At 33.1% G+C, this 276,908-nt stretch overlaps 18 protein-coding genes and 1 pseudogene across 37 annotated transcripts; 9 read left to right on the forward strand and 10 right to left on the reverse strand.

Annotated features, from left to right (window-relative positions):
- The first annotated feature begins 4,103 nt into the window (after positions 1 to 4,103).
- LOC100247182 (KH domain-containing protein At1g09660/At1g09670) lies at positions 4,104 to 13,601 on the forward strand. Of its 2 annotated transcripts, XR_002031281.2 has the most exons (8): positions 4,107 to 4,906; positions 6,138 to 6,223; positions 7,799 to 7,944; positions 8,871 to 9,005; positions 9,101 to 9,217; positions 12,575 to 12,718; positions 12,809 to 13,084; positions 13,326 to 13,601. XR_002031281.2 is itself a non-coding variant. In XM_002263762.4 (7 exons), the coding sequence occupies exons 1-7, from the start codon at positions 4,806 to 4,808 to the stop codon at positions 12,965 to 12,967; spliced, it is 888 nt and encodes a 295-aa protein (XP_002263798.1). In that variant the 5' UTR covers positions 4,104 to 4,805; the 3' UTR covers positions 12,968 to 13,306. The 2 variants fall into 2 exon arrangements, 1 of the variants encoding a protein (XP_002263798.1); XM_002263762.4 differs by lacking the exon at positions 13,326 to 13,601 and having other exon boundaries at positions 4,104 to 4,906; positions 12,809 to 13,306.
- Positions 13,440 to 18,660, reverse strand: LOC100242042 (uncharacterized). 3 transcript variants are annotated; one of them, XR_787083.3, is made up of 3 exons: positions 18,401 to 18,660; positions 16,587 to 16,861; positions 13,440 to 13,680 (listed from the first exon to the last, which is right to left on the reverse strand). XR_787083.3 is itself a non-coding variant. In XM_010659664.3 (2 exons), the coding sequence occupies exons 1-2, from the start codon at positions 18,474 to 18,476 to the stop codon at positions 16,626 to 16,628; spliced, it is 312 nt and encodes a 103-aa protein (XP_010657966.1). In that variant the 5' UTR covers positions 18,477 to 18,636; the 3' UTR covers positions 16,396 to 16,625. The 3 variants fall into 3 exon arrangements, 1 of the variants encoding a protein (XP_010657966.1); XR_787084.3 differs by having other exon boundaries at positions 16,572 to 16,861; positions 18,401 to 18,636; XM_010659664.3 differs by lacking the exon at positions 13,440 to 13,680 and having other exon boundaries at positions 16,396 to 16,861; positions 18,401 to 18,636.
- Positions 18,661 to 21,662: 3,002 nt separating this feature from the next.
- On the reverse strand, positions 21,663 to 28,268 carry LOC100252292 (elongation factor 1-gamma-like; annotated as a pseudogene).
- Positions 28,269 to 40,712: 12,444 nt separating this feature from the next.
- On the reverse strand, positions 40,713 to 45,277 carry LOC100264325 (elongation factor 1-gamma). Of its 2 annotated transcripts, XM_019223564.2 has the most exons (9): positions 45,027 to 45,134; positions 44,653 to 44,740; positions 44,505 to 44,548; positions 44,033 to 44,182; positions 43,888 to 43,948; positions 43,758 to 43,810; positions 43,488 to 43,589; positions 42,131 to 42,647; positions 40,713 to 41,775 (listed from the first exon to the last, which is right to left on the reverse strand). In XM_019223564.2, exons 3-9 carry the CDS (start codon positions 44,511 to 44,513, stop codon positions 41,396 to 41,398), a joined length of 1,272 nt encoding a protein of 423 aa, XP_019079109.1. In that variant the 5' UTR covers positions 44,514 to 44,548; positions 44,653 to 44,740; positions 45,027 to 45,134; the 3' UTR covers positions 40,713 to 41,395. The 2 variants fall into 2 exon arrangements, with proteins under 2 accessions (XP_019079109.1, XP_002264400.1); XM_002264364.5 differs by lacking the exon at positions 44,653 to 44,740 and having other exon boundaries at positions 45,027 to 45,277.
- Positions 45,278 to 51,917: 6,640 nt separating this feature from the next.
- Positions 51,918 to 55,264, forward strand: LOC100259150 (ras-related protein RABA2a). The gene is made up of 2 exons (XM_002264408.5): positions 51,918 to 52,218; positions 54,599 to 55,264. The coding sequence occupies exons 1-2, from the start codon at positions 52,054 to 52,056 to the stop codon at positions 55,079 to 55,081; spliced, it is 648 nt and encodes a 215-aa protein (XP_002264444.1). The 5' UTR covers positions 51,918 to 52,053; the 3' UTR covers positions 55,082 to 55,264.
- Positions 55,265 to 58,501: 3,237 nt separating this feature from the next.
- LOC100254021 (ras-related protein RABD1) lies at positions 58,502 to 62,566 on the reverse strand. The gene is made up of 8 exons (XM_002264587.4): positions 62,429 to 62,566; positions 62,245 to 62,317; positions 62,070 to 62,117; positions 61,928 to 61,975; positions 60,680 to 60,751; positions 59,743 to 59,898; positions 58,891 to 58,994; positions 58,502 to 58,720 (listed from the first exon to the last, which is right to left on the reverse strand). The coding sequence occupies exons 1-8, from the start codon at positions 62,440 to 62,442 to the stop codon at positions 58,627 to 58,629; spliced, it is 609 nt and encodes a 202-aa protein (XP_002264623.1). The 5' UTR covers positions 62,443 to 62,566; the 3' UTR covers positions 58,502 to 58,626.
- An 8,889-nt stretch (positions 62,567 to 71,455) lies between these two features.
- On the forward strand, positions 71,456 to 75,861 carry LOC100248927 (leucine--tRNA ligase, cytoplasmic). The gene is made up of 2 exons (XM_002264630.4): positions 71,456 to 71,595; positions 72,406 to 75,861. Exon 2 carries the CDS (start codon positions 72,443 to 72,445, stop codon positions 75,698 to 75,700), a length of 3,258 nt encoding a protein of 1,085 aa, XP_002264666.1. The 5' UTR covers positions 71,456 to 71,595; positions 72,406 to 72,442; the 3' UTR covers positions 75,701 to 75,861.
- Positions 75,862 to 76,342: 481 nt separating this feature from the next.
- Positions 76,343 to 77,587, reverse strand: LOC100852653 (glucuronoxylan 4-O-methyltransferase 1). The gene has a single exon (XM_010659662.3). The coding sequence runs from the start codon at positions 77,459 to 77,461 to the stop codon at positions 76,589 to 76,591; it is 873 nt and encodes a 290-aa protein (XP_010657964.2). The 5' UTR covers positions 77,462 to 77,587; the 3' UTR covers positions 76,343 to 76,588.
- Positions 77,588 to 78,196: 609 nt separating this feature from the next.
- Positions 78,197 to 84,173, reverse strand: LOC100259144 (probable serine/threonine-protein kinase At1g09600). Its single transcript, XM_002264455.5, has 8 exons — positions 82,875 to 84,173; positions 82,041 to 82,325; positions 81,424 to 81,741; positions 80,562 to 80,789; positions 80,055 to 80,155; positions 79,726 to 79,840; positions 79,117 to 79,623; positions 78,197 to 78,924 (listed from the first exon to the last, which is right to left on the reverse strand). The coding sequence occupies exons 1-8, from the start codon at positions 83,337 to 83,339 to the stop codon at positions 78,718 to 78,720; spliced, it is 2,226 nt and encodes a 741-aa protein (XP_002264491.2). The 5' UTR covers positions 83,340 to 84,173; the 3' UTR covers positions 78,197 to 78,717.
- Positions 84,174 to 87,492: 3,319 nt separating this feature from the next.
- LOC100243774 (uncharacterized) lies at positions 87,493 to 91,517 on the forward strand. 3 transcript variants are annotated; one of them, XM_019223439.2, is made up of 3 exons: positions 87,585 to 87,853; positions 89,242 to 89,543; positions 89,757 to 91,517. In XM_019223439.2, exon 3 carries the CDS (start codon positions 90,160 to 90,162, stop codon positions 91,369 to 91,371), a length of 1,212 nt encoding a protein of 403 aa, XP_019078984.1. In that variant the 5' UTR covers positions 87,585 to 87,853; positions 89,242 to 89,543; positions 89,757 to 90,159; the 3' UTR covers positions 91,372 to 91,517. The 3 variants fall into 3 exon arrangements, with proteins under 3 accessions (XP_002265141.1, XP_019078984.1, XP_059596977.1); XM_002265105.5 differs by lacking the exon at positions 89,242 to 89,543 and having other exon boundaries at positions 87,493 to 87,853; XM_059740994.1 differs by having other exon boundaries at positions 87,699 to 87,853; positions 89,242 to 91,517.
- Positions 91,518 to 93,695: 2,178 nt separating this feature from the next.
- On the forward strand, positions 93,696 to 100,121 carry LOC100266092 (cytochrome c). Of its 2 annotated transcripts, XM_002265230.4 has the most exons (3): positions 93,699 to 93,925; positions 97,073 to 97,206; positions 99,826 to 100,121. In XM_002265230.4, the coding sequence occupies exons 1-3, from the start codon at positions 93,814 to 93,816 to the stop codon at positions 99,916 to 99,918; spliced, it is 339 nt and encodes a 112-aa protein (XP_002265266.1). In that variant the 5' UTR covers positions 93,699 to 93,813; the 3' UTR covers positions 99,919 to 100,121. The 2 variants fall into 2 exon arrangements, with proteins under 2 accessions (XP_059596978.1, XP_002265266.1); XM_059740995.1 differs by lacking the exon at positions 99,826 to 100,121 and having other exon boundaries at positions 93,696 to 93,925; positions 97,073 to 97,614.
- A 4,043-nt stretch (positions 100,122 to 104,164) lies between these two features.
- On the forward strand, positions 104,165 to 121,150 carry LOC100248921 (uncharacterized). Of its 3 annotated transcripts, XM_019223735.2 has the most exons (21): positions 104,189 to 104,290; positions 104,576 to 104,698; positions 106,593 to 106,657; positions 107,431 to 107,541; positions 108,503 to 108,559; positions 108,693 to 108,763; positions 108,952 to 109,051; positions 111,412 to 111,482; positions 111,586 to 111,686; positions 111,787 to 111,890; positions 111,983 to 112,036; positions 112,192 to 112,247; positions 112,421 to 112,459; positions 112,575 to 112,719; positions 117,617 to 117,798; positions 117,896 to 117,963; positions 118,162 to 118,234; positions 118,307 to 118,368; positions 118,452 to 119,379; positions 119,592 to 119,882; positions 120,647 to 121,150. In XM_019223735.2, exons 3-21 carry the CDS (start codon positions 106,598 to 106,600, stop codon positions 120,921 to 120,923), a joined length of 2,850 nt encoding a protein of 949 aa, XP_019079280.1. In that variant the 5' UTR covers positions 104,189 to 104,290; positions 104,576 to 104,698; positions 106,593 to 106,597; the 3' UTR covers positions 120,924 to 121,150. The 3 variants fall into 3 exon arrangements, with proteins under 3 accessions (XP_010657960.1, XP_019079280.1, XP_010657962.1); XM_010659658.3 differs by lacking the exon at positions 104,576 to 104,698 and having other exon boundaries at positions 104,165 to 104,290; XM_010659660.3 differs by lacking the exons at positions 104,189 to 104,290; positions 104,576 to 104,698 and adding an exon at positions 104,295 to 104,453.
- A 1,049-nt stretch (positions 121,151 to 122,199) lies between these two features.
- Positions 122,200 to 123,720, forward strand: LOC100243768 (mitogen-activated protein kinase kinase kinase NPK1). The gene has a single exon (XM_002264588.5). The coding sequence runs from the start codon at positions 122,574 to 122,576 to the stop codon at positions 123,663 to 123,665; it is 1,092 nt and encodes a 363-aa protein (XP_002264624.2). The 5' UTR covers positions 122,200 to 122,573; the 3' UTR covers positions 123,666 to 123,720.
- Positions 123,721 to 123,990: 270 nt separating this feature from the next.
- Positions 123,991 to 130,745, reverse strand: LOC100855331 (uncharacterized). 5 transcript variants are annotated; one of them, XR_009467037.1, is made up of 6 exons: positions 130,511 to 130,735; positions 125,690 to 126,039; positions 125,501 to 125,534; positions 124,962 to 125,028; positions 124,433 to 124,542; positions 123,991 to 124,215 (listed from the first exon to the last, which is right to left on the reverse strand). XR_009467037.1 is itself a non-coding variant. In XM_003633350.4 (5 exons), exons 2-5 carry the CDS (start codon positions 125,616 to 125,618, stop codon positions 124,196 to 124,198), a joined length of 315 nt encoding a protein of 104 aa, XP_003633398.1. In that variant the 5' UTR covers positions 125,619 to 126,039; positions 130,511 to 130,745; the 3' UTR covers positions 123,991 to 124,195. The 5 variants fall into 5 exon arrangements, 1 of the variants encoding a protein (XP_003633398.1); XR_009467038.1 differs by lacking the exon at positions 125,501 to 125,534 and having other exon boundaries at positions 130,511 to 130,742; XR_009467039.1 differs by having other exon boundaries at positions 124,962 to 125,534; positions 125,789 to 126,039; positions 130,511 to 130,721.
- Positions 130,746 to 132,854: 2,109 nt separating this feature from the next.
- Positions 132,855 to 140,519, reverse strand: LOC100852459 (disease resistance protein At4g27190). 4 transcript variants are annotated; one of them, XM_059740967.1, is made up of 4 exons: positions 140,100 to 140,519; positions 138,250 to 138,651; positions 133,705 to 136,572; positions 132,855 to 133,334 (listed from the first exon to the last, which is right to left on the reverse strand). In XM_059740967.1, the coding sequence occupies exons 3-4, from the start codon at positions 135,464 to 135,466 to the stop codon at positions 133,264 to 133,266; spliced, it is 1,833 nt and encodes a 610-aa protein (XP_059596950.1). In that variant the 5' UTR covers positions 135,467 to 136,572; positions 138,250 to 138,651; positions 140,100 to 140,519; the 3' UTR covers positions 132,855 to 133,263. The 4 variants fall into 4 exon arrangements, with proteins under 4 accessions (XP_059596950.1, XP_019079194.1, XP_059596952.1 ...); XM_019223649.2 differs by having other exon boundaries at positions 140,053 to 140,519; XM_059740969.1 differs by lacking the exon at positions 140,100 to 140,519 and having other exon boundaries at positions 133,705 to 134,138; positions 135,151 to 136,572; positions 138,250 to 138,939.
- A 5,241-nt stretch (positions 140,520 to 145,760) lies between these two features.
- LOC104881042 (disease resistance protein RPS2) lies at positions 145,761 to 157,582 on the forward strand. Of its 4 annotated transcripts, none has more exons than XM_059740965.1 (3): positions 145,761 to 145,976; positions 146,087 to 146,198; positions 154,343 to 157,582. In XM_059740965.1, exon 3 carries the CDS (start codon positions 154,347 to 154,349, stop codon positions 157,281 to 157,283), a length of 2,937 nt encoding a protein of 978 aa, XP_059596948.1. In that variant the 5' UTR covers positions 145,761 to 145,976; positions 146,087 to 146,198; positions 154,343 to 154,346; the 3' UTR covers positions 157,284 to 157,582. The 4 variants fall into 4 exon arrangements, with proteins under 4 accessions (XP_059596948.1, XP_059596949.1, XP_059596946.1 ...); XM_059740966.1 differs by having other exon boundaries at positions 154,346 to 157,582; XM_059740963.1 differs by lacking the exons at positions 145,761 to 145,976; positions 146,087 to 146,198 and adding an exon at positions 149,501 to 149,757.
- A 2,637-nt stretch (positions 157,583 to 160,219) lies between these two features.
- Positions 160,220 to 165,215, reverse strand: LOC104881041 (uncharacterized). The gene is made up of 2 exons (XM_010659651.3): positions 165,019 to 165,215; positions 160,220 to 162,271 (listed from the first exon to the last, which is right to left on the reverse strand). The coding sequence occupies exons 1-2, from the start codon at positions 165,162 to 165,164 to the stop codon at positions 161,305 to 161,307; spliced, it is 1,113 nt and encodes a 370-aa protein (XP_010657953.1). The 5' UTR covers positions 165,165 to 165,215; the 3' UTR covers positions 160,220 to 161,304.
- A 27,213-nt stretch (positions 165,216 to 192,428) lies between these two features.
- On the forward strand, positions 192,429 to 208,647 carry LOC104881040 (disease resistance protein RPS5-like). Its single transcript, XM_059740970.1, has 2 exons — positions 192,429 to 192,595; positions 205,386 to 208,647. Exon 2 carries the CDS (start codon positions 205,390 to 205,392, stop codon positions 208,327 to 208,329), a length of 2,940 nt encoding a protein of 979 aa, XP_059596953.1. The 5' UTR covers positions 192,429 to 192,595; positions 205,386 to 205,389; the 3' UTR covers positions 208,330 to 208,647.
- Positions 208,648 to 222,922: 14,275 nt separating this feature from the next.
- Positions 222,923 to 226,734, reverse strand: LOC104881068 (disease resistance protein At4g27190). The gene is made up of 4 exons (XM_059740953.1): positions 226,108 to 226,734; positions 225,368 to 225,986; positions 223,810 to 225,139; positions 222,923 to 223,290 (listed from the first exon to the last, which is right to left on the reverse strand). The coding sequence occupies exons 1-3, from the start codon at positions 226,732 to 226,734 to the stop codon at positions 223,839 to 223,841; spliced, it is 2,547 nt and encodes an 848-aa protein (XP_059596936.1). The 3' UTR covers positions 222,923 to 223,290; positions 223,810 to 223,838.
- Positions 226,735 to 276,908: the final 50,174 nt, after the last annotated feature.

Below are 276,908 nucleotides of genomic sequence, written 5' to 3' on the forward strand. Positions count from 1 at the left end.
ATTATGTTAAATTACAAATCTACGTTTATTGATATTCGGTGTGACGATCCCTTGATTTGTACATTGTAGATGATTAATAGTGAGGGTGTCATAAAGCTAAGCATGTTACCTAATTATTATGGTCAAATATTGTATCATTAATTAGCTAATGGTTTAATTGTGTATAAAACAAAAAAAAAAGGTGTAAGTTCATTGATTGTCATTTATCATGGATTGAAGTAGATGAGTTATTGTAATTTGGAAATTTTGTTAATTTCTTATTGGGTAATGAAAAAAACAATATAAGAAAGACGGAAAAAATAATCCATGTACCCAAAAATGTATGATAAGAATAAAACCACACAAACTTTGTGAAATTATAAAACACACTATTATGAATATAAATAATGGTCTTATTAAATTTTAGCTTTTACTTTAATTTATGAATAAAATGTATTGGACTAATGACTAATGTTTTCATTTTATTGATTGCACCTTAATTTCAACTTTTTTTTTTTTGTATAATATACGCATTTGATGTGTAAAAATGAAGTAAAATGAAACACGAATGGATCAATTTATTAAAAAATTTACATTTGTAAGTTAGTTGAATCATGTCTTTTATCATTTGTACAAAACTAAAAATACGAGTTGTTTCTTTATTTTCGATAAACATGATAACATACTATTCTTATTAAAAATCATTGACATCATTTTTGCATAATTGTGAGTGCAACCTTATTACTTGATAACACGTAACTAAATGATCGTGATAAACTCCAAAGTTATGTTAAAGCCTTGTTCAAAAGCTCGAGTATAAGCAAACAACAAACTTAGTCTTAAACCATGTCCATGTCTAAAGTCTATTCGTCACGGTATAAGTTGAAGTAATACAAAAAAATGCATAATTTGTGCAATTAAAGATCGATGTTTACATGAATAAAACGACCAATAATGTTGTATATTGATATTATATTTGAAGAAGCCGTAACAAAATAAAATAAATGTACGGTAATATTGATGTCTAAGTAGATATTTCACTTTCAAATAAATGGTAGTTCATAATCAAAGTATCGTATTTTCAACGGCATTAATGTTCTTTTATACCTAACTAAATGTTGTTACATGTCATTTCATTGAGGGAACAATAACCAAGAGGAAAAAGGATGATGAATTTCATGCCATTATAATCATGGTATTTATGAAAAATGATCAAAAAATAAAATAAAAATTGATACTTAAAGATCTTACTATACGATAAGTTTTAGAACTTGAGATTAATTCTAATGATAAGTTTTATTATTAGAAAGGTGGGAATAAAGGTGCCTCAAATACTTCTCATTCACATTTCCAATTTGGGGGAGTGGACTTGTGCAATTTATAAGTAGGTCATTATGTTAAAACAAATATGATTTAAAAATAAATTAATTCAAACTTTCACTATTTTATTTAGAAAAATTCAAAATTAGACGTGTTCCAAATAAAAGATAAAAAATAAATTAAAATATAATATTATCCTAATTAGGATTCACTTGTATTTGGAAATTTTTATTTCCTTGTATGTGAGGTCTCTCAAAATATTAGGGAATTATAAAACATTTTATAGCTTTTATTTTCTAAAAATATTTTTTTATTTCTTATATTTTTATTTTTTTTGAAAATGCATTTGATTAAAAAATGAAAATTGTAAAATCTTATATGAGTTTTAATTTTCACTACTATAAATGATGAAAATAAATATAATTTAAAATTTATTTTGAAAAATATGTAAGATTAATGCATTTGTGTACTTAGAATTTACATATCATTTCATGCATCTTTGAAAAATTCGGTTTATGCTTTAAAGTTACATTTCCATCAAAATTTGAGATCTATCAAATGAACCTTAGGCAAAACATTTCAAATTTGACATATAATTTTACCTAAATACTTTGTCTAAGTGCTATAAGCAAAAAAATCATAAAAAATATAGGTTTTCGAGCTAAAAACGGTGAACCGGTTGAAGTACTGGCCAAATCGACTAGGGTACCGGTCGACCTGTTACTCATTCCTGGTCAAGGTTTGGTCGAGAGATGCAAAAAACACACACATTCTATCTCTCTCTCTCTCTCTCTTCTAGTAGCCTTTCTTTCTCGGTCGAGGGATTTGTCTTCCCGGTTGAGGTTTGAGGTCCGATTGAGGGTAACAGTCACCTGTCAAAAATTAAATGCTCCAACGACTAATGAATTGGTCTACCCCCAACTCGACCGATTAAGACTGTTTTTTGGTTTTTTTAGCTCTTGATGTTAGAAACCTATAAATGGAGAGCTCCACTTCATTTATGAGTAAGATAACACTTACATTTATTTGTTTACCTGCTTGTTCCTGTCTTAAAAGCTCTCATTATTTTCTTGGTGTATTAAATCTCAATTTGCATATTATTTAGTGCACCTTTGTGATTTATCATAGCATCGAGTTGTATTTGAGTCATTGTTGAACTAAGTTGAGTGAGAGACTTAAACTTATTATTTAAGTGATAAAGCCTTAAAGTGAGTTGAAACTTGAAGAGATTGTGTAAGAGCCAATTGGAGGTGGAATCAAGTATAAAAGTCATTAGAAACTTGATTGAAACTTCAAGTTAGTGAAACTCTCACTCGATTATGAGTTTGAGGAGAATGGACGTAGGCAATAAAGTGTCGAACCACTATTAAATCTAAGTTTGATTTATCTAACCTTATTGTTTTATATTTGTTTATCTTATGCTTAAATTTGTTGTGTTTAAATATATTTTTTAAAATCCTAAGTCACCCACCCTCCTTGGTGTTTTCTCTTTTAAGAGCAACCTTTATTTTATCAAAAGTATTTATATGTAAATTTTAAAAGAAATAGTTATTTCTACAAGAAAATAATGAGGGTATTGTGAACCCCGCATTTCGGCTCATGCGTTTCCCACTCGATGACGAGCTCGATTTTTATTTAAAATAATGATTTAATCGGTTAAAAAAATGACTTGGAGTCAGATATTTTATTAAAATAAAATAAAAAAATAACGGAGGATTAAATTTCCAAAATTGGGTTTTAAATGATCATTTTTAATCAAATAACCCTCTATATATTCATGTGATATTATTATTATATTACATTTATATATAATTTTGTCAAAAAATTATATATATATATATATATATATATACATATTAAATAACTTAATAAAATATTCCAATATACTTATAATAAACCAAATAGATTATTTTAATATAAAAATATATCCACTTATAATAATTAACGATACATAACATTTTTATATAATACCTTTAAGATAACATATGACTTTAAATATATATGTGATAACATTTTTGACTTTAAATGTTATAAAATCTGACTTTGAAGATTATAGCCGTTCTTATTTCAATTAAATGTGTAGATATTATGCTTTAAAGTTCACTTCCATAAAAAAAAAAAAGAGAATTATATCTTATTTATATTAGTTTTTGTAATAGTTGTAATTTTTTATATCATCTTATATCATCAGCCTTCTTCGAAGGTATTTTTATATGTTTTTATTTATTTATTTTTACAAAAATATCTTTCATTTTTCTTAAAAAAAAACTGAATATACCAATTGGTATTTTCATTTTCTTAAAAAATAAAATAGAAAAATATAATTCAAACTATGTTTTTATCTATTTTTTTCTTTGAAAATTAAAATAAAAAATAGTATAAACAAGTAAAACATTTTTTTTTCGTTTTGTTTACTCACTCATCATTTTTCCTTCACAATATAATAAGAATATTCACCCAAGGAAAATAAAACTTGATAGAAATATCAAATTAATTATAAAAGAATTATTTCTAAAAATATAATTTAATTTCTAAAAATTTATATTAATTGTTTAGATAATTAAATCATGGAAGGAAAATAAAATTTCATAGAAATACAAAATTCCTAGGTGATGTTTGTTTTTGGGCTAAACGGAAAAAGTCAATTTTAGTCAAATAGTAAAATTTCGTAAATGGCTTTCATTTTCAAATTTAAATATTCATAAATCATATATTATATAAATTATATTTATGACTTTTATTTTTTAATTTAAATATTCATCAATAAAGTATATTATATAATAAATGTCACTTTACCTACTACCATTATATCATTCATGTGAACATCCTCAACCCTAGTTTTTGTTGGTTCTAGTCTTATTCATAACCCTAACCCTAACCCTAACCCTAAATGTGAATATGGGCTTATAAAGCTAATTGAAAGAAAAAGAAAATAATTGGGATAATTGACTAGGGTTAGAATCTATAAGACTTGGATGGTATTAAGAGAGCCCCAAAGATTTGGAAGGAGAGAGAGAATTGAATGATATGGTTGGGAGTATAAATACAGCAAAGCAAAAGGATCCTACAGCACTATTTCAGTGGGAGGCTCCTCTCTCTCCTTGTCCCTTTCCCACCCCCAATGCACTACCCACAAGGGTAAAGAGGAAGTTGAATTTTCATTGCTTCCGTCTCATACTCTAACCCCATCTCCCTCTTTTCGTTTCCAATTCCCTCTCACCCTTTTGAAAATACCCATCATCCTTCCGTCTTCTGCCTTGATTCTGCTTGTTATAGTATGGATTTTTAGCGTTTTGAGGAGGGCAGAGGAGGGTTTTTTTAATTTATTTTTATTTTTTGTTTAATAGAGTTGAATCTGAAGTCGGTTTGGTTTGTGGGTTTCTCTCAAACCCTTTTGTTAAGATCAGCGTAAACCAATTCTCTGGTTTGAATTTTCTTGGCGTGGTGATAGTTATTTTGGGTGTGTCGAAGAGGGTGGAGGTGAGTTTTTTTTTGATTGGTCTGTGATGGATGATAGGAGGCCACATGGGAGTTTCTTTCAGTACCCTCCCTCTGGACTCCATGCTTCTCCTCACAGGTCATCTTCCCTCTCATCAGATCGAGAAAGGTGAGTTCAAGTTCTTGTTTGGTTGGTGTGCTAGTGCTTTTATTTTCTTTGTTTGTTGATGGGTTTTGTTTCGTTCCCGATAAAAAGAGTGAGAACTGAAAGGAAAACTTGGGAGTCGGTTGACGTTTGAAGTGGCTGTTGCTGGATTCTTGATTTTCCTTTTCTTTTCTGCTGGAGTTTCTCAGAAACCATACGGTGCATTAATTAGTCTGATGGATTCTTCCAATCTTCAGAATTTGATGTAGGGCTTATGACATGGGTTGGGGGGTTCTTTCTGTGATTCTACTAATTATGGCTTTTGATTTTCTTTCATGTACTATTTTTTTTTTCGTCTTTATTTGTTTTTAATTTGACTACTATAAGGACAGTTCCATCATGCTTCAAATCTGATTTATGTTGGTATAATTTTGATTTGGTTCCATTAAACATTTCAGTGGAAGAATAAGTTCTGATAAACATTCAAATATTTCTTGGAAACCTATTTTCTATATCTAATTTGAAGGGACTGGACATAATTTACAAATCAAGAAATTTCAGAGGAGTAAGTTTGTTTGAACTTCCTAAATGTCCAGATTTGAATCAGCATAAATAACAGGTGATTGTAGCTTTCACATAGGATCACTTTAAGCAAAACTTTTTAGGCATTTGTTTGGGTGTCCCATTCAAAATTGGGTGGTTGCATTGTGCTTCACATAGTATTTGGGGGAAATACATGAAATGGAATGTCTCTATCAAAATGATTGTAATTGCCACAGTTAAAGCCATTTAATTTTGTGGGGATGCTGAATCATGCTGTTAATCGAAGCGGTTTTTCTTTGAAGTTTCATGTGTATCAAGATAAAAGATTCCATTTGGGAGTTCCATTGCAAACGCTCATTTGGGTCGATGCATATTTTGTTTTCTTTTCTTGCGAAGCTTGCTGATTGAGTCGGTTTAAATGGTAGTTATCTTTTTAGTTTGAAATATTGCTGTCCATATTTACTTCATTCATGGATCAAAGAGTGTATACGCTTGGGAGTATTTAAGTATCCAGCCTAAACAAACCAGTTACAAATGCTCAAATGTTAAATTTCAGAAACTAAATTAATAATTAATTTATTCTTTTAAAGATGTTAATCTTATATTAGAACACTTTGGGGCGTTATTTTTACTGTTGTGCAAGCAATTGTTCCAGTCTTGTTTGGGATATGCTAGGTCTTGTTACATGATTTGGCTGGTTTAATGACTGCAGATATCTAGCTGAATTATTGGCGGAGAAGCAAAAGTTGGGTCCATTTATGCAAATTCTACCACAATGCAGTAGGCTTCTGAATCAAGGTTATTGAATCTTCTTCCTATGCTATGCTGCAATTAATGGTTTATTCTATGTGTGTTGACTTTGTTAAACAGACGCTTTAAATGATGTGATCTAGACATGACATGGCTATGGCTTGGGTATTGATATGTGTCTAACTTACTATTGGTTTGATATTTCTCCAACAGATGGGTCCAATAAAGAAGAAGAGCAAGTTTAGTTCATTCTGACTTAGCCCGTGATACGTTCTTTTTTATTACTAGGATATGAGTGAAGTACCCATGTCAAACATTCTATATCAGACATATAACTCAATTTGGACCAGGGTATTAAACAAGAGAATAAGTGGGAATTATGTTATTTAGCCATGTCCCTATGTCCTACAATCTGAGGATATGCATGAATCTCAGGCCGAAAAACACGCCAAGTCTGATTCCAAGTAAGGCAGGACATTGGTTGCCTCATTACTTATATTTCGTGAACAAACAGAAGTTTAGCATCATAAGACATGTGAGGGCCAAATTAAGAGTGGCCTGTTTAGATTCAGGATAGTTTCCCAGACATCCCAAAACCATAAATTAGCTGCTGTCAAGAAGTCCCAGGAATCTGTTTTCTGGAATTCTAGCAACTACTTACCTTTAAGACCTAGTCTTAAACCCTATAGATTGTTTTCCATCTTCAAGAAGCATAACACAATAGCATTTCCTAGAATTTTGCCCACTGACAGGGAGATTGTTGTTTGCATTATTCAGGCGTTCTTGCCTCCTTACTATAAGCTACCATTTCATCTTCACTTTACCAACTTACAGCCGGAGATCACATCAGTGGTGGCATGTGCTAGCCGATTCTGTAATTTGGCTCTTTGGTTTAGTTGTGCCTGGAATGAAATGATTGATGCTTTAATTGCAAAGAGTTTGGCTTCTTTCAGCTAGATGCACTATAAAGACCATGGCCTAGTGCATGCCTATTCTCCTTCTATTACACTCCTTCCAGACATCATAATCTTTTAGATAAATTGTTACATGACCCAGCTAAAAGTTGCTTCTAATTCATAGAAGTCAAACCTGATTTTGCTAATGGATGATTTTCACTGTCACTTATAATTGTTGGTGATTTGAAGATCGGAAGGGATCCACCATCATATATGCATTTTTATTTCATTTTGTGTTTTAGGACATGATAAGAGTGACCTGAAGTTGACTGTGTCCTTCCCTATGGCTGCACCAATGTGTTCCAATGTTGAATTTACCAAAAATTCTCAAATCATGCAGTCGTTATTGCCTTATGCTAAGATATAAGCTGCTGACACAACTGTGCCAAGAATATTAGAATATAATAGGTTGGTACCTAATGCTTCCTTAAAAGAAGAAAATCAGGAGTTGGTATGGTATTGTTCTTCAGGGGCAATGACATGTATCAGAAATACAAAGTGAGGCTCTCTGATACTTAAAACCGTGCTAGTAATATTTGTTGGCAATCTAAATGTTTTGCAAAGCACTTAGACATACGTACACCTAATAAACAACTGCTCTTTACAGTTCTGTGTTATCCTGTACAGGGCACTTAACTGTTTTATGGTTTCTTTCATCTCATTGCAGAAATCAGAAGGTTGTCAGCTATAGCACCCAATCAAGGTTTTGTGGATCTTGAACGAATTGAGCATGATAGTCCATTTAGGTCATTAGGTCAACATCCGAATGGAGGACCAATGGATTTGGAGGGTTGGCCTGCGATGCAAACGGAGGTATGCTACTTGATACTTATATTGAGCTTTGTACTATCTCTTGTTGAAACTGTACATGGAAAATGGATTCTAATTGTTCGTCCATCCTGCAGCAAACTTGATGTTACTGTGGCCAATCTCAGTTTTCCATTATCCCTATTATAACCACCTTAAGTAATACACAACTAATATACAATATTATTTTAAGGGAACACTGCTTATGGATATCCTGTGTAAGTAACTCAAATAACTGTTCTCTTTCTCTGTGTTGAAGAAAAATAGGATAAAGTAGTAATTTGAGAAAATTAAAACCTTGTTAACCAATCCTGCTTCTATTTTGAACCTCTTACTGTGGTGACTGTAAAGCAACACGAGGGTAGAGGAGGGTATGTAAGGTGAGTAACAAACACATGGTGACTGCCAACACCCCTAGTTGACTAGAAAATGTTCTGACTCACATATCTTGTTATGTATAAATATTTTCTAAAGCACACTGTCAACAGGCAACTTATGTTCTACATGATGATTAACTGGGGCCTTTCTTCATAAGTAAATAAAGTTCCTTGATGGTTCTTTGAGATTTGGCTGGGTGATTGTTAAACAGCAGGATTATCTCCCTTTGAATGAGCTGGGAAGTGTTCTAGATAATGATTAAAGAGTATTTCTGACTCATGCCCACATTCTATTTTAGGATATTTTTGTTATGCTGTTTACATGTGTGCCCACAAACAGATGCTCACCAGCATCATTTGAAGTACTATACATATGTATGCGTATATATACGCAAATATGCACTAAATAAAAGCATCTTTGAAGTACGACTAAATCCTTCTTCAAACTTGTCAAAAGAAAAAACAATTTTGTAGTAAGGAAAGTCATATGCAGGAGATTCATCAGAAGTTTTTGCCTGCTTATGATAAATTTTTGTTTATGTTGTCTTGATTTAGGAAAATGGACCTCTACGAAGAATGGCCCCTTTTCAAGCTTCCTCACTAGGTTGGCATCGGGCACCTGGAATACCGACCACTCCTGTTGTAAAGAGAGTCATTAGACTTGATGTTCCTGTGGACAAATATCCAAATGTGGGTAAAACTTGTTGTATGTGTTTATCTGGAGTTGAGTTTCGGATTTTGTTAACTATTTCAAAATAATAGAATCTAACTCAAGGGTTGGGCAGTATAATTTTGTTGGCCGAATTTTGGGACCACGTGGGAACTCCTTGAAAAGAGTTGAAGCCATGACTGAATGCAGAGTGTATATCAGAGGTCAGGGGTCAGTGAAGGATGCTGTTAAGGTATTTTGATAATTCCCAGCATGAACAGTTAATATGAAGTTTTTTTGTGTGGAAAGTTGCACCTTTGCATCCAATTGTTGTGCATATCTTTTAGCTTACCTATCAAAAAAACAAAAAAATAAAATATGTTTAGCTTATTTATTTTTTGATAGGCATCATGTTAGCATATGAAATTGTTGTTTCTGTTCCCTGTTTGCTTGTTGGATTATGGTACATCATAAAGATATATTAAGTAGATTATTATTTCTTTCTAAATCAAATCTCTCCCCTAATCTAATCTTGTAAATGAGGGGATACTATGTTGTAGTTGATTGCACAATTAGTCCTATTGCATGTTTTAACTGATGGTGATGGGTGTCTCCTGTTACATATTTATACATAGACTTACAGAATTCATGTGCACTTAGCCGAGAAAGTTTTAATGATCTAATTAGCACTATAATTATTTTGATATAAGTTATTCCACGATAGAGTTTATTGGTTATGTTGACGGGGATTGAAGATCATTACTATCCTGGTTTGGCTCCAGTATAGCTTTCAATGCATGAGGTGGAGTTTGCTGTTGAATAGAGCAAGTCCTACAAAACTACAATTCAGGATCTTTAACTTATTAAATTCATTAAAGAAAACAACATGGTTGATACTTCCAAAATAAATTGATAGATACTGATGGAATGCTTTCTTCTTTTAGTAAGTAAATGCTGTTTGAAGAGATAAGGCTGGAAGAGGCTAATACCAATGCACATTTTGAATTTCTTCCACAATAATAGTAAAGTAGCGCTTTTGGGAAGTCGGGATGTTTATTTCCTTCATAGAACTATCAAAAAGCCATTTGAGATTACTAGCAGCCATAATGAGAAGTTTGTTCAATATTTACGAAGTTGACATGTAGGGGCCTTTTCTCCTAAGCCTTTCATGCTGGCAGAGTGTATTTTCTTTGCAACTGCCTTCACATGGTATGCCAAGTGTTGGATGATACTGATGATGAATGTATAAGTTAATAGATTACATTGCAACATGAGTAAGGATGTTCATGCATACCGATCCTCATAGGAAAGCTAATTGGATATCTCCTCCTGGTCAAATGAGAAGCTATGGTGATGATGTTCAAAGAGAAGAAACCTCTTTAACTCAGAAGATGGAATAATTTGCAGAGATATACTACCCCTTGCTGGAGTTGTTACAAGAGAAAAAAATGGACTTCTCATCTGAGAGGATGGAGTAATTTGGAGAAAAAATTGTGATCATATAGTTCCTGCTCTCTAATTGAGAAGGTGGAGTAGTTTGGAGAATGGAGATGCTTAGAATTAATATATAGCTTGGAGTATCCAAACCGAAATCTTGTTTACGTCTTAACATATTGTTGACAGGATTTAAAACCCAGACCTTGATTACGCTTTGTCTGTGAGACATAAGAATCTTGGATTCCGCATGGGATTTTTATATTGCACAAACAAGAAATACAAATGTGGGTGTCAATGGTTTTTCTTGTACTCTTATCAAGTTTAATGGTGCTGCATCAAATACAAGGATGAGCATTTCTATATCCTGTCCTGTGCCATTCTGCAACCAAACATACTCCTTATGTTTGGTTTTTCTGGTCCTCTTATCAAGTCTAATGGTGCTGCATCAAATACGAGGATAAGTATTTCTATATCCTGTCCTGTGCCATTCTGCAACCAAACATACTCCTTATGTTTCCTTCTCCTATGATTAGAATAGTTCAGTAAAAAATTATTTCTTAATCCAAACATGCTCCTTTGTAGTGCATTTTTCTCGGATCTCATTGCTTGATTTGGCAACAAGTTCCTTCCTGTGTGAAAAAATTAGATACTCCCAAAATGTTGTGTTTTGATTTAAATTCTTACCGATGACAAGTCTTTTCGACACACTTTTTTTCTTCTCTCTTTATATATATATATTTGTGTGTGAGTGTGTGTGTGGATTTAATATAATCCTAATCATACAATTTTCTTGCTTTTATTTATATGGTATACTATTTTGGACCTTAAAACTAATTCTGACTAGTTTGTTTTTCATCATATCGTCCTGCCTTTTGACATATTCTGCACTCTGAGATTTGCTTTATGTTGGGTTGTTGCTTTGATGAGGGTTCTGGTTTATTTGTCAAAATGATGTTTGGGCAACTGCGGATCAATTCCCCAGTGATTCCTCCTCATCGGAATTCAATTATTTTTGGCTGCTCTTGAACTGAGTTTATCATTGGTAATGAGGTTATTGCCTCTGGCCATGATCTTTCCTCTGGCAAGGGTTGTTCGAAAGTTGATTCGAAACTCAAAACCCTAAACCCTAGAAAATACTGAATCGTAAACCCTAGTCCTTTGCCGGATGAAAGGAGCTCATACTAAACTTAAAATAGAATCAGAGCCTTGGAATAGTTGAATTTTCTAGGAGTTAGAAGTGATCATTTGAGTGAAATTAGCTCCGAAAGCTATGGAAAAATTATTAACTGGTTTCCATTTTGGAGTTTTGAGGTTAAAGCTATAGCTTCTTTTGAGTGGGTAGCTTCCTTTTCTTGGTTATCATGTCCCTATAAATTGAAGGGTATGTCTTTCTCTCTTAGAGATGACCGAATTAGAAATGGAGTTCCCTCTATAATGTTTGTTCCTCTCTTTTCTGTCCAAAATTCTACATTTTTGGAATTTCTTTACTACACAGAATTTCTCCTTGCTGTTGATTCTTTTTGGAAGTTCTTTGTACTGAATCCATCTTCACTAGGTCCTTCCATTAGGGAAGGGAAACTATGTAATTTGATGATAAAAATATATTTTGAGGCTTCTATAATTTTCCTAGTTGAGCTCGTATCCCATATCTTCCCCATCTTCACTGCATTTCTTATGAATTCATGGAAAGTGGGTGGAAAATTTTGAATGCCTGTTTGGGGTGCAGTGGGTGCTGCCTTCGTGGGCGACACTTTTGGGATGGGATGGGTCCCTTCATGGGAAAGAAGAGAAGGGAAGTTTGGAGAGTAAGCCCTTTATGCGTTTTTTGGATGGTTGGGAAGGCAAAGAACAAAATTACGTTTGAAGATGATGTGTTGTCCATCCAAAGACTTAAAAGTTCTTTTGCTTGTTTTTTTTTGTGACGAAATTGTTCATAAAAGATGGTCCTTTTGGTTTCAATGATTAGTTGGGCTGTCAGGGTAGGGTCTTTTTTTGAACCTTCTTTTTGACAGCTGTTTTTGTTCCGGCTGGGTGGGGGTTGATGTATATTTTTTGTTTACTTTGAGTCGCTGTTTTGACACCTCTTTTTAATATATATTTACCTCTCTTTACTTATAAAAAATAAAATAAAGTTGAATGCCTGTTTACTGATATCCATTTTGATTCAATGTAGGAAGAGAAACTGAAAGATAAACCGGGGTACGAGCATCTTAATGAGCCGCTTCATGTCTTGGTAGAGGCTGAATTTTCAGAAGATATAATAAATTCCCGGTTGGAGCAAGCAGTGGCAATATTAGAAAACCTTCTTAAGCCTGTTGTACGACACTAATCCCCTCACAGCCTTCACTCTTACTCGGCTCACCCTCTTAGGGCTTTTTAATAATCTCTTTGTTTCTCTGGCTTTCAGGATGAGTCCTTGGATCAGTACAAGAAGCAACAGCTAAGGGAACTGGCCATGCTCAATGGCACGCTAAGGGAAGAGAGCCCAAGCATGAGCCCCAGCATGAGCCCTAGCATGTCACCCTTCAACACTGCAGGAATGAAACGAGCCAAGACTGGCCGATAAAATGCAGGCAGCAGCTTCTTCAAAATTTCTGGACAATGGTATAGCTGGTTGATTGGTTTCCTGATAGTTTCTTCATGAATTTGCCTTCAAAAAGTCAGGAGACTGAGTCCTCAAACGGTGAGCGTACACCCTTTGAGTTTGATTTGGGGGGTTTTTCTTTTTCTGATGTTTGGCATCTGAGACAGGTTTCTTCTGCATCATTGAAATTCAGTATGCTTTCTCAAACATCTATCATCTCTATTCTTTCATGTATCATTAGACTGCTCTGACGATTATTTGCTCTGACATTGATACTACATTAAACAAAAATCTTAATGTTACTGGTTCGATTCAAATGAAGTGCGCTCCATGGTAACAGGGTGGGCCTTTATCGTATCGATTCCACTCGGATCATAAAGCTGCTTCATGAGGAGAAAACAGATCATCTTATTCATGCAGCCACATCACATAACATCTACTTCAATGGAACATGTGAATCAAAATGAATGTCATTTTTACAAGCATATGTCATACAAAATCGTATTGTTTTCTATCTGTAACATAGACAAAGAATTCATGTTTGTGGGATTTTGTCTTTTTGTTTTTGGTTTTAACATATCATTACAAATACAGCTTGTCCTTGAATCATAGCAAACCTCATGTCAGCACATTTCCACATCCCAAGCCTCGCCACCCGTGGAACTAGTTTTTGAGACAATGAATGACTATGAAGCCTGCAAAAGAAAAGAAACCCAGACTAAGAAAAATAATGCTACTGATTTTCAGTGAAGTTGAACAGATCGGAAAAATTGAGAAAAGAAAATAAAAAATAGATTTAAAGTTAATAAATTATTTTTATATAATTATATTAAACTTATTTAATTTATTTAAATTTTTTTTATAAAAATTAAATAATTTGAAAATGTATAAGTTTTTTTTTTTCAATTGCGTATGGATTTGTTAATATTCAGGATCTTAGAGAACCCGAATCGCAATGCCTCATTACTAGCTTAGAAAGAGTATAGCCGACAATGGCACCAAGGAACAATAGCACCATCCATATGGGATCCACCTCAAAGACTGCAATGGAACTCAATTTCCTGATTCTTTGACCAAATCACTCTCTGGGTATTGCCTTAATTTACATGAATGCTATTTCGCAAATCCTCTCTAAGTAGGACTACAATTTCTGCCAAGTGATGCAGCATAGGTAAGGTCTTTACCCCAGATTCTTTTTATTTGAGAATAAATCTTCTTCTTTGTGCATGGAGCACAATATCCACATCACTTCTGGGCAGTGCTATACAAACCGGCATTGTTTACAAGCTAATATTACAAACACATTCATTACTTAATTTCACTTCAAATTACTAATATCTTATTAATTAAAAAGCTGACATTTTTACAACCTATTTTAATCTTTGTTGCTAAGCATTTTGCATCTCTGTTTTCTAGTTTAAAAAAAAGTCCAAAGGAAGAGTCATTGATATTTTAAAAGTAAAAAGAGCTTATGTAGTTATAAGATTATTTGGTTTGCAAATTGTTACTACAAACTTCTTGGTGAATCTAAGTTGATTAATATTGGTTAGGTTGGTCTATTCTGATTTTTAGGTCCTAACTTACCTAAGAAGTGCCAATTTGGGCTTTAAGTTCTACACACTTACCTTAGTTCACAATTTTAAGCAATCTCTAACTTTTATTCTATTTTGTTTTTTGAAGTAGATTTTACGCCCTTAATGAGACAACTACCACACGATAGGAGATGTGAAAGGCAGTTTTAAATCTTTTGGGTTACAGCTTTTGAGCTCTAGAGTCAAGGAGAACATTTCTAGTACAACAGAGAACCTCATCGGAGCCCTCTTGGAATGGACAAATGTCTCACAAGATTTGGGAATCTTGTCAACAATTGATTTCATAGATATTTGTGTGGGTAGCTGTGGTTTTTTGGCCTTTTCCTGTTTGTTTTTCTTTCTTTTTTTTTGAGTGTACTTCCTGTATACATATGGTGTGCCAACTTTCTTTAGCACTCTTTTAATAGAATTGCTTTGTTTGCTAATCAAAAGTAAAAAATAATAAAATAATAAAAAGAAAAAGAAAGAAAAAACGTTTCTAGTACAATCCCCTTTAAGGATGAGACGCGATATTTTGAGCATTTGTTTGCACAGCTTGAGTATTTGCTCTCAAATACCATAACAACTTTCTCTGTTTTCTATGCTCATTCAAATCATTTCCCAAAACATGACATTAAGGATGCATAAACTAGGTTGATAAAAGTGATTAAGGAAATCTGCTAGCCTCACTTGGTATCCACCAAGGCATCACAAAGCAGTTCATAATTTCATTAAATAAGTGTATTAGCAATCATACTTATACAAAGAAATCAGCAACAATTCAACATATCCACATTGTAAAATGTTCCATGTGAGACCTCAGCAGGCAGGCATTCAAATAAAGGGGTATGAGATACGTCAAGAAACAGCATGAGAGAAAGGAATACAAACATCCAACCCCAGTGTCAAGTAGTTTTGTTCACTTTATTCAAATCCTCGTGCACGATCTAATGTGTATATATATAACATGGCATGTCTGATATGAGTCCTTTACTCATATTGAAAGGTTATCACATGAAAAAAGCAAGTGGAAAGAGTATATCGGAGGACTAATATAAATTAAGAAGTTTTTTCTCTCTTCCTTTGTTAACTCTTGGTTGCATATCTGGTAGCAGGCATGTCAATTGTCAAACACAATCTATATCCTAACCCATTTGTGTCATTTCTGACATGGGTACTGCAACTTCAGTATAACATCAACTAAAGCACATGGGGCCTTAAAGAGCATCTAGATTGCAAAACAAATATACAAACTGATCTCTGAGAGTGATGTCAACTGCAATATAGAATGAAATTATGAGGATTTTTTAAAATTTTATTTTTGTAAACTCTATATTACAGAAAACTTTTTGTTTTTGATATGCAATCAGAGAATATGCTAAGCAGCGCCTAAGAAAAAGGGAGCATCCCATATACACAGGTGGTGTACAAAGGCCACAGAGGACAACTTATAGGAAACTAGGAACACATAAACAAGATGAATTTTTTATAGGAGAGAAAGGGAGATATGTGCAAGTGGGTACTCAAAAAGGGGATACAGAAACCAAGAAAAGATTATTCGTGTCCTAAAACACTAGTTCCACGCTGAAAGAAAATTCTCCCATATCCAACATGTATCCACTTCATGGTCGGAAACAATATATGCTTTCCTTTTTATTTTCTATTTGGTAAGCATATATATATATATATATATATATATAACAATAAAATAGCATTCCTTTTTAATGCCAATAAAAAATGATCGTAAGCTCAATATCCTCAAACATTTTATATTCCTTTTTTCCTTACCGCCATTAAGTAAATAGTGAAATGTGGGATCCTAGTGGAAATCTAGAAATATTTAAAGAACATCCATCTACTGGAAAATTGCAATGATTGTACAAGATGGTACAGAGTCAACAAAAATAGAAAAAAACTGCGCAATGAATAATAAGTTAAAATTCCTAACCAAATTTAAAAAGGAAAAGCAATGAAATCTGTATCAATTGAGAATCAGAAAAGCATACAGTACATACAGTTGGAAGGCGCACCTCAACTATACTCAAATCAATCTTCAACTTAACATGTGTTCAGTCCCGAAGACCAAGTTCAAGCTCAAGCTCATCATCCTCTTCAAACAACTTTAAAAGGCGGGCATACTGCTCTTCTCTTTTCTTCTTCTGATATAACTTGAAAAGGAAAAAGGAAAACAGCCCAACTGCCACAAGAGCAAGGCATATGATGACTACCTTAGTGCCTGTGCTGCTATGGGAAGTGGCATGAGAGTCAACCTTCTTTTTGGAACTTGATGAGTCATCAGAAAGGCCTGAAAAGACAAGAAAAATGACTGAGACCAGCTAAGGATACACTGAAATTCTAATAGGACATGAGCTCCAATAGGCCGGAACATAGAATTATGGTATACACATGTGGTAGAGCTCAACATGTAACAATATATCCAATATTATCCATGAACAAAAACCCTGAGCAAGGGCAATTTAACTCATTGCTTGTATTCATCATCGATAGAGAGGTTAGCAATAATGAATTAAGGTGGAACTGGGCCACCCATTAACTCAAATCCCTGACTAAATGTTGGTCCAGAGCTCAATGTTTTCCAAACATGAAATAACAGATTATGCTTCATAAAATACAAAATATATTTAATGCTGACGATCCAAAAAATTTTGCTTCCAAAGTCTCCAAAAGAAGCTACAAACAATGCAATTATGAAAGGTATTTTCTTTGGCGCTCTTTTAATAGAGTTGCTATGTTTGCCAATAAAAGAAAATCAAAAGGTAATTATTCACCTTCCTGTTAACATTGCACATACTATCGCTTCATGACAATTATTGAATGCTGCTAAAGCTATGTTTCACAATAATATGCTTTGAGATCACCCTAACTTGGAAAAAAACAAAATCATTTGCATGGAGGTGTAAGGAGAAAAAAATGACAAATTTTTTTAAAAAAAATAAGTTTTCCATTATCCAGGAACCTTCAAGAATAGAAACTCTGGGTCAAATGATTCTGTGGAAACTATTTCTTTATTTGAATTGAGCTCTCAGGTTTCAGAAAATAAAAACAAAAAGCAACATAACTTTCAAAGTTCTCTTTTCCTTCTTCTAACAGAAATCAAACCGAGTGACTTGGTAAAATTTCCAATTTTTCAAAATTTTCAACATATGTGACCCAAAATAAAGAAGACCCTCCAGTACCAGTTGGCTTATTTGAATTATTCAAAACCCAAAGAAAGGTCCAAAATTTTCTTCTCTTTCTCCTCTTCTCTCAGCAATTATGAATCTTTAAGACTTCCCAATGTACGCCACTACCATGCCCCGTAGCCGAGATTAAATGTTCAATTATTTAACCTACAAACCGACACCAGGAAAAAATAAAAAATAAAACAAAAACAAAACAAAGGAACGTTTTATTTTCTCTAATTTTCCTCAATTTTCTCAGCAACCAAACCGATGGCACAAGCAATCACAGTGTGTAAAAAATCCGATCCGCAAACCAACTTATCAATCCAAAGAGCTTTCACAAAGAAGGAAAAAAAAAAAAGATACGCGGTATAGAATTACAACCCTAACAAAAAATGAAAGCATAATTTGAGGTTAGAGCACAAATAATAATAATAATAATAATTTCAGAAAATTATTCCCAACAAAAAAAAAAACAACAACAACAACTCTAATTCCAAAATTGGATCTGAATTAGGTCCAAAAGCATACAACCGTAACAAACATCATGAAATTTGTCGGAAAAAAATGGTTTCAGAAACAGAAAAGACAATCAAAATGACCTGTACATAACTGGTGAAATTTGGATTCGGAAGAGAGAGAAATAGATCTGAGAGACAAACCTGAAAAGAATTGCAGAGAAATCGAAGAGAACAACAACAGGATTTGCAGAGATCTCCGGCTCCAAGCTTCCATCATCCCTCTCTACTTTCTCTCTCTAAAGCCCTCTCTCTCTCTTTCTCTTTCTCTTTCTCTCTCTAAAATGCCCTCTGGATCCTAAACGCCGTCGTTTTTGGCCAGGAAAATGGAGGAATAGGCTTTTTGTAGTATTCCTCCCATGTTTTGCTTTATTTCTTGGAAGGTACTAACGTATATGAAAAATGTGATTAAAAATATAAAATTATAATAATTATAAAATAATGAAAAATATAACTAAAATACAAAAAATATTATTGAAATTTAAAAGATGTAATTATTGTACAAAATAGACTTTATGCATTTTTTTATATCCTAAAATTATTTTTAAAAATATAAATTAAAATTTTAAAACTTTTTTTCTATTTTTTTAATATAATTTTTTTTTATTTTGTTCTTGAAAAAGAAAAAAAACATCTGAAAATTGTTTTTTGTTTTTAAGAATATAAAATAGTGTATTTTTAAAGAATATCTTTTACCGTTTTCTATTATTTTTACTTATTTTATATTATTTTAAAAAATAATTATATAAGCATATAAAATAATTAAAAATAAAGTACCGGATAAAAAATAATTTTTGAAATTTATTTAAAAATATTAAAAAAAGGTTAAAAACATTTCGGATTTTTAAAAAGACTTTTATTTTGTAAAATATCATAAAACAATTTTCAAATATTCTCAAAAATTGTTTTTCATAATTGTCTTAAAAAACAGTTACCAAACGAAGTTTTTAAATAACCTAATTTAAGGTTTTTAAAAATTTAATTGTTTTAAAGACTATAAATAAGACCTTAGATATAAAAATTGTTTTTATAATATATTTAAAAATATTAAAAATAGTTTAAAAATATTTTAGATTTCAAACATATTTTTATTTTATAAAACATTAAAAACAATTTTTTTAAAACTATTATCAATTTTTAAAAAAAATTATTTTCAAAAACAGTTATTAAATAAGATATATGTTTAATTTTTCAAAAGTACTAAAAAATGATTTTTTTTTCTAGTATTTTATTTTAATATAGAAAAAAAATAAAAAAAATTTAAAAAACTTCATTAACAAATTTCATATATTCCAAAGGATTACGGATTGTGAGGTAGGGTGGTGTGTGGTGGAAGTGGAACCACCCAAAAAGTTTCAGTCTCTTCCTTGACAAACACTCAATCTTCTTCCACGTTCCACCAAAACTATATTCACTGTACTGCACCAAACGGCATCGTCGCATCGATACCTTCTGAATAGGCTCCATTCAATGTAGCATATTATTTGCTTTTTCAAATTCAAACCGACGCTTTACGACTTTAAGATAAAGGAAGAGAATAAGGGAATCAAGATTGAGATATTTATAAATTATAAAATTTATTAAAAAACAGAACATGTATAATTTTATTCTTATGCCCTTGTTTCTGAAAAAGGGAATGGAAGGGAAAATAAAATATAAAAAAAATCAAAATTAGAATTAAAAATTTCATTTAGATGTTTGCAAATTACAATATTCTCAAAAAAGGGAATTCAATGAAATTTAGAACCGGTTTCTAGTTAAATATTTTTATGGGAATTTAGAAAAATAATTATAATATTGTTTTTGATAATATATTGCATAAGTAAAAAAAACATTTTTAATAATAATAAATTACTAAAAATGACCATTATTAAAAAAAGAAAATATTATAATAAACCCGAAACTTTTATTACACAAATATATATATATATATATAAACATTTATATTGTTAAAAAAAAAATTCAAAAATCATTTTTATAAAAAGAAAGTGAAAGAGGAAAAAGAGAGTAAGAAAGAAATGGAAGTGCTACTCTACAAAACAGTGTTTTTTATTTTATTTTCTAAAGTGTTTTTTAAAATATTATCAAATACCCTTTTTTTTTTTTTTTTTTTTTTACCTTAAAAAAGCTTTTAAATGCTTTTAGAGTATAAACATTTAAAAAAAAAACATTATCTATCAAATTCTTAGAATGTATTTAATAATGATTCTAAAAAGTGTTTTTATCCTTTCTAATACGAAGAATAAAAATTTTCAAATATTAAAAAATTTAAAAAAACTATTCATAATCATGCACTTTTTAGACTCCATATGAAAGTAATTTTCAAAAACACTTTTAGCCTAAAAAAACATTTTTAAAAAAAGTTCAAGAATTAGGTAAAATTTAAAAAGTACATTTAAAAGTTGAAAAATCACTAACAATACTTACGTGAGAAACACCTGATAATCGATTTTTTAAAAAAATGCTTTTAGAGAGAGCATTTCAATGAAACAAAATTGAAAAATCACTTATAGGAATTTAGGGGAGAGAGTTTGAAATGAAATGCTCATTATATTTCTCATTGATCACAAACTATTTTAATGGAGCAACTAGAGCTAAGAGGAAAGCCCATGGCATTTTAAGAAGCCAATACAAACAAGATCTAAGCCTCTTCTAGGCTCCCTTGGACACATCATAATGCAGAGAGACATATCCTTTCAGGCATTTGGTAATTCATCTGAGAACGGAGAAATTAAATTCTAAATGCTAATGCAAGAATAGAAAGAAGAAAAGCACATCAGCATTCAAAGATTGCCAGTCAAAGTGGGCTCTCAGATTCCCTATGGTACCCTGAAAGGATTTATACCCGTCTTCTAAGAACACGGGCATGCACGCACGGACAGAGATTCTGTTGGTACAGACTGAAGAAGGAACACCTATATCTCCACAGTACTTCTCTAGGCTTGTCAATCCTTTTCTCACCCAAAAACCAGAATCATACAATGAGATGAATCTATTGGGCAGATTGGTCTTCCTTCCTGGGTTTTTGGTGATTCATCCGAGAATGCAGATGAAGAACCTAAATGCAAAGAAAGTTCAACCCTAAATGCCCAAAAAAGAATTGGAAATAGAAGACCAATTACCCTTCCTGAAGAGGTTCAAGAACAGAGCAGGCAGCTAGGCGTGCCCACAGTTTTCTTTGGTGGTGAGACCTCTTATATAGTCAGGCAGATCCCTTGAACTTCCTACCATCCGCAATGTCAATGTTCAATACAACTAAAACAGCCAAGAGGGCAGACCCGAAAGAGGAATAATACAGTTGTTTTCAAGCCATTTCAAGGTCTTCACTTTCACAAGACTAACAATTCTCAACTCACCCATGCATCATGCAATGAGAAAAACATCTTGCTTATATACGTCCCGCAAATGATCGAATGACAAACACAAGCACTATGTTGACTTGATGTATGCATTATAGAATTAATTTCGAATATGTTGATTTCTATGTTTTTTGAAGAGCTTGATGTTTGGTTTTTTATTTCTCATTTCTTTTGTTGTCTATGAGAACAATTTGATTTCCTTTTAACTCTATTTTGTCATAGGATGTTATTTTCTTTTTCTCGTGACGACGAGAAAAAAAAAATAACATCATATGACAAAATGCAGTTAAAAGGGAATCAAATTATTCTCATATACAACAAAAGAACGAAATAAAAAATCAAACATCAAGCTCTCAAACAAACAAAGAAATCAATATATTCAAAATCAATTCTATAACACATACATCAAGTTACATAGACATGTATGATTTTTTATTTCTCATCAAGTCAAAATGAATATGTTGATTTCTATGTTTGTTTGAGAGTTTGATTTTTTATTTCTCATACACAACAAAAGAAATGCAAAATAAAAAATCAAACATCAAGCTCACAAACAAGCATAGAAATCAACATATCACTTAAATAACAAATATAAACTAAGGATTCAATCTACCAGAAAAATAAAAAACAAAAACATATCCTTTCAGCTAGGGATGGTTTTCTCACTTGAAGCACTTGGCATCCAGAAGAGCCTCTCCCTCAAAAGGCTCCTGATCTTCTATCATCTGAATCACACGCCCCTTTTGGGCCTCATCCGAGATGTCAACCTTCTTCCACTCATAGTGTTCCATGTCATAGCACTCATCAATTATAAATTGAGGTATCTCTTGCCCGCGGAAAAGCCACAGCCCTTTCACCTTGAATGGGGCCTCTGAGCCGATTACAAGCATCTTCCCAAAAGCATACTTGTGTGCCAGATCCATCCGCTGAAGGAATCCATCAACCTTGATCAGAGTTACGAATGAGACGGTATTCTCGGCATTGTATTTGTAATCACAGAACCAAAGAGAGTATCCCTCGGGATCGTACATGTCCCAGAATCCTGCATAATCATGAACATATTCATTGTGAACTTCAAAGTTTTAAACCTTGAAGAATGAGAAGTAGTAAACAGAGCAACCATAGCAACTTATCAACTAGGCTTGTTGTCACAGCTTAGCTGCCCAGGCCCACAAAATAAGTATAAATAATAACAATTGCTCAGTCAGAGTTCCAATTATTCCTATGTGGGAAGGCCTAATATAGTGGACTGACTATGTCAAGTCAAATTCACCTGTAATGGGCTTGCATCAATAAGGATTATCATTTATAGAAGCATGAGAAAAGAGGCTTGCATCCATAACAGATTTCTTTTTTCATTTTTTTTATAAAAAAAGAAAAGAAAAAGAAAGAGAGAGATACCTTTAATTGCAACCTCACGGAAATTGGTCTTGGTATTTGAGTAGAGTCTCTTCCATTCATCCAGAATCATCTTACTTGGGGGCAGCAGATCAAGAGGATTCTTAGGTTTGGGTTTTGGTGCTTCTTCCTCTTCCCCAACAGGAGCCTCTTTGGGCTTTGCTGGCTCCTTGACTTCTTTCTTTGGTTCATCCTTGTGCTTTGGTTTGGCATGTTCTTTTGGCAGGGCAGGCTTCTTTGCAGACGAAACAGGTGGGACTGATGCAGTTTGCTTTACCTCACCCAAGATCTTGCTGAAATTTGGTTGATTAACCATGGTCCAGAAGTATCTCTCAAGATGAGGGAACTCCGAGGTCTCTTAGTCATGAGCTGACTGAATCCCGTATACAAATTGCATGTCATGACAATGTCAGCCAGGGTGACAGAATGCCCCACCAGGAAAGTGTTTGAAGCAAGATGTGTGTTCAAAGCACCTAATGCTCTCTTCAACGCAGCAATTGCAGCCTCCTCAAACTATACACAGAAAACTATGATCAGGAAGGATTAAACAATCAAGGAGCTAAACTGGAAAGCAAAATGGTAGAATGCATTTTTGATTTAAGAACATTAAAATTTTTGTGAAGAATAATAGATTAAAGAACAATATTACAACTACAAATGAACCGTAAAAATGTCTTTACTTAGGAGTATAGTTTATCATTATGTCATAGTAAATGACACATGAAAAATGAATCATTCCATTAATTTGTGATCACATGGGAAGGCACATGTCCATCCTCTCAAGAGAAGTCCCTGTGCCATCACCAGCATTGTGGGAACAAAAAAAGAAGAAATCCATGTTTGGTTTCTGCATATAAAAAGGAAATAGACAGGGAACACAAGAAACATTGAAATAAATATCTGTCTCCTGAGCAAAGAGACATTGAAGGAAACAAAAGAAGCTACAAACAATGCAATTATGAAAGGTATTTTCTTTGGCACCCCCTTTCTTTGGGGCTCATTTAATAGAGTTGCTCTGTTTGCAATTAAAAGAAAATCAAAAGGTAATTCTTCACCTTCCTGTTAACATTGCACATACTATCACTTCATGGCAATTATTGAATGCTGCTAAAGCTGTGTTTCACAATAATATGCTTTGAGATCACCCTAACTTGGAGAAAAACAAAATCATTTGCATGGAGGTGTAAAGAGAAAAACATGACAATTTTTTTTTTAAAATATAAGTTTTCCATTATCCAGGAACCTTCAAGAATAGAAACTCTGGGTCAAATGATTCTGTGGAAACTATTTCTTTATTTGAATTGAGCTTTCAGGTTTCAGAAAATAAAAACAAAAAGCAACATAACTTTCAAAGTTCTCTTTTCCTTCTTCTTACAGAAATCAAACCGAGTGACTTGGTAAAATTACCAAAATTTCAAAATTTTCAACATATGTGACCCAAAATAAAGAAGACCCTCCAGTACCAGTTGGCTTATTTGAATTATTCAAAACCCAAAGAAAGGTCCAAAATTTTCTTCTCTTTCTCCTCTTCTCTCAGCAATTATGAATCTTTAAGACTTCCCAATGTACGCCACTACCATGCCCCGTAGCCGAGATTAAATGTTCAATTATTTAACCAACAAACCGACACCAGGAAAAATAAAAAATAAAACAAAAACAAAACAAAGGAACGTTTTATTTTCTCTAATTTTCCTCAATTTTCTCAGCAACCAAACCGATGGCACAAGCAATCGCAGTGTGTAAAAAATCCGATCCGCAAACCAACTTATCAATCCAAAGAGCTTTCACAAAGAAGGAAAAAAAAAAAAGATACGCGGTATAGAATTACAACCCTAACAAAAAATGAAAAGCATAATTTGAGGTTAGAGCACAAATAATAATAATAATAATAATTTCAGAAAATTATTCCCAACAAAAAAAAAAAAAAACAACAACAACTCTAATTCCAAAATTGGATCTGAATTAGGTCCAAAAGCATACAACGGTAACAAACATCATGAAATTTGTCCGAAAAAAATGGTTTCAGAAACAGAAAGGACAATCAAAATGACCTGTACATAACTGTTGAAATTTGGATTCGGAAGAGAGAGATAGATCTGAGAGACGAACCTGAAAAGAATTGCAGAGAAATCGAAGAGACCAACAACAGGATTTGCAGAGATCTCCGGCTCGAAGCTTCCATCATCCCTCTCTACTTTCTCTCTCTAAAGCCCTCTCTCTCTTTCTCAGTGTTTTAAAAACCGGACCGGAGCGGCCGGTCCAACCGACGACCGGTCGCAATTCCGCTCCGGTTTACCCTATTAGACCGTTTTAACATTGAACCTGACGCCTAAACCAACTGTCGGACCGGTAAACCGATAACACCAGAGAGTTCCAAACGAACCGAACGGAACAAGTTGGCCCATCATTTTGCATGCGACCCCATTATGTAAAAACTGTAAGCAAATACCCATACTGGTCCATGACTTAATATGACAGAACCCACACCCAGACCTTTTAAGTGGGCTGAGCCTTGAGCCCACAATATGGGCTTACTGTTGCTTTCAACGAGGATACCTTCTATAGGCATCCTTTGCACCCTTATTTCTCTCACAATCCGATGTGGGATTCCAAACTAATATGATATAATCAATGAAAAAAATTAACAAATGGAGGAATACGCTTTTTGTAGTATTCCTCCCATTTTTTGCTTTATTTCCTGGTAGGTACTAAATTATATGAAAAATGTGATTAAAATATTAAATTATAATAATTATAAAATAATGAAAAATATAACTAAAATACAAAAAATATTATTGAAATTTAAAAGATTTAATTATTGTACAAAATAGACTTTATGCATTTTTTGATATCCTAAAATTATTTTTAAAAATATAAATAAATTTTTTAAACTTTTTTTCTATTTTTTTAATGTAATTTTATTTTTTTGTTTTGATCTTAAAAAAAAACATATTTGAGAACCAAAAACCGTTTTTTGTTTTTAAGAATATAAAATAGTGTGTTTTTAAAGAACATCTTTTGGTTGTTTTCTATTATTTTTACTTATTTTTGGTTATTTTAAAAACTAATTATATAAACATGTAAAATAATTAAAAATAAAGTATTGGATACAAGAATGATTTTTGAAACTTATTTAAAAATATTAAAAAGAGGTTAAAAACATTTCGAATTTTTAAACAGACTTTTATTTTATAAAATATCATAGAGCAATTTTCAAATATTCTCATAAATTATTTTTCATAACTATTTTCAAAAAGAGTTACCGGAGTTTTTAAATAACTTAATTTAAGGTTTTTCAAAATTTAATTTTTTTAAAGACTATAGCCTTGTTTGGTAATTGTTTTTTAGAATGGTTTTTCATTCTTCACAAAAAAAAAAAAAAAAAAAAAAAAAGCAAAACATGTTTAATAGCTATAACATTATTTTTATAAAATATCTTTTAATTATTTATAATTTTTTTTAGGATTGTTTAAAAAAATAATTATACAAACATGTATGGTGATTAAAAATAAGACATTAAATATAAAAATTGCTTTTATAATTGTAGACCCCAAATGGGCTCATTTGCATGCAGTTCATTTTGCCAGGTGCTAGGATTGGAGTTAGCCACGTGTCGACTCCTAAGAGGCCATGAGAGAATCATAATAGTGGTTTGTTGAGAGCTATCGGAGGATGACACCTTGTGGACCCCGCATTTTCGGCTTATGCGTTTCCCACTCGAATGGCGAGCTCGATTTTTATTTGAAAATAATTTTTATTTATTAAAAAGAAATGACTTGGAGTCGCCACTTATTTTTGTTTTATTTTTAAAGGGTAAACAAAATAAGAAAGAAAAACCCTAAGTGTGACTCCTTATTTTGGAAAAGGCGGTCTGTGAAAAACAGGATCGGGTTCGGGGGTCAGGTTACTTATCGGGAAGGTACGGTAAAGACCATAGCACCCCTCTAAGTCCCTAAAGTCGGGTCTCTACTAATAAAATGAAGCTGACGTGACAATTGATGTGTAAATCAGAGAATACCTAAAATGATTATGCATGTATGAAAATCAGAACACTCAATGAAGAATGATTAAAGTGAGAGCAGGGCGTACCTTAGCATCAAACGATCAATGTGCTATCACAAAAAGTTGGGTCAGTGTACAATAAAGAGCATAAACATAGCTCACATATCACTAAATCGAGCACAAAAGTCATCACATGTCACAATTCATTCAAATTGATTTTTATTTTAAAGAAAATTCTTTGATGTAGGGCCCCCACCAAAGCCCGCTGATTTTTGCATGAATTAATTCCATAAATTCCATTATTCGGAATTATGGAATTTAAATTCATGTTTATTTTAAAACGTTTTAAAATCATGAAAAATTCGAAAGTAGCTCGTCGAAAAGAAAATGGCGGCCAAATTTTATTGAAAAACGGATTTTTGGAACCTAAAACTCTAAAGATGAGGGATTTGATGATTTGAAGTCGTTTTTTTTTTTAAAAAAAAAATAAAATAAAATAATAATAATAATAATGACATAAGCTAGAAAATCATTTGAAAACGGAGTTAGGAAATTATTTTTGAAAACAAAGGGAAAGAGTTTTGGGGGGTGGCACGTGGCTCAGAAAGGTGGCCATGCAAGCTAAAGTCATGAAAGTGGGTCCGGAATATAAGTGCTAAGGATGGGAATAGATTTATGCACTCCCCCTGCTTTAGATCCAAGTAGACAATACACGGCTGTCGAGGAAATTCAAACTCCACAACCTTGACCGAACGATACTTGTAGGCCCGCTCCACGAAGCAATGGTAGATGAGGGCAGTGTCCTCTGCAGCCAGGCCTCGCTGCCGATGAGGGGCATCGGCCTTGAAAAATGGAGCTTCCAGCACAGCCTTGGATGTAAGGTCTTGATCAAAGTCATTGCAGGTTAGAACCTTCTTAAGCTTTCTGCATGTCACATAGGAGAACTGGATGAAGCAGCCTAGGCGCGTACCAAGGATTTCATGTCGCTCCTCCAATTTTGGGTACTGAGCCCAGGCCCACTTCGACACAAAATCATACACTGCATCCTCTGATGCAACCTGGAGATCATCACTGGACAAAACTGCTTCGATCTTGACAAGGGGTAAGGCCATCGCCTCTTCCTGAAACTTGGTTGTGTCTTTGTAACGACTAGCAAGGTATTGCTTGGTTGCATCTGTCAAAGGCTCAACTGTCTCAACCATTAGGGCACTAAAAGGAAGCTCTAGACAGAGCAATGCAGATTCAGGTATCATGGATAAGTTCCTTAAGAGCCTGCTGCAGCTGCGATTCAGGGACTCTCCACCGTTGATTTCATCATCATGTTTCGCTTCAGAATTCTGGACGCCATGGATGGGATAGAGAGATTTGCGATCTCATCTCACCCAGTATTCGGTGACTGCAATGGTGCTGCAACTAGATAACCCAAAAGTACTGATAGATTTCTGCATCATATTCAGCAACTTCCAAGTGATTGCAAGTGCCATCCATACTCGGTGACTTTTCCAACCTCCATGAATTCACCATGCTCCTCCAATTGGCTTGATCTTGTCATTGCTGCAGGTCTCCTAAAGCTACAACTGTTATTCTCATCGCTACCCGAGACAGAATCTGATGGGGTTGAAGTCCATGAAGGAGATGAATGATTCATGATGGAGTACACGAGACTTAAATGTTCCCTCTTCTCTGTCACTCAAACCAGTTTTTTTTTTTTTTTTTTTATGACAACATCAGAATTTTCGGTTTATGCTGAAGGTGGGGATAATGGTTGTAGTGGTGAAATAGTATGCATGAAGGCTAAAGGGCATAGAAGAATGAATTAATCCGTGAGATTTAAAGAAAAAGCAGCATGCTGGGAGGTTTGAGAAGGCTAATATGAAAGTGGTTATGAGAAAATGGGCAAATGGATAGCCATGCGAGAGTAGGGTAATGGTGGTTTCATCAACACTCATGCCAGCATGGAAAGGCTCTTTCCTTATTTTCAGCAGTACCGTGACCAGTGGGAGCCTGTTGTTGTCTGTGCTTTGCCACCATATTCTCCCTAATTATTACTTAATGACAATATGAACCCGATTTCATACTTCCTTGCCTCACTCAAAACAAAATCCCGGGCTTTGAGCACCTCTTCATCATAAATAGAAAGAGACTTTCGAAAAGCTCTCCACTGGCCACCATTGAAAACCCAAGTCCAGCACACAACCAAGTCCACAGAGGCTGCTTGTTGAAACACTTCATTAACTTTCTCCTTTGTGGATTGATTCACGACAAATACCATCAACCAGTAAGTGTTGAACCCGTTCACATAAAAAGGCTTATCATTAACCACAGATTGGTTCCCTCTCTTCTGCACCATTGTCCATGGCTCACCTCCAAGATCACTCATCTCATAAACCAAGTCTAACTCAAATGAAAATGGAAGTCGGCCCGTGCTGTGCCCGTTACAGCTTCATATTTAAGAGAGTCCAAACACGAAGAGCAGAGAGAAAAGTAGCAAAAATAGAGCAATGGTGGAAAAAATAAGATGAAGCATTAAGAACTATGCTTCGTTTCTTCATTAGTGGGTTTGCAGATGGGTGAATTAAAAGGTCTTTTTCTTTCTTTAAAATGCCACAAAGAAGGTAAAAATGGAGTTAAATCAATTTTCAGCCATAAACAGAAGCAAAAGGGGAGCAGTCAACCATGAAGAACAGAGTATAACCCATCCAAAGATCAACATCAATGCATCTCAACAACAATATATGAAGAGAAAAAGAAAGAACAAGAACACAGTGGAAAACTTACCCCTGAAAAAGAACCTGGAGGCCCTTTTCTTCTGGTTCTTGGTAACCTCCTCTACCCAAAACCGTCTCCTCTGATTTCTCTGTTTTTCTTCCTAGTGTTTTCCTCTCCGCTCTCTCTGTCAAACTCCCCTCTGTAACCAGCCTGGAGACCCTAGTTCTCTCCCCAGCTTGCTCCTCAAGAATGTCTCTCTAAGCTCTCCAAAAACTTACCTCTCTCCAACTCCTCTCCCTGTAACTAGCCTAGAGACCCCCCCCGTTCTCTTCCAAGCTCTCTCCCCTGTCTCTCTAACCCAAAATATCTCCAACGGCCGAGCACTCAAGACACCTCACACAGCTGCCTCTCTCCACTACCCTGCAGCTTAACGGTTTTCAGCTTTTCTGCTTAATATATCTCCATGTGTCAAGCTTCCATTGGCCATCAAAACCACTAACTTGATTCTTTACTAGTCAATCCGGAAGAGACACGTGGCTCCTTGAGAGCCTTCCACTGCAAAGAAAAACTTACAGCAAATGTGACAAAACATGAGCCCCTAAATGGGGGTTTACACACCTGTAAAGGAGGGAGATTCTAGAGAAGCGTTTTCGGTTAGCAGAGAGGGTACTTTTCAGGTGGGTTTTGGGAGATATTTTTATAGAGTATTCTTTGGCTTGAGGGGCAAGCCAGAGGTGGGAGAGGAGGAGCGTATGAGAGGATAGAAAGGGAGATATTTTTGGAGAGGTAATCTTGCTGGTGGAGGAGGGAGTATTCATTGTTGTGAGGCAAGTAGGAGAAGTTAGAGAGAGAATGCTAGAGGAGAAAATGTGAAACATAGAGGAAGTTTTCGAGAGCTTGAGAGGATTTTGGAGAACAAGTTTTGCTAGAGAGGGAGAAGAGCGTATTCAATTTTCTCGGGGAGTGGGATATTCTGTTTTTTTTTTTGCTTGAGATATTTGGTTCCCTCGAGGAGCAAACTTGCCTAGAGGAAAAGACTGAGGAAAAAGATAATTGAGGAGAGGCAGAGGAAGGTTGCATTGTTGACTTCCCGGTAAGGTCACCTTTAAGCTCGGTATGTTTTATTTCTCTCAACGTATTGCTTCATTTTTTGCTGAACAATGAGCATGGTTTCATTGTTTTCTGTGGACATCAAGGGCCACAGGGTTATTTTGGTTGGACATTCGTATTTGCCTAAAATACTCTGTTTTTGTTGCCTTTCATACTTTTGATCTTTTCCCCTGTAATGGCGGGATTCTCCTTTTGGGTTTGGGTTTGATGTTTAATAGTTGTATTGAAGACTTCCCATTTGTCCCACCGGTTTTGAGCTCATTTATCATTCATGAAACTTGGCTTTGCCTGAATATTCCTTGGATCTTATCATTTTTTTTTTCACTCTGTTTTTAAGCTATTTTATCCTTCACACCTATCTGCTCTCATGAAACTAGTTGTGGAAAGTTTTGATCCGCATTTTACTACCTAAGACTAGTAGCACCGGTGGCTTTATGAGAATGATGTTCCCTGAGAAATGGTTCCATGCTGAAGCTTTACTCAATGCCATTATGATCCCAGTCTCATCATTGCTCAGGCCGATCCTGATTGTATTCTATTCATCAAGTTTGATGTTGTTGGGGTTTGCTTAGATAAGTTAGTTGGAGAGGTGTGAACACACAAGTCAATTGCCAAAGATAGATTGACCAAGAATCATGCACAGACTGAAGCACATAAGGCAGTAATCACTCCGCATCAGAATTCTATTATTGGTTAAGTTGAAGTAGATGTTGGCTGAGACATGGACATTCTTTCTACATTTGGTGCTCGCGTTGGTACAGAAGGAGCACAGGCTGAGGATGCAACTGAGATGGTTATCTAGAGTGAATGGGTATTACATGCCAAGCTGGAAAGGATCTGATGGTCGCTACAAGGAGAAAATAAATTGTGTGGGATTGATTTAATAAGAGTAGGAAATAGTTGCCCAAAAATCATGAAGGAAGACAACGTATGGTGGCTGCATTTGTTATGCAATTACACACCCAAGGTCAGGTCTGGACAGATTTGATTTGGTGATTACCCTTCGTCATGATTATTATCCCATGACCCCTCATGCATAAAAACAAATCCCTTGGTCTCTCTGGAAGGTGGATGGCCCTTCATGAACCTCCTGATGAACATGTGATTCTGACTGTCAGGGTTTTTCATCAAGTTGGTTTTACTACGCATAGGAGTGTTGTTTCTGCCTGGCATGACAAATCGGTATCTCTGCCCGGACTCTTATTTGTGGTTTACATTGGAGGACCTATAAGTGTTGTTTAGATGGGTAATTTGGATCTGTCTATGTTAAGCCATGTACAGTTGTAACTAAACAACATTAGTTAGAAACCTGTAACTAACCTCTAACTAGTTGATCAGTTCTAGTATTGTTAGATAATCAATTATAAGGCATAACTAACTTCAAACACATGTATATATGTTGAGTCACGGCTCACAAAAACTAGAGATGAATCTTAGAAAATAAAGAATTCATAAGATTTAAGAATACTCTGTTCTACCCTGTTTTTCAGTTTTCATTTCTTTCAGCTTTTCACTTCTCACATGGTAACAGAGCAGACAACAATGGCAGATCACTCAACCAATGTGACTCCATTACAAGATTCTGGAGAGGTTCCAATTGCTGGAACTGGTCTGATTACGGGACAAACTACATCTCAGATGACGAATCAATCATTTCCATCACTCGATCAATCCTTATGGAGTTCTTTACAATTGTTTACCTGATTATACATCTCTTCGAAGTTTTGGATGCTTGTGTTTTCCTTATCTTCGCCCTTATGCTTCTCACAAGCTAGCAAATAGATCTGTTGTTTGTTGTTTTTTGGGTTATAGTGCTAAACACAAGGGATTCCTCTGTTTGGATGTGGCTTCCTCTCGGATATATGCTTCCCGACATGTTATATTTGATGAAACTCAATTTCCATTTTTAACAAAATCTTTATCCTCTCAACCAGTATCATCATCCAACTCCTCTTCAACACTTCTTGATTATGGTATTCTCTATATTTCCCCACCATCTACAAGGAATCCTCATTATCCTCCACCTTATTTTTCTTCTCTCATTACTGCCCCTACCGATTCTGTTCCATCTCTTCCACCTTCCTCTCCTACTTTACCACAATTCTCTATTCCAGCCTCCACTCTTGATCCTCCTTCACTTCCAAACCGAACCATTGTTACTCGTAGCCAAAATGGTATTTTTAAACCCAAAAAAATATTCAGCCTTGTTATCCAAACTACCGTAGCTGAACCCTCCTCTTTCAAAGAAGCAATGTTGCATCCTGACTGGCAAGCTGCTATGAAAACTGAGTATGATGCTCTTATTACCAATTCCACATGGACATTGGTTCCCAAACCTGTTAACAAACCATTATTGGTTGTAAATGGATATACAAGCTGAAACTCAATGCTGATGGCTCAGTTGATCGTTTTAAAGCCCGCTTAGTTGCAAAGGGTTTTAATCAAACCAACTACTATACGAATTGTTCTTTCTCTTGCTATATCTCATGGTTGGTTAGTGAAACAATTAGATGTTAATAATGCCTTTCTCAATGGTGAGTTAGAAGAAGAGGTTTACATGGTTCAACCTCCAGGCTTTGTTGATCATTCTAAACCCGGTTTTGTCTGTAAACTTCACAAAGCCTTGTATGGTCTAAAGCAAGCTCCTCAGGCATGGTTCACCAAATTGAAGAACTCTTTACTTGCTTGGGTTTCTCTTGTTCTTTATCTGATTCCTCTATGTTTCTTTTTTGGAAAGGGACTGTTGTCATCTATATTGATGACATTATTGTTACTAGTTAGTCCACCAAGTGGTTTCTTCTTTACACTCTTAGTTTGCTCTCAAGGGCCTTGGTATTCTGAATTACTTCTTGGGTGTTGAAGTATGTTGGCAAGGATCTTCTCTTCATCTCTCCTAAACCAAATATATTCAGGACTTGTTAACTCATGTTGGACTTGCAGATTGTAAAGCTATTGCTACACCAATGACTACCTCTCACACTTTATCTGCCTCTGAAGGTTCCCTCTTGGCTGACCCTTCTCAATATTGCAGCATTGTTGGAGCCCTGCAATATTGTACCATTAGAAGGCCTGACATCTCTTTCTCCGTCAATAAACTTTGCCAATTCATGCAATCACCAGCTAATCTTCATTGGTAAGTTGTTAAGCGATTGTTGTGCTATCTTAAGGGCACTACTTCCTTTGGTCTTTCCTTTCATTCTTCTTCTAATCTTCAACTTACTGCTTATGCTGATGCTGATTGGGCTGGTTGCCCTGATGATCATCGAAGTACAAGTGGTCATTGCATCTTTTATGGCTATAATCTAGTCTCTTGGAGCTCCAGTAAGCAGAAAGTTGTGTCTTGTTCCAGCACTGAAGCTGAATATAGGGCCTTAGCAAATGCTGCTTCTAAACTTCAGTGGATTCAACATCTTCTTCAGGAGCTCTCTATCTCATCTTCCTCTTCTCCTATTCTATTCTATGACAATCTTTTAGCCACATTTCTTGCTGCAAATCTTATTTTTCATTCTCGAGTCAAACATGTGGAACTAGATTGTCATTTTGTTCGGGAAAAAGGTGCTCAATAAGACTTTGGTGGTTCAACACATTCTTTTTTGTGACCAAATTGTTGATGCTCTTACCAAAGCCTTACCCGTTCAACAATTTCTCAATCTACGAAGCAAACTCACTGTTCTAGCTAGACCTTTGAGTTTGAGGGGGGATGTTAAGCCATGTACGGTTGTAACTAAACAACATTAGTTAGAAACCTGTAACTAACCTCTAACTAGTTGATCAGTTCTGGTAGTGTTAGATAATCAGTTATAAGGCATAACTAACTTCAAATACATGTATATATGTTGAGTCACGGCTCACAAAAACTAGAGATGGACCTCAGAAAATAGAGAATTCAAAAGATTCAAGAATACTCTGTTCTACCATGTTTTTTAGTTTTCATTCCTTTCAGCTTTTCACTTCACACAGTCTAGATATCATTAGCAATTTGAAATTGGATTATGCAAAACCCATCGTGGCTGAAAACATTGTGGCAAAGGTTATTTGTGATGGTGCAATTGATGTCATATGGGATCATTTCAATGGCTGGATGGTATCAAAAGAGACTGGAGATGTCAACTTCCCAATTGAGCTGCAAATTGCTTTCAACTCACATATTGCTCTTTACATGAACATGCCCAATGAAGCCGTTTGAGCCCTTTGGTACCCACCAAGTTCCTATGACCAATACCCATTTACCCATTTATCTCACTACTGTTTCCATCCTACACCTACAAACTCATTTCATCTCACCACTATTATCACCATCATCCATTACACCCATCTCAATTCTCATATCTCCCATTTTTTTATCCCACCACCCAATATATTCCTCTCTTCATGCCCACTATCCTTTCATACCCATGCATTTTGCTACTTGATCTCTATATCTTCCATACCCATATCTCATACCTCCCACGCAGATACTCATCAAGCCATCCCACTAAACCCACTTCTCTCTCTCAGCCTATTCATACCCATTTCTTACACCCTATAGTTGCCACCCTCATTCATCCATCTTATCTACCCATGAAATCACTATACTCATAAAATCTCATTACCCTTCATCTCTCATTCCATTTAGGCTAACCCATTTTTTTTCATTTCCCGATACCCTCCCATTAATCTCCAACTTCATATTCCATACCATACCCACCATATGATCAATATTCGGACCCATTCTCTTTGTAATCCCGTGTACGTAGTCATCTTCTCTGGTCCCCATACAATCATCCACCTATACCCTACACTCTACCCTACCTGCATGTCACTTTTTTCCTGTTACCCTATCTTCATGGCGTGCATGATATCTTTCAACAAAGGCAGGAATATCGGCTTGATAGGACAAGTTTCTCAAGCTATTCATCGTGGAGACGTACATGCTCTTGAGGGCATTCCAGAACTCTGACAAGCAAAGAAGTAACGTTTGGAAGACAACGTATGTGGTCGACACGCACTAAAGAAGGGCCAGAATAATGAACAAGTTGTTTGAAACTGGGATGAAGATAGGTATGGAAACAACATATTGAAAGAAAGAAAGATCTACACATCAACCGTTTTATAGTTGTGTTCATAACCTCACAGAACCCACTTATGAGCGTCATTGTTATGACCTTCATCAATGAGACGCTTGCCTCTTACTCTGCCTCATCTTGCACTTTTCGGCTACAGTCGGATTTCAGTAAGGCTTGGGAAGTCTTTGTTTGGTCCATCCTCGATCTAAAGACTTGGAACATCTAAGGAATTATACTCCGAGGCACCCTGTTGTGATCCTTCCAATCTGCCCTCAAATACGGACACCCATTGTCAATGATCCTGCCTTTTGGGAACGGTTGAGTCTGGATGCTTTCGGCATCGACACCTTGCTCTTTATATTTTACTATCTACAAAATACTTATGGGCAATATTTTTGCTGCAAAAGAACTAAATCAGCCATCGTGGAAATACCATAGGAAATGCATGTTCTTGTTAATGGGAATGATGATATCTTGAACTTTGAGACCACTATTTAGCCGAATGAAAGGGTCAACTGTGTTTTCTAACAACGCTGATCTAACAGAAGACCATAACTTGCTTCTCGATGTTACTTTTGTTGGTGATGGATGGAAAGGAACTGGCAAGTGGAGAATATTTCCCAAGAACCAATGGGCCATAATTATGTTAATAGACATCACTCCATGTCTTTGGTCCTTCACATGTAAGTTGTTTTGGTGAGTAAAGTCACATGGACTCATTGGAGAAGACTGGTGCTGCAATTAATTCATTCTCATCGAAACGACCAATTGGCAGTGTTGTAGCTATCATTGAGAGGCCTCCTTGTGTTGTTGTTGGTTTTCCTAGTGTTAAGGAGTGGCTTACTAGCCGTGTACTTCACAGAAAGAGCGCTAAAATGAACAAAAAAACTTATTTGTCACTGTCTGATAGTGAGTACATCGAATTGACACCGACTGACCCTAAATTTTCAAATATGGTGGTTCCTGTGAAAGGCTTGCCTAACTGCATCAAGAAACGAATGGAAGATGGAGATGCATCAATGGAAACGGAGCTTGTAGCTGCACAAATCGGTGATTGGGAGGAAGGAAAGTTCTCTTCCCCTAATTCATGTCGTGCATATTTTTGGGCGATGAGGAAATTGAAAGAAGAAGAGATCTTAGGGATTTGTGCTTATTTACTATTGATCCTTCTATTGCCATTGATTTTGATGATGCTCTATTAGTTGAAAAACTATCTGGTGGCAATCTCAAAGTGGGGGTCCATATTGCTGATGCATACGAGAGGCAGCTTCAGAATGATCTATTTGGGACGCAAGATATGATGAGTGGTGAGTCCCAAGGTCCCAAGATTATGAACCCCGTACTGAAATGATGGAGCTTTGGAGTTCTTAACAGAGGCCTCAAGATAATTCTTTTCAATGCCAAGAATGGAATGTGTTTACACTTGCTGATGATGTTACTAAAGAAGCTTTGGTGACAATTGTCATAGAAAATTTCAGAATGGTAAACAGATTCTCTTAGGGCATGAGCATAGAAGATAGAAAGAGACCCCTGTTTCTGCAAGCATTCATTTCCACCCTGGCACATATTCTTGCATCTTTGCATAACCACCTTGGACATGCAGCTTTTGACCATGTGTCATCTCCTTTTATTTTCTCATTCTCTGATTTTGAAAATAATCTTCCTAAAACCCATTTTGTAAGTAATTTCTACAATTCTTGTTTTAAAATATTTTCAAATCTCCAAATTTTTCCATCATTAGCATTTTTTTAGGTTCCAAAAATCCTTTTTCCAATAAAATTTGCCGCCATCTTCTTCCCGGCAAGCCTCATTTTCACATCTTCCATGATTCTTAAAGTGTTTTAAAATAAGCGTGAATTTAATCCCTTAATTCCAAATAATTGAGTTATTAGAATTGATTCATGCAAAATAAAATGAGATTTGATGGGAGCCTAACATATGTGATTTTATGATTGATTGCTATATTTGTTTGAATTATTCCACTTCATGACATGCATACGATTATTCTGTGTTTGTTTACTGACATTTGTTTTCCCTAAAGTAAACTAGTTCATCACTCAGGTACGTTCTTTGTTTCTCATATTCATTCGGGTATTTTGTTGTGTTTTTCATTCAATATCCATTGATTTACTCATCAATCGTCATGCTTACTTCATTTTATTAGTAGAGACTCGTTTTTAGGGACTTAGAGGGATGTTACAGTCTTTACCGTACCTTCCCGATAAGTAACCCGACCCTCGAGCCTCGATTCGGTTTTTCGCGGACCATCTTTTCCAAAATAAGGAGTTACATTTAAGATTTTCTTTCTTATTTTATTTACCCTTTAAAAATAAAACAAAAATAAGTGACGACTCCAAGTCATTTTTCTAAAAAATAAAAATAAATAATTTTTCAAATAAAAATCGAGCTCGCCATCGAGTGGAAGCGCATGAGCCAAAATACGGGGTTCACAATAATATATTTAAAAATATTAAAAATAGTTTAAAAATAGTTTAAAAATATTTTAGGTTTTAAACATACTTTTGTTTTGCAAAACATAAAAAAACAATTTTTAAAAAACTATAATCAATTTAAAAAAAAAAAAATCAAAAGCAGTTATTAAACAATATATAAGTTTAATATTTCAAAAGTACTAAAAAATGATTTTTTTTTCCTTATTTTATTTTAATATAGAAAAAATAAAAAATAATTAATTTTTTTTAAAACTTATATTTATTATTATTTTTATCATTTCCCTCTATTTTCTTTTTCTCACATTTTTCCCCCATTTTCTTAAACCAAATATGTTTTTTTTTAACAAAATTTTAGATAAAAAAAAACTTCATTAACAAATTTCATATATTCCAAAGGATTACGGATGGTGAGGTGGGGGGTTGTGTGTGGTGGAAGTGGAACCGCCCAAAAAGTTTCAGTCTCTTCCTTGACAAACTTTTAACTGTAGTGCACTAAACGGCATCCACACCTTCTGAATATGCTCCATTCAATGTAGCATATTATTTGCTTTTTTCAAATTCAAACCGACGCTTTACGACTTTAAAAAAGAAAGAAAGAGAATAAGGGAATCAAGATTGAAATATTTATAAATTATAAAATTTATTAAAAAACAGAACATGTATAATTTTATTCTTATGCCCTTGTTTCTGAAAAAGGGAATGGAAGGGAAAATAAAATATAAAAAAAATCAAAATTAGAATTAAAAATTTCATTTAGATGTTTGCAAATTACAATATTTTCGAAAAAAGAAATTCAACTCGATTTCTAGTAAAGTATTTTTATTGAAAGTGTTTTCTTTAACGATATTTTTGTAAAAAAACATTTTTATGAGAATTTAGAAAAGTAATTCAAAAAATATTTTTGGTAATATATTACATAAGTAAAAAAAATATTTTTAATAATAATAAATTACTAAAAATGACCATTATTAAAAAAAGAAAATATTATAATAAAACCAAAACTTTTATCACACAAATATATATAAACATTTATATTATTAAAAAAAAACTCACAAATCATTTTTATAAAAAGAAAGTGAAAGAGGAAAAAGAGAGTAAAAAAGAAATGGAAGTGCTTCTCTAAAAAACACTTTTAGGGTTTTTTTAAATTTTCAAAAGTGTTTTTTAAAATATTATCGAATACCTTTTATTTTTTTTACCATAAAAAGGTTTTTAAATGCTTTTAGGACTATAATTATCTAATGGATAGAGTCCATATGAAAGTAATTTTAAAACACACTTTTAGCTTAAGAAAACATTTTAAAAAAAAGTTCAAGAATTGGGTAAAATTTAAGAAGTGCTTTTAAAAGTTGAAAAATCACTTACAATACTTACCCGAGAAACACCTAATAATCGATTTTTTTTTTTAAAAAAATGCTTTTAGAGAGCATTTCAATGAAACAAAATTGAAAAATCACTTATAGTGATTCAAGGAATTTAGGAGAGAAAGTTAGAAATGAAATGCTCATTGATCACAAACTATTTTAATGGAGCAACTAGAGCTAAGAGGAAAGCCCATGGCATTTTAAGAAGCCAATACAAACAAGATCTAAGCCTCTTCTAGGCTCCCTTGGACACATCATAATGCAGAGAGACATATCCTTTCAGGCATTTGGTAGTTCATCTGAGAACGGAGAAATTAAATTCTAAATGCTAATGCAAGAATAGAAAGAAGAAAAGCACATCAGCACTCAAAGATTGCCAGTCAAAGTGGGCTCTCAGATTTCCTATGGTACCCTGAAAGGATTTATACCCGTCTTCTAAGAACACGGGCATGCACGCACGGACACAGATTCTGTTGGTACAGACTGAAGAAGGAATACCTATATCTCGACAGTAGTTCTTCTCTAGGCTTGTCAATGAGAGCATCAGAACAGCTGTAGTTTCCTTTTCTCACCCAAAAACAAGAATCATACAATGAGATGAATCTATTGGGCAGATTGGTCTCCTTCCTGGGTTTTTGGTGATTCATCCGAGAATCCAGATGAAGAACCCAAATGCAAAGAAAGTTCAACGCTAAATGCCCAAAAAAGAATTGGAAATAGAAGACCAATTACCCTTCTTGAAGAGGTTCAAGAACAGGGCAGGCAGCTAGGCGTGCCCAGAGTCTTTGGTGGTGAGACCTCTTATATAGTCAGAGGCAGATCCCTTGAACTTCCTACCATCCACAATGTCAATATTCAATACAACCAAAACAGCCAAGAGGGCAGACCCGAAAGAGGAATAATACAGTTGTTTTCAAGCCATTTCAAGGTCTTCACTTTCACAAGACTAACAATTCTCAACTCACCCCATGCATCATGCAATGAGAAAAACATCTTGCTTATATATGTCCAGCAAATGATCGAATGACAAACACGAGGACTATGTTGACTTGATGTATGCGTTATCGAATTGATTTTGAATATGTTGATTTCTATGTTTTTTGGAGAGCTTGATGTTTGGTTTTTTATTTCTCATTTCTCTGAGAAGAATTTGATTTCCTTTTAATTGCATTTTGTCATAGGATGTTATTTTCTTTTTCTCGTCACGAGAAAAAGAAAAATAACATCCTATGACAATATGCAGTTAAAAGGAAATCAAATTATTCTCATATACAACAAAAAAAAGAAATAAAAAATCAAACATTAAGCTCTCAAACAAACATAGAAATCAACATATTCAAAATCAATTCTATAACGCATACATCAAGTCACATAGACATGTATGATTTTTTATTTCTCATCAAGTCAAAATGAATATGTTGATTTCTATGTTTGTTTGAGAGTTTGATGTTTGATTTTTTATTTCTCATACACAACAAAAGAAATGAGAAATAAAAAATCAAACATCAAGCACACAAACAAGCATAGAAATCAAAATATCACTTCAATAACATTTTTTTTTTTTTTTTGATAGGTAACATATCACTTAAATAACAAATATAAACTAAGGATTCAATCTGTCTAGGAAAGGAAGAGAAAACCAAGCTCTACCAGGAAAATAAAAAACAAAAACATATCCTTTCAGCTAGGGATGGTTTTCTCACTTGAAGCACTTGGCATCCAGAAGAGCCTCTCCCTCAAAAGGCTCCTGATCTTCTATCATCTGATTCACACGCTCCTTTTGGGCCTCATCCGAGATGTCAACCTTCTTCCACTCATAGAGTTCCATGTCATAGCACTCATCAATTATAAATTGAGGTATCTCTTGCCCGCGGAAAAGCCACAGCCCCTTCACCTTGAATGGGGCCTCTGAGCCGATTACAAGCATCTTCCCAAAAGCATACTTGCGTGCCAGATCCATCCGCTGAAGGAATCCACCAACCTTGTTCAGAGTTACGAATGAGACGGTATTCTCGTCATTGTATTTGTAATCACAGAACCAAAGAGAGTATCCCTCGGGATCGTACATGTCCCAGAATCCTGCATAATCATGAACATATTCATTGTGAACTTCAAAGTTTTAAACCTTGAAGAATGAGAAGTAGAAAACAGAGCAACCATAGCAACTTATCAACTAGGCTTGTTGTCACAGCTTAGCTGCCCAGGCCCACAAAATAAGTATAAATAATAACAATTGCTCAGTCAGAGTTCCAATTATTCCTATGTGGGAAGGCCTAATATAGTGGACTGACTATGTCAAGTCAAATTCACCTGTAATGGGCTTGCATCAATAAGGATTATCATTTATAGAAGCATGAGAAAAGAGGCTTGCATCCATAACAGATTTCTTTTGTCATTTTTTTTTATAAAAAAAAAGAAAAAGAAAGAGAGATACCTTTAATTGCAACCTCACGGAAATTGGTCTTGGTATTTGAGTAGAGTCTCTTCCATTCATCCAGAATCATCTTACTTGGGGGCAGCAGATCAAGAGGATTCTTAGGTTTGGGTTTTGGTGCTTCTTCCTCTTCCCCAACAGGAGCCTCTTTGGGCTTTGCTGGCTCCTTCTTGACTTCTTTCTTTGGTTCATCCTTGTGCTTTGGTTTGGCATGTTCTTTTGGCAGGGCAGGCTTCTTTGCAGACGAAACAGGTGGGACTGATGCAGTTTGCTTTACCTCACCCAAGATCTTGCTGAAATTTGGTTGATTAACCATGGTCCAGAAGTATCTCTCAACATGAGGGAACTCCGAGGTAAAGCTCTTAGTCATGAGCTTACTGAATCCCATATACAAATTGCATGTCATGACAATGTCAGCCAGGGTGACAGAATGCCCCACCAGGAAAGTGTTTGAAGCAAGATGTGTGTTCAAAGCACCTAATGCTCTCTTCAATGCAGCAATTGCAGCCTCCTCAAACTATACACAGAAAACTATGATCAGGAAGGATTAAACAATCAAGGAGCTAAACTGGAAAGCAAAATGGTAGAATGCATTCATGATGTAAGAACATTAAAATTTTTGTGAAGAATAATAGATTAAAGAACCATATTACAACTACAAATGAACCCTAAAAATGTCTTTACTTAGGAGTATAGTTTATCCTTATATCATAGTAAATGACACATGAAAAATGAATCATTCCATTAATTTGTGATCACATGGGAAGGCACATGTCCATCCTCTCAAGAGAAGTCACTGTGCCATCAACAGCATTGTGGGAAAAAAAAGAAGAAGAAATCCATGTTTGGTTTCTGCATATAAAAAGGAAATAGACAGGGAACACAAGAAACATTGAAATAAATATCTGTCTCCTGAGCAAAGAGACATTGAAGGAAACAAAATTATTGGAACAGTTGACTGCTTTCTTACTTGGCCATTCTACCCCTAATTTTCATAAATGGGAAAACTCGACAAATGTCAATGCTAGAAAAAGTGCAAGAAATGCAATTCCATGCAAGCAGAAAATTTGGACTTATAGAGCCTCCATTTTTGGGCATTATCCATTTCTTCATTTTTCCCAAGAAGCAAAGAAAGCTTACTGTGAAATGATAAATGTCAAATTCAATGCCATACGGACAGAAGTACTCCTTTTCAATGCTATGACAAAATTCATAGGAAATACTGATTTCCATTCAATGTCCAAAGGCAAACAAGAATATTGATTCCACCCAACCCCCTTTCCTTTCTTGCCTCTAGGCGTGGAGTGAAGCATAGCAGAGAAATGAGAAAAATTATTAAAGATGATAATGGACCAACCGGTGGAAGGTATACAGCACGTCCAATCCTTGGTCTAAACCAATGCCCAATATTAGCATCAATCTCCAATGATGCAAAATCAATCCACTGCTCAATGTGGCCCTGGGAAAAACAAGAGGCAGGAGATAATAAGCCTAATTGTCCACAAGAAAGCAACAACACTTGTTTTTATACATTTATGGGCAGTGATGAACACACCACAGAAACAAATAAGAGTAAATAAACAAAAATTAAATAAGGAAAAAAATCAACCGGAACAGAAAATCTTACATATTCAATTGGAGAAGAGCCATAAAGGGGGTTGTCAGCCTTCAATCGAGTGACTGCAGCAACAAATATAACTGTAAGTTTCACTCTATGCAACAAAGGAACAAAAGGAAAACCATGAATGTTGTCCCACCGTAACGCGCTATGGCATTGCTCTCAAATACAGGACCATCAGGTGTTTCCAACACGGGAACCTACATCAACATAACATCCTTTTAGAATATTAAAAACCTAAACACAAGTACCACAGATGATTTCCTTTGATTAAAAAACTGTACCTTCCCGATAGGGTTCATCTTAAGGAACTCGGGAGTCTTGTTGGAGACGCCCATCTCAAAGTTCTGAACCAGTTCAACTTTGATACCGCTGTACTCCGCAGCAATGAGTGTCTTGTAAGCATTTTTGTTCGTTTTCCCTGCATGCAAGACCTGCAAAGCAAATCAAACAAATGTATTATTTCAAGAGATAATCAGTATGCTCAGAATCAAATCCTTTATCAACAGCTTTTCTTCCCCAAATTGCAAAAATTCCAAAATTGAAAACAAAAGAAAATTTGGAATAAAGGGAGTTGTTATGCCAGGTGGACGCTCCAACTTTCCACCTTAAGTGATTAGGTAAAAACATTAATTTCCTTGTTCGATTCATCATGAGGGCGTCTCAGGAATACATAAATTACCAAACAAACATGTTTTTCACACTAAGCCAATTGAAAAAAAAAACCGTGAAAAGAAAAATACGCTATCAACTCACCAGAGCCATGGCTTATCGGAAAAACGTCTCCCTTCGATTTAGATCTGAACACATAAACAAAACACAAACCCATCAAAAAGGAACAACCAAAACCTCAGTTTGTTTCACTAGAAAACATTGGAAAAAAAATAGAAAACCCAAACTTTACACTCAATTCGCTTAATTCTCCGGCTAAATAGTCTCTCCATCAAGCCCACTACCAAAATTCAAATCCTTCTCCTTAGAAAAACTTCTCACTGAACCACAAACCCGACAAAAAGACACAATCAGAACTCCCGTTTGTTTCACTAGAAAACATTCCCCAAGAGAAAGACCCAAACTTTACGCCTCGTTCGATCTATATTCTAACAAAGCTACCAAAATTCACGTCCTTATCAATGGTAAAATCTTTTCCCCAAATAACATAAAAGAAATCGAAACTTTTTCAACTTCAAGAAACAATTTTCAATGAGCAAACTGTGGAAGAAGAAGAATTAAAGAAATTGAGATCCAGTCATTCGGATTTGGGGTCGGAGAGAGTACCTTTGACCAGGAGAGTTCTTCCGAAGGCACACGAGAAGTGGGAGCGGCAGAGTGATAGATAAAAAGTGAAGAGGGATGCAACCTAGGGTTTTTGTAGAGAAGGGAAAGGATCCAAGGGTCAGATTAAAAGGCTTCGGTCTTTTTATTTATTTATTTATTTATTTTATTATTTTTGGGTCGGGTTATCAACCGGGTTCGAATATTCGGACATTAGTCTTGTTTGATTCCAACCCGGTTTTCCCATCTTCCTTATTAGGCCATGTTTGGCTGCCTCATTCCTATTCAACTGATCCTTATATTTGATGGGCACCGGATGTGGGTCTCTCTGTCGGTCAAGGCATGAGCACCGTCCATATTTGTTGTGCAAGTGATAAATGATCCGAACCGTTACATCAAGAGCAATTATGAGTTTAAATGCTTAACTTTAAACCTAGAAAATATCGAAATTCGGGTATGATAAAAATTTCTTAAAAAAACCCTATCCCATTTCTTTGAAAGACTGACATAAACTTCGGAGGGACATGCTCAAAAAATTCTTTGGGACATATCTTGTTACAGGGATATTAAGTGTTGGTACGTGACCAATAATTATTATAAAATAGATTTTGAAAATATTTTTCAAAAATAAATTGAGAATAATCTCCAAGAACAATTTTATAATGTTTTTTAAATAAAAAAAACTATTTGGAAACTTATAATATTTTCAACTTATTTTATATATTTTTTAAAAATAATTTTTTATGTAATACTTTATTTTCAATTATTTTTCATTATTTTTTAAAATAACTCTAAAAATAGAAAATAACATATTATTTTATGTTATTAAGAACAAAAACAATTAAAAATTTTCTATTGTCAAATATATTTTCTCTTTTTTGAAGGCAATCAACAAATAAACTTTTTTTTTTATATAGATGTTAGCCTAGATGTGAGATTATAATGTGTTTCATTACTACCACTCACTCCATATCTCTCTCCCTCTTCCTATGTGTTAAAAAAATTAAACTAATCCAATATAAGGTAATCATCCTAGAGGAGGGTGAATAGGGTGATGGTTCATTTTTGCAAATTTAAATTATATGAATGTAAGAGACAATTATATACAAATATATAATAAAACAATATAAAGACAATTGCATATAAAGTAAAATAATATAGAAGAGAAAATGCAAATACAATATTTTTATAGTGGTTTGGTGCAACCCGACCTACGTTCACTCTCCTTTAACTTCAATACTAAGCTTGAGGTTCTACTAATTCAATGTTTTAAATACAAGTCTTTAAGCAATACAATTGAATTATGATTCTAATCCACTCTCTTGGATTTTTGGCTCCAAACACCTTTTACAATTCTTAAGAGATACATCATTCTTGAACAACCCCTCAAGTGATCTCTTCTCAAAGATTTACAAAAGATAAGAAATAATCTCACAAAATCATTGTACAAAATTTTAGACTTAAATGTACAAGAAAAACTAGGATTAAATGATGCACTAATGATATGCAAGTTTTAGAATATTGGTGCACTAAAAAACACTCTCCTAAGGCTCAAATATATTCAAGAAATATTTAAGAAGGTTAAGTACATGAAACAATGAAGATTAAAAGTCTTTTTATATAGGAAAAATGTTAAATTAGCTATTGAGGGTGAGAAAATAAATGCTATACTTAATTAAGAAAAACACCCAAAAGAGGGGGGGGGGGGGGGGGGGGGGGGTGAATTGGGTTTTTAAAATCTTTTCAATCACAACAAATTCAAGCACAATATAAGCAAAACAAATTCAAGCACAATATAAGCAAAATAAAGAGATAGAGTTAGAGAATTCAAACTCGGGTTTTATAGTGGTTCGACACTTCCTTACCTACGTCCACTCTCCTCAATCTCCTAACCGAGTGAAAGTTCCACTAACTTGAAACTTCAACCAAGCTTCCAATCTTCTTACATTTGGATTCTGACTCCAATGAGTTCTTGCACAATCTCTTCAAGATTCAAGCCTCTTGAAGGCTTTAACACTCAAATTTTACAAGAAAGAATCCCTCAACCTAACTTAAGGATAGCTCAAATACAAGACAAACCTAGGATGACACACAAGAGTGCACTAAAGGATATGCAAGTGATGATTTAATGCACTAAGAAAGAAATGAGAGTTTTTTGGTCAAGAACAGGTAGGTAGACAATTGATTGCAAGTGTTCTCTTGTCAATAAATGAAGCGGAGCTCTCAATTTATAGGTTTCTAAGCTCAGGAGTCAAAAACAGCAAAAGGTAACCTCGAACGGTCGAGCTAGGGGTCGACCAGTTCACTAGCCGTTAGAGCATTTAATGCTTGACAGGTTACCGTTGCCTCGTCCGGACCTCGACAGGGAAAAGAAGGCTACTAGGAGAGAGAGAAACTGTTTGTGCATCCCTCGACCGGTCCTCGATCGAACAAGGGCAACCAGTCGACCGGTTGACCATAGCCTCAACCGGTTGAGCCTTTTGGCCCCGAAAACATCTCTTTTTCAATTCATTTTTTTTCTAACACTTAAGCAAGGTCTTTAGGTAAATTATTAAGCCAATTATAAAACATTTTACCTAAGGTACATTTGTTAAAAACTCGAGTTTTAATGAAATCGAAGTTTTAAAGAATAAACTGAGTTTTCTAAGTTGCATGAAACGTGTGAAAATCCTAAGTGCACTCATGCATTCATCTTATATTAGTTTCCTATGATCACAAGTCTTCCAAGCGTCTCGATCTTGTATCCATTTGGTCCTTTGATGAATTTTCGAGTTTATGCCTGAGATTCTTAACCATTAAACCAATTAGTCACTTAATCATGGTTTGTTATCATCAAAACCCGATTAGGAGAACCCTTGGGCTAACAGAGGGGTTTATTTGATCAAGCTCATGTTCAACCGGTTCACTAGTCGTTAGCATTTAATGTATGACAAGTGGTCGTTGGACCTTGACCACCCTTTGACTGCCTCCTCGACTGAAACTCGACCAGTTGAGGTTGAACCTTGACCGGTTGAACAAGCATTCTAGAAAAGAGAGAAGGTTTTTGCACCCCTTGACCAATTGAGTTGAATAGGTCGATCGGTTCCTCATCCAGTTCAACCGATTCCTCATCCGGTTCAACTGGTTGAGTTGTTTTTAGCTCAACAACCATTTTTTTCAACTTAAAACCTTTTAAACAAGATTGGAAAACATTTGACACAAGATTTTAGTTGAAAACATGAAATCGTTTAATTTTAAAATATTTAAAACAAAATAAATTTTGAATGATTTTAGTGCATAAATAAAGAATGTAATGCATGAAAAACCTAGTGCAACAACAACTTTACAAAGAGATCTTATGAAACTTAGGTCTTGAAAAATATTTTTTTTTGAGGTCTTTTTCTTCTTATGAATTTCCATTTGGTTTGATTTTGTCTTTGTGATTGTCACTTTGGAAATTTTTTTTCCTAATCACACTTGAAATATAATCATTAGTTCTAAACCTTATTTTATTATCATAAAAAATGAGACTAACCAAACTTTGATTTTACACTATGTTTTATACTATGCTTACCAAATTCATACAATAAATTTTTCATAATGTATGAATGTCTAGGATTATTGACAATGAAGCAAATCCTAAGGTAAAAAAATATTATAACCTTTCTAGCATGTTTATTATATTTTTAAAAATAAATTTATGTTTCCAATAATGATAAGAATGAAAAATGGAAATGCTTAAGGTTATATTTGGTTTCCATAAAATTTGAGAAAAAATACAAAGAAAAATTAAAAAGAAAAAAAATGAAGGAAAATAAAAAATAGATTAAAACTCAATTATTTGTTATTTCAAACTTATTTTATTTATTTTAACTTATCAATAAAATGATTAATTAATTTTAAAATGCATAAGTTTCTAATTAGTTTTAATTATATTTGATTTTTTTTTAGTATTTTTTATAGGACAACCAAACATAAGAAAATCATTTTTCTTACTATTTTTTTTTCTTTCCTTAATATTTTACAGGAACCAAACATAACTTAAAAATTTAATCTATTGTGTTAATAAAAAAACTATTTTCAAATATACAAACAAAATAATAAACCGGTTCCAAAGAACAAAGCTCATTGTTGTTTAACCCTTTTGACATGGTATGTTATTTGAAGGGTTTGATGGAGTTGAGATCCATAAAACAAATGGATACTCGATAGATCAATTCATGATAGAACCTTTCGCATCCTTTTTTAGAATCGAACATCCAAAGTAGGTGATACTTAAAATGGTTATCCGTGGTTATCCACTAAAAACAAAAGACTAACATTGAAATAATGAATGGAGTTGGCTCATTCTATCCTATGTACCGATATTACTGATTGATATTGAAAAAGTTGTCTTTCGTCCTAACCCATAATTTAAACAAGACACTTATACGTCCTTATAGATGTTTCAAATCCTAAGGTAAAAAAATATTATAACCTTTCTAGCATGTTTATTATATTTTTAAAAATAAATTTATGTTTCCAATAATGATAAAAATGAAAAATGGAAATGCTTAAGGTTATATTTGGTTTCCATAAAATTTGAGAAAAAAATGAAGGAAAATAAAAAATAGATTAAAACTCAATTATTTGTTATTTCAAACTTATTTTATTTATTTTAACTTATCAATATAATGATTAATTAATTTTAAAATGCATAAGTTTCTAACTAGTTTTAATTATATTTGATTTTTTTTAGTATTTTTTTATAGGAAAACCAAACATGAGAAAATAATTTTTCTTACTATTTTTTTCTTTCCTTAATATTTTACAAGAACCAAACATAACTTAAAAATCTAATCTATTGTGTTAATAAAAAACTATTTTCAAATATACAAACAAAATAATAAACCAGTTCCAAATAACAAAGCTCATTGTTGTTTAACCCTTTTGACATGGTAAGTTATTTGAAGGGTTTGATGGAGTTGAGATCCATAAAACAAATGGATACTCGATAGATCAATTCATGATAGAACCTTTCGCATCCTTTTTTAGAATCGAGCATCTAATGTAGGTGATACTTAAAATGGTTATCCGTGGTTATCCACTAAAAACAAAAGACTAACATTGAAATAATGAATGGAGTTGGCTCATTCTATCCTATGTACCAATATTAATGATTGATATTGAAAAAATTGTCTTTTGTCCTAACCCATAATTTAAACAATACGCTTATACGTCCTCATAGATGTTTCTTCGTATTGAGTAAGATACTCAAATAACTAGGATTTGGTTATGCAAATGGATGAAAAAAGTATTGTTGTTTGATGAATGAAATGTTCTTTCTATGCAAAAACCCTAGTTCATAGTAGCCTCTTTGAGGGCATCATGTGCCTCTAGAAAGGCAATGAACATATTGTTATCCAAAGTTGGTGCAATGATGTAATCCCAAATTTAAGCAAAGAAATAAGAACACCAACCATATGCTTTTTAAAACCCCCCCCATGTGGCATGTATGAGATTAGTTAACCCAAGTTTCTATTTGGTTTGACTAATTATCTTTCATTGATAGAATTTGGTGCACAGTTGGTGTTACAAGATAAACGATTATTAATTAACTTGATCCTGTTGAATCTCAAGTTTTGATCCCCGATTTTGATTAGATGGAGTAATCTAATTCATGGGGAAATGTTGCCTTAAACTACTAGTTTTTTAAGATTCATTATGTTTCTTTAGACTATGTTTGGTTGACGTAAAATATTAGGGAAATAAATTTTTTAAAAAAGTTAAATATAATTAAAATTATTAAGAAGTTTATATATTTTTAAATTATTTAACCTTTATATAGAAGATTTAAATATGTGAAAAAATGAAGTAGTATATAAAAATATTTTTATTTCTTCACTTTTTTTTTCTTCTGTATTTTCTCTTTATTTTCTTTCCCTCACATTTTCTTTCAAACTTTATAGGAATCAAACATAACTTTAAAGATTTATATTAAACTAAAAGGTTTTATATAAGAAAAATGCTATTATTTTCTAAATTATAGTTTATAGTACATTTTGAAAAATGTCACTCATCATGTGTGGATGATAAAAATTAATGGTAGAAAAACTCAATTAAATCAAAATAAATATTTATAAACCTTAATTTAAAAACATTGGCTAATTAATTTAGAATATATAATTTAATTAATTTGGTGAAAATCTAAATATAGATGACTAAAAGGAGAAAAGTATCAAAAGAATTTCAAAATGAAAAATAACGGTCTGTTTGAGAATCGTTTTTTAGAATAATTTTCTGTTAAAAAAAAAACACTTTTGGTAATTAAAAACTATTTTTTGTTTTTTATGTTCTTAAAAATAGGAAATAAAGTGTTTTCAGATAATATTTTTAAATTATTTTTCATTGTTTTCTAAGGGTTATTTTAAAAATAATTATATAAATATGTAGAATGATTAAAAATAAAATATAAGCTGTAAAAATTATATTTAAAACATATTTAAAAATATAAAAACAAGTTAAAAACATTTTAAAATTTTAAACAAAATTTTGTTTTTATAAAAATCCTAAAACAGTTTTTAAAACCTATCTTCAAAAACTATTTTCTAGAATTGTTTTTAAAAAGAGTTATCAAACACACCCTAATACTTTCATACTCTTTTTAATCAAACTAATAATTAGTATAATTAAATAAAGACGTGTTTTATTAATTTTATATTTAAAATTTATTTATTTTAAATATTTGAATTTTGAATTTATTTAATTGGTATATATTTTATTTATTTTATTTTTTGGGAATCAAAATCAAATTAATGAAAAAAATCAAATTAATTGGATTGGGAATTTGGGGAAAAGTCTAGGGGCAAATCGGTGAAATCAAATGATGGTCTGACAGCTCAGAGGGGCATTTTGGTCATATAAAGAAACCTCTCATGGAAACTCTCTCTTACTCGCTTTGTCCGCTCAGACTTTCTCTCTCAGGCGATTTCCTAGGGCTTCTGAGATTTTCTTTTCTTTTCTCGGGAAGGAAAAGAAAAAAAACAGTAACCAAACCAAACGGGCCAGATAGATGGCGAGAAGACCGGACGAGGAGTACGATTACCTGTTCAAGGTAGTTTTGATCGGCGATTCCGGCGTCGGCAAATCCAACCTCCTCTCCCGATTCACTCGCAACGAGTTTTGTTTGGAGTCTAAGTCTACTATCGGCGTTGAATTCGCCACTCGCACACTTCAGGTTGCTATCTATACATCTGTACATACATACACACTGTCAGTCATATGTTTTGTTTTTGAATTTAGTGTGTTTGGTGTGTGTTTATTTGATTTGGAGTGATTATGTGTGGTTTGATGCAATTGAATTTTTTTTTTTTTCTAGAAGTTTATTGTAGATCTGGATTTGAGGAATGTTATTTGAAATTCGGATCAGTTTTAGTGGTTTTGTTGTTGGAAATGTGGTCGATCTGTTTGATTTGATTAATTGAATCGTGGACTGCAAGTGAAGATTTGGTGTGGCGTGATGTTTGAAATTCGGGGAGAATTATGTCATTTACTATGTTTTATACAAATGGAAATCCTTAGTACTAAATTTGTACTGCCGATAGTGTAAACTAAGGCAGATTTGTAACTTTCATTTGGTTATTTTAAGTCAGGAGTGTAAGCAGTAGTCGCTGTATCTCAATAATTTAGGGCTTGTTTGGTAGACGGGTTGAGGGCTGTTTTTCATTTTTGAAATTTGGAAAATTGGAATTGACAAAGAAAACATAGTTGTTAGCACATTTTAGAGAAAATTTCCAGAAAATTGGCTATTTTTTAAAAACATTAAATGTTTCTCTTAGTTTAAAAAGACAAGCACTCTAATAATTGAAAATGATCCAAAATGAGCATGCCAATTATGAAAATGAAAATGTTTTGAAAATTCCACCTTCATTTCCACTTTGAAACAAGTCCTGAAATTCAACCCATTTTTAATGGACATGGAAGTTTCTTTGCTTATGATAAGAAGTTACCCGACACTAAACTTGGAAAATTTCAGCAATCTTCAAGCAATATTGATCAATCAGTCAATGATGTTTCATAATCATGTTGATTTGGGGTGAGCAACTGGAATCCAATTATTTCATGCTAACTTTCTAGAGCACTGATCATCTTTAAATCATAATGTTGGAGGGTGTCTAAATATCATCTAGAAATGAGATTATAACAATAATATTTTAACATAGTATGTGAATTAACTAGTTACGGTCTTCTCATATTTTATATTTTAGTTTATGGTGTATGATGTGATTGGATCAATTTTTATGTTTTTTGAGGAATTGGCATCACTAGTTGTTTATATCTATATTCTCATGTTTGGCTTACAATGAATTAATTCTAAAATGATGGAAAAGCTATTAATGACCACATAAAAATTTAAAATGGGTCTGTTGCAGATGCTTTAAGAGCGTCTTTCAGCGTGGAAGGTAAGAAATCTTATGTTTGTGTGTCAAATTCTTTAATACAATGATGTGGACAATTTAATTGTTCTAAGATTGGACCTAAGAATCAATTTCACAAAGTTGACATGAATAGAGAGCATACAACAAATTTATCATACAGGAGGAAATTAATTAAATTAGTATAGAAAGGAAATTTGAGGTTTTGATACTATGAGGAGATTGGTTGACATCAATTTAGCTGATTCACTTGCTATTATTGGGAAAGCTGCAGCAGATGTGACTCTGCCTCAACATACAAGGAAAGTCGCATATTTAGCAAGTAAATATAATGTGTCCAATTTGATGCAAGACTCTTGAGAGTATGGAAAACAATATATTCGTAAAGTAGTTTGAATCATGTACAATCTATCTGACAGTCATTGAGATCTCTCTCGATAACCCACTTCTCTTTGGGGAATAAATCAAAACAGGAGGCCAACTATCAGCCGACTGTGAAATAAACCTCCCATGACGAGCTAGACCTTATCAGCAATATACTTCTAAAGTAGTTTGAATCGTGTGCTTAAATCTATCCAAAATGGATGAGATCTCTCACATTATCTTGCCTCTCTGCATGGAATAAGACAAAAGCAGGAAGGTCCTTTGTCAACCAAACCCTTTGTCAACCATCAGCTAGCTTCAACTTAAAATTCAACCAAACCCTTTTACAATATCGAGGTTCAAGACCTTACCTCGAGTTATACGTGGGAGTCTTTTATTAGAGGATGGTCCTTTGTCTTTAATCAGTTTTATTGATCGGTTGGGTTTTTGTTGAGGGGAGGTGTTTTTTTGTAGCCCCTCTTTTCTCTTGGTTGTGCCTTTTGGTGACCAGTGTATAGGACACTTTTATTTTACCTATTAAAAAAAAATATGGAGTCTTTTATTAGTATTATTATAAACTGCTATTGTCAGTGTTGAGAAGCAAAAGAAAGGTGACAACCTCCTTCAAGTGTTCAGACTAGTAATTAACAAGTTTAGACATTGTTGTGCATTAAAAAGCATCTGACATATTGATTGTTGACTAGGAAAAGTGTTCTACATGTTGTAGATTTATGGTTATTTTTATATAGTATTAATTGTTACAGGTAACTGTGAAAGCTCAGATATGGTATTAATTGTTTTTTACTGTATTTGGTTCAGGTCGAGGGACGAACTGTGAAAGCTCAGATATGGGACACAGCAGGGCAGGAGCGGTACAGAGCAATTACCAGTGCCTACTATAGGGGTGCCCTTGGAGCTCTTCTAGTTTATGATGTAACAAAACCAACAACCTTTGAAAATGTAAGCAGGTGGCTGAAGGAGTTGAGGGACCACGCTGACTCCAACATTGTCATCATGCTAATTGGAAACAAGACTGATTTGAAGCATCTCCGAGCAGTTGCCACAGAGGATGCACAGGGTTTTGCTGAGAAAGAAGGGCTTTCATTCATCGAAACTTCAGCCCTCGAAGCAACCAATGTTGAGAAGGCCTTCCAGACAATTCTTGGAGAGATATACAGGATAATAAGCAAGAAGACCCTTTCTTCTGATGACCCTGCACCTGCTGGCATCAAAGAAGGAAAGACCCTTGTAGTCGACGGATCCGACACCAACACAAAGAAGACTTGCTGCTCTTCATTCTAAAAAGGTGATCTTAGTTTACCCTTATTTTCTTATCCTCCTTTTTTTTTCTCCCGATTGGGGTGTTATTGTTTTGAATCTGCATTTTTTTTTTCCATATCTACTTCTGAACTATATTTCATGGTTTGTTATTGGGATTATTTTTAAGGCTTTTTATTTATTGGTGTGCTTGCATTGTGGCAAAAATGAATTGAGGGGTTTCAATTTGGAGCAAGCTCAACATGATTGAAATTAGATACTAGGACTGATACATCTTCCCCCTTTCAAGAAGAATACTCCTAGAACATGTAGATAGAATCATTCTACTGATGATTAGAAAGCTATTTCCTTCTGAGTTTGTGTTTGAGTAAAGGGTCTTGGCATGGTGGTATTCAAGGTTATGTTTGGTTTCGGAAAATTGCTAAGAAAAAAATTTGTAAGAAAATTTCTTTGGTTTTATTATAAAAAGTTATATATAAAAAAAATCATATATAATTAAAAGAATTAATTGATTAAAAGGGATGAAATAATAATCTCCAAATTTATGAATCTAACATTTCCTATGTTTTTGGTCTAATTTTAACATAAATTTTATTTTATCATTTCTAGTATTTACATATAGCTTTTTAAAAAAAGGGTTATTTTTACAAGAAAAATAACCTTCAAAAAGAAATTGTAGCAGTGAAAACGTCAATTGAGATTATTTATAATTTTAAGAATGGGAAGTTGTTTTTCCCAACGTGGCCTATAAAATGTGTCACGGGGCAACAAAACAATCTAATTTATTCATATCTTGACCTAGCTCTTAGATTTTGAAAAAAATATGGTAATTTAAAAAATTATTTATTAAAATATGGTATTTTTAAAACTATTTTCATATTTATCATACTTTTAATGAATCCAATTTAAAGCTATATTTTGAAGAGATGGGTTTTAGTCGAATTTTGAAGTTGTCTTTTTAAAAAGATTATTTTCATATTCAAAGGAAACAGATAGGTTTTAAGAGGGTGATTGGTAAGATTGAATATTTGCTTAATAATTTAACTTAATTTAGTATTAAATTATATTCAAATTATTGATTAAAATTTAAAATTTAAATTTTATTTTATGTATTAAGATGGTTTAATAAAATTAATTAAAAAATTAATTTAAACTATTAAATTAATATATTTATCTTCATAAATTATAATTAGGGTTAAAAAGATTGAGTAATAATGAAAATAGTGAAATAGTAAAAGAAATTGTTGAGATAATTAAGGTAAACGAAGATAAAAAAGTAAAATAAATAAATTATTTTTATTTATTATTTAAAATTATTTTTAATTTAAAGTTATTTTATTAAATTATTTTATCAAATATATTTAATTTATTTAATATTATTAAGTCATTTTAAATTATTAAATTGGTTAATATAATAGATTTGAAAATAATTTTAAAAATATTGTATTTTAATTATTATTATTTTTTAAATGATTGTATTTTATTTTAAAAAATCCCTTGGTTGTATTGTCTTTCTTATTCCTTAAATTTCATTGCAGTTTTCATGTTGAGGAATGTTAGGATCGAAATCTCCCTCCGTACTTATATAATTTTCATGGGAAACTTGCTGTGGGACACAGAGGATTCATTCCTTCTTTGGGAATTGTTTTCAAAGAAGTTTATTTTAGGCTTCTAAAAATACACAGGTTTTTATTTGGGAATTGTTTTCAATATATTCTCTTTTTTTTTCTCTTAAAAAAAATTATTTTCTATTTTTAGGTTTTGGAGAAACAACCCAACTGTTATCTGAAGCAGTTTTGTGCTCTCTAGAAAAAGAGAAAACAAGATTTGACAATCAGAAAACTAATTTTTGTTTTTTAAAAATAAAAAAGATAGTACTTTTAGAAAACATATTTTTTATTTGTTTTTTATTGAGTATTTTGAAAATAATTATATAAATACTAAAATGATTAAAAATAAAATATTAAATATAAAAATTATTTTTAAAACATATCTAAAAACATTACTTAAAAATATTTCAATTTTCAGATATATTTTTATTCTACAAATATAGTTTTTAAAAGTTATTTTTCAAAATCATTTTCTAAAACAGTTACTAAAAAGTACTTAAATATTTTGTTTTTGCAAATTCAATTTTATTTTACACTTTTCTTTTTATTAAATATTTTTCAATGTCGTAGGTGAAATTTTTATCTAATTAATTTATTCTTTCAGAATATATCTCTTAGTTTTTTTTTTTTTTTTTTCAATAACACCAAATAAGCTACGTTAAAAATATTAACGGTTTTATATTTGTAAAAACTTATATCGAAGTTAACGCCACTCACGACTTCGTGTAAAGAGTAATCAATTTACGAGAAATAAAAATTTTAAAACAAAAATATTTCATGGTAACTGTTTTCAAAAACAGTTTTTATAAACTATTATTCTATGTTTTGTAAAATAAAAATATGTTTAGAAGCCTAAAATATTTTTAATATTTTTTTACATGTTTTAAATATTTTAAAGTTATTTTTTATATGTAATGTTTTATTTTTAATCAATTTAAATTTTTATATAATTATTTTAAAATAATTTTCAAAAAACAAATAAAAATAACTAAAAATTTTTATCTAAAAACACTCTATTTTCTATTCTTAAAAAACAAAAAAAAAACACACAATTTTTTATTACAAATGTGTTTTCTGATTTTTTTGTCCTCGAATTCCCAATTAGACCCATAAATTTTATTATTACTATAAAGCACTAAATAAGAAAACCATTCCAAATCATTCGCCAAACATTTTAGAACTTGATTGTTAAAACTTTACCAATCCCTTCTTGTTTGTTGCAGGTAAACCCTATCAAACATAAGAAATTTCATGTTATGTTTGATTTCTAGGAAAATACAAAATAAAAATAAAAAAATAAAAAAATAAAAAAATAAAACATAAATATATGATGCTTCAAACTCATTTTATTTAGAATAATTCCTTGTTATAAAAATTAAATATATAAATTTCTAACTTATTTTAATTCTATTTTATTTTCTTTCCCATTTTTTCATTAATACAAGAAAATCATTTTCCTAACCTTTGATATCGGTTTAGCACTCCAAGAACCACTCTAGTTGGGCGCATTCTTTAAGGTAGAAAAATAAGAGCAAACATACACTGGTATCAATCATCAGATGTTTGTCCCTTACGGAATTCCAAATGAAAGACATGGTCGGTCAATCTTGTAGCTGAATCTTGTCTGCTAACAAACCCAAGGCCCCAGGTCTTGACTACTTGTGTATGAAAACAGGCAAAATGTTTCATGTCCTACTGGCACACTTCTCCCAATAAATTCGCCGACACTCGAGACAAATATGTCGCATTCTAAGACTTCTATCAAGCATGCAAAACCGATCCTGTGAGACATTGTGAGGATTTTCATTTTTGTTTTTCACAGGATGAGTGGGGGTTTTGGGAGGCGAATGTGGGTAATTGTTTATGAAAGATGGATATGATAACATTCAGTCTACCAAATATTTACCACCTGGTTCACCATCTTACAACAGAGTTTTCAAAAGTAACAAATAAAAATAGCTAACCGCAGCAGTTGCTGTTCTGCTGAATCGGCTGTCCCTTCATTTGAACGGTGCTTGATGACCGGGCGGTAGCATTTGGCTGGTTGCCCATTCTGCAAATGAAATTCGAGATTACTTTGTAGAAACTTGCAAAAGAGAAGACTCCATTTTTTATAGCAGTAAGAAGGATGTAATCAATAATGGTAATCAGGGTATATGAATTGGTGAAGAAAGGTAATGTAATCTGAAAGTAGGAAAATGGGAAAGAAAGAAGTTGCTTTACTTTTTCTTAATCTCGCCAGCCATAGTTAGGAAAGCCTGCTCCACATTGATTGAGTCTTTAGCACTTGTCTCGAGGAAAGGGATCCCAAGCTCATCTGCAAATGCCTGCAGTTTGTATAGGTCCAGGACAGAGACGATAAGTGAGACCAGGATAGGCAGTGAAGTATGATCAAACGATAGCCACACCCTTCTCCCCCCAAAATACAGAAATTGTATGCTAAGAAACATTACTGATACTTATGTCGATCCTTTGGCATCTGCTGTAGGACTGTATTGCATCAATCAATAAATTATCTATAATTATAAACAAATTTTGCAAACCCCAAGGAAAGCTACTTCATGCAGCCGGGTAACAACTTATATACAACCATGCAGAATTCTAGAAATATGGAGAGGTAAATACCAAATAAGCAGCTCAAAAGAAAAGTGCAACCCTGCAAAAGTTCACTCTTTAGAATGGGAACTCTTTGAGGCATAACCCATGCAAGTTTGGACTCGTCAAATGTCTCGAACAGACATTTTTGGAAATAATGCAAACTAAAATTCTCCTCATAAAATGTATTTTAGAATTTATATGAAAATACTGTTCATGCAGTCTCTTTAAGTATTTGAAACTTGTTCAATGCTCCACTTTAACCATTTCTCCAGAGGATGATGGGGACTTGAAGAGATATGCATATATCTAGCTTCAAATGAAAATATACAATCACAGCAAGAAAGTTTCATTTTTTTTAGCAGAAAAACAGCACAGAAGTTCCTAGATCGAATTGTTGAGCAGTAAATCAGTAGTCAAGAATACCAAACAAAGCTGGATTCAATAAATGAGAATTCAAACTACAATAACAAACAATACCTTTGCAGTTTCTGTGTCCACGACCTTGTTCTCAACTAAATCACATTTATTCCCAACAAGAAGCTTGCACACAGAGTCATTTGCATATCTATCAATCTCATTCAACCACTGCTTCACGTTGTTGAAGCTCTCCATCTCAGTAACATCATAGACAATCTGTTGCAATCACGATGCATGTAAGAAATATTGAGCATATTACAACCTCAATAAAGAAATGAATGCATTTTGAATACATTAAATAAAAATACCATTTGATGTTCTTTTAGTTTTGGGAAATTGAAGTGCCCTTCAGAGTGCGCTTGGTAGTAATTTTAGGAAGTGTTTTTAGTCTTTTTTAACACTTGAAAAATTTTATCTTTTAAGTATTAGAAATGTTAGAAACGTTTTCTAAAATCACCACCAAACATACTCCAATTTGTGAAATGTTACAAAATGAAGTGTTACTATGTGAGACCTTGACCCACAATTCCCAAATAAAAAATTTTGATCTGGAAAATTGATGTTAAGTCCATGTATTCCAAGGATAAAAGTTGTTGATAAGCATCTCAGTCGAATATATATATAAATAAAATGACAAAATCACACTCTCATTTGAATATATACTGATTAAAAATGACAAAAACATTCTCATTACTCATTAGTAACAAGATCTTCATGAATTGAAGATCTAAGGTTTGGAATGTATGTAAGAACTTGATGTGAGTCAACTTAATGTTAAATAAGAAGTGATCCTAGAAATATAAAGGATGAAGAACCGTATTTGCACTCAGCATCGCTGTTAAGCAAGGCATACTTCTATACAGAACCAGAACCAGAACCAGAAAAGTCACCCCAATCTTGATCCAATGCATGAAAGAAGAATCACATTAAAGGGACTCAAGTTTTATTGCACAAATAAATGGTCTCATGTAGAAAGCTACAGGGAAATTTTTCTTACAATGATCCCATGTGCTCCTCGGTAGTAACTGCTTGTTATGGTCCGAAACCGCTCCTGTCCAGCAGTATCCCACTGAACAGACAAACAAGTAGAAACTACATCAAATGTTACACAAAATCAAGATGAAGATTCTCTTAAACAATTACAAAAATGAATCTCTCTTGAATGCAAATGTTCTAAGAGCATAAAAGTGCAATGATCAAAAGTGAAACAAGGGAGAAAGGAAAAACATACAAATGAAGTTGACATATACTCTCCTATGATCGTACTCAGTAATAGGTATCAAATGATTTATAAGATAGGCACTAGCACATATACTTATAACAAATATTGTATAATTAGGTATTCATTTTCTCATGAAATGCAAGCCACGTAAAAGACGAGTTAAGAAATCTATAGAATTTTCCTCTTCTTCCATAAACAATTCAGAACAATTAATTCTAACATCATCATAAACATTTTTAGATCTCTATTTCACACTATAAATTGTTCCAAGAAAACCTAATTACTAACTGCAAATTGAAATCTTGAAATGCACCAGAGTAGCAAAAGTGTTATGACCAATTGACAGTGCAGCATCCTTGCAAATAAGTTCCAACTAAGCAATATTTATAAGCATAAAATAAATAATAAGTGCAAGTACCAGATTTTCTTAATTTACATGATTAGGGAAACCCGTTGTAATTGAGCTTTAAGGCTCAAAAGGAAAAACTGTCTTGATAATTCCAAAAAAGTGCACTGGGTATTTCCACCTATTTAATATGTATATAATAATCTACTAAGATGCCAAATCAAATCGTACCAAATCTGAATGTAGTGCTTTTTAGGCTCTCGATCACCAAATGGAGATCACTAAAACTCAGACTGGCTGATCAATGCTTGTACTCGGGAAATGTGAGCAATTAGATTTGATTTAGGAGTGTCCCCAGTATTCATTACAGTTTCTTTCAAAGAGACATTTTGCAAAATTGGTAAGTAGGGAATCAACCGACAAAAAGATTCGTAAGTATGAGTTAGAAATGGGAAAACCCATCAGTCAGCAAGAGAACATGAAGAATAGCTAGTCTTTGAATACAATTCTAGAGATGAATCAAATTGCCATCCAAATTAAATTCCTCTAAATTTCCAAACACCCAAACATAACCAAAATTTATTTTAAATGAATGCTCAGAAAAATTCTATTTGTTGAAATTTCAGAGTTAAACGAAAACAACAAACAAAAACAAAAAAAAAAAGATCTTTACTCACAATCTGCAGCTTGATTGTCTTCCCATCCAGCTCCACAGTTCTTATTTTCTAACGAGAAAGAAAAAGAAACCGAAATTTTCAATTCAAATCATCCACAAGACAAACACTTACACTATCAACAAATATATATAGAAAGACTCACGAAATCAACTCCGATGGTGCTAATGTAGCTGTCCACATACGAATCATCCTGAGATCACAAAAGTTGACACTGATTAACTACAAAACCAACTTCCAAGCAAAACATTAATGCCCCTATCAAGAAAAAAAATTCAACAACAGAGCAAATATCCAACGCCATGAGAAGGCCAACTCACGGCGAATCTGAGAAGAAGGCACGATTTTCCGACAGACGAGTCTCCGATGAGCAGAAGCTTGAACAGATAATCGCTGCAAGCAAAGTTAGTGTTAAAATTTGCGGAACGAGTGAGGGGAAAAAAGAAGAAAAAAAGTGGAAGCGGAGGTGTTTGTATAGAAGGAAGAAGAAAAAAAGTGACATACTAGTCGTTGCTCATGTTTGGCCAGAAGGAAAGATTTTCCGGGAAAATGGAAGGGAAAGTGATCTCTCTCTCTCTCTCTCTCTCTCTCTCTCTCACTCAGTCTAAGCTGTCAAATAAATGCCTTCCCACCTTATGATTTTGTTGGCTATTTTTTTTTTATAATTGGAAGCTGTCTTTTTCTGCTTTGTGTGAAATGACTAACTTACCCTTCAGTCCTACTGTCATTTATGGCTAGGGTTTTATCCTGTTTGGGCCATGGGAAAGTGGAGATCATCCAATGGGAAAGTAAATTTTTCATAAGTTGCTTGAATTGATTATCGAAATGATATTGAATGGTAGGATTTTTTGGTTTTCTAAAATGAAAATGATTGGTTTTTTGAAATTTGATTTTTCCTAAACCTTCATTGTTGAACACGAAAAAGAAAATGATTGAATTTTTGAAAATTTTTTTTTAAAATTTATTTTTCTTAAAACTTCATTGTTGAAGACTCAAAAGAAAATGATTGATTTTTTTAATATTAATTTTTTTTTGAAAACTTCATTGTAGGAGACAAAACGTGGGAGTTGTGTTTGGATGCCAGGAAACTATGATTGTGTTTGGACGACAAGAATCAAAATTCATTATTGTTGTATTAATCCTTTGATTGGTTATTCATTTAATTAACAATAAATAAAGGAAGGTGATTTAGAACATGGAAATTATGAGGGAGGAATTAGGGAAAAAAAATTATAAAAATAAAATAAAAAATTGATTTTTAATTGATATATTTTTTTCATTAAAAAAATATGGAAATGTTCAAACTCCTAAACAAAATTTTTTCCTAAAATAAAAAATAAAAATTTAAGGTTGTGTTTGGTTTATAAAATATTTTCTAGATTTTATTTATTTTAAATAAGATTTTCATTTTTAATATATATATATATATATATATATATATATATTAATTTCTCTAATAAATAAATAAAATACAAATACAATAATTCTAAAATAATTTCTAATGTTAAATATATATGAACTTATCTTAATTGAATTTATATTTCTCTTTATGTTTATAATATTGAGTTGTTTTAGTAAGATATTTTATGTAATTTTTTTTTCCAAATAAAATTATGAAACCATTAGGCTTTGTATGGTATCTATTTTTTTTTTTTTATAATAACTTTTGAAAGTTGTTTTATATTTTTTTTTTAAAAAAGTTTGTTTATAATAACTTTTTAACATTTTTAAATTTATCTTTAAAATAATTTTTATATCTAATACTTTATTTTTAATCATTTTACATATTTTTATAATTATTTTTTTAAAATAGCTCTCAAAAAATAAATGAAAATAATTAAAAATATCATCTAAAAACACTATATTTTATATTTTTAATAACATAAAATAAATAACAATTTTTAAGTTGTGAAGCAGGTTTTTCTTGTTTTTTATTTTTTTATATTTTGCATAACATAAAACTTTTTTAAAAACAATTGTCAAATAAACCCTTAGTATTTTTGTTTCTTTGATCCATTGGTTTTGAAAGTTGTTTTTAAAAGTAGCTTTTTAAAAATAGTCTATTTGGCTGCACAATTTAAAAACATTTTTTTTGTTTTTGAAAAATAGTATTTTTATTTTTTTAAAATAGAAAACCATTTTTAAAAATTCATAACATTATTTGGTCATTGTTCTTTGGAAACAGTTTTTAAAAACAAAGTGAAATAAAAAACAAACTTTATATAATAATTAAATACATTTGATAGAGTGTTTTTAACAGTGATTTTAATAAATATTTTTAACTTTTATAATATTTGAAAGATAAAAATTTTCAAATATTACTACTAAAAGCTTCCTGAAATTTTAGAAATATTTTGTAAAATCACTATCAAACTAGATCTTACTCAAATTTTTAATCATAATACTTTATCATCTTTAATCTCTTTGCCCAATTTGGAAGGAATTGTAAAATATTAAAATGTGAAATGTGAAGAAAAGTTAGAAAATAAAATATGATTTAAATAAACTTTAAGTTGATCATAAGTGATATCCTAAATATTAATATATTTTATGATCTTAATTTTTAATTATATTTTAGATCTTGGAAATCCCACTTCTATCGGCATCGTGGAAGCATTACACATTTAAAATATAATGCGTAAAGTTGTATTTTTATTTTTATTTTTTAATGTTTTATTTAATAATTATAAGCATATAATATTTAATTTTTTATTAATTTTCTTGTTGACCAAACAATAGTTTGACAACCAAGAAAGAAAATTCCACCATTTTGCATGAATGACATGTTTTATTACAAATGAACCTACCTTTTGTCTATTGATAAAGTAATAAAAGGATGGTAAAAATAATATAACGAGGATACGAGAAGTGGAAGCAAAAGAAGAAAACATATTAGAAAAAAAAAAAAAAATTATTATGGCATGTTTGACGGGAGTTTTAAAAATAGTTTTTCATTTTTAAAATCAGAAAATAGTTTTTAAAAATTCATAATAAAAAACAATTTTTAGATAACAAAATGAAATAGAGAATAACTTTTAAATAACAAGTAATAGTTATAATTCCATTTAACCCTTTTCTTAAAAACTGTTTTTTATTCTTTAATTTAAAAGTAATTTTTAAAAACAAGTTTCAAACATGAGTGAACAGACCTATATTTTCTTTTTATTTTTAAAAACTAATAAAAACAACTCATTCTCTAAAAAATTATTATTTATTTTATTTTATTTTTAAAATTTGTTTATAGAGAATAACGAACAAATTTATTTTAAAAAACATAAAACTGTTTTTAAATTACACAATCCAATAAACTTTAAATTTATTTGAAATTTCTACTTCACCTTTCAAATTCCAAGAACCAAATATGAACAAAGTCTCGTAATTTACAAAGATATTAGACAAGTTCAATAACAATTAAACTACACAAATCACTATCTTCAACATTAAATCAAAAAGCAATGAACAGTGTCAAATAGTAATTTTTGTCTACCACTATGATTTTCAAAAGCAGCGTGATGGAAAATAAGAGGAAGAAAATTTCTTCTCCTCCAAAAGGGCATCTGACAAGGAAAAGAAAACTTACCTTCTTCTTTAGACTTCATGCTTCAACTGTCCTAACATGTGGTGACGGATTTCAAAATTTTCTCAAACATGAAGACTCAATTTCGACTCAAGTCTGAATTTTCATCTATAAATAGGGTTGCAACCCTCTTCATCAGGCAGAGTTCAAGAGTGCAAGTATAGAGTGTTCTAAAAAATTCTCTCTCTTGTTTTGTAATCTCCTCTTAAAAAATTATAGTCCTTTGTATTCATATTTTTTAGTCATCATTTGCTATCAACAAGTCTATATTTATCAGCTCTCTATAATCAAAATATATTTTCAATAAAAGTTATTTTCAGATTCAACTATCTGTGCTTTTATGTTTAAATTTATGCAATAAATTTGTGGACCCCGCATTTATGCTCATGCACTTCCAATGGCAAACTTGCCTTTTATTTTGAAAATGATTTATTGTTTAAAAAATGATTTGGAATTGCCACTTATTTTTAAAGGGTAAACAAAATAAGATATAAAACCCTAAGTGTGACTCCTTATTTGAAAAAGGTGGTTTGTGAAAAACCAAATATGAGCTTGGGTCAGGTTACTTATTGGAAAAGTACGGTAAAAATCATAGCATTCCTCTAAGTCCCTAAAAACGGGTCTCTACTAATAAAACGAAGCAAACATGATAATTGGTTAGTAGATCAAAAGATACCAGAATGATCACATGCAAGGGTGTCAAAAACAATGCATAGAGAATGACCAAAGTGAGAGGACATGCGTACTTTAGCAACAAGCGAGTAATGCACTATCATGAAATGAGGGTTAGTACACAATAATGAGTATAAAATATGTCACATGCATCACTAAATAAAATATGAAATCACCAAAGGCACACATGACACTTCACTCAAATTTATTTTTATTTTAAAGAAAACTTCTTTGATGTTGGGCGCCCACTAAAGCCCAATTTATTTTTGCATGAATCAATTCCATAAATTCTATCACTTGGAATTACAAAAATAAATTCACACTTATTTTAAAATATTTTTAAAATCAAGGAAAATGTGAAAATTGCTTGACAAATAGAAAAATGGCAGCTAAATTTATTAAAATAAAAGAAATTTTTGTACCTAAAAAAAATCCTTAGAAGAAAATTTAAAGACTTGAAATTATTTGGAAACCAGAATTTAGAAAGTTATTTGAAAACTGAAGTTTTTGGAAATTATTTTTTTAAAATCAAGAATGAAGACATGGAAGAATGACACGTGCCCACTTGGATTGCATGCCAAAGGTGGCCATGCACAGAGCATTCCCTTCTGGGCCCATTCTTGAGGAGTACTTCTACTGGAATGTGCTGAGAGATGCCAATATTGACCATCCGATCCAGACACAGCACTTTCTAGTGGGGGGTGCCACCATCTTGATCTTCATGCTTGGCGGGTTTGAGTCTTCTCTTAGGCAGCCTACGGTTTATAAAGCCAGCAAGTGTCATGTCATCTGCGTCATCATGTAAAATAGAACTAATGGGATCCACATCTATTGCTCCAAAACTCTGCTCAGAATTAGGTTTTTTTTTTTTTTACCTTGACCTTGACCTTTGGGCCTATCTTGCTGGCAAACAATTACTCTTGAATCTCCATGTAAGGAAGTATCAGGCCCATTCTCTGTTGGTTCCACACATATATGCATTTGTGGTTTTGGAGCTCCTTCCTCAGTAAGAATGCCCCCAACAGATGTACCAACTGCTTGACCACTGGTTGTTGATTCCAGACAAACGGACGAAGCTTGGTGTTCTTCTGATTGTTAGATATATATTCTCCTTCTGGGATGCAACTTAAGAGTTCTTTTCTTCATATTTGAGGTAGCTTTATTCCCATCAAATGTCGAATCTACATGAGATGATGAAGCCTGGTGTTCCTTTGATTGATCAACACACATTTTTCTTTTAAGAGTCCACTTAGGAGCCCTTCTCATCCTTTTTTTTTTTACATTGCACCATTCACATTCAAGGTAGAGTTTTGGTGTTCCCTTTATCACTTCCATAAGCTCATTATATCTTTTCACATCTTCATCTATCCGACTTCGAGGTGGTGGTGTGTGACTCTCATCAAAACCATTAGCTTTCTTCTTGGAAGAGAGATTTCATGGGGCCGTCTTTGGAAGTGGAAGACCCTTCTTCTTCATCTCTTTCTTCAGCTTCTCATCAGCAGCCTACCATTCAAGAAGATGCACCACCACACACTGCATGAGATTTCTTGGACTTTCTGCCACCACTGTTTCATCCAAGAGGTTTCTAAATCGATATCGACACCTCACTGTAAGAACCTCCTCGCTACTGATCTTGAGATCCTCAACTTGAATTGTTTCAAACTTTTATGCAAGGGCATTGAACTGAAATAGGACATTGAAACTCTTGGCATAATTTTCTATCCAATGCCCTGTCTCTTCAACCCTTTGTGCCGGTTGGAAGCCAGGTTATGGAAAATCAATCCCGGTAATCCGAAGCTTGGGAGGCCTACCGGGCCTTGTTGAGAGACGTTGTATGAGTGAAGGCCATGAGAAACTATAGAGAACACGAAAATCAATAATATGGAGCCTCTCTGCTTTCTCAGCTGTTTTTGCGATTGTCTTATTGGAGAAGAAATTAAGGACATTTTTTTTTTTATAAAAAAAAAGGCACACTGCAAGAAGTAGGTGGTAAACTTTTAAAAAATGGGTAGTTGATGGTTTGGTAATAACCACTTTGCAAATCTGGGATCTAGAGCCATTCAAGTGTGCCTCAAGCTCATTAGCGAAATAGTGAGCCAGTCTATGCATCCCATCACCCATAAGCATCTGTACATAAATTGATTCTGCTTTTGAAAAATTTCCCTCTCTCCTCAAATGAATTCAATTTTTTTACAACACCCTTCTTCTCTGCTAACACTCTTAGCTGAAAATCCAACCCATGCTCTCAAAGTGCTAGTGTCTCATATCTGATGACTAGCCAACAACCTTGCCCCTTGCTAAGACCCAATTAAGTATCCAGAACCACCAACAATCGAGAGATAACACTAATACCCAGATATGGCCGTCACCAATTTTTGAGTAAATAACCCAGCAATCTCATGAACAAATGAAACAACAGCTACCCAAGCTCAGAAACTTTGCCCATATGAAAACCAATGGCAATGCTAGCAAAACTCTTTTCCTTGGCCATCGAGAGTAGAGAGTAAACAACAAGGGAGCAAGCACAAAAATAGAGTATCAAATGAACTAAGAAAACACTAATTCGAGCCCTATCTCATATTTGAAGTCGATGAGCTCGTGTATGGGTAGGAAAAACCAGGTGGAAATAAGATCAAAGATATGACTCAGACGTCCAAAGGAAAACTAAAAAAAGGAATTGGATCACTCTTGAACAAATTTCACATAAAGAACAAGGAACAGATATAACATAACATAGTCACAACAACTTAAAGGATATCAACGACAATCGACATGTGGTCTAGCAAACGTACCTGAGAATGCTCCCCTTCTCTCCTCTGTTTCAGCTCTCTCCAGAAAATCCCCTCTCTTCTATCTTCAGCCAGTCCTCTTCAAGCTCTTTCAACCCTGCACCCCTCTCTCTGGTTTTCTCCTCTGTGAAAAAAAACTCTTAACTTCAGCTCATCTCCCCCTCCCTTGCTCTCTGCTCTTCTTTTAGCTCCCTTCCTCTCCTCAAGTTTTTTCTCTCGTTTTCTGGCTATGTCTCTCTAAGTGTCTTGCCTCCTAAGCCACCCCAAAATATCTCTCTAACCAGCAACCAAGTCACCCCCCTCTCTAACAATCTCACTGTCCCTATAACCAAAAACACGCTCCTCTACTGAATATTCCCTCAACACATGTCCATTTCCCATTGCATCTTCTATCCACTAATATGATTCTCCCCAGCTAACCACAAGGCGACACGTGGCTCTTTAAGAGCCCTCCACCTGGTAAAAAAACCCTGCAGAAAAGTGAGAAAAAAATGAGCCCCGGGTCTACAAAATTAGACAATAAATATTTCTATTTTTATAATTGAAGTTCCTAGATTTTCTTTTTCCTTTTAAAAACCAATGAAAACAACCCATTCTCTAAAAATTATTTTTTATTTTATTTTATTTTTGAAATTTTTTTACAGGGAATAACGACCAAATTTGTTTTAAAAAACAGAAAACCCTTTTTAAATTACACAACCCAATAAGCTTTTAATTTATTTGACTTTTTCATTGATATTTTAATGTTAATACTTTTCTGAAACTAAATATTATATATTTATATATATTTGGCCTCCAAATGAAAACCACTTCTCAAACATTTTCTTTTTCATTTGTTTAGGCTACGTTTGAATGGGGAAAAATATTAAAAATTAATTTTTTTTTGCATAATGAAAATTATAAAATTAAATCAAATATAATTAAAATTAATTACTTTTTTATATAGTTTTTAATTATTTAATTTTTGCATAGAAATGGAAAAATATATGAAATGAGTTTCAAGTAACACATAAAAATAATTTATTAAATTTAAATCTAATTTTTATTTTCATTTATTTATTTTATTTCATCATACTTTTTCTCTCTTTTTTTTTTCACGATTTCTTCAAGTAACCTTATTATTTTCCTATAATCAAACATAATCTTATCAATTTTATTACTTTAATTAACTTTTTAATATGACATAGAATTTATTATAAAATTTTAAAATATATCACCAAATTTCTCAATTGATGTAGAATTTTTTATTAAAATTTTAAAATTATATGTTCAAAATTTTATGGAGGATAAATGAAAGGAAAAAAAAAATTCATTTACGGTTATTTTTTCTATAGCTATCCAAAAAATACCACCAATCAAGTAATATTATATATATAAAATTTTTTGTCATATTATTTGTACTATAATCCTATTGTTTGTATCATTATATCTCGATCTCATTCCTTTATATATTTATTTAACGGTCTAGATCTTATTATATATGTATTTCAACAACCTTGATGTCACAATATATATTTCAATGTCCTAAAGATGGAATTTTCATATAGTATGTTGTATTAAGTTATTGGCACGGTTTACCCAATGGAGAGCTGCCACATGGAATTTCCATTTGTTGCTGATGTGGACCTTATTCATTGGAGAATTACAGTAACGTACCTGGTCTCAACTGCATACAATCAGCCCACAGCCCATAGATAATTATTTTAATAAATAATTATTTGATTTTCAAAATAAAACTTCTTTATAGAATTTAGGGTTATTTTTTCTATATATTTTAAAGTTAGTGAGTCAAAACCCATTTTTTCAAAAAATATTTATTTCCATTAATATGTTGTGTTGAATGATACTTTTAGATACCCGTTAAAAAGGCATAACTGATCAAGTGATATCATATATATAATTTTTCATTTTATTATTTATACCTTGATCAAATTATTTATATGTCAGTGGCCTAGATATATTGTTGGGAAGATAAGGTTTTGATTGGTAATTGTTTTAAAAAAAAATTTTGAAAAATAGTTTTCGAAAACAATTTTTTCTTTGATTTTTATAGGACAAAAGTCTGTTTAGAAATCTAAAATATTTTTAATATGTTTTTAAACATGTTTCAAAAATAATTTTTATGTGTAATGTTTTTATTTTTAATCATTCTATATGTTTGTATAATTATTTCTTAAAACAATTTTTAAAAAACAAATAAAAATAATGTAAAACAACTAAAAAATGTTCTTAAAAAATATTTTATTTTCTGTTTTTAAAAATAGAAAATAAAAAACAACTTTTTATTGTTAAATATATTTCCTCTGTTTTTCATTTTTTTGTGCTGAAGAATAGAAAATTGTTATCCAAAAACAGTTTCCAAATCGGTCCTAAATTTTAAGTTATTGATGTAGTTTACCCAATGGAGAGCTGCCACATGGAATTGCCGTTTTTGCTGATGTGGGCCTTATTTATTGGAGATTTACAGTAACGTACCTGGTCTCAACTGCATACAATCAGCCCACAGAACACACCAAAAACCTTTTCTCTTCGTCTCAAAAACCCTAGTGTTTCTCCCTGGCGTCTCTTATCTTCAGACAGAGTCTACGCAAGCTGTCAGCAAATGCCCTTCACAAATCTGCTTTGATTCAGAGGTTAGTACGCAAGTTATTCACAAAATTTGATGACTTTGGCTTTGTTTCCCATCGTTCAATTTTGGTTTTCTGCTGTTTTCTGGGGATTTGTGGATTGGCTTAGCCTATAATTCAAGTTGAATGAGCAAACCAGTTTTCGGCTGTACGAAGCTTATTTCCCGGCAACTGATTCCCCTTCATTTCCCTACCAGCAACCCAACAACATATTAGTGTATCTAGGATGTTGATGGTAGGTATTTGATTGCTGACTGAGAGAAATCAAAACTTAATGAACCCTAGTTTTTGCTTCTGGGAACGAACAGGAGTGTTACTTCCCAATAGGTCTGGATCCAAATTAGGTTCGAGGGGAATATCCTCTTAAGGGTTACCTGCTGTTTCTCATATGGGGAAGTGGCGATTCAGTTTGTCCGTAGTCATTTTATGTTTTCCGGGTACTCACTTTGTCTAGACGAGCTTTGCGGACAGCATGTCATTGACTTTCTATTGATTTTTGGGGATCGAGGGGATTGGGAAATTCTTTGATGAGAGTTTGGACTGTATCTGATGTGTTCGTATTTATGGGTTTTGGCCTGAATCTCATATTGATGTTGTTGTTGTCATTGATTTTTGTTTGATTATTTTCTTGAAAAAAAATTTTCATTTTTTTTTTCAATTGTTTTCTGTGTGTTCTGTTGGTTAGGCTTTCAGGTTTTACCAGTTCTAACATGTTCAGTGGTTCTGACTGCTGGTGTATTTCCCTTGTAATTGTTTATGTCTCGTGTATTTTTCCTGGTGTAGCAGTATTGGTTATGGTGGTACTGTCTTTTACAGGTTTTGTCAGCTTTCTAGTAACGGGATTGGAGTAGAGATGGAGGGTAGCAAAAGCTTTGCTAGGAGGGACAGGCTTCTTGAGATTGAGGTGAAGGTCCGAAACTGGTGGGAGGAGAAAGATGTTTTTAGAGCTGAAGCTGGTGAAAAACCTCCTGAGCCTGGAGAGAAATTCTTTGGAAATTTTCCGTATCCATATATGAATGGTTTTCTGCATCTCGGACATGCATTCTCACTGTCCAAGCTTGAATTTGCTGCAGCTTTTCATAGGCTGAGAGGTGCTAATGTACTATTGCCTTTTGGTTTCCACTGCACGGGTATGCCCATTAAGGCCTCGGCTGATAAATTGGCATGGGAGATCCAGCAATTTGGGGATCCACCGGTATTTCCTACTGAGGTGGAGGAACAACCTGGGGAAGAACCAGAACCTGAGGATCCCAATGGAGGGGCACCAGCATTGCCTGATAAGTTTAAGGGCAAGAAGTCAAAGGCTGCATCAAAGTCAAGTGGACAAATGTACCAGTGGGAAATAATGCGGAGTTTTGGCCTTTCTGATAGTGAGATTTCGAAGTTCCAAAATCCATATAACTGGTTATCTTTCTTCCCCCCATTGGCCATGGAAGACCTTAAGGCTTTTGGCTTGGGTTGCGACTGGAGACGCTCCTTCATCACTACAGATATGAATCCATACTATGATAATTTCATAAAGTGGCAGATGAGGAAGTTGAAAGCAATAGGTAAGATTGTCAAAGATGTTAGATACACAATCTACTCTCCCTTAGATGGCCAGCCATGTGCAGATCATGACAGGGCATCAGGTGAAGGAGTTCAGCCCCAAGAGTATACACTCATTAAAATGGAAGTAGTTTCACCTTATCCTCCTAAATTGAGCTCTTTGGAGGGCAAAAAGGTGTATTTAGCTGCTGCAACATTGAGGCCTGAGACCATGTACGGCCAAACAAATGCCTGGGTATTGCCTGATGGGAAGTATGGAGCCTTTGAAATCAATGATGATGAAGTGTTTATCATCACTCAAAGAGCAGCTCTTAATCTTGCATATCAGAATTTCTCCAAGGTGCCAGAGAAACCTACTTGCTTAGTTGAGCTAACTGGATATGATCTTATTGGTCTACCCTTAAAGTCCCCTCTTTCATTCAATGAGATCATATATTCTCTACCCATGTTGAGCATCCTAACTGACAAAGGTACAGGGATTGTGACCAGTGTTCCAAGTGATGCTCCTGATGATTACATGGCCCTGCATGATTTGAAATCAAAGCCAGCTTTTAGGGCAAAGTATGGTGTGAAGGATGAATGGATTATGCCCTTTGAGATTATACCTATCATTGACATCCCAGAATACGGAGACAGGTCTGCTGAAAAAGTTTGTAATGATCTGAAGATCAAGAGCCAGAATGAGAAAGAGAAGCTTGCAGAAGCAAAGAGGTTGACATACTTGAGAGGATTTACTGAAGGAACAATGCTTGTTGGAGAATTTGCTGGGAGAAAAGTTCAAGAAGCAAAGCCCTTGATCAGGAGCAAGCTTATAGAGATTGGCCAAGCAATCGTGTATAGTGAACCCGAGAAGCGAGTGATGTCAAGATCAGGGGACGAATGCGTTGTGGCTCTGACTGATCAATGGTACATCATTTATGGGGAACCGGAATGGAAGAAATTGGCTGAGGACTGTTTGTCTAACATGAATCTCTACTCTGATGAGACACGGCATGGCTTTGAGCACACCTTAAGCTGGCTTAACCAGTGGGCTTGCTCACGTTCATTTGGGCTTGGAACTCGTTTTCCTTGGGATGAAGAGTTCCTTGTTGAATCCTTATCCGACTCCACCATTTACATGGCCTATTACACTGTTGCTCATATATTGCAGAATGGAGACTTGTATGGATCCGGAACCTCTTCAGTAAAACCAGAGCAAATGACAGATGAGGTTTGGGATTTTCTCTTCTCTGGTGGACCGTATCCCACCTCATCAGATATCCCTTCATCTATTCTTAATAAGATGAAGCAAGAGTTTGAATATTGGTATCCATTTGATCTTCGTGTCTCTGGGAAAGATCTCATCCAGAATCATTTAACGTTTTGCATCTACAACCATACAGCGATAATGTCCAAAAACCATTGGCCTCGTGGGTTTAGATGCAATGGGCACATCATGCTTAATTCTGAGAAGATGTCCAAGTCTACTGGAAATTTCAGAACTTTGCGTCAGGCAATTGAGGAATTCTCTGCTGATGCAACACGTTTCTCTTTGGCTGATGCTGGGGATGGCGTTGATGATGCAAATTTTGTATTTGAGACAGCTAATGCTGCAATACTGCGGCTCACAAAAGAGCTTTCATGGATGGAGGAAGTTCTGGAGGCTGAAGCATCTTTGAGAACAGGTGCCTTATCTACCTATGCTGACCAGGTGTTTGCAAATGAGATAAATATTGCTGTCACATTGACTGAGCAGCATTATCGGAACTGCATGTTTCGAGAGGCTCTCAAAACTGGATTTTATGATCTTCAAGCTGCTAGGGATGAGTATAGATTCTCATGTGGTGCTGGGGGCATGAACCATGATTTAGTGTGGCGGTTTATGGATGTGCAGACATGCCTTATCACTCCAATCTGCCCACACTATGCAGAATATGTTCGGAGGGAGATTTTGAAGAAGGATGGGTTTGCGGTGCATGCAGGCTGGCCTACTGCTGATTCACCTGATTTAACCCTCAAGGCAGCTAATAAATATTTGCAAGACTCAATAGTTCTGATGAGGAAGCTGCTTCAAAAGCAAATTCTAGGTTCGAAGAAGGCTAATAAAAAGGGGGCTCCGGTTACTTCCTTGACTGAAAGCAACCTAAAAGGCTTGATTTATGTGAATGAGCAATATGACGGATGGAAAGAAGAGTGCTTGAGAATACTCCAAAGCAAATTTGACAGTAGAAACCGTACTTTTGCAGCAGACAAAGAAATATTGGAGGCATTACAGAGGAGTTCTGTTGGTCAGGCTACAAACTCTAAACAAGTTCAAAAGCTCTGTATGCCTTTCTTGAGGTTTAAGAAGGATGAAGCAGTTGCCCTTGGACCTCAGGCCTTGGATCTGAGGCTACCATTTGGTGAGATTGAGGTCCTTCGCGGGAACTTGGACCTGATTAAGAGACAGCTGGGTCTTGAACAGGTGGAAATTTTGTCTGGTACAGATCCTGATGCTCTTGCTAAAGCTGGTAATCTGGTATCACTGTTAAATCAGAATCCTCCATCTCCCGGAAATCCAACTGCAATCTTCCTGACTATTTGAGGAATTTCTTTGAAGCATCTCAATACATTATAGCTTAACAGGTCTTTGATTATTTATATTTGCATACTATATGCATTTTTGTTTTGGGAATGAACTGTATTTGCTTTAACATGGTTGATAATTTGCTTGTGTTTGGAATTTGAGTGCAAAAGCTTTCTTTCCATCTTTCTTTTTCGCTGTTTTTTTGATGAGAAATTGAAGGCAAAGAAGAAAAGGTGGTGAGACGTGCAACCTCCATTCCAACCCTTGTATTTGTAAGAATGCAAACTTTAATTTGTTTGCCACCATTTATAAGCAATCAATTAGGATTTAAGCTAGAACCTTAGCGTTTTTTCTCATTTTTCATGTCACCTCCAATCACTTGCCCCTCAACCCTCTGGAGATCTCTTTTGTCACTCTTTGCACACAGTGTGAGTGCCTTTAGATAGACACATTGCATCCAAGAAAGGGACTGTACCTGTTTGGTTAAACTGTTCTAGGGACATTCTGTTCTTCCTTGTCATATTTCCCTTACTTTTGCAATGGACTGGAATTACATCGGGCTTCTTGATCTGAAATGAACCCGGTAAAGTCATGCTGCTCCTGCAATGCAATTTATTGAACAATATGGACTGAAATAAAAGATGAATTCAGTATGTAACATAAGAAATTGGAAACCCGAATGGATATTAATTTCATTTCATGTTGCACTCCTATAAAAGAAGTTTTCCTTTTTTATTGCATTCCATTCTGACTGTTGTTGAGGTTCAACAATATTTCTGTTGCTCTACCTTTCGATTGAGTAGAGCATATAAATCTCCACAACTCATTGCTCATTAGATCATTTCGCCTGAAAAAAAAATTACTCAACTTCCCTTACATGGGCAAAAACAGATGAGCAGCAAAAAATTACAAAGGGCAGAAGGGCTTGGCTGAGCCATCCCTGTGACTTGGAATTCTGAAGTGCCTTAACCTCCCTGTTTGTTTTCTCATGTACCCATCACACAAGAATGCTCTGGAAAACTTATCCTCCACCACCCTATTCACATCATGCACAAATACATCAGTCTCTCCATCTTTTCTATTCCTCGCCATCATCCCTGCTGTATATATGGCAGCCATCCTCCCAGGTGCCTCCTCATAGTAACCTGTTGGAGCATCAACCATAATTAAATCCCATTTTATGTCATAAACCTCATTAGGCAAACCCTTCAGGGCAAGTTGGCATGTAGAGTGTCTTATATCACCAACCCCTATGCACTCTGGCCCTTTGCCAACCTCCATGAGATTATCAGCCTGGTTCACTTTGCTATCATACATGACATGATAGGATTCTAACTTGGGGAAACGCTGTCTGATTTGCTCAATCCATGCCTCATCTTCTTCTAGGAAAATTGTACGTCCACCATGGTTGAGTTCCCTCCACATGAGGCTGTCATGACCTAGGCCAAAAACTAAGAAGTTGCATGGGGACTTATTCACTAGAATTTTGGATGTCACTGAGATTTCTTTGAGAGTTTGTTGCGGGGTAATGGTTGAGGTTGTGTAGTGAATGAGGGCTTGAGCTAATGAGGTTGGGATCTTGGTGCAAGTTGGTGAGCAGTTTGCTGCCTTTCCTTCTTTTATGGTATTTGAAACCTTTGGTAAAGAAGTTGGTGATATGGGAGACAGGTCTTCCTGGGGAGATGATAAGCTTGATCTTAATGCAAACAGAAGGACAAAGGAAAAGAAGATGCCAAGGAGAAGGAGCCTAAGGTTGAGGGCTTGGGATTTAGGCCTCATGTTTCCCTGTGTAAAACTGCTTTGTGGGGATGAGAGTTGGAGAGACTGAACTGCTCCTTTTTTGTATCGTTGGGTATGAAAGTGAAAGAAAAAGATGGAGTTTAGGGTTGTACATAAAGTTATATGTTTTTGAAGAAAGATAGGGGTGTGAGTTGAGGTGAGAGGTGAAGGTTGTGGTTGCTGTAATGCTTGGAAATGAAGCAAAGAAAACTGCATGACTGATGATGACAATAGAGCTAAAAAGAGTTTGGATTAAGCAAAAAGGGTGGTTGGTAGATCTGTAAGTTTGGTAGAGTTCTATGACTTGTCCATTTAATCTTTTTGGTTACTCATACATTATCAATAGTCTGGTAAGTTGCTATGCATCTTTGGTCAATTTTATTTTTTTTGGTTAGTTTGTCCTACATTGTTCTGCTAAACATCAGGAAATGCAGTTAGACATTTTTATATTGTGCTCAAAACCTTGACATCCTTAACCTGGGCCTTTCAGTTACTACATCCGTCACTGAAAAGGAAGGGCTTGGAAAAGGGATGTGAGAAAATGAAAGGGAAAGTCTGAAGTTGGGATCTGGAAAATGAAAATTAACCTGAACACCAGTTTTTCCATCCTTTGAAACTGACCATGGATGCTAATATTGTGTACACTATGTATACAACACAGGATGTACTAAAAAACTGATACAATCATTTAACTGTAGAACCTGAATGGTATGCTGATGGCATAACGAGGAGTAGTTTGCCAACAAGCAAGAACAAATCAGTTATATTGATGTATTTCTTGTCAGAAACTGTGTTCTTCTGTGGTTTGAATCACATAGTGGACTGTGCTTATAAATTCATTCAAGCTTTGGAAGGATGGGCTTAGCCTTTACATCAAATGGGGTGAAAAAAATTGAATGAGCAAACCAGTTTTCAGCTGTACAAAGCATATTTTCCAGCAATTGACTCCCCTTAGCTCCCCCCTTCCAGCAACCAAATAACTGACCAGCGTATCAAGAAGCCCAATAATCACCACCAGATCATTTTGTATAGTCATTGGCCATGGATTTTATTTGTCCATCTTTCTGAATTGCGTAAAGCTTCTCGGTATGATCCAAGCTTTATGGCATATCTAGGATTTAGATAATAGGTATCTGATCATAAACCCCAAGTTTTTGCTTCTGGTGATGGAAAGGACGATCAGTTCCTAATATGAGAACTGTTCTTCTGGAGCTTCTGGATCCAAATCAAGTTTGCCAGTAATCCCCACTCAAGGGTTACCTGTTGTTTCTCCCATGGGGAAGTAGCGATTCAGTTTGTCCGTTGTCATTGTATGCTTTCTTGGTCTTCACTTTGTCAAGACGAGCTTTGCGGACAGCAAGTTGGATTTGTTTCTCATGCTCTTTGAGCATTTCCTCAAGATTTCCCCCAGGAGGCATCAATGGTCCTGAGTAGTGAATCCGATTCTTCTTTGGGGCGTAACCCTAGGATTCATCACAAACAACGGCAACTGATCAGTACATGACTCTAAAAAAAATTAGTAATTGAAACTTCTAATAGGGTTTTTTAAGGCCAAAATGAGATGCCTAGATAGATGTGACAATAAGATCAACGAAAACCCTCACTCTGTTAGGTGAAAGAAATCTGATTAATTCAATTTTTGATAATTTCTTTACCATTGATGACCCCTTTTCAGAGGGTTGTTCATCCTTCTTGTGAGAAGACTTTGGCCTGTCCAGCAAATGGTGAGACCACTGGTGCTTCTCCGAGGACTCAGCACCACCCAGCTCGTTATATCTGGCATTGCAGCGCTCCTCTGGCCAGTGCCGATTCATTCCATTCTCTCTGTCATTGTCAAACCGTGAAGAGCCTTGAACTGCAACTGACCCAGAAAACATGGACAGTTGGGATCCTCCCCTATGTGAGTAGGATTTCTGTATCCTCAATTCTGCACCATTCCTTGAAGAATTAGACCCACGACCAGGACCCATTTGAGCCTCATCCTCATTCACATCCATGTTTCTTGCAGATCCAAATGCAGTGGGGTGAATTGACTTGCCAGAGTGGGAGAAACCATTCCTTGTTGTCCCTTTGGTAGGCTCAATGGGGAAGCCAGACCCACCATCCTCTTCTGGGATGAACTTTTCGCTTTTGCTTTTGGGGTTTGATTGCTCTCGACGCTTCTGATTTAACCATAAAAACAAAGACAAATTATGAACAAAAAACCCAACGATATACACACATGCAGACACATCAACATGTAAACCTTGTAGGTAGAAAAATACCTGTATGGACACCTGCAACTCAGCATTGGCATCTGGTGCTGGCACTGCTTTAGATTCTCTAGAAACCTTTCTGGTAGACTCGTGTCCACGCCCTTTACTGCCAGCTGCTCTTCGCCTGGTATTTGAATGAACAACAAATGCATAACTCAGTTTCTCCTTTTTTTAAGTGAAAAGAAGGGGAAAAGGGCATGGCAATACTGATAATGCTTGTAAATAAATCAAGATTAAACAATAAAATTAAGAAATAATCATTTCTACATAAATTTACGATCATGAGATTCCCTCAAATTTGTATAACAATCAGCAAATCTATTTCTTTTTTGCCTTACCTTCTAGCTTCCTCTTCTCGAAGCTTGGCATCGAACTCCTTGCTTGGTGGGTACTTGGGCAAATTTGATGTGTCACAGGGAAGAGGCTTTGTTGTGAAGAACTGCAAAAGAAAACTCAAAGATTAACTTGGGGAATCAATCTTATTGAAACCACAATTTTCAATTTCCAATTAAATATGCATGGAGAGTCTGTTCATTGTCAGTTTTGGCCATTGCTAGCAGATTTTGCAGGTTTCTATACATTTTCATTGTGATCATTCATGAATAAACCACCTTCAGAGAAAAGTACAGAAGCTAGGATCCTCAATCCCAGATCTTGATACAATTTCTATTCATTTTCATCTCCCATACTAAAAGACCATTTATCAGATATATGGTAAAAGCAGTCCCTATTAACATTTTGGGAGAGATTCCAAGGAAGTGGTTCTTGGAAAAAGCTAATTAAAATGGCAGAATCTAAGATAGAATAGGGTCACAACTGTAGAATTTCAAATAACTGAGGATTACCTCATTATGAAGTGCAGAAGAAGCTGATCCCCGGCGCTCAGGCTCTATTGCAAGAAGGACATCCATAAGGGACAAGGCTGGTGAAGGGAAGTCACTAAAAGTTTCAGCAACACAACGCCTGTAAGGATGCTGAGGTTTGAAAATGGTTGCATGTGGAAGTTTTGCTCTCTTCCAATACTCTTCAGAAGGTGAGCCACAGAGTTTGAAGATCCTATGCAGTTGCTCCACCTATAATGATGAAATATATCTCAGTAATCAAATTTTTATCTCTTATCCATGCACAAACACATACTGGAATGTGACCTTGGCCAGTGAGTGATACCAAAGTAAAACTACATGAGCATGTATTTTCTTGTGTCCAAAAATCTAGATGACAATGCTTACTAGCAAAGAGACCGGTCCTTCCGGCATTTTACATAAAGTTGAAACACATTCTCATGATTATTGATCCAAATAAAGTAACTAGTTCAAAACTTAAAAGAGGACAAAAAACAAGGGAAATCAATTAGCATATCAATCAACATTGCCTGTTGTATGAACTTATTACAGTTGGACGTTCAAACACTCCACAAGGAGGGCTACCCATTGAATGGCCTTTAAAACAAATGGCCAAAGCAGTTATGCTAATTCCTAAAATCCCAGCTGATCAGACCTGTACAAGCCCCTACTCAGGAGAGCTTTGGCCTGCATGCCCACACCTATAATGTGCAGGCACCCAGATGAGCATACACAAAGACAGGGTTGTTGATTAATACTTGTACTTAAATGCAGAAAAAACTGTTCTTAATTGATGAAAGTGATGAAAAAATGTACTCCTAGGAATTCAATACTGTAACAAAGTGAAAAGCACATGGGAAAGTACCTCTGTTCTTCCTTGCATGATGGGCTTTCCTGCATACAGTTCAGCAAGAATGCAACCAGCACTCCACAAATCCACAGCAACTCCATATGATGTAGCACCAAGCAAAAGCTCAGGTGGCCGGTACCACAAAGTAACTACACGACTCGTTAGAGGCTGCTTTTGGTATGGTTGGAAAAATGTCGCCAGCCCAAAATCACCAATCTTGAGATTTCCATTATTATCAATAAGAAGGTTTGAACCTTTGATGTCACGGTGAAGAACCCCACGACTGTGGCAGTGTTCAAGTCCACGAAGTAGCTGTTGCATATAACATTTTATCTGCAATTCCAAAATATTGACTCCCATATAAGAAAAGGAATGGTGAAATACATAATATTTCACTCTGCTTCAATCAATCCACCTAATTCATTTTTCACCATAGGCCTCAATATTCCCACAATGATCTGAGAAGCTTTTAAGATTTACCTAACTCTTTGTGCCAACATACAAACTGGCTTATGGGATCTTATGACAAGCTATTTCAAATTGTGGGTTCAACTCCATCAGACTAATTGCTTTCTTAAGATTGATTACAAATATTATAAACAGATTAAAACTAGAACGGAAGGAGCCGGTACCTGCGGTTCAGTAAACTTGATCTTGGGTGATGATGCAAGTCCAGCAAGATCATGGTCCATATATTCAAATACAAGATATAAACTACCAGACATCCTTGAAGTGATCAGACCTTCAAGCTTCATGACATTTGGGTGATCAAGCCTACGCAGAATATGGATTTCTCTTGCCATAAACCGAACACTTTCTGGGTCCATGTTTGCAAACCTCACCTTCTTCAATGCAACGGTTTTTCCAGTCTCAAGGTCACGTGCCTTGTACACACTGCTGTAAGTTCCTTGTCCAATCTGCATCACCAGCAAGGTCCATGAAATAATAGAGGAAAATCAATAGAATTAACACCAAATCCTAGATTAAACTTAAATCCTACTTCTAAATGGACTGACAATCAAATCTGAAAGACGGTGCTAACCAAATTTAAACTAAGTTTCCCGTTCTTCTTTAAGTGTGGATTTAGTTGGCAGTTGTCCAGTTAATGATCCCACAAACAGGCAAAGAATCTAGGGAAGAACTATATGCCAAAGCAATAGGTTCGAAAATCTTCTAGATAAAGATTTGGGTGAAATCGTATGCTCAGGCTCAGACATAGTAGTGTTTGTTAACTAACTTTACACAATAATAGACTATACACAATCTTTGCCTGAAGTACACATAAAGAAAGAGATGAGAATCACAAGTATATGCATCCTGACAAAAGCAATAATTAAAAATCCAAATTATGTGCAATGTGAAGACTTATCAAGGGAACTATAATTCTTCTTTTTCCTGAAATCAAGTCATAGTACAGAGGAATCAGAATCCAGATAAGCAAACAATCATAAGGATACAAAACTGACCTTGTCCAACCTCTCAAATGAGTCAGCCTTTCGGGGCACCCACCCATCGATGGCCTCTGCAGCCACTGCAGTCAGCCAAGATGGCCACCCAGCAGCAGCTTGAGCTGCTTCAACCCCGTTTCCCATGCTGACAATCCTAGTCATCTGGGGTTGTCCAGCATTCATCCCAACTTCCATTGTTGAGGGTTTTTGAACCGCGGCCCTCGTGGAATTGTCAATAGCCATTGATTTCTTCTGCCTCTTATCCCATGAAACTGGGGTGGATGCCGCGTTGTCCTCGGCTGATTGAGTCGGTATCAGCCGGGCGGTTGCATCATTGCTTCCCCCATAACCCTCCACTACAACTCCCTCTCTCCTTGAGGAAGCAACAAGGCGCTTAGACGATTTTTTGCTCAATTCTTTGTCCCTAGCATTCTTCTCAACATACTCGTTGACAGAACTTCCTTTTGAGCAAATGCAGCCCATAATCCTACCTCACAGTTTCTTCTGCTCAGTTCCCTGTATCCAAACAGGAAACTGTCTTCTTCCCAGAGCTCCCAGCACCAAACCCAGTTGTGATTCCGCCAATTCTTGCTACATTAAGCTCAAGATTGAATCAGCATTCCTTCTAAAACCACTAACACTCCGATCATCACAGCTTTTTTCTTACAATTGCTTGTAAATTTGAATTCTTGATATTGATTCTTGGTACAAGCACAGCCACTGATTCAATCAGACACGCCCCAGATCCCCAAATCAACAGAAATCGCTAAAGCCGCACCAGAGATACAAAAAAGACCCCAGATCAACGAACCCAGAGAAAGTTCTTTCACTCAATCAACAAAATCCCAGATCCCCAAACCAAATGAATTCACCAAAAATCAACCCAATTCATCAAACAGACGGGAATGCAGACCCTTCGAGATGACCCAAACCCGGAAAAGCCGAACCCCAGACCGGGAATTCAATGCAAGATTGAACCCTGATCCAGGAGTTCTGGTTTTGGGTCACGAATTTTCCGTGAAACCAATTCTCTGAGACCCAAAAAAATGGAATTTAAAAAGGAGGAAAAAAAGGAAAATATCGTTTTTTCAGTTCTCGAATGTGGGTTGTGAAAGCCAAGAGTGAGTTAGAGAGATTTTCGGATCTGGTAAAGCCCTAGAAATCCGAAGAACCGATTGAAATTTGGAAGGAACAGTGGGGAAGATTTGAACTGAACTCAAAAGAGAGCTCTCCTAACTCTCTCAATCTAGATAGAGAATGTGAGTTCTAGAGATAGAAAGTAGAAAGAGAGAGCGCACACAGAACACGGCTCTCGAGAGAGGGGGGAGTTGTCTGACGAGCGCCGCACGAGCAGAGTGGGGGGTAGGCGTCGCGTGACGTGCGCGTGGGGTCAACCTTTTTTTTTTTAAGTTTTGCCACGTGGCAAATAGGGGTTGTTGTTGCAACCAATGGGCCCATTGAAAAGTTCCTAGTACTAGTAGGAGAGAGAGAGAGAGAGAGGGAGAGAGAAGGCTGTTTATATGGGCCTCAATAGGGCCGGGTTAAATTGGGCCTGATCCGACCCGGCATGGGCTCAATGATCTTAGTGGCCTAAAAACACTAAAGTCATTTTTTGTTATCTTAATCTAAAAATTGCATCGACATTATCTCTAAGATATTGGTGACATGGCACCCACAACAACCCTTTTATAATTTTCAAAAATATCATCTTAATTTAGTATTAAAAAATTAATATTATTTTTTTTCCATATATTTAGGAACCATCTTCTATCTCAAAAACATAAAATAAATCACAAAACTTGATGAGATGGCACCCACAACAACCCTTTTATAATTTTCAAAAATATAATATTAATTTAGTATTAAAAATTGAATATTAATTTTTTCCCCATATATTTAGGAACCATCTTCTATCACAAAAACATAAAATAAATCACAAAAATTGATGACATGGCACCCACAACTAAAATTGATGGCAAAGCATTTGTATTTATCTTAATATGAAATCAATTAAAAATAAATAAATTATAATGATGCCTTAACTTATAATTGATTGATTTGACATTTAATTACCTCCCATATGAATGCACTTGGGAAAAGGTTGAAGATGGTCTCACACGTGAGGGCAAAATGGGAAAGGGATGTATGGTATATTATAATTTATTAATATGTTAATAAAAAAAAAAAGAGCAATAAAATAATTTGACTATAAGTTGAAGAAATTGAATATGGAGGCAAGATATGGGTTGGTTGAAAAAGAGATGAGGTTAGGAGTCGTGAAAAGTTAATTTAAAAAATTATTAAATTATTCCACAAGGCATTTGAGTTCCTTCTCTAAAAATAAAAAAAATAAAAAATTAATTAATTAATTTAATTTTGTTATACTCAAGATATATTGAAATAAAAGTAGCGTTTTAACATAGTGTTTGGTGAAATTTAATGATTAAGTTATTATTTGGTAACTTAATTAACTTTAAGTTAAATTATATTTAAGTTATAAATTTTAAATTTATTATAAATCATTAAATTGACATATTTATTTTTATAAATTGTAATTAGGGTGAATAAAATCGAGTAACAATAGGGTTATGAAGTAGAAAGAGATTTCGTATAGATAATTAGGGTAAATAAGATAAAAATATAAAATAAAAATGTGGACCTAAGGATAAATTACTTGTCTTTTTTTATTTTTTATCTTAAGTCATGTCATTAAGTTATCTTACTAAACATATTTAATTTATTTAATAAACTTAAATTAAGTTATTAAGCCACTTTAAGTTTATAAGTTAGGTTGTGTTTGTTTTTTGGTTTAATAGAAAAAGTCAAATATTTTAGTTTTTTCTATTCAGCTAAAAGTAACTCATTGACATCAATCAACATCATTAAACTAAACTTATTGATAATAAGTTCACTTTAATTATGTTGGTTAGTATCAATAAGGTACTTTTAGCTGAATAGAAAAAACCAAAATATTTGACTTTTTCTATTCAGCCAAAAAACAAACACCACCTTAGTTTATTAAACATCACTTAAGTATTTGATAAAATTTAATATTTATTACTAATGAAGTAGTTAAATTATTAATTAAAACTTACTTATTTTTACTTTAATAGTATTAAGATTATTTGATAAAGTCATCAAATTCATATATTTATCGTCATTAATTTTAATTAATATTTATATTTTCATTAATTTTAAATAATAATTTTATCGAGAAACATTCATATTTAAAGTATTATAAATAAATAAATTGATTACAAAAATATGAGTTTTGGTTATAAATTAACTATTTTCATTTAGTATATTATATTATTTCTATTTTAAATTATAATATAAGTTATTTTACCAAACATATTTAATTTGTTTAATGATCTTAATTAAATGATTAATTTGATTTACTAAATATCCCGACTTATTATAACTTTTAATCATACACTCAACATTTTTTATTTATAAAGAAAAATAAATTTAAACTAGATCGTTTGTAGCAAATCATATAAGAAGATATTTTAAATTTATTTATTTTTTTCATTTTTCTATCCATTTATACTGCTTAAATAAAAAGGAGAATTAGTTAAGATTTTATAAAGTGAACTTTTATTTATACTCCATTTAGATCTCAAATAATTCAAGATTAAAAAAGGGAAAAAAAGACAAAAAAAAAATATTTATTCAACATGTATGAAAATTTTCATATTTTTTATAATTATTACTTAATAATAAAACCCACTAATTATTTTTTTTATTAAATTTTCAATTCCTTTTACTAATAATCTTTACAATTCCTACTTTTTTTTTTTTCCTCTAAAAATCTCTTAAAATATATTGTTTGTGGATTTATTTCCTATTAAATTCACTTTATTTGTTTCGCTGCACGGATTGTTTGGAAATCTAACGGGTAGGTCTTATAGACAAGCTGGTCTTATAGAAGAATAATTTTTTATTAAGTTTTCAATTTCTTTTACTAATAATTTTTACAATTTTTTTATTATTTTGTTTCTAAAAATCTCTTAAAATATATTATTCATTAATTTATTTCCAATTAAATTCACTTTATTTATTACCAAATTTTTATACAAAAAAAATATATTAACATCTAGAGATTTTCTTGTAAGTAAGCCTATCATAATAAGGTTATTAATTTATTAATAAAAATAAAATAATAATTTAATCTATGAATCAAAGCTGACCGTTGATTTTTACATCTAAAGAAGACTACAGATCATAACAGTTGGAATGAACGGTTCAGATCGAGCCAACAAAAGACCACCAAAAGAATTTCCCCAATTTAAAATTATTTCTAAAGATTTAATCTTATAAATAAATATTTACCAAATATAAATTATATATAATTTATATATATAATTAAAATTTAAAATACCATAATTTTAATAATTTTTTTTTCATTTTATGTCATATTTAAAATAAAAACCAGTTAAGCTTTATTTTTAATAAATAATTTTCTAATTTTAAAATTGTTTTTAGTTTAAAATTTTCGAAAAATAAAGGCGTAAAATATAATAATTTTGAAAATTCCAATAATTAGATTTTTTTAATTCTAAATTCTATATTAAAAATAAAACTATGTCTAATTTTAATGGGCTGGGATCAGGTGTAAGTACACACACGGAACCCCAGCATTTCCATGAATCATCAAGACAAGAGCGGACGGTAGGGATGGACCCCACTGACGAGAAGACCACCAGAGGAATTTCCCGAACTCGCCGCCAGCGAGAAATGCCAGGTAGGCTCGGGGGCTCCCGCAGCGAGGGCTTTTGGACCGAGCCTGGAGGCTCGGAAAACACAGCTGTATCCAGCCTGTCACCAACAAAGTCCCACTCCTTAGTCCTCTATCTACGTTCACAGATCCCCCCGCCCCTCTCTCCTCTCTCTCAGCCTCTCTTTCTTTCTAATTTCTCTCTCTAGATTTCTCCCATTAGGGTTTCTTGATCTCCTCCCTCGTCGCTCGACCTCGCCGGATCACTAGTCTCCGTTTTGTAAGCTCTCGATTGATCTGCTTTTCTCTCAATTTCGTTCACTTGTTGATGTAATTAGGGTTTCGTTCTTTTGTTGTTTTTTTTGCTTGTTTGGGATTGTGTGGATCGGCGGAGGTGTTCATGTTGAAATACTAGTTAATTTGTGGTTCGGTTTGTGGTTTGGTGTTTTTTTTTTGTTTGGGGGATATTTGTGGTGGAATTTGGAGTTTTTAGGGAGCATTTTGGATCTTGGATGGTTGGATAAGCCTTGGTTAAGCGGGCTTTTTATTTTTGGTTTTATTTTTTTCTTTTTGAATATATGTGCTGGAATTGGTGTATGGGTGATGTTGTGGGAGGATTTTAGTTTGGCTGTGGTTGGTGGGAAAGGAAGGGGTAAGAAAAAAACATTTTGAATCTTGTGTTTTGGGTTGAATGATTGGATTTGGCAGTGATAGGTGTAGGTTGATATTTGGTTTCTTACTTTTTCTTTTTTTGAATTTTTGTGGGGGAATTGGTCTAAAGGGTGATTCTTTGGGAGAACGTTTATGTTTCTGGATAAACTGAGGAAAAGAAAAAAAATTTTTGGATCTTGGGTTTTATTTTGAATGGTTGGACTGGGGGGGGGGGGGTTGTTAAGAGAGGTGTCTTTATTTTCTTAGGGGCCAAACAATGGAAATTGTGGGATTTTGAATTTTTATTTCTTTTATTGATTCTGCGTTTGTTTAACAGTCAAGGGGAGCAGATAAGCTAGGAAATGTGAAATAATGATGGATTAATCTTTTGGAGCTTTTCAATTGGAAAGAGGATTTAGAGTTATAAGAGAAATATTAGGGAACAATTGTAATGCTACTATAGGAGGACCACGGAGGAACATTTGTCAAACAATAGGGAAAAAATGGATATCACTAGATTCACAAGTGTCCTGAAAAGGCCTGATAAAAAGAAGCCATGTATGATTACAGGGAGCACTGTTTGTTGGTTTACTAATAGTTTAACTGTTTCACTGCAAACTGTTCTTCCTTTGTAAAGTAGTTTGTGCATAATTTTTGTCATAGTTCATAAAGGTTTTCAATTGGAATTTGACTTATATGTATGACTTTGAGTATTGTGAATAAAACATGAATGATGGTTCATATGGAAACTTGAATGGTAAAGTTAATGGGATTCTATCTTGTGGAATAGTTGAGGATTGATGTCATTATGATAATTTTTTTGCCAAAAAGTATGCCTTTTTTGTAAAAGATATAAATGGCTTTTCAAAAACATACATAGTATATGATCTGGGACAAATTTTTCTTGATATTTTTGGTTGATATCTTTCATTTGTGACGTCCTAGAGTAGTTTTGAATCATTTGTAAAATTTTATACATTTTTTTCATCATTTTTTTTTTATAAAATTTCAATGCAGTGGTTGGCACGGAGCGAGAAAAATAAACAAGGGGTTAGGTTGACTTAAGTCTTTCTGTTGTCTGGTACCACCTCTCTATTGCTATCTGTTAACCTGTAGCACATAAGAAAAATGATTGGCCCCTCCATGTATGGTAAATTGAAGGAGTGTTCAAACTGTTGGATTGAATTGATGCTTTTGCCCTCTGCTTTTACTTGAGCTTGTCTGGTGGTGCAAAAATTTGCAAGCCTTGAAAAAGTGCTGCCAAGTGAGGCTAGAGTTTCTGGATTATGGTTGGTATTACTGGATGATCCTATGAGATGGTATTTGAGGCTTACATATTTTCTCATATGGTTTCTTTGAAGTTGCTTTCTCTTGACAAAGTTAATGTCAATGATGGGATTTGATGTTTAATTGCTTAAAAAGTATCACGTTGGAGTATTGTAGATGATGAGCTGATAAACTCCCTTCTTATGCTCTCATCATTTTATATCCTTTTTGGCTCATTATTGAGTTTATTTATATCTGTGCTGTAGGTGGCTGGGCTGGACAATCAAATAAAAGGCTCTTCTGACTGATGTAAGCTCAAACCCCATTCTCAGTATAGTTACTTTTGAGCTGGATAATGCATTTGCCTCGCCAATTTCTCACCATACAAATGAAGAGAGAGTTGCACATTAGATGAAACAGGAAGTCACTGCTTCTTGTAGGTTGGTGGAACTGTGATTAGCTGATGGGGGTTTCGCTACATGATTGCTGGATTGTCATCTTGAGTGATTATATATCGTTACGTTGGGTTTGACTCGAGCCATCCAGTATTTTTTGGGGAACTGCTTCTTTAATTCTCGTTTACTTTGAGAAGCAAAGCCCATACATTACTGGAGGAATTTTCTGTATCCATGCTGGCAGAGAGCATGCGTGGAATCTGTGCTTCGGGTAATGCCCCTGACGAGATTAGCTGCCGATGCATTCGGTGTGGTGACAATTTGCCTAGTTTCTCTTTTGACTCTTCTCGGTTTTCTTTGCATCATTTACTCGTGTTACTTCCGCACTCGCATCCATAGCCGAGGTTTCGTTCAACTTGGTTATTTTAGCGGTCCTTGGATTATCCGAATCATATTTATCTTGTTTGCAATCTGGTGGGGTTTTGGTGAGATTATTCGGTTAAGTTTGTTGAGAAGTGAGGGAAGAGTATTGAATGCCCTTAACTTGAAATGGCAGGAAACAGTCTGCAAGTATTACATTGTTTCAAATCTGGGGTTTGCCGAACCTTGCCTGTTCCTCACCCTTGTGTTTCTACTTCGTGCACCCTTACAGAAGATGGATTCGGGGATTTTAAGCCAGAAATGGAATGGAAAAACAGCTGGTTATGTTTTTCTCTGTTGTCTCCCAGTGTTTGCTCTTCAGCTCATTGTTATTCTAATTGGACCCGACTTTAACAAGGGTAAGAATAATACATTTGAATTGCCGCACTATTTTACAAGCACAGCTGTTCCTTCTAGGATGAAGGATGGTGATGATGATATTGCGCTCTGCACTTACCCTTTACTGAGTACTATTCTCCTGGGGTTTTTTGCCACTGTCCTAACTACCTATTTGTTCTGGCTTGGGAGGCGGATTTTGAACTTGGTCATCAATAAGGGTTTGCAAAGGAGAGTTTACACATTGATATTCTCGGTGTCAGGTTTTCTTCCGTTAAGGGTTCTTTTGCTTGGTTTATCAGTTCTATATAAGCCAGAGCAGGTTGTGTTTGAAGCACTTGCATTCTTGGCTTTTCTTTCCCTTCTATGTTGTGCTGGGGTGAGCATTTGGATGCTTGTATATTGCCCGGTTGCAGATTCTTTAGCCCTGAGGAGTCTGCTGGATTTGGAGGCTAGGAGAAGGATTAGTGATGACCACAATGAAACCATTTCTCTTATTGCTAACCAGAGCCTTCTTGGGGAAAGTATGGGAGTTAGCCCTGAGAGAAACTCTGATGCCTCAACAAAGCGTGGATCAATTTCTTTTCGAACTGTGGAGAAAGATGGAACCTCAGTGGATACATATGTTGAACTTAGCCTCTTCTCTCCTAGCCGGCATGCAACCCCTCCAGGCTCACCTCGACCTCTTGGCTGGCCAATGGTCCCTCGCGCCCAAGTTCATGGACCTTAGAATCAAACAACAAACTGGGAAGTCGTGGTAAAGATTCAGTTTTGTGGTTAAGGAAAAAAACTGTTTGTAAAGGGTTTAGTTTCAATAAGGATCTCTCTATTCTTGGCTTTTTGTTTCTATTTGAGATATGCTGGTTTTGCCTGCTACCACCTGCTTGTTTTGTTTTAATTTACCCTTGGGTGGAATTCACCATCTTTGCTATTTCTTCATTTTCATTCCTGTAACATTTAGGCTTTTTTTGCTTAGAGCTGAGGCCATATCAATCCTTTCATCAGTTGGGATCTCGATATTTTGTGCTTGTTTTGGTAGAAAAAGAAACTAGGAAGAGATTTTGCATATTTAGCTATAGGAATAGGATACATGTATTTTTTTTTTTGAAAAATTGTCATGATATAAGATGAGTTGGGCCCACATTCCTACCTCTTTTTTCTGGTTAGAGAAAATACAAGTAGTCCAAGCGTGGAAGGTGGAATTATTAGGCTGAAATCTCGGCTTTCTTGTGAAAGATGGAAGTTTCCTATGAAATTTACTGGGAAACACTTTTGTAGGGAAAATGCAGGAAAATGTGGTCCTGTAGGGGCCTCTGTATTTCTCATGATGGAAAAGTAGACTTTATGGTATCAAACATGGCAGCATGGAAAAGATTCTTCAGGTAAGACAGTGCATCATTGAAAAGTCCCTCTGCCTCATCATAATTTTATAGAAGTCTTTTGTTGGTCTTCTTTTTGATTGCTTTTTCCAGGGAAAGGAAAGAAAAAAAAATTGGAAAGCCAACTTTGGTCTCTGTTCTGGTAGTTAAATGCCCGTGATTTTCCCACATTAAAAATGTCCAGAATTTGTGTTATTCTCTGTTTGAATGACAGGTTCTGAGAATGGCTTGTTGCAAATGATGACTTTCGAGACTAGTATTCAGGTCTGATCTATCCTGATTGAAGATGTATAATGTTCTATTCAAGAATCAGTATCATAACTAATAGTCATGAGAGCACGCACACCATGTTGCGGCCAGGGATTGGTAGGGTGTTAACAATGTTGCTGATAAGGGTAATGTGATGGTCAAATTTGGAGCCCATGGATTCAAATTTCTAGTTGATTTCTAAATTTCTAATGTAAAGGGCTTGGTATATGATACCTCAAAAGCCCATGTTTCAAAATCAAACAAAAATATAAGTTCTAGGAACTTCATGCATAGAAAAATTCAAGAGAGTGAGGCATGGAGGAGAGGGGCATTTGGTCAATGGCTCGAGAGATGGGAAAGTGCCGGTATGGTGTGCAAGTGATTGGAGGCTGTGTCTCAGGCTCTGTTTGTTTCCTGAGAAATGGTAAAAATTTTGTGGGGGAACTGGGATGATTCCATAGACCTATGTCCCTGCCACCCACCACTCTAAAGGCCGGTATGCCTTTTAACTATTGGTTTGTGTTGATTGGTAATTGAATTTTTATGTAATAAGGGTAATTTAATATTTTAGTTCTGTTTAAAATTTGTTTTAGCCAATTTTCTCAAGAACCAAACAAGTGCAGCAGCCAAACGTTGATAGACATTATGAAATTGAAGTTTGCATCATACTTAAATTTTAATTTCAATGTCCATCCAAATAAAAATTGTTTTTAAAATATATTTAAAAACATAGAAAATATATTAACGGCATTTTAAGTTTTTAATTAGATTTTTATTTTATAAAATATTAAAAATGATTTTTAATATTTTTTTCATCTTTGTTTTGGAAAATACTTCCCAAATATAACCCAAAATTTTATTGCAACGTACTCTCCTTTTTAATCAATAAATAAGAAGAAATCTTATAATTTTTCTTAAAATGTTTTTAAAAAGTGTTTTCCAAAAACATGTTATGGAACTCCAGAATTCAAGGCATTTGCTATTCAATTACAAAACGGGGTTTTTTATTTCCTTTAACTTTTTCAATCTTATTTGTAATTTTTTTTTTTCAAAAAGAAGACAATATGAGAGGAATATATTCAAATTGGACGGCTCCGATTATTCCAGGAGAACACGGTACTAATGCCGACTTGACGGCCTATAGTTTGCCACGTTTTTCCACCCTCGACCAATGGACACAAAAAGCGCAGAAAAGTTCAACCTTATGGAATAGTCCCCTTGCACAACACGCGCCACTAAACCATTTGAAGCAAACGCACACCTTCTCGAGTACACGATTCGGGAACTACTCGCCCCCACAGGAAATCACCACAGGCCCATTTCGGTAATTTCACTGTGCTACTCCTCCCACGAGCGAGTACGCCCTCTTCCTCATACGCGCAGCGAGTGCAGTCAAAGTCAGAGAACCCAGGGACAGTCTCGTCATTTCATCTCTGCCACAGCCACTTCCTTCCCCCAAGTTAGAAGGAGATCGAAAATTCTGAAACCTAACTGCGATCGTCTCTGAGAATTCTAGGGCTGACGTGGCACTGTGATCTGAGAGGATGGCGACGTTCGCTGATGCACCGGCGGGTAATGCTGCCGCGGGAGAGAAGATCTTCAGGACCAAGTGCGCCCAGTGCCACACTGTCGATAAAGGAGCTGGTCACAAGCAAGGTTTGTGTTCCGATCTGGATCTGTTGCCTGTTTTGTTGCTGGGAAAGCCTGAGTGATAATCGTAACAAATGTATTTTCTGGAAATTTCGGGAAGAGGTGGTGGGAAATGAAGTTTACTGAAATTCCAATAGAAGGAAGAGGCTAATCGCATTTGTTTCGTTTTAAATGTTGTTGTTTGATCTCAGTTTCTACTTTGTTGATGTTTAGCTGCTGGGAAGAAATGATAGCAAAAAATTAAATGTATGAAAATAAAAGAAGCGAAAAATCGTATGTTTGTCCGTTTTCAGCGTTTTCGTGTCTTTCTTCTTTTGGCTTTTCCGTTGAAATCGTAATTTCCTTTTATGATTTGTGTGTGCATATATATATATATATAGATGAAAATGATGTGAAAACATTTTTGGCAGAGTTTTGTTGCTATTTGATTGGTGAGAAAACCTGAGGGAAATAATAGTAAATGGAATTTCAGAAATTTCTGGGAAAACGAACTGACTGTCTTATTTTTGTTGGTTATTAAATGTTGTAGTTTTCTCAATTTTCTTTGATCTGGTTTTGTTTCAGGTGTGTTGTGTTTTCTATTGATGATTCTGACCTGTTTTCTGGTGGAGTCGTGATCTTTTTGTCTTTAGAAATCACTTGGATGAAAAGGATGCAAAAAATTTTAATTAGAGGAAATTATCTTAAAACGAGCAATTGAAAATGTCATTTATTTTTCTTCTGTATCTTAACACATGCACATGAATGAAAACAATTAGGGATATTTGATTAAAAGGGATGAAACAATTAGGGTTATTTGATTAAAAGGGCTGAAACAGTTGGGGTATTTTTGTCAAAAATGGGCCGTTTTTTAGGCTGAAATAGATGGAGGGTTAGACTTGCAAATTTGGGATTATTTCATCCCTTGTAATCAAAGAATCCAAACAATTACAGTTATAAGGTTGTAAGATGATTTTATATTTTCCAAAAAATAAGTTTTTGGAAGGAAATATTTTTCATTCTCACCATAACAAAGGCTATTTTTATCATTTATATCTTGATCTTAAATGCTGTTGCCGTTTGATTTGGTGGTCTATCTTTGTGTTTATATGTTGATTTTGATGATTTGTGGAGGAATTGTTCATATTTCTCTCCTTGTATATTTTGATGTGTATGATGTAATTTGACAATTGCTTTTACAAAAATATCCCAATCTATTTGTTGACCATCTCTTTGTGTCATGTGATCCCAAAGCTTCAACTCTTTTACTTCTGTATACTTAACTGCTGGTCTCCAACATATATTAATTTGTATTTATTTATACAACCATTTCTTTCTAGTTATGTTATATGTTTTATGAGATGCAATGCAACTTTTGGTTGTTATTTGTAAGCGAAATCTGAAGTGTTACACTATATGTTAATGAAGATGATCACATAGAGTTTTTTACATTTTAACTGTTATGTCAGTCCCAGCTCATGCAGCTATTAGATTACTTAAGTTGTCTTTTGAATTTGATTAGGAACTAAGCACAAAAAGTGTTAGGACTGAAGGAGTTTTTTAAAGTTTAGGGGTTTCTTATATGACCATTTTTGTGAAATATGAGAATAGCTGTTTTAAGTATAGATGCTTCTCCTACATTCTAAGGAATTTTCAGGTATCTCATGTCCATTGAATGAGTCCATTGGTTTTGGTAGAATTTGGGCAAAAAATTTGGTGATGTTTTTGCAATTAGAAGCAAATTTGTTGGGGGAAGAAGGAGATTTAAAGCTTACGGCCCTGTTTGGTGGCTATTTTCAAAAATAGTTCTGGAAAAAAAGAGGTTTTTGAAAATTGTTCTTTGATGTTTTGTAGAACAAATGTTTGTTTGAGAATTTGAAATGTTTTTAACCTGCTTTTTATGCTTTTAAATATGTTTTAAAAATAACTTTTATATTTAGTGTTTTATTGTTAATCATTCTCCATTTCTGTATAATTATTTCTTAAAACAACTTGAAAACAACTAAAAGATGTACTCTAGAAATACTATATTTTCCATTTTTAATATTAGAAATCAGTTTTCTGTTTTCTGGTTGCCAAACATGTTTTTTTTTTGTTTTGGAGAACAAAAAAAACAGTTGCCAAACAAACCCTATGTTTTCTAGAGCACACAAGTTCATTTCCAAGCCTGAATGCCCCTCTTTTTTCCTAGTTTTCCAGTTATGAACATGAGACATGTAATGTTTCCCCTTGCCACACATACTGAGCTGGTTGATTATTTGGCTTGTTGGGCTTTAATGGTCTTCTAGGTGGCTGCCTGATCTTTACAACGCGATCTATTTTTGTGGAATGTGCTTGTGAGTAATGCCATTATGACACAATTTTTAGCAAAATGTCTCAATGCCATGCTAATTTTTGGTGTCTTATTTCAAATATTATATACCTTTTTTTTGGGGTGGCTTTTTGCTGCTATTTTCTTGATAGTATGGAAGATCTAAAATTTTGATTTAATTTCAACTTTGAGACCTGGTTCTATTTTATATCCCTTGTTTTGACTTGTTCAATGCTTTACAATAAATTTTAACACTGTACAAATTTTATCATTGTTAGAAATTAGATTTGATTTCTACTTTCTGTTCTTGTGGATTCAAACAGAAATGTGAAACCACTCAGAAATTAAAATTGGCCAAGCTATAATACTGAGCGAATAATTAATCTTTAGAAGTTGTGGTTTCTCTCTTTGTGTAATTACTTATTCAGAATGATGCAAGGATCTTGAACTTTATTTATATGTTTTCATTGAAATAGAATTCTATCCACTTCAGTATTGTTTTACTTTGATGTCGGGCAAAGCAGTCGCTATAAGATGGATGCTGTATGAAAAATTAGTAATACTGATAAAACAACTATTCTGATCTTGATGGTGCATCCAAGTATTAGTGCAACATTCTAATTTTGCAAAAGATTTCCTTCTTACAAGCTTTTAGCAGTGAATTTTTGTAGCAATTAGATATTAATATTGTTTAAGGGATGAAAAACCAATATCGTTGGTCTATTTGTTGTGTGTATATATATATATGTTTATGTTATTTTCATTTCCCACAAGATTTTACATTGGTTGCATAGTTTTTTTCTGTTGTTTTTCTCTTGCCACTCCTGTTGTTTTATTTATGAGGATTGGTTGAAAATTTGCAGGACCTAATTTGAATGGTCTTTTTGGGAGGCAGTCTGGCACAACTGCTGGGTACTCCTATTCTGCTGCTAACAAGAACATGGCTGTGGCTTGGGGAGAGAATACATTGTATGATTACTTGCTTAACCCAAAGAAGGTACAAGCTTTTGTTTCACCTTGGAAATTATTAATTCTGCAATTTTATCTGCACGATAAGTTACAGAAAACCAGAGTTTGTGCTACTATCAGGATGGATACCTCTGCATTTAACAGTTCTAAATGTAAAAACTAAAGGATCAAGTAGAAGTCTCACTCCCTCTTCACTCTTCTAGAAGTAGTTGTTCCCTCTTCATGATCCCTTTAATTTCTTTACAAATCATTGTACCTGCCTCCCTCAAACTCCCTTTGTGTGTCTCTGTTCCAGCGTAGTGCCTTTTGAGATGTCCCCTGGGATTGCTGGCATCATATGCAGTGTGAAGTGGATTGTTCTCTCTTTCTCATTAGTCTGGAAGTTTTTTTTCATTTTTGTTTCATTTTATATATTTACACCATATGGTGTTTAAACAGCTTTCCCTAGTTCAGTTTTGGATTAGTGATACAGTATCCTGGGTATTTTTTATGTTTTTCTTTAAGATTGGGAACTGTCCTTCCAGCTTGAGAACTAGTGGTTTACTGGCTTCATGTTTCTTTCCAAGATGTGATCCCTGGTTATTACAGGTGGAGAGGTTTCACATTCGTGGAGAAACTGAAAATGGTTAAGGGTATATCTGTCACCATTTTCAAAAACAGTTCTTAAAAAACTGTTTTTTAATTGTTTTCAAGAATAAAATTCTGTTTTAAAATAACAGTTTTCTCAATTTATTCTCCTTGAAGATATTTTGCCCTTACGTACAATGCTAAAATTCTCAAAATTTTAGAATACCTTACGAAGAATACCTCATATTGGTTGTAAAAACCAATATTCTTTCAAAACAAGATCTTAAAAACTATTTTTATTGAAAAAATTCTCAAACATGTTTTTTGAGTTAGAAAACTGATTTCTATTTTAAAGAAGCACAAATTCCAATGACCTCCTCTCTCTTAAGTCTTCCCATAAATCTACTACCCAAGCATCCTTTGACAAAGCCAACACACACAAGGAGGGAAAGGAATTACACAGGAGCTCCTTGGCACACCATCTATCCATCCAAAACATAACCTTTTTAGGCTTCTACCATTACACACTTCAAAGGAAGTCCTACTAAACAAAAGATCTCATCCCTTATAGCTTCCTAAATACCAACCCTATAACCATCTCTAACTTTGTAAGGGTGCCAACCTGCACCTTCCTTCCCATACTTTCCCCTCTATAATCTGCTTCCAAAAAACTTCTCCATCAAAAACATATCTTTAGCTCCACTTACCAAGGAGGGCCCAATTTAGAAGGGAGACTTTTAATGCCCAAACTCCCCTTTCCCTTATCTAAACAAACAACCGACCAACTAACCAAATGAGACTTTTTCTCCAAAGTCCCACCTCTGAAAGAAAGTCCTTTGAATCTTCTCTAATCTCAATTTGACCTTTCTAGGGATTACAAACAGAGACATGTAATAGATTGACAAACTTGACAAATTACTTCTAATCAACGTAACCCCCCTTTAGAAATATCTTGTCTTTTTTACTTTGACAGTCTTCTACGAAACCTCTCTTACATTACATCCCAAACTGTTGCTAATCTGAAAGGGGCTCCTAGAGGCTGACCTAGGTAAGTAGCTGGAATTTCCCTCACCTTGCAACCTAGCTCTATTGCCAAATCTTCTACATGTACGACCCTTCCCATTGGAATCAATTCACTTTTATCCTTGTTTATTTTAAACCTTGATAATGCTTCAAATCACACGAGTAGCCAACTTAGATGAACCAATTGATCTTGGGAATCCTCATAAAAGACCAAAGTATTGTCTGCAAACAAAAGATGAGACACCTCCACCCCCTTTCTTTAGGATTAAAGTCAGAAAAGTAGCATGTAGACTTCTTTTAAACTTGCCATGGATAAAAAAAATCCCTAAAAAACCCCATAACCTCATCTTTAACAAAATCTCAAATATATTGCCAAAAAGCTATAGAAAAACCATTAGGACCAGGAGCTTTGTCCTATTTAAATTAGACAAGGCACTAAATACTTCCTCTTCTGAAAAAGACCAAGCCCACTGCCTTCTGAAATCCTGTGAGAGTTACTCCCCTTCACCTTAATCTTGGCCGAAAATTTCCTCCTACTCTGGGCATTATTATTTTGTTATGCATAATAGGTGATCATACGGCATTAGAGTCAAATGTCTTCAGAAAGGCTATCGAATTGCCAAAAATTTCTATAGGACCTTGATGGGTAGTGAAGCCTCGGATTTAGTTTGATAACCTTTGGACGGGAAGATGTTGTTTGGGTGGATTTCAATGCACTTGAATTTGTCTTGAAAGTGATTGCCAGAGAATGGGGGTCTCAATGAGGTTATCATTTTTTGGTAAAGCACTAATAGTTTGTTACATAGAATAGCTGCTTTTCTCGTATGTTTCTGTTTCTTATTTGTCCAATTAGGAATTCATTCTTCTCCCTATAAATGGGTATAGGATCCATGGTGCAATTACCGAAATGAATTTAAAAGATTCACATCTCAACTTTTTTCCTGCATTAACCAAACATATATTTTTTCTTTTGTTCCTCAAATTTTCCAAGAACCAAACATAGGATAAATGTTTTGAACCGAGATTGAATGATGTTTGTAAATTTGGTTTATTGCAGTACATTCCCGGAACAAAGATGGTTTTCCCGGGATTGAAGAAGCCACAGGATCGCGCAGACCTCATTGCTTATCTGAAGGAATCAACTGCTTGAACCACCCCCGCCTACCTTTACACAACACGATCATGTTTTTCTTTCTTGGGCACACCGGAAGAGTCTGTTCATTGAACTCAAATTTTTTCTCCTGAAAAATGGGAAACAATATTTCTTATTTTTCCTGTTCAAAATAAGACCATCTAAGGTCTGCAATGTGCTGTCTGTTTGAAACATAAGACTAGTAAATCATTTTTGTGGAAGACCGAAGATCTTTTGCATCCTGGCTTGGATCGTTCGTAGGTTGGTTCTAGCAAATGGGTGCTTTCTAATAAAATAATTTAAATTTAAAATTTTAAAAATAAAAATATCAAATGATTATTATATTTTTTTTATGAATATTAATGAAATATTTCTTTATTTTTAAATTTTTAGAAAATTATATGAAAGAGTTAGGTAGTTAATTTAAAGGGACAATTGTGTTTTGGATGGTTCAAAAATTAAGATTTGGTCTATAAAAGTTGTATAATTGATGATAACGATATAAAATGTGAAGAGATCAATATGTCATTTAAAACTATTTTGAGTATTTTTTTATTACAATATTGGACAAATTTTTTTATCATAATTTTTTTTAATAATTATTTTGCAAATTTATTATTTTTAGAAAACCAAATTTTTTTAAAATATATTCTAAAAACATATCATTTAAAAAAGATAATTTTGACATATTTTTAGTTATTTTTTACATATATAATTTTAAAAAAATATATTTTTCAAGATGTTTGATTTTTAAATAATAATAATAATAATAATAATAATAATAATTATAATTTATTTTTATTTTTTTGGAAAATGGTGTATTTTTTTTTCTTCAAATTATTAAATTAAATTAAATTTTATTGAGATTTATAAAATGAATAAAATTTAAATTAATATTTTTTACTTTTTTTTTCATGGTCAATAAAGATTATTTTTGAAAAGATAAAAATTTTATATCATTTTTCTCAATTTTCACACTTTCTCTAAATTTTTTGCTTAAATAGTGAACTTATATAGAGTAAAACTTAATTTTTGGGTAGGTTAAAAACACAATTATCCCTTAATTTAACACGCGATCGAGGTGGTCCAAAAATGGTGGGGGCCACGCACCCGCAATGACGCGCATTGGACATAAACATGTCCGTCGGCCTGCCGGCGCGCAGCCCTTTCATGCCCTTTCATGACTGGTTCAACGTAAGAAATTGTTGGTGGCGCGCAGCCCTTTCATGAATTGGTGGGAGTGAATGTTGACGGGTGAAGATCATGAATGGGTGGGACTGTCGACTATTGGTGGTTTGCCTTTTATCATGCTACGTACCAAAAGTCACAATCAACGAAAGTGGACACGTGCCACGTTCCCATACAATTTCAGTATTTCTTTATACTTTTGAAATTTTGAATAATAATTTTATTTTTCTTAAAAAAATTAATTAAGTTTATTTATATTACAACCCAATCCCACTATACAAAGAATGTGAATATCCACAATTTTAGGTATTTGGAAAAATAGTTTTTAAAGTTTAAAACATGTTACATAAAATGATTTTTTTAATAATTTATTTTGAAAATAAATTATTTCTAAATTGTATTTTACACATTTTTATAAAATATTTTGAATAGTAATTGAAAATGTGAATTTTGTTCTTAGATAAAATTTTATTTTTAGAAAAAAATAATAATAATTTTTTAGAATCAAAAACTATATTTTAGAAAACGTTGTGAAACAAAAGGACAACTGTTTTAAAACTAGTTCTCAAGAAATAGTCTTGAAAACAATTATTAAAAACAATCATTAATTGTTTACAAAAAAACAAAAATTTTTTGTTTGCGATTCAATTATGGAAAACACTTTTCTTGATTTGTTAGATATGAAATCAATCCATTATTGAACATTTATATTTCAATTTGTTTTTAATCTATTTTGACAAATAAGCAAATTCCAAAAATGTTATTTTCTTTAAAAATTCAGTTAAATATGTTTTTAAAGTGAGAAAATTATTTTCTATTTTAGAATATGAAATTAGTTTCAAGAATAGTTATCCAATAAATTTTGAACTTTTGGACAATGCCTTTTTTAAAAAGCAAAAAAAGCAAAAATAAAAGGTAAAATTGTTTTCAAAGAATAAAATTATGAAGGTTCTGTTTAGTAATTGTGTTCAAAATAATTAAAAATGGTTTTTAAAAATAGTTTTTGATGTTCTATAAAAGAAATGTGTGTTTGAGAATTTGTAATACGTTTTAAAAATAAATTTTATACTTAATGTTTTATTTTTAATGTTCTACATATTTTGTATATATATATATATATGTTTTAAAACAATCATAAGAAAATAAATGAAAATAACTAAAAAATAATTTTTTGAAAATATCTTATTTTTTATTCTTAAAAACAAAAAACAGAAATAGTTTTCTGTTTGTAAAAGTGTTTTCCTACATTCACGAAATAGATCCAAAATATTTTATATTTAACAAACCCGACTATGGAAAAGTGAGGAGATTTTTCCGGTGGCGTTTCAAATTTTCCATTGAAAGTTTGTTAGAAGCAGAGGAAAATGGAAAAATGGGAGGAAAGTGGTGTAAGTATTGATAATTGAAATCGATTAAGGAAGGAACGAGTCTTCCTACCTATTAATTATTGAAATAGACTAAGGAAAGAGTCAAGATGAATATTCTTTGTTTAGAAACATGACAAATAAATTAGATAAGATAGAAGTCGAATCAATTCCAACAACTCCTACAAAAAGACAATCCAATCAAACCCACTCTAACCCACCCACGATTCCATTCCTTCTTTCACACTTCTTGTGGAATTTTCTTTCTTTCATTGATATTAGTGTTTACCAAAATAAATAAATAAATTATGGGCTGTTAAAATCCAGTACTAGTTGATAATAATTACTATCAAATAATTATTTATTTCAAAATATTATCAATCACTAGGATCGGGTTTCTTGATTTGATTTGTTCTCGATGGTCATAAGATCATCATCTTTTAGTCATATAGGTGTATTTTAAAATTATGATGATGGTCAAAGTTGACTATGGAAATGAGCAAGTTGTAAACAAATTGTATTAGAATCGATCCCCTCTATGAATTTGTTTGACATTATAAGGATGCTTATCTATTTAACTACAGAGTCTTGTAAATACGATGAGGATGAAATGTCTACGTGGGATGATTGTGGTATCTTATCTCAAATATTGGTAGAAGTTCTTAATATTATATATTTTAAAGCCATAAGGGCTTATTGGGTTTAAAACGACCATTTTCTACATGGAAGAAAGTGAGTCATTACAAATAGGGTTACAATTGATCCCAACCTTGGTAGAGTTTGTTTATTCGACCTTGTAAGGGGTGTTTGATTGTTTGACTTTATGATTTTATGAAACACAATGAAGACATTGTTTTTGCATCGAATAGAGGGAAAAATTTATGACACTATATGTATGGATTACTCTTAATCATACAAACGTGTTTTAAAATTACAAAAAACTATTTTCTAACAGCTAATAATTTACTTGGAAATGAGTGAGTGATAGAAGCAATATCAAAGTGGTTCTTGATTTCGGTGTAAGATTTTATTTGAGACACGATATTGTATTTGTTTTGGAGGTGATTGTGATATTTTATATTGGATAGAGGAATAAATTCATGACACTATATGTGCACGAGTTTTCTTTTAATCATGTACATGTGAAACCATAAGTGTTCATTAGACGTAAAGTGAAAGAGAAATAATTTCTAATACTATATATGTATGAATTTTTTTTTAATTATATAAATGATTTTTAAAAGTAGTGAGGACTTATTGGATTTAGAATAAATCATATCTATATGATAGGAATTAGATTACAAGGACGATCTTATGTCTTACGATAATAACTTCTCTTTATATAATACAAAAATGATAACAAACTAATATATATGTGTAGATACCTAAAATACCCTTTAAAAAAATTTGTGTCCCGATCACCACATCAACTTTATTGGAAAGTCGAGATTTACATTATAATTAGATTCTACACAACTCAACAATAATAAATTAATCATCTTTGAAAGAGAAGGAATTATTGAAAAGGGGCATTTTGTTGTGAAGATGATCGAAATTAAAGGCCATTTATGAGCCAGGCCGTCAAATATTTTCCAAAAAAAAAAGGGAAAAAAGATTAGGTTATTACATAAAAATCCGACAAAATGGGGGACGCAAACAAAAATAAACTACAAAAGAGGGACCCACGAGAATAAAATACAAGCTCATGTATGTTCATAAATATCAAAATCAAGATGGCCTGAACGCTTGACCATTTGCCAATCTTTCTCCCACTCAGGAAAGCTTTGAGCATTTTCACCATTTTCAGATTCATTCTCTTCAGATTGATTTCTTCTCAGGTTGGGTTTCTCACACTTATATCATCATCTTCATCTTCTTCTTCCTGTTCTGTACTGGTTTTCATATTCAAAAACTCAATCTACATTTCAAACTTGGTCACGGTTTCTCCAATTTTTGTGGGCTTCATTGGATTTTTTTTTCCGTTCTGTTTGGTGGGGCCAGGTGATGATTTTGGACTTAGTTTGATTTGTATTGTGAATTGGGTTATACTTGAATTTGATAGTTTGATGAATTTGCAGTATAATGGTGGATGGGTTGATGTGGTGTTAACTTGTTTGATGTAGACATGGATTTCTTGGGATGAAAATTATGGAGGAGATGGGTTTACACTTGGTCATAATCATCATCTTCTTTTCCTTCTCCTTCTGCACTTGTTTTCATTGTCAAAACTCACTCTGCATTTCAACGTTGGTGACTTCTCTCCAATTTTTGTGTGGTTCTTTGGGTTTTTTCTTTTTAATATTTGATTGACCCAGATAACTTGTTTCGACTTGTTCTGATTTGTATGGTCAATTGGGTTACTTGAATTTGATGATCTGATGAATTTGTAGTGTGATGGTGGACGGGTTGATGTGCTGTTGACTTGTTTGACGAAGAGAAGGATTAACGAAAGTAATTTTTTGGGATGAAAATTATGGAGGAGACCGGTTTATATTTTATCATCATTATTTTCTTCTCCTCCCCCTTCTGTATTTGTTTTTGTCAAAACTCACTCCACATTTCAAAGTTGGTGACTCTTCCTCCAATTTGTTTGATTGATCCCAATTGACATGTTTTCACTTGTTTTGATTTGTATGTCGAATCGGGTTACTTGAATTTGATAATCTGATAAGTATAATGGTGAATGGTGTGATTTGCTTTTTGTAGAATTGTATTATCAAATGTGGTTTTTTGGGATGATAATTGTGGAGGAGATGGGTTTTGGGGGTTTGATGACTTTACTCACTGCCTTTACTTGAGGAATTATGTGTATATGTGGCTATGTATATTTGTGTTTGGATAAAAATTACATGGTGCGAGAGTTGTTAGTTTGTTCTTTTTGATAACTTCTTTTGGGGTTCATGTTTGGCCAAGTCTGCCATTTGGCTGGATATGTTTTTAATGTTGCATTTATTGGGCAGTATTTGAATCTAAAGACATGCTTTTCTTTTTATAGAATGTTGAAATGAAACTCTAATTGTTGATGGGTGGGGTGGCTCTCAATCTCCGATTGAATTGAAAATATAATGCAGATTTTAGCAAAACATGGCCTAGTTTTTTGAGAATGAAAAGTTTTATATCTGGTGTACATTGATCCTTACAAATAAATAAGCACACAAATATGTGATATGTTAAAGATTGTTAGCCTATGTGTCAGCAACTTAAGAGGAATTTTGTGGTTTGGTTTGATGAGTATGCTCAAACAGTAAAAAGGATTAAAGCAAAAGTTCAATTTTGCCATGTCTGATTCCAAAAGCCTATAAAATAATTGAATAGAGGGATTCTAGTGTAGAAAAGGCGATATTCTAAATAAAACAATACAAAATGACTGAACAGCTAGTGTGGTGTACCTTTGATTTACTGGCTAAATTACAAGAAATTATTCCATTTGAAAGGAATTTTTAGTAGTTGTTTATTGTGCATCCAAATGGGAGATACCCCAAAGCACAGTGTTTTTTTTTTTTTTTTTCTCTTTCTATTTTTGTGTGGAAAGAAACTAAATTTAAGGTTGTCATAAATGATAAAAAAGATGCCAAGGTCTTGATTCTGCACAAACTTTTATAAAATGATGAGCTTTCCCATGTGTCCTTTTTCTACTCGAGTTGAATTTTTTATAATGGTGAGTATATTAGCCTTGGTGACTCCTTAGATTGAGAAATTTTACATAAAAAACATGAAGATTACATCGCTTGGGGGCTTTTTCATCATTAAAATTATTTTGATGCTAATGAAGGTGTTCAATCCGAAAATAACTCTCGTATAGAGAAATAAGGATTGTGACCCAAGTCATCCACTGTGATCTTAAGGGCCTAATATTGTACCAAAATCTTACTCATTTTGGGTCAGATAAAAGGAATGTTCAATGTATTCTTGTTTTATAATTCTCAATATTCCCATCATTGGTTGGTTTTAAATCCTTTAAGGATTTTCTGCCTTGGTTTAAATGTGAACTTTTTACTTGGGAATCGATCTATGCTGTCATGGTGAAACTCTTAAAGGGTGTGTTTGTTGAACTAAATGGAGCATAATCCAATAGTGAGATAAGTTGTTTGAATCTTTGAATTCAACCGTGTTAATTTATCTTCTACTATTCTTATTCAGAAAAGATGTGTGAGAACGGTCTTGAGGAAGGAGAAAGGGAACCTTCAAATTCTTCTATTGAAGAGGTAGGCCATGTTCTTTGTTATATGTTGGGCAGAGTAAGCTGGCAGTTCTCTTTGCTCCCCATTAAGGGATATTTAGTTCATACTGTGGCCTCTCTTCAGCTTGTTTTAGTTGTTCTTCCAGTTTTCTATTTTTCAAATGATACAAATACATATGAATATAGTTTGGTTGACCATGTGATAAATCTGTGTCCTGTATTTGCGATTGCAACATTTAACATATTATAGTTATCAACACTGCAATATCATTTAATGACAGTGTCCTACCTTTGGTGATCGGCATTGTTGGATGTGTTATGAAGTGGGACAGTAGATTGTGATCATTATGCCCCTCACTTTGACTATTTTCTAATAAAGATAATGCCATTAAATCTACATAGAGTGCCTTGATAGTATTCAGCCAAATACATCCACACACACTTTGTAAAAGAAAACACCCAATCTGCTTTTTGTATTTTTGCTTTATTTAACCTACTATTAAGAAGCGAAGCACTTTTTTCATGTCTGAAAATTTGATTATCAACTTAAAGTACCATTTTATTGTTCAATTCGGTTTTGGCTTTTTACTGTCAAGCATCATGCTACACACACTCATTGCACTATGGATGCTAGTAAATAAGAACTGTCAGCATGTATATGACTTCAGGTACTGTTTCATGACCTTGAGTGACATAACGTCAGTTGATATTTATTACTGAGTTGATGTTTATTTCTGGTTTGATGCTTTTGGACCCTTTACATGGTGGTCTCATTTCTCATGTCTTTTGTATTCCCAGATTAAGGTTGACCCTGGGAAACCTGGATCCCTGACTTGGCAACGAAAACTAAACAGTGATGGAAATGCCCCTGTAGAGTTCAAAATAAATCTTCGAGAAACATTCCATTTGGTATGTTCACAAATTTACATGAATCTTGTCTACTTCTGTATTCATTCTAACCTTGCAAGAGAAAATCTTTATGTCTAGACTTCTTTGAATCTTTTGCGAATCTTTGACAGGCAATTTTAGGAATGCGAATTAAAACTTTAGCACTTCTTTTTTGAGATCCTTAAAAACCTGATGCATCCTTGATAAAATAGATAAATCATAAAGAAAGAAGGAGTTTACAGAGGATGTTTGAAATACTTTGTATATGAATATGGATGGATCAATTTCAGTATAATAGTTTCTGCACAATGATCTGGTCAGAACATAAAAGTAGTCATGCTCGATCCATCATGATCATATTGAAGTAACCATGCTTAATAATTCTACAATGATATGGCAGCAAGATCTTCAATGTTCCATTATTTTTCATGAATTAAAGATTTACCTTCTGACATGCAGCTTCTTTTCGATAACAAATTTGAATCTTGCCCCTCGTCCCCAAGCATTGATATAGCTTGTTTCATAACTTAAACTGAATCATGTTGACACTGAAAAGAATTTGTTCTCTTATTCATTGTTGGACTGTGCAACTGAAAAAACTGAATCATGTTGAAGCTGAAAAGAATTTGTTCTTTCATTCATTGTTGGACTGTGCAACTGAAGTGGAATAGGTCTACTGCAATTGGTGACAAACTGAACTCAACTGTCATACTGTTTACCTATTCTACACCATGCACCGCAGATATAAACTGTAAATTGGTGCATACATGTACATAAATACATAGAAAAATATAGACTTGCCTATTCCCATGTCAACAATCGCCACACTTGTGGTTCAGAGGGAGGACATGAGAAATTCTCAAGCCTCAGGGTCTTAATCCTTTTATGTAGGTTCCTCTTATAATGTTTATCAACTTGGGTGAAAATGATTGCCCTTCTCTTGCTATCTATTATAGCTTAATTTCTGTTTGATTTTTGGTAGGCTCCAATAGGTTTTCGGCTATGGCGTCATGTCCGAGAAGAAACCGCCAAAGGAAGGGTAATTCTATTTAACCTCACAATGTCCAGATTACCTTCATGGGTGTTTTTGGTAATCATGATTTGTGAGGAATCTCATTTTATTGAATTCTCATCCTAACTCCTTTTGTTACATCTCTGTTTCCTTCTTCCAGGGTGCAATGATCGATCCTTTTGTAAAGCGTTACATTTCATCTAGTCAGGGAGTCCCTCTAGGTGGTATTGGGTAGGTCTTTATTATTCCCAATTACTACTCTAGAAATTACTTTGTGTAGCATTGTTTGGAAATTTCAGATGTTTAATCTGTGTACACTGTTCTATACTTCTATCACAATTGTAAAACTAGAGCTTTCATTGATCATTTCAGAACTACCTCCTTTAATATTTTCCATGGTTGAAAATACCAAATTTCAGTGCAGGAAGTATTGGAAGAAGTTATAAAGGAGAATTTCAGCGCTTTCAACTATTTCCTATAACATCAGAAAATGAACCAGTTTTAGAAAATCAATTTTCTGTAAGTTCATTAATGCTTTTTGAAAGCATTTCATTATTGCCATCCTCAAGTGATACACCCTTAGAAAAAATACTCATCTCAATGCATGCATGTTTACCATCTATGATCTATTGGCTGCTGGGGCTCAATTTGCCTGTACTCTTTTTCCTGTAGGCCGCCCCCAAAATTGGCTCCTTTTAGGGGTTGTGCTTCAGGACTGCTGATTTTCTTGTTAAAATAAATGGGGGATTTCATTTTATGAGTACAGATATAAATAGCAATAATTTTGGAGGGTTCAGGAAAATAGATAGAAGAGGAGATGAGGCCTGACCATCAAAGATCACTAATCCAAGCTGTTACTATGAATCTTCAAATGATAGTTTTTATTCCTAGTAAAACCTTTTGTAGTTAATATAAGATTGTTATTCTTTCATTAACTTGTCATGCATGTCTAGGACTGCATCATCCTAATGATATTATATGGCTAGACATATTTTTATAGCTTCAATTTCTTTCATTATGGAGTCTATTCTTAAGATGATGTTTTTATACACAGTTCATTAATTCACTTCATTTATCAGAATGTATCTTTGCATTTCCAGACAGTTAAGACTTGTACCCACTTGTGTCTGAGGCTAATTTGGATACCTAAGAGAATCTATCTTTGTTTACTTAAAACGTGCGGAAATTGGGTCCTCATCCTTTTATAACTTTCTTGCTATTTATAGTTGTTATTTCTTGATTCATCTGGTTTTTCCAAGAAAACACAAACTCAAACACTGATTACTATGTGTTCAGTGTACTTCTGAATTAGAGATTAATGTCTACAGCATTTTTATGGTTGTACTTGTTACCACTTTAGTTGTGCATTTCCATTGACATAAAGTAGATTTTTTTTTTTGCTTTTGATCAGAGTTGTGCGGTGTTCGTGTTTTAATGGCTAGATTTGGGAGAGTTTTATTTTTTAAAAGGCTACAACCATGTATGCTTGTTGGAAGGCAAAACATGTCTGAGTCCAAAAAATGCTAGTCAAGAAGCAATAAAATAATACTTGAATGATACTGAATTTTAAGATCTTTATGTCTGCCCTTATGTCCTAGTTTTTCAATGGCAACCTAACTAAAATGTTTGAAATATTGAATCGATTAGATGCCTTCTGGTTTATATGCCCTAAAATGGGAACTATTGTATAGCTGTTTGAAAAAGGTTGAGGTGTTTGTTAAGGTTGACATTTTTTTTCTGGTAAGTAGTGTTTGTTAAGGTTGATTTGTTTGGTTGTCTTTCTTTTCTACCAATTACCAAAAGAATCCTTGGCCTTTCCAGTTGATCTTTAGTAGTTTTTTCACAAAACTAACCAAAATACAACATAGAAAGAGGTGGGGAAAAAAATGTATGCTTTAACCTTGTTCTCCTTAAATTTCTTCGCCTGCTCTTCCCTTGTAAAAAAGGTCATAATGGGGTAGTGACACTCAATTAATCATCACACTCAACCTTAGAAAATCTTAATCCCAATTTCTTGGGATTGGCTAGATGGATGCTTTTCCTTTGTTAAACTTGATTCATGATCATCATTATTTGAATTTCATATAGTCCACTGGCCTCCAAATCTCTCTTTCAGGATTTTGTATTCATTTTTTTTCTTCCAGAAGTTTTATGGAGAACATGGAAGTGCTAGTAATCTAACACTTCTCTCATTTTATGAATTCTTGAATAAGTATTAGTTAAAATCATTCAATGATAAGCAAAGAATAGGCTATTTCCTTCTTCCTTCTTGACACAAAATCACCTCTTTTGTGTCTGATTTACAAACAAATGTGGAAACTGAACTTGTGGATTATATATGTGTGGCTATATACATAGATAAAGACATCTTTTATAGGGAACTTGGAGAATTCTCTTCCATGCATCCTCCTGAACAAAGAAAGTAACTAGAAGCAACCATCTATAGATAACTTCTACACTAATTTATCCTCCCTGGGTGCAAGTAGCTGCATATTCTGAACATATCATTGTTTTAATTAGTTTAGTATTCAGAATTGACAAGAAAAATGTTTGAGTGTGACTAATTGGAGGATGGGGTTGGATGATTGGCAAGAAGGAGACATCTATGGCCTATCACTTAACATAAGATATGGACAACAATGGTCTATGATTTGACCAATATTTTTTAGTTGGTCCAGGATAAAGAATATCAAAAAAAATAATTGGTGTAGTCAAGGTATTGGATCATCTCACATGTGACCTTAAACTTGGATATATTTCCTAGAAAAGGGTATATTCCTGGATTTATTTTAAAAGCTTATTGTCATTATTGCTGGTTACTTGCTCTTTGATTCATAGTATTTTAGGTTTCTAAATCTCAATGTGAATTCTTCATACAGGTATTTGTTTCACGCCCAAATGGTGAAAAATATTCTACTGTATTGTGCCGACAGAGCCCAGAGGCACTCAAGTAAGCGACCATGCCCATACATAATCTAAATAGTCTATACTTCTCAAGGGAATTAATTTATTGTGTAAAAGTTAAAAACTCTTGAATGGTTGTGCATGAACAGAGAATGTCCACCATCAGGGATTGGATCTTGGGATTGGAATCTGAATGGGAACAAATCTACATATCTTGCTTTGTATCCGAGGGCTTGGACTGTTTATGATGGTAATCTGTATTTTTAAGCTGTATATTTCTGAGTCTTATAACCTAGTCTTCATCATGGAGATTTATCTTATACATGGGCCAATTTTCTTTCTAAATGCAGGAGAACCTGACCCTGCACTTAAAATTGTTTGCCGACAAATTTCTCCTATCATTCCCCATAATTATAAGGAGAGCAGCTTCCCTGTAGCAGTTTTTACTTTCACGGTAAGAATGGGCCTCTTAGAAATCTGATTGTTACATGGTAGGTATACTGCTGGATAGTTTTGATATTAAGCAGGTGAACCTGTTTTCTTCAGCTATTTAATTCAGGGAAGACTGCTGCAGACATCACCTTACTTTTCACATGGGCAGTAAGTCAATTTTCCATTGCATTTTTGTTGATTTCAACTTGTCTTTGGGTCCCATCACCAACATTTATCAGTAGTGTCTTCCTAGGCAAAAGAATGTGGAATTAGAGAAGCTATGACAGCTTATCTAAAATCACTTTTTGTTTGTGTGAATTCAGAATTCTGTAGGAGGGGTTTCTGGACTTTCTGGTCAGCACTTGAATTCAAAGTTTATGTAAGAACACTGCCAGCGGCTTGAACTCTTTTCAGAATTTTGAAATGATATTTATTTATCATGAAATCATTGTTGTTACTGGTTTTTTTAGACGTTACCTACACAAAAGTCACATATCTAGTTTAAGCCTGTATTTCATGTAATTTAACCCTCAAGATATTTTGTTCTTCTAGGATGAAGGATGGTGTGCGGGGTGTACTCTTACATCATAAGTAAGTTCCTTCACTTGATATACATGGAAAAATTTCAGCACTTGGTTTGATCAGTTTAATCATTCTAGTATGCATGTTTTGATCCTTGATTTTTAACCAATATGCACCGATACAGGACTGCAAATGGACGACCCCCAGTGACTTATGCAATTGCAGCACAAGAAATGGATGGTGTTCACATATCAGAGTGTCCTTGCTTTTTTATATCTGGAGACACCCCCGGTATAACAGCCAAAGATATGTGGAATGAAATAAAAGAGGTTGGTTGACCCACTCCTTTATGTTTCATTTGTGTTGCAAACTTGCAATGAAATAAATTTGCTTGGTGCTTCACTTCACCCATGAGGCTTGCTCCTTTGTATTATAAGGTCTGATAGATTCTCTTGTGGTTTCAACTTTTTAACACTCGTTAGACATACACACTTGGTTTAAATATTCAATTTTGAAAATTTGTTTGGGAAAAAAAACAAAATCTCAAAATTCAGGGATAATTGCAATTTCTAAACCAGCTAGAATAGAGCATATAAATCCGTGTTGATCAAGTAGGTGTTTAATCCAACATCCTGTTCTCTGGGTTTGATATTGCACCTAGGAGTTGGACTTGGGTTAAGTCTAACTTCATATGTGGGTTGAACCTGGCTTTAAAAAGTGAAAAAATGCTTAGGCCCAGTCCAATATCAACTGCCCCTGGCTTTAACATTGGAGCTTTTTGGCCTGGATTGTTTTATTTGTGCTGAATGAGGTTCGGTTGCAACTGATCCTACCATTTCTCGAACTAGCAATTGGATAGGATTTAAGGGTGGTTTCTGTAATGATAATGCTTTTCTTTTGTATGCTTCATATGTGTGTATAGCATATTGTTATAGAAAATATTGTGAAGATTACCCTATCAGAAAATACTTATTATAGCATATTTATTTATGTGCCTCTTGATGGGCTCTTGGCTTTTTTTGGGTGAATCTTTCCCTAAGACTTGAAGTTTTTTTTTTTTTTGATAGGTAATGAAAGGGGCTTGCATTAAAAGCATCTAAAAGATGACGAAACAAGTACACACGAAGTATACAAACCAAGCCTAAAAAAAGCTAGGAACAGGGATTGAAAAATCGGAAAATATCGCCGATATTTCGAAGAAATATCGGATATCGGGCAGCATCGAAACGATAATCGTCACCGATTATCGATCGACGGAAAAATCGGCAAAAAATCGGCAAAATCGTCGATATATCGGCGAAATATCGGTGAAGCACCGATTTATCGAAGAAAAATCGCGAGTGGACTGACGCGCGGAGCAATCGGAGGAGAATTTTAAAATATCGCCGAAAATATCGCCGATATTTCGGTATTTTTTACCGATTTTTCGGAAAATTTCCCGATATTTCCTACCAATCCAGCCCGCACACAGGATACAAAATCTGGCTCAAAAATCGTGGATTTAGGGTTCGTGAAATTTAAATCCAATGGCACAACAGCAAAGAGACCCTTAAAACAGATCCAGAAATCACAGGGAGCAAAAAAAAAGCAAATTTTTTGGTTTTCTTTGGGGGTTTTGAATGGATTTTCTCGGAAATCAAACGAGGATGAATTTTCCCGGAAATCGAATGGGGGATGGATTTTCTTGGAAATCAAACGGGGGTTGCAAAAAAAAATAATATCAACGTGATTAGATTAGTACCTGCGAGGATTGAGAGTGGCAGAGGAAGAAAGTCTCTCGGCTGGAGGGCAACTTCAGAAAAGGGGAGAGAAAAGGGGAATTCTCTCGGCTGGAGGGCAACTTCAAAAGTGGTGGCCTTTTTAATTTTTAGATTTAGTAAAGGTAAAAAAAAAAACCAAATCATGAACAATTTTCCTCTATCCATATAAATAATTATAAATTATCAAATTTTATTTTGATTATTAAATAAATTAATATTAATAAAAAAAAGTTATTACTATATATTTTTAATAAAATTTTAAAAATTAAATCTCAAATAAAATATTTATATAAATTAATTTAATTTTCATTTAAAATATAATAAAACATGTTTTTAAGAAAAATATTTTAAAATTTTTTAAATAAATATTATCTTCAACAAATTAGGTCATCTTCATCTAACAATATAATGAAATCACATCGATCTCTTCCTTAATATAAGGACTATTGTAATATCATATGTATTATATTTATGTATAAATTATTTTTATTCAATAAAATCAAATATTTTTTAACTCAATTCTAACTCTATATACTTTCAAAATTCATATATATTATTTTTAAAATTCAAATATCGAATCTACCAATATATCTTCGTTTACGATATTTTTCTTCTTAATTATATATATGTCAATTACACTTACAAGATAACTTTAAAATGTGTATTTTTACTTATTTTATCATTTTTTGAAGTTTTTTTAAGCATTCCTATTAATTTTAAATAATTTTCACTTTATCGATATTTGTGAAAAAATATCCACCGATATTTCTCCGATATTTCCGATATATCCGTAAAATCGAAGTACCGATATATCCGTAAAAACCGATATTTCAATCCTTGGCTAGGAAGCAGACAAAAAAGGCCCTCCTCTTACCTGACAAGCAACCAATCTACAAAATCAATCAAAGACAATGTGTGAACCTCTGTATACACTCTAGCCTAATTCATAAAAGTTTACATGAAAATAGATTTAATTGCTTGGTCGGACCACTTGACGTCACTGAAAGCTCTTCTATTTCTTTCCTTCCAAATAGTCTACAATAAGCATAAGGGGGCGACCCTCCACACTTTCTCCTGTTTTTTACTCACAAAAGAGTCATGCCAACTTAATAGATTCCTTCTAACTGAGGAAAGCATAACCTACTACACACCAAAAGGGAGTAAATCAAGTTCCGCAACATTCTAACCTTGTGCAAAAAGATGAGGTTTTTTTTGCACAAGCAACACCTATTTGGATATTCCAACCTCTCATTTTCAGCTGGTTAAGAGTCAAGAGTCTGCTCCAAGACACTTCCTAAGCAAAAAAACTGATCCTCACAAGAGCCTAGTACCTCTAAATAATACTAAATGGAAAAGGATCTTTAGAAGCTCTAATGTAGGAGCAATAAGTAGATCTAACTTAAAATTTTCTGTTCTTGCTTTCTCTTTAGCTCAGAATGTCCTCTACTTCCCTTCTAACATCCAAAGATTGTAGTTTATGAAATAAATTCTCCACTTTTCCCATCTCCCAGTCGTTAAGATGTCTTGAAAAGCGAGGGCTCCGGCTACCCAAATCCCCAGACTCCTCCCATTCTAACAAAAATAAGTCAGGGAAAGTTTCTTTCAAAGTTTGGTCCTTGCACAAGTTTTTCCAAAATTTAACCCTTCTCTTGTTCCCAACTATAAAGCGAGATCTTCTTCTTATACCCTCACATTCATTTCTGATGGCTTTCCACACCCCCACACCATAACCTTCTCTCATTCCTCTTGAACACCATCCCCTTTCCTCTTCTCCAAACTTCCCAATAATGATTTGTTTTCAAAGGGGCTCCCTCTTCAACAAATCTCCAACTCCACTTCCCGAGCAAGGCTTTGTTTAGGACAACACGGTTACAAATTCCAAGGCTTCCCTCCTTATCTACACGAACTAAATTCCAATTCACCAAATGAGACATTTTCTCTAGGGCCCCATTGCCTTATAAAAAATCCCTTTGGATCTTTTCAAGTCTTGAACTCACTTTTCTTGAAATAACAAATAGAGACATGAAATAAATTGGGAGACTTGATAATGTGCTTTTGATCAAAGTAATCATCCCGTCCTTATAAAGGTAGTGCCTCTTCCACTTTGTTAATCTTTTTCTAAATCTCTCTTCCACTGCACACCTTGAAAGATTTAAAAGGGGCACCTAAAGGAAGACCCAAGTAGGAGGTGGGTAGCTTCCTTACTTTACACCCTGACATTGAAGCAACAGCCTCCACTGTCGCAACCCCCTATAGGAATTACCTCACTCTTATCCATATTCACTTGTAACCCAAAGATCATCTCAAACCACATAATCACCTAACTTAGATATCTCAACTGATCACTATTGATCTCACAAAAGATTAGGGTGTTGTCGGCAAACAAATGATGGGACACATCTATCCCCTCTCCACTGCTTCTTCCTACCTTAAACCCAGAAATGAAGCGACTGCTTTTGGATTTGAACAACAATTGGCTAAGAGCCTCCATGGCCAACATAAACAGATAAGGGGATAACGGATCATTTTGTCTCAAGCCCTTAGAGCTACGAAAAAAGTCTAAAGGGGTTCTATTGATAAGGACAGAAAAGCTTGCTATGGAAATGCACTATTTTATCCAACTTATCCACCTTTGCCCAAACCCCATTTTAGTCATGACCACTAGTAGGAAATCCTAACTGACATGATCATAAACCTTCTCAATATCCATCTTTAAAAAGAGACTTGGAATGTTGCCTTTTAACTTAGAATTAATAGCCTCACTAGCAATGAGCAATACATCCAAAATCTGTCTACCTTGAATAAAATCATGCTGAGTATCTGAAACCACCTCCCCCACTATTGTCTTAAGCAAGTTTGCTAAAACTTTGGCAAGCAACTTGTACAAACCCCCACCAAACTAATTGGTTTAATGTCTTTCAAATCTTCAACTCCCCCTTTTTTGGGATCAATACTAGGAAAGTGGAATTTAAGCTTCTTTGAAAGGTGCCATGAAGGAAGAACTCCCTAAAGAAAGCTATAATCTTTGACTTGACAAAATCCCAACAAAAATACCAAAAAGCCATGGTAAAAATGTCTGGGCCTGAGACTCGAAGTTTTATTTAATCCTAAAATATGAAATATAGTAGTCATCGCCTCTCTGTATGTGTTTGTTATTGAAACTGACAAGACATGTGAATGACTTCCCTATTAAAGATTTTAGTTAGATCGTAGAGGACTTAGCTGTTGGGTATTTTACTTTCCAGCTCCAGCTGCTGTTCTTGTGCTCTTCCTGTTCCTTTTTCAAGGACATGCTTATCTTTTGTAGGCAGTCATAGTTGTTTGAGACATATTTTCAGCTGTTTAGTGGTACTTAAGATCTTCCCTTCTTGTACATACAGACTACAAATATTTTTTCTTTTTTGCTGTGGCCACTTTTTGCTGTTATTCTCCACAGAACTTGATAACTGTACATCTATTTTAATAGCATGGATCCTTTGACCGCCTAAATTCTGCTGAAACATCAATGCCTTCAGAACTGGGATCATCAGTAGGGGCAGCCGTTGCTGCTTCCCTGACAATTCCATCAGACTCAGAGCAAACAGTGACGTTTTCATTGGCATGGGACTGCCCTGAAATAAACTTTTCAAAAGAAAGGACTTACTACAGGTTGGCTGCCAAAAACTAGTCCCAGAAATATAATTTTTTTCATCAGAAACATCATAAGCTTAAATGTATGGTGTTGCTGAAAATTTTTCACCAACAGGCGTTACACAAAATTCTATGGCACCCGTGGGGATGCGGCAGCAAAAATTGCTCATGATGCTATTCTTGGTAATATTCTGTTCCTCCTTTAGGATTTTTTGAGTGTATATATCTTTGGGCACAAACATTTTGGGAATGGGACTGAATAGTAGCACTAGAAGGATTCCAAATCTGGTTGCCATGCTCTTGATCAATATGTGTGAAAAGATGTTCTATTTGATTTTCATCATTTAAGAATCAGTTGGTTTCATTTTCTTTGGGATGTAGATCATGGCCACTGGGAGTCTCAGATAGAAGCATGGCAAAAACCCGTTCTCGAAGACAAGAGGTTCCCTGAATGGTGAGCTTACTTGTGTCATTTGTTGATTGCATGTTTGTCAGATGCTGAACAGTTTTGGGAGGTTCTCTGCAGGTACCCCATCACTCTCTTCAATGAGCTCTACTATCTTAATTCAGGGGGAACGGTTTGGACAGGTATTTGTGGAGTTCAGACCCTATTCTTCTGAAAGGTTGTTCATTTATGCAGACCCAAATTGAATTTCTTCTTTAATTTGCAGATGGATCACCTCCAGTACATAGTTTCACAAGCATTATAGAAAGAAAGTTCTCCCTAGATAGGTCCAGATCAGATTTGAAGAACACCGTCAGTATATCCCATCACAATGACACTGCTGTTGACATCCTTGAAAGGATGACATCAGTACTTGAGCAAGTACACACTCCTGTTACATCGAATTCTGCTTTTGGACCAAATTTGCTTCAACAAGGAGAAGAAAATATTGGTCAATTCCTCTATCTTGAAGGGGTTGAGTATTTTATGTGGAATACAAATGATGTTCATTTCTACTCATCTTTTGCACTAATCATGCTATTCCCAAAACTTGAGCTCAGCATTCAAAGAGACTTTGCAGCATCAGTAATGATGCATGATCCCAGTAAAATGAAACTTCTATGTAATGGGAAATGGGTTTCGAGAAAGGTTCTTGGTGCTGTTCCTCATGATGTCGGAAACTATGACCCCTGGTTTGAAGTAAATGGTTATAACCTTTATAATACAGATAGGTGGAAAGATTTGAATCCAAAATTCGTTCTCCAAGTTTACAGGGATGTGGTTGCTACAGGTGATAAGAATTTTGCAAAAGCGGTTTGGCCCTCTGTTTATGTTGCATTGGCGTATATGAATCAGTTCGATAAGGATGGGGATGGGATGATTGAGAATGAAGGCTTCCCTGATCAGACATACGACACATGGTCAGTTTCTGGCGTGAGTGCATATAGTGGTGGGCTCTGGGTGGCAGCCTTGCAGGCTGCTTCCGCCTTGGCACGAGTGGTAGGGGACAAGGGTTCTGAGGATTATTTTTGGTTTAAGTTTCAGAAGGCAAAGGGGGTATACCAAAAGTTGTGGAATGGCTCTTACTTCAATTATGATGACAGTGATGGTAGCTCAAGTTCATCTATTCAAGCGGATCAGTTGGCTGGACAATGGTCTGTTGTGATTGAAGTCACTTCCTTATCTTTTTTCAAATTCTAATGCCTCTAGTTCACTTTAACAAACCTTACACTTGCACACATGTATAAATGCATGTCTTCACCATGATAAGAATTTTAAATATGCCTAAGCTGTTGGATGCAAATGCATATGCTTTTCTATTCCTTCTAGTAGTATATAAATGAGATCTTACTGAGCTCCCTTTCAGGTATGCTCGGGCTTGTGGTCTTTCTCCAATTGTTGATGAAGACAAAGCAAAAAGTGCACTGGAGAAGGTTTATCACTACAATGTGTTGAAGGTAGGGGGTGGGAAGCGGGGGGCTGTGAATGGGATGCTGCCTGATGGAAAAGTTGACACGACAACAATGCAGTCAAGAGAAATATGGTCTGGAGTCACATATGGTGTTGCTGCAACGATGATCCATGAAGGCCTGGTGGATATGGCCTTTCAGACAGCAAGTGGAGTGTATGAAGCTGCATGGTCCCAAGAGGGACTTGGGTAAGTTGCCCATTCCTTTCTCTTTTCTTCTTCTCTGGCTACCATCCATGTTGTTGAAGCTAAGAAGACCAACAACTTGTAAAGAACTTTTGGCTTAATCTTTGCTGTGGATTGTGATACACCATAAGCTGGGAAAAACCCTAAAAGAAAATGAAAACCTTATGATGCCCTGATCTTCAAGCACCATATCTTCAAACAAGTGCTTTAGTCCATGACCACTAGATGATGTTCTCCAATCTGTATTCATGAAACTAAGCTAAAGTGCAACCTTGTCCATGTTTTCTCTAATCAGCATTTTAGCTAGCTAGCAAATTTCCTTCCTCTTCAAGCATATTATTAGAGACTCCGTACTTGTCCAATACCATGAGACTCGTTATTAAAGTGGCAATGGTTAGGATCAACAATTATTTCCCTACTTTTTTCATTCAACTGCTACAAGATCTACAATTCCATGAGTTTGGGATTCTGTTGCTGACACAAAAACATCCTTTGCCATGTCTTTGGATACGACCCATAAGGGTTTGCCCGTTCTTATACATAAACCCTTGTCATGGTTTTGTTCAGTTTAAGGAGTTTTCCCTCTTCTAGGATAAATTCTCCCATTTGTGCCTCAATAAGAACTAACCAGTTGATGGATCATTACCCTGGTGATATGACATTATGATGAATCAAAGGGCACTTGTGATAATATCTCTGAACTGATATTTTGTGACATTTCTCTTCCATTGCTTTGTTTATACTAATCAGACCATTCTCTTCCACAGTTATTCTTTTCAAACTCCAGAGAGTTGGAACACAGACGACCAATACAGATCGCTATGTTACATGCGACCTCTGGCCATATGGGCCATGCAGTGGGCATTCTCGCAGCCAAAACTTCACAAGTACGAGGCGAACCCAGAAATGAATGAAGATTCTCTAGTACTGCAGCATGCTGGATTCTCAAGAGTCGCCCGCCTCCTAAAGCTGCCAGACGAGGATGTCTCCAGGAGTGCTTTACAGGTTATCTATGACTACACTTGCAAGAGGATGTGGCTCTGAGGAAAGTTTCATCAATTCAACTTCATTGTTGTATAGATCATTGATTCATCATGGATGAAGGCTTGAAGACGATGTGATAAAAAACATATACGAGTCTGTTTGTTATTTTTTTGGGTTCTAAGATAAGGTAGCTATTGTATCATCTGTCTACAAGGATATTGTCCCATTGTAGATTGGTGATTATAGAAAATACTCATATTTATGGAAAATTATGCAAATTTTAAACATCTCTATTTTGTCTAAGGCTATCAAATGCTTACTCTTGTTTGATACACTAAAACCCTTACAAAATATTTCCTTTACGACTAAGAGCAATTATTATTTTAGTGGGTTATTAATTTATCGATAAATAAAATTTTTATTAATTTATAAAAAATATTATGTCTCTACTATTCCATACTCTTACATATATAACATATAAATCTAAAAACGATAGATGTCGTAAATTTTTTATTTTTTATTATTTATAATCGTTGATGTCCGAATTAGCTTACGCACATTTCGACTAATCCCACATGGTCCTAAAGTTAATGAAGTTAATGATTTGGTAAGCTTCCAGTGACCTTGAGGGGATAGATGTCGTAAAAAATTAATACATAAAAACTTAAAAGATTAAAAAATAAAAGATGAATTTTTATTTGGTGTTGGGTTTAATAAAAATTAATACGTCTATGGTTTCAACTTTAAAAAAAAATCTAAATAAACATTAGCCAAAAATTGATTTTGTGGTCATAATTTCAAAGGGATTGATAGTATTATTAAATTTTCATTAAATATGGATCAGTTTCTTGAAAAAACTAAAAAAAAAAGAAAAAAAAAAAAGATCTATAATTATTTATTGGAAACTGAAGTAGTTTTAAATGCGTACATTGTACCTAGCCTCGATTCTGTATAGAACATAAGTACAATGTACCTCTCCTTAACTTCATGGAAAAATGTGACCACATGTGGGGCTAGTATTTTGGTCCCGACAGTTAATAACTGAAATTAACTACCTGAGGCCATTGTACTATTCTAAATTACCAGAATACCCTTGTCTTCTACATGAGATTATAAAATGCCTACCAACATTTCAACCACAGGTAAAAGCAAGGATGCAGGGGCCGCCACGTGGTGGAGCCCCAATGACCCAAAAATTTCCCGGGATTCCACAAAGTGAGGATCACCAATCACCCCACTTCCATCAATCTCCCTCAGTTTAATCTAAATCAAACCTTACAATTCCCTTTTCTTCAACAAAAATTTGGGACAACCCAGAGTGGGAATCATCAACCACAGCTGGTGAAACGGTTGTTTTTTTTTTCATCTGCAGTCTTGGAGGGCGGTTTTCCAGCTCGGGAAACCGCTCTTCTTGTCAGATTTTGGGTTTTTTTCTTTTTCTTTTTCTTTTTTTTTTTTTGCTGAAAATTACACGAAAAATAAAGTAAATATTTTGTGTTAGTAGTGTTTCTTCTGTCAGCATAATCAAATCCTCTGTTTTTGTCCTTTCGGAATTTTGGTACATTTCTCTGTATTTGATCAGTGGCTGTATGTGGGAGTATCTTTGAAGTGTAATGTACATCAGAATTTCAGGCTGTGAGTTGGGTTTCTGAACCCAATTCAGGACTGAGACAACAATTTTCAAGATTTTTTCATTCATGATCAAGAGAAATGTCCTTAGACAAGCAGTGTTTGGCTCCTCAGCCTGGTGAATGGGTGAAGGGGAAGATGGTTGGATCAGGATCTTTCGGGACCGTTCATTTGGCCATGAGCAAAGCCACTGGAGGTCTTTTTGTTGTGAAGTCTGCACAGGAGGGACCTGGTCTCAAGTCTCTAGAGAATGAGGCTACCATGCTTGAGAAACTACATTCTCCATATATTGTCCGGTGTATGGGGAGGGACTCCTTTGTTGGCAGGCAAGGGGAAGGAAGACTCAATCTCTTCATGGAGTACATGGCTGGAGGGAGTTTGAGCAATGTTGCAGACAAGTTTGGTGGGATCCTGGAGGAGAAGGTGATTCGATTGTACACGAGAGAGATTCTCCAGGGACTCGAGTACCTTCACAAGAATGAGATTGTGCATTGTGATCTCAAGTGCCAAAATGTGCTCTTGGGATCGAGTGGAAATGTCAAACTCGCAGACTTTGGATGTGCCAAGAGGCTCAGGGACCTGAAATCCAAGGGGGCTTCAATGACTTCCTGGCAATCAATTAGCGGGACTCCTCTGTGGATGGCCCCTGAAGTTTTGAGGAATGAGGGTGTGACGCTTGCTTCAGACATTTGGTCCTTAGGATGCACCATCATTGAGATGGCCACAGGAAGGCCTCCATGGAGTGGTGAGGTTTCTAACCCAATGGCTGCAGTTATGATGATAGCATGTAGCAATAAGATACCTCAGATCCCAACTCATCTTTCAAAGGAGGGGTTGGATTTTTTGGCCAAATGCCTGGATAGGAACCCAGCAAAGAGGTGGACAGCCGAGGAATTGCTTAGCCATCCCTTTGTTTCAAGGCATTTGGAGAGGGAGAATTTGAGAAAGGTAGATTTTGACTCACCCAAAAGCATCCTAGATGTCAGAAACCATGAGGATGGTTCTGACTCAGATCAACCAGAGTGTGTTGATGGATGTGGGTTTTTTCGAAGAATCTCATTCTCAAAAAGGCATGGCTGCAAAGGAAAGAAAATGAACAAAAAATCACGAAAGCAGTTAGTAGAAGGTGACTTGGCTTCATCTGGCAATTGGGTTACTGTTAGATCAGGATGAAAACCTAAAATCTGTGCAAAAGGTTTCAAGTAAATATAAACATAGACTTACTGGATTTGAGTGTACAGCTAACAAGTAGAGACAAATAGGTTCTTCACATTACATTGTATTTTCCCAAGAAAATCTTTCCTTTTCAATGCACACTAGTAGGTTTGCCATAGAAACAATTCATTCTCCAAACAATTCAATCAGAAAACCAGATCATAATCTTTTGAAGCACACAGAGGCTAGGCAACTTAATGGAAAAACATAGATTATTTTTTTGATAGGTCTTAATAGAAAAATGTAGATTATAACAGAGTGAGTTCATTTATACAACACAACATCAGTCCCAACCAGAGCAATTTTCCTCATCATTTATACAAAAATACAGCATTCATTGATAAAGAATTCAACTGGGTTAAATATCTTGTCTGTTAAGATGCCAACAATGAGGTCCTACTCGATTCATGTAAATGATGGTACAGGTCACAGGATATTGAGGCGCCCATTGACTATAATTGCAGGCAGAACCTTGAACAGGGTTCTATTCAGTATCTTTTATAGCATCCTGCACCAGAAACAATAAAAGAACGAGCAAATGAATTATTGTTTCAAATTTGTTGGGAATTCTGCTAAAACATTTGCTGCATCAGTTCAAGTTGATTATGTCTAGTGAATTATTGCTAGATTTCAGAAGGGCTGTCTCAGCATTTTCTCAGAACAGACCAAAGGCTTAGAAACAAATAGGTAAAAATATGAAACAGATCAATAAGTCATGGAATTACCTTTGCTAGGCGTGTCACATAAGCTGCAGCCAGGGCTGTTGCTAAGAGTCCCAGGCCCAGTGTCAATAACTGGCCATTTCCTCCAGGTAAGCCAAACTCTGATTCTCTTGCTGCAGAAACCCCCAACAAATCCCCAGCCCAGAACACCAAAAAGGGAGTAAAAAGGATGAGCCAAGCAACGAAAAAAAAAAAAAAAAAGCCTTCTAGATTGAATCAAATTACAAAATGTGAGATCAAAGATGATGCCACACAATTTTTCTAAAACACCCAGATGGTAAGAGTAGAAGAGCTTCAAGTATTAAAACATTGCAAAAAACAAAGGAATTCAAGGCTATGAGTACAATTTCTTATCTTTTCACAATTATTTCTTCTGCATCAAAATCTGAAAAAACGCAGTTGTATATAAACTTTGAGCATTTTCTTCATTTCCCAACAAGGACAAAGTTCAAAAACTGAAAAAAATCAACAAGATACACACACACACACAGAGTAGATATGACACTACTATATTGTCAAATACTTTACTCACAATGATTGCTTGCCCAAATGCATCAGCACTGACATAAGCCCATGTCCCAGGAAGCATTCCCAACCAACTGCACCAAAATTTGTGGTTGAATTGGTAACAGGCATAAGATGCTCTTGATCCTCAGCTCATTTCCAATTTAATCAACAAACTATAAAAATAGGACTGCATGTATATGGGCATTTCGCCTTTCACTGAGAAAATGACTATAAATAGGGCAGAAAGGAGAGACATGATTTGAGTCACTGATCCTAGGAGAATTGGCATAAGACTCAGTTAAACTATGATCTGATATTATTCTGGTTTGAATTCACATGAAAGGCTGAATCTCCATTAGCTAACATCAATCAAGCACCTCAGGTATAAGAACTTAAGAATGCCTTTCTGGTTTTGCTTTAAATGCAATAGCATCCAGAATTTCATTCATTTTAAATAATTTCTTATATTCAAGAATTTGATTTCAAATTTGGCCAAAAGAACTAAAGAAAAAGAAGCAAATCTGATAAATGCCCTCAAGAAGAAGTGCATGAAACTGTACATACCTATTGAAGCTGATAGTGTGACAATGAGGTGGTACTGGTGTGTCAACAAGAGAGAGCTCATACAGGTTGTTAGAAGTTGAAGCAACAAAAAATATTTATATATATAAACAAAAGGCATGTACTGTTTTGCTTCCCTTCTCTATATAAAAACAAGGGAACTCCTGTGTAAAAATTTTTGAATAGAATTACCAGAAATTATTCTTTTTATTCTCTAATTCTCTATATGGTATCAGAGCTCCTGAGAGCTTGAAATCCAACAATGGCATATTCTCCCCAAACACCACCAACCTATTCAAGTATTTTGCAACAACAGTCAGCAACAGTTCCAGTGGCGATGACGAAAGTCAAAGCAGCTACCCAACTTATTGCAATGAAGCTCGATGACAATTACTATCTCTTGTGGAAGCAGCAGATCTTTGCTGCTGTAGAAGGTTTTGGCCTGGAGGGATTCCCAACTGGATCTACCCGTGCATCCATCAGAATTTGTCTCAGCCACTCCCAGCAACAACTCTCAATTCAAATGCAACCCGGATTTTGATCTGTAGAATCACCAAGATAAGTTGATAGTTTCCTGATTGGTCAGCTTAATTTTGGTGAGCATTCTACCACAACTTGTAGTCTGTAAAACCTCTTGTGACATTTGGGATGTTTTAACATCTTATTTTTCTGTTCGAAATGGAGCTCATATTATGCAATATAAATATGATCTGCAAAAACTTCAATAGGGAGGTTTAATAATGAGGGAATATCATTTAATCAGAAGAAAACTCTCATTTATTCACTAGCCTCTGTTGGAGATATCATCTCCAAACATGATCAGATTCTGGCTGTTACTACAGGACTTGATAAAGAATATGAATCTGAATTTGTTCAGATCACTTCACCTTTGGATTTATACAAATCTTCTGATGTCTCTGCTCTTTTATTGGCTCATGAGAAGAGAATCAAACAACATAACACTACTACTACTGAATATGTTATGTCTACTAGCTTGGTATATCAGGGACAAACAAAAGAAATTCAATCCCAACTCAGGGAATCAATTTCAAAACAATCCAGGAAATAAGTGGAAAGGAAAAGGTAGAAACAATGGTGAACAATTTGGTGGTGGCTCTAAACCTCAAATGCCAACTCCGGAAAATTTGGTCATACAGTGATAAAAAGCTATAAGTCTTTTGATACCTTTTTCACTAGACTCAACAATTCCTCCTGTAACACTGCTGGAGATGGCATAAATCCTATGGAGGGTAAAGACCAAATGAGAGCTATGGTTGCTGCACCTGGTATGACCAGTGACATGTCTAGTGGAGCATGTGGGCTACAAATTGTGTCACCAATAATTTCAACAATCTCAACATTCGTACTGAATATTAGGGCAACAACAAGCAGCATATGGGCAATGGAGCAGGTTTAAACATTCTTCACATTAGCCAAGCTACTTTCTCTTCACCCACATCTTCCAAAACACTCATTCTTAGAAATATATCAAAGGTTCCTCAGAACTAATTAGTGCTCTCTCAATTTGTAAGAGATAATCAGGTGTATTTTGAACTTACCCCTCTCTCTGTTTTGTCAAGGCTTTGGGAATGGATCAAATTTTACTCTAAGGGGATGCTTAAGAATGGATTGTATTGGTTCAAGCTGTCTTTCTCAAAACATCAGCTCAGTTCACTAGTTACAACCTCAGTCCGTCCCAATTCCATCATTGCTTCCACCAAGCCTATCTGCCATACTTGCTAATTCTGCAGTTTCTAGCTTAGATTCCATTTGATCAAGTTGTAACTAACAACATCAGAACAATTTTGTTCCGTGTTATCAAAGACTAAGTCATCCAACTGCCAAGGTTGTTAAAATTATTTCTCTTGATGTAATGAAGTTTTGTCATATAATAAAAATTTTCTGTTTTGTGTTGTTTGTCATTTGGGTAGAAGTCATAAGCTCCCTTTCCCTATTTCTGAAACTCAGTACACAAAACCTCTACAACCTGTGCATTATGCTCTTTGGGGCCCTTTACCATCAGTTTCCACAATTGATTTAAAATATCATGTTACATTAATCAATGCCTATTCTCGCTTTACCTGGATTTATTCTCTTAAAACTAGATTTGAGGTGTTTCAAGCATTCCAAAACCAAAACACAAGTTGAATTGCATCTGAACTACCCCTTCAAAAATATGAGGACTAACTGGGGAGGAGAATATCATTCCTTAACAAAACTTTGACATAATTCATCAACTTTCCCAACCTGACACTCCTGAACAAAATGGAGTAGCTGAATGTAAACATAGACATATTGTTGAGCAGGGTCTTACACTCTTAAGTCAAGCATCTCTACCTCTGAAATACTGGGCCTATTCCTTTGCCATTGCAACATATCTTATCAATCGCTTGCCAACTCTAGTGCTCAACAACACTTGCCCGATGAAAGTTCTCTTTCATATCAAGCCAAATTAATCCGAACTAAAAGTATCTGGCTGTACTTGTTTTCCTTATCTCAGCCCTATAATGCCAATAAGCTTGAATATAGATCAACCCCTTGCACACTCCTTGGGTACAACAATCATCACAAAGGTTACAAGTGCCTGTCTCACAATGGTAGACTTTACATCTCCAGGCATGTTAAATTTGATGAGCAATCCTTCCTATTTACTCAATTTAGTGCCTCATCTTTACCCTAGTCTAGTCCAACTTCACCCCTGTCAATTCCGTTCCATGTGTTGGACCCCCAGTCCCTGCACCTATTCTATCATCTTCTACTCAATCCCAGCATGATAGTCCATTCAACAACACTCTCGAGTCTCCCGTGCTACCAACTACTGTTAGCTTTATATCTTATAATTCTTCCCTTCAAAATCCATTAGCACCGACTCCTGTAGAATTGGTGAATGAGTTGAATGCTCTAATTAAAACTCATCCCATGCTCCTGTAGAATTTGGTGTCTTGGAGCTTCAACAAATAACAAATTGTTTCAAGGTCTTCAACAGAAGCTGTGTATTGCAGTTTAGCTCATGTAACTGCAGAGATATTGTGGTTATAATGTGGTTACAAAGTCTTCTTGGAGTTCTGGGTGTCCAACAAATGAAGCCGCCACTAGTATGGTATGACAATTTTAGCACAGTATCCTTACCAGTGAATCCAGTATTACATTCCCATACCAAACACATGGAACAAGATTTATAATTTGTGAGAGAAAGTCATTGAAAAGAAATTGCAAGTTCAACACTAGATCAAACATCATACATACTCACAAAGGCCTTATTAGCCTCACATTTTCATAGACTAAAAGGCAAGCTACACATGGTCTCACTAACCTCGATTAGCTTGAGGGGAAGAATTAAAGCTGATAGTGTGAAAATGAAGTGGTACTGGTGCGTCAATGAGAGAGAGCTTTTGACACATATTCAGGTTGTTAGAAGTTAAAGAATATAAATGAATAAATTAATAAAAGGCAGGTATTGTTTTGCTCCCCTTTTTTGTATAAAAAACAGGGGAACTCTTATGTTAAAATGTCTTAACAGAAGAAATTCTTCTTCTTCTTCTCTGATTCTCTATAATATCTCACCCCAATAGCTTGCATTCTAGACATCATCTGCAACATACTGAAACTCATCAGCAACTAGCTGAAAAAGTGTGCCTCAGTGCCCTTTCATGTGTGTGCCTATGTATGTGGATGCATATTCAGGCAAGCCAAAGGGGTGTCAAATTTTGATACAGATTTGACGACACACTTGAACCCGACATGTTTTACGGGTTTAAGTTGAATATAATCATGTTCTACATGACCCATTTGATAAATAAGTTGGTTTTAGGCCAACCTGAATAACTGAAATTTAACTCGAATTGACTTTTAAATAATTATGCTAATTAACCAACTCGATTATAAACATAACCTATTTAATTTTAACCCGCAATGGACTAGTTTAAGATTTGATTTTGAATAAAATTCATCAATTGAATCATAAATGTATTAGCTTGGAGGTTAATCATATTGACTCAAAAAAGATTTAAATCAACTTGATTATTAAATGAGTTACACCGGTTGTTACCTATTTAATAACTAGGTAAAAGGTTTTTTACAACCATTGGCACAAACCAATTAGCAGCAAGTTGGTGCAACCATGCTCACCTTGAACCCTTGGTCCAAGGTTCAAGCCCGAAGGCCGTAAAACCCAGATTCTTATTTGAACCGTGGTGGGCTGGGCCGTAAATGGGTGTGTGGCCCATTGGTAATTGAGACTTGTTTTGGCCCAAAAACCCAGATTCTTAGTTGAACCGAACTGAACCGTTCCAGTTCTGTCCGGTTTGGCCGTTAAACCGCCCTTTCCGCCTCAACAGCTCAACTGAACCAGATCAGGGTCTGATCAAGGGTTCGGCTGGCAGCCGGCCCGGTTCTATCCAGTTTGGCCGTTGAACCACCGGTTCGAAGCCCTTTCCGCCTCAACAGCTCAACTGAACCAGATCAGGGTCTGGTCAACGGTTCGACCGGCCATCGTCCCGGTTCTGTCCGGTTTGGCCGTTGAACCCCCAGTTCGAAGCCGTTTCCACCTCAAAAGCTCAACTGAACCGGCCGGTCCGTCAGATTTTTAAAACATTGAATCTTATGTATATTAAAACCTGATAAAGAAACTCAAAATCCAGGAGAAAAGGGAGAGATCCTGGAGTCCATACTCAAATCACAAAATTTAACCAATCTAAGAACCATCTTTTTTTTTTTTTCTTTTTCGGTGTCTAAGTGCTGAATGACTCCTCATTTTTTTCTTTCCCATTTTCTGAATTGCCACCCCTACCAAAGGGTATGCAAACAATGATAGCTAGCAAGACTCTGGTCCCTTAACACGCACCAAAGTTGTAAGACCAACATAAAAGGGGAAAAGGACAGAGACGCCAGCCAAGGAACACACAGATGAGAAGAGAACAAAGAAAATGGATCTCCACAACCATATATAATCACCATAACTCAGCATGTCTACGCTAGAAATATCAGAATGGCAAGAGATGAACAGAATTTTACCTTCACAACACATACGGAATGAATTTAACAGACGTCAACCCATACAGAAAATGGAAGCAAAGGGCTCGGCCGGAGAAGGGTTACAACCCTAAAACCATTCCCCCGATCGCTTTGTCGATGGCCATGCCAGAAACTTTTTGTTTCCCTCCACCAGTCTGAGAATCCGCTCACGCGCAAAATATCTTGCAATAAGAAAGGCAACGGCTGCAGCCACCTGGGGCCATTGATTAATATTAACGAAGCAAGATATTTTAAAGATATTTTCAAGATACTTTTTGGGCTTTTTTATCAAATGACCAAATTACCCTCTTCTTCAACCACCAAACACCTCCCCACCCAATCTTAATCCAATTTCTTCCCTTGACGAAGAAGAGGGTATTTTGGACATTGAATATATAACTTTTATTTTATTTTTTTAAAAAAAGGGAAAAATGGGTAGTTGAAGAGTTTCGGTGCGTGAATATAAAACTTCTCATTTAATAATCAATTTTCAATTGTTTTAATGATTATATTAATAATTTATTTATTTTTACTATTGATCATATTTTGGATTATTACAAATTTAGAATATAGTTTTGGACTATATTATAATATATTTATGTATTTTAATGAAAAATATTAAAGTATAAAATTAATATATAAAATATCGTAATTTAAATTAAGTTCAGATTAAACTTAGAATATATAACTCGAACTCAACTCAATTCAAATTAGGTTTGGATTGAAAAACCCGACCCAAATCTAACCTGAGTGTTAAAAATTATTATTGTTCAAACCCGGAAAAAAACGGAATTGGGTCGAGTAAACCCATCCAAATAGCAAAAAGCATATGGAACAAGAAAAATGAATCCAACTCAGAGCAAGAAGAGGAAGAAAAAGAACTGAACCCAGAGATTTCAACTGAATACTTCCAGTCCTGCATAAACAGCCACAAATAAAGCATATCAAGCTGGTCCATGCCCTGTTTGTGACAAAACTAGAAGGAGAACTTCTGGCAAACTCTCAAATGGGCTTCCAACTAATTCCAAGAACTGCAACTATTCATACTTTTGGTGTAGAACTCTTGGAACATCTCAAATGGGTACCCCATTAGCTGAATATTAGGCTATTTTGTAAAGATTTTTTAAAATAATTTTTAAGACAGGTTTTGAGAACAATTTTGAAAAATGATTCATTTTATCGAGCAAAATTTAGTTTAAGAATTTGAAATATATTTAGGTAGTGTTTTTTTTTTATTTAATTCTAAATAAAACTTAAAACAAAAAAATACTTAATAATATTAAGTATTAAGATGTTTGTTTTTTTTTAATATTTCTTTTTAAGTATTAAAAAATAATAAAAAATTGATACAATATTTTTAATAGAAAAAGTCAGATATTTGAATTTTTTTATTCAATCAAAAAATTTAAGAAATAAGAAATAAGTCAATAAAAAGTTAAAAAAATAAATAATTTCAATATGAAAACAAAATACTTTATTTTTTATGTTTTTAAATATATTTAAAAAATAACTTTTATTTAGATGGTTTTATTTTTAATATATCTTTATATTTATAGAAAACAACTCAAAACATTTATATGAAAAAAAATCATATTTTATGTTTTTCTTTTTTATTGCCAACACAATATTTTGTATTAAAAGACAAAACAGGGCTTTAGTTCAAGGAAACCCGGGAATGATTGATCAATCTTACCCATAATTGAGTATAATGAAAATGCTGCAATTGACCTAAGAAATCTCAAACGGGTATGGCAGAATTAGTCTGAAATGGGGCTGCCAATATCCCATGCACAAGCACAATTTTTCATCTAAATCTCTGAAATATTCACATATTGGCATGGCAATACCACATACAGAAGCACAGATTTTCTCTAGAAAATTCTCAAAAAGCTGAAATGGGCATGGCATTATCACAAAATTTAAAGTGACATGTAATAAAGTGACATCTTCTTCAAGCTTGGAAGATGTACGATTTTGAACCATTCATTTTCAACACCAAATTCACAGGTCACAAGGCTGCTGATTTCAGGGCAGTCTTCAATCACAAGCTCCTCCAAGAAGTTGAGATTTTCAAGCAGATTCAAAGTAAAAATGGTACTCAATCGGGGGCATGTACACAACACCAAGGATTTTAGATTGGACAGAGAGAACCCTTATGAACTGGCCCCTTCCAGATGCATTCCAAATTCTTCATATAACAAATAACCAAGTACCCCAATGACACTGTTACAATATCTTCATTAACATCTCCCACTGCCACCAGAGATTCTGGCAAACTTTTCAAATCAACAGCATGCTCGCTGTGATGAGCCGCATTCCTTTCAAAATTTATTGGAGGGTAACATTGCTTAAACAAGGGTACATTATATAAAACTGATTGTCACTGCAATACAAACAAAATGAAGGATGTTGTTTTTGAATACCGGATTCAAAAGCATAAACAAGTCCACATCACAATTTATTGAAAGAGATTAGAGAAGTAAGGTTCTGAGTTTCCTTTTCTCCACAACCAAGCACAACATGAAATAACTAAACAAACAACAATCAATAAGACAATCGGCAGCTGTCCAGAAAATACCAAACTAGATGCCTTAATCTGTTCACATTCAGGGAGCTTGAATGAGAAAACGATGGAGTTCTGAGAGTGGCCACTTCATGAAAAGATACCCATGTATCAACCCTTTCTTTTTTTTAGCTAAAAGGAGCAGCAGTTCCATAGTAGCTCTAGCTTAGCTAGTACTGCATATGTGCAACTAAGCAACTTGCTTCTGCTTTGAGCTTGTTTCGACCTCAACTGCAGGGTTCTCCAGGGAGTCATCAAGACCTGTTCCTCCATAGATAAATTAATAGCCAACAAAAATACCACGTATGAGACAGTAGAATAAAGAGTCTACATAGAGTAATAAACTTGGACATGTAATACGTATAATACAAATGTTGTTGGGGTAATTCAAACAGTGCCTTCCCACCATGTTTTGGGGCATGGCTGTGTAGCAAAACATAAACGTTGGTTAGCCAAAATGTGCACAGCAGCACAGGCTTGTTTGGATTCTACCTTCAACTCTATAATGAATCATTTTCCAGTAGGGAGAGATTCAAATAGTAATAGGACAATTAATGTAGCAGCTGTGGATAAGATAGATAAAATGGAGATCACCCTTATTTTTGAAAAGAAAGAGAAATGGAAAACCAACCTGACTGTTCAGAGGGCTCTGTTTCTTGCATCTGAGCTTGAAGTTGATCATTGATTTCTGCTAACTGTGTCCTCAAATCTATGTCCCTTTCAATTGGAAAAAAGATAGCACCCAGATTTTGTAGCTGAAATCGTTCTGATTCATTCAATGCACTCCACCAGTCTGCCTCCCCTATTATCGCCTGTAAATTATGACTGCTAACTTCCTCCGGGAAGAGAATTTTGAGGCTCGGGCAATCATAGAAGCTTAGCCATTCCAAGCTTGGTGCAATCGGTACATTTCCGAAAATGCTGACCAATTTAGGCAAGTAATGAAGTGATATCTTCTCCAAATTTGGTAGGTACCTTTTCCTCCAATTTTGTTGATCAGCAGGCAACATTATGGTGTTGATTTCCGGGCAGTCTTCAACCACAAGCTCCTCTAAGTTGTCAAGCCTTTCAACCAAATCCAAAGTAAAAATGTTAGTCAAATTGGGGCAGGAATACAATGCCAAAACTTTTAGAAAGCCTAGAGAACTCAACCAACTATGTGGACCTTTCCAGATGCTCCTTAAGTTCTTCATATAATGAAGACTCAAGTACTCTAGTGATTCAAGTATAATATCGTTACCAGGATAATTTGCATCAACAATGGTTTCAATCTCACTACATTCCTGTAATACACAACATTTTAAATTCTTCATATTTTCAATCCCAAATTCAGACAAACTGGTTGCATTTAAATGACGATCCAGGAAAAATGTAGTAGCATGTTGGAGTACCTCCTTAATTTCAATTGGAATGCCTTTACCGTTCACATACTTCAAACAACTTTCTTGTTCTTCAAATTTAATTGCAGATTTATGTGGTAACCGGGATATTATGCGCTTCAGATGATTGCCAACAATAAATCTAAAGTGCATCCGTGACAGGTTTATCAATGATGATCCATTTCTCAAATCCTTCAAAAGAAAAACTTCTGGCAAGTGAAGTTTAAGAAAATGCAACCGATTTAAGCAACAAACTTCCTCTACAATATCTTTAATGGTCGCATTCCACCTCTCATCCTCTGGATTCACATCTATGCTTAACTCTTCTAATTGAAGCAAGCTGGATATCACATTTTGGGGAATGATTCTATTAGACAGATTGTTTTTTCTATTGCCATTAGCTTGGGGATAAAATGACACTTTCAAGCATGTCAAATTTGTCAGTTTCCCAATAGCAACAGGTAAATTTATGATTTCAGTCCCTTCAAGATCAAGTACCTCAAGATGACAGAATTCTCCAACTTCAGCTGGCAACTCCGAGAATAGTTCACAGCTTCTTAAAATGAATTTTCGGAGTTGAACCAACTTAAAAAGAGATTGTGGTAAAGATTTTATTTTAGTTTGGGATAAGTCTAGGATTTGGAGGATAGGCATGCATTGGAAAAAAGATGGAGAAATAACTCTCAGATGATGGTTACCTTGTAAGAACAATGCGATGAGTTTAGGGCAATTCGGATTATCCAATAGCTTGGATATTTTATTATTCATCAAATGCATCTCATTAGCTTCCTCCCATGTCTCATTTTTTGGTGCCTCCATGAGTCCTCTTCCATCTAATTCAACAAGTAGTATTGGATTCATTTCAGCTTCATAAAAATTCACTAACTCCTTACGAATTTCTTTTCGCATTCGGATTGACTCTCCATTTTGAAAGCTTTCCAACAAGAGGGCATTGACAAGATGTTGAACAATCTTTTCTCCTTCATCGAGTGTTTCGATTAAGTCTTCCTTCATCCAGCTATCAAGCAAATCCACTTTGTATGTTCCCTTCCATCTCTAGGTGAGATGCACAATATTTTACACATTTATTTGTAGAACCTAAATGCTCCAGAACGAACGCTAATGCATTAAACAAAATTCTATCTTCAGCGTGTGATGTTGGTAGACAGCCTATTACCCGAGATGCATGCAGCCAGATGCGAACATTCTTGACATCTTTTAAGGCTCTTGCCAGTAGAACAGTGGCTAGTAAATGACCCGAGCATTGTCTCAACAGATGCACAGCTAGTTGTTGGATACTCGACATAACTTCACCAGCATTCTCACAAAATAATTTCCATGATAATAGATGATGGTTCCGCCTAATCTCCAGATCCGCCACTGGCACGGTTAGAAAATTAGAATAGCCCATCAGAACTATCTTTTGAGTGTTGTCTGAGTTCCACCACCCATTCCCCAGGTCATGCAAATTTATTCTCAGTGCATGGAAGTCATCAAGAAGGATTAAGAAATTTTGACTTCTCAATAATTGCTCTGCTTCCCCTTTGCTAGATTTTGAGAAACCCAATTCTTCTATGATTCTATCCTCCAAATGTTTAACTGTCATACAAGACTTGACATTAACTTGAATGACGAGATCAAACATTTGCCTTATTGGTGGAAGATTCTTCAGTCTGCGCGGAAAGGTTTTATCATTTACTTCTGAAATCAAAATACTCCGAATTTCGGAAATTTGTATATTTTGTAAAATTTGGCGAATCATAAAATCATCAATACACAAATCCAGCATTGCCATCTTCGGTGTTGGATATCGTGGAGACTCCTCCTCACACATCTCCACAAGGATGTGTGATGGAACATGAGCTTCGATATCATGGATGGAATGATGAAGCAATCCAGTGATTTTAGAAGAGAGGTCTGAAACACTCACATCGTACTTCATGAAGAGGTCTGAAACACTCACTTCGTAATTTTTTTTTCTTACTTCGTGAGTAATCTCCAAAACATCTCGAATCCAGCCTCTGTGTGTTTCAATGTTCCGGGAGTTGAAAGGAGGATATGATAAAATAAGGCACACAACATCCTTCTTCCTGTTCAATTCCTCAAGTTCGGCTATGATTCTGTATAGCATAAAATGCAAGAAAAATAAATAAATCATTAGAGTGAGTTGAGAATGCAGTTCTAGAAGACTAATTGTAGCCGAGAGATTCTTAGCCGGAATTCAATAACATCTCTCACCCATATTGTGTTAAAATAAATTTTATGATAAAGTGGCGATCGTGATTGGGGAAGTTGAAACAATGCTATTCATTTTCAAATCATGGAGGATTTTATTTAATTTTAATCAGGAATTAATCTTAGGCTACTAAAATTTAATTTACGAACCCTAAAAATATAATAATTTCTTAAAAATGTTTTTCAATTTTTTTTTATTAAAAATGAAAAATAAATCTCATTTTGGAATATGATATACTTCTCAACTCAAAAAAATGAATCTCACTTTCTAAAGATTTTAAATATGATGATTGCTAAACGAAATCATGTTTAAAATTTCTACAACATAGGAGTTATTTTTTATTATATATGAATTACTTTATCACTTTTAAATAAATAATTTAGCCTAAAAATTAAAACTATTAAAATCTTATCCTATCTTCATTCAAACATGAGATAATATTAGTGGTGATTTATCATATAATTTTTATTATTTTTCATATCAAGTTTTTATTTTTATATGTTATTTATTTTGTAAAATAGAAAAATTTGATTAAAAAAATTAAATTTGTAGTTAAAAAAGAAGAATTAAAAAACTTGAAGTGTGTCGTATATAATTTATTATTTTAAATTAATTTGGACTAAAGTAGAGTATTAAAGTCATAAAATGGTTTCGGAAGGGATCACCCTAAAGCTACATTTGATTAGCAGAACAAGATAAAATATAATATGTATATCTTAATATATCATATCTTATTGGATATAAAATATATATATTAAGATATATATTTTCTATCCATTGGGATATGATACTCTTGAATATACATATATTATGAATATGATATTCTAAGATAACATGTCCAATGTGATATATTATGTCTATATTTAATTTGTGAAATAAATAAAAAAATAATGTGAAATATATATATTTTTTAATATTTAAAATAAAAATTATATCACATTCCAAAATTTTCCATTTAAAAAATTGAAATTTATCTTATATTTAACAATATTCATGATTACAATATTTAAAATTTATAAATAAATTTTTTATATTATGGTATTCAATATATATATATATATATACTATATTAATATTAGTTTATAATTTTTTTTAGTTTTTATTTTTTAACCATAAATTTAATTTATAATAAAAAATTATTTTGCAAAATAGTAACTAAAAAACTAAAAAATTGATAAAAAAAAAAAAAAGAAGAAAAAAGTTTATGATACATGGATATGCATATCTCATATCATAGCATAGATTAATAACATATCCCATGTACAAGGGAAAAAAACAACAACATGAATAATATATCTCACCACTTATCTTATCTCATGTTTAATTGAATATAAGATATAATAAATGATTAGTTAACTTATCATATCTCATTACCAATCAAATATGGGATAAAAATATAAGATATAATATCCATCCTTTTATCCTATCTTATACTATATCTGGTCAATTAAACATGAACTAAATTAAAAAACTTTTTGATTCCAAAATTCAATCTTTCTTAATCATTAAAAGCGTACGTACGTTGCATGCAATAAGGGAGGATAAGGAAGAGAAAGCTTACTTAGGCCTAGCCATCCCTGTCAAACGAAACACAGTCCTTGTGAAGGCTTCTGGTTTCGAAGCAATCTCAAAGGTACCAATATTCTTACTCTTCCCTGCCAAGAAACCAATCTCACTCTTCCCTGTCAAGTGTCCTGATTTCAAACCAATCTCACTCTTCCCTGCCAAGGGTCCTGATTTCAAACCAATCTCACTCTTCCCTGCTAAGTCTTGGGAGGTTTCGCTCTTCTTCGGCTCCATGATCAGGCTTGAGAGGGAAGGTATGGATCCACGAGAATCGATCCGCTTCTATCTAGGAGCAACTTGCAGTCCACGGATGATCATTTAAGCAAACTCAGGGCCTTTCCTCTTCCAACTCCAACTACTATATCAAACCTTCTCTTCCACTCTGCCTCTCTTTGACCTGTAGTGGATAAACAGCGGCTAGAGAGCATTTCATAAACTTATAATATATTAAAAATTTAAGAGCGTTGTGTGATTTAAAAACTGTTTTTAAAAATTTTTAACACTACATTGTTTAGAGCATGTTTGCCATTGCTTTTAGTGAACGTATTTTCTTCTACAACACTTCTATGAAAGCCACTTTTATGAGAATCTAGAAAAGTGATTCTACTAATTTTTTATTTTTTATTTATAATATATCACATAAATACAAAAACGATTATAATAATCATAAATTACTAAAAAAAGACATTTATTACAAAAAGAAAATATTATAATAAATAAAAAACTTTTATTACAAAAAAATATATAAACATTTATATTGTTAAAAAAACTAAAAAAAAATTATTTTTATCAAAGGGAAGTGAAAGATGAAGAGGAGAGTGAGAAGGAAGTGAACAATAAAAGGGAAATAGAGAATAGCTGGAAATGACATTTTAGTAATATATGAAAAAGTTTGAATTGTTTTTTTAAAGAAACATTTTCCAAGTGCTTCTCTAAAAAACACTTGAAGTGTTTTTCAAAATATTGTCAAACACCTATTTTTTTACTTTAAGAACACTTTTAGGTGTTTTTAGGGCTAAAAACACTTTTAAAAAGCATAGCCAAACGGGCTCTTAGTCATAGTTATTTGAAAAGAATTTTTGAAAACAAAGTGAAATAGAGAACGATACAATTTTTAAAATCAGAGTGAAATAAAAAATAATTTTTAGAAAACAAATACAAGTTATTTTCATTAGTTTTTAAAAATAAAATGAAAATATAAAATTTTAAAAATGAATAAAAAAATTGAACATGATATCATTCCTTTTCTCTATCCATGATATAATATCGAAAATTTTCAAATATGATCTTCTTTTAAAGTACATGTATTTTTATGAAAATCCTTTAACATTTCTAAAGTTTTTCATTGAACAAATAAATTTCAAATCAAGTTATACTTGATATATAAAATTCATTAATTTCAAAATTAATTTGAAACCCAAAAACCAATTTAATTAATATTAAAAATTCATAGAACTCAATATCATTAGAGAGTTATAGATCAACTTTTTATATTTAAAATAAATTTTGGCCTATAACTTTTTAATGTTATTGAGTTCTATAGTTTCTCCTTTATTTATATATATTAAGCAAATAAACTCCAAATTAAGCCTTGCAAATAAACTCTAAATTAAACAAGGTTTAATGTTTTGGATTTATTAACGGGTTTAATAATTTTTAAAAAATGACTTAAAATTTAAATAGTGAAACAATTAATATAAAAAATTTATGTACAAAAATTAAACAACTTTTTGAGTTATGGGCATTCCTTTTCATAATTCAGTCTTTCTTAATCATTAATAGGGAAGAGAAAACTTACTCATCAGTTACTGAATCCAACATCACCTGATTTCAAACCAATCTTACTCTTCGCTGCTAAATCTTGGGAGGTTTTGCCTGGCTTCGACTACCACTTCCACTTTGGAAACCTCTACGGCAACCGCTCTCGCAAACCACCCTTTAATTAAGTCAGTATCCGAATAGGAAGCAAAGCTATCGAAAGCACTCTCTTTCCACTGCCAAGTCTTGGGAGGTTCCGCTCTTCTTCAGCTCCATGGTCAGGCTTGAGAATGGAAGGTATGGATCCATGAGAATCGATCCGCTTGTATGAGCTCTTCTTCGGCTCCAGATCAGGCTTGAGATGGAAGGTATGGATCCATGAGTTGTATGTAAAAGCAACTCACACCGTACAGATGCTTTAAGCCGACTCAGGGCCTTCTGCCAACTCTAACTACTAACCTTCTCTTCCAAACTCTGCCCATCTTTGACCTGTTGCTTCAGTGGATAAGAACATGGACTAGACAACATGTTACAAAAAATTTAGATAGCATTTTATAAATCAATTTAATGACTTGATTTATATCATTCTTAATTATTATTATTATTTTTTATGAACACCGTTCTAGATTTAAATAAGAATAAATTAATTTTAACTATTAAGTCAAAATAATTAATTTATTTTTATTTAAATATAAAATTATATTTACAATTTTTTTTTAAAATTAATATAAATTAAGTTATTAAGTTAATTTACCAAATATCCTCTCCACACAACAAGTTTTATTCATCATTCTTTTTTCTCCCATTATTTTTTATTTTCACTTTTTTTTACGCTTTCCAATAAATACTAATAAATATATATTTTTAAATAATATATAAGAAGAAAATCAATAAAAATAAATTGTAATAGTAACACATATATTACCTAGTTCATTTCATCATCATTTTTATTTTTTTGTTAAAATCATTTTTATTTTTAAAAATATGTTATATGCATCCAAAACATTTTTTCTTCACATTCACTTCTTTTTGTTATTTTATGTAAGGCGGATATCGAGAGAGAAAAGTGGATGCATTTAACATCTCTGTTAGAGAAATATAATCATCATTTTTAATTTTTTCATTAACCCTATAATTAAAAATTAGTTTTTATAAATAAATTTAAGTTGATTTTATTTGGAATTATAACTTTATTATACAAATGAATAAAAATAAAGGATTTGATTTAAAAAAATTCAATTACATGAAGGAATTAATAGTACAAATTTGATTTAAAAAAGAGATATTTTAGTATATTTAATAACTAAAACCTTTATTTTACAAAAGGATAAATATGTAACATAAAATGTTATAAAATTTAAAATTTACTTAGTCCTTATTTATCATAAGTGGTCACTCAAGTTCCTTTTAGTAAACAAATTCAAAGTGGTTAAAATTTATGTTATTAAATATGCGTAAAATATGGATAAAACATTATTAACTTTATATTTTATTTTGGTGGTTTATAAAGAATAGGGATGGCGACGGGTTGGGCCCATCCTAACTCCACCCTGTTTATTTAAAATTATTTATATCTTTGTCCTAGTAAAAAAATTAAATGGGGTGGGATGGGTATGTGAATTTCTCATACTCATCCGTCCCAACTCATTTAACCTCTTTATTTTTTTTGAAAATTTTGAAATTTTTAAAAAAAAATTATTTAATTTTTTTAAATATATTAAAATAAATATATTTTATGAATAATTAAAATATTATATTTTTTATAAATTATTTATTGAAATTTATTATTATTATTATATTAAAAATAAGAAAATAAAAATTAAATTAAATTAATTTTTAGGAGAATTACCTATTAAGTATTTCTCCGAAAAATACTATAAGTGTTTTTTCAACATTACAAGTGTTTTTCAAACTTTGTTAAACACCTAATTTTTTTCAAAAATATTTTTTAAGCTAAAAATACTTATTCGAATTATTGTCAAACGAACTCTAAATCTCCTTTACTTATGTTTTTTAAAAATCACATTTTCTCATTTCTTGTCTCTACTTGAGCTTCACCAAACACCAACACACAAATTTGAATTTTTTTTTTCAAATTATTAGTATTCAAATATTTTATTTTAATTTTATAAAATAAAAATAAACAAAATACTTGTTTTCGTATGCAAATACTTAATAATATTGAGGCCTTAATAAAAAAACATATAAAAACATAAGGCCTCAAAGCCCACATGTCTTTGGTTTCTCAACCACCATGGGGATAATATTGAAATGTACAATTATTGGTTTGAGACCGACCCAAAAAAATCTAATTCCTCTTCAAGACTTTAAAAATTTAATAGATTATTGTTAATTCTTCGAAGATAACTAATTGTTTTTAATAGGGTGGATGGATATCAACCAACTTGAAAAGGCTATTTGTGGCTATGACATCCACCGAAAGATACTAGGTATTTTGAAAAATCAATACAAAAGTAAGTAAGCCAACATGGATTAGGGAACAACAATAATCTCTTTATTTTCAAAGAATTAACAATAATCTCTTAAATTTTTAAGGTCTGTATTGAGGAATAAGATTTCATTGAGTCTCAAACCAATAATTCTACATTTTAATATTGTCCTCACATGGTGGTTGAGAAACCAAAGACATATTGGCTTACTTTTATATTCAAAAACCAACATGAAAATTTAAGAGATTATTGTTAATTCTTTGAAGACAACTAGTTGTTTTTAATAAGGTGGATAGATATCAACCAACTTGAAAAGGCTATTTGTGGCTCCGATATCCGTTGAAAGATACTTGGTATTTTGAAAAATCAATACAAAGGTAAGCCAACATGTCTTTGGTTTCTCAACCACCGTGTGGGGCCAATATTGAAATGTACAATTATTGGTTCGAGACCTAAAGAAATCTAATTCCCCACCCAGACTTTAAAAATTTAAGAGATTATTGTTAATTCTTTGAAGACAACTAATTGTTTTTAATAAGGTGGATAGATATCAACCAACTTGAAAAGGCTATTTGTGGCTCCGATATCCGTTGAAAGATACTTGGTATTTTGAAAAATCAATACAAAGGTAAGCCAACATGTCTTTGGTTTCTCAACCACCGTGTGGGGCTAATATTGAAATGTACAATTATTAGTTTGAGACCTAAAGAAATCTAATTCCCCATCTAGAATTTAGAAATTTAAGAGATTATTGTTAATTATATGAAGATAACTAGTATTTTTTATTAACGTGAATAGATATCAACCAACTTGAAAAGCCTATTTGTGGCTATGACATCCATTGAAAGATACTTGGTGTTTTGAAAAATCCATACAGAAGTAGGCCAACATGTCTTTAGTTTCTCAACCACCGTGTGGGGACAATAATAAATTGGTAGAATTATTGGTTTGAGACCCAAAGAAATCTAATTCACCATCAACTTTAAAAATTTAAGATATTATTTTTAACAAAATTGAAATGTAGAATTATTGGTTTGAGACCCAAAGAAACCTAATTCCCCATCTAACTTTAAAAAATTAAGAGATTATTGTCAATTTTTCGAAGATAACTAATTGTTTTTAACAAGGTGGATATATATCAACCAACTTGAAAAGGCTATGTGGCTATGACATCATGGGGACAATATTGAAAAGTAAGAATCATTGGTTTGAGACCAAAAGAAATCTAATTCCCCATCCAAACTTTAAAAATTTAAGAGATAATTGGTAATTCTTTGAAGATAACTGATTATTTTTAATAAGTTGGATAGATATCAACTAACTTGAAAAGGCTATTTGTGGCTATGACATCCATTGAAAGATATTTGCTGTTTTGAAAAATCAATTACAAAATTAAGCCAACATGTCTTTGGTTTGTCAAACACCGTGTGGGGACAATATTGAAATGGTAGAATTATTGGTTTGAGACCCAAAGAAATCTAGTTCCTCATCAAAACTTTAAAAGTTTAAGAGATTATTGTTAATTCTTTAAAGATGACTAATTGTTTTTAATAAGGTGGATGGATATCATCCAACTTGAAAAGGCTATTTGTGGCTGCTACAACATCCATTGAAAGATACTTGGTATTTTGAAAAATCAATACAAAAGTAAGCCAACATATCTATGGTTTCTTCTCAACCACCTTGTGGGACAATATTGAAATGGTAGAATTATTGGTTTGAGGCTCAAAGAAGTTATTGTGGGGAAAAGAAAATGGGCAATATTATCCTAAATGAGTCATTAAAAAAATAAAAAGAAAGAAGATAGGTCATTCTTCCTATTTCAGCAACATTTGAAATCTTTTAACCAAATATCTTAAAAAGATAAAAGAGTGAAAAATGCTATTCTTAAAATGAAAATAATTTCTTTTGAACCCACGTATGATTTGAGTACGTTTTATTTTATTTTAGTTTTTTAATTTCTCTCTCAAACAGTCAAGGATAAGAGTAAAGTTATATAATTTTTCAAAATATATCTTAATAAAGTATAAAGAAATTAGCGGTGTTCAAATATGATGTGTACTTAAATTATAATAACTTGTGTTTTCTTGAAAAATTGATTTTTAACATGATACAATAGAGTTGACAATATAAATAGGCCTCAAACAGTTCAAGCAAAATTCTGTTTAAAAAATTAAACATAGTTTTATTTTTATGAAGTTAGTGTGTATAATGGAAAAAATTTTAATTTTTTTTATATTTTTAATTATTCTCTAAAACAATTTATAAAAGACAAATAAAAAAAAATGAGACAAGTGGGTTTGGACTCCCTAATTTGAAAAAAGATAGTAAAAAGAATCTCAATTTTTATAAATCAGTTTTATCTTCATCCATTTAAAAATATTTTAAAATATATATACTTTTATAATTATTTCTTGAAATACCCTTTTATTTGACAATATTAAATAAAATTATTAAAAAAATTAATTTATCATTTTAATCCGATGAAAGTATCTTACAAATAAATATATTATAATTTTTTATTATATAATATGAGGTACAAATCATTGAGAAAATTCTTTAGGATCCTAGTGATAAATAAAATCTTTCTAATTTTTTAATTAATATGGTTTTATATTATGTATTATATAAATTCACTCATCTTCTCTTTTATTTTATTTTATTTTTTAAAAAATAAAATAAAATACAATTAGAACTAAAATCCTTTAAAATGAAATACAATTAAAGAAAAAAATTTAAAATTAAAATAAAAAATTAAAAATTTTAAAAATAAAATATTGACTCTCATTGTATTTTCAACTTTTTCTCAAATATATATTTTCAACTAGTGTGATTTAATTAAAACTTTAAAGTTTTTTTAATTTTAATTGTATTTTTTATTTTATTGATCTCAAATAAGTTCTCATTGTAAAAAAGAAAAAGAAAAAAAATATATCAATTGATGTTATTTACTTACAAGTAAAAGATCATTTTGGGAAATAATTATCTGATTTATGAAAAAGTATATATATTTTAAAATATTTTTAAAATAATAAAAATAAAATAAAATTATAACATTTGAGATTCCTTTTTTCATATATTTTTTTAAATTATTAAGTCAAAACACACTTTTCCTAGTAAAAATAGCACAAATCATTCTGAAACATAATCCAGTGTTAGGATAAATTTTACCGGAAGCTGTTTTTACCAAACAAATTAATCTGAAAACTTGATTTTTAATTTCGAAGGAAGTTTCTGAAAGGAAAGTTGACTGGAAAAGGGTGTGAATGGAAAATGGGAAGGTAGATATTGAACCAAGTTGCCAAAATTTCATTGGGTCTCCGGGTTGAGATGGTTCAATCCCCGTCTACTGTCTGGAGATTGAAAAACAAAAAGGGAAGAGAGAGAGAGAGGTGTGGGTAGACTTCTGCTCTTCGGGTTTTACTTCGACATTTCTCTTCCACCAGGAAATCTAACAGGAACACTATATTTGTATTTTCTCATCATCCATCTCTCTGCTCCATTTCTTCGTCAGGTTCGCTTTGATCTTTCGCTATGGATATTCTTTTCTTTTCTTTTCTTTTCTTTTCTTTCTTTTTTTTCCCAAAGGCAATATGAAGTAAGAATACTTTGCTCTGATTTTAGTGAAGCTTGGTTGATTTCATGGACTCTTGTTTGAGTAGCTGCTTTGGAAATAGCTGATCCAAGAACCACTCATCTCTTACTAACTGAAAATTGGACCCATTATTGGAGAAAGGTGAATGTTGAATTTGGGTTCTTGCCTTTTTTTGTCTTTAATCTGAAATGCTTATTACCACTCCATATCTAAGCAAAATTTGGTTTTAGGAACTAAATTTGTTGATATCATTGTTGATAAAATAGAGTTATTTATTTATTTGGGTTGTTAATTTCTCCATTCAAGTATGATTTGGTTTGCATACTACTATTCCTTATTTATTTATTTATTTTGTTGTTTTATATTTAGCATGAGAAGAGTGAGTTTTATTAGTATTATCGTTGTTATTGTAGTGGTGGTGGGGAGGAGGAGGAATATATTGAATGAGTTTTTCTATGGTATAGGAAAAAAGTAATTCCTAATCAAAAGTAGCTACATGGTTTTTTTTCCATCTTGTAATGATTTCGTTTTTTCACACAAGTCTTATTTCTTCATCTTAGATTTTATTTTTTATTACCTTGGCCTTATTTGTTGGCCCATAGGTTTCATTTCTTTATATTTTTCTTAATGATCCAGATTTAGCCATCATTAGGGACTCGAATTTCAAGTTCAATATGATACCCTATTAATACTCTAGAAATTCGAAAACCTAGTATATGATTAGGAAGAAGTTCATATCTCATTATGTACATGAGAAAGTGTGTTAAAATTTTAATTTATTTCAAGTTCCATGAGATACCTTTTTGGTAGGGTTTACTGTGTAAATTTTAATGTTGATGTTTTCTTAGTTCCTTTGTTGAATAGAAAATGATTTAGGAATGTCTTTAAATATTTTTATGTCTTTGAAATAGAGGTGGGAAACATTCAATAGGTCAAGGAAATATGAGACTATTTCAAAACTCATGTTTTCCAAGCAATTTTTTTTTTTTTTTTTTGGTGCTCACTCTCTCTTTATTTTTTTGTTATTCCTTATAATAGTGGATTGATTTATCTCATCTAAAGATATATGCTTACTTTTTTTTTTTTTTTTTTTTTTTGAGAAGCAAACAAAAATTATGTTAGCAGCAACCATAAAAAAGAGCACATTGGAATACATAGGGAAGCAAAAGACAAAAGTGCCAACAAGAAACCAATTTACAAAAAGAAATAACCCTTGCCTTAGATAACACCTAACCAATCAATTAAGTATACGATAGACATAGATGCATCATTTAAGCCCATCCTTACCCACTTCAAAAACAATCATTTTTCGAGAAGTAAAGGCAATTGTATTACAAGTGCCTAAAGAGAGCACCTAAAAGTATACACGTTGTATACAAGGCAACAAGGCTAAAACAGATGAGGGAAAACACAAAGACCCTCGCACTACCTATATCCCACTCAATCAATGAAATCAAATAAAGACTGTGAACTAAAACCTATATGCACTGTAACCCAATTCAAAAATATGTACAAAAAGGATCGTAAAATAACCTGGTTCGATGATTCGGAATCTTCAAAAGCTCTTTTATTTCTCTTCTTTCATAAGGTCCAAAATAAGTACAAAGGAGTTGCATTACACGTCTTTTTCCTTTTTTACACTATTGTCTAGTAAGGTAACACTCAAAGGGGGAGGTGAATGGGTACATTTTGAAGATTATAATATAAGAGATGAAATATTAACCCAAATTAATTCCAAGAGATATTAGGGATAAACAAAATAATCAAACATCAAACAAATAAGCAAGGGACAATAATTTTTATGTGGAAAAACTCCACACTAACTGTGGGGATAAAAAACCACGGGACTTAAGAATTCTAATATAAAATCCACTATTTCAGATCAAGTGACATAGAATTCTAATATAAAATCCACTATCTCCATGATTCTATCAACTTTATGAAGTACTAAAACATATGGGTGATAGTGTTCATAGCTTAAACCTCACTCATGTTTGAGAAAAAAGACTGGGTAATCATGTATTGGCTAGAATCACCTACTGTGCACAGAGATTTGGCAAGCACAATAATCAAAACTATCATCAAGGACCTTGTTCAATGGGCCAATTTCCCAGTTGAATTTCCTAGGAACAGCCAAAAATTGAGGGCAAGGGAATGATATTTGGTTTCATACCGGTCATCAATTACTTTTCTTTTTTAAAAAATGACTGCGTTTCCCATCATTTTGAGAATCAATCAATGAAGTAATTGCATTTATATTTTGAATTTTATTAAAGAAAAATTTGAGGGCTTTATCAGTTATTCAAGGAGAAAACCAAAAAAACCTTAAATTCCAATGAATTCCATTACAACTCTAAGTGGGTAGAGAAGTTACAACTGCTTAGACATAGGATGAGAATTCATCTTCTGAATGGAAATCCAAGCCAATCTCATTATGCTCAGGCTCAAGGTCGCCAGAGCTCTAGCCCTACTTCGGCTCCATCATCCACCCACTACTTGGTAGGATTGCAGGAGGTCATGGATTGAGAGCGAGAGACAAAAATTTAGAGATGTTTGAAATAAGAAAGAAGAAGATGCAAATTGACAAAAATAATTTTTTTTATTGAGATTATTTTTCCTTTTTTTTTTCATTATACTTTTCCTATTTTATATAGACTATTAATTCGAAACAAAATAAAAATAAAAACTATAGATTGAAGATTCTAAGAATATTTTATTTCCTAAATTAAATAAAAATCAAGAAAAAAATAGAAACTATAGAAATTAGGTTATTAATTAGAAACTAAACAAAAAGAGAAACTAAAGATTGCGGGATCTTTATTCCCTAAACTAAATGAAAATCAAATAAAAATGGAAACATAAAATCTAAAGATTGAGTTGAGGGATCTTGGGGACCTTTCTTCGGGCTATAGCAAAAGCCAATTCCAATAGTACGATTGACTTGCATCCACTAGGACTTCCTCCCATCAAAATGAGACTTTTAATTATGCAACCATGAATTGAAATAAAATCTTTATACGTGAGTAAAAAAGATAAAAGATTAGAAAATGATAAAAGGAAATTTCTCATTATTCTTCATAGAATGAAAATAATTTCTTTTAAACCCATATATGATTTTAATACATTTTAATTTTTTTTCCTCGTCTATGGACAATGTGATATGGGTAAAGTAAAATATATTTTTTTAAACAAAAAAAATAATTTTATTCTTATGAAGTTAATATGTACAATGGAAAAGTTTTTAAAATATTTTTATATTTTTAGTTATTCTCAAGAACAATTTATGAAAGACAAATGAAAATAGTGCAAATCCATTCTGAAATGTTACAATAAATTTTACAGGGGCTGTTTTTACTAAACAATTTAATCTGAAAAATTGTTTTTTTATTTCGAAAGGAGTTTCTAGAGGAAAATTTGACTGTGGAAAAGGGGTGTGAATGGAAAAAGGTGGGGTATATATGGAACCCGCTTTCCCAAAATTTCACTGGGTCTCCGGGTTGAGATGGTCCAATTTCCCTATCCACTGTTCAGACAGTGAAAAACCAAAAAGGGGGAGCGAGAGAGAGAGAGAGAGAGAGAGAGGTGTGGGTAGACTTCTGCACTTTGGGTTTTACTCTCGCACCAGGAGATGTAAACTAGCAGCAGGAACACTATATTTGGATTTCTCATCACCATCTCTCTGCTCCATTTCTTCGATCAGGTTCACTTTGTTCTTTCACTATGAATATTCTTCTGTTTTTCCCAAAAGCAATATAAAGTAAGAGTATTTTGCTCTGATTTTTGTGAAGCTTGTTTGATTTCATGGACTCTTGTTTGAGTAGCTGCTTTGGAAATAGCTGATCCAAGAACCAGTCATCTCTTATCAACAGAAAATTGAACCCATTATTGGAGAAAGCTGAGTGTTGACTTTGGGTTCTTGCCCCTTTTTTTTTGTCTTTAATCTGAAATGCTTATTACAACTCCATGTCTAAGCAAAATTTTGTTTTAGGAACCAACTTTGTTGACATCGTTGTTGATAAAATAGAGTTATTTATCTATTTGGGTCGTTAATTTCTCCATTCAAGTAGTATTTGGTTTGCATACTACTATTCCTTATTTATTTATTTTCGTTGTTTTATATTTGGCATGAGAAGAATTGAGTTTTATTAGTATTATTGTTGTTGTTGCGGTGGTTGTGGTGGTGGTGGAGGAGGAAGAGGCATGGGTTATTTTGATGGTGAGGAAATGCTCCGTATCAAGGCGAGATTATTATGGCAGCTGGTGTTATCCATTTTTGGTGTACGGTGGGTTAAAAAAGCGTATTAAGTCTTGGAGAGCTGCTCCTTCTTGCATTTTTTGGGCAATTTGGAAGGAAACAAACATGAGATATTTTAATAGTGAGGAATCGTCTAATCAAAACCTAAAAAGTTTAATCCTAAGTAATTTCTCTATGTGGGTTAGGGTGTATATAGGTGGTGACTATATGCATTTGATTGATTTCATGGAGTGGTTACGTATTGGGTGAAGGAGGGAGTATTTTTTTGTACTCTCTTTTCTTATTTTTGTTTGGTTTACTTGTATACTACCTGTATACTCTTGTGCACTTTTTGTGCTTTTATTAATACAATCTCTTACTTATCAAAAAAAGGTGGAGAATATATTGAATGGGTTTTTGTATGGTATAGAAAAAAGGTAATTCCTAATCAAAAGTAGCCACATGGTTTTCCTTCTACCTTGTAATGATCTCATTTCTTCACACACAAGTCTTATTTCATCATCTTAGATTCCGTTTCTTATTACCTTGGTCTTATTTGTTCAACCATAGGTTTCATTTCTTTATACCTTTGTTAATGATCTAGATTTAGCCATCATTAGGGACTTAAATTTCAAGTTCAATATGATAGCCTATTGATACTCTTAGAAATTTCAAAACCTAGTATATGATTAGGAAGAAATTTGTGTCTCATTATGTACTTGAGAAAGTGTGTTAAAATTTTAATTTATTTCAAGTTCCATGAGATCCCTTTTTGGTAGGGGTTATTGTGTAGATTTTGATGTTGATATTTTCTTGGTTCCTTTTTTGAATAGAAAATGATTTAAGAGTGTCTTTGAATATTTTTGTCTATGAAATAGAAGTGGGAAACATTCAGTAGATTAAGGAAATATGAGACTATTTCAAAACTCATGTTTTCCAAGCAAATGTGTGTTTTTTTTTTTTTGTGCTATCTATTTCTCTATTTTTTTTTTCTTATTCCTTATAATAGTGGATTGATTTGTCTCATCTTAATATTCATATTTATTTATTTGATAAGCAAGCAAAAAATATGTTAGTAGCATCCATAAAAAAGAGCACACTGTAATACATAGACAATATCATATACGTGGGGTAACAAAAGACAAAAGTACAAAAAGGAAACCCATATACAAAAAGTAATAACCATTGCTTTAGATAACACCTAGCTAATCAATTAAGTCTATGGCAAACATAGATGCATCATTTAAGCCCATCCTTACCCACTCCAAAAACAATCATTTTTTGATAAGTAAAGGCAATTGTATTAAGAGTGCCTAAAAAAGAGCACCTAAAAGTATACACGATGTATATAAGGCAACAAGGTAAAAAAGAAAGAGGAAAAACACAAAGACCCTCCCATTACTTACATCTCAACTGGTTAATGAAATCAAACAAAAAACAGTGAGCTACAACCTATATGTACCTTGACCCAATCCAAAAAGATGTACAAAAAGGATTGTAAAATAGCCTTGTTCGTCAATTCTGAATCTTCAAAGGCTCTTCATTTTCTCTCATTCCATAAGGTCCAAATAAGCGTAAAGGAGTTGCATTCCACACCTTCTTCCTTTTCTTCCCAACAAAAGAGTCGTGCTAGCTAAGAATGGCATCCTTGAAAGAAGAAGACATAACCAACTAAACACCAAAAAGAGCAAAAATAAGCTGCTAAATCATGGTTGCCTTGGGACAATGAAGAAGCAAATGATTTACTGATTCCTCCTCTTTGCACAAATAGCACCTATTTGGTAAAAACCAACCCCTCCTTTTTAGGTGATCCAGATTTAGAATTCTCCTCCAAACAACTTCCCAAGCAACAAAGCTAACCTCTTCGGGACCTGAAGGTTCCAAACTATGGCTGAAGGGAATAATCTAGTGTTACAAAGAACTAAGGAGGAGTAGAAGGATTTAACCGTAAAGAGGCCTTTCTTTGAAGCTCGCCAAGTTATGACATCCTCATCCTCCCTTCTATGCACCTGCCCTTGCAATCTTCTGAAAAAAGCTTCCACCTCTCTCATTTCCCAATCATTGTTATGTCTTGTGAAAAAAGGATTTCAATGACCCATTTCCCCTAACTGCTCCTACATTTGGACTACCTAAGCATCTTTAAAAGAGGCTAATGAGTACAAGCTTGGAAAAGCCTCTTCAAAGGAATCCTCTTCACACCACTTATCCTTCCAAAAAAGCACTCCAAAAACAATCATGAAAAAGAGTTTTGTTATTTGACCCATTTATTCCATGTCCTCAAAACACTTATTATTATCATATTTTTAAATAGTTAAAAAAATATGTAAGGGAATGTCCTTGTAAGCTTTCTTTCTTTTCTTCCTCATAAAGGATCCTTGCTAACTTTTAGAGGACTATTTTAACTGAAGTTGACATCACCTAATTTAATAGGATCAAAGGGAAAACTAGTTGCTACACAATTTTTTTTATTTTTAATAATGAAGCAAAAGGTGGTTTGCCAATTCTTTCTCATCTTTATAGAAAAAAAAAATCCATTCACCATGGTCCAACCTCTCTTTTTCATCTGATCTATGATGAGGATCCTATACCATAAAGAATCTCACTTTTGTTGATACCCATAGATTCAAAATAACATTTTTTTGAAAGGGAATCTTATCTTCCCAACATAAAAAAGGAGTACAAAGATTTCACTAAGAACATTCCCCTCTTCATTTCTAACCAATTTATCCTATTCTCACCAGTCTTGCTTATAGCTTCATTTGCAACCTTGAAAGAAAACCCTTCATTCTTTGAAGCTTCTAGTTATGCAACTATCTTACAAACTAGGGGCTCCAACATCCCCTTTCCCCTAATTGCTCTCACATATCTATTACCTATGAGTCCTTTGAAGTAGCTATAGTATAAAGAGAAGGAAAAAGAATCACTTAGAGTTGATTCACCATACCACATATACTTTCAAAACTTTACCCTATTTTAGTTTCCCACTTTGAAACTAGTTGTTCTTTTAAAGATATCCCATCTTTCTTGATTGTCTTCCATAAGCCCACTTCATAACCTTCCTTGCTCTTCTACCCCAAATTTATTTACTATAACCCTTTTCCACAAAGTTGCCCTTTCTGTTGTGAACCTCTAACTCCATTTACTGAGTAGGGCCTTCTTGAACATAGACAAATTCCTTATACCAAGACCCTCACCGTTCTTTTCCATGCAAATAATTGACCTATTTACTAGATGAGGTATGTTCTATAATGATCCCCCTCATCAAAAATCTTTTTGAATCTTCATGAGCTTCAAGTTCACTCTTCTTGGAATAATGAACAACAATATTTTGTAAATTGGTAAACTTGACAAAGCATGCTTAGTCATAGTGAGTCTCCTTCCTTTAGAAAGATATTGTCTCTTACCAATCACAAGTCTTCTTAGAAGTCTTTCTTCCATGACATCCCAAATCGAAGTTGATGTATAAGAAACACTTAAAGGGAGTCTAAAATTTGTGGTGGAAACATTGCTTCCTCTAGGCCAACACCAAACTAGCTCTTCCACATTCCTTACCCTTCCTATTAGCTGACTTTTTCTAAATTATTTTTTCTCCCTCCCACCTTGAAACCTAAGATGAAACCCCTTTCACTTACCTTCTTTAAGAGACAACCAAAAGCCTTCATGACCAGGATGAACAAATTAGGGGAAAAAGGATCTTGGTGCCTCAAACACATTGAACTTTGGAAGAAACCAACGGGAATCCAATTTATAAGGACTAAGAATCTATTAAGACAATTATTTGGAAAAAGTTAGAACTAGTTGGATTTGATTCCCGCATTGATCGTAATGACACGAGAAGTTAGCTTGTAAATCAATAATTTACATCACATATATGACAAAATTTGATGTCTTTTTTTTTTAGTGTCTACTTTTTGATCATGCAAATGTTTTTTCTTTCACTACCCATTTATGGAGTTCACCAAGTTGAGTCTTTTGCCACTTGTAAGAATCCTCATTATTCATTTAAATGTTTTCTTTTCTAATCTTTCTAATCATATGTTGTTGGTGACAGAAGGATGGCTGATGTAGTAGCAGGTGCAGCAGCAGTTGAGGTTTATAAAGATGGAAAAAGCTTATTAACTTCTGGTAGTTCCAAAATTGCCTATGTGAAAGATTTGAAAAAAAACTATAAAAAGTTAATACAGGAAGCAAGAAAGCTCTGGGAACTAAGAGAAGCTATAGAGACAGAAATAAGCAGACATAAGATAAGCCCAGTGACAAGAGAATGGATTGTTAAGGTTGAGATGATCAGAAGTGAAGTGGGAGAACTTGAAACTAAATATAATGATGAAAGGAAGCATCCGTGGAGATTGGTTCGCATTTGGCCGCATTCAAATCTTAGCAAAGATATAGCAGAGAAGTGTAAGCAAGTTCAAGGTCTATTGGAAGAGGGAAATCTTAAAAGAGGAATACTGGTCGCGGAATTGCCAGAACCTGTTAGGAAAATACATGCACCGAAACTAGAACACAACTCATTTCTACACCAAGTTGTAGAAGATGTAGTGAGTTTTCTAGACGATAAGCAAATAAGAATAATAGGAATCTGGGGAACAGTGGGAACGGGAAAAACCACCATAATGCAAAACTTGAACAATCACAAAGATGTTGCTACAATGTTTGATATTGTCATCTGGGTAACTGTCTCAAAGGAGTGGAGCTTAAAAAAGTTGCAAGGTGCAATCATGCAGCGGCTAAAATTGAATATGGAGAGCACTGTTGACATTGAGGAAAATGCTTGGAGAATTTCTGAAGAGTTGAAGGGAAAAAAGTGTTTGATTCTTATGGATGAAGTTTGTGACTTTATTGATCTACAAGAAGTAATGGGTATCCAAGACCACCAAGAAAGCAAGGTAGTGTTGGCGAGTAGGCTTCGTGATATCTGCAAGGACATGGATGCTGATGAGCTAATCAATGTGAAACCATTGTCAGATCATGAAGCTTTCAACATGTTCAAGGAAAAAGTGGGCCGGTCCATTCACTTCCCAGGGATTAAACCAGTAGCTGAGTTGGTGGTTAGAGAGTGTGGGGGATTGCCATTGCTGATAGACAGAGTAGCAAGAACCTTTAGAAAGAAAGAGAAAAATGTTTCCCTTTGGAGGGATGGATTGAATAATTTGCGAAGATGGGAGAATACTCAAGGCATGGATGAAGTGCTTGAATTTCTGAGGTTTTGTTATGATAACTTAGATAGTGACGCAAAAAAAGTTTGTTTTTTGTATGGTGCGTTATATCCTGAAGAGTATGAGATTTATATAGATTACTTGCTAGAATGTTGGAGAGCTGAAGGTTTTATTCCAGATGCAGATGAGTTTGTTCATGATGAAAATGTGTTTAGAGATGCGCGTGACAAGGGGCATGCGATATTGGATGATCTTATCAACGTATCATTGTTAGAGAGTAGTGAGAAGAGGAAATGTGTTAAGATGAACAAAGTTCTTCGCGACATGGCCCTTAAAATATCATCACAAATTGGAGATTCCAAATTTCTGGCAAAGCCATGTGAAGGATTAGAAGAGCCTCCAAATCATGAAGAATGGAAACAGGCAAGGCGCATCTCTTTGATGGACAACGAATTGTGCAGCTTACCAGAAACTCTAGACTGTTGTGATCTTTTGACATTGTTGCTTCAAAGGAATAAGAACTTGAGTACTATTCCCAAGTTCTTCTTTAAATCTATGAGCAGTCTTCGAGTTTTAGACTTGCATGGCACTAGTATTGAATCATTACCTTCATCTTTATCCAGCTTGATTTGTCTAAGAGGGCTCTATCTGAATTCTTGCATCCATTTGGTAGAACTCCCAACAGAGATAGAAGCACTCGTGCAGCTTGAGGTGCTTGATATTCGGGGGACTAAAATCAGTTTACTTCAGATTAGAAGTTTAGTATGGTTGAAGTGTTTACGAATATCATTATCTAATTTTGGCATGGGAGGCCATACTCAGAACCAATTGGGAAATGTTTCGAGGTTTGTTTCATTGGAAGAGTTCAGTGTTGTCTTTGATTCATCTAAGCAATGGTGGGACAAGATTGTAGAGGCTATCTCAACAGAGGTGGCTACCTTGAAAAGATTGACTTCTCTTCAGTTTTGCTTCCCTAAAGTTGACTGCCTAGAGGTTTTTGTTACGACAAGCCCAGTTTGGAAGAAGGGTTCATGTTTGACATTTCAATTTGCTGTTGGTGACCATGACTCAACCTGCTTTCAAATTCTTGAGTCCTTTGATTATCCAAGCTACAACCGCCTGACATTGGTGAATAGCGAAGGAGTGAATCCAGTAATCTCGAAAGTGCTGATGGAAACTCATGCATTTGGATTAATTAACCACAAGGGAGTTTCAAGACTATCAGATTTTGGCATTGACAACATGGATAATATGCTGGTTTGTTTGATTGAGAGATGCAATGAAATTGAAACCATCATCAATGGTAATGGAATAACAAAGGGCGTGCTAGAATGCTTGGAAGATTTACGCATAAACAATGTCTTAAAATTGGAAAGCATTTGGCAGGGGCCTGTTCATGCTGGGAGTTTGACCCAATTAACGAGCCTGACGTTAGTTAAATGTCCAGAATTGAAGAAAATATTCTCTAATGGCATGATTCAGCAGCTTTTTGAACTACAACACTTGAGAGTTGAAGAATGCGATCAAATTGAGGAGATAATTATGGAATCTGAGAACATTGGACTAGAATCCTGTTCACTTCCAAGGCTGAAGACACTAGTGCTCCTTGATCTCCCAAAACTCAAAAGCATTTGGGTTAGTGATTCATTGGAGTGGCCATCTTTGCAGAGCATTAAAATTTCTATGTGCGACATGTTGAAGAGACTGCCTTTCAACATTGCCAATGCAGCCAAATTGAGGCTCATTGAAGGGCAACAGTCATGGTGGGGAGCATTGGTATGGGAAGATGATGCCATTAAACAACGACTGCAACCTCTTTGCATTCTTAACTAGCTCGTGATATTCCATTTTCTGTGCAACTTCTTGTGTTGACTGGGGTGGTTGCTGCCTCAACCACTGGTTTATTGTGTGTCGGGCTCAAAAACTTTGGCATGTACTTGTTTAAGACATGCTAGTCTATTATTGTATTTCTGTAAGCTTTTCTAATATGGATTGTATCTTTTTTTAGGAAATATTATCTGCTTCGGATTCGCTTTGCTTATGGCTTGCGACTTTGGATTGTAATGGTGTAAAATGTGATTGCAATATGGATGCTGTATTTTCATGTATTCTTGGAAGCTACTTGACTGAAATCTTTCTGTGGGCAGAAGTGTTTGCGTTCTGAAATTTCTGGATATAAGTTGTTCATTCCTTTGATATTCATGAGTTCTTGGTCTTGGTAATTACTTTTGTCATTTGAACTGGATTTAGTCTACAGAGTACAGACTATGCCATGACTCTATTTCTAATTCTCTTCAGAGGGAAAAATCAAATTCAAGAAACCCTTCAGAAACTATAGTACCATTTCGCATACAGAAACTAAAAAACATGTACATTCCTCTCGAAAAATTTAAATCCAATAGCATCATGATTCATAGGTAAATGCATGCAGAAAAAATTCACCAGAGACTGAATCATAGAGACTCCTCATTCCTGCATATTTTTGCCAGGAAACTTCTTTGAAATCTACACGTAGATCATTGTGACCAGCCACGTTGCCTGGAAAAAGAGGGTGGATTGTGTAGAACTGCTTAAACAATAGTATATGACATAAAACTGGTTACTACTTTTGAATTTAAGACAAATTGCTGGTTGAGGGTTGAGTTGTTCACTGTGATCAAGATTGAATGAGCAGGTCGAAGTCCTCAGAGTGGCCATTTCAGCATTGACTGCTTTAAGCTTATTTCAGCATGAACTACAGCTTGAAGCTTGAAGTTGATCATCAATTTCTGCAACCGAGTCTTCAAATTTGTAACTTTTAATGGGGGAAAAAGATGAATCAAGATTAGGTGGCCTAGTCGATTCTGAATTACTCCACTTCAATGAACTCCCACCAGTCTGCCTCTCCTATGACCACTACAAATGCTGATCAATTTAGGCAAGTAATGGAGTGATGTCTTCATCAGCTTTGGGAGATGACTTGTAGAGATGGCTTGTGTGTAGGATCCAGAAACCTTGGCATGTACTTGCTTAAGACTTGCTACCTTGTAAATCTCTTCAGATGTGACAAAAAATCTATTTCATCCCCTTGGAGACGTATGATAAATTGATTTTAATTCTCAAAAACTTCTACTGCTTTGGTATACATGAGTATGAATATCATGCCAGTGTGTGCAGCTGCTTGATGTTTATTGAATCAAAGGCCAAGTTTGCCCACTGCCACCAGAGATTCTGGCAAACTTTTCAAATCAACAGCATGCTCCCTGTGATGAGCCGCATTCCTTTCAAAATTTATTGGAGGGTAACACTGCTTAAACAAGGGTACATTATATAAAACTGATTGTCACATCAATACAAACAAACCGAAGGATGTTGCTTTTGAATACTGGATTCAAAAGCATAAACAAGTCCACATCACAATTTATTGAAAGAGATTAGAGAAGTAAGGTTCTGAGTTTCATTTTCTCTACAACCAAACACAACTGAAATAACTAAACAAACAACAATCAATGAGGCAATCAGCGGCTATCCAGAAAATACCAAACTAGATTCCTTAATCTGTTCACATTCAGGTATCAATCCTTTCTTTTCTCAGCTAAAAGGAGCAGCAGTTCCATAATAGCTCAAGCTTAGCTAGTACTGCATATGTATAGCTAAGCAACTTGCTTCTGCTTTGAGCTTGATCCAGCATCAACTGCAGGGTCCTTCAGAGAGTCGGTAGGACCTGTTCCTCACAGACAAATTAATAGCCAACAAAAATACCATTAGGGAGACAGTAGAATAAAAAGTCTACATAGAGTAATAAACTTGGACACATAATACACATATTACAAATAGCATGGGTGTGCAGCAGAACATAAACGCTTGTTAGCCAAAATGTGCACACAAGATTATTTGGATTCTACCTTCAACTCTATAATGAATAATTTACTGTTAGGGAGTTATCTTTGAAAAGAAAGAGAAATAGAAAAACAACCTGACTGTTGAGAGGGCTCTGTTTTTTGCATCTGAGCTTGAAGCTAATCATTGATTTCTGCTAATTGTGTCCTCGAATCTATGTCCCTTTCAATTGGAACAAAGATAGCATCCAGATTTGGTTGTTCAAACTGTTCTGATTTATTCCACTTCAATGCACTCCACCAGCCTGCTTCTCCTATTATCACCTTTAATTCACCACTGCTAACTTCCTCTGGGGAGAGAATTTTGAGGCTTGGACAATCATAGAAGCTTAGACATTCTAATCTTGGTCCAATCCCTACACCATTACTAGAAATGCTGACCAATTTAGGCATGTAATGAAGTGATATCTTCTTCAACTTTGGGAGATACCATACCCATGGCCCTACATCTTCAGCAAGAACTTCATGAGTTACTATGCTGTTGATTTCAGGGCAATCTTCAATCACAAGCTCCTCTAAGTTGTAGAGTTCTTTGAAGAAGATTGAAAGTAAAAATGGTAGCCAATTTGGGGCAGGTATGCAATGCCAAAACTTTTAGATTGAATGGTGAACCCATCCAACTTGGTGGCCCTTTCTAGATGCTCCTTAAATTCTTCATATAATGAAGATTCAAGCACTCTAGTGTTTGAAGCGTACTATTTCTGTCATCACCTGCATCTACAATGGTTTGAATCTCATTACATTCCCTTAATACACAAAATTTTAGATTTTTCATATTTTTAATCCTGAATTCAGATAAGTTGGTAACAGTTAAATGGCGATCTAGGAATAATGCAGAAACATGCTGGAGGACCTCCTTAATTACAATTGGGACGCCTTCACCATTCAAATACTTCAAACAACTTTCTTGTTCTTCAAATTTAATTGCAGATTCATGTGGCAACCGGGATATTATATGCTTCAGATGATTGCCAACAATAAATCTAAAGTGCATCCATGACAGGTTTCTCAATGATGATCCACTTCTCAAGTCATTCAAAAGCAAAACTTCTGGCAAGTGAAGTTTAAGAAAATGCAATCGGTTTAAGCTGCAAATTTCCTTTACAATATCTTTCATGGTTACATTCCATCTTTCATCTTCTGGATTCACATTTATGCTTAACTCTTCCAATTGAAGCAAATTGGATATGACATTCTGGGGTATGATTGTATTTGAATGGTTGCTTCTTCTATTGTGGTTAATTTGAGGATAAAATGACATTTTCAAGCATGTCAAATTTGTCAGTTTCCCAATAGCAACTGGTAAATTTATGATTTCAGTTCCTTCAAGATCAAGTACCTCAAGATGACAGAATTCTCCTACTTCAGCTGGCAACTCCTTAAATAGTTCACAACTTCTTAAAATGAATTTTCGAAGTTGAACCAACTTAAAAAAAGATTGTGGTAAAGACTATTTTAGTTTGGGACAAGTCTAGGATTTGGAGGATAAGCATGCATTGGAAAAAAGATGGAGAAATAACCCTCAGATGACGGTTACCTTGTAAGAATAATACACTAAGTTTAGGGCAATTTGGATTATCCGATAGCTTGGATATTTTATTATTCATCAAATGCATCTCATTCGCTTCATCCCATGCCTCATTTTTTGGTGCCTCCATGAGTCCTCTTCCATCTAGTTCAACAAGTAGTATTGGATTCATTTTGGCTTTATAAAAATTCACTAACTCCTTACGGATTTCATCTCGCGTTTGGACTAACTCTCCATTCCGAAAGCTTTCCAACAAGAGGGCATTGTCAAGATGTTGAACAATTTGTTCTCCTTCATTGAGTGTTCTGATTAAGCCTTCTTTCATCCACCTTTTAATTAAATCAACTTTGTTCGTTCCTTCCATCTCTAGGTAAGATGCACAATATTTTACACATTTATTTGTGGAACCTAAATGCCCCAGAATGAATGCTAATGCATTAAGCAAAATTCAATCTTCGACATGTGATGTTGGTAGAAAGCCTATAACCCGAGATGCGTGCTGCCAGATGCAAACATCCTTGACCTCTTTTAAGGCTCTTGCCATTAGAACCAAGGCTAGGAAATGGCCAAAGCATTGTCTAATCACATGTATAGCTAGCTGCTGGATAGTTGAAGAATGCACAACTTCACCAACATTCCTACAAAATAATTCCCATGATAATAGATGATGGTTCCTCCTAATCTCCAGATCCACTAGCACCCCTGGATGAAATAAAAAGCTTATCAAAACTATCTTTTGAGTGTTGTCTGAGTTCCACCAGCCATTCCCCAGCTCATGCAAATTTATTCTCCGTGTATGGAAGTCATCAAGAAGGATTAAGAAATTATGGCTTCTCAATATTTGCTCTGCTTCCCCTCTGCTATATTTTGAGAAACCCAATTCTTCTATGATTCTATCCTCTATATCTTTACTTGTCAGACAAGACTTGACATTTACTTGAATGACGGGATCAAACATTTGCCTTATTGGTGGAAGATTCTTCAGTCTGCACGGAAAGGCTTTATCATTTACTTCTGAAATCAAAATACTCCGAATTTCGGGAATTTGTATATGTTGTGAAAATTGCCGAATCATAAAATCATCAATACACAAATCCAGCATTGCCTTCTTAGGTGCTGTATGCCCTGGAGACCACCGCTCACACATCTTAACAGAGATCCCTGTTGGAACATGAGCTTCAATATCATGGATTGAATGATGAAGCAATCTAGTGATTTCAGAAGAGAACCCTAAAACATTAGCTGCGTTATTCTCGTACTGTGTTCGTACTTTGTGAATAATCTCCAAAACATCTAGAATCCAGCCTCTGTGTCTTTCATTGTTCCAGGAGTTGAATGGAGGATATGATAAAATAAGGCACACAACATCCTTCTTCCTGCTCAATTGCCATACATTGTGCATGATTTTGGATATGCTGAAATGCAAGAAAAAAAAAAAATCATTAGAGTGAGTTGAGAATGCAGTTCTGGAAAACTAAGAGTTCGTTTGGTAATGATTTTATGAAACATTTTCTAGCATTTTTAACACTTGAAAATTTTTATCATTCAAGTGTTAAAAAGGCTAAAAACTTTTTCTACAATCACTGTCTAACACACTCTAATTGTATATGAGAGATTCTTAGCCGAAATTCAATTTTTTCATGGACCCTAAAAATATAATGATTTCGTGAAAATGTTTTTCGATTTTTTTTAAAATTAAAAATGAAAAATAAAGCTCATTTTCAGTTACAATATACTTCTCAAATTGAGAACATGAATCTCATTGCGGAAATGTTTCAAAGATGATGTTACTAAATCATGCTTTAAATTATTTTATCATTTTTAATTAAAGACCTTTTGTTTTGTTGAAAAAAATTAGAGAATATATATAAAATTTAGTTTTATAATAAATTTGTTAACTTAAAATTTTAATTAAAACTATTAAGACTTTTAGAAAAAAAAAGAACTCTATTCATAATTATAATATCTTAAATTTAGTTTTGCTATTCATTACCTATGAAGCATAGCTAACAACACTAAAGGTTAACTGATTGCTTAGAAATTGTTTAATATATATGGTACTAACTAATTAATCTTACCTTTAAATAAAAATATAGTGTTTATATTTGCATTTATCAAATGTCTCTATACATGCACCTAAATTAATATTTATTTATTTTTTATTTTTTATTTTTTAACAATAATGACCCTTAATCAAATAATCAAAATACCTTTAAATTTAGTATTATTGGAATTATTATTTCGGACATATTTTTGGAGGCCAGTCTTATAGGTCTGACCATTGCGGAATGGTTTATTTATTTATTTATTTTTATTTCTCTTTCACTTTTTCAAAATTTCTTACTTTTAAAACACTTCCAAATTATTCCTACCTTTTTTTAATTATTAATATAATAAATTTTTATCAAAATCTACATAAATCGTAAGCCTTAAAATATATTCATATAATATAAACATAACATTGCTATGTGTAGGTTCAGGTTACAGTTTGGACAACCCGAGCTTAATATTTAATATTTTTATAATATCTATAATGTACATTATTATCCTATATAAATATTATTAATTTTCTTTTGGATTTTTTTGAAAAAAAATATCAAAATATAATTATATTATAAGCTTTTTCAAATTTTTAGAAAGATACTTAAATTTATTTTTACTTATGAGTCACTATCTTGAAAATCTTTCTTAAAAAACATTGTGGCTGAATTTTTAATCATACAACCTAATCAACCATATCTCGACCATGTTAGGAAGTGTCCCAAATTTAGTAAAAATTCCTTTTCAATTTAGTAAAGATTCCCTTTTGTAAAGAATATTGTATAAAATATTTCTTCAGTTTATGCAATATTGTAATATTAGATTTTCTTATAATATAAAGAAAGTTGTTGAAAATATCTTTATAAATATTCTAAGTTGAGAGGAAAAAATTTATAAAATAAAGATAGGCCACTACATAAGGTGGACAAAATTGTAAGGAAGAACGAGAGGCTCCTGATGGAGCGAGGGGGCTTGTGGTTCACCCTTCTAGTTCTATCCTTTATATGGTATGATAGAAAGATTCTCTTTCATCTATGGATGTAGGCATGGTTGGTCGAACCACTTTAAACCTTGTGTACTATTGTGATGATTATTTTATCTTTGTGTTCTTGATCTATTTGCATTAAAGCTTTCGCATACACAACAAGCTGGTATCAGAGCCCTTAGTTGAAGATTTTTGGAAGAACAAAAGATTATAGAACACACAAGATAAAGACGAAAAAAATTTCAATTAAAGGTGGAGTTGATTGCTCTCTCTTCAAGATGTGATAAAAAAAGTGTATTATAGATAAATGAAAGATTGACTTAATGGAATTTGGAGATTGTTGGGAAGTGTCCCAAATTTTAAATTAGTAAAGATTCATTTTTATAAAAAATATTGTATAGAATATTTTCTAAGTTGATATATTATTGTAATATTAAATTTCCTTATGGAATAAGGAAAGTAAGTTATGAAATGGAGATAGGTCTATAGAGATTATATGAGGTGGATAAAGATGTGAGGAAGAACGGAAGATACTCGAGGGAATGAGGGATTGTGGTTGAGGGTGTGGATACAAGGAGTGGGGAAACATGAGATGTTTTGGGAACCTAATAGTTGTATTTAATTCTTTTATCTGTAATACTCTCTATGATAAAGTAGAAATATTCTCTCTCATCATAAGCATGGTTGACTGAGCCATGTTAAAACCTAGTGTACAAATGTGATGATTGCTTTATTTTTGTGTTCTTGATCTAACATTGTTTGCATTAAAGTTTTTGCTTACACAACAAACCAATCCAAGCTTAAAAAAAATCAAGTTGGATTAGTTTAGGTTGAGTACCTTAGATTTAATTGTTTCTTAGTTCGGGTTATGTTTGGGTCAGTATTAACTCAATCAACCCAATCCATTTGCCCAAATTATAGTCCTATTATAACCTTTTAAGCTTCTTAGCACTTGAGCTGTATAATTTTTATCTTCTTTTTGATTGCTCTAAATTCGTCTTCTTACTTATCCTTGTTAAAATTAAACATGAAATCCAATTCAAAGATGTTGCCAACCGCCACAAACATCTTCTATTTCTATCCATGCTAATGATTAAAATTAAAGGTCGCATGCATACAAGCCAATGGAAAACTTACGAAGCCGGCGACTGCATCCACTGAGAAGGCTTCTTTCCCAAATCACTCTTTGCATCCAATTCCGAATATACAGGCTGTTTTGAATCAGATCCACTCAGATCCTCCGCTGCCGTGTCTGGAGAGGTTCTGCTCCTGCTTGGTTCCATCGACGTCCCCCTTTTTTTTTCTCTTTCTCTCACAGTCTACCTAACCTTCTTTCTTCCAACCCTCACAGTCTACCTCATCTTCTTTCTTCCAGCGTGTCTTAAATTCATTATATGTATTTTTTTTATTTTATCTATTTTAACATATAAGCAATAAGATAAAAGTAAATTTTTATCATTTATAATTAATTGTCTACCATAAAATTAATTGTACATTCAAACACAATCGGTTTGGAAACTTAAATATAAAAAACAATTTTCTTAACCTATTCTTTATTAGTATTAGCATATTTTGCGATTCGGCAAAATGTAAAGTTTTTAAAATGGTTTTTATATTTTGGATTCTTTCTCAAAATATTTTACAAAAAAAAAAAAAAAAAATCAAAAGAGTTGAAATGGATTTTAAAAATTAAGCTAATTTTAGTACAAATTGTTAAAAAAAACTGTTTTTATGAAAAAAAATAGGGTAAATGCTTTAAAAAAACTGTTCTTCAGTTAGAACGTGTTTCAAAAAGGAAAAGTTGTTTTGAGGATAAGGGTGTGAACAAGGAAGAAAATATCGGTCAACGCTCAAAATGGAGCTTTTAGAGCTTTTTTCTTCCCAACAAAAGATTTCCACTTCAGGCCCAGTTCCATTAAGGCAAACATGCCCTTTGATAAATATTACACACTAAAGATATATATATCAAAACTTAGGATATAAATAAAATATTAAAAAAACACTTTAAATAACAAATTAATTATAACTATTTTATAATTAAATGAAAAATTTTCATTTAATTGATTAGTAAAAAATATCATAATTTTATTCATAGTGTTTTTAATATTATTAATATTTTATATATTTATCATCATTTATTTATAATATATCATAATTTTAATATTAAATAGATTTTAAAATTAAACATATTATAATCACAATATTATCATCAAATAATATTTTACATAATTCAATAATCAATATGCACTTATCAAATTTATATTTTTCATTAACATGTACAATATTATATATATATATATCAATTTATTCGAAAAAAATAACTTTAAAATGTCTATTATGTTTTTAATTTCATTTCTAAAAGTTTTTTTTTATATTTTTATAAGTTTTGATCAATTTTAGGTTTACGGATATTTTGTGTTAAAATATCCATCGAAATATATTATAATCAAATATCACAATATAATGATCAAATAATATTTAAAATAATTTAATAATCAATATACACTTATCAAATTTATATTTTTTTATTGACACGCACAATATTATATATACATTAATTTATTTAATAAAATAACTTTAAAATATCTATTATACTTTAATTTCATTTCTAAAAGTTTTATTTTATATTTTTATAAGTTTTGGTCAATTTTAGGTCTACCAATATTTTATATCAAAATATCTACCGATATATCCGTAAAATCGAAATACCGATATATCCGTAATTACCGATATTTTCATCCTTGGGTGTGAATGATCCAAAAGAAAAATTCATCTTTTGCTAAATTTTCTGGCTGTTATTTAGAGAATGAAGTAAAGAGAGGAAGAGAAAGGTGTGGGTAGACTTTTCCTGGCTATTCAAATCTTAGCTATTGTTTTTTTTTTTTTTAACTTTTTGTTGAAAGTAATTTATTTTCATATTTTAAATTGTTTGTCTTTTTACTTTTTGTTAGTTTAGTACTTGTTTCTTTTTTTTTTTTTTTATTGAATAGAAAAAATCAAAATATTTGCTTGTTTTTTTAATGACATGTTTTTCTTTATTTTTTAGTATTTAATGGAAATAAAATATTAAAAAAACAAACAGCTTGATACTTGACACTATTAAAAGTTATTTAATTTTAAATTTTATTTAAAATTAAGTAAAAAACCAAACTTTACCTTAATACTTAAGTTTTTTTTTTTTTTAATTGATTATCTAATATAATACATTAAACTCATTTTATTTATGCAAAACACTTTACAAAATGAAATTTAGTGATTGTTGATAAATTTTTTGAAACAATTCTCAAATAATTAAAGTAAAATTTGTTTGAAAATTCAAACATGAGAAATATATATATTTTTAAATTTATTCTTTATGAAATTAGTGTATTCAATGTGGAAGTTTTTAAAATATTTTCTATATATATTTCCTTCCAAAAGCGATATAAGTAAGGATATTTTGCTCTAATTTTAATGAAGCTTGTTTGATTTCATGGACTCTTGTTTGAGTGGCTCCTTTGGAAATTGTTGATCGAAGAACCACTCATATCTTATCAACTGAAAATTGAACCCATTATTGGAAAAAGCTGAGTGCTGACTTTGGGTTCTTGCCCTTTTTTTTCTTTAATCTGAAATGTTTATTACAACTCCATATCTAAGCAAAATTTTGTTTTAATAAACATATTTGTTGCAATTACTATTGATAGAATCTAGTTATCTATTTGGGTAGTTAAATTCTCTATTCAAATAGTATTTGGTTTGCATACTACTTTTTGGTTGTAGGGATAATATATTGAATGGGTTTTTCTATGGCGTAAAAAAAGTAATACCTAATTAAAAGTAGCCTCAAGGTTTTCTTCCTACCTTGTAGTGATCTTATTTCTTCAAATGCAAGTCTTATTTCTTCGTCTTAAATTTCATTTCTTTTTTACTTTAAATTTATTTGTTTGTACATAGATTTCATTTCTTTATATCTTTGTTAATGGTTTAGATTTAACCATCGTTAAGGACTCAAATTTCAAGTTCAATAGTTTATAAATTTTAAAACTCAGGGTATGAGATAAGGAAGAATTTCATGTCTCATTATGCACATGAGAAAATGTGTTAAAATTTTAATTTATTTCAAGTTCCATGAGATCCCATTTTGGTACGGGTTATCGTGTAGATTTTGATGTTGATGTTTTCTTAGTTTCTTTATTGAATAGAAAATGATTTAGGAATGTCTTTGAATATTTTTATGTCTTGGAGCTGGAATGTATTGGGTAGGGCCGGTTCATGATGGGAGTTTGACTCAATTAACAACTATGACATTAACTAAATGTCCCATGTTGAAGAAAATATTCTCTAGTGGAATGATTAAGCAGCTTCCTGAATTGCAACACTTGAGAGTTGAAGAATGTCATCAAATTGAATAGATAATTATGGAATCTGAGAACAATGGACTAGAATCCCATTCACTTCCAAGGCTGAAGACGCTAGTGCTTATTGATCTCCTAAAACTTAGAAGCATTTGGGTTGATGATTCATTAGAGTGACCATCTTTGCGAAGGATTAAAATATCCATGTGTCACATGTCGAAGAGATTGCCTTTCAACAATGCCAATGCAAACAAAAATGTTCATTGAAGGGCAACAGTCATGATGGGAGAACTGGTATGGGAAGATGATGCCATTAAACAATGACCGTAACCTCTTTGCATCATCAGCTAGCTCCTGATAATTCATTTTCTGTGCAGCTCGTAGAGTTAGACTGAGATGGTTGCTGCCTCAACCACTGACTTGTTGTGTGTAGGATTCAAAAACTTTGGCATGCACTTGTTTAAGACTTGCTAGTGTGTATTGTATTTCTTATGCTTTGCTGATCTGGATTGTGCCCTTTTAAAAAAAAAAAAAAAATATTTTCTGCTTCAGATTATCTTTGCTTGTGGCTTTGCTACTTCAGATTGTATTGGTGTAAGATTTGATTGGAGTATGAATGTTGTATTTACTTGTATTCTTGGCAGCTACTTGACTTAAATCTTAACCATGCATGGCTTGTAATGATGAATTTTGTTTGCATATGGTATGATATATATAAAACACAGTCTTGTTGCTCTTTCTGTGGACACAAGTGTTTGCTTTCTGAAATTTCTGGAAATAAGCTGGACACGTGAATTTCTTCTTGCTGTCATTGGAATTGGTTTAATCTACACATTATGACACTGCTCTACTTTTTCCTTGCTGAAAAAGGATTTGGAATATGGTACATTATACATGAAGTAGGTGCTTTATAGTACCATTGGGAGCGTATTCTACAGCCCTGGACTAACAGATTTCTGGACTCTGATGCTGCTTCCTTAGGCATATGGTTTCTATAACTAAAAACATGTCCATCGTGAATAAAGATGGAGTTGGAGGAATCCCTAAGTAGAGTGGTCAACCTAAATCTATTTGTGGTAAGTGCATGAAAGGTAAGCAAGTGAAAAGCTCAAACAAGAGAATTGAAGGGATTAATACTACTAGGCCCTTAGACCTCTTTCATATGGATTTCATGGGTCCTATGCGCATTGAGAATAAAGGTAGGAAAAGATATGTCCTAGTGGTAGTAGATGATTTCTCTAGGTTTTCATTTGTATCCTTTTTGAGAGAAAAATCTAAAACTATTGAGCACTTAAAGGTTCTTTGCACCAGAATTCAAGTTGAGAAAGGGAATCAAATTGTAAGTATTAGAAGTGATCGGGGGATAGAGTTCAATAACATCTGGAATCCTCTAAACACTCTAGGATACCTATGAGCACTACCACTAAGCTTAGTAAAAATGCATCTAGAAAAGATGTTGAACAAAAGCTTTATAGACGTATGGTAGGAAGCTTACTTTATCTCACTACGAGTCATCCTGACATATCTTTTAGTGTTGGAGTTTGTGCTAGATATCAAGCAAACCCTAAAGAGTCACACTTAATGTTTGTTAAAGGAATTATTTGTTATATAAATGGGACTCTTGACTATGGTTTGTGGTATCCCTATGGTTCTTCTATTGTGATTGATGGATATTCTGATACTGGTTGGGCTAGAAATGTTGAGGATAGATAAAACACATTTAATGCTTGTTTTTTTTTTTTTTTAATTTTATTGGTGATTGTCTTATGGCTTGGCTTTGCAAGAAACAAAACTCTATATCTTTATCTACTATTGAAGCTGAGTATATTATTGTTGGGAGCTATTGTACATAACTCTCATCAATGAAGCAAATGTTTAAAGACTGTGAAATTGAATAAGGAACCATCAACATACACTGTGACAACTCTAGTACTATAAATATCTCAAAGAATCTTGTTCTTCATTCGCGTACTAAACACATTGAAATTCGTCATCATTTCATTAGGGAACTTGTTGAAGAAAAGGTTGTTTCTTTAGAGTCTGTTCACACTGAACTTCAATTAGTAGATATTCTTCCCAAACCCTGGATTCTCTTAGGTTGAAGTACCTTGGGAAATCTCTTGGCATATGCCTAATTAATTGATCATCATAGGTTTAGGTTTCAAAGGTGTTGAGATAGTGTTTATATCTTTTTGTTTCCTTTAACATTATTTTGTTTTGGGCATATGATTTTTGTTTATTTACTTGATATATTAGCATGATTCGTAATACCTTGAGTTTGTGATTTAGAGAAATATACTATATCTACAAGATCTGATGTGAATGAAATCATAAAATTTTGTTAATCATTATTATTTGATTCTTGATAATTAAATGTCTTTGTACATGAGAAATTCAATATTAGTTACATCTTGTACTTAATCAAGAGGGAGACTTCTTAAGTGGAACTCAATAAAATAGACTTTGATTGCTTTGGAATGATCCGTTATCATGCTCAAATCTTATTATCCACATACTTTGTTTGACTATGATCATTATTTGTTTCCCGAGGTGAGTCAATACAAAATATTGAATCTTTGGTTAAGCATAACTCTCATATTCTTTCCCAGATTCACATTCATAAATGTATGTTGCTCACTTGCAACATTTGGAAATACCCCCAAGTGGATACAAAGGCAACCATGAATGAATATAAAAAGAAAAAATCAATTGATCATGGTGTGCAATGCCTCCACTTTCAAAAGAAAAAGAAAAAAAAATGATATCAAATTAAGGGGGATTCAAGTTTTTTTTGTATGTAGATCAACGATGCCATGTTAAACAGAAATTCGATGATTTTAGTTCAAATTGGATGTGTTCTTTAATTTGACCAAAGTCATGACTAGATCTCTTCTAAGTGACCAATTTCAAAATATTGAACTAGATAGTAAGTTGTATTCCCTTGAAAATCAATATTTATGTTTCCATGTTAGCTCTTTTATACATTGATGGTTATGCATTGGGTTTTCGAAACTAAGATTACAATTAACTCTAACCTTTGATCTTGAAACTTCATTCCTGATGGATTGATGTATACTATCTGAAGTAACTTACTTAATCTATTATTGATTGAGCTAATGTTGAAAGTTTATGGACTTAATTATCTACTCCTTTTAGTTTATCGTTAAACTTTTTTTCAATTGGTTTCAATCCTTGTCTCTAAGTTAGTTGAGTATTCTATCTTTTGTTTGAATTGAAATTAGGTTCTGGCCACTTGAGTGCTACATCCAATGTCCTTAACACTCAAGTGCTTAAGCCTCATCCAATGGCTCTACCGCTCAAGCACTCTTAGTTGCATCTAGTGGCACATCCATCGAGCGTTCTGCTTGAGTGTTAATCTGCATCCAATGGTACGTTAGAGTATAAAATGCTATAAAATGTTATTTTTGTTTCTTTGCATGGTTCAAAAACATTTTGCATGAAAAATATGTTAAAACATTTTCTTTTTCTTATAATAGAAAATATGGAGATATTATATTTTTTTTTTGTAAGTTTAAATGAATAAATCAAAGTGTTTGAATCTGGTTTGTTTGACTTAGTCAATGGAATATAATTGTTCACCTTTTATCTTAGTCAACGGGTCATAATTGTTAACCTTTTTAACCTTAGTTAATGGGATATAATTGCTGATCGTTTTGACCTTAGTCAATAAGATATAATTGTTATCTTTCACATTTCTTGGTGGGGAATGTAATTGCTTTGAACCTTGACCTCTAGGGGTTTGGTTAAAGGTAACTAGTATTAGTAGTGTTTGGTTTGGTCCACATGAAAAGAAATAAATTTCGGGCTAGCCACCCATTTGTAAAGTCTTACCTAATTGGGAACCATTTGTGATTTGATAATCAGAGTAAAAATGTTTTGAATGCTTTTGATTTGGATTTGATATGAAATTGTTATTGACATAAATACAAAAATATTTGGTTAGAAAGTTTTGGATGCTTTAAAATGTTTAAACTCAAAAGTTTTTACAAAAAATATTATACAATGTATCTTCTATTGTAATCATAATTGAAAATGTTTGATTCATGAAATTGTATTAATGTTCTTTATTGGGCTTTAAACTCATCCCCTTTTGTTAACATTTTTTAGGTACTCTTTATTTGGGCAAAGAGTGATTGGTTAGGTTGGGAATTTCTTCTTATTAGGATTTTTTTTTAAATTTTTATTTTGGACATTGTTCAAATGTTAGAAGTTAATTACTATTTGAATTGTTTAAGTTTAAAGTTTTTGGACAATAATAATGTGGTTAATATGTAAGTTTTTGAAGTTGAGTTTTGAGGATTACGGTATGTTTTATTACTTTGAACAAGAATTTGCTAATTGGTAGCCTTCCAATTACATGATGATTATTTGAGTCATTTGCCTTTTGAGTCTTTAGGCTTAAGGTGTGAAATGATTGCTACGCCCTTGAAGTTTGTCTAGGGGTGTGACATTTGAGGAATGTGAGAATGTGAAAAAGAGGTAGGAAACAATACGTGGATCAAGCAAATATGAGATTGTTTCAAATTAATGTTTTCCAAGCAAATGATTTTTTTTTTCTTGTGAAATCTTTCCTAATCAAAATAGTACCTCTATAAGTACTATACATTAAAATCCTCAATTATTAGATAGATTAATCTTAATGGTTGAATCCTAAAAATCAACCTTAATTAATGTGTGTTAGAATTTGAATGTTTTCATAAAATCCGTTGTTTACATGTGGGTTAAAGAAAAGGAAATGAATAAGTAAATAAGATTATGTGAAGTTCTTTTTTTTTTTTTTTTTGAATTCAATAGGTTAAAAATAGAATGGAGGTAATTTTCCATTTAGTTTGAAATCCTATCCTTCACCAATCAGCTTCTCTAAATAATACAATTATTAGTGAGTCCAATGATCTTTTTTAGAGTGTTTGAGCTTTTATATTTTTGCTATTTTCTATCAATTAAGTTCTTCTTGGTGTCTATTTGCATTTAGAAACTAGAGGTAGAATCTAGAAAGTGAAGTAATAAGAAACTCTAATAGTTTCTTTGAAGGAAACTAGCAGCAATTAGAGATTGTAATTCAAGCAACGTATATTTTTCACAGGTATTTAATCTAAACTATAATTTTATTTTCATCTTACATTGGTATTAGAGTAAAACAAGACTTGACTTCATATCTTAATTATATTTATTTCTTTGAAATAAATAGAGATTTATTTCCATAAAAATATTTTTTATTATTTATAGTAAAAATGAAAGATCAACCTTTTATTTATTTGAAATAAATAGAAAAGTGTTTGATAAGTTTTTTAAATTTGAAATAAATAATTTTTTAAATGTAATGTGCCTTGAAGTTTGTGGGGATTAGACACCGCATTAAATAATTTTATTTGTTATAGATTTTTAGTAATTCTTATCATTTAATATTCACATCAATATGGTTGACTTAGGGGAAAAGCTTTGAATACTCTTACCCGAAGGCAAAGGTTCAAGTCCAAACAATTAGATTTTTTTTTAATAATATAAAATGCAATCCAAAAGTGCAAGCCGCAAGAAAAAAAATGCAAGCAAGCCTAGGGTAGGTTCATTAAAAAAAATGATAATAGGGCTATTAAATCAATTGATTACATCTCTATATTTATGTGTATATATATGATTTTTATTTGCATATAAATTGTTTATGTGGTTTGTTTTGTCCAATATTATTTGAATTGGACTTATGGACACATGGGACATTTTTTATTATCTCATTGCTATTATGGTTGTTTTTATTTTTTATTAGCTATAATGTTCTAGTTCATTTAATGAGTTATGATTATAAGCATTGTGAAAATTTTAAATATCATTATGTTAACACAAATATCATAAGCTAATTTGAAATTGAGAAATTTATGCTAATGTCGTACTCTATCCAATAAATGTAATGAAATGACCACAAAAAATGTTGTTGTTGATTTGTCTAAATAAGAAAAATTAGATGATAATAATTATGATATATGGCGTATAAAAATCCAATACTTGTTAAATGAACAAGTGGTCTTAGAGACCTTAGTTAATACCTATTCTAGTTCACATTCAATGAGCGACGATTATAAGCATTGCAAAATTTTTAATATCATTATGTTAACAAGAATATCATAGGCTAATTTGAAATTGAGAATTGTATGCTAATGTCATACTCTATATAATAAATGCAGTGAAGTGACCATCAGGAACGTTGTTATTGATTTGACTAAAGGAGAAAAATTAGATGACAATAATTAGGATATGTGGCATACAAAAACTCTAATACTTATTAAATATACAAAAGGTCTTAGAGAAATTAATTAGTGCCATGATCCAAGCCGAAAAAGGGAATTCAACTAAATACCACTGTGATATTGAAGATTATTATTCATAGGTTAAAAAAGATCGATATGCACGTTTCACTATGTTAAGTAGCATGCACAATGACTTAATAGGGAAGTTTGAGAATTGCCCCACTACCTAAGGCATGTAGAATAAGTTCATGATTTCTTATAGTTTGACATTTGCAACTAGGTTGGGAATGCTCACTTTGAGGTTCATGCAATACGTCATGAACTCCAAATACACCATGGCCGAACATTTGAGGATAATGTTAGCCTAATTTATTACTTTAAGGCATTTAGAAATAACCTGACTAATGAGTAGCAAGTCATAGTTGTTATTCTCTCTTTTATTGAATCATAAGGGTAAATGAAATTTATGCTCACATATAATGAGAATATAAAAAATTTTACTGATATTTCTCGCTAGAAGACAATACATTACCTTAGGTAATGTAACAACAGAGAATGTTTTAGGTATTGAGACATACTAGCTAAAATTACACTTAGGGCATACATTACTATTTCATGATGTGTTATTTGAACTAGGTATCCAATATAATCTACTTCAGTAATAACACTACTTGAATTGGGTTTTCAATTTCATTTTATTGGGCCAATGATTGAATTCTATTTAAATAAGGCCTTATATAGACAAGGTTTTTTTTATCTAATGGTTTATTTATTTTGGATTTATATTCTTCATTTTCTTATGTAGCTTGTGATGATACTATTGATTCTATGAATTTACATGCTAGATCATGACAGATAAGTGGGAAAAGAATGATTAGACTAGCTAATGAAGACTTTCTAGGGTCTCTTGCCAATGTTAGCATACCTATGTGTGACTCTTGTCAGGTAGGTAATGCCTGTAGGAAACTTTTTAGAAAGGCACCAAGGCCATCTTACTCTTTATAGTTGGTTTATTCAAACATCTGCAAGCCTATGAATGTGAAGGCATGCTGATTCGTCCCCAATTGGTGTACCTTTGATTCAGTCCTCAGACGGGAGTTATCAACAAAATTTATAAACCTAATTCACCATATACTAGGGTAGCATAGCTAGCATAGCATAGTGGTTCTAGGATCGTCCACAGGAATGGGTTTTCATTTCACACATGATATTAGTTTAAAGAATTGGATTGGTGCTTTTTCTTTTATAAGTTAGCTTTAAAAGAAAACATAATCTTTGGTTGAAAAAGGTTGGTTTTAAGCTAACTAAAAAATAGTAACTGATATTAATTATAAAAAAAAGGTTTCTTAGAGTTTTAGGTCACTAGGTTCAGGTTTCTTATACAAAAGGGGAGATTCCGGATCTTTTCCTCGTATTGGGGATTTAACCTATAGTTATCTTCCCAACCGGTGTGTTACAACTGCTTCCCATTAATGGTTTCAACGCTAAATTCCTCTCATTGATGCATCTTGCAATGACTCGTACCTCTCACTTAGCATTTGCCATTCAAGGTGATCCTTAACCTTGGATTACCCTTCAAAAGCTCGCATGAGATAACTAATGAATCTCTATGGATTGAGTCCGAAAAGCTTACCAAGTGTTGGCCCAAGTGATTATAAGGGATTTTAAGTTAACTAAAAATATAAAAACCATTACTGAGTCACAACTTTCTCTTCATTAAAAATTGAAACAAGGAAAACTCCCACTTTTGTATCCGGGTCCCTTACCTAGCTTCCTTCCGTCCAAGAAAAGTCTAGCCACTCATCCTCTAGGAAAACATTCTCAGAGGTTGTTTGGCTAGAAAGAAAATACAATAAAAAAAAAATGAGTAGGTAAGGCAGAGTAAAGCTCTATATATTTCTTACTAAAAATGTACAAGTGATCCCCAAGAATGTCTTCCGAGATTCTGAGATAGATATTACAAAAAGAGATATGTTAGGACGTATATAAAGAGATATTTTTAACCCCTCAGTTAGATATCCTAAATATCTAAAAAGATCTTTAACTGATTACAAAGAGAGAATAGATAATTCCACAAAATATCTTGAGGTAAAAATCTAACGGAGTCGGTGCAAAAATATCTGAAGATTACAGGAAGATTTCGCAAGTCAGATATGGTGTTGCGAAAATTTCGCAACTTAGAAAAGGGGTTGCGAAATTCATCAGTTTCACAAGGGATAGATGGGCTTGCGAAAATTTCGCAAGAGTGAAAAAAGGTTGCGGAATTTCCTTTTGGCTTGCAAAAATTTCGTAAGGGGTTGTGAAATTCTTCAGTGTTAGATTTCTTCTCTGATTCTCTTTCTTGCATGCTTGATTGATTTGGCAAAGGCTTCGAAGCTCTCCATAACTTGGATTCTTCATGTAATTTAGCTTCAATCTTGCTTTGCCATGGATTATACCAAGTTCTCCCTCATTGTTGGCTTGTTTTAATGATAAAAAACATCAAAACTTGCCAAAAATTGATTAGTACACTTGCAAGGGTCCTTAATGTGCCAATTGAGTTAAAAAGTATTAATTACTACTCAAAAGTGTTTAAAATAGTTTATAAGAAGCTATAAAAGAGCACTTTTTGAGTAGTAATCACATGCCATGATGCCTCTTATTTTCTCACATTCATCGATGATTATTCATGTTTCAATTATGTAAATTTGATTTCTCATTCCTTTGAAGCATTTGATTATTTCAAGTACTTTTGGGCGGAGGTTGAGAATAAGAAAAAAAAAGAGGAATTTAAAGATTCTCTGACCTAAAAGATGTCACAAATACTAATTGAATTAATTTTAGAAATTATGTGAGGAAAAATGGATACATAGGCAATTAACATTTCCTACAATTCCACAATAATTTGGTGTAGTAAAAAGAAGGAATTGTGCTTTGTTAGACATGGTTAGGTCAATGATGGCTAAGGTTGACCTCATAATTTTTTTGGGGGGATGTTATTTTAACTATTGCCTACATCCTTAACCGAGTGTCTTCTAAGTTAGTCATTACTGTTAAACTACTCGTATTCTTAAAAGTTTAAGCTTGTAAGATTTGGGTTCACAATGTATATCATGCTCTTTAACACCCCTCTCATGTGCGATCCCATACCTGTATTTGGATAGATAGACATGCCCATAGGCAAACAACTATAAATTGGGAAACAAATATGCAAATAGGGGAAACAAACATGTGAGAATAAAACATATCACCTCTCTCTAAACAAAACTCTAATACCATGAGGGAAAATATTATTTTCTGCTATACTAAATTATCCTTATGAAGGGAATACATATACAAATTAACTATACCCTATTTAAGGAGAGTTTGGCACTCTTATCAATCCCCAAAACTCAGACAAAGCGAGCTTTGATACCATGTTAACTTCAAATTTTCCTAATAGCTTAAGCTTGTAAGATTTAGGTTCACAACGTATCTCATGCTCTTGGACATGATACACATTGTGAACCCAAATCTTACAAGCTTAACCTTTTAGGAAAATGGGTATCAAAGCTCTCACTCTCTAGGATTTGTATTGTTGAAAAATATTTCTAAGAAATTTGACTATCTGAAAAATCCCTTCTAATTGTTTATCATTCAATCTTGTCCATTATTTGACCATGTCCAAAACATTTGAAGTCAACCCCTTTTATGTGATTACTAAACAACAATTTGGAGAGATGCAACAAAACTTGCCCAAACAAAAGTTGCAGAATATCTAATCATCATATTGATTGAATGTCATAAACTACTTGTGGTGGTCACAAGTGGTAAAGACTTTTCTAAAAGAAAAAGGGAAATCAAGCCATTTGATGGGAACCAAACTTGCTCAAAATGATTTTGCATTTGTTAAATGGAATAATGAATGTATTAGTTATGGAATTCGATGTTGCCTGAAGTAAGCATGACTTGTATGTTTCTAACAGTAGCAAAGGAGATTTGGGAAATAGTTCACCAAACCTATTCCAAGATGCAAGATGTAGCCTTGATTTATGAAATTGAGACAAAACAACAACAACCAAACAAGGCTTGAATTACACTATTATTAAAATTTTAAAATTAAGTGTAGTGAAGATGCTGCCATGTTACTAAAGCTTGTAGAAAAGGAAAAGATTTTTAGTTTCTTACTGGACTTAATGTTGAGTTTGACTAAGTACGAGTGTAAGTTTTAGGGAAGGAAACTCTACTCTTACTATAAGGTTTCTTCTTAATAATCCAAGTTGAAGAAAATCAAAGAAGTGTCATGATTGATTCACAACCCATAGAAGAGTTTATTATGTTTTTCATAAAAAAACAAGTGATAGAGGAATAAAAAAGAATGTTGAGGGACAAGGAAAAACAATTGAAACCGTAAAGAATGAATCAACAAGGTCATTGAATTGTGATGGAGTATGGTGCACCTATTGTAAGAAGCCTTATTACAATAAAGAGACCGTGATAGAAACTCCATGGGAAACCTAAAGGGGTATATCAAAATGGTGGGCTTAAGGGTGGACAACAAAGAAGATAGTCTCACTTGACTAATGCAAAAGACCATTCTTATAAGCATTCCAATTCGAGTAGGTTAGAGACTAGAGGATTCAATAAGGAGCAGATAGAGAAATGTTGAGAAATCTCGTTAGTTCCCTTGAAGATACCAAATGGATCATGTTCTTTGCATAAACAAGTTAGTTTCCTACTTTTTATGCCTTTAATGCCTCAAACACATTCCATAATGATTCTTGGTCATACACTCAGGAGTAACTAATCATATGACATATTCTTCTTAGTTATTTATCACTTATAATCTTTGCCCTAGTAATATGAAAATAAAAATTGTAGATAACTCTTTCACTACTGTTGTGGATTAGGGAACCGTTACTTTGTTCCCCTCTCTTCTGTTAAAAAATGTGTTGCATGTTCCTAAATTATCCATTGATCTTTTGTCTATTCATCAAGTCACTAAAGATTTGGATTGTAAAGTAACTTTCTATCCAACCTATTGCGTTTTTTAGGATTAGGTTATGGGGAAGATAATTGGACATGCTAAGGAAAATGATGGACTTTATTTCCTTGAGACAAAGGGTAGCAATTGCAACCAACCTTAACATTCCTATTTATCCAATAATTTCACCTTAAGTAAAGATGGAATTTGGTTTTAATACTTCCTTCTTAGATATCCAATAATTAGTTTACTCAAAGATATGCTCCCTTTACTATTAAAAAGATTAATGTTAATAATTTACATTGTGATATTTGTGAGTTTGCTAAACATCATCATGTTTCATTTTCTTTTAGTAATATAAGACCATCTTTTCCATTTCCTTTGATTCACTCTAATATTAGGGAGCTATCTAAAATTCCTAATATTTTGGGTACAAAGTGGTTTATCTTATTTATTGATGATTACACAAGGGTAACATGGGTTTTTCTCTTAAAACAAAAATCTAAAGTAAGTGAAGTTCTTCCGAATTTTTTCAAAATGATCACTTCGTAGAATTTAAGAAGTGATAATGCAAAAGACTATTGAAATCAAACCCTATCACATTTTTTTTCTTTCAAAAAGAAGGTATTCTTCATTATTCATCCTGTGTAGATATTCCATAATAAAAGGGTTGTTGAATAGAAAATTAAACACTTACTTAAGGTTACACAAGCCCTTTTGTTTCAAACAAATGTTCCTAAATCTTATTGGGAAAAAGTCGTGTTGATGTTAGCATGCTTGATAAACCAAATACCTTGAATGGTTCTAGGGTTTAAAAGTGTTATGAGTGTTTTTTCTAACCATTTTCCAGATTTTCATACCACTTGCAAGCTTACTCTTGAAGTTTTTGGGTGTGTTAGCTTTATCCATATTCATGCTCATAATCAGGGGAAAGTTTTACCTACACGCTTTGAAGCATGTCTTTGTATGTTATTCTACCACAAAAAAAAAAAAAAAAAAATGTTATCACCCACATTTAAGAAAATTATTTATCTCTATGGATTTTACCTTCATTAAAAAACAATCATTTTTCTCCACTCTTTATCTTCAAGGGGAGAGAACCACTATAGAAGATAAGGATTAGTTTCTTCTTGATCTTTCTCTTCCATTAGGTTCACTAGGTTTTACTTGCCTCAACAACCACTATCTTCCATTGTGTTACCCAAGCCATTTCCTAAAACTCCAAGCAACACTCAGCCTGAAACAAAGCCTAAAATAAAGCTTAAAATAGAAATTTTAACCTTAGATCCTGCAAATGTTCATCCATTCCAAGTATACTCTAAGAGAAAGGCATCCATTCCTCTACCTATGCAATTTCAAGAATCTAATTCACAACCACATATGGAAGCACCTCTTATTATAAATGATCTAGATGTTTCCATAACACTTAGGAAGGGAATTAGAAATTGCAATCAACATCCAATATCTCATTTTGTTTCTTTAGACAAGCTATCTCCTTAGTACAAGAGTTTTTTTTTTTCACTGAGTGAATTCTATTCAAATTTCTCAAATTTATCGTGAGGTACTTAGGGATAAGAATTTGAAAAATGTTGTGAATGAGGAAATGAAAGAATTAAATAAATATTAAACTTGGAAAATAATGTATTTTCCAAAACGGAAAAAAACTTATGTGGTATAAATGGGTGTTTACTATAAAGTATAAAGTTGACGGGTCTCTAGAAAGATATAAGGCAAGATTGATATCCAAGGGCTACATTCAAACTTATGGGGTTGATTATGAAGAAAATTTAGCACCTGTGGTAAAAATGAATATTGTTTGTGTGCTCTTATCTTTAACAACTAACCTTACCTAGTGTTTATAACAATTTGATGGGAAAATTGAATTTTTAAATGATGATTTGGAGGAACAAGTGTATATGGAGGCTCCATCGGGTTTTGACAAAGTTTTTACATGAATAAAGTTTGTAGGTTGAAGAAAGGTTTATAAGGGTTGAAGCAATCTCTGAGAGTGTGGTTTGGAAGATTTAATAAGACAATGTCAAAGATGAAATACAAACGAAGTCAAGGAGATCACACACTATTCATTAAATACTCGACTTTAGGGGGAGTTACTACTAGGAATTTGGATTACTCTACTTCCTACCTATAGATCACATAAGGTGCATGCATTTATTCCTAGGGTTCTCTAGATTTATCGCATAAAAAACATATGACATCAAAAACCATTATAGAATAAAGATTTAGAGATAGAAAAGCTCAAACTTGCGATTGGATGTTCTCAAATTGATTTCCATCTGATGAAGACTATAAAACTATGGTTGTTGCTATAGAACTCATCTACTCAATGGTCTTCCACTTGATATCTCCTTTCGTGGGTATTGGCACGAGAGAAAGGTGATATTTTTTTTCTCTCTCCTTAGAGGGTGGTTAGGTTTTCTTTCTTTGGAATTTTAGAAAACCAAACTACAAGATTGAAGCCCCAACTCCTAAAGGGGTTTATATAGGTCTCCTTATGGATGTAAGTGACTTAAGCCCAACTTGGGCTTGGGTTACCTATTCCAACCCACTTAGGTCCTAATTAACTAGTTAACCCTAATGGACTTCAATAAATTAAGTATCCCATTCTAGGAAGTTAGTTCATAAGATCTAATGCAACCTTACATTTTTACCAAAATGCCCTTATGCACACTTATGAATTACATACCAAAATACCCTCAAAGCTTATGCCACCATGAACTAGGAGCTTGAGTGGAGACCATTGGGACCTATAGGAAAATACTAGTTCCCTCATAATTCAATTTTGAAGTTGAGTCAACACTCTACTAAAGAGAGCTACTACATTCTAATATCTTATGAAATTACAATGAGCAAAAGTTCAAGTCCATGACCTACTATTCATTGCATACAAACTTTCCATGAACCAGTGTCCATAATCTAATAGGGTAGTGCTATCAACTTATCAAAATTACTTCTCCAATCCTTAAGTTACAAATCCTCATATTATGTGATCAACTAACATACTTTAGCTCCAAGAAATATATGTCAAATTTCATTAAAAGAGTTACTACAACCATAGATTTCATGATCACATGTCCTTGGGATCACCCAAGGGAACTCACTATCTAAATCCCATGAGATATCATGGTGTCTTTGTTGAGAATATCTATTGCCACCAACCTATATCCATAATGGCCCAATCCGTAGAGATATATGACCATATTATAGTCTCACCTATAGGTCAAAACCTCCTATTGATTCAACATAGATTCAATATCCTTTCAATATAGTAGCTTGGTAAATCATGATAACTCGATAGCCTTATGTCATGATTTACCATAGGTCTTGTCCAATGTGTAACCATACACACTGATGCACTCACCATGGGAACCCCATTCTTGTGGCCAAGACAAGTCATCCCTCTAATTAAGAGGTAGTGCACTATAGTTGTTATTAGCTTGTCCAAATCTATGAACTGATTGTGAACAACTTATTATCTTGCAAGGAACCTATGACTTGTATCCTTTGTGTAACTCCTAATGCATCCAAGTCCTATATAATACAAGTGATACAGGTTGAATACTTGAATCAATGTTAATACATAAAAAAATGGATATGAAAGGGATAGTAAAGTCTAACTTTGTTATATCATGTCTTGGTTTTAGGGGCTTAATCCTAACATTTACAACATTGATTATGTATGTTGATGATATAATTATAACAGATAATGATCCAATGAAAATGTAACTATTTAAAGACTAGTTGGCCAAGGAATTTAAAGCAAAAGAACTTGGAAAGCTCAATCAAAAGAAGTAATATTTCTATCACAACAAAAGTACATAGTTGATCTCCTTAAAGAATATGGAATATTAGGATACAAGCTTATTGACACACCTATTGAACCAAATCACAAGCTAAATGAGGCTAGTGATGATACACCAATGGATCAAGGAAGATATTAGAGGTGGGTTGGCTAGTTAATTTACCCTCCACACACATAACTAAATATAGCATATGTGAGGAGTGTGATAAGCCAATTCATGCATAATTCAAAGGATGTTTATTTTCAAGCAACTTATAGAGTTCTCTGATATTTTAAGAGTATACTAAGGAAAGGAATTTTCTTTTAAGAAGGGTATAGAGCTAAACCTTGAAGCATACAAAATATTAATTGGGTTGGGTCAGTTGTGGATAGAATGTCAACCTCAGGTTCACGCTACTTGGAGAAAGTTTAGTAACGTGTAGAAGTAAGAAGCAGATTGTGGTTGCAAGGTCAAGTGTCAAGGCAAAGGTTGGAGCCATGGCTCATGGTATTTGTGAACTTTTGTGGTTAAAAAGCATTATTAATGATCTTAAAATTAAGTGGCAACGACCAATGAAGTTGTACTATGGCAATAAGTCAAACATCAACATTGCTCATAATCTAGTTTAACATAACTTAACCAAACATGTTGAAGTAGATAGACACTTCATCAAAGAGAAACTTGAGAGTGGGTTGATATGTACACCATATGTCCCAACACATGGATAATTGATAGATATTTTAACCTAGGGACTATCCATCTCTTGATTCTAAAAGATTACAAGCAAGTTGGGAATGAATAGTATTTTTTCACCAACTTGAGGGGGAGTGTTTGATAATTTATTTGATTCTCTAACTTTCAAAACTCAATGTGCAATTGTGGAGATTTTTGTAAACTAGAGTAGCTTCCTAGCTGTAAAAATTTCCTAATTTTGTTATGTAATTAACTAGGTTATCCCCTAATTTTTGGGGATTGATAGAAGTGACAAACTCTTCTTAAATAGGTTATAGTGACTTTATATATATATATATATATATATTCCCTTTGTAAGGATTAATCAATATAACATAAAATAATGTTTCCTTCACCTACAACTCCACATGAGTTGTGGAATGATGCAAAACCAAATCTGGAGAGTTTGTAGCCTTTGGGTTGTACAAGTTATTTTCATAACACTTCCCATAGATGAGGTGTGGAATGATGCAAAACCAAAGTTGGAGAGTTTGTGGCCTTAGGGTTGTTCTAGTTAATTTCATAACACTTCCCATAGATATGGGAAGTTAGACCATAGAGCAAATAAGAATGTCTTTGTAAGGTATTCTAACTACTCAAAAGGTTATGTAATGTATAGTGAACTTCCCAATAGAGAGTTGACTGAAATAAAGTCACACAATGTTAATTTTATGGAAAATGATTTTCATAATATTGGTGAAGTAAAGAAAAGTCTTAAACACTATGAGCTACAAATCTTTGAGCAAGGGTAGGGGATTACAAGTCCATCCTAAAATGGTTAAAGATAGTAGGAGTGATTCACCTCTTAGTCGGAGTATACCACTAAATAGATTTTCACAAGGTCTTGAGTTATAGAAGCAAACATGGCTAAATTCCCTATCATTGTTTTGAGATTGAAAGGGACTCTTACATGTGTGTGACTCCTACATCTGTGCTCTATTAGACCTTGATGAACCTACTTCTTGTGAAGAAGCTTTGACTTCACCTAAATTAGTATATTAGATGGCTATTATAAGGAAATAGATGAGTTCCATGGCAAAGAATCATGTTTGGGAGTTGGATGATCTTCCACCTAGGCATAAGACCATTGGGAATAAATGGGTTTTGAAAATTAAACACAAGGAAGATGGTTTAGTCAATAGATATAAGGCCTGTCTAGTGGCAAAAGAATATACATAAGGAGAAGTTATAGATTATGAATAGACATTCTCCTTAGTGGTGAGATTTGCATTTATTTTCCTTATTCTAACTATTATTGCATATTTAGACTTGAAGCTCTTCTAAATGGATGTGAAGACTGTATTTCTCAATGGAAAACTAGATGAGAAGATTTATATGGATCTACCTATTTGTTTTTAGGCTCAAAGACAAGAGTATTTTCTCAAGCATTCCATTTATGGCCCAAAATAGTCATCTAGGCAATGATACTTTATATTTCATCAAACCATTATTTCTATTGGTTTTGAAATATTAGAAGAGCACCAATACGTGCATGTTAAATAATCAAGGGAAGAGTTTCTCATTCTTTGTATGTTGATTATATTCTATTAGTTATAAATGACATAGACATGATTGTTGCCACCAAAGGGTGGTTGTCTTCCACTTTTATTATGAAGAACATGAAGGAAAAAAAATTGTGCTTAAAGTTAAGATCCTAAAGGATTGGTCAAGAAGGTTTCTTGGTTTGTTTCAAGAGACTTACATTAAGAAGATTCTAAATCAATTTCATATGTAAAATTGCAAACCTATTGACATCCCTATCGAGAAGGGTTACACCTTGAGCCTTAATTAACACCATAAAAATGACAATAAAAGAAAACAAATGGCAAGATTGGAAGTTTGACATATGTTATTTTATGTACTTGACTTGACATATCCTTCATAGTTGGATTGGTTAGCTATTACTAGATTGGCCTAAACCTTGTTCATGGGCAAGCAAGTAAGAGGATTTTTCATTGCCTCTAAGGGACTAGATATTTCATCCTTTGCTATCAAGGTGTGGACTTGAGGATACTGTGATGAAGATTAGGCTAGTGACAAATATCAGTGTCAATCCACTATCGGATATGCTTTGTTACTTAATGGTGTTGCTATTACTTGGTGTAGTAAGAAACAATCCTGTATTGCTCTATCTACTATGGATTCGAAGGATGTCACTTATTTAATGGCAATATGAGAGGTTGCCTAGTTGAGCAGATTCATCTAATACCCAAAAGTCACAACTCTAGTTGAAAAACCCATCATTGCTTTTAGTGATAGCAAGCTGCTTTAACATATAGTAAGGATCTTAAATACCATGATAAAATCAATCATATAGATATTAATTTTCATTACATTAAAGAATTGTTACATAGAAGGAGATAATTCTAATGAAACATATCTTGATCAATAGAATAATAGTTAATATGATTACTAAAGCCATTGTTAGAGATGTCTTTTAAAGTCGTACGAGGAGTTTAGGAATTTGTAGACTTTGACATGTATTTCATTTTTGGACACCTCTGGTATTGACATTTTATTTATGGGTATCTTATGCATTTATTCCTCATAGATGTAGGTTCCTTTTCCGTTGGATTAGTACTACCAGCATACATTATTTGAATGTCTTCGTACTTAGATTGGTCCACTCACATGGGCAATCATATTAGCACTTAGATGGCAAGAAAGATGAGATGATGATGATGATTATTTTGGAGCTAAGAAAGTGAGAAAAATAAACTATATTTTGGGAAAAGCCTAAGCTAGGCTAAGATGACACTTATAAGAGTCAAACATGAAATTATTCCACAAAATCCTATAGCCTAAATAAGTCGAGTGTGAGATCTTAGGTAGGTGCTTGATTAGTGACTATGATAAAACACTCAAGTTAGGTACTTAGGGAGATGACTAAACTAATATTCTTATGACATTAGAGAGTAACACACCCATTGTAGTGGAAGCTCTCCTATAGCATACATATCATACTATTTGTGATATCTTTGACTATTGGAGGGAGTGGTTGGTTGGATCCTTACCCTAACACTATGTAAGTCCTTATAGACTACTATAAAGCCTATTCTATACCCTTTAACCTTGAACTATGTCATAAAGTAAGGGCTAGATATTGTTACTTTAACAGGTAACCTAAGGATCATGGTTGACATAGTCCAATGAAATATGTTAGGGAAGCTGTCAATCCTAAATGAATTGGCATGAGTGGTTAGGAAAGATTGTTGCTAACAAACACTATTTATAGCTCATGATGTGGACAATTATATCAACTTTGTATTGGATATAATTACGAATACAATTATGAATATAAGTTGGGGTTAGGCATTTTTAATTGAGATGACTCGTTATTTAAAAATGCTTGAATTGGTGTGATTGACAATTTTGGGGTATAGGTGAAATATTTTTTTCTGGTGATGTGTTATGCAAGGGAGATGGAAACTTAGCATAAGCACTCCTATTTTACAACTTCTCATTATGTTACACACTCCATTTTGTAGGGTGATGTTAGAATTTAAATGTTTTTATAAAATTCACTATCGACATGTAAAGAAAAGAAAAGGAAATAAATAAGATTCCATGAAATTCAAAATTTGTCTTTGAATTCAACCAATTTAAAACAAAAAGGAATAATTCTCTATTTAATTTGAAATCCTTATTCTTCACCAATAAGCTTACCTATAAATAGTATAATTACTTATGAGTTGAATGATATTTTTCTAGACTGTTTGAGCTTCTATGTTTGTGCTATTTTCTCCCAATCATGTTCTTCTTGGAGTTCACCTACATCTAGAATTTAGATGATGAAGTAATAAGAAACTGTAACAGTTTCTTTGAAGAAGTTATTAGCAATTACAAATTGTACTTCAAGCTACAATTTTATTTGAACTAAATTTTATTTATATCCTACAATGTCAAATATCCTAACAAAGAAAAATATATAAATGTAGATTGACAAAGGGTACAACAAAAAATAAAACAAAAAGAGATATAATCATTTTTTGTTACCAATCATATTTTGTAAGAAAACTTAGGTATTGTTTGTTTTTTCACTTAAGTCTTATTGCAACTTCTTTTCAGATTTATGATATTAAGGCTATGTTTAGGAATTGTTATTAAGAACAATTTTTTGTTTAACACACATCTGATCATCAATTATTCCCAAAATAGGTTTTTGAGAATTGTTTTTAAAATAAGATGAAAACACGTCTTAGAACATATTGCAATTATTTTTAGTTGTTTTCACTTATTTTCTAAGGGTAATAATTAAAAATACAATATTATAAAAAAATATTTTAAAACACAAAACCTAGTTGACAATATTCTAAATTTTCAAACAAATTTTTGTTCTAAAAAATATTAGAAAACTATTTTTTTTCGAAAATGCTTCTAAACAGGCACTAGGTATTTATTACTTTTTTTTTTTCAAAAAATTACCTTTTCTTGACTTGAACTTCAACAAATATCAAAACATAAATTCTATTCTCTCTCCACTTTTGTTGCCATTAACCACATCCATTAGCCCCACCCTCCTTGGTGTTGAAATCCAAAAAAGATTCAAAGAGAAAAAGAGAAAAGAAAATCTAGGATTTCTTATTATTAATTCTCTTGAAAAAAGTTACAACATCATTGGAATTTAAATAGACCTAATAAAAGGAAATAAAGGCTAATTTACTCTTACTTCTAAGAAAGAAAGAAAATAATTCTAATGTAATAACTAAATATATAATAACTACATAAATATATAGTAACTAAATAAATAATTCTAATATAGTAACTAAATATATTAATAACTTCTAACATCCCCCACAAACTCACGATGTAATTGTAAGGAGCATCAAGAGTTTGTTAACCAAAAACTGAAAATACAGAAGCGGGTGTGACTTGGTAAACAACTTCACAATCATCCTATTGAGAAAATCCCTCAACAACCAATCGAGCTCTATACCACTTAATCAAAGTACCAAATGCCAAGTATCACTCTTATGCAAAGTAGAAAGTTTTTCAATCATAACTTAGAAGATGCTAATAAGAATGTGAGAAAGGAAGATCCATAATCTTAGAAGGTGTTAGAGTAGCCATGGGAGGAGGAGAAGAAGCGTGACAATAAAAAACCTAAGTACCAATATCTGCATGAAAACTATTTGTATCATCTAAGAAATGATCAATGCGTACAAGTTTAAATTGAGACATTATGAGATTCAATATGAATAGAAAAGAAAGGTATATGTTCAAGGAAGAAAACATGACGAGAAAAGAAGGTATATGCTCAAAGAAGAAGAAGTAGTAGAAGACATAAAACTAAAACTATCAAGGAAAGAGAGAAGATGAAGTCAACATAAAACTATCAAGGAATGAGAGATTAAGAAAGAGAGACATAAGAAAACATAAAACCATAGCAAAAAGAGAGAGACAAATAGAATTTGGATTTATATCCAACAAATAGAGACAATTTTTTTTTTTAATTCATATCCAACAAACAAATAGGGGAAATGCAAAATTATAATGTGTATACAATCTTTCCAAATGTTTCTAGATCTCCTTGGCAGGTTCATATTTCACCAACTATATGCCTATTGAATTATCAATGGAGTTGTTGATATTAGTGATAGTTTTCAGATTGCTTACTTCCCAAGCATCTAACTGTTATGCATATTTTTCTTTCTTTTCATTAATAGGTTTGTGTAGATTGCCAATAATATAACCCCACACTTTTTTTCCCTTTAGAAAAATTTTCATCACATAACTCTAATATGAATAATTTTTTCCATCCAATCTCACACTAATATATTCAAAGGGAATCATCTCATTCACCATCCATGACAAATAAATAACGAATAATCACTAAACAAAAGAAAGTAGATACAAACAGAAGAAAACAAATACGAAATCAAATTCCAAGATCAAATAGGAAAGTAACAATGCAATCACCCATTATACTATTCCACGATCAAACACAACAAGAAAAAAAAAAAATCCATGATCAAACATATACAAAAGCAATGTATGAGATTAAACTCTCTTCTATGAGATCATAAATCAAAAGTCCGATTAAAAATCAATTTTACTTTGATACCATGTTGAAATCCGAAAAAGATTCAAAGAGAGAAAAAAGAAAAAGAAAATATAGGATTTCTTATTATTAATTCTCTTGGAAAAAGGTACAATGTCATTGAAATTTAAATAGACCTAATAAAAGGAAATAAAAACTAATTTACCCTTACTTCTAAAAAGAAAGAAAATAATTCTAATATAGTAACTAAATAAATAAATATATAATAACTAAATAAATATATAGTAACTAAATAAATAATTCTAATATAATAACTAAATATATTAATAACTTCTAACACTTGGATAACTAGTCTCTGCTCCATCACAAATGGTCGAACATTTAATATTGTAATGAATATTATAAAAAAATTTCTATTGTTGTAATAAACTTTGGTACTTTGAGGTAATAGAAATATGTTAAGTTGTTACTTTTTTGTTAAATCATTAATTTCCAAATATTCTATTTCAATCTTATAAAATTATAATATATATATATATATATATTGGAGGTAAAGCTCATTTTATTACTAAGATGCTTTTAGCATCTAAAAATAAAAAACTTTAATACTTAACAACATTAATATAAATAAATAAATTATTTAAATTTAAGCATTCGACTTTCCTCAAACTAAATTAAGTTAAACCAAGTCCTATTCAAATTTAAGATAAAAAAAAATACAACCTTAAATTGATTAAAAGGCTTATTTTATTATCTCATATTGTTAGAATAGTTTAAAATAAACAAGCAATCAACTAAAGAGTAAATTTGTTTAACCTAAATTCCAATAACTTGTAATAATAATAAACAATTACTATATTAATTTGAAATAGTAGGGACGCTAGAAAGTTTGTTTTGAGGTAAGTAGATGCACTTTTTTTTAAGAGAAATATGTCTTCTATTGCACAAAATTAATTGACATGCTCTCAAAATACAAGGATCTTGAAGGTCAAATTATTGTAGAAAATTGATCATACAAATTAGATTTTCACTCATTGCTTACCAATATTAGAATATATTATATGGCTAAGTGAGAAAATAGAGTATTTTTTTAGTTTTTTCTTCTGCTTTGATTATTAATATTATTATTGTTGTTGTTTTCTTTTTCTTTTTGTATAGAAGTCTATCAACAAACTAATGTATCATAAATAGATCTCCCAAAAATCTTTACCTACTTCACAACTTTCACAATATTATAAAAATAATAGAATGATAAAATTTATGTCTATAAAAAACACAAATAAAAACTAAAAGCAATACAATATATAATAAAAATAAATTTGAGATTACATATATACGAAATGATTTTGGTCCAATTAAAGATATATGTTCCAAGAGAATGCTTTATCCTATTTTTTCACCTATATATTCTACGAAATAAGGTAAAACATTATTAGGGTGTTTGATAAATCAACTTATTGGTTTATTATGAGTTAATAACTTAATTTAAGTTATTAAGTAGATTAAGTATGTTTGATATAATAATTATTTTAAGTATTAAGTAAAAATAGTTAACTTATTCTTACACTCAAATCCATTTGACCTCATTTGACCACATTACTAAGAGTATATTTTAGAATTATGATTGTATATCTATGACTCATTTTTTATATAATTATCTTATACATCTACAATACTTTAAATATGGATGTTTTATAAATAAATTTATTGCTTAAAATTAATAAAAATAAATATGAGTTAAAAAATAAGAAATAAGTTTTAAGTTAATAATAGAAAAAAAATTAACTTAAAATCAACTTAAATTATTAAGTAATAGGTATTAGATTTTACCAAACATCCACTAATTCAAAGAAAAATGAAGGCGAGATACCAACAATTAATTAAAACAAATTTAGCTCCTAGATTAGCAAGGATATTAATAAAGACTATGAACATTATTCCCTAACTAGTGCTCATGGACCCAGAAATAAAAAAAAAAGTTCTATATACATAGAAGTCTACTTTCTTCTGTATACACCCTATTTTCATTTTGCTAATTGAATAAAACTAAATACAATCAATTTGATTTGCAAGGGCAAAAATAGAATCTTGAGGCTGAAAAAATTGAAAAAAAATGATATGGAAAATATTAGAAATCAATGAGTAAAGATGTATAGAGAACTTATTAAATGGTGAGTCAGATGGTTTTTAATAAGTTCACATACTATTGGATTTGAACCAACTTGAAAAGGCTATTTATGGCTAATGGCATACCATTGAAAGGTGCTTGGTATTTTGAGAAATCAAATACAAACAGCAGTAAACTTGTGTTTGATTTCTCGACCACTGTGGGGAATATTAAAATGGTATAATTATTGTTTTGACACACAAAAATCTAATTCCCCGTCCAGCATTTAGAAATTCAAGAGATTCTTGTTATTCTTTGAAGTTAACCATGACGTACCCTTTTTCTTTTTCTTTTTTTTGTCCGTGTAGTGCTTTTTTATTTGCTGGGATGGGGATTGTGGGCACTTCGGCATTTTTCACCCACCCAGAGATTTAAATCCATAGAAGGGACATTGAGATTTGGTCTGAGTTGGAGGTTCTTTCCTTTGAGTTAGGATTTCTCATCAGCATCTCTCTATTTCCATTTCTTCAATCAGGTTCACTCTTTTCTTCTACTAATTAATTTTTATCATACACCTCTATGAAGTTAAAGTAGTTAATTTACTTGCTTATTTGATTTCATAATATCACTGAAAATATCTGATCCAAAAAACCACTGATCTTTTATCCACAAAAAGTCGAACCCATAACTAAGGGGGCTGAGTTTTGACTTTGGATTCTTGCTTTTTCTTCTTTAATATTTAGGACATGTACCTCAATATAAAAACTACTTTGTTCAAGGATCTGAATTTGATGCAATTAATGTTGATAACTAATAATTAAAATTTAACAAATATATGTTAAGGAAAACATATTACATGTCCGATTAGGTGTCTTTCGGCTCTTAATAAGCCTCTTTCGGGTAAGTGGAGTTGGGATATGCATTATAAGAAAAGATGTTTTGGAATCATATTATTATGAAAAAGAATGGACAGGAGTAAGGGGGTTGGAGGTCTTGCATATGAAGAGGTGGGTATGAGGTTGGGATTTGGAAAGCTTTTAAGAAAGGGTAGGATCTTTTCATCAGCAATACTTCTTTTGAGTTAGGGAATGGGAGGAGGGATGGAGTTTTGAAATGATAGATAGTGTGGGGAGAAACCCTTATACTTATCTTTTCCAACTCTATATGTCATTGCTTTGGATAAGGAGGCTTGGATAGCAAATGTTTGAGAAGTGTAAGGGAATGGGGGACACTGAAATCCATGTTAGATATTTGAATGATATTTGGGACTTGGAAATTTTGGTGTCTTTTTTCTTTAGGTTGTAATAGAAAGTTGTGAACACGGGAGAGAAGGATAAGGTGGTGGACAGGATGAAGGAATGATGTATTTTTAGTGAAATTTGTTTGTTCTCTACTAGAGTTGGAGCGTTCAGTCCCCTTCTTAGAAGGCATTGTTTGGATTTTGTGGAAAGAAAGAAACTGTAGAACACTTAAACATGCAGAGCAATCTGCTTAGTCATTGAAGAGCTCATTTGTTAAAACTTTGTTGTTTTGGTTTCAGATGTACATAGTGGAAAGAAAAATGTCATTAATCGATTTTGTAGATTGGGTGAGATTTAGATAAGAGAAAGAATACATTTTGTATTTTTCCTCTATTGGGTTATACCTTTTGTTTTCCTTTTACGTTTGTAGACCACACCTAGTTAATCATTCTAGAAAGAAACTAAATAAATAAATAAATAAATAAATGAATAAAGATGGGAAGAAGGAACAAAACCGAGTCTTGTGAAGCCACAATTTCCTTAAAATAGATTTGTTTTCTCCGTTGGTGCTTTGAGAATTGCAAAATGTTGGTTTCCTAGGATATAACGGTCTTCGAGTGGCAGCAACAACACCTTGCAACCACACCCTATGAATTGAACTATGTCTGACTTTATCACCATGGAAGGGGGAATGAAGGTTTTTCATGACTTCAATGCCAAAAAATTGGAACTTTTGAAAGAGAGTTAGAGTCTCTTTATATAGAGTTCAAAATGGGGGAAAGAGATTGTTCACTTTTGATAAGCCGAAACGTCTTGGCTTCTTAAGGCTTTTAGGTTTCTGGAAAGGGTTAAATTCATTCACCCTATTCAATGTATTTACTCATTTTTTCAACAATTCCCCACATGAATGAAATTAACGACTAAAGACATGACAGACTTTATGATAGAGTTCAACGGTTGAAACCTGCATAGGAAAGGTAGGTGCTACCCTTTGAACCTTCCTTTGTAAAAATATGTTTACTCTACTAACTAAATAGTAGACATGATTTCCATGAACTATTTTTTCATTTGTGTAAACGATGACATATCTTACATAGGAATCTTCCTAACATATTAAGTTCTTACTATTATGTTCATTTTGGTCATGAACATACGCCTGGTTCTATAAGAGTTTAATAAGAATTGTACCCTATTCAATTCCCTTAAAAGCCACCCCACTTCACTCTTACATAAGTGATCTCTTAATTAAGAGTAACCTGCATTACCCTGCTCGAATTTCTGATGCTTAAGGATTAGTAAAAGCATAGCTTACCCTTTCCTCTTACGGGTATCACTGTTTCATCATAAGAATGGACAAGAGAAGATCCCCACAGTGATTTAACATAGTCTTTATAGTTTAGTTATCCCTTTTGAACCTAAATCTTAGGATCTCCAGTAAATTTGGTTGGGTATCATTGTATCGACTTATTCTTTTATGGGCTTTAGTCCCATTCCCTTTGATGACTTTTCAACTAACTCTCTATTTAATCCTTTGGTTAGTGGATCTGCTATGTTATCCTTAGATTTTACACAATCCACATTGATAACCCCAATTGAGAGTAGTTGTCTAATGGTATTGTGTTTATGATGAATATGTCTAGACTTACTATTATACATATTGCTTTGTGCTCTTTCAATTGCAGATTGACTATCACAATGTATGCAAATTGGAGGCACAACCTTTGGCCATCTTGGAATATCCTCTAGGAAGCGGCATAACCATTCAACCTCTTCTTTACATTTATCTAGTGCTATAAATTCAGATTCCATTGTGGATCTGGCCATAACCGTTTGTTTTGGGGATTTCCACAAGATTGTTGCACCTCTTAGTGTAAACACATAACCACTAGTGGATTTTGAGTCTTTAACATTAGATATCCAATTTGCATCACTATATCATTCAAGTACAATTGAATATCTCGTATAGTGCAACCCATAATCACGAGAAAATACTTTAGTACTCTTATAAATCCTTGCCAATGCTTGGCTTTAGGATTACTCGTGTATCTACTCAGTTTACTGCATTGGCTATGTCTGGTATTGTACAACTCATTAAGTAGATTATATTGCCTATTACTCTAGAGTAGTCTATTTGAGAAACACTCTCACCTTTATTCTTTGACAAATATAGAGTTATATCTACTGGTGTTTTGGCTACTCCAAAATTATCTTTATCAAACTTGCCAAGAATATTGTCTACATAATGTGACTGACTTAAGATAAGTCCATCTGATGTTCTTATGATTTTTATTCCTAATATAACATCAGCAAGTCCCATGTCTTTCATATCAAATCTTGAATTCAACATGTTCTTAGTAGATGTGATTATCTTATCATCACTACCAACAATAAGCATGTTGTATACATACAAACATACTTGTCACATTCATTGATTTTGAAGCCATGTGACATCATAACATTGTCAAATTTCTCATGCCATTGTTTCAGTGCTTGTTTTAAGCCATACAGATTTCACTAATTTACAAACTTTCTTTTCTTGTCTTGGAGTAGGAGAACCCTCTGGTTGCTCCATATAGATTTCTTCATCTAAATCTCCATTTAGAAAGGCTATTTTTACATCCATTTGATGTACTTCAAGATTTGCAAGTACCATCCAAATGGAATTTATTCCTGTCATAAGAGAATACGTGTCAAAGTAATTTAGGCCTTCAGTTTGTCTATAGCCTTTGATTACAAGTCTTGCTTTATACTTGTCAATTGACCAATCCACTTTCATCTTTCTTTTGAAAATCCACTTAGAACTTAAGGGTTTACAACTTGGTGGAAGATCCACTAGTTCCCAAGCATGGTTTTGCAATATGGAATCGATTTCACTCTTAATGGCCTTTTCCCACAAAAGACCTTCTGTAAAGTTCACTACCTCTTTAAAAGTCCAAGGTTCGCCTTCAAGCATATAAGTAAGAAAATTTGGACCAAAAGATTTCTCTGTCCTTGCCCTTTTTCTATGTCTATGTTCTACCTCAACTTCTTTATTTTGATCTTGACTATTTTCATTAATAGTCTCAAGCATTTGTTTTGATGAACTTGACTCCTCTTTAGATTTATATGGAAATACATCTTCAAAGAATGATGCATTCCTTGATTCCATTATCGTGTTCTTGTGAATATCTGGGATATTTGATTCATAAACAAGAAACTGATAAAAATTATTGTTATGTGCATAACCAATGAAAATGCAATCAATAGCCTTAGGTCCTATTTTCACTTTTTTAGGTGGAAGAACTGCCACTTTAGCAAGACATCCCCACATTCGTCAGTATTTGTAGGATGACTTTCTTCCTTTCCATAACTCATATGGAGTCTTTTCTACTTTCTTTTTTGGTACCTTATTTAAAAGGTAATTAGCAGTCAAAATGGCTTCTCCCCACATATTTTGTGGTAATCCAAAACTTATTAACGTTGCATTCATCATTTCCTTCAAGGTACGATTCTTTAGCTTTGCCACTCCATTGGACTAAGGCAAATAAGGTGTTGTGGTTTCATGTATAATCCCATGTTGAGCACAAATGTTAACAAATGGTGATTCATACTCACCACCTTGGTCACTTCTTAGCACCTTAATTTTCTTATTGAGTTGATTTTCAACTTCATTTTTATAGAGAACAAATTCTCTATACCTTTGTCCTTGCTTCTTAACAAATAGACGTAACAGTATTTGGTGCTATCATCAACAAAAGTAATAAAATATTTATTACCACCTCTTGTTTGTACAAATTTCAGGTAAGATATATCACTGTGAATTAAATCAAGGGGTCTAGTGTTTCTTTCAACACTTTGAAAAGATGACCTTGTTAGTTTTGCCTCAACACAAGTTTCACAATTATGTTTGGAATTAATTTTTGAATGTTGGTATATGATTTAAGTTAATTAATCTACAAAATGCATCATAATTAATATGTCCTAATCTACCATGCCAGAGATTAGAAGACTCAAGTATGTAAGTAAAAGTACTAGCTTTATTCATATTTGACTTAATGATAGTCATTACATTAAGTTTCCACATTCCATCACTCATATATCCCTTTCCAACATACATTCCACTATTGGACAAAACAAATTTGTTTGACTCAAATACCAATTGAAATCCATGATTATTCAACAATGAACAGGACACCAAGTTCTTATCGATTTTGGGTCCATATAAAACATTATTTAGATTCAACTCCTTCCCAGAAGTCATCTTCAAAATTACTTTACCTTGACCTTTGATCTCAAAGGTGGTAGAGTTCCCCATGAACACCTTTTCCCCGTTCTCAATTGCTTCAAAAATGGAGAATAGTTTCTTATCAGAGCATACATGGCTAGTAACACCAGTATCAATCCACCATTCCTTTGGGTTAGATCCCACCAAGTTCACTTCAGAGACTACGACTGTGAGGTCAATGTCAGAAACGTCTTTAATGATGTCATCGATCACATTAGCTTCCTTGGGTTTGTTATTTTTAGGTAGTCTACAATCATCAAATTTGTGACCTTGCTTTCCACAATTGAAGCACTTTCCTTGAAACTTTGACTTCTTGGAGATCCCTCATTTAGGTCTCAACTTAGATCATTTCCATTTGTTGTTCTTCTTCTTTGCCTTGGAACTTTGACCATGTTCCACAAAATTAGCCTTGGCTTTATTTAAAGTGTTTGCCCTTTTCTTTTAGATTCTTTATTATCTTCTCCAATGAGAAGTCTAATAATAAGATCTTTGACGCTTATTTCCTTTCTTTTGTGCTTGAGGTCATTCTTAAAATCTTTCCAAGCAAGGGGTAGTTTCTTAATTATAGTTGCCACTTGGAAAGTTTCGCTCAAAATCATTCCCTCAGCATGTATCTCATGCAAGATTACTTGAAGTTCCTAGACTTCACTTACCATAGTCTTGGAATCTACCATCTTATAGTCAAGGAAGCGATCCACGATGAATTTCTTAGCCCCAACATCCTTAGTTTTATATTTCTGATCTAGAGATGCCCATAGCTCCTTAGTTGTTTTGTTGTTGGAGTAAACATTGTACAGAAAATCAACTAACCCATTCATGACATAATTTCTACATAGGAAGTCAGAATGTTTCCAAGCATCCACAATATTGAAGACTTGGATATCAAGCTCGTTTTCTCTAAGCTTAGGAGCATTCTCAATCAAGAATCTTATAAGATTCATAGTGGTCAGATATAATAACATCTTTTGTTGCCACCTTTTAAAATTAAGTCTACTAAACTTTTCTAGTTTTTCTCCAGGTGAGACAGATATAGGTACAATGGTAGGTAGTGTTGGCACTCGTGCCACAGTAGGGTTGCCATTTGGGCCAATTCATCCACAACAACGTTGTTGGATTTAGTTGCCATTTTCCTGAAACACCCAAGAAAATGTGTCAAAAATGTTTTTATTTTTTCAAAAATTAATAAAGCCAATTTTCTGAGAATAACTGAAAACCACTCTACAGAGTATTCCCAAGAAAGACTAGTGGGGTGTAATAGCTCATACTAGGACCGACCTTCTTAGACAAAATATTTAGTTCTCAAGAAAAATGGAGGGGTCACAAATGGTCCCGCTTAAAATCTAAATTCCTTAGACATAAATTCCTTAGCCAATTTTCCGAGAATAACTTAAAACCACTCTACATAGTATTCCCAAGAAAAACTAGTGGGGTGTAATAGCCCATACTAGGACCGACCTCCTTAGACAAAATATTCAGTTCTCAAGAAATATGGAGGGGTCACAAATGGTCCCGCTTAAAATCTAAATTCCTTATACATAACTTCTTTGTATCGTAGTTTCCAATATCAAAAAATAAAAAAAAATAAAAAAATTGGTGTAAACCTCACAGGGAAAATAGAGTAAGTAGGCTTATTTCCCTAGTAGGTCTATTTACATGACTCAGCATAATCATGAGCCATAGCCCAATGGTAACCAATGCACTGGTTAGGAACGAGGGCACCCATGGTCATGAGTTCGAGGCTTGTTCTTGTAATAAGAATTTTATTTTAAAACAAATTATTATTATTATTATTATTATTATTATTATTATTTTGTTTCTTGAAAACAACAAATCACTTTGTTTGTTTGTTTTCCCGAAAAAACCTAGAACAACAAACCTTTTCTTTTCTTTTTCTCTGGAAAAAAAAAATCTTTCCTTTTTTTTGTCTAGAAAAAAAAAACCTTGGAGGGCTCCTTCTTGAACAATTTTTTTTTTCCTCAACCACGTTTTTTTCTCTCCATTTTTCCCTTTTTTTTCCCTAGCCATGATGTATGGTATATTTGAGATATCGTAATAACCATTTTGCTAATGTCCAATGGCGCTTTAGGAGAGTGCATGAATTGAGCCAGTTTGTTGATAGAGGAGAAGCTGTCTGGCTGTGTTAGAGAGAGATACTATAAGGCACCAATGAGTAAAGGGCTATCATGAGGAGGAGATGTTATGTGGTCGACATAGGAGTGATAACCTCTTTAGCACCATCCATATTTGTTTTTACTAGGAGTTCTCTCTTATATATTTGTGTTGAGTAAGGAACATGCCTTGGGAAGTTAGCAAGACCTTAATGTTAAGAAAATAGTGGAGATTGCCTAAATCCTTTATAGAGAACTGAGTGAAGAGAGAGTAAATGAACTGTTGTACAAGAGATTGGCTACTACTTGTTACAATGAGATCATCAGCATAGATAAGGAAATAAAATAGTGAACCATTTTGCATTGTGCATGAAGAGAGAGGCACCAGACTTGTAGTTGGTAAAGCCAAAATCATGTAGAAATTCTTTCAGCTCATTGTACCATGAGTTGAGTGCTTGTTTAAGGCCATAAAGAGTCTTTTGTAGCCAACACACATAAGTAGGATTAGCTTCATGAACAAAACAATTTTGCATTGTGTCATGTAAACTACTTTATGGAGAGTTCTATGTAAAAAAAGGTGTTATTAACATGCATTTGGTGAAGGGACCAATCACGAATAAGCATAATGGAGAAAACTATTTGAATGGTAGTTGCTTTAATTACCAGGTTGAACGTGTCATGATAATTGATGCCAAGCCATTAGTGAAAGCCTTTGGCAATAGGTCATGCCTTATAATGAGCTAAACTCCTATTTGGATCGCATTTCACTTGAAAAGCCCACTTACAACCAACAATGTTTTTGATGGATGAGGTGGAACAAGTTCCCATATCCCATTTCTAGTAGGGAATTAAGCTCATCAATCATTGTTTCATGCCAATTCGAAACACGAAGGGCAGTTGTGGGATTTGTGGGTTCAAGGGGATCGAGTAATTGATGCTTGATTGTGGTATGGAATTGTTTAGGCTTGAAAATATTATTTTGAGAGTGAATAGTCATGGGGTGAGTGTGGTGAGAGAGGAAGGGCAATCCGGTTGGGTTTGGTAAAGAGGAAGAAAGATCAGCTAGTAAGATGGGATCAAAAGGAGTAGGAGTAGTGTCTCCACAAAAAGCCAAAGTAGAGGACGTACATGATGGTGAGCCATTGAATGGAGGTACTGCTTCAACATTTGATGAGATGACAGGTGGTGGAGACATAGATAGAGAGGAGGGAAAAGGTTGAGAGTGATGAACTAAGGAGGGAGTATCACTTAGAAAGGCAAGGGAAGGAGAACATGATAACCACTTTTGGAAATCAGAAGTAGTAGGTTGCATTGCAATAAAATCTTTAGTAGAGGTTGGTGTTGGATCCAGAGTGGCAGGAGCAAGAAAAGGGCTTCCATTAGCATTAGTGGCTTTAGTGGGCACTCATCCCACAATTGCTTACTCAAGCAAGGGCTATCTTACTAAAAAGTTGAAAGGAGAAGCCAAAACCTGCTCCTAACAAATTAAGTTAGATTAATATTCCTTCAACGTTTGATGAGGAAGTAGTCGGTGGTGACATAGATAAAGAGGAGGGGGGAGGTTGAGAGTAATGAACTAAGGAGGGAGTATCACTTAGGGAGGCAAAAGAAGGAGAATAAGATGACCACTTTTGAAAATTGGAGGTAATAGGTTGCATGAAGTTATCCTTAGAGAATGGAAAAACATCCTCCACAAATTGAACATGATGAGAAAGGTACATTTTATTAGTGAAGTGGTCAAGACATTTATATGCACTCTGAGCTATGGAATACCCTAAAAAGACACAAGGTTTAGATCATTGGTCTAACTTGTGTTGAGTATATGGGCATAGCCAATGGTAAGAGAGACAACCAAAGGTTTTGAGTTTAGTTTAATTTGGTAGAGTATGAAAGAGAGCTTCAAAGGGGATTTGGAGTGAAGGATCAAGGTGGGAATTCTATTGATGAGATATGTAGTTGTTTAAAAAGCAAATGGCAAATAAGAAAGAGGCATAGTGGCCCAATGCAACAAGGTTAAGCCTTATCTCAACAATATGTCAATGCCGTTGTTTAGATGAGCCATTGTGTTGAGGTGCATAGGGAGGAGTAGTGAGATGTTGAACACCATTGGTTTGGAGGGACTTGGTGAGTTTTTTATATTTTCTGCCCAAGTTATAGAGTTAAAAGTCACAAGCTCATGAAAATAGCATTCAACATTGGCTTTTGAATTTGAGAGAGAGGGGGCATTATATCAGATTTATTTGGAAAGGATAAAGCCAAGTATACTTGGTAAAGTGATCAACAAAGATAACGTAGTATTTAAAACCATTGACAACAAAAACAGATGATGGGACACAAATATCATAATAAACTAAGTCTAGAGGGCCAGGACTTATTAAAGAAGACACACCAAAAGAAAGTTTGTTATCTTATTAAAATGGCATGGATTGTAATTAAAACTGGATGATATTGAGTATAACACAAGTAAAGAGCTAGACTTGACAGTTTGTAAGAGAATTTTTGAAGGAGGGTGACCAAGATGATTATGACAACTACTTAAAGAAGCCTTAATTCTAAACAGAGAACAAGGAGGGACAAAAGCAGTGCCACCAGACTGGAGCCACTCATTGATGGCCTTGGAGAAGATGTGCCCCTATGATGAGATCCTTGACAACAAAAAAAGAAGGAAAAAATTCAATGGATGTGTTGCTAATTTTGCATAATATAGAAACAAAAGTCAAATTTTGTTGTATAGACGGACGACACACATAGAATATGCGATAAAAAGAAAGAGTTAAGAGTTTGAGGAAATGTGTGTAGAACTAGATGACAAATGGGAAGCACAGATCCATCTCCACTGATGATATGATCAGTGCCCTCATAGCCGTGGTACAGGGCTAGGTTGTTAAGATCACCATTCATGACATGATGACTAGAAATAGAGTCCACGAACCAATGGGGATTATAGTTGTTTATCATGGTTTGGTGGGCAGTAGGCTGAGACATCAATTTTAGCTTTGAGTTTGAAACATTGTAGTGCAAAATGACCATGTTTTCCACATATTTGGCAGGCTATGGTCTGATTAGTGTTGATGCTTTTTTGGTTGTTGTATGATCAATCACGAGCATTAGGATTGTGGTTGGAATAGTTAAACTTGTCACCATTTCTGGTTTGATTCCATTGATTTTAGGTTCTAATTTCTGTTACCATTTTCATGAGTATAATTGATTGTAATACGTGGACTCAGATTGTAATTCGTCTCTTGAGAAAGGTTGAGCAATAACATTAATCGAGATCAGTTGAGTTGAAACCTGAGCAAATGAAGTAGCAGCGTTGATTACAAGAGTTTTCTTCAGCCATGATAGTTGATTAAAAAAAAAAAAAGAAAACTTGAACAAAGACTGGAACCAAAAATTTGTTATATATTGGTGACGGTAATGGCTAGATTACCAATCAGTGGGTTCTAGAGGCATGGGATAATAGGAAATGGAAACATGATAAGGGATGGTGCAAAGCTTGGAATCAAACAACTGGCATTAAAAAAGAAAAAAAACTGGAAATGGAACAGCAGAGAAGGATCACTTGTTAGAGTTGGATGACTCTAATACCATGTTAAAATTGAAATGAAAAAAAGAAAAAAAAAAGTAATGAAGCATTGAATAGGATAGGAATTTTTCTGTGTTGTACTAGGTAAGCATACGCTTATATATGCAAATCAATGGAGATATGTACAGGAAAGTTAAGTAATTAGGGCCAGATTAATGGAGTTATTTATAGAGTGATATTAGAAGTTTTATAGTCAGATAATTTGGTCTATGATTGTAGGCATAATGTATGTCAAGGATAATTGACTGATATTCTCCTTTATAATGATTACATACTAAGTGTTGGATTGAGCTCTAGGAATGTCTATATAAATAGTGCCATATCATGATGCTCACAATCCCTGTCTCTTATATTACTTGTTGGATAAAGCTCTAATCATCTCATATAAATGTGTTTATATAAATAAAGCTACATTGTGGTACTCATAATGCTTGGCTCTTATACCACTTGTTAAGATAGGTGGTATTCAATAAGGAAATTAAGCCAAAGATTTTATTGCATTCAAAGTCATGATATTGTTGTTTCCTGTTGCTAATACCACTTGCCGAATTGATATTTGATGATCTCAGCTAAAAACCACTAGCAAGTGAAAGTTTAATTCAGCCCAAAGCTTAGAAAATTTCATTTATTTTTCATGAATTCTTTAATTAATTAGATTGTCATGAAAAATTGTTTTGAGAGTTTTTGGTTGAATGCAAAGACTAATGATTAAAAATTTAAGCATGTCAATTCTAAGGTGAATTCTCTCAAGAGGCATATTAATATTAGAGAAACTCTAGTGGACTTGGACTCAATTTAGAGATCATATTTCAAAAAAGCAATTTAGGAAAGTTAAAGATGGAAAGATTTTCCTTTTTAAATTGGTTTCCAAATTTCTTTCATTCTCGGTTTCTATATAAGTCTTTCAATCTTTTATGTTGATTTATAGCAACCTTAAGTCTCCATATAAATAGTAAATCACAATAAAGTATGTAGACTCCTAACTAGAATGAATGGAACAAAATTAGCAACTTAATCCAAATAAACTAATATACTAACAATCCTCTTTTTGAAAATTTCATGAAAAATAATGATTACATAAACCCTCCAATATTCTCATATGGAGTTTACAAATCACATACTTTCACTCATGTCTCAACCAAACATCCCAATGACTAATATTGAATATTTGCAACACATTTGGAAAATATCCATAATATAAAATCAATAATTACCACAAAAAGTAGTGTAGGGAAAAAGATAAAGCAATATAGTCTAATCATAGTCCATAACCTATTATAAAAAAGAAATCCTCAACCATATATTCAATAATCATGTAATCTGATGAAAGAAATCTTGAACCATATATTTAATAATCATGTAATTCAATGCAAAAAGATAAAACAATATAGTCTAATCATAGTCCATAATCTAATATAAAAAAGAAATTCTGAACCATATATTCAATAATCATGTAATTTGATGAAAGAAATCTTGAACCATATATTTAATAATAATGTAATTCGATGCAAAAAGATAAACCAATATAGTCTAATCATAGTCCATAATCTAATATAAAAAAGAAATCTTGAACCATATATTCGATAATCATGTAATTTGATGAATGAAATCTTGAACCATATATTTAATAATCATGTAATTCAATGCATCTAGCAAAATAAAATATTTTGTAGTTATACTTAATTGTACTTGAGATGCAAACCATCAAGACCAAATGACTCTTACATTAAAATATGTGGACATTTCAACAGCTCTTCTAAAAGTAGATGAATATTTTTAGAATTTTTAAAAGTTGATGATGCATATACCAAGTGGTTGTCATAACCTCAATCTGAAAATAAATAAATAAATAAATTTTAGATTAAATTATATTTGCATAAGTAACAAGATTTATATAGTAATAATATTAAAAAAGGTCTTATTTATATCTTCATTTATTTATTTATTACCTTAGGCCACATTTCTTGTTGAGCCTCCCTTTGTGTCTTTTGTTTTGTTTTCTTCCCTCCCCGCCCCCTTCTTTAAGCATTTGATACCCATTATTGTTCATCTAAGTTATTGTTTTGAATTTGAATTCTTTTTTTTTTTTTTTAATTATATTCTGACTTGTATGTTGTTGGTACCAGAAGGATGGCCTTAGAAGCAGCAGCTGGAGCAGCAGTGGAAACAACAGTGACTGAGGTATATAGAGATGGGCGAAGCTTATTAATTTGGTCTGGTCGTAAATTTGGTTATCGGAAGAATCTAAAAAGAAACCATGAAGATTTAATGCAGAAAGCTAGAGAGCTTTGGGAACTGAGAAATGGCATAAGGGAAGGAATAAGCCAAAATAGAATCAGGCCAGACACAACAGAATGGATGGCTAACGTGGAGATGAATGAAAGTGAAGTGATAGAACTAGACACCAAATACAATGATAGAAAAAATCACCCATGGAAATTGTTTCGTTTTGGGAAGGGTGCTAGTCTTAGCAAAGACATGGCTGAGAAGTACAAGCAAGTTCTTAGTCTTTGGGAAGAGGGAAAACGTAAAAGAGGAGTGTTGGATGCGGAACTGCCAAAGCGTGTCGTGGGAATATGTCCAGCCAAAATAGAATATAAATCACCACTGCACAAACATGTAGAAGGAGCAGTGCATTTTCTAGAGGATCCTGAAATAAAAAGAATAGGAATCTGGGGAATGGTGGGAACCGGGAAGACCACAATAATTGAAAACTTGAACACTCATGACAATATTAACAAAATGTTTGATATTGTCATTCGGGTAACTGTCCCAAAGGAGTGGAGCGAGGTAGGGTTGCAACAGAAAATCATGCGTCGGCTAAATTTGAATATGGGAGGCCCTACTGACATTGAGGAAAATACACAGATAATATTCGAAGAGTTGAAGAAAAAGAAGTGTTTGATTCTTTTAGATGAAGTTTGTCATCCTATTGAGTTAAAAAATGTAATTGGAATCCATGGCATCCAAGACTGCAAGGTGGTGTTGGCAAGTAGAGACCTAGGCATTTGTAGGGAGATGGATGTTGATGAGACAATCAATGTGAAACCATTGTCATCAGATGAAGCTTTCAACATGTTCAAGGAAAAAGTAGGCGAGTTTATTTATAGCACCCCAAGAGTTTTACAAGTGGGCCAGCTGGTGGTTAGAGAGTGTGGGGGTTTGCCACTACTGATAGACAAATTTGCAAAAACCTTCAAAAGGATGGGGGGGAATGTTCAGCATTGGAGGGATGCACAGGGAAGTTTGCGAAATTCGATGAATAAAGAAGGAATGGATGCAGTACTTGAACGTCTCGAGTTTTGCTATAATAGTTTGGATAGTGATGCAAAGAAGGATTGTTTTCTGTATTGTGCATTATATTCTGAAGAATGTGAGATTTATATACGTTGTTTGGTAGAATATTGGAGAGTAGAAGGTTTTATTGATAATAATGGGCATGAAATATTGAGTCATCTTATCAATGTCTCATTGTTAGAGAGCAGTGGGAACAAGAAAAACGTTAAGATGAACAAAGTGCTTCGGGAAATGGCCTTAAAAATATTATCAGAAACTGAACATTTGAGATTTTTGGCAAAGCCCCGTGAGGGGTTGCATGAGCCGCCAAATCCTGAAGAATGGCAACAAGCAAGTCGCATCTCTTTGATGGATAACGAACTGCACAGTTTACCAGAAACTCCAGACTGTCGTGATCTTGTAACATTGTTACTTCAAAGGTATAAGAACTTGGTTGCCATTCCTGAGTTATTCTTTACATCAATGTGTTGTCTTCGAGTTCTGGATTTGCATGGCACTGGCATCAAATCATTACCTTCATCTCTATGCAACTTGATTGTTCTTAGAGGGCTTTATCTGAATTCCTGCAACCATTTGGTAGGACTACCAACTGACATAGAAGCACTTAAGCAACTTGAGGTGCTTGATATCCGAGGGACTAAACTCAATTTATGTCAAATTAGAACTTTAGCCTGGTTGAAGTTCTTACGAATATCATTGTCTAATTTTGGCAAGGGAAGCCATACACAGAATCAATCAGGATATGTTTCAAGCTTTGTTTCCTTGGAAGAGTTCCGTATTGACATTGATTCGTCCTTGCAATGGTGTGCTGGGAACGGAAATATTATTACGGAGGAGGTGGCTACCTTGAAAAAGTTGACTTCTCTTCAATTTTGCTTCCCAACAGTGCAGTGCCTTGAGATCTTTATCAGGAACAGCTCAGCATGGAAAGATTTCTTTAACGGGACCAGCCCAGCAAGGGAAGATCTCTCTTTCACATTCCAATTTGCTGTTGGCTATCATAGCTTAACCTGCTTTCAAATTCTTGAGTCTTTTGATGATCCAAGCTACAATTGTCTGGAAGTCATCAATGGCGAAGGCATGAATCCTGTAATCTTGAAGGTACTTGCAAAAACTCATGCATTTAGACTAATTAACCACAAGGGAGTTTCAAGGCTATCAGATTTTGGTATCGAGAACATGAATGATCTCTTTATTTGTTCAATTGAAGGATGCAATGAAATTGAAACCATCATCAATGGTACTGGAATAACAAAAGGCGTATTGGAATACTTGCGACATTTGCAGGTAAACAATGTCTTGGAATTGGAGAGCATTTGGCAGGGCCCTGTTCATGCTGGAAGTTTGACTCGTCTCAGGACTCTAACCTTAGTTAAATGTCCACAGCTGAAGAGGATATTCTCTAATGGCATGATTCAGCAGCTTTCTAAGCTGGAGGACTTGAGAGTTGAAGAATGTGACCAAATTGAAGAGATAATAATGGAATCGGAGAACAATGGGTTAGAATCCAACCAGCTTCCAAGACTGAAGACCCTAACACTCCTTAATCTCAAAACACTGACAAGCATTTGGGGTGGTGATCCACTGGAGTGGCGATCTTTACAAGTGATTGAAATATCTAAGTGTCCCAAGTTGAAGAGATTGCCTTTCAACAATGACAATGCAACCAAATTGAGAAGCATCAAAGGCCAGCGGGAGTGGTGGGAAGCACTAGAATGGAAAGACGATGCTGCCATTGAACAGAGACTAGAGTCTCTTTGCATCTTAAACTAGCTCCTCGGATTTCTGTGCAGCAGTGTCATTTTAAAGCTGATTGCGATGGATGCTGCCTGAGCCTAAGGTTTGTGTGTGGGATTCAAAAACTGGGCCATGTATTTGTTTAATTAATATATCCTCTCTTGTTTGAACATATCTGTCCAAAACTTGCTACCGAGGTTTGTATTTGTTTGAGATTTGCTTTCTTGGTTTTTATTTGTTTGAGACTAGTTGTGTGAGATGTGCTACTTCGGGTTGTATTTTTTTCGAGTCTAAGATTTGTTTATATATCCATGCATATTGAGTGTATTTTTAGCTGCCAAAAGGTAAATCTTAGTCGTGGCTACTAAGGGCGGTTTTTCTTCTTATTAGGTAGGATTGAACACGATCTGAGTAGTATGTCAGTTTCTGGAATTTCTGGAAAATTATCCCTTTGGCAGACACATGAGTCTTCTTTCATCCATCATATATGTCATCTTAGTATTTGAACTGGATTTACTCATCTTATTTATTTTACTTGTTTATTTGAGAAAAAGTATACGAATATGAATATGAAGTAAGAGCTATCCACTAAAATGAAGATAGCATTAAAGTACTTGGTAGTCAAAGAAATTGTACAGATTCATACCTACTTGAACTCAACTTTGCCTAACCTGTTTACATGCTAACTGTAGGATTTATAAGATAATAATAATTGTTCATGCATACATTTTGCTAATTTCCTCTCATGTCCTTTCTTTTGACAGGATTTCGATGTTACCAAATAGTCCTCTCACTGTGCTATATGGCTTCCTACATTTTCTTCTTGAATAACCATTTAGAGTCTTTGATAAATCAACTTAAAAACTTAATATGACTTAATTTAAATTATAAGTATATCAAGTATATTTAATAAAATAATTTACACTGTGGCTTAATGTTAAAATAATAATAAAAATAAATGACTTTTCAAAATCTCAATTTAACTTCATCTTATTTGAACATGTTTCCTTTTTTTAAAATATATATATATATATATATATATATATATATATATATATATAGTTATAACTTCTATACAAAATATAAAAACTCTTGTATAAAAAGCATGAAATTCGTAATTTATGTTCTTAAAAGTTACTTTAAAAAAATTCTTAAACTTGAGGCAGTAAAAACAATTCTATTAGATTAGTTGTTTCTTCTGTTGTGATTGTTGACCATTAGTCTATGTCTTAAAACAATTAAAGTATTAATACATGACAATCCTAGCTAATTAAAAAACCAGAGAAAAGATCACCACAACTTAATAAAAAAAAAGATCACTACGACTTGTGTTTGCATTATCATCTTGATCAACACATTTAGCTATTTGTGGCAAAGAAAATTTACTATTAAGATTTTTGAATTTAATATGAACCATAATTACGAAAACCAATGATGATTTTTACTAAATTTGCTAAATTGACTTAAACTTCTATAACTAAAAAACCCTAGAGGGTGCATAGATGAGATATCGGGTTCAAACCAAAAGAGAGAGCATATTATGTTAATAGTTAGAAAAGTCAATTTTTGATCGAATTGGTACATCTGAAGACCAATTCTGATATGTAACTCAGATCCAAAGTTCGTTATCTTGATTTCTAACATTTAATCGATGTATCATATAACATTCTATTTCTTGTTACCAACATGCAAGCCTATCATTCATCATATATATTCTTCTCATATCTTTAATCATAGTCAATCAAATTGAGTTGTCCGATAATCAAGTTTTCCACAAGCATCATTGAACCACAATAAGCATTTGTTGTATTTCATAAAGGGTAAACTACATTGAGAATATAATCATACAACTAATATTAAACTCAAAACAAAATAGAATCATGGAGAAAACAAAACAAAACTATGGCTCTATTTGTGAAGTGTTTTCAAAAATTATTTTTTATAATAATTTTTAAAACTGTTCTTTAATGTTTTAAAGAATAAAAAGTTTGTTTGAGGATTTGAATTGTTCTTAACTAACCTATTTTTTTATGTTTTTAAATATGTTTTGAAAATAACTTTTATGTAGTGCCTTATTTTTAATCATTCTCCATATTTGTATAATTATTTTTAAAAGCAGTCTCACAAAACAAGAAAAAGCAACTAAAAACAACTAAAACATTGTTTTGAAAACAGTTTTTTAAATAATAGAAAATTGTCAAACATGTTTTCTTGTTTTTCTGTTTTAAATAATAGAAAATTGTAACAAGCCCTATATCTCTATGCATTTGTGTCTTCTGTATATGTCCCTTCTATGAAATATCCTAATTAAGGATCCTATATATAGTTCATAGGGTTCATGGAAAACCCTAATTCAAACCAAACAAGCCGCATCTCAAAATGAGGAATCATGAAAGAATATTTTATCAGAGATTCACAACATCCAGGAACCAGATTCAGCATTACAATTAGGACTTATAGAGGTATGCATAAGCGACCTCATCATGGTCATAGTAGCTTCTCTATGCAGGTCACTTGTGTGTCTTCAGGTAGATTGAAGGTTCGTTTTATTGTTTTAGAGACGCATAAGCTGAGAATAGCAAGTTCATGTAATGGTATTGCTACGGAACACATACATGTCGTGCGTGTAGCTCCCTCTTAAGTGGAAGACGCTTAAAACTTAGGTAAGACGATCACGCCAACTTTTGAAAACAATATAAATGTATATGGAAAATAGAGTTTTATTCATGTGAAAAGCAAGTGAAAAAAATGGACGGAATTCAATTGGAAAAAAATGCTATAAATTTGACTTATCCTGTCGAGGTCCTAAAGACATCAAATTGCCCCTGCTTCTGTACATGTAGTCCTTGGACATCTATCTCTCAGGATACCACAATCAATTATCTTTGATTATGTCTTGCCCTACTTCAGATTCTATTGGTATCGGCCTTGATTGCAGTATGGATGTTATATTTTCATGTATTCATGGCAGCTACTCAACCGAAATCTTAACAGTGCATGGCTAATAACGAGTTTTGTTTTCACAAGGTAGGATTTAACATTGTCTTGTTGCTCGTCTGTGGAAAAAAAAAAATGTTTGCTTTCTGAATTTTCCGGAAATAGGCTGTTTGGCTCTTTGATGTACATGAGTTTCTGTTTCTAACTTAGTTTCTGATGCTGGTAATCCTCTTATTTGTATTACTTGAAATGGATTTAGTGGATGTTCGGTAAAACTTAATATTTTATTATTTAATGATTTAAGTTGATTTCAAGTTAAATTGTTATTCAATTATTAGCTTAAAAATTATTACTTTAAGTGTTAAGGTTGTTTGATAAAATTAATTTAAAATTTATTTTAAATCCTCAAATTGATATATTTATCATCATAAATTATAATTAGGGTAAAGGAGATCGAGTAACAGTAGAGGTCGTGAAGTCGTAAAAGAAATCGTAAAGGTAATTAGGATAAATGATGATAAAATGGTAAAATGAATATGTAAACTTAAGAATAAGTTAATTGTTTTTACTTATTACTTAAAGTAGTTTTTGACTTTAAGTTATACTATTAAGTTATTTTACCAAACATATTTAATTTATTTAATGACTTAAATTAAGTTATTAAAACACTTTAAATTATTAAGTTAATTTACCAAACACCTGCTTAATTATAGATATTGAAAAATGCAATATGAAGTAAGAGTTTTTAAATGTAATATGAATTGGATTTAATTTGATGTTTCTATTTTTTTATTATGTAATATATTTTCAAAGATAATATTAAAACACTTTTTTTAATTTAAATTCAATACCTAGAAATTCTTGTTAAAAACATTTATAATGAAAATAATATAAACTAAAAGATTTTTAAACTAAATGACTTTTAAATAAACTTTAATCCTATTTCATTTAGAATATATTTGACAGTAATTTTAAAAAGTGTTTTTTGATATTTCTAATACTTGAAAAAAAATTGAAATGTTAAAAAGGCTAAAAATACTCATAATAATCACTGTCAAATGCACTTTTATATAGATTGCCTAAAAAATAACAACGATAGTTTATGTTATAATACAATTGGTAACAACAATGTTTTCTAGGAAAATTTTAGGATTGATGGAAGGTTGGCATCCAAGAGAATCCAATACTTGTAAAAACAAGGCATAACTTACAGATGTTTCAAGCGGTCATTTGGTACTTTTAGAATTAAAACTCAACCCCAAGTCATCTCCACTTCTACTATCATATGTGTTGATTTGCCGGTCATTTGTATATTATTTTACTTAATATTTTAAGCATAATATATGTTTAATTCTTATAATAAAGTATCATTTTAGTTTGTTAATTAAATTTTAATTATATGATATTTTAAATTATAAATATTTTTATTTTTTATTTTTAATATATAAAATAATAAATTTATGTAGATTTATTTCTTGCTTGCAAATTTAGAAGCTTTTTTTTTTTGTTATCTTTCTAGGACATGAATGATTTTTTATTTTTTATTTTCTTTTTAGAAAGGTTAAATTACTAGCATATAGAAACTTTGTTACATTTATAAGTATAAAAAAAAAAATTATTTGTAATTCTTCCGATAAAAGGAAAAGGATCAAGAGTTATTTTTTCTTTATATCTCACAAATTAAGCAATATAATATACAATCTATCCTTCTATTTTAATGTAAAAGTAGAAAGCTTGATTTATGAAAATGAAGTGATGTATGAAAAATGCTCTAGAGTTTGAAAGATCATGTTAATTTTATCACATTTCTCCCTCTATAAAAGAAAACGTCACAAGTGAATGTGACAAAATATATTTTTTTTTCTTGCAAATATAAAGCCTATTTGGTTGAATGTGTGATTTAAAAATAATTGTCTATTTTTAAAAACATAAAAGTATTTTTAAAAATTCCTAATATTATTTGATGGTTGTTCCCTACAGTTTTTTAAAACAAAGTAAAATAGAGAATAATTTTTAGAAAACAAGTAAAAGTTGTTTTCATAAATTTTTAAAAACATATGGAAAATAGAGGAAATTAAAAAAATTATAAAAAAATAAATAAAATTGAACATGATATTATTCCCTTCATCTCTCTACGATACAATATTACTGATATCGAAAATCTTAAAATATGATTTTCCTCTAAATTAAACTACTTTTCTAAATTTTTTTTAACTTCTCTAAAATTTTTCATTAAGTAAATAAATTTAAAATCAAACTTTATTTAATATATAAACTTTATTAATTTTTAAAAATAATTAGAAACTTAAAAACTGATTAATTAATACTAAAACGTCATAAAACTCACTCACATTATTAAGTCATAAATCAAAATTTATTTTAATGTCTAGGTATATATATATATATATATCATTAGGCAAATAAATTCCGAAGTAAGACTTAATGCGTTGAATTCATTAATGAGCCTAATAATTTTTAAAAATAATTTAAAACTCAAATAATACCATAAATTTATAAACAAAAATTGGCTTAAAATGACTTTATTTTTTATCTTTTACATAAAACTTTATTTTCTTTTTTTTTTCATTGGGTAAATAGATTCTAAATTAAACAAGATTTAATTTGTTAGATTAATTAATGAGTCTAGTATTTTTTAAAATAATATAAGACTCAAATAGTGAACCAATTAATACAAGAAATTTATGGATAAAAATCGATCTAGAATGACTTTATTGCTTTTCTTTTACAAAGAATCGTTATTTTCTTTTTTATTTTTTAATAGGCAAATGAACTCCAAATTAAACAAAAATTATTAAGTTGGATTCATTAACAAGTTTAGTAATCTTAAAAAAATAACTTAAAATTGAAATAATGATCTAATCAATACCATAAATTTATGAACAAAAACTGGTCTAAAATGATTTTATTGTTTCTCTTTTACATATAATCATTATTTTCTTTTTTTAACCAAGTGAATAAGTTTCAAATTAAACAAGACTTAATGTGTTGAATTTATTAATAAGTTTAGTAATTTTTAAAAATAATTTGAAGCTCAAATAATAAACTTATTAATACTAGAAGTTTATAAAGAAAAATTGGTTTATAATGACTTTATTTTTTCTTTTACACATAATTATATTTTTATAAAATTTTCACTAAAAAAATGATTTTCAAATCAAATGACACTTTGTATTGAATTTATTAATGGCTTAAAAAAAATTAAAATAATTTAAAACTCAAAAAATAGATCCAATTGCTAAAAAAATTAATAGATCAAAACTCAAATATTATGAGTCATGACTTTATTGTTTTTCTTCTACATAAATATATTTTTTGAATTTAAGTAAATAAATTATAATTAAATAAGACATAATTAATTAATAAATATTTTTTAAAATTTTAAGAATAATTTTGAATTCACAAAACTGATCTAATTAATTGCAAAGTAAATCAAAACATTCTAAAATATTATGTTTGTAATTCAATACTAAATGTGTAAAATAAAAAACTTGACTCATTTACATATTAAAAAATTTAAACTTTATTTATTATTTATTTTAAATAAATATCATTAAAAAATATTATTTCAAAATATTATTATTCATTTTTAACCCAAATAATTTACGAAATTGTTACTAAAATAGTACTTTTTTATAATATATATATATATATATATATATATAAAATTTATTATTATATTATAATATTATTATTTATGTTTCATTAAAAACTATTTATTTTTTCATTTATTTTTAATTACAAAACTATTTTCATTTTTAATAAGACTTTAATGGAATTGTATTTATATATAAATTGAATTTTTAATGTCTATACAAAACAAAAAAAAACATATTATTTTTAAAAACAATTTATTTAAATAAGATTTTTTATTATTTATTTTAAAACATCTTACCAAACATTGTTATCTTTATAAAAATACTAAAAATTATTTTTTTTCTTTAACTTTAAAATAATTTTTAAAAACAATTTTCAAAAAGCATAACTAAACGGACTCATAGTATTTATTGTTTTTTAGTTTTAAGAAAGATCCTTTTCCAAATCCAATAAAAACAACAAGAACCATAATGTGCACATCAAACCTCCTTGGTCGTCTATTAATGAAAACCTTGACAACTACATCAAGATCTTGACTTCATTTTTTTTCATCACTAGCTACTTCATGGTTTATTCTTTCTTTTCTAATTTGTTTTGGATTTCAAATAGTGATGATCATGCCCCCACACAATAAATTTAAGTGGGGTTTGATTCATTTGTGAAATTATAATGCTTCTTAACTTACATTGTTTACTCATAATGTAGCACCCAAGAAAAATCACCTAAGGTAAGACCATATAAAATGCCAAATGAGAAAATTAACTATTTCAAATACATCAAATATTTTTTTTATGTGACTAAGTTCTTATATATATATATATATATATATATATATATATATATAATAATCATTGAAGGTTTTTATTGTACAACAATTATTTTTAAGATATATTTGATATATTGGAATGGTAGTATGAATACAAATAGAAATAAAGATGAATTATAATACAATATGAAAGAAAAGAATCAAAATGCTAATTATAATGAGATCTTGATTCCAAAGATAAGGTGTTTATATTCTTATTTTTATTTTTGATAAATAATTTAAATATAATAAAAATTAAAAATAAAATTAATTTTTCATTTTCTTTTCATGTTCCAATGTTTCATAGATGTCTTTAGTGAAATGCTTCCATAAAAATATATTTATAATTAAAAATCTCATAAATGCGAGAATCTAGGAGGAGTTAGGAGTTGGAACTTAGAAGCAAAGCAAGAAATTAAATGGTAATATTGGTCTCCACATGCATTCCCTCATACTAAAAAATGGGAACAAAGCCTCATTTCCTTGAATTATATACTTGCAAATTAGTACTTGGCCAATGATCTTTTATGAACTTTTTAGATTTGGTACTTATATCTATGTACGCAGAGAAAAAGGGTATCTTTGTATATGTGTAAAGTTGATGGGTTTTTCCCATTGTACACTTTATACATTGGAAACATATTACTAATTTAGGAAACAATTTCACCAAAGTGCCCTATGCCACAATCATCACTATTTCATATTTAGGCTTTAGTTTGTATATCTATTTTGGACTACATTTCCACACCACATTTTCACAAGCCAAAACAAGACCTACAATAAATGCAATGTCCAATTTTAGAAAATATTCTTCTCAATTAACATATGAAAGTTTCAATAGTTAAAAATTTGTCCAAACCTTAACTCCATCATGGCCTAAATTATTGATTCATAGGGGCTATTATTCAAAAGTAGGTGAAGGAAAATCCACTACTATTTGACCTATATATAAATAAACTTTTTCCACTTTTTATTTAAAAACTATGATCATTGTATTAAAGAAAAATAAAGACTTTTTTGAACCAATTATTTTAATAGATTTATGATAAAGATAATAGTAGAATGTAACTTTTTATTAAAAAAAAATTCTAAAGTTATTATGATTTATGTCTCATAAGGAGACAATGTGGTGGATTAGTATCATGTCATGCAACACCAATCTATACTAGATGGGTCCTTCGGACACCAAATTCAAACTTTAAATCTCATAAAATTTATTAAAAGAATATGTATAATCATCATTCTTGATTATTCTACAATGGGCTTGAATAAAAACAAATACTGCATTCTAATATCAATTTACTAGACTTTAATAAAAAAAAATACATGAATTAATTTCCCACTAAGGTAGTAAAGTCTCAAGATGACTCCATTCTATATATGGCATTTAATTGTGAGCTGCCACAGAACCAGGGCACATCTTATAATGTGCTCAAAATAACCCTCATATGTTTGTATATAAGGAGCAAGAAGCTTTTAGAAGAATTTGGAGGCATCCACACATTTTAACAAGTTAATGGAAGAAGGGGAATGGTGTAGAGAATTCTATAGAGTTCATAAGAATTCTTGAAGATTCATGTACATAGCTTGTATATAGGCTTGTGTATAGCATTTTGTAGAAAGTTTTAGATTTGTGGGGAACCTTAAGGGTTCTAAAATGTTCCCTTGAGTCTATAAATAGGAGACCCCATTTGGCTAGGCCACCAAGCAGCCTCTAAACATTGTAGTGTTGCTTCCTTTGTGCATTGTAACATCAAGTCAAGTAGCTTTGCTTAGGATCATAAGCCAAGATCAGGGTAAGAGTGACTTAACAATGTCAAGAGTCTTAAAGTTGTCTGAGTGCGCCACGTAAGCTTACGAACTCCATACAACCTACCTACCTCCCTCAAATTTTAAAAATTAGTTTTCTTTTTATCTATTTAAGAATTTAAAAAAATTTAAAAATTGAAATTTCTTTTAGTTATTTAAGAATTTAAAAATTTTTTAAATAAGAGAGTTTATATTTAAATCTATCTAAAATTTTAAAATTCATGGTGGGAGTTTCACTCTATCAACCAACCACTCTAACATTAATTGAAGAAAATATTCTCTAATGACATAATTTGGCAGCTTCTTGAATTGTAATAATTGAGGGTTGAAGAATGTCATCAAATTGAGGAGATAATAATGAAATCTGCTGAATATCCCAGTGCTCCTGGATCTCCCAAAACTGAGAAGCATTTAGGTTGATAAATAATTGGAGTAGACATAGCATCTTTGTAGAAGATTAAAGTGCTATATGTGACATGTTGAAGAGATTGACTTTCAACAATGTCGATGCAACCAAATTGAGATCCATCGAAGAGCAACAGTCAACACTTCTACTATGGGAAGACGATGACATCAAACAAAGGTTGCAATCTATTTGCATCCTAAATTAGCTCCTGATATTCCATTTTATCTACAGCTTTGAGCACTTTTATGGGAAAATCATGACATCAAACAAAGATTACAGTCTATTTGCATCCTCAACTGCCTCAGCTAGAGGTTTGTGTGTAGGATCCCAAAACTTTAGCATGTACTTGTCTAAAACTTGCTACCCTTGGATTGTAATTTTTGTTTTTTTAATATTTTCCGTTTCGGATTATTTTTGCTTATGTCTTGCTACTTCGGATTGTACTGGTATAAGATATGATTGCAGCTACTGGACTAAAGTATTATTAAGATTTATTAGGAAAGAAAATCTCACCGACCCCCTTTGTGAAATCTTTTGATATTGTTCCATAATCCCAGCCATAATATTCATATAATTTCCTTGTACAATATTTAAGTACTGTATCTCCCTATTAAAGAATTGTCTTTAGTTTGTTTTCATTTAGTGTACTATAGAAATGATCTTGAATATATGAAAATTTCCTACAAGACTTTGCATACTCTTCTTAGGATTTATCAGTGTTGTTGCTCTTTCTGAAATTTCTGGCAATTAGGATGTTCTGATGTACATGAGTTTTCTTTTGCTAATTTACGTAGCTTCTGATCTTGGTAATCTTATTTTTATTATTTGTATAGGATTTAGTCTACAGATATTTATGGAAAATGCAATATGAAGAAAGATTTTCACTTTTTTTAGTTTCTACTCGTCTTCTGGTGGTCTAAAATGGTTAAAATCACATTCAAGGAACTCTTCTGGCCCATGGTACCAATGGCCTGTATTCTACAGCCTTAGAGAACAAATTCTAGAAGTCTTCAACTCAAATTTCATTCATTTGGTTAACGGCTGCTGCCAAATTCGAAGCATATTTGAAAATACTGTTAGTTTATTATGTTTCAAATCAAGAGATTGCAAAAGAAAAAACAGTGGATAAAGTTGAAACTGAAGACAAATTGGCAACAATACTAACCCTTTCGAAAGGAGAAAGCTAAGCAACTTGCTCCTGCAGGGCCCTTCCCTGCTTGAAGCTTGAAGTTGATGATCGATTTCTGCCAATTGAGTCATCAAATCAGTGAACACCACCAGTCTGCCTCTGCATTGTTTTGCAAAACTGAATATCAACTGTATGCCATTTTCTTTCAGAGTCTTTTTTTTTTTTTTTTACTATTACAACTCCATTTTAATTCTCTAAACATGTCCACTCCTCTCAAAAAATTAAAATTTGATTGTTACTTGAATACAAACTGAAGATGTCTCTTTTCAATACTGAATTCAAAAGCATACAACAAATACATATCACAATTTATTCAAAGAGACTAGAGAAGCCAGGTTTGATAATCCAAACAGTCTTTCAGTAAGGTTCTGAGTTTCCTTTTATATACAACCAAAACACAACACAAAATAACTAAACAAACAAACAACATGAAATAAGGCAATCAGCAGCTGTCAGGAAAATATCAAACTTGAGCATAGAGATTGAATGAGCAAACAGAGGAGTTCTGAGAGTGGCCATCTCAAGGAAAGATACCCCAGTACTGGCCCTTTCTTTTTTCAGCTGAAAACGAGCTGCAGCTCCATAATTGCTCAAGCTTAGCTAGTATGCGTATGTAAAGCTAAGCAACTTGCTTTTGCTTTGAGGTTGTTTCGATCTCTACTGAAGGGGCCTTAGAGGAGTCACCAGGACCTGTCACTCATACACAAACAGCCAACAAAATATCAAATATAAGAAAGCAGATTAAAAGTGCGAGTTCAAAATCTGTTTTGGGGCATTCAAACGCTTGAGAATACCTTCTTTGCAAACTAGAGTAAAGGATTTTGAGGAAAACCAGCAAATTAAAATGTGTCCATGCTTGTTTGAATTCTACTTGGAATTCCATAATGAACGATAATCCCCCTTTGGGAAGAGATTTAAATATGTAGTATGACAATGAACCGGCTGTGGATAACATAAATAAAATGGAGATGATCTTTATATTTGAAAAGAAAGGAAAATGGATAAACAACCTCACTGTTGAGAAGGCTTTCCTTTTTGTGTCTGGGCTTGAAGTTGATCATTGATTTCTGCTAACTGAGTCATCAGATCTGTGTCACCTTTGATTGGAACAAAGATAGAGTCCAGGTTTGGCGTCTGCAACCCTTCTGACTTATTCCACTTCAATGCACTCCACCAGTCTGCCTCTCCTATCATCACCTTTAAATCAGTACTGCTAACCAGGCTCGGACGCTTAGCCATTCTAATTTTGGTGCAAATGGTGAACCACCAGAGATGCTGACCAATTTAGGGATTTAATGAAGTGATAACTTCTTTAAGTTTGGGGAGAAACCTCATCCATGGATTTGCATCTTTACCAGGAACATTATGACTCAATATGTTGTTGATTTCAGAGCAGTCTTCAACCACGATGTCCTCTAAGTTGTTGAAACCTTCAAAACAGTAAGTAAAATGGTTGTTAATTCGGTACAGGTATGCAGTGCCAAAGCTTTTAGATGTAACAGAAAAGTCAAGCCAAATGACCCCTTGTAGATGCCGCCTTAAATTCTCCATTATATGAAGAATCAAGTAATACAGTGATCCAATTACAAGACTGCTATAATCATCTCCATCTATAATGGTTTGAATCTATTACATTCCCCTAATACACAAAATTTTAGACTCTTCGTATTCTGAACCCCAAAATTAGATAAACTGACCGATTACAAATGACGATCCAGGAAAAATGTAGTTGCATGTTGGAGTACCTCCTTAATTTCAATTGGGACACCTTCACCATTTACATACTTCAAGCATCTTTCTTCTTCTTTTTCTTCAAATTTAACTACAAATTCATGTGGTAATCGAGATATTATGCACTTTAGATGACTGTTAGCAGTAAAACTAAAGTGAATCCATGATGTTTTATTCCTCAAGTCATTCAAAAGTACAACTGTGGCAAGTAAAATTTAAGAGTTTCCAACTGGTTTAAGTTACAAACTTCCTTTACAATATCTTCCAGTCATGTTTCATCCCTCATAATCTGGATTCACATATATGCTTAACCCTTCCGATTGAAATAGATTGGATATCACATTATGGGGAATGATTCTGTTGGACTGGTTGTTTTTTCTATTGAGATTATTTTAGGAATAAAATAATACTTTCAAGCTTGTCAAATTTATTAATTTTCCTACAACATATGATTTCAGTCCCTTTAAGATCAAGCACTTCAAGATTACAAACTTCTCTAACTTCAGTTGGTAGCTCCTTAAACAGTTCACAACACCTTAAAATGAATTTCCAAAGTTGGACCAACTTAAAAAGAGATTTTGGTAAAGATTTTATTCTTGTGTGGGACAGGTCTAGGATTTGTTGGGGTAGCATACATTTGAAAAGAAAAATGGAGGAATAGCTCTTAGATGATGATTAACTTGTTAAGAATAATACACTGAGTTTAGGGCAATCCGGATTCTCTGGTACCTTTGATATTTTATTATTCATCAAATGCATCTTATTGGCTTCTTCCCATGCCTCATTTTCCAATGCCTTCATTAGTCCTCTTCCATCTAGTTCAAGAAACATAATTGGATTTATTTTGGTTTTGAACAAATTTATTAACTCCTTACAAATTTCATCTCACATTAGGACTGAATCTCCATTCCTAAAGCTTTCTAACAAGAAGGCATTGGGAAGATCTTGAATCATATCCTCTCTGTGACTGAGTGTTCCAATTAAGCCATCCTTCATCCACCTTTTGATCAAATCAACTTTTTTTGTCCCTTCCATCTCTAAGTAGGATGCACATTATTTTACACATTTATTTGTTGAACCTAAGCGGCCTTGAACAAATGCTAATGCATTAAACAAAATTCTGTCTTCTCTGTGTGTGATGTTGGTAGCAAGCCTAGTACCCAAGATGCATATTCCCAGATGCAAATATCCTTGACCTCTTTCAAGGCTCTTGTTATTAGAACTAGTAAATGGCCATAGCACTGTTTCAACACTTGTATGGCTAGGCGTCAGATACTTGAACAATGCACAACTGTGCCAGCATTCCCACTAAATAATTCCATTGATAACAGATGACCTTTCATCCTAATCTCCAAATCCACTGCCAATTGATCAACTTTGCTTCCCATATATCACCAACTTGTAACAACTATCTTCTCCAAGTTCTTTGCGCTCCACCAGTTGGTCCCCGCATCATCCAATTCTTTTGTGATACTTTCTTCAATATCTCTACTAGAGATCTTTAAGTAATCCAGCATTTAGAGACGAGCGTGATCGACCTTAGTTAACATGGGGCTTCTCCTCTTTAAGTAATCTAGCTGCCCATCCGCCTTTCCCTTCCAAAGTCTGGCTGACCACCAATTCTGTTATCATATATTATCAAATGTGTTAGGTAGAGTTTAGCTTAGAGAAACCTCTAACAATAACCTATTTTTCTTTTATTTTCTAAAAAACAGTGTCCTGATAACTTATGCTATCACTTCATTTTACGTAAACGCAGATGGGATGGTTTAATGTGTGTTCAACAATCATTTTTTCTCCTGTAAATGTATTTTAATGTTGAGGGAAATGAACTGAGTAGATTAAGCCCTTCTGAGTATTCCATCTTTCTTCTCAAAACTTCTGCTGCTACTTCCTTCAGTCTACTAGTCTGAAAAACATGTCCACTCCTGGAAAATGGAAATTGAAAAATTCACTAATCAACTTTTTGTGATAAGAGGCCGAGGAGAATACAACCTATCATAGACTGAATTCCACTAGCACATCCTTCTAACATATTTTGGCAATGGAACGTCTCAAAACTTACGACATAGTCATTGTAAAGAGCAATGTTCTAAGGAAAAGGAGGGAAAAATGTGTAGCACTACACAAACCAGAATACATAAATAAAACAAACTGATTATCACTTGAGTACAAATCAAACTGATGCATAGCACCACCAAATTCTGCATGCAAAGGCATACTGCAAGTCTACATTACAATTTATTCCAAGTGATCAGAGAATAAGCAAGTTTTGATAGTTCAAGCAGAGTTTTTGGAAGATTCCGAATCCCCTTCCCTTTTCCACATTCATGGCAACTAAACAAGGCATCAAAACTACAGACAATAATTGAAAAAACAATCAGCAAGATTCTCAGAAGTTTTAAAAATTCAGACATAATTATACAAGCATGAATAACTCAGCTTCCAGTCCAGAGAGTAGCCACTTCATTTCTCTTTCCACCATGTTCAGGGAGTCTCCTCAATCTGTCACTCACAGACAAACAACCAACAAAAATAAAATGAGACAGAAGAATAAAAATGTGCACCTAGAGTTAGAAATTTGACACACATGATAAAAATGCTGAGGGAAATTAGTATTTAGCCACCGTATTTTGTGGCATTCAAATGAATTGATTCCCCTTTAGCGGTTGGAAATTGGGGATTCAATATCTTGTAGGGACGGGTACGACCTATAGATGGTATATGAGATTCCCCACATTTATAGATTCAATAGCACTTGTAGTGCAAGTACTACTGGAGAACATATTAGGGGAAAAACGCTTTTCAGCAGGACAAAACAAAGGTTTATTTCTTTGGGAAACCGCAAAAATTTGCACATGCCTCTGGAGATTCAACTTGCAACCCATTCTATGATAATGAATCATTTAGCTCAATGAAGATACTCAAATATGCAATGAATGGAACTGTGTACCTACTATGAATAAAGCAAATACAAGAGGGATTACCTCTGTCTTTGAAAAGATAAGGAAATGTAAAAATAACCTGGATGTTGAGAAGGCTTCTCTCTTGCTTCAGTGCTGAAGCTGATCACCAATTTCTGCTATCTGATTCATCAATTCTGTGACTCCTTTAACGGGGACAAATATAGAATCCAGATTTTCTTTCTGAACATTCCAAGTCAATTCATTCCACCAGTCCACCTCTCCTATGATCCCCTTTAAATTGCTACTTGAAACATCCATGGGAGAAAGAGTTTTGAGGTTTGGGCAACCATAGAAGCTCATCCATTCTACTTTTGGTGCAATGCATAGACCACTAGAAATACTGATCAATTCATGCATGTAATGAAGAGATATCTTCTTCAACTTTGGAAGATGATCTATTGAGCACAACTGTATTTCTTCAGCAGGAAGCTCATGGGTTACAAGGCTGATGATTTTAGGACAATTTTCAATCACAAGCTCCTCTAAGATGTTGAGATTTTCAAGCAAATCCAAAGTGAAAATGGTTGTCAATTGGGGACATGTATGCAATGCCAAGGACTTTAGGCTGGATAGACAACCCTTTTGAACTGGCCCTTTCCAGAAGCTCCTTAAATTCTTCATATAATGAATACTCAAGTACTGTAGTGATCCAAGTACAGTATCTTCATTGACATCTCTAGCATTATCTTCTTGCTTATTGATTTCAGCTCCATCTACAAGGGTTTGGATCTCCTTACATTCCCCCAATACACAAACTTCCAACTTCTTCATATTTTCAATCCCAAATTCAGATAGCTTGGTAAGAGTTAAATGACGATCCAGGAAGAGTGCAGTAGCATGCTGGAGCACTTCCTTAATTTCAACTGGGATATCTTCGCCATTAACATACTTCAAGCATCTTTTTTGCTTTTTAAACTCAAATGTTGTTTCACGTGGCAATCGAGATATAATGCGCTTAAGATGACCACCAACCATAAAGCTGAAGCGTGACAATGACAGGAATGGTATCTCATTCCACATGAAGTCATTCAACAGCACAATTTCTGGCAAGTAAAGTTTGAGAACCTTCAACTCTTTTAAGCTGCATACTTCCTTTATAATATTTTTCACTGTCCCATTCCATCTCTCATCATCTGGATTCACGTCTATGCTTAACTCCTCCAACTGAAGAAGTTTTCCTATTACATTATGGGGAATGATTGTTGTTGATCTGTTATTTTTTCTTTCATCTTTATCCTCTCCATAAAATGACAATTTCAAGCACGTCAATTTAGACAGTTTTCCAACATCCATTGGTAGACTTATGATTTCAGTCCCTTCAAAATCAAGCACCTCAAGATTACTGAGTTCTCCAACTTCAGGCGGCACCTTCATGAAGAGTTCACAACCTCTTAAAAAGAAATTTCTGAGTTTGAACAATTTAAAAAGGGATTTTGGTAAAAATTTTATTCTAGTATGAGACAAGTCTAGGATTTGAAGAGAAGTCATATGTTCAAAGAATAAATGAGGAATAACTGTTAGGAAAGGGTTGGCCTGTAATAACAACGCTCTGAGTTGGGGGCAATTTGGACTATCTGGTAGCTCAAACAATTCATTATTCATCAAGCATATCTCACCTGCTTCTTCCCATGCCTCATCATTTGGTGGCATAGTTAGTCCCTTTCCACCTAGGTTAAGGACTGGCGGATTTAGCTTAGGTCCAAACAGATTTCCTAATTCCTCACGGATTTCATCTCGCATTCGGACAGAAACTCCATTCTGAGAACTCTCCAACAAGAAGGCGTTGAGGAGATCTTCAACAATCACTTCTCCTTCACCAACTGTTCCTATTAAGCCATCTTTGATCCACCTCTGAATCAAATGAACTTTGTCCATCCCTTCCTTGTCCATGTTCAGAGCACAGTGTTTGACACAGTTTGTTTTTGAACCTAACTGCTCACAAATGAATGCTAGTGCATTAAACAAGATGCTATCTTTCATCTGAGAAGTGGGGCACACGCACAGTGCATGAGATGCATGTTTCCAAATGCTAACATCATTGACCTCTTTCAAGGCTCTTCCCATTAGAACAATGGCAAGTAAATGGCCACAGCATCTTTCAACCACATCTATGGCCACACCTTGGATATGTGAAGACCGAACAACTTTGCCAACATTCATACAAAATAATTTCCATGATAACAGATGATCTTCCATTCTGATCTCTAGATCCACTGTCATCCTGCGATGAGCTTTCTGAAGTCTTTTGAATGTTCTTCGAGTTCCACCAGTTGGTTCCCACGTGAGACATATTTATACTTTCATGAATATAATCTACAATGATTAAAAAGTTTGTGCCTCTTAATAATTTGTCTACTTCCTGTCTGCTTAATGTTGAGTTGCCCGATTGTGCAGCAATATGTTTTTCAATATCTGCGATGGTTGAATATGATGAGGCACGAACCTGAACAACAACGTTAAACATTTTCCTTATCTGTGGTAGATTCTTCAATTGTGATGTAACTCTTATCGCATCTCGTCCAGAAATCCCGATCCTCAGAACTTCAGGGTTTTCTATGTCTCTTGAAATTTGGTTAATAGCAAAATCAACAGCCAGATCACATATTTTTTCTGGCACAAAGATGATATTGCCATGTTGTGCTGAGGCTTCCTCACCTTGTTTCACCGCTGAATGTCTGTGGATTGTGCCTTTCTTACCTTGTTCCACCTTTGAATCAGACCGTGTCTCTTTGGTATGGATTGTGGCAGTCGTATCAACAGCTAGGGACTTCTTGCACATCTTGTTAATCACCTCAGGGGGAACGTAAGCTTCAATATCATCCATTGAATGATCCAGCAGTGTAATGATTTCAGAATACATCTTGGAAGTATCTACTGGTGTCATCTTTCTCTCTTTGGGAAGCATTTTTTCCATCTCTCTTACTTTGCGATTAATCTGCAAAACATCCCGAATCCAACCTTCATGCCTACCTTTGTTCACCATATTCATAGGATATGATAAGATTAGGCATAACAAATCTTTCTTCCTGTTCAAATCCTCCCCTTTTTGCTTAATTAGTTGATAGTCCATTTGACTTTGGATTCATAAGATGCACCCTTCTCCGGGCTGAGTGATTGCAGATGCTTCTTTGAGTCCTCCACTAAGCCTTTAAATTTTGAACTGTTGAAATTGGGAAAGAAAAATGTAAGACTAGGTGGTGTTTTTTTTATATATATAATTTTAAATTTAAATAAAACTTAATTTAACTTAATTCTAAGTACAACTTAATAGTATTAATTATTAAGTTGTTTGGTTTTTTTTATTATTTTACTTTTGTTAAGTATTAAGTATTAATAGGGTGAGGGTCATGTTGAGATTGTGGTTTGGTTGTTTCAAAAAAATTATTTTTAACATTAAAAAAAAAATCAAATATTTTGATTTTTTCTATTTAGTCAAATATAAGTAATAAGTAAAAAAAATAAAAATAAAAAAAGTTAAAAACAAATTATCTAAAGCCTAACATTAAATTGCATTCAGCATTTAGTTTCAAAGAACAAATACCACCTAAGTCTAAAATGCAACCATAGAGTCCTACTTCACTCTAAACTTTAGCTAGTATATAAATCAAATTTTTTTGTTTTCAAGTTACACCTAACTATGGTGGTTAGCATCAATATGAATAAGCTCCTTTCCTAGTCAGTTTAGAACATTTAGATCTAGGTATTCATATTATGGAAAAAAAAAGATTTTGGTTCCCAAAAAGTTAGACAAAATGAAATAAGGAGGAAAAATGTAAGAAAAAATTATAAAATTTCTCTCATTTAGTTGCACATGGACAAGTTAAGGGAAAGAAAATTAAATAGTTGGCAAATATAATTTTTTCAAACTTTCCTTACCTTTATCTAAAGAAAATGAGGAAGAAAATTTTTTGTATTTCATATTCTTTTTTCTATAGTGTTTTTTTCCTCAACTTTTTATAGGATACACAAATATAAGAAAAGAAAAATATAAATATGATTACAATGAATAGCAAAGTGGTAGCAAAAATAAATTTTGAAAATATTTTCTTATGTAGGGGTTTCACCAATTCCCCAAATTAATATACACGAATTTAACCTAAAATTATCCCATTTATTTGAGACCACAAGCTTTGATTCGCGTTTTGTTCAAAACCAAAATTTTTGTTGAAAATTGAGAAGGATGCGAATCAATTAAGACACGGTTGCATATTATTTTTTAAAAAGAAAAGAGATTTTGATTCTAGAGGCTTTAAATGAATTTTTTTTTAAAATTCTTAAAAGGTTTTTTTTTAGAAAAAGAGTTTTGTTTTAAAATAAAAGAAATTAACTTTTAAAATAACAAAAATAGAAAACAAAATATCAATCAAAACAAAAGGAAACAAAGATCACAAAATAAAATTTTTAGAAAATCATGTCAATTAAAGTGGTGAGAGTAAGGTCAACCTTCATAGGTTTCCAGTGGCCCTCAAAAAAGGATTTGACTAACAATCACTAAGGCAACAATTTTATGACTTCCTAATCAAACAAACTAACAAAAATTATCATCCAAAAAACTAACATTTAGATTTCAAGAAACACATGAATAACTAGAATTAAATTAATTGGAATTAAAAATATAAACTTTACCTCACAAGATCAATTAAACTAAAGAATTAAGATCGATAACACGTTCAAATTAAAAATAAACTAGAATTTAAACTAATCAGAATTAAAAATATAAACTTTACCTTACAAGACCAATTAAACTAATAGATTTAAGATCAATAACTCATTCAAATTAAAAATAAACTAAAATTAAACTAATTGGAATTAAAAATATAAATTTTATCTCACAAGATCAATTAAACTAAAGAATTAAGATCGATAACATATTCAAATTAAAAAAAATTAGAATTTAAACTAATCAGAATTAAAAATATAAACTTTACCTCACAAGATCAATTAAATTAAAGAATTAAGATCAATAACTCATTCAAATTAAAAATAAACTAAAATTAAACTAATTGGAATTAAAAATATAAATTTTATCTCACAAGATCAATTAAACTAAAGAATTAAGATCAATAACATATTCAAATTAAAAATAAACTAGAAGTAAACTAATTGGAATTAAAAATATAAATTTTTCCTCACAAGATCAATTAAACTGAAGAATTAAGATCAATAACATATTCAAATTAAAAATAAACTAGAATTAAACTAATTGGAATTAAAAATATAAATTTTACTTCACAAGACCAATTAAACTAAAGAATTAAGATCAATAACATATTCAAATTAAAAATAAACTAGAAGTAAACTAATTGGAATTAAAAAATATAAACTTTATTTAAACTTTCATATAGATTAAAATAAACTAGCATAGAACTAATGAATTGCAATCATAAAAAAGAGACATTTAATCTAAGAAAAATAAAAGATTGTTCAAAATCGAGATTAAAAGAATTTATCACAAACAATTAATTAAACCAATAAACTAAAACCCAAACTAAAAAAAAGAAATATTGTATCGAAAACCGGAAACTAACCTGCATTATATCGGAAAAATACTCTCTTGATGTATCAAAATGGCAGCCCCCAAAAAAGATTGCTTTTCTATGTGGACTTCCGCTCTCAAAAGAAAAGTCCTCTCTCTTGCTGCCCGTTTCTTACCTTCTTATTTATATGACAGCCCACCTTTCTGGAATATTTTATTTTCTTTTGGGAGATGTATTTCCAACCTTAAAGGAGATCCCACTTTCTAAACTTCTGATGGCACTTACCATTTCAATTGACTTAATAAAAGAAACCTGTTAACCCAATGAACGTTGTCTGGTGGGTCCCATGGTCTTATTCTCTTGTCTCTTCCAATTAGAAACAGCCGCCTATGCCATTTCTTCGTGCTCCCAGTGCGAAACCTCGTTTGCAGCCTCTACGTGTTCGGTGGGGTCAGCGGTGATCCAAAATACGGAGATGGCGGAGGAGCGGTTGGCGAAGGCGGAGCCGCTTTTAGGTGCCGGCGTAGGTGATAAATCTGGCGGATCTGCTGCATCAAAGTGCGATTCTGATCCAACACGGACTGCATCCGCCGAAGTCAGTCATTGAAGGTTTCCCAGACCTCAGCGCTACCCCTCTCTGCCTCTCGCCGGAGTCATCTCCTTCGTTTGCAGGGCTGGAACTTGCGCAACGACGATCAGCGGTCGCAAAGCTTTATCGACTGCGATGATGGCGGTTATGGTGGTGGCGGCGCCGGAAACCATTGGAGGCGTCTTCGTCCATGTTAGATTCGGCCGGCGATGGTGAGGAGTGCAGCAGCGTTGCAATGTGGAGATGATGGTTCCGACGGCAGTGTAGCGGTGCAGGTAGACGAGATCGCATCGTCGGTGGTCGGCAGTGCATGAGGAGTGGTCGTCGGAGGTGAAATCGAAACCGACGCCGTCTAAACCTGGATCAGACATGAAGGTTCCATGCAGGGCAGCGTCGTTGCTGTTATCAGAGAAGAAGTCCGGGTCCAGAGGCGGCACTGCCAGTGGATGCATTCTTGATGTGCCTCCCCAGCCAGTGTGCCATTGGTCGCGATGAAGTGTGGAGAATGATAATGGCGGTGATTGATCAGTATCAAGACCTAGTCTATGTGTGGCTTCGATGAGTTGTTGCTTTTCTATGGAGATGCGGTGAATTCGTGTAGACATGCAAATGACTACTATAAAAAAGGCTTGTTTTCTCCAACTGATAGCGTCCCTGTGGAGGTGATGCTCGCTGCTGGTAGAGATGCATCTCTCTTGAAATGACCTAGCTTCCTACCATGCTCTCTGCATTTTCCGCAACGGAGTCTTGAAGTACCCAGATTCTTGAAAAGATCTAGAATGACTACTAGCGATTTGACACCCTTCTACATTAATAGGAACTGATCTAGGAACATTCAAACTTTGGTAAGCACATCTAACCTGTAATACTAGATCCGCTTTTGTTTTGAATGCTACAATTGCTATGATCTAATGGCCCTAGGAGTTTTGCATGCACCTAACAAGATTCAAGGCCAAGGAATAGAGTAATCCTGGTTTTCTTACAAATGTTAAGGTAGAGCCCTTAAAAGTAGTGACATGATGTAACATTTAATTTCATTATATATTATATTAGTTTCCATTTCTATCCTATTTACATTATATGATATATTAGTCAAGCCTAATCACTTATATCGTGCGAGACTTGAGTGCATTAGAAGTTGTATGGAAGATTCAAATCATGAGTTTCTTACAAGTTGATATGTTGATTCATAGTTGGTTCATGGATTTAGGCTATCTAGTAGAAACTATGATACACTACCTTCTAATTGGTGGGATTACCTGTTTTAGTCATCAGGATGGATTTTCCATGATGAGTGTATGATTACAACTAAAATATGTGCTTCAATGGCACACAAGGACTATAATTTATGCAATATAAAAAGTGTTAATCACTCAACTTAACTCAAATTGATGCTAAAACCCTATCCAATGATCTAAATTCTACTTAGCCTAATATCAAGTTTAAAGGATGAAAAAGGTATAAGTTACAAGGATCATTTTTCAGCCATGGTAGAGCAGGGGGTTAAGTGCGCTCAAATGAGAGATTCAAAATTTGTGAAGCATGATGAGAGCTTAAGCAAAGGAAAATAGAGTAACACGCAACATGATAAATAAGAAATGGAAGTTATGAAGAGAGTTAAAGAGCAAGAAAACATGAGAAAGAAGGTTGGAGGTCATAACTTGAAGTTTAAAATGAAATTCATAATTTAAAATCTGGTAGCAATGCATGGAAGCTTTAAGGTAAATTTTGTAGAAATTTTAAAGATCACTTTGGGGCAAGCTACAAATGGTTCCAAAGCTTGAGAAATCAAAAGTCCAACACTTAAAATGGTTCACGAATCAGAGTTGAAGTGAGAAAGTTAAGACCAATTGAAACTAGCTGGGCAAAAGAATATGTTGAATTCATATTCAACTTTTTCAAATTCGAATTGAACGTATGAATTCAAAAATGCTCTCCAATTCAAATTCTTTCAGTACCCGAGAGCAAAAACCAACTTATGAATTTGAATCCACTTTCAAAATACACCCAATTCAAATTAATCAATAGCCACTTCAAGAACGAGTTTCCTTCACTTTGAATTTAGCATTTTTGGCGCTCTCCAACTAGAGATGGGGCCCGATCATTTAGAAATTGTGATTTATTATTATTATTCTTTTATAAATTTTTAGGTAATTTTTTTAGAATAAGTGACTAATAGGAATATCACTTGTTAAGTACTTTCATTTTCCTATAAAAATTCAATGTTTTAAGGTTTTGAGGATTTCTTAAAGATTCTTGAGAAAGAAGACATTGAAAAATTCTTAGTTGATTTTTCTTCTCTTTCTTATTAATGTAATCATTTTTATTATTATTTTCAATCCAATAATGGTTCTTTTTCTTTATTTAATGGAATGTATTTTTTACAACACCCTCATGAGAGGCCAAAAAACAATCTTGGGGTGTGAAACATAAAGACCTAGGGTTAGAGCTTAGGAGAAAAAATGAGTAAAAAAAAAAGACTAAAAATAATTTAATGAAAGGTTAAGGAATAAACATTAAAATCAAAAGACTCTCCAAGGTTAGTTTGAATTAGGAGATAATACAAAAGCCCATTACTTGAGACGGGTGACTTTTTGTGAATCTTGATCACCAATTATCTTGGTTCTTACATTTGTTACCTACACTAAGACAAATCTACAAGAAGTAGTGTGAGCCTTAAATCCTTGACCTAGACCCAGGTTTCAAATCTATTCATCAATTAGTAATTCAATTATCAAATAAAAAAATTTAAGGTTTGGATGCAACACTGAGTTATAGAACTCAGGTTGATCTAACTTAACCCAAGATTATAAATACCCTAAGATCTCTTTAACTTGAATACCCTTATATTAGTCCAAGATCCCACCTAAAGTTGAATTGTGGAACCCTTAATCTTAAATCATTTGAATTAAAAAACAACCTCATAAGCTATTTGGCTATAAAACTTTAGTTCAAGACTCAAAATTGAGGACTCCATCTCTAAGCCAATTTAGATATATTATGATAACTCTACAATAGTTTTCTTCTCTAAAAAACAATAAGTACTCTAATAAGTCAAAAGATATTGAGTTAACATTGGAGTATCATATGGTTAGAAAGATTATACTTTCAAAAGATGTCCATCAAACACATTGGCATAGGCATGACAATAGTAGATCCTTTAACAAAAGCTATAGGTCTTACTGATGTTGTACAATTATTTTGGACATACATGAGTAATAAAATTTCTTAATCCTATGCACATTTTATGGGTAATAGTTAACAGGATTGTCCCAATTTTTACATTAAGGTTAGGATCATGGTTTATTACTTCCTTATTTAGATTATCTACATGAGTTTGTCAGTTGTGTGATACATGGAAGGAATCATATATGATAAAATGATATGAGACCATTGTGATTCATATTGGTGACCTCATAAGATTAGCATGTTACACTCATAATATTTTTAGGTGGTCACTTATTGAATCCATAAAGGTTTCAAGTCTCCATGTAGTCATTTGTTAAAGTGGGAGAATGTTGGAAACTTATTATCACCTTCATGAAAACATTATACCGATTAGGAATTTGAGACACTTTCCAACACACATGAAGTTACACTCCCATATTCCAAGGGTTCATGACTTTGGTCATGAACCTAATGTAACTATATTTCTCATATTATACATCTAACATATATGACAAGGTTAAATGTAAAAAAATATAAAGTATCATAACCAAAGTCATGAACCTAGTAAATTATGCACAAGGTAAAAAGATCAAAGTCATGTACCTACATTAAAGTTCTATATACACTGAATATTACATGAGATTATGAGTAAATACATATAATCTAAGGGGAAGCATACATTTATAAGTCTAGTACCTTAACATTATATAGAAAAGACTTTATGTCTATCTCTCCACTCATCCTAAGTTTGGGATTTCTCGCTATTTGTGCAAACATTAAGAAGAGAATTCGGAGAAAGAAGTTATAAGGGCCTAACACCAACACAAAGTGACAAGATGTTGTCTAAAGAGATATAATTTTGTAAACAATATACATAAGGTTATTTTTATAACAATAGTACAAGGTGAGTTTTATGTATTTTTTTTTTTATTAAATTAGATTGAAAGAACTTATTTATTTGATTTTCTAAAACATTTAGTATACCGTAAAAAGACAGAAATAAAATGAGAATAAAGAAAAATTATAATATCACATATCAAAAGGAGAAATTAAAATCTCAACCAAAGATCTTGTTTTCTTATAGTATTAATGAATTTTTTATTTTTTTATTCTAAAAAACAATTCAAATATTTAAAAAAAATACAAAATTAAATGATTTCTCAATCTCATTTCATTATGGTTGGACTTCAAATTATAAAGTGGAGTCAAAACATCAGTTTGTTGAACTTTGGCCCATCAAAAAGTAAATAAAGGACTTAAGGAAAAGAGTTGAAACGGGAGACTTTCTTTTTGCACTATTGAGTTTTGCATTTGTACTAGGAATGCAAAAGAATGAAGGCCAATTATTCAATTGTGCGTTATATATATATATACTAGGAATGGATGGGGGAAGGGAAGGGTTTGTCTTCATCCTCTGAAGAAGAGAAATGAAAAAAGACAGAGAAGGCATCTGAGAGGGAAACCTTAGTTGTGCCTTGATATCCTATTTGCAAAGCATCTTAAGCTTCTTTAGACTTTGCTGTTGTCGAGGAAAGATAGTTTCTACTTGTTGGATAAAAAACAATGCCTTAGCATCTTTCTTTTGAACGTCTCTAATAGCCTCTACAAGAATTTCCACTTTTTCATAACCCTTATCTACAAGCTCCCACAAACGTTGGGAGATAAAAGAAAAGTCCTCATCTTCATACTCCAAACTTCATATCCACTTCCTTGAAAAAATGAAATGCTAGGCTAAGTTGGGATAAGACCAACGTTGTTTACCATTTGTTTAACCTGGCTTTGATACCAGATGAAAATATAGTTTGGGGTACTTCTTCAATCTTCAATTAAACCTGTCCAATCACTATAAGAAAAACCATATAGCTAAAGATTGTTAGAATTAGTATACCAAATGCCATACGAGCTTGTTCCCCTTAAATATCTTAACACTCTCTTGGCTGCACCATGATGAAGCTTGCTTGCACTTTGCATAAACCTTGACATGAGACTTGTTGCTTGCTTAATATCTAGCCTAGTGTTGGTGAGATACAATAAACTACCAATCAAACTTTGATATTCTTGAACACCAATTTTCTCTTCCCCATCATTCAAACAAAATTTCTTATTAGTGTTCATAGAAGTTTCCATTGGATTACAATTCTTCAATTTAAACTTCTCAAGAAGATCATTTGCATACTCCTCTTGAGAAATAAAAATTATCGTATCACATTGTTTCACTTTCAACCCAAGAAAATAACTCATCAAGCCAAGATCAATCATCTCAAATTCACCAATCATTATCTTTTTAAAATCCTCCATTAAAACAATGTCATTGCTAGTATAAATCAAATCATCAACATAAAGGCAAATAATAAGTATCTCACTCATATCTCTTGTCTTAACATACGAGGTCGGCTCATTTTTGCTCCTCTAAAACCCATGTTATTTGAAGTGCCCATTAATACAATCATACCTGCCCTTAGTGCTTGTTTTAAGCCATAAAGGGCCTTTTTTAATCGATACACTTTCTATTCTTCACCCATAATTTTATAAATCTGAGGTTTCTGAACATAGACTTCTTCAATCAATAAACCATTTAAAAAAGCAGACTTCACATCAAATTGAAAGACATTCCATTTATAATCTGCAATAATAGCCAAAACAATCCTAATGCTATCAAATCTAGCAACAAGAGCAAACATTTCTTCAAAATGAATACCTTCACACTGCATGTAGCCTTTTGCAACTAACCTTGCTTTTTTACTTTTGACTTGAACCATTTGAGCAATATTTGATTTTGTAGATCCCTTTTAGTCCAACAATTTCCTTGCCATTTGGTATATCTACTAGCTACCATGTTTAATTCCTTTTCAAAGCCTCAATTGCTTCATTTATAGCATTACACCATTCTTTATACTTCACAACTTCTTGAAAGTGATGTGGCTTATTAATTTCAATGAATTAACATCTTTCACTCTGCTCATGTATTTCTTTCAAGGACCTCATCTTCCTCGGCGGTGTTTTAGGAGAGGAGAGAGAAAAAGAACTTGAAGATGTTGATGAAGCATATCTAAAAGTACTTGTGAAAGGATAAAAATTATCACCATTTGGAATTTCATGCCTTAAAGGAGTCTCTACCAACTCATCATCTTATAGAAGTACACCTAGAGAATTTTGAGATCCCCAATTCCAAGCATTTTTCTCACTAAACACAACATCACAACTAATAATTAGTTACTTGGTGATAAGATCGATTATAAAATCCATATCCTTTAGTTTCAACACTTTAACCCACAATATATGCATTTCACACTATTATCATTGAGTTTATGTTTTTTTTTTGGAAGGCACAAAAGCGTATGAAACACAACCATAAAATCTTAAACTGGGTTACCTTAGGTTTCCATTCATTCCATGCTCCAAAAGGAGGTTTGGTAGTGTAGTGCTAATGTAAGACTCCTATTAAGAATGTAAGCTGCAATATGAATTGCTTCAACCTAGAAACAATTTGGAAGTCCCTTTGCTTTCAACATACTCTTATCCATCTCCATGATACTTCTATTTTTCCTTTCTGTGACCCTATTTTGCTAAGGAGTGTAGCTAATTGTTAACTACCTCTAGATACCATAATCTTCACAAAATTTATCGAACTCATTAGGATAAAATTCACCACCACAATCTGTTTGCAATATCTTCAAGGAAAAACCATTGTTTTTTTCGACATGGTTCTTGAATCTCTTAAAGATAGGTAATGCTTTTGATTTTTCTTTGGCAAAATAGACCCAAGTCATCCTACTAAAATCATTCACAAAAACAACAAAATATTTGTTATTGTTAAGAGAATAAGTTCTCATTAGCCCACAAATATTTGCATGCACAAATTCAATTGGTCTTGTAGCTTTTCTTGCTTCCCTTTTGGAAAAGCATCCCAATGCTGCTTCCCAAACACATAACTCTCACAGGTTTCATCTACATGTTTTACAAAAGGCAAACCATGCACCATATTTTCTTTGGCTAAATTTCCCAAACTCTTAAAGTTTAGATGCCCAAATCTATGATGCCACAACCAATTATCGTCAATCAACAAAACACTACATGGATTTGTATCACCACCAAGGGTTAGAGGAAAAAAATTGTTTTTGGCAATAGGAGCTTTCACTAACAAATTCTTTTTGGTTTTATCTTGAAATATTGAATATGATAAATCTTAAAAAACAAGTGAGTAGCCTTCTAATAGAAACTATCCCACACTTAACAAACTTGCATCTAAATCAAGAACATAAAGAACATTTTTTATGCAACTCATTTCACTTAATTTTACCTTTATAGTATCTCCACCTTCTTCTTCTCTGATTGCTTCATCACTCATCTTCACCTAAGTGGTCACCGATTTATCTAGATTTGTAAAGGCATCCAAGTTTGTTGTCATGTGATTACTACACACACTGTCTATATACCAAACATCTTAAACACATTCTTCAATAGAATAAAAAGTAAGAAATAAGATTTCAAATTCTTTATTGTCTTTTTCTTACTCCTCAACAAATTTGACATGTTTTTCTTTTAGTCTGCAATACTTTTTTATGTGGTCAAATTTCTTACAATAGTAGCATTGGATTGACTTATGATTGTAACTTTCACCTTTTTCACCAAACTCATTTTGGTAGTGGTTACTTGAATGACCACCACCACTTCCACCTATTCCACTTCTTTTGCTTCTTCTACCATGATAGGAATGCTCTCCATGACTCCTTTTGTTGCTAGATTCCTTGTCCTTGCCACCTACCTTATCTTTAGAAAACTGCAATTTAATCTCCTTTTGTTGCTAGATTCCTTGTCCTTGCCACCTACCTTATCTTTAGAAAACTACAATTTAATCTGAAATGCATTTTCAATGAATGTTTCTTCATATCTCTTCATCTTTTCTTCATGGGATTGAAGTGAACCAAGCAACTCGTCAATAGTTAGTATACTTAAATCTTTGGACTCTTCTATTACTGAAACCACATGATTATAATTCTTAGCCAAGCTTCTCAAAAATTTTCCAACCGCTTTTTCATCCAATAATCGTTTACTATATTTTCGAATTTGGTTCACAATTTCCAAAATATGACAAAAGTAGTCATGCAAACAATCACCATCTTTCATGAGTGACATTTCAACTTCCTACGAAGAGTTTGAAGTTTGACGACAAGTACCTTGGTTGTGCCTTGATATCCTATTTGCAAAGCATCCCAAGCTTCTTCAGAATTTAATAGCTTCTGAAACAGCTTGTTGGATGAAAAAATAATGTTTTTCCATCTTTCTTTGGACTGTCTTTGATATCCTCTTCTTTGTCATCCTTATCCACAAGCTCCCACAAATGTTGGGAGATAAAAGGAGTCCTCATTTTTGTGCTCCAAACTTCATATCCACTTTCTTAAAAAAGTGTTTATGATAGTGTGAGTTGAAATAAAACCAACATTGTTTACTATTTGATTAACTTGACTCTAGTACTAGATGATAATCCAAAGGAAGTTGTCTTTTCTACTATGTAGAGAGAAGTAAAATAAAATAAAATAGAGCAAAAAAAAACTTTGGATAAGGCAAGAATTCTGATCCAAATTGGACTCTTAATTTTTTTATTCATGAATCTCAATTTAAATACATAATTAAATTGTAGCAGACTCCTAAGTGAATCAACTAGTAGCCCACTGTGAAAAATTAACTAATTTACTTAGTAGTTCCTAAAAAATTAGGATAGCACGTTCCACGTCTTATTTGACTCAAACTCCAATCACAACCAATCTATCAAATATCAGCATTAATTCCAACAAGTTTGCTGCAGGTGATGCTCGTGTACTTCAACTGTGAAAGGATACAAGATCGCCCTCAAAATTCAGGGAGTCGTTCTTCCCAACGTGGAGAGCGATTCTATGGTCTTGAATTTGAAATCCAACCAGTCGGATTTGCACGATGCTAGGGTAATGTTTTCCCCAATTTTTCGATGGAAATCCATACCCTTCCTTTCAAATGCTCTTCTCGGCTCCATGGAGATGAGATGGTGGTGAGGCAGTGTATTTTTCATGATGTTGGCACTTGATTAAAGTTTTATTTGAACAAGAAAAGTTTGCAAAGGTGGGTTTTTCCCACCGTAGTGCAGTATGTTATAATTCGTTGCTCCCATGGCCTCATTTTGATTATGTTATTTTGTCGTGGTTGTTAGATTTGGAGATGGGTTCTAGGTGGACTGTTTCATTTCATGTGTTGAATTTAAGTTACCCAAATTATATCATGCTTGTTACTTATTTGATGAAATGTTTGAGTAGTATTTTCGTAAATTCTGCATGTGGAAATAGAAAGATATTGGATGCGTGAAAATGGAAATGGAAAAGATCCCATTGAGAGAAAATTAAAGAGGATCAAGCAATCCCAAGATGAGAGCCCGTTAGTGTGAAAGACATCAAAATATACCTACGTGAGCCTCCACATGAGTATATCGAAGTGCGGCTATACATCCTTTAGTGAAATCCTGAGAACAAGGTTGCATTGTATGGATGAATAAGCATATTTACATGCACTGAGTGGTATCTGTTGAGATCTTTGATTTATTGATTTGCATAGAGTTGTGAGTAATTGGAAATCTTCCATATATGGTGATTATAAAAATGTTTGGTTTTGGGATACATTGCTCATGTGTGTAATAATGTGATTTATTTATGTGTTTTTCCCAAGGTAGAAAAACCCCTACTAAAGCATAAACATTTCATGCTTGCCCTCATCCCCTATAGTTTAGATGTAGTTTTGGAGGAACCTCTTACATGAATAAAAGCATTAGAGGATGTAGGGTTGATAAATAATTGATATCATGCTTCTGTGTCCATCATGTTTTGGATGCTTGGTTGGTTATCTTAAAGCATTGCTGTTTTGCTCTTTGCATCCCTTGCTATAATTTTAGGCGTGCTCTTAAATCATATATAGGATTAGGCATGTGAGACAATCATATACCTTTTGATTTATAACTTCATTTGAAAAACCTTGACTTGTAATTCCATACATACGAAGGAAATGGTGCTAAGGCTGAATATGGAGATAGAGATTTGAACTCATGTTCAGCTAAGTGATGTAAGAAGCATAATGGAAATTAAATTTAGCCATTTGGTTAGGTAATAGTATGTATGTTGGCTTGAACTTGAAAGTTTTTGAAATGTGGGGATGGAATCTTATGGAAAGCCTTGAGGCTAACTGTTACACGATTAGATTTATATATGTTCTTGTATATGGTTTGAGAAACAAAGTATATGTAGAAGATTGGCAGCTTCCATGTGAAGCCTGAAGTTCATGTTGAGAGTTGCCTTAGATGTCTCTTTGAGATTGAGTACTTGTGTGCAAAGATTGGAAGCAGGGAAATGGTGAAAAGGGTATTGTATGGAAGAAAATCTGGAAACTGGCCATCATGTGAGCAAAAAAAGATTGTGCCACCCAACCGATCAAGTGGTACCACTAACCGGCCAATCAACTACGTAACATGGACCCCACTACCTAAGGGCCAGTCTATAGCCATGCAGAGCCAATCGATTGGCACCTGATCGATTGGCACCTGGTCGATCGTTCATTCCCTTTGTTTGCATTGTTAGCCTATACTCCACTTTTTGATCCCTTTGGAGCCTTAGAAGCATATGTTAGGTCCTTAAAACCCTTTTAGGATTGTTAATGGGTCTCATTGATAGCTTTAGATCATGTGGTTCTGGAATATGACTAATTCAATATTTTAATTAGATTAAATGAACATACTAGACCATGTTAACTGGTAGCTAGGTCAATTTTACCTTCGGGGTTAAACCTTCAACCCCAAAATTGTGGTTTGGCTTTTGGGTCATTTGGAACCCTGGTTGGGACAACATGGTACCAAAGCTTGAAGTTGCAATAGTACTTTGGGATTGTTTATTTTACACATGCTTACATAGCTTTTGTTACATATTATTATTCTTAACCATGATTATTAATTGGATAAGATATTAACATGTGATGAGATGGTGAGAGTGTTGGAATGGCACGCATATGTCTCAATACGATACACTGAACCCGTGATGTTGATTAGTTTTGTTAAATGATATGTTGAGTGCTTGTTTGATTATTGCTTTGAATTTCTTGCTATATTTGTATTCTTGCTGCACCTCCTTGGTAATCATCCTTGAGGTTGACTTCATTTGGGAAACTATTGGAAACTAGCTGGCATGGCAGGAAAATCAAGGAGGGGTAGGCTCAGGCACCATCACCATTATCAGTGGCAAATTTGTTAGGAGATGAGGTATCTGAATTAAGACAGAAGTTGAGGGAGATGACCCAAGCTTTTAGCAATCAAAGGTGGGGAGTAGCAGGAAACACCTTTTCAGTAAGATGGTTCAGGGGCATGTGACCTAGAGAGCCTCAAGCCAAGATACACACGAGTCAAATACAGTCAATAAAAAGTTCATGAGAATGATCCCTTTTTGTTTCAATGGCTAGCTTAATCTTAAGAGGGTTGAAAACTGGCTAAAGCAAATTAAGAGAATTAATGTGCTTATAGCACCCGAAGATGAAAGACTCAGCTTGTCTACACATGTATGCTGGTGAGTAAGGCCAACATTTGGTGGGCAATGGAGAAAAGAGTTCATGATAGAGATGTCATGACTTTGGAACAGTTTGACGCAATCGTCTTGGATAAGTACTCTTCATGCTAAGAGAATGGCGTTTGGGGTTTGATTCAGGGAAATATATCAGTACAAGTATAAATCCAGATTCTCAAAGCTATCCAGATTTCCCACCAAGATGATGTCGAATGAAGATGGGAAGGCAAAAAGGCTTGAAAATGGCTGGGGCTTGCAATCAAAGGCCGAGTAATGGGATTGGCCATCAGGAAATGTTAAAAGTTCGTGAGAAGATAATTATTGATCAAGCAAGGGATAAAAAGCACCAACGAGACCCAAGAGCAGAGGTAACAGGAAGAGAAAGCATAAAGTGGGAGAATTGTCCAAGAAAGGATCTCAACAGCAGCATCAGTACTACCTACTTTTCAGCAGTCAGGAGAGGGTACAACCTAAGTGGTATATGCATTTTTACATCCTGAAGTTAAGCAAGAACACTGCTATCTAGATCAGTATCGAGATGCTGGAGGCATTGGAGGCAGTGGGACTATATAAATTTGCCCATCCTAACATAGGATTAAACCTCCAAGCAAAAAACTCTGATACACATCAAGCTTGAAGAGCTCGATACACAATATGAGCTTTGTTGTCATATAAGGCTTGGTCTAATCCTCTAAAACTCTACCATCAAGTGATGACTCTCAAGCTGGGAAGCATGCCCTTCCAAGCCCTATTATGGTCTTTCCTTCTAGCTTGAAAGGTTCAACTCTACTCTATTTTCACCCTTCTAACTTAGGTCTTTTCTTAAATTAATTTATGTTAGATTTTTGTACCTCAACATAGGTTTTCAATGTGAAAGAAAATGGTTTGACACACTCTTCCATAAAAGCGTGATGCACAGTCTATCCAGGACCTCATAAAGTGCTTTAGGAATCAGTTCCTATAGATGGAATGGTGTGATGAATCAGTAATGGTAAAAGCATTTAAACATGATTGCTTGTGAACTTAGATTTATCTCCATATCAAACAATCCCTAGTTCCACTCAAAGAGTTGTTTGCTTGAACTAGTAAGTATGGCACTCTCAAAGAACTATAGGTAGTGCCACGATAGCATTTTGTCAATAATGCCTAGTTAGAGAGTGCGAGAAAGGAAAAGCCCTAGCAAGATAGACCCAAGCAAATAAGGGGAACATGTCCCAAGTGTATAAGAGAAAAAAAAGAAGATATGATAATGCCCCAAACTAACTTGAATGCTAATGTTACCATTCTCAATGCCTCATATGATAAAACTAGCGCAAAAATTCAGTGAATGGAAGACTTTAAATGCCTAGAAGTAATGTAGAAAGCTCAAAGCACAAGTAATCTTGTTTATTATGGTTTAAAATGTAAATGTATCCATCCAAAAAGAAAAAAAAAAAAAAGTAGTCTTGGTTATTATGGTAGATCAGTTGGCCTAGCCTAGCATAGAGCCTCAAGATAAAGGGTTGAATCGATACAAGATGACATTAAGTGGAAAAATAGAAATTGGAAGGCAAAATCATATGAGAATGAACATGCTCAAGCACCCCACAACAGAATGATGCGACTAAACAAGAAAATCAACATTTTGCAGAGATGTGTTGAAGTATGTTGGATGGTGAACATGTGGCTAGTAGATTCCTAGCCAAAAATTATGAGGAGGACAAATCAAATAGAAATACGGTACCATACTCAAAATTATGATCTAGGATGAAATGGTTAGGAGAGATGAGCAAAGAACAATTCTTTCTGAGTTTGAGTTTGGTTGGTAGGATAAGATAGGATATTATTTTCTATAATATTTTTTGATATTATATCTAGTAGATTGCAATATCTGTGGATGCATATTATATCCAGTGGATATTGACATCCTATGATGGGATATCATGTGAAAAATGTTTTACCCTATGCTTTGTCATAGATATAAAAAATATATTTCATTTTAATAATATGAAAATTTAGGATGTTATATTTAATGAACGATATGTTGCCTATCAGTAAAGGAACAAGACACTCACCGAATTGGATTCAACGAGGTAGAGCCTTGTGGAGGCCACGCCGTGGATTTGGAAGTGATTACACGCTCTCTAGTTTGAGAAATGGGTAAGTGGGGATAGCGTGACAACTGACCAGTTTGAATGGAGTCAACACTCTTTCTCCCATCCTGTATGATTCTGCTGATATCCAAATTTGAATTATATATTATTAAATTAAAAAATTTATAAATATGTGCTGCATATCAACAATGCTCCAAAAGACTTACAATTGCAGGAGGCAAGGCAATTAAGGAGATTATTTGGATTCATAAACTAAATAAAAAAGTTTTGAATTCCTTTTAGCTTTTTATTTTTCCTTCTTTACTATTGGTTTTCTTTTCTTTCTTTTTTTTTTTTTTTTTTTTGTTGTTGTTGTAATGAATATCTCTAATAGATTGTAATGTATCTTTTAATAGTTGTGATGAATATATTACATACAAATCCTTACAAAACAAAGGAGGCAAGGCAATTAAGAAGATTGTTTGTAGAGGGATAATTATGTTTTAGGGGGAGATGGGGCTAGTAATGGCACTAAGGAGTATGAATTTTTGCATGACTGGTGTGAAGAGGTGGAGGAAAAATGTTAATTGCTCTATAAGATATAAACTCATTTTGTTACCCGAAAATGCCTAAAATAACCTTGAACGGGTTTTTAAAAAAGAAACAATTAAGTACTCATGATAATTAATATGTTAAGATTTCAAATAAAATTTAAAAATAATAAATAAAATATTTCTTAACATCTATTTAATATTCATGTAGTTTTTTTTTTTTCAAGTTACAATTGTTATCTTCATTTATTATTATTATTATTGTTTTATTATTATTATTATTATTATTATATTCTCGATTATAGTATAAGGCATTTGTTGTTTTTTTTCAAGTTGCAATTATTAATATTCTTGATTATTATTATTATTATTATTATGTAAAAGTTTTGAAATTTTTTATTTTTGAAATTTAATTAAATAACAAGCAGGATAAGACATGTTTATCTTAATTTATTTTTCATTAATTTAATATTCTATTATTATTATTTTAAAATTTTGAAAATTTTAAATTTTGAGATTTTTTAAATTTAATTAAATAACAACTCTATGAGACCTATACGAATTTCTAAATCTTGAATTTATGTATATGTTTTTTTTTTCTTTTTGTTTTTTTTTCTTACCAAAGTACTAAAAAAGTTTTACACACATGTATAAATGTCAAATATAATTTATTTCATATGTTTACATATATACAAGACAATTATATTAAATGTACAAAACATTTTCATATTTTTATTAACATCCATAAAAACATGCAAATGTATTCATAATAGGCATGTTTGTACAAGTCTGGTATACCTAAGTATAAATACCTTATACTTTTAGTACAATTGTCTTGTACATATGTGAAAATATAAAATATATATATATATATATATTAGACATTTATATATGTGTGCAAACAATATTTTATGTGATATAAAAAACAAACAAAGAAAATGAAAAAAAAAAAACACACACACACACACACACATTCAAAAATATGTATATTTGTATAAGTTTTATACAAGCAAATGTCTTATACATTTAGTACAAGTGCCTTATTCATGTGCTAAAATCTAAAAAAAAAAAATTATATTTAACATTTATGCATATGTAAATAATATAAAAAAGAAACTGTAAGAATCAAGAAAAACATGTAAATAGAGATGTGTTTATGGTAAAAGACATTTTTGTCCAAAAATTTTGGAATCTTCATAATAATTATGCAAAGTACAAACCCTTTAGAGCGGTCATAAACCCATCTCTCACTCAAATATAATTGTCTCAAAAGTAAAAATTTCTCTAGTATTCTTATTTTAAAATTTTTAAAAATTTGAGAAAGTAAATAATTTTTTATTTAATTTTAAAAAATTTAAAAAGTATTTTCAAAAAAACAAAATATCTAACTGTTTTTCTAATAAGAATTTCTGCATTTTATATGAGATTTGTTATTTAAAAAAAAAAAAGCAGTAAATATATTCAAACATGCAATTCACTTTATATTTTATTTGGTTCCTCGGCACTTTTCTTTCTTGAAGAGATATTGAATATGTGATAAAGGAATATAACACTCACCGTGTTGAAGAGCACAATGGCGGAGCAATTGCAGACTTAGCCACGGCATAACTCCATAGTGCACTTTTTGCTTTGACGTTCCTGATTTCCGCAATTGCATCAATTCTGTCTCCATTTAGTTATGATTAAATCTAAAAGATTGCTAAGTTGCAAGGTTTTTTTAATGGTTGTAATGAATGTGTGTTGCCATCAACATTGAATTAAAAACTTGCAAAATATTTGGATTCATAAATAAAACAAAAGAAATTTTGATTCCTTACTATTTTTTACTTTCCTTTGTACACTTATGTGTACTAAGGGTATTAGATTATAGGCATATTGACTATTAGAAACATTTTTTATTAAAAATAACAATGGGTGAGCTTTTTTAATACCCAACAACGGGTCAAGGAAGAATTTAGATTTTTTTTTTTTTTAAATGTTTCATTTATATATATATATATATATATATATATATATATATATATATATATATATATATATATATATATATATAATTAAATCAAAACTGTTGTAAATGAAATAGTGAATGACCACATTGATGGTCATTTATGAACTCCATTTACTCATCTTTAAGATGAGTAATGGGAGTTCATATTGTGAAGCCTATAAAAGGCTTCTTACACCCCATGTAAGAAGCATCCCGAGCAAGAAAGAAATCTCTCTCTTTCTCTCTCATTCTCTCATTCTTACTATCTTTCATCATTTCAACTCTCTCAATTCTCTTTCTCATTATTTCCTCCTCATTATATATATTATTAAAGTAATATATAACCATCTCTACTTTTATTTGAGTCACATTGATTCTCGTTTTACAACACGTTATCAGCACGAATTGCTTTGAAGGTAATTCTCATATCTTAAACTTGAAGTTATTTATATAGAATAAAATTTTACATATTTATATTATTGTTGATTTGTTTTGTTAAAAGTTATAAACAAATTATTTAATTTTGTTTGTAATCAATGTTATACCAATGCTATCAATTTATTATAATTGATTCTAATAATATTGTTTTGTCATATATATGAAGTTATTTGACAATGTCGAATCTCACAAAACTCGAATTTGTGGCACTTGACATTTCGAGAAAGGACTATCTATCTTGGATCCTTGATGCTGAAATACATCTTGATGCAATGAACCTTGGAGGTACGATCAAAGAAGGAAATCAAGCATCCCTGCAGGATCGCGCAAAAGCATTGATTTTCCTTCGCCATCACCTCCATGAAGGTTTAAAAAATGAGTATCTTACTGTAAAGGACCCTTTTACTCTATGGAGTAATTTGAAGGAAAGATATGACCACTAGAAAACTCTGATTCTCCCAAAAGCTCGATATGATTAGATACACCTAAGGTTGAAAGATTTTAAAACTGTTAGAGAATACAACTCCGCACTTTTCAAAATCAGCTCTCAATTAAAGCTGTGTGGAGAAAAAAAATCACAGAAGAAGACATGTTAGAGAAAAATTTTACTACGTTTCATTCCTCGAATGTGCTCCTGCAGTAGCAATATCGAGAGCGTAGATTTACAAAATATTCTGAATTAATATCATGTCTTCTTGTTACTGAACAAAATAATGAGCTTTTGATGAGAAATCATCAATCTCATCCAACTGGATCTAAACCATTCCCTGAAGTGAATGCAATATTGTCCTAAACTCGTGGACATGGACGAGGACGAGGACGTGGTCGTGGTCATGGAAGAAATCCTCGATACCATGGTTCTTATAAGAATAATGCTCAGAAAATGAAAGCCTCATTGCACCACCAGAAGTGGAACAATACTGAGCCAAAAAAAGAAAATGGGAAGCATTTACAAGATAAACCTCCTAAGAACCATGAGAATAATTGTTAAAGATGTGGTATGAAAGGGCATTGGTCGCGTACCTGTCATACGCCCAAACATTTGGTCGACCTTTACCAAGCATCAATAAAAGCAAAAGGAAAAGAGATAGAGATGAACTTTACCGATGGTGATGGATTGGACCTAACCTACTGTGACATTGATTTCTTTGGAAGTCCCAATGAAAAAACAAACCATTTGATAAATGATGAGAAAATTAACATTGATTGATGTTACTTTATATATGAAATAATATATTATTATATCTTATATTTACATTTGAAATCCATGTGTTATTTGGTCTCAAGATGAATGGGGATGATGTATGTCTCGCAGACTGTGCGACCACGCACACAATTCTTCGAGATAAAAGATATTTCCTCGAATTAACATTAACAAAAGCTAATGTAAGTACCATATCTGGTACTACAAACTTAGTTGAAGGCTCTGAAAGAGCAAACATAACATTGCCAAATGGAACTAGATTCCATATAAATGACGCTTTATATTCTAGCGAATCCAGAAGAAATTTGCTCAGTTTTAAAGATATTCGTAGAAACGGATATCATATTGAAACTATGAATGAAGATAATGTAGAATATCTTTACATTACTTCCATTATATCTGACCAGAAGCTTATAATGGAAAAACTCCCGGCTTTCTCCTTTGGGTTGTATCATACAACTATAAAGCCTATTAAATCATATGTTGTCGTGAACCAGAAGTTCAACGACCCAAAAGTTTTTGTCCTTTGGCATGACAGGGTAGGTCACCCAGGGTCTTCAATGATGCGTCAAATAATCGAACACTCACATGGGCATCCACTAAAGAACCAGAAGATTCTTTCGCCCAATGAATACTCATGTGTTGCCTGCTCACAAGGTAAATTGATAATCAGACCATCTTTTACTAAAGTCATATATGAGTCACCAGTCTTTTTAGAAAGAATACATAGTGACATATGTGGGCCTATCCATCCACCATGTGGACCATTCCGTTATTTTATGATCTTAGTAGATGCTTCTACTAGGTGGTCACATGTTTGTCTCTTTCTACACGTAACATTGCCTTTGCTAGACTCATTGCACAAATAATCAAATTACGAGCACAATTTCCAGATTATCCAATTAAGACAATACGTCTTGATAATGTTGGTGAATTTACTTCTCAAACATTCATTGACTATTGCATGTCAATAGGGATAAATATTGAGCATCCTATTGCTCATACTCATACCCAAAATGGTTTAGCAGAATCTTTCATCAAACGTCTCCAATTAATAGCTCGACCATTACTAATGAAAACCAAATTACCTACTTCCGCCTAGGGACATGCTATTATGCATGCTGCAACTTTAGTCCATATTCGACCTACAACTTACCATGAATACTCCCCTTCACAACTTGTGCTTGGAAAACAACCAAATATTTCTCACTTACGAATCTTTGGTTGTGCAGTATATGTACCAATTGCACCTACACAACGCACTAAAATGGGTCCCCAACGAAGACTTGGGATTTATGTAGGTTTTGATTCACCATCTATCATAAGATATCTTGAACCTTTGATAGGCGATGTTTTTATAGCCCGCTTTGCGGATTGTCATTTTAATGAGAGTGTTTTCCCGTCATTAGGGGGAGAAAAGTCAATTCCTGAAGAACGACGAGAAATTAGTTGGAAGACATCTACTATGTCCCATCTTGATCCTCGTACAAATCAATGTGAACTAGAAGTTCAAAGGATCATTCATTTGCAAAATCTTGCAAATCAACTACCAAATGCATTCATTGATACAAAGAAAGTGACAAAGTCACATATCTCGGCTGCAAATACTCCAGCACGGATTGATGTCCCTGTAGGACAGTTAACAAATGAATCTAAGATATGCCTGAAGTGTGGTAGACCTGTCGGCTCAAAGGATGTAACTCCCCGGAAGAGGAGAACCCAAGAAAAACTTAGCACTCTAGAAGAGGCCATCAAAATGACTGATCAGTTTAAAATTAATAAATCTATAGCCCCAGAAGAGGCACAAATAAAGCAGAAAGCCCCTGAAGAGGCACAGGTACCTGAAAATTGTGAGATCTCAATAAGTTATGTACACATGGGAGAAAAATGGGATCGAAATAATATTGTTATTAACAATATTTTTGTTTTCCAAGTGGCCTTCGATATCATAAGAAATGATGAAGATCCCGAACCACGAAATGTGGAAGAATGCCGATATAGAAATGATTAGCCAAAATGGAAAGAAGCTATACAGGCAGAGTTAAACTCATTAACAAAATGAGAAGTTTTTGGACCTGTAGACCAAACACCTGAAGATGTAAAGCCTGTTGGGTACAAATGGGTATTTGTACGAAAGCGCAATGAGAATAATGAGATCATAAGATATAAAGCGCGATTAGTAGCACAAGGTTTCTCATTGAGACTTGGTATTGACTACGAGGAAACATATTCTCCCGTCATGGACGCAATCACATTTCATTTCTTAATTAGTTTGGCAGTCTCAGAAGGACTGGATATACGTCTCATGGATGTTAGTACAACATATTTATACGGATCCATGGATAATGATATATACATGAAAATCCCTGAAGGATTTAAATTGCCTGAAGCAAATAGTGCAAAGCCTCGTAGCATGTACTCAATCAAGCTACAATAATCCTTGTATGGATTAAAGCAATTTGGACGCATGTGGTACAATCGCCTTAGCGAATACTTACTAAAAAAAAGGTATGTGAATAACCCTATATGCCCATGCATCTTCATTAAGAAATCAGAAACCGGATTTGCAATTATTGCAGTGTATGTTGATGACTTAAATCTTATTGGAACTCCTGAAGAACTCACAAGAACAACAAATTACTTGAAAAATGAATTTGAGATGAAAGATCTTGGAAAAACAAAATTTTGTCTCGGCCTGCAGATCGAACATTTTCCAAATGGAGTTTTAGTACATCAATCAACATACATTAAGAAAGTTTTGAAATGTTTTTATATGGATAATGCGCATCCTTTAAGTTCTCCAATGGTTGTCCGATCACTTGATGTGAAAAATGACCCATTTTGTCCTTGCGAAAAAGATGAAGAATTACTTGGTCCTGAAGGACCATATCTTAGTGTTATTGGTGCACTTATGTATCTTACCAATTGTACACATCCAGACATTGCTTTTTTTTGTCAATTTATTAGTAAGATACAGTTTCGCTCCAACTCAAAGACATTGGAATGGTATCAAACATATATCGCGTTATCTTCATGGAACTACTGATATGGGTCTATTTTACTCAAGGGAATCAAAACAACAATTGCTTGGATATGCAGATGCAGGATATCTTTCAGATCCACATAGTAGGTCACAAACAGGGTATGTGTTTAATTGCAATAGTACTGCTATTTCATGGAGATCTGTCAAACAAACAATGGTGGTCACATCATCAAATCATTTAGAAATATTGGCAATTCATGAAGCAAGTCATGAATGTATATGGCTAATATCTATGATCCAGCATACTCAGGAATCATGTGGACTCTCTTCTATCAAAGGTGACCCGACAATATTATTTGAAGATAATGTTGCATGCATTGCACAAATAACAGGGGGTTATATTAAAGGAGATAGAACTAAACACATTTCACCAAAATTATTTTATACACATGAACTCCAGAAGAGTGGTGAAATTGATGTGCAACAAATACGCTCAAGTGACAATCTAGCAGATTTATTCACAAAATCATTGTCAACCTCAACATTCAAGAAGTTAATACACAAGATTGGAATGCGTCAACTCAAGGATATTGACATGAGGGGGAGTATGCTTGTAAAAGGGTGTTAGTGTACTGTACTCTTTTTTTCCTTCGTCCAAGTTTTGTCCTACTGGGTTTTACTGGCAAGGTTTTTAATGAGGCAGTCCTAATATACCAAGAAAAGAATATTGTACTCTTTTTCTTTCACTAGGTTTTTCCTATAGGGTTTTTTACTAGCAAGGTTTTAATGAGGCATATTCTTTTAATATGGTGGTCATTCAAGGGGGAGTGTTGTAAATGAAGTAGTGAATGACCACATTGATGGTCATTTATGAACTCCATTTACTCATCTTTAAGATGAGTAATGGGAGTTCATATTGTGAAGCCTATAAAAGGCTTCTTACACCCCATGTAAGAAGCATCCCGAGCAAGAAAGAAATCTCTCTCTTTTTCTCTCATTCTCTTTCATTCTCTCATTCTTACTATCTTTCATCATTTCAACTCTCTCAATTCTCTTTCTCGTTATTTCCTCCTCATTATATATATTATTAAAGTAATATATAACCATCTCTACTTTTATTTGAGTAACATTTATTCTCATTTTACAACAAAAACATAGTTTAACGTAAGTTTTTTTATTTTTCCATTTTAACCCTTTAGAGGCCCCTAGATTTATCCTAGCTATGATGCCTACTTATTTTGTTTTTTTTTAATGTATATTTTATTATTTTCTTTACCATCTTCTTCTATCCACTCTTCCATCTCTTACATCTTTTTTTTTTCCCTCTCTCCCTTACTCATTTGGGCTCCATGTCCTGTTCTCATGTGAAAATTGGAACTCCAAATTTTATTTTAAACTTCCATCTCTGTGAAAATTGTTTTCCCCAAAATTCCAACTTTCTTAAAGGGTTGTTTTGAAATTTGGTCTACTTGTTTTGTGTCAAATTTTGGACTTATTTAGGACTGATTTTTGAAATCATTAGGGTTACGGAACTACCTATTCCATTTTTGAAATATCATCTAAGAGGATCAAGATAAGGGAATCAAGATAAGGGTGTCCTTTTGCCTTCCCGATTAGATCTATGTTTTATAAGAATTAGTTGGTTAAAAGGGATGAAATGATTCTTAAATTTATAAATCTGATCCTTCTAATGTTTTTACTTGAAAAATAACCAATTTTTGATATAAATACCCTTTACTATTTCAAATATTTAGGTTTTAAAAGAGAAGGTAATTTTTACAAGAAAATAATGAGGGTATTTTTGTCCAATGACCAAAAAAAGATGAAGATTAGAATTCAAAAATTAGATTTACAATGACCATTTTAATCAAATCACTCATTTTATAACTACTGTATTATTTTTATTACTAGGAGTCACTTAGGATTTTAATTTTTTTTCATATTTCTTTTTTTAAAAAATAAAATAAATTGCAACTTGAAATTTTCCTTAAAAATAAAATAAAAGGAATGTCTTTCAATAAAAATGAGTTTAGTTATCAATTGAGGATGTAAATGAAAGATGAGGGTCTACATATAAAATAACAAAAATAGCTACTAAAAAAATAAGTTATAAAAAATTATAATACTTATTTATTTATAAATATATTTATTTTTAATATAATTAAAATTTAAAATTATTATAAAAAGGTAAATAGGTTGGAGTTGTCTCATAAAGTTTACATATTTTATCAGGACGAGAATGGGAATAGGTTTAAATTTACGAGATGGTCGAGATGGGGTCAAATCATCCCAAAGGCCACAATTGCCATTGCTACTCACCATGTGGAAGGGCCAAGCGGTGGAGGAACTAAAGAAAAATCTAATGGTTGAGGCAAGATATCACTCTTTCTATTAGCCCTTAGGATTGTCATTGCGTCCAAATTTAGAGGATGTTTGGTAAATCAATTTAATAATTTAATATCACTTAATAACTTAATTTAAGTCATTAAGTAAGTTAAACATCATTGATAAAATAACTCAATACTACAATTTAAAGTTAAAATTAAATAACTTTAAAGTTTAAGTTAAAATAATTAACTTCTACTTAATCTCAAATCTCTTTTACCGTTTACCACATCTAATAAGTGTTTTCTTTACAATTATCTGTACATCCACTCATTTTTTATGAACTTATAATAAATATTTTATATTTAATTTATGCATCTTCAATATTTTTTTTATGTAGATGTATAATAAAACAAATTTCTTGTTGGATAAATATTAGTTAAAATTAATGAGGGTAAATATGTCAATTTAATAATTTAGAAAAAAAATTAAGTAAGCTTCACCAAACAACCCTAATGCTTAAAATCAAAATCAAATAATAAGTTTTTAAGTTAATAACTTAGATGTTTGATAAATCAACTTAATGACTTAATTTAATTAAGTTATTAAGTATATATGTTTGATAAAGTAACTTAATATTGTAACTTAGAATTAAAAATGACTTTGGTAAATCAACTTAATCATATAATATTACTTAATAACTTAAACATAATTTAACTTAAAGTTACATAAAGTAATTAAATACTAAGCACTAAGTTTTATCAAACAATCTTTTAAGAATAATTTAACTTAAAATCAACTTAATTAATAACGTAATTTAAGTTGGTAAGCATAAAGGGTGTTGGTAAATTAACTTAATGACTTAATTAAAATTAATAAGCATATTAAGTGTGTTATATAAAATAATTTAATATTATAACTTAAATTTAATTTGACTTTGCTGAATCAATTCAATGATTTAATGTGACTTAGTGAGTGTTTGGTAAAACTTAATAATTTTTACTTAATGACTTAAGTTTGGTTTTAAGTTAAATTATTTTTAAGTTGTTAACTTAAAACTTATTACTTATTTTTTACTTTAAGTATTAAGGTTGTTTCGTAAAATTATTTTAAAATTTATTGTAAATTATTAAATTAACATATTTACCTTCGTTAATTTTTATTAATATTTATTTTTATGAATTTTAAGTAATAAATTTATTTGTAAAACATCAATTTTTAGAGTATGGTAGATATATAGGATAATCATAAAATATTTATAACAAAAAAATAAGTTATAAATGTGGAATCATAATTTTAAAATATACTCACTAACGTAGATAAATAAGGTAAAAAAGATTTACGATTAAGAACAAGTTCACTATTTTTACTTAATATTTAAAGTTAAAAGTAATTTCAAGTTGTAATATTAAGTTATTTTACCAAACATGTATGCTTAATTTACTTAATGACTTAAATTAAGTTATTAAGTCGTTGATTTTCCAAACACCCTCTTAATGTAAATTAGCTTAACAATTTAATATGATTTAATGACTTAAAGCATAATTTAACTAAAAAGTCATTTTAAATGGTTAAATATTAAGGTGGTGTTTTTTTTTTGGCTTTTTGCTTAAAACAATTTGTTTTCAGAATTTAGGTTATTTGTTTTTCTACTTTTTCATAACTTATTATAAACTTTTTACTAAATAAAAAAAGCCAAAATATGTAGCTTTTTCTAAATAGAAAAAATAACATATTGGTTTTTCTTTACTTTTTAATACTCAATAGAAATAAAATACTACAAAAACAAACAACTTAATATTTAACACTATTAAACATTAAGGTTCTATTTAGAATTAAGTAAAAAAAACAAACACCACCTAAGTCTTATCAAACCCCAGTCCAAAAATTCTCTAACATGTAAAGCATTTTTTAATAGTTATAATGAATATATGTTGCATATCAAGAACAAAAGAAAAAACTTCCAAAAATAGAGTGAGAGGTCAATTAAGAAGAATCGTCTAGATTGGTAAACCAAAAGAAAGAATTTTGGAAATTCACTATTTATCTCTCTCTCCTTTTTTTTTTTTTTTTTTTTTTTTTCTCAGTTTTGGATTCCTTGGTGCTTTCCTTTTTAACATGCCTATGGGAGTACAATTATAATGATATTGAATATAAACAAATTTAGCCATGATTAAATGTAAAAGATTGTTGTAAGTTGTAAGGTCTTTTTTTAATGGTTTCAATGAATATGCATGCTGCATATCAACCGTGTGTAGAAAAGGAACTTGGATTCCTTTTTCTACCTTTTTTTTATTCTCCTTAATTTTCTTTGTAAAGACAGCCAGTGAAGCAATACAAATGTTGACCTTGTCTATATTAATGGCGGCACACCTATTTAACAAGTTAAAATAAAGAATTAAAATTATGGTTGAGTTACCGGACACCCACATGCTCTCCATCTTCTTCCAAGTCAACACAACCCTCTCTTCCAGCTTGCATTCTAAAGAACTGAAACAACAGGGGGAACGTTGGAATTTGGCCTGCTTTCGAGTTTCGATGCACTGAATTTGGAATTCCCATCGGTTTCCGTTTCCTCAATCAGGTTCGCTCTTCTCTTCTAAGTACGTAGGAATGTTTTCTCCTGCAAACTTATATCAAGTAACAGTAGTTTGTCTGATTTTAGAGTGGCTTGTTAGATTTCGTAGGCTGTTTGAGTTGACTGTTGGCTGAGTTATTTGCTTTCTCAACTCATCTGAAGAGCTTATAGCCATATAAGTGAATATAATAATGCAAGAATGAGTTTGGTAGTAATTTTAAGAAATGTTTTTACTCCTTTTAACACTTCATAAATAAATAATATATATATACATATGGTAACTAAATATATTAATAACTTCTAACATCCCCACATTGTGATATCGAGAGTTTGTCAATCAAAAAGCGAAAGCGCGAAAGCAGGTGTGACTTAGTAAACAACTTTGCAATCATACTATTGAGAAAAACCCTTAGCAATCAATTGAGCTTTGTACCACTTAATCGAAGTACCAAATACCAAGTATCAGTCTTATGCAAAGTAAAAAGTTTCTCAATCATAGTCTATTGTCAAAGAGGATTAAAAACAACTTCTCTATATGATAGAGACTCAAAAAGGTTGTGAATAGAAACTAAAGATGATGTAAAGGAATTTGGATGAGAGGAATAAACAAAATTTGGTGATCAAGTAGACTTACAAAGACGCTAAGAAGAATGTGAGAGAGGAGAATCACAATCTCATAAGGTGTTGGAATAGTTGTAGGAGGAGAGGAAGGAGCATGAAAACCAAAAAATCAAAGTACCAATATTTGTATGAAAACTATCTGTATCATCCAAGAAAGGATCAATGCAAACAAAGTCAGATCGAGAAACATTATGAGACTTAGTAGGAATAGAAAAGGTATATGCTTAAAGAAAAAAATAAGACTAAAAAATAAAGGTATATGCTCAAAGAAGAAGAAATAGTAGAAGACATAAAACTAAAATTATCAAAGAAAAAGAAATGAAGGAAGAAAGACAGATGAAGACACAAAACCATAGAAGAAATAGAGACAAACATAATTTGGATTCATATCCAATAGATGGATATAAACAAAATTTGGATTCATATCTAACAAATAGAGACATACAAATTTTGGATTCATATCCAACAAACAGAGATAAATAGAATTTGGATCCACATCCAATAAACAAAGAGATAGAAGAAGACATAGGAGATAATGAAGCAAAAGGATAAAGAATCGAGGGACATGGTGAGAAGCACCAGAGTCTAAGACCCATATGGAGAAAGACATACCTGAAGAAGTACTAATAGATTGAAGGGAATCATCTCAATCACCAATTATGATAAATAAACAACAAATAGCTACCAAAAAAATGAAAACATATACAAACCGAAGAAAACGAATACGAAATCAAATATCATGATCAAATAAGAAAAACCAATGCGATCACCCATTATGATATCCCATGATCAAACATGACAAAAAAGAATTCCACAATCAAACAGATCTGTGAAAGTAGTGTATGAGATTAAACTCCCTTCCATGAGATCACAAATCAAAAGTCCCATTAAAGATCAATTTTGCTTTGATATCATGTTGAAATCCAAAAAAGATTCAAAGAGTAAAAAAAAGAAAAGAAAATCTAGGATTTCTCATTATGAATTCTCTTTAAATAGGTACAACACCATTAGAGATTGCCTCAACCTCTATATATGCCAAAACCATGGGTTTATCGATCACAACAAAAATCCAATAAATATGAAAGAATGGTTCATGGTGTTGTTACTTGTTTGGATGCTTCTTTCCAAAAGTCTTCTATGACCAAGACCTACATGTATTCTTCATGTTCGCAATGAACCATTCTCCTATACTCCTTTGTAGATCACCTCAAAATCAGTTTGAGGCTAAGATCTCATCTCTTCTTTGAAAGGGCTTTCAATCTCCTCTAATCGAAATCTTTATTTTGAGAGATTTTAGATTAATGGTAAAGTAATGGCAAAATACTCTTGTTTTCTCTTTGTATGTGTCATTCTTCCTAAGGTTATAAAAAGTAGTTTTCTTTTTATATGAATAAAAAAAATAGAATATGAAGTTTGCTAAGTTTAGAAAGTGAAAATCAATAAGGAAACAATATTTAGACTTCCTTCATATTTTTAGACTTCTTTTTAAATTAGATTCAATTTTGTCATTGCTTAACCAAATCTAAAACCATATACCTACCTTACTTTCAAATTCACTGTCTTCAACTTGAGCATCTCATTATAATATTTAGTGGTAGTGAAGTAGTTTCAAACTAGTAATCTTTGATGGAAAATCATCAACCTAAATCAATACACTAATAATCTTGAAATTTTTGAGACAAAACAAAATGATTATAATAAGATCCCCAAATTAACATCTGACTCAACACAATCCTCAACAAAAATCACTCAATATGAATAAATAAAATCTTCGGTCTTTTTTTTTTTTTTTTGGCATGAACCTTTCATCTAATACACACTCAAATAACAATATACCTATAAAAAGTAGAGTGCAGGAAAAAAAAAAAGGATAAATCTTTTTATGCTAATGTACAAGACATACTCTAATTATGTTAAAAATAATCATCATGAATTTCTCCCCATTTTTTGTCATAAAAATAAGATAAGGAAAAAAAACAAAAAAGATCATTAATTCAAACATAAAAGACAATAATTCACATACTAATAACATGGTTGGAATTCATAAATTACAATAATCATAAATAATTCAAGTAAAGTAACGGCAATCAACTCAAATCATGCAAATTCTTTGTAACAACCATCCAAATAATCAAATTAATAATTAAATAGACTCTAAAATATTTCAACAGTGATAAGATATAATAAGAATAAAGCCATCCAAAATTACTAATTCCAAGGATGTTAACTCACTATTTAATTTAAGTAAATTAAATTGCAAACCCAGTTAGTTCCATAGATCATGCCTCATTTTAAATCAATTTATCATTCATTCAATTTTGATCATAGTCCTACTAGATTTTTGTTTGACAAGGCAATATGTTGATCTTTTAAAGTACAACTTAGAAACTCCCCTAAGTCATTTACTTGATTTTTCTTGAATTATTTTAATAGTAAAATATTGAATTCCATTTAGACAATTACCATTTAAGCATAGGAGCCTTTCTACTACGGTGTTTTCCCATTTTTGCAAGTAATGACTTTCACACTTGGTTTAAAGATATAAAATATGGTTTAACCACCTTTTTTACTTTGGGAATAAATTTCAAGTATAGGAACTATATTAAACATGATTTTGCAAATTAATTCAAATAGGAATATGATGTTCATAAATTCCTTGAATCTTAATTTCACATGAAAATCAAACTTAAAAGAAATTCCTTTCAACTAGAAACAATGGAAGATTTTATATACATATTCTATCAAACTAGCTCTTTATTTACCTTGTTATTACTCTAAGAAGTAATCAAAGTGTTCATAAGGATAACACGTAGAAGAAGAAGCATTTCAAAGAATAATATAATTGAAAAGGTCACTCAAATTATTTAGGAAAATAAAAATATACCAACTAATTAACCAACAATATTTATCAAGATATAAGCATGTAATATGATGGACGTAGAATTCTATGAAATATGACTCCTCGTAAATGAATGATCCTAAGCCCTGAATTCAAGAACAAATACACTCCCCTTATTATCATATGCTCCTCCTAAATCTATGACAAAGACTTTGACACAAATAATGAAGTTCAAATTATTCTAAGAAGAAAATAGAGCTTAAAAATTATTAGAAATCCTAAAATTGACATACTATTATCGATAAAGAGGCAACATTAAGGTCTTTATGGTATGAAACAAAATTTATTATGTGGGAAGGGAAACTCCCAAATATTTCTCAACAGGTGAAATCATTAGAGAATCCACACTAAGAATAAAGTCCTAAAAAGAAAATATAGATTTAGAAATTATAAGGAATCCCAAAATTGGCATAGAACTAGAGATAAGGATGCAACATTATGGTAAGATCCTAGGCTATGAAACATTAGGTGGGAAAGGAAGCTCCAAAATAATGTTGTGTTAGTGTAAATGTCAATGTCAATGTAAACATTATTAAAGGAGAAATGCATGAATAAAGCAAACCACATAGAAAGGTACATTAGCTTTTAATGTCATTCGACCAATCATGCCTACCTCTATGAATGAGAGATGAGAGAGAACATTCCATTATATGATAGAGAATATTACAGAGGACATAAACATATACAACTATTGGGTCCCAAAACATCCCACTTTTTCCTACCTTTGTATCTCCACCTTGAACCACAAGCCCTCCACTAGGTGTCTTTCATTCTTCCTCACATCTACACTTTAGCAAGACCTCTTGCTCCACCTCGCTCTTCCTCACATCTCTATCCACCTTATATAGCTTCAAAGTTCATCTTTCTTCCATAATTTTTCTCCTCATAACTTAGAATATCAATAGAGGTATTCTTATTAGTTGTTCCTATTCTATAAAGAATCTAATTACCATTACATATAAACTTAGGAAATATTCTATCTACTATTCCTTTTATAAAAATAAATATATTCCAATTCGGAATTTGAGACACCTCTCAACAAATATTTCTCAAGAGGTAAAATCATTAGAGAATCTAAAGAAGTTGAACTAGAGCAAGCTAGGCCTTTACTTTGAAGTCCAATAATGACATCTTTACTAATCCTAATTTGTCTAGTCTAAAGTACTCTAAAAGATAAATTTAAAGTACGAGAGTAAGAATCGTGAATATTTATCCTATGCTTAGCTTGGGTGGGAGCTTTTGAAATCCGTTGAGTATTTTTCTTTCTTTTCCTATTAAACTTTCTTCAATTAGGACTTCATAAGCATCATGTAACCTATCAAACTCACATTCAAACTCATCAATAGATTTTATATCATTCACAGGATCAAAATTAGAATTCCTTGAGGCAGCAAAAGCAATAAAGTTCTCATTTTGTTCATTCCTATTCTCACATGAGTCTGTGGATTTACTTTTAACTTGACTAAGAATCACTCCAAGTTGCTTGCTTGATTTTCTTATTTTCTTTAGCACTGAATTTTTCTTTATAAGATAGTTCTTTGTTGGAGTTATTTATCTTTAGAGTCAAAGACTCTTTACTTTTATGACACCCATGATTTTTGTTTTTCCAAGAAGAAAACTTTATTAGAAAGTTGCAATTTTACTTTATTCATATTAGCCATTGAGTACTACCTATTCACCCCTCCTCTATGTAATTCCTTGATACATGATCTCAAACTTATTTGTGTTATCGAAGTAGGGACAAATTTAAAAATCAAAATTTTATTTGGTTCTTTTTTACATTGATTTCATAGAATTATTTTTTAAGAAAGAAGGATTTACTTTCGACATGTGAAAAAGTTTTTCTTCATTGGGAAAAATCATATAAAAAATAGAATAAAAATAAAATATCATAAATTAATAATTTCAGGCCTATCTCACATTAATTAAATTAAATGAAGTATCATTTGGATTTAATAATATTGTTTAGATTAACTCTATGAAAATTTATTTGAGTCAGATAGTCCAAAATAAATTCAATCACACACAAAACAAATTACCTATAGAGATTTCCTTAACTTCTATAGAAATAAAAAGCATAGGTCTATCAATCTACTTAATATGAAAGAATCGTAAATAGTTTTACTTGGCCTAGATGCTTCTTACCACAAGTCTTATATCGATGAGTACCTACACTTATTCTTCATGTCCACATTGCAATAGTCCCTCATGCTCCTTAGTGGATAAACTCAATATGTATTGAGGCTTAGTGACATGAATCCTTGGCCTCTTAGCTTTCCTCCTCGAAAGGGTTTTTAAGTCTCTAATCAAAATCTTTATTTTGAGGTTTTTGGATCAATGGTAAAATAATGAAAAAATACTCTTATTTTCTCTTTTCTATCCTCTTTCTTAGGGTTATGAAAAATAGTTTTCTTTTATAAGCGCAAAACCCTAATTAGAATAGAATATGGAGTTTAATAAGTTATGAAAGTATACATCAATAAGGAAACAATATTTTACATTTCCTTAAAATTTTTAGAATTTGTTTCCTATTAAATTCATTTTTTCCATTGCTTAACTAGATAAAAAACTGCATACCTGCTTTACTTTCAAATTTAATGTTTCCAACTTGAACATATCAATATAAGACTTACAGGCGTTAGACTAGTAATCTTTGGAGCAATTTATTTTGAAATTTTTTGGATTAATAGTAAAATAATTCCTACGGTTAAATGTCCTCCTTCCTAGGGTTATGAAAAATAATTTTCTTTCTATAAGCACAAAACCCTAATTAGAATAGAATATGGAGTTTAATAAGTTATGAAAGTATACATTAATAAGGAAGGAAACAATATTTTACACTTCTTTAAAAATTTTAGAATTTGTTTCATATTAAATTCAATTTTTTCATTGCTTAAGCAAATAAAAAATTGTACACCTGCTTTTTTTTTTCAAATACAACGTCTTCAACTTGAACATATCAATATAAGACTTAGTGGTAGTAAAGTAGCGTTAGTTTAGTAATCATTGGAGAAAAATTGTCAACCTAAATTAATAAACTAATAGAAGGTATACAATATTCCTTGATTTGATGCTCTTACTCTCTAATACTTTATATCATCAATACATACACTCTTCTTCCATGTCCTCAACGTAGCACTCCTTTATGCTTTCTAGTAGGTCACCTTAAAAACCATATTAAAGCTTTAGTAACTCAAATGCTTGACATTTAGATTACTAGACTTATAAGAATAATCTTAAAAATTTAGAGATGAAGTACTAGGGTTGTAGGGATGGTTAACTTCTTGTGCATCATATTTTTGGAGTGTTCTTTTCATTTTTTTCTTTCCTATTCATTTTCATATATGTTTTAAATTTTCTAGGAAATATAAAAATTTTAGATTGAGCAAGAATTGACTCACTCTCATCATGAGACTCATATTCTTTTGAGGAGCCCTTTAGGGTTGTTCTTTTGGGCCTTGACTTGATGATGGAAGATCCATATCATAGCTTTGTAGGAAACCTACAAGCTCATTTACTCTCATCAAGTCAACATTCTTGCTTTCCTCAATGGTGGTTAACTTAGTCCTAAATGTTTCTAGTGTCGTGTGATTCATGTTTGATAAAACTGAATGGGTGGTTACCAATATGCATGCTTACCAGGAGTTATGGCATTTTCTTCAACAATTCAAGTGGAACCATGCATGAGGGAAATTATTTTTTGTACCAAGGGGGTAAGAATAGCCAAGAAGGAAAAAGAGTGCTAAAGGAGATAAGGTCAATTGTTTTCTTCTTAGGGAAATCTCTGTTATTATTGTATTGTGAAGTGTGTGCATAAATTCTCGGTTCATATAAGAGCTTTGAGGGTGTAATCTTTCAATGATAATGCATCATCCAAGTCCTTTTTTTCTTGTGGATGTAGATCAAATTGATCGAACCACGTAAATGATTGTGTTTGTTTTACTTTACTGCATTGTTGATCTTGTGTTAGTTTCCACATATCACATCTTATTATTTGGTTTTCACTAGTTTAAGGTTTAACAAGTGGTATCAGAGTGAGGTTCAGTTAAGGCAGTTAGAGATCTAGAGGATCTTAGAATTTCTCGTCAAATTTGAAGAAGTTTCGGAATGGCAGAAGATAAAGAAGTTTGATAAGAAAAGTGATTTTAATTTGTGGAAAATGAAGATGCAGACTCTGCTGGGAAATCTAGGTCTCGATGAGGTAGTTGTTGATAAAGAAAAAATGGCAACTACAATTACATCATAAACCTTGAAGAAAGCAAAGAACATAATAATTTTGAGTCTCGGTGATCAAGTATTGAGGAAAGTGTCAAGGGAAGTTTCGGCCTCTACAATTTGGAAGAAATTGTAGGAGATCTATATGGTGAAGTCACCTTCTAACAAAATTTATCTTAAATAGAAGTTCTTTGGTTTTAAGATGCATGAAGGGAACTTGATAGATGAGAATATAGATGAATTTCCTAAGCTTGTTCTCGATCTTGAAATTTTAGGTGTTAAGATAGAAGATGAAGACCAAGCAATGATATTTTTAAACTCATTACCAAAGGTGTTTGGTCAGTTGAGAGACATTTTAAAATAGAACAAAGATTTTTTATCTTTGTAAGGTGTAGTGAATAGAGAAACCGAAAAAGATCGATCATAAAATTAAGGTGCCCCTATAATCACTCCTCCACAATATGAACTTGTCCATCACAAGCAAAAGAAATGTCAAAATTAGATATCTCATTTTCAAGAATATGTATATCCTACTTATGTGAGTGTGATTTTTTAATCTTATCAAGATTGGTTTAGATTAGAGGGTGTTTGGTAAATTAACTTAATGACTTAATAACTTAATTTAAGTTATTAAATAAATTAATCATGTTTGATAAAATAACTTAATATCACAATTTAAAGTAAAAAAAATAACTTTAAATATTAAGTCAAAATGTTAACTTATTCTTAATCTCATATCCTTTTCGCCGCATTTTCCTATACTAGTGAGAGTATATTTTATAATTATGATTCCACATTTATGGCTCATTTTTTATAATAAGTATTTTATGGTTATTTTATATATCTACAATACTTTAAATATGAATGTTTTATAAATAAATTTATCACTTAAAACTAATGAAAATAAAAATGAATTAAAATCAATAAGGATTAGTTAAAATTAATAAGGGTAAATATATCAATTTGATGACTTGGAGTAAATTATACTTAACTTTACCAAACAATCTTAATACTTAAAGTAAAAAATAAGTAATAAGTTTTAAGACTTAAGAATAATTTAACTTAAAGTCAACTTAAATAATTAAGTAATAAGTATGAAGTTTTACCAAACACCTACTAGATAACTTATCCAAACCCTTTTTTCATTTTACCTATATCCAAACCTAGGGATAAAAATTTTAAATCTCATTCTACTTCCTTAGTCTACTAAACAATTACAACCTTAGTACATTCATTCTTACAATTTAGAATAACTCTCATCACACTATGTAGACATGATCTTTTTGTACAATGCACAACTTTTTTACAGTTTGATTTTAGTATGGCATTTTTTTTTTGGTTTGGTTCAATATATTTGGGGTAGAAGTCTTCTTACCAAACTAATCCAATCCAATCTAATTCCCTAATAAATATTTTTATATTGTTGTTTTTATATCTTAAGGTTAGTGTGTTTGGATGGCATAGTATTACTTTTTAGTTCATTAATTTTTTTTTATATATTCAAAAAATTTAATAAATAGATTTAAAAAAGTTTAGTTTGCCTTTGGTTTGGAAAGCATTTTCTGGTTTTCACTTTTTATTTTCATTTGCAAAAAATAGTTTTTATTTCCTACTTTTTCTTTTCTTGAAAATAAGTTCTATTTAGAAAAGTAAAAATTATTTTTAAAAAATAAAATTTGTATAATTTTCCTTGGTTTTGACTTTTTTACTATTGTAAAAAATGATAAAAAGAAATTTAATTGAAATTTTATAATCCACATTATATATATATATATATATATATATATGATCCATTGATAAAACAATATTTTGAATTGAGTTTAAAAATTTAGAAAGTCCAATGCTTGAATTGGTTTAAAAAAAAAAAAAGAAAGTTCAAGATTTGAAATATATATTTATAGGTTTTAGGCTCAAACTTATTAAACTAATCCAAACCAACCACTATATATATGGATTAGTTTGGTTTTGATTAATAGAGAGGTCAATGTGATAAGATTGAGGGTTGAGGGCTAAGGGTTTAGGGTTTGGGTTAAGATTTAGGGTTAGGTTTTATGTTGTTTCAAGTCAAGTATTAGTGCTAAAAACAAAAAATTATGATGTGCTAACTTTTATTCCAATGCATTGGGAATGACATGACAATACAATGTTCAAAATTTAGAAATCTTGCCACTGATATAAAATAGTTAATCATGCAACCAAAATCATACCATTACTTTAAATCTATTAGCCCATTGCTAGTAAGTATGCATCGAGTGAGATCTATAAGAAGAGAACATCAATGTCATATTGGATGTAGTTTATTGAATCAAATCATCAATAGACATTAATGAAGGCTATGGAAAAATGTGTGGAATTCTTATTCAAAAATTGAAATAAATAAATATATACGCACAACATATTACAAAATAATAATAATAATAATAATTTCAAACCAAGCTTGTGGAGATTGTTTTAACCTATACAAAACTTTTTTGAGTTTTCATACCTTACCTTCTAAATTCACACTAAACCTTGGAGGTAACTCCATATAAATCTCCTCTTTAAGTTCTCTATGCAGAAAGACATTCTTAATATCAAATTGATATAGGTTCCACTCAAAGTTAACTACCAATGATAGTAAAACCCTCACAGTATTCATCTTGTTCATTGGGGAAAAAGTTTCAAGGTAATCCACTCCATAGGTTGACTACTAACCTACACTTATGCCTCTCAAGTAATCCATTTGACTTGTACTTAATAGTATACACCAATTTACAACCAACTCGACTCTTCCCTCTCAATAGCTCCACTATTTACCATGCCTTATTCTTCTCAAGTGTCTCCATCTCCACTCTCATGACTTGTCTCCACTTCTTAATTTTAATGCCCAAAAGAGGATTTTGGGAATGGATAAGCATTTAAGAAAGTGAGGAAGGCTTGATTAGATGGCGATAGTTTTTCATATGATACAAAATGGGACAAAGTATATTGGGTACATTGTCTTTTTCCCTTCCTAAATGCAATGGGCAAGTCTAAGATCATTGTTATCAAGAGAATTACAAATACTATTCAAGAAAGGTTCAACTTGAGTCATTATCTTAGTTCCGGGGAGTAAGTTCAAATTCTTGGACTTAAATAGGTTCAATAATGGTTGTCTTCTTCAATAATGGTTATCCCTTATCAATGTCTTAGAAATAGAGGTAGATGGCTCGGACTTGGTGGAAACAAGAATTTGAATTGATTGAGAATGAACATTTGGAGCTAGAAGTGTTAGGGTAAGTTCGGACTTAGATGGGAAAGAGAGAGGAAGTATAGGTGAGTAAAGTAAAAACAAGTCTATATCCTTATCTTCCATAGATAATGTCTCCTAGTGAAAATAAGGACATGAGAAATAATTTTATTATTAAAAAAAAGTGACATCCGTAGAGACAAAATTTTTGAATGGGTGGATGGTAATATTTGTATCTCTTCTACATTGAGAAGTAACCAAAACAAACTCACTTGAGTGCTCAAGGATCAAACTTTCCCCTATTGTGAGCTATGAACAAAGGATACACAACAAAAAAAAAAAAAAAAAAATTGGGACAAGATTAGTTGTGATGTTAAAATTTGGAAAATATTTAGAAAATACCTTCATTAGACTTTTGAACCCAAGAACCTGAGATCGAACTTTGTTTATAAGATGAGTAGTTAGAAGGACAACATCTCCCTAATATGACTTAGGCACTTTTTTTTTTTTTTTTTTTTTTTGAAACAAGGAGGCTTAGATTAATTCCAACCCCAAATTGATTTTTGATTATGTTATGAAGAGAAGGAAGGATAATGCTCACATCAAATTTTTGTTTAAGAAGAAAGATCCAAGAGACTCAAGTACAATCGTATATGAATGAAACAAACTATCTTGCCCCTATAATATTAGTAATTGTGTAGGAACCCCACATGCCACTATGGATTAGAGAGAAAAGAATATATGTTCTTTTATTACTAATTGGAAAAGAAGCTCGACGATGTTTTGTAACTTTGCATACATCACAATGAAAATTTTCTACATCAATTCCTTTAAACAATAAGGGAAACATAATTTTAAGAAGGCCAAAATAAGGGTGCCCAAGACAAAAACAATAAATCCTAATCTTGTCCTTATTAGAAATTGAAGATTGAGAAAAAAAATGATAGGGGTAGCTTGTTCTTGATCCTACTTTGACTACATGGTTATTCGGGATGGTAGGGTCCATCTTTTTCCTTAACAAGTCCAATCATCCTCCTTGTATCTGAATCCTAAAACACATAGTAAGAAGGGTAAAAGGCCACATTGAAATCCAAATCTTTTGTAAGTGTGTGAAAAGAAATCAGGTTAGTCGATAATCTTGGAACATGAAGGACATTTTTTTGGATGAGGGACGAGTTTATTTTTGTCTCCCTGACTAGCCATGGTAGTTAAGGTTCCTTCAGCTATGGAAAATTTTCTGCTTCTTGGAGATGGACTATAGGTGTTGAATTTATACAATGAGTAGGTCATGTTATCAAATGGTTCCTAAGTCAATGACCCAAGAGCTCAATAGTTTTAATTCTAAGGTACTAAAGGCATTACAAGTAGTATACTTACTTGAGAGTGCATGAGAACAAGCACCTGTACTTATGGGCTTTTGTAATGTTCCTAGTAAATTTCTTAGATTCTCAGTTTCATCTTTGTTAAACTCACTCTGTTCTTTGGGAGTTGCTTCACTAGCAGATTGTGTGTAGGTCATATGGGCTTGTCCTTATCTTTTCCATTGCCCATTCTTTACAGCTCAGTTCTTATTGGATATCTGTGACATCTATGGCTTCCCATGAAGCATCCAACATCGGTCTTTAGTGTTATGATACTTTTTACAATAGTTGCACCATAGAGACTCTTTATTAACCAACTTTGAAAGATCAGTGAGTTCATTGTCACCACCAGACTATTGACCAAAACCAATGGTCTCAAGTTTGCATTCTTTGTAACCATGGCCAAGCCTTCCATTGGTTGTGGTTCGATCATAACCCCTCTTCTTCATTTTTCTACTCAGATTTTTGCAATAATATCATTCAGTGATAGAAGATTTTCTTTACTCAGCACTTGAACTCTAATTGAATCAAATCCAGTGATTAATTCAACAAGGAAACCACAGATTCTTTCATTTTCCAAAAACCCCTTGAGATGGTTACATCTTCATTGGATTTCATTTGAATACACTTATAATGATCCATCTCGTTACAAATTCTCAAGAGATTGGCAAACTTAGTGACTAAATGACTACCTTATTTAGTGGCAGAAATATTGGTCTTAATTTCATATATTTGCGCAGTGTCACAAACCTTTGAGTAAGTTTTTCGAACTACTTCTCATATCTCCTTAGCAATGGTTAGAAACATATAAGTATCATTGATTTCAAACAACATAGAAATTCCACAGTCAAGACATGACCATGGAATCCTCTTCATCCCAAGCATCAAATTTGGGATCTTCTTGTTTGGGTCCAGTACCAAGGAGATGACTCAACATTCCTTTTCCCTTAAAAAATGATCAAACAATCCAAGGCCACTTCAAATAATTCCTGCCATTCAATCTATACATTGCTTGTAGGTTATACAACTCTCCCATGGATGGAGTAGCTATATTCTCAACCACTTGCATCTTAAAGGCAGCTTGTGTGATTTCTAACATGATCGTTAAAGGCAAGTGACAGATGAAAACGATCAAAAGATCTTAAGACACAAATGAGCCAAAGAAAAGGAAAAAATGAAGAAAGAATCAACAATACAGACTTGACCAGACACCCCCTATTTGATAGAAGAAAAACAAAAATCCACTAACTCTGTTTTATGAAGGAAAAACAGGGGTCTCTAACTACAACGATGGCCTTTCTATTCTCAACTCCATAATATAGTGAAAATCATAAAGGCAAATGTTGTAGGGGTCTCAAACCGGATGGTCCACAACTTGTCTCTCTTCTACAGGATTTTTGAGTTCAAGAATAACGCGTATGCTTAGGCAACTTAATTGAGACTTCATTATTGGGCATTGTTTCCTATTGGCTAGTGATCCAAAAGAACCTATTTGCCCATTAACTTTGAGCTTTTTCAAAGAACCCCTTCTTCTATGTGAAGGTTTAGTTGGAATTGCCCACCGAAACAGGGAATTTGTTTCTTTCTCTGAGGGGATGGATTTCGATCGAGATTGCAGAGAGTTTTAGATTCAATTCATAGTTGGGCTGAGCAATTGAAGTGACCCAGATTTTGGTACTCAAATAAACTAGAAGGCACCTTAAGGCAACTTGTAACAGTAAAAGTCAAAACAATTAGACTTGCATAAGACAACCTTGACTGAGTAGTTGGTGTTTAACTCTAGGGATGAATCAAACAAGAAAGATTCAGTCAATCTTGTATTTACATTCAAAAGATCAATTTCCTGCTTTGAGAACTGAACATGAGAGTTTCTTCTCATCCAGCTTACCTGAGATTCCTTTTGCACCTTAGTCTCAGCCGATGCCCCAGTGACCAAAAGCACTTTTGGGTTCTATGGAACAAGAGCGATTGCAAGAGATAGGGGAGTAAAAAACAGATAGCGCATATCAACACACTTTTTGTTCAGACTTGAACTAGCTCTTGCTTTGCTAACTTTCTTTAAAATAAGATCTATCCCAATGGGCAAAGCAGAATCAAAAATGTTTATTCCTAAAAGAAGATTTCATAATAGGATATTTCCTTATGATAAGAAGAAACTCCCTTACATGAATATATCTTATTAGAAAAATATCATTGACTTACTAATTGACTCAAAATAATATTTGAGACACTTTCCAATAGGCTCTCCAAAGAGAAATTTATGGTTGAAAACTTTTTCAAGATAGAGAATATCCTCATGCACATAGGTTTTCTTATCCTAAGCTTGATGGGAACCAAGATATGGTCTTAAGTCTCTCAAATAGAACAATAGGAAGAAGTGCTTTAGGAAGAACTAAACGTGGCATATATCCTGGTCATTGAATATATCTCTCTATTATAATCCTATACTTTTAAGTGTCTTACATTTCAGTTTTACTTCGGCATCCAATGTCAATAGGAACAACCATCTAGTATTCTAGATGTTCTTTCTAGTTTCATTGTGACCTAATCAATGGGTTAGTTATAGTATGATAGTGAGCATGGATCCCTATTTTCCCAACTTCTTATCTTCATTTTTCGGGATTTTTCAAGATTGGTTCAACCTATTATCCCATTGTAGCAATGCAAGCTATTGTTTTCTTTCATGTCAATAGTAAGGTTTTGTTTGGTTGACTAAAATACTAAAGAAAAGTGATTTTCTCATATTAAGTTCATCATGAGAAATATGAAAGAAAAATAAAATATAATTTAAAAATTGGAGTAAGTGTACTTAAAGAAGGATAGATACTTCAACAAAATATAGATATATGCATAGAATTTATTTTATTTTTTTCTTTTTCTTTTTCTCCCTTTTCACATAGGGTTGGCATATGGGTATTCTATTCCATGGACGAATTAATTGATTAAAAAATAAATAAAACAATTCACAAAATATTTATTAGAGAAGAGAAAAGCACTTAATATTCAATTTAAAAAAAAATTTGAAGAAACAAAAACTCTCTTGTTACCCATGTTTCTATCTATTTATTTTTGTTTAATTTAAAGATAATAGATTGGAATAAAATTAAAAAATTACTAAAAATAAGAATAAAACAATTTTTGACAAATAAGCTCCCCATGGTCCAAGACCCCAATGGCTATCCAAGGCAGCTAAAACAGTGGCAATCGTGTTTAGATTCTAGTCATGCACTACTAGCTGCAAGGTAGAATCCAAGCAAGATTGATTGTCATCGTTGACTATCATCTAGAAGAGAAAGCATAGCAATGATGGTTTTTAGAGTTACTATTTACCACAATGAATTTAGAAATTTAGTATTTGTTTGGATATATTTCCTTTCTTTATTTTGAAAATCAGAAACTTCTATGTAAAATTAGAATATTTTATAAAAAAATAAAAATAAAAATAAAAGTATAAATTTACCTCATGTCTTTAAAAATTACTTTGAGAAATTTTAAATTTTGATATAGGAAAAAAAATTCATACCTCTCTTTTCAAAGTAATTTTTAGAAGCATTATTTGTTCAATGTAAGCCGTTAATATATATATATAACGGAAAATAGTTACTTAGGCTTCTTCTTTCTAATGCATTTTTTAATTTTTAAATGTGCTTTCTTTAAAAGTTATCTTCTATTCATTAAGGATATTTTGGATATCACTGGGTAATCAATAGGTCAAAAATCATTTACATCAATTACATACCAAATTCTAGGTATTCGGCCTACTTATATATCTTCTATATCCTTGAGGCCCATTATTTACTTTTGGAAGGCCTAAAAGAGAATTGTCCCAATAATTTATATTTTCTTTTTTGTATTTTTCTCTCTATTCTTTTCCCTTAAATTTTTCCAAAAATTTTTCATATGCAAGATAAGAAAAATGATTACTTAAGATTATGTTTGGTTTTCGGAAAATTTGAGGGAAAATGTAAAGGAAAAAAATAAAAAATAAAAATATAAGAAAATAAAAAATAAAGGAAATAAAAACTAGATTTAAAGTCGATCAATTATTTTTATATAATAGTTCTAACTCATTTAACTTATTTCAAATCATAGATGTAAAGATTAAACAATTTGAAAATGCATAAGTTTCTAATTAATTTTAATTATATATATATATATATATATATATATTTGATGTTTTTCAGGACAACCAAATATTATAAAATCATTTTCCTTAATATTGTTTTTTCTTTCCTTAATACTTTCCGGAACCAAACATATCCTGACTAATTATTACTCAAATTAATTATTTTTCTTTCGACTTGTTGAGACAATAGTGTTGTTAATTGAATTGGCAAATATTTAATCGTGAGAAACAACCCACTGCTCATTTAAGTTGTTCTAAATTTTTGTTGATGTTCTCAATGGGACATTCTTGCTAACAGAGGAATGGAAGGAGCAGTTGTTGGTTTAGCAGTTAAGGCATACGATGAGGGGACAAAGTTTGCGGGTTACATCAAAGGCAAAAATGATTATGTGAATGATCTGGAAGGAAACTATCTCGAGTTAAAGAGGGTAGTAGGCACGCTCAAGGCAAGGAGAGATGATGTAGAGGCAGAAGTAAACAGAGACAAGAGACTACAGGCCACAAGAGAATGCCAAGATTGGATTCTCAGGGTCAAGGAGATCGAAACAGAATTAAGTAAACTAGAAAAAGAATATAATAGGAAAGGGAAGCGCTCATGGAAACCCAAGAGCTGGTTCTCAAAATCAAAACTCAGTGAACGCATAGCGAAGAAGAGTGCAGAAGTTCGTTGTCTATTGGTAGAGGGAAATTTTGAAAGAGGAGTAGTAATTGCTAAATTAGTAAAGACTGTTGAGAAAATGGGTACACTCAACATAGAAGACAAGCAATCTCTTCACACAGTTTTTCAAAAGACCCTAAGTTATCTGAAGCATGATAAAATAAGAAGAATTGGAATCTGGGGAGTAGTGGGGATTGGGAAAACCGCAATAATGCAGTACTTGAATGATAACGAAGGCATTGCTAAAATGTTTGACATTATTGTAGGGATCAGCCCCAGAAGCCCACGTGGCAACCCCGCATAGCATCCTCCCATGCGACACGTGGCACGTCAGCTCTCTATCCGGGTCCCCTCAGGGGGGCACATGACACTCTCAAGTCCTCTACCCGGACGGTTCTCTTCCTTGTCCGAATATGTTGTCCGGACCTAGGAAGCCTTGGGCGTAAAACGCAGGCCATACTGAGTCACTTCAGACAGCCTGTCACAGCCTGCATTCCGCCTTCTGCAAAGGGAAAGGACAAGAATGACGGCAAGTCATCTCCCACGATTTCTGACAGCCGCCTACAGAGCAATGATGACTCTGCCACCGCCTCAGCGCCATCATGACAAGCCAAAAAGTCTTCCCACCATTAGAGGGGGATAGAGCTTCTAACACTATAAAAGGGCCCTCATGCAATGAGGGAGGTAAGCTTTCTGGCTCAAGAAAAAAATGGCAGATTGATCATTAGAGTGATGGCTAACAAAACCATTGGAGGGTGTGTCCAGACATCCTGTCCGGACATCTTTTGCAGGTTGGCTGAAGCAAGAATCATCTTCAGTTGAAAAGGAGAGTCCATATGGAGACCGCGAGGACCCCGATGACGCGAGGCTTCAACATTGACGCCGTCTGTGGGAATTTGCTCAATCAACAGCGAAGATGTCCACACCTTCCAGGAGTCGTTCGTCGGCTAGAGGAGACGAAGGCTATTTCAAATGGCGCGAAGCCATGGAAAGGCAACAGCTGGAGAGCGAGCGACAAATGCAAGCCCTCCTCCAAGAAACGATGAGACTAAGAGAAGAAAACATGGTGTTACGCATCCAGGCTTCGACCTAGGGGCCCCTTCGTGACCAACGCTCAAGAGGCCAGGGGGCGAACTCGAGGCCTGATCCAGAATCAGTATATCCCAGAACTGCAGGGGTCGTCTCTGATGTGCGCAATGATCGATCTTGAGAACGACCCATGCCCATGTACCAGGCTCCCCAAGATGAAAGCTCAGACTCTACCCATCTTTCATCAAAGAGATAGCGCGATAAAAGGCCCCAATTATCAGACATGATGCACGCAAGGCTAGGCCCACAGGAGCTTGGTAAGCCGAGGCCGTCGGTGGCTGCAACCTGGGAAGCATACCCCGACTCCCCAGTTTCACCCACTGTTCATAACAACCTCCCGCACCAAGCGGTATGACAAGACGGAAAGAACTCATCAAATGAGCCACCCTCAGGTTCCATTAGCCAAAGGCTGGATGACATGCTCTCTACGCCTTTTGGCTCGCATATTATCCATTACGACCCCCCAAGGGGATTTCTCGTGCCAAAATTTTCTGCGTATGATGGGTCTAGCGATCCGTTCGACCATATCATGCATTACCGACAGCTCATGACTCTCGACATAGGAAATGACGCGTTGTTGTGCAATGTATTCCCCGCCAGCCTGCAAGCCAGGCTCTTTCATGGTTTCATCGACTACCCCCGGACTCTATCAATAACTTCCGGGACTTATCGAAAGCTTTTGTGGGACAATACCTATGCTCCGCCAGCATAAGCAGAACATTAGCACCCTGCAAAAACATAAAAATGCAGGAGAATGAGTCTTTAAGAGAATTCGTGAAACGGTTTGGTCAGGCTGTGTTACAAGTAGAGGCCTACAGCATGGATGTTGTCCTCTAAATCTTCAAGCGAAGCATATGCCCAGGCACACCATTTTTTGAATCACTCGCTAAGAAGTCTCCCATGACTATGGATGACTTGTTCCGGCACGCGAGCAAATACTCAATCCTGGAAGATGATGTGCTTGCAGCCACCCAGCAAATTTTGGTCGCCGGACAGACATCCAGAAACAACGCGGAAAGAAGTTCCAAACTTCCGAACTAGCCGAGGTCGTCTAGTCAAAGGCAAGAGGAGCAAAGTCGCCCAGAACTACCACCACTCACACCCCTTACCGTATCATATGAGAAGTTCCTCCCTATGATCCAAGACCTGTCCGACTTCAGGTGGCCCGGACCCATCAGAACGGACCCAGCCAAGAGAGATCATAGCAAGAAGTGTGCTTACCATAAAGAGCATGGTCACACTACAGAGCGATGCAAGAGTCTCCATTATTTGGTAGAAAGGCTCATAAAAGCAGGACATTTGAAGCAATACCTCCGCTCAGAAGCCAGAGTTAGAGATACTCCCCAAAACCATGACTCTAGGACCACCAGGGCCCCAGTCGCCCCCAAAGCCGTCATCAATTACATCCACGGAGGACCACTGGATGAGAAGTACAACTCCAAACGAAAGAGGCAGAGGTTGTTGCGAGCAGCATCAGTGCGTGAGTGCATCAATTCCATCTGGCCCGGGATAACTAGCGAGAACGCCAGACCAATAGATGGGACAATCATTTTCCCCCCAGTAGATCCCACACGAATATTACAACCACACCATGACGTCCTCATCCTATCCCTGGGAATGGGAGACTTTGATGTGAGACGGATCCTAATCGACCCAGGTAGCTCGACCGATCTTTTACAGGCGTCAGTAATTAATCATATGGGACTCGAGCTATCCGACTTAGAAAACCTTGGGAAGATCTTGTCAAGATTCAATGGAGCGGCAACCACCTCCCTTGGAGACATTGTGCTGCCAGTCCAAGCAGGCCCAGTCACTCTTAATGTACAGTTTTCAGTGGTAGAAGATTTGTCCCCCTTCAATGCCATCTTGGGGCGCATGTGGTTGCACTATATGAAAGTCATCCCTTCCACGTACCATCAGATGGTAAGCTTTCTCACTGAAGATGGACAAATAGATCAATACGGCAGCCAGTTGGCCGCTCGCCAGTGCTATCAGATAGCGCGAGAGGTTGGGTCCAGCAAAGATGGCGAACCCCTCCCTGAACCCACCAACGCATTTGACCAATAGCAATTACTGAATCCGGCGAACAAAGATCCCTCAACAGCGGATCCCTTGCGAAGAATCCAGATCTCAGAAGAAAGCACTCACCTCACACATATCAGCTCCCTTTGACACCCAGAGAGGCCCAAAACATCCAAGACACCCTCCAACAAAGCCACGGCGTCTTTGTATGGGCGCATTCTGACATGACGGGAATCCACCCTTCAATCACCTCTCATAGGCTTAATATCTTGCCTTCATCAAGACCTATCCGGTAGAAGGTTAGGCGTTTTCACCCAGATAGGCAAAAAATTACCCGGGACGAGGTTGACAAATTGTTGGAAGCCGGATTTATTAGAGAAGTGGAGTATCCAGACTGGCTGGAAAATGTAGTGGTGGTCCCCAAAAAGGAAGGGAAATGGCGAGTGTGCATCGATTATACCAATCTCAACAATGCGTGCCCGAAAGACAGTTTTCCTCTACCGTTGATAGATCAAATCGTGGACTCCACTGTCGGGCAAGGAATGCTCTCCTTCCTAGATGCCTTCTCCGGATACCATCAAAACCCCATGGCCCCTGCTGACGAAGAAAAAATAGCCTTTATAACATCGCATGGGCTTTACTGTTATAAAGTTATGTCGTTCGGACTCAAAAATGTCGGTGCCACCTATCAAAGACTGATGACAAAAATCTTCAAACCCTTGGTTGGCCGCACAATGGAGGTATACATTGATGATATAGTGGTTAAAAGTAAAACCTGAGATGAACATGCGCTCCACTTGCAAGAAGTCTTCCACTTACTAAGGAAGTACGGCATGAAGCTAAATCCATTCAAATGCGCTTTTAGCGTGAGTGCCGGGAAATTCTTGGGGTTTATGGTCAACCAAAGAGGGATAGAAGTCAGTCTTGATCAAGTTAAGGCGGTCATGGAAACACCACCCCCTAGGAGCAAAAAGGAATTGCAGCGCCTCATAGGCAAGATTGTCGCACTTGGACGCTTC

The sequence above is a fragment of the Vitis vinifera genome, chromosome 12 (assembly GCF_030704535.1).
Source record: "Vitis vinifera cultivar Pinot Noir 40024 chromosome 12, ASM3070453v1".
NCBI lineage: Eukaryota > Viridiplantae > Streptophyta > Magnoliopsida > Vitales > Vitaceae > Vitis > Vitis vinifera.

What these genes read in the sequence shown, in the direction of transcription:
- LOC100247182 (XM_002263762.4), top strand. Translation starts at nt 4,806, where the DNA reads ATGGATGATAGGAGGCCACATGGGAGTTTCTTTCAGTACCCTCCCTCT. An exon ending in CTCTCATCAGATCGAGAAAG is followed by an intron (nt 4,907 to 6,137) that starts GTGAGTTCAAGT and finishes TAATGACTGCAG; the next exon opens with ATATCTAGCTGAATTATTGG. An exon ending in CAGTGAAGGATGCTGTTAAG is followed by an intron (nt 9,218 to 12,574) that starts GTATTTTGATAA and finishes GATTCAATGTAG; the next exon opens with GAAGAGAAACTGAAAGATAA.
- LOC100242042 (XM_010659664.3), bottom strand. Translation starts at nt 18,476, where the DNA reads ATGATGGAAGCTTGGAGCCGGAGATCTCTGCAAATCCTGTTGTTGTTC. An exon ending in TTCTCTGCAATTCTTTTCAG is followed by an intron (nt 16,862 to 18,400) that starts GTTTGTCTCTCA and finishes TTGTCTTTTCAG; the next exon opens with GCCTTTCTGATGACTCATCA.
- LOC100264325 (XM_002264364.5), bottom strand. An exon ending in GTGCTGTATACCTTCCACCG is followed by an intron (nt 42,648 to 43,487) that starts GTTGGTCCATTA and finishes TTCTGTGTATAG; the next exon opens with TTTGAGGAGGCTGCAATTGC. An exon ending in CCGTGAGGTTGCAATTAAAG is followed by an intron (nt 41,776 to 42,130) that starts GTATCTCTCTTT and finishes ATGATTATGCAG; the next exon opens with GATTCTGGGACATGTACGAT.
- LOC100259150 (XM_002264408.5), top strand. Translation starts at nt 52,054, where the DNA reads ATGGCGAGAAGACCGGACGAGGAGTACGATTACCTGTTCAAGGTAGTT. An exon ending in TCGCCACTCGCACACTTCAG is followed by an intron (nt 52,219 to 54,598) that starts GTTGCTATCTAT and finishes TATTTGGTTCAG; the next exon opens with GTCGAGGGACGAACTGTGAA.
- LOC100254021 (XM_002264587.4), bottom strand. An exon ending in GCACCATCGGAGTTGATTTC is followed by an intron (nt 61,976 to 62,069) that starts GTGAGTCTTTCT and finishes CTTTCTCGTTAG; the next exon opens with AAAATAAGAACTGTGGAGCT. An exon ending in GCTGGCGAGATTAAGAAAAA is followed by an intron (nt 58,721 to 58,890) that starts GTAAAGCAACTT and finishes TTTCATTTGCAG; the next exon opens with AATGGGCAACCAGCCAAATG.
- LOC100248927 (XM_002264630.4), top strand. Translation starts at nt 72,443, where the DNA reads ATGGAGGGTAGCAAAAGCTTTGCTAGGAGGGACAGGCTTCTTGAGATT.
- LOC100852653 (XM_010659662.3), bottom strand. Translation starts at nt 77,461, where the DNA reads ATGAGGCCTAAATCCCAAGCCCTCAACCTTAGGCTCCTTCTCCTTGGC.
- LOC100259144 (XM_002264455.5), bottom strand. Translation starts at nt 83,339, where the DNA reads ATGGGCTGCATTTGCTCAAAAGGAAGTTCTGTCAACGAGTATGTTGAG. An exon ending in CTTCTGCACTTCATAATGAG is followed by an intron (nt 80,156 to 80,561) that starts GTAATCCTCAGT and finishes TTTCTTTTGCAG; the next exon opens with TTCTTCACAACAAAGCCTCT. An exon ending in CTGAAAAGGGGTCATCAATG is followed by an intron (nt 78,925 to 79,116) that starts GTAAAGAAATTA and finishes GATGAATCCTAG; the next exon opens with GGTTACGCCCCAAAGAAGAA.
- LOC100243774 (XM_002265105.5), top strand. Translation starts at nt 90,160, where the DNA reads ATGCCCCTGACGAGATTAGCTGCCGATGCATTCGGTGTGGTGACAATT.
- LOC100266092 (XM_059740995.1), top strand. Translation starts at nt 93,814, where the DNA reads ATGGCGACGTTCGCTGATGCACCGGCGGGTAATGCTGCCGCGGGAGAG. An exon ending in AGGAGCTGGTCACAAGCAAG is followed by an intron (nt 93,926 to 97,072) that starts GTTTGTGTTCCG and finishes GAAAATTTGCAG; the next exon opens with GACCTAATTTGAATGGTCTT.
- LOC100248921 (XM_010659658.3), top strand. Translation starts at nt 106,598, where the DNA reads ATGTGTGAGAACGGTCTTGAGGAAGGAGAAAGGGAACCTTCAAATTCT. An exon ending in CAGAGCCCAGAGGCACTCAA is followed by an intron (nt 111,483 to 111,585) that starts GTAAGCGACCAT and finishes GTGCATGAACAG; the next exon opens with AGAATGTCCACCATCAGGGA. An exon ending in CCTTACTTTTCACATGGGCA is followed by an intron (nt 112,037 to 112,191) that starts GTAAGTCAATTT and finishes GTGTGAATTCAG; the next exon opens with AATTCTGTAGGAGGGGTTTC.
- LOC100243768 (XM_002264588.5), top strand. Translation starts at nt 122,574, where the DNA reads ATGTCCTTAGACAAGCAGTGTTTGGCTCCTCAGCCTGGTGAATGGGTG.
- LOC100855331 (XM_003633350.4), bottom strand. Translation starts at nt 125,618, where the DNA reads ATGCCTTTTGTTTATATATATAAATATTTTTTGTTGCTTCAACTTCTA. An exon ending in CACACTATCAGCTTCAATAG is followed by an intron (nt 125,029 to 125,500) that starts GTATGTACAGTT and finishes ATTTTGGTGCAG; the next exon opens with TTGGTTGGGAATGCTTCCTG. An exon ending in CATTTGGGCAAGCAATCATT is followed by an intron (nt 124,543 to 124,961) that starts GTGAGTAAAGTA and finishes GGGTTTCTGCAG; the next exon opens with CAAGAGAATCAGAGTTTGGC.
- LOC100852459 (XM_059740967.1), bottom strand. Translation starts at nt 135,466, where the DNA reads ATGAAGGAAGACTTAATCGAAACACTCGATGAAGGAGAAAAGATTGTT. An exon ending in AGAGCCCTCTGAACAGTCAG is followed by an intron (nt 133,335 to 133,704) that starts GTTGGTTTTCCA and finishes ATGGAGGAACAG; the next exon opens with GTCTTGATGACTCCCTGGAG.
- LOC104881042 (XM_059740963.1), top strand. Translation starts at nt 149,516, where the DNA reads ATGGAACCCGCTTTCCCAAAATTTCACTGGGTCTCCGGGTTGAGATGG. An exon ending in TGCTCCATTTCTTCGATCAG is followed by an intron (nt 149,758 to 154,342) that starts GTTCACTTTGTT and finishes TGTTGGTGACAG; the next exon opens with AAGGATGGCTGATGTAGTAG.
- LOC104881041 (XM_010659651.3), bottom strand. Translation starts at nt 165,164, where the DNA reads ATGGAACCAAGCAGGAGCAGAACCTCTCCAGACACGGCAGCGGAGGAT. An exon ending in TGGATGCAGTCGCCGGCTTC is followed by an intron (nt 162,272 to 165,018) that starts GTAAGTTTTCCA and finishes CTTGCATTTCAG; the next exon opens with CATATCCAAAATCATGCACA.
- LOC104881040 (XM_059740970.1), top strand. Translation starts at nt 205,390, where the DNA reads ATGGCCTTAGAAGCAGCAGCTGGAGCAGCAGTGGAAACAACAGTGACT.
- LOC104881068 (XM_059740953.1), bottom strand. Translation starts at nt 226,734, where the DNA reads ATGGTGAACAAAGGTAGGCATGAAGGTTGGATTCGGGATGTTTTGCAG. An exon ending in CAACATTAAGCAGACAGGAA is followed by an intron (nt 225,987 to 226,107) that starts GTAGACAAATTA and finishes AAAAGACTTCAG; the next exon opens with AAAGCTCATCGCAGGATGAC. An exon ending in TGAGGCATGGGAAGAAGCAG is followed by an intron (nt 225,140 to 225,367) that starts GTGAGATATGCT and finishes TCTTTTTAAGAG; the next exon opens with GTTGTGAACTCTTCATGAAG.